Here is a 253966-nt window from a genome sequence, read left to right on the forward strand (position 1 = left end):
GCGCAGACCCCCCTCGTATGTGTGTGGGGGGGTTTGGTCACCGGCAGCACCTCGGGGTGATGGGTCCCCAGGCAAGACGTGCTGCCAGCGGCTCATTTCCCTTGGACAGGGACGTTCGGGGACTCTTAACCTTGAAAAACATCGGGGGGAAGCTGCGTTTTGCTCTGCCCTGACTCAGGGGGGGAGCTCTGGGGTCCCAGTTGTGCCGCCCGGTTAAGGGGTGAGGATGGAGACCCCTCGCCCACCCACCTCCACACCCAGCGTGTCGTGGGGAGGAGGGTCTGCCAGGCACAGCAGTGGGGCTCAGACAAAGGCACGATTTGGGGTGGGGGCAGCAGAGCGACCCCAGCTTTTGTTTCCTTCCCAGCGGCTCTCCCCAGAAATGCCTTTCCCAGCCCCATCCCGCGCCTGCCGGAGCCCTGCGGATGCCGCACGCCCCGGGAGTGACAGCGGCCATTGAATCCCCGTTTCATGCTCAGGAGCCCAGCCGGGGGTCTGGCTCGTTCCCAGAGCCTTCGCCTGGGGCGGGGGGTTGGACCGCGGGGAGGGAGGGGGGAGAACAGCCGCGCACACGCGGGGAGGCAGGAGAGGAGAGACTGGAGTGACCTGATTTAATTGGCAGGACTTCAATAACATAAAATCGCTGCCCGTGTGCCCGAACCGAACGGGTGATGTTCTGGCGTGTTGGCCCCCATTCAGCAGAGCATTTCTGCAGACGCTTAATGGGAGCACATGCTCCGTGTTAGCGCTGCTCCAGCGCTCTGCAGCACAACCCCGGGGTCACCGAGGGGGCTCAGCCGCACGGGCCCCTCAAGGCTTTCCAAACAGCGGGAGGGGGAAATCAGATGTTTTACCCTGCACTGGGGCACGCAGGGAAATGCATAAACGCCATAAGCATCCTGTGAAAGCCGCTTCTCTCATGAGGCTGTGGGGCTCCCATTCCGCTGGAGAAGCCCTTCCAGATGGTCTTTGTGCCCATACCCACGTCCTGCTGCTGCCGCCAGGGCCGCGGGGGCTCGGCACAGGGGCTGGTTCGCAGCGAGCCCCTCCCTCCCGCTGACCCCAGGGCACAGGGGCCGCGCTGACCCACCCCCGAACCCTCCCGTGCCCATTCCCAGCGCTGCCTCCTCGTGTGCCTGGGACACGGCGTGCCCTGGGGAAAAGGGAACGGCCGCCTTGCCCTTCCCGGGGAGCGGGAGGCACGTCCAGCCAGCCCAGGAGGGCTCAGGGGATCGCTCAGCACTCCACGGGGCCACTTGACCCTCCTGCCCCCGGGGCGTCACCTCCCGCCTCAGCCACGCGAGGCGGCCAAAGGGCTCCGGCTCCGGAGGGACAGGGAAGGATGTGCCCGGTGGATGCTCCTGCTCCTGGCCGGGTCCCCCTGCACCGCCCGGGGAAGGTTTCCAGGGCACCTGGAGGAGGTGGGGCGGCAGCGGCGCCTTCCCGAGCTGCCGGAGCTCCATCGATCGGCTCCGCCGGCGCTGCAGAGACCTCGCCCGGGGCCGGACCGGCAGCGAACTCCTCAGAAACAGCGGAACCCGCCGAGCTGCCGAGGCCGGGGGAGCTCCTCCAGCGCCGCCAGCCCGGCTCGTTCAGTCCCTGCTCACTCCGGCCTCGGGAAGGTCAAAGGGGCTTGTTTGGTCTTAAGACTAATTGAGTTTCTCCCCCTTCTGCACAGACTCGCTTTTCCAGTCCCTCAATCCGTGATTCCCGCTGGCGGGATGGGGACCCCGGTGCCACCCCTCTGGTGCCGGGGGGCATCCCCTGCCTGGCACAGGGGGATCCTGGCCCACGCCGGCGGTTCCCCCGCGTGCTTTGGGTGCAGCAGATGCAGTTCTATAAACACGCTCGCAGTCAGCCCGAGCTGCCCCCGCTCTCCAGGCAGGGGAGGAGGTGGAGACAGGCATTCCCACTGCTCCAGGCACAGGCAGAGCGGCTCGGGGGAGGGAGGAGCCGGCCCCGGGTGCCCTGGAGCCTTCTCCATGCAACACCTTGCTGGGAAGAGGCTCCTCCCGTGCAGCTCTGTGCAGATGGTGACTAATGCCTGTCCCTCTCTCCCTCTCTCCAGGCAGATGAGAACAGCCCGATCCAGGTTTTTAATTGCGTGGGATTTTAGCCGAGATGGCACTAATTTATTTTCAATGCTGCTTCAGCACTTCTCCTGCCTCTCCTGCACTTGAAGTCACCTGGAGCACATTCCCCTGGAGAAGGGGTTAAAAACTTTTCCTGCTGGAGAAGCAGCTTTCAGGGTGATCTTTCACCGGTTACACGTGTAGGGTTGTAAGGAGCTTCACATCCTCCCTCTTATCCCTTAAGACACAACATTATCTCCTCGGGGAGCTGCCCTAAGACATTCCTGTAGACAACCAGTAGATTTGGAGGGCTAAGCTTGGGAAGCCAAGGCTCAGCTCCAAACAGACCTGGATGAACAACAGCCCTGGTGCCTCTTATTCCCTTCTGGATCATCAAGAACTTGCCAAACCTCATGGATGGAGGATTCTTGCAGGCCCTACACCCACCTGGGGACACGTGGAGGGCAGGGGGTGATGCCCCCAGTCCCTGGTGCACCATGGCAGGGTTGTTTCAGGCAGGACCCCATTCCCAGCAGCAGTTTCCTCCTCTCCTCCCTCCCAGGCATTGGATAAGTCAAGTCCAACTCTGGAACCTCCCAGATGCTGGGCAAGAACCTGGCCCCCTCCCAGAGGCCCGTGTTGGTGTTATTCACCTGCGGGAAGTGGGTTTGGTGTCGTGGCTGTTACTCTTCTGTGATGATTTAAGGACACACCGGCGGCACGACGGAGCCATAAACCCTGGAGGTGCCGGGAAAAGCCGCCTGCAACCCTTCCCTGGAGTCAAGGAGGAGGTTCCCCTGCCCCTCCTGCCTCTCCCCTGTGCAGAATAAACCAACACCCTCCCCCAGCAGCAGCGGTGAGTTGTGGCTGGTGCAGGACAGGGCTGTAAGTCAGGCGGGCTCCAGCTGTTCCTGAGTTACGGCCCTGACAGGGCATCCATCCCTTTCCCTGCTCCTGTTGTGCCGGGTGGGAAGCAGGGATCCATCAGCCTCCTTCCCCCCCTGCAGCAGTGCCAAGGAAAAACCAGCTGGGGGTAAAGCACAGCCAGCCCAGCCCCGGAGCAGCCCCGCTCTGCCTCGGGAAAAGAGGTTTTCAAGGATCTGCCGTGGTGTTTTCCTCCCACTCCCTCTTTCCCTCCCGCTGCTGGGAAGGCAAACACCGACCTCACCTGCCCCAGGCTCCCTCCAGTCGTGATCCAGAGCCCCAGTTCCTCATGGAGCAGCTCAGAGCCGGGGGCTGCAGTGCCAGGGGGAGGTTTGGCACCGACGGAGGCCCCGGAGCTGCTGTGACACCAGGGATGAGTGTTTGGATAATTACCCTTTACAGGAGTAACATATATTTGAATTTAGGAGGCAGGAATCTTGGGGAGGCCTCGGGAATCTCAGGGAACGTGTTCTGGCATGGAGCTTTCCTGGGGTTATCCATAAATCCTCGCCGTGGGCATCAGGCCCCGTTAACACGCTGTGATTATTATGTTCATCATCATCATATTTTTATATATTTTAATAGTGCTTTTTAGTGCTTGTTTTGGCATAATTTCCACATCCCTCCAGATCGGCCCGTGCATGTTAAACACTGCCTGGGAACACCCCCACCCCCTCCCAAAAACGGGGAGCAAGGCTGCAGCAGGGAGAGGGGACGTGCCCCAGGCCATGGGGCAGCAGGGTTGGGGTCCAGGGAACCCCCCAGTGCTCAGCCACGGGCACAAGGCTTGTCTGGAGCTGGGAAATGAGGCCCAGCCAGGCCAAGGGCTGCATCAATAATGACATTGCAAGATCCACCTCCAAGCCCTCATTGATTTTGGTGTCTGTGCACACTTGGGGTGCCGGGGGGTCGAGCCAAGGTCACACCACAGACTGTGGCAGAGGAGGGAATTTGACTCCAACCTCCTTCCCGAGCCAGAGGTGAATTCCCTAAATCAGACCCCAGTTCTGAGCATCCTGAATGATGGGCTGCCCTTCTCCCTTCCCACAGGAGCTCATCCCAAGCAGATTAAGGAACACTCACCCCCCACCCTCACACACCTTCCGGGCATCGACCCCGGCCCCCATATTTTCACCCAGCCCCTCTCAAATTAAAGCAGCACCCCCAAATTGCCATCTCTGGGCTGCTCTCCTGGAGGGACCAAGGGCTGCACCCCGGGGTGCTCCGGGGGACCCTCCCCCCGGGATCCAAGGGACCCTCCCCCCGGGATCCAAGGGACCCTCCCCCTGGGATCCAGCCCCGCTCCGGCAGGGCCCGCGCTGGGTGGGAAGGGGGGAATGTTCTCCCGGATACTTTATTGCTCTGCTTTGGGGCTGCTTTACAGCCACCATAAAAGCCGGTTGTAAATCAGGGGTGATACCATAAAATCCAGGAACAACCATAGTTAGAGCCCAAAAGGGAGCAGCTCCCCGTGCCAGCCCCGGGGCCGCGGGACGAGCAGCTCAGTTTATCTTTTCCCACTCCCACCCTTTTACAGCCACCTCGGGAAGGGGGTTCCAGGGGGGGAGCAGAGCTGATGGAGTCCCCTGTTATATGAACCCTCTGCCAGTCTGTGCTGAATAACAGGGGGGGGTTTATGGAGCGAGCTTTGCAGTGCAGAAATTTTACACGACTCTCTGCTCATCCCTCTCCGTGCCCACACCCACTCTCAAATTGAGAGGCACAAGATTGGTCCGGAGGGAAATAAACTTCCTAAACAGCACAGCGTTGGCTGATAAAGAAAGGAAAAAGCAGGGAAGAGGATGGTAACGATGCCTCGTGTATTATGTGCTGCTTTAAGAGTCAAATTTGTTTCTTTTATTGCCAGACAAAAATGTAATTAAAAGTCTGCAGCGTCAGCCACTTGCAACTGAACTTGTTGCGTTTGTAGCAGGACCATTAACACCTTCTGAGGCCGGGGTTTTATCTCAGGGCCGGGTATCCCTTCCTCTGCCTCCACCCGGGGTGTGGCCAGTCCTGCAGGGATGCACCTGGGAAATGGTTCTGGCTCGAGGGCGCTGCTTCCTTCCCCTCCTCTGGGCTGGAAAACCAACCGTGTGCTCTGGCTGTCGTTTCCCAACGAGGGTGTGACAGTGGGGATGGCAAGGGGGGGAAAAACCAGCCCCTTCCCCATCCCCAGGCTCCCACTCCGGAGAAATCCCGCGGAAATGTGAGGGGATGAGCAGGAGGGATGGTCAGGGAGGGACAAACGGGATGGGCAGGGCAGGGGGGCTCCTGTGGGGTGTCCCCTGGCACAGCCCGTGCCCCCAGCAAGGGGCAGCTGCTGGGCTGTGCCCCAGTGCCCTCAATCCCAGTTTGACACCCTCCATCCCAGCTCAGCCCAGTGGGCACCCAGGCCAGGCAGGGGCCATGGGTTGTCACCGTGGGATGTCACCAGCCCAGGTGACACCCCCCTCGCCCCCTCCCCGGCTGTGTTTTGCTGCTCTTCCCCCGGAGCTGCTGCTCGGGGAGATTTTGGGTGGGAGGCAGAGCCAGTGGAGTGTTTGGACGTGCAGTGTCAGCGTTTCCATGACAATGGGAGCCACCTTCTCCCCCTCCCCGTGCTCACACATGGCACAGCAGGGCCGTGGGGACACAGGGGGGCTGTGGGGACACACGGGGGGCTGTGGGGACACAGGGGGGCTGTGGGGACACACAGGGGCTGTGGGGACACGGGGGGGCTATGGGGACACACAAAGGGGCTGTGGGGACACAAAGGGGCTGTGGGGACACAGGGGGGGCTGTGGGGACACAGGGGGGCTGTGGGGACACAAAGGGGCTGTGGGGACACACAGGGGGCTGTGGGGACACACAAAGGGGCTGTGGGGACACAAAGGGGGCCGTGGGGACAAAAAAGGGGCTGTGGGGACACACAGGGGGCTGTGGGGACACACAAAGGGGCTGTGGGGACACACAGGGACTGTGGGGACACAGGGGGGGCTGTGGGGACACAAAGGGGGGCTATGGGGACACACAGGGGCTGTGGGGACACCACAGGGCTCACCTGGGGGTGCACACACGTGCACACCTGGACACACACACGTGTGTCCTGCACTCCCACCCCTCCTGCACGGGGCACACACAGTCACGTGGTGGGTTTGGGTTGGATATAGGGAAGGGATTCCTCCCTGGGAGGGTAGGGAGGGACTGGGATGGAATTCCCAGGGAAGCTGTGGCTGCCCCTGGATCCCTGGGAGTGTCCCAGGCCAGGTTGGACGGGGCTTGGAGCAACCTGGGCTGGTGGAAGGTGTCCCTGCCCATGGCAGGGGGTGGAATGAGATGGGCTTTAAGGTCCCTTCCCACCCAACCCATTCCATGATCCCACGATCCCACGACCCTCAGCCCCCCATGTGCACACACAGAGCTCTCCCCCCTCTCCTGTTCCCTCCCCTCCCCGTTTGCAGATTGCACAGGGCTCCAGGCTCCCCTGGCTGCTCACAAGCACTAAGTGGTGTCTGTGCTGGAGGCTGAACACGGATAAAATAAAACTACAGAGGCAGGAGCTGCAGTTACAAGATGTAGCGTTTATTTGTTTCCCTCGCCGTGCAGTTCCCTCACTCGCTCCCTCCCTGGTGCTGCTCTTTGGATGCTGGCTGGGACTGTCACTGCCCCAGGTCACCAGAGAGTGGCTCATTACTGGCATTTGCAAAAAAAAAAAAAAAATAAAAAAAAAAAATAATCCTGTTTTTTTTTTATTTTATTTTATTTTTTTTTCCCCAGCGCAGGTTCCAGCCAAGGAACTAATTATTGGGAGCAGCTCTGGAGAACATCACACAGCCAGGATCCTGCTGGGGCAGTGGCACGTGGCAGGAGGGGAATCTTTGGCCTCTGGGGTTTGCTGCTGTGAGAGCTGGGGCAGGAGGGAGGAGAGGGGGGAGTGATGCTGAGCTGGGGGGTGCAGGGGGACCTGGAGGTGCCTCCCAAGAGCCCGGGGTGGGTGGGGATGTCAAAGCCAGGAGCTGCCAGGGCTGGGAATGCCATGGGATCCCCCGTGCTGGACGCCCTGTCACGCTGTGACCCCTCTCACCAGAACAGGTCCCTCGTTAGCCATTGCCCCAGGATCCCCCCAGGCTCCCAATCCATCCCTTTCCAGCTCCTCTGGGTCCCTCCTCACACTCACCAGGGCTGCTGTGCCCCTCCACACCCCCCCCCCCGGGCCCAGAAGGGCTGTGAGGCAAACACAGCCCTTCCTCCCCATCTCCTCTCTCTTCTCTTTTTAATTGGAATCTTTGCTGAATCCGCTAATTAAGTTCTTCGCCTGCAACTAATATTGTGCTGCTCGTTCCTGCCCAGAAGGGCTCCTCCAGCAGTGGCAGGGGTTGTGTTCACTGGCACCCTTCCACAGCTCCTTCAGAGGGAAGAAAGGAGCCCTTTTTAATCACTGGGAATGACTCATCTGTGAGCAGCCTTCATCCCCGGCCTCGCCCTCCTCCTTGTCCTCCTCCTTGTCCTCCTCCTTGTCCTCCTCCTTGTCCTTGTCCTCACTGTGGCTGTGGCCCCTTGTCCTCTGGACTGGGCTCTGGGGACCCCCATCAGTGCCATGGCAGGGGGGTTGGGCTCCTCATGGATGCCCATTAGTGGGATACAGGAGGGACTGGGATCCCCAGGGACCCCCATCAGTGGGATACAGATGGGGCTGGGATCCCCAGGGACCCCTGTTAGTGGGATACAGAAGGGGCTGGGATCCCCATGGACCCCCATCAGTGGGATACAGAAGGGGTTGGGACCCCCATCAGTGGGATACAGATGGGGCTGGGATCCCCATGGACCCCCATCAGTGGGGTTCTGATGGGACTGGGATCCCCATGGACCTTCATTAGTGCCATGCCAATGGGGTTGGGTTCCTCGTGGACTCTAATTAGTGGGGTTCTGGTGGGGCTGGGATCCTCAGGGACCCCTGTTAGTGCCATGCCAGTGGGACTGGGCTCTGTGGACCCCCATTAGTGCCATGTCACTGGGGTTGGGCTCCTCGTGGACCCTCATTCGTGGGGTTCTGATCCCCAGGGACCCCTGTCAGTGCCATGCCAACGGGGCTGGGCTCTGTGGACCCCCATTAGTGGGATGCCAGCAGGTCTAGGCTCCCCTCAGCCCCCCAGTGGTGCTGAGATCCACCCAGACCCCTCTCTCTGCCAGGCTCTGCGCTCCCCATTCCCCACTCTGCCTCCCCCAGGGCCGTGCTCTGATCCAAGAGAGGCTGCTTTGCTCACATGCAGCATGAAAATCCAAGAGCCCTTTGATATTTTGCCTCTCCCCCCCCCCGTTTCTCCCACTTTCTATTTTTATAAATAATACCTGGGCTCACGGTGAACAGAATTCCGAGTGTGCAATTAAACCCCCGGGCGCCGGCGCTGCCTTGGAGGGGGTTTGGAGCCTTTGAGGGGGGGTTTGGAGCCTTGGAGGGGGTTTGGAGCCTTTGAGGGGGGGTTTGGAGCCTTGGAGGGGGGTTTGGAAACTTGGAGGGGGGTTTGGAGCCTTGGAGGGGAGTTTGGAGCCTTGGAGGGGTGTTTGGAGTATTTGAGGGGGGGTTTGGAGCCTTGGAGGGGGTTTTGGAGCCTTTAAGGGGAGTTTGGAGACTTTGGGGGGGGTTGGAGCCTTTGAGGGGGGTTTGGAGCCTTTGAGGGGGGGTTGGAGCCTTTAAGGGGAGTTTGGAGACTTTGGGGGGGGGGTTGGAGCCTTGGAGGGGGAGTTTGGAGCCTTGGAGGGGTGTTTGGAGTATTTGAGGGGGGGGTTGGAGCCTTGGAGGGGGTTTTGGAGCTGCTCTGCCCCGAGGCAGCGATGCCACGATGGGCTCAGCCCCTCACCAGGGGCACCGAGCAGGGTCTGCCCCTGCTCCAGCTCCTCCAGCGCCTGGCACAGCCCTGGATCCCCTCACTGGAGACGGGATTGGCCCCCCCGAGCTGCCCCCCGGGATCAGGGCTCACCCCCCGAGTGTCTCTGAGCTCAGTTCCCAGTAAAGCCCAGGAACTGGGGTGGGAGCCCTCCCTGCCCTGCCTGCTGAGCACTGGCTGAAGTGCTGCTGTTGCTGGGAGGCAAAAACCCATCAGAGTGAAGAGGATGGAGCGGGGAGGAGAATAATGCACGTCCTACATGTGCAAAAAGGGGCAGAGAGAACCCGGGAGCTGGCTTTTAGTGCACTAAAACCTGTTTATGCTGCTTTGACGTGCCCGGGGGGGCACGAGGAGACCCAGGTCGGGCAGGAGGAGCCCTTTGCCCCCGCTCTGCCCCAGTTCCTGCCTGAGCACGGGGCACTGGTGACACTCCCCAGTTGCCTTAGAGCCACCCCAGGGCTGCTCCAGTGCCACCAGCCCTGGGCAGTGTCCCTAAACGGGGACAAAGTGTCCCTAAACGGGGACAAAGCCAGCGGCAGAGCGAGCTGGACACGGATCCGGGGCTGATCCAGGGGGATTGGAGCCCTGGAAAGATGCTGGGAGATCGGGAATGCTCCTGGCCGGAGCCACAGCCAGCTCCCACCGCTGGCAGGCAGAGGAGGAGGAGGAGGAGGAGGAAGAGGAGGAGAAGGAGGAGGAGGAGGAGGAGGAGGAGGGCTGCGGGGTTGCCATGGCGATCAAGCATCTACAAATTCTCGGATTCTTTATCCCCGGGTTTGTTTAGGCTCGGGGAAGGATAAGTCTTTGCTGCCGGGCTGAGGGCGAGCAGTGGGCTGGGAGTGAGGGAGAGGAGGGTGGGAGCCCAGGGCTGCTCATCCCGCAGGAGAAAACAGAAAATCCGGAGCTGTTGCTCGGCTCCACAAAGGAGACTTTTACCAGAGAGAAGAGTACCAAAATAATGTTGAGTTTTGGATGGTTTATTTGCCTTTTGCCTTCCCAGAGACCCTCCAGCCCCAGATCTCCCCCCCCAGACCGACACCTCCCTGGCCCCACAAGGCCGTGGTGTTGAATCTGGCACACGAAATACAGGCTTGGGCTTCTTTAATCGGAATTAATTTCGGTGTCTGGGTAGATTTGGATTGGGTCCTGGCTCTGTGGGGAGGGCTGAGCTGCTGCTGGATGTGTGGCTGCTCGGAACGCTTCCCAAGGCAATTTCCCAAATTCAGGAGAGGTGATTGACTGCTCCTCTGCTTTATGGTGTGTCACAGCCCTCCCTCAGCCCCTTGCTGGAGCACTGGAGGGTGCTTTGAGCCGTATCCAGCTGCAGATTCCTTTGGAAAGCCCCAGCCTGTGCCCCCTCCTCGGGGCTCAGCCCCTCGTGGCGGGCTGCTGGTGTTTGCAGGAATTAAAGCTGCTCCTTCCAGCTGTGGCTCTGCACATCTGCTGCCACTCAGAAGGAAAACAAGGGGGCCCTGGGGAGGTTTGGAGCTGGCAGTAGCTGGGAATTTCTTGCTGAAGTGTAAAACAGGGTAAAGTGTCGCTGACAGAGCTGGGGGAGCATTTACCAGCCCGTGTCCCCCCCCCCTTCCCGGGTCGGCTCCCAGTCTCCTCTCCCCCTCCGTAGGAGCTATAATTGCTCCTAAATCTAATATCCAATTCTTTTTGATGCCTTCAGCGTCCCTGTTATGTAAATCCCAGTCTGAGGATGCTGTATATTTTATGGATGGTGTGTTTGCTGCCATCCCTGGGTGTGTTTGCAGCCGAAGGGACACGTTTGATTGTCAGATCAAAGGATCGGGGGGGGGAACGGGAACGACGAGGGGAAACTCGGGGAAATCAGGAGCCTGTGGTTGAATCGATTCCATTTGATTTTGCCAGTGGAGGTCGGTGGGAAGGATTAAGGAGCCTGAAATTGCACAAAGGAATCCCATTACTGGAGGAACAGACGGGATGTTTTCCGAGGGGAAATGATGGGGGGGGGGAGGAGAGAGTGAGGGGAAGGGAGCTCAGGGTGGGTCAGGAGGAGCTGGAGATGGGAATGTCCCGCATCCAAACTCCAAGGTGGGAGAGCTGGGAGCCCGAGGAGTGCTTTGCTCAAAGGGGACCCACATTTCCTGCGAGGCAGCTCGTGCTCAGACCACCATCAGTCTCATGGGATGAGAAGAGAAGTGGACATGGCAATTCCTTCCTTCTCCCCAACCCCAGAGCTTCCCAGGGACAGGAGGGAGAGGAGAGCCTGGCTTTGGCTGCAATTGGTAGGAGGGGAAAGGAGGAGAGGCCTTTGGGATGCAAACCCCCTTTCCCAGCTCTCCTGCACGAGTTCTCCTGCTCTGACCTCTCCCGAGGGCTCCGCCGCCCTGCCTTTATTTCTTGGAGCAGCTTTTTGTTTGCCTGGGAATTCCCAGGCTCCAGATGGTGCCTGGCTCAGCTCTTTCAGGCCAACATCCCCCTGCCCACGGCTGGCAGCCCCCCAGCTGCACTCAGAGCACTGGGGAGGGGGTGGCAGCAGACGGGCACATCCACGGATTTTCCACGGCTCTGACAGGGAGTCCTTTGTCCGAGTGCAAGGAGAGGAACAAACGAAGCTGGCAGAGCTTCCCCCCGAGCAGCAACCCCAACCCTCAGCCAGGGATGCCTCGAGATGGCCAAGGAGCATCTGCAGGCTCTGGGCATGGGATGAGGATCCCCCGGGAACTGTCACCCACGGAGGAGGAACGAGGATCTTCCCTTGCTGGGGATGGGGCTGAGCTGATGGTGCTGAAGGAGCCTTAGATGATGGAACACCTTCATGGGATCATGGAATGGTCTGGAAGGGACCTTGGAAGGTCATGCCACGAGCAGGGACATCTCCAACCAGCCCTTGCCCAGGAGTCTGCGGGCCCACGTTCCATGGAAAGCTCAGCTCTCCACGTGGCAGTGCCAAAGGAATCCAGCAGGAATGTTGGGATTTGGGCCTAAGAACTCCAGCAGGAACGTGGGATTTGGCTAAAGGACTGGGAAACAACCTTTAGAAAGCCCTTCCTGGGAGGGGAGGAGGGCAGGGAATGTTTTCCAGGACACGCCGCCCCCCGGGTGGGGAGGACAAGGACAAACAAGGGGAATTTGGAGGCCGTGGAGGAAAATTGGCAGAGAGTGGGAAATGTGCTGCCAGGTTTGGGGGAACTTTAAATGGCATTTAATTAGTGGCATTCAGGTGGTCACAAGGCTGTCGAGGCACAGTGGCAGCAACGAGGCAGCGCCGCAGTTCCTGGCATTTGTTAATTAAAGCCACTCCTGACAGAGACTAATGACTTTTTAATGAATCTGTTGTCTTAATGTCTTATTAAGTTTTGACTTTCCCTTTCTATCCCCTTTGAGATGCTCTGCCCAATCTCCCCCCCCCCACTGCCAGGCTTTTCCTGGGATCCTCAGCATCCAAAGGGGCTGTGGCTCTGCCGGGAGCTGGGAGGGTGGTTTGGAGCCAGGAGAGAGGAGCAGAGGGACAGCAGAGGCAGGAACATGTGTGTGCTGACAGGACCATGTGTGTGCTGACATGACCATGTGTGTGCAGGCATGACCATGTGTGTGCTGACAGGAACACGTGTGTGCTGACATGACCATATGTGTGCAGGCATGACCATGTGTGTGCTGACATGACCATGTGTGTGCAGGCATGACCATGTGTGTGCTGACATGACCATGTGTGTGCAGGCATGACCATGTGTGTGCTGACAGGACCACGTGTGTGCAGCCCCCCCCTGCACAGGAGCCCTGCTCTGCCCTGCTGTGCATCCCCAGCATCCCTGTGGCCCCCCCTGTCCCATCACCTGGATGAGCACATGGATTCCAGCGTCTCCAGGGACACTCCTGGACGCTCAGGGACTCCCAGACCCCCCCCAGAGGGTCCCCCCAAGGGTGGGCTCGTCCCCAAACCCTTTCCCTGCCCCACTCCCACCGTCCAGGGGCAGCGCTCGCTCCTCTGCCCCAGCTCTGCCCCAGCTCTGCCCCCGTGGCCAAACGCCCAGGAATCCAAGGCTCAGAGCCCACAGGATGGGATGGGAAGGGGAATGCTGCCATCTCTATGGTGATGAGACTCGGGGAGCCTGGCACCCGCCTCTGCCAGCCCTGGGCACGAGCATCCACTGGGGCTTTATCTCCCAGAGCCACCGTCCCTGCCACGGGCACTGCCAAGGGATTGAGCTCCCAGAGCTCCCACTGATCCAGGCGGCTGGAGGGGGGCATGGAATGGCTGGAGGGGGGCATGGAATGGCTCTCACTCCCCTCTCTGCTGGGCTGGAGCAGAATCACCTCCCTCTGTCCTCAGCTGCAAGGGAGGAGTTAACCACAAATCATTTTTACAAGGGCCGGGCTGGAGAAAGCTCTGGACAGGTAATTGGGGCTGGAGCCACTCCACGAGCTCCCAGCCCTCCCTGCTCCATGGGCAGCTGCTCTCCGTGGGTGCCACGACCCTAATTGAGAAGGAAATGTTTAGTGGAGTGGATTGAAGGGGAGGAAGGAGGGAGGGGAAGAGGGAGGGAGGGAGAAAATGCAGCAAGGACGCGGAACAAAGGTACACCAGGGGAAAGAAGGGCTCTGAAAACGGGGCTGGGATGTGGAGAGCCAGGACTTCTGCTGGAATGGCTGATGGAAAGGGTTCCATGTGTGGAGGAGACGTGGTTGCAGCACTGGGCAGGACTGAGCTGCTCCTGGCTCTGCTCAGGGCTCTGCCAGCATTTCCTGTCGTGCCTTTGGAACCAGGTGCTGTTGGAAGCAGGCATTGGACAGGTTTCCCCCAAAACCCGAGCGTGAAGTGGAGCAGGATCCTGATTGCACTCATTTGTCAGGAATTGCTGCAGCTGAACAGCCTCCCAAGAGCTCTGGGTGGGAGCTGCCACGGCCCCGGAGCTGCTCCGCCAGTCCCGGTGTTGACATCCTGGGAAGAGCAGGAGGCAGAACCCGCTTCAAAGAGAGCACAAAACCACAAAAATAGCTTGAATTCCTACATCTATATTTAACACTCTGTGTTCTCCTTGGAATGGACTCGGGGCTCCAGCAATTAACTAATGATGAGGATGATTAAGGAGCGCTCCTGCGCTTTACATTTATAGCGCCTCTCCCACTTCTTTTCTGCATAATAATTCCTTTCCTTGGCAATACCAGCAGAGCATTCCCAGGAAACCGAGAGGTAAAAGGCAAGGTAAATTAGGAAAGCAACCCACTAAATGGATGAGGGAGAGGAACAGCTCTGGTGTTTGCCTGTCTCCAAACCAGGAGGAGGTTGGTGCCAGGAGGGATCTCCTGGAGCTCTCAGGTGACAAAAAAAGGCTCCAGACCCATCCCTGCTGCTCCTGGAGATGGATAATGAACAGCTGGGATGAACCCAGGAGTGTGGGGTTGTCCTGGCTTTGTCACAGCATGGGTTGGGTTGGAAGGGACCTCAAAGATCATCTCATTCCACCCCCTGCCATGGGCAGGGACACCTCTCACTAGCCCAGGTTGCTCCAAGCCCTGTCCAGCCCGGCCTTGGACACTTCCAGGGCTGGAGCAGCCACAGCCTGTGTTGGTGCAGGATCCAGCCTGCCCTGCTCTGGCGTGGGCACAGAGCACTGGCTTCCCATGCAGAGATGCCAGTTTGTTCTGTAAGGGCGACACGGGAGGAAGAAGGAGGAAAAAAACACAGAGTGGCCAGAATAAAAATAGAGGTGAGATAAAAAGGAGGAAGGAGTCAGGGGGGATATCGGAGCCACACTCCTGCTACCCTGCTGGGCAGGCAGGGGATGAGCAGCCAGGCCTGGGAAGCAGGGGAGTGACCAGCACTCCTGGGAGGTGCTGCTCTGCCAGACCCCCGCCCACTGCAGCCCGTCCAGCGCCGCTTCACAGGGAGAAATACGCGGAGAAATAGAAATCTCCCTCGTCTCCCTGAGAGCGAAAACAAACAGAGCATGAAATACAGAAAAAAAAAAGAAAAAAACAGAAAAAAACCCACTAAAATAATTACAGGTTACAACAAATCAATTGGAGCTGTGTAAACAGCCCGGGGGCAGGCGGGAGCAGCGACGCTCCCTGCTCAACATCCTCCCTGTGCTCCACACCATCCCTGCTCCCTTCCCTCGGCTCCAGGGGGGGATGGAGCAGCTCCCAGGGCTCCCCAAACCAGCACCCTCCCAGTGCTGCGCCCTGGGGCGACCGGCAGGGAAGGATCTGACCCCCTGAGAGCGGTGCAGGCTGCAGGAGAGGCAGATCCCAGCTGGAATTGTGCTGCTCCCGCCAGAGCCCCGGTGGGAATCCTCCCAGGAATCAGACCTTGGAAGCTGCCACGGCTTAAAGCAGGGATGAGCCTTCGGGGGTCGGCATGGGGAGGATGGGAAAGGATGGAGGGAAGGGGCTGCTCTTGGCTCTGGGGTAATCCTGGGAAGCAGGTGAGGGGTCCTGGGAAGCAGGTGAGGGGTCCTGGGAAGAAGATGAGGGGTTCTGGAAAGATCAGGTGTCCTGGGAAGCAGTGAAGGGATCCTGGGGAGCAGATGAGGAATCCTGGGAAGTAGATGAGGGGGTCCTGGGAAGATAAGGGACCTTGGGAAGCAGGCAAGGGGCTCTAGGAAGCAGTTGAGGGAAGAAGGTCCTGGGAAGATGAGGGGTCCTGGGAAGAGGATGAGGAGTGGTGGGAAGCAAAAGAGGGGTGCTGGGAAGCAGGTGAGGAATCCTGGGAAGCAGGTGAGGGGTCCTTGGGAAAAGGTGAGGGGTCCTTGGGAAAAGGTGAGGGGTCCTGGAAGGTGCAGTGATTCTTGTGCTGCTGTGGGTCACCCATGGCTTGGTCCCTGATAAATATCATGGAATGGGTTGGGTGGGAAGGGACCTCAAAGCTCATCCAGTGCCACCCCCTGCCATGGGCAGGGACACCTTCCACCAGCCCAGGTTGCTCCAAGCCCTGTCCAACCTGGCCTTGGACACTTCCAGGGATCCAGGGGCAGCCACAGCTTCTCTGGGAATTCCATCCCAGTCCCTCCCCACCCTCACAGGGAGGAATTTCTTCTGTGTATCCCCCAAATCTTTCAGTTCGAACCCATTCCCCTTGTCCTGTCACTGCAGTTCCTGATGAAATCCTTATTATAGCAAATAAAAAGCACCCAGGCTGGAGATGCTCCAGTTGAGTCCCAAAGCACGTGTGGGATGAGTTATCCCATGGCTGGGGATGCTGGAGCACAGCCTGGGGGGCTGCAGCTCTGCCTTTGGGCTGTGGAGGATCAGGAGCACCGCGTTGGATTTGCCAGGGCAAGGCTGGAACGGAGTAAATTCCTCCCAGAAAATAATTTCCTGGGCAAATCTTGGCTCGAAAACTTGCTTGTGAGCAGCTTCAGGAGTTTCCTGGCCAGATCTTCTTCTTCAAAATAAATTGTGGAACGACTCGTGCGCCGGCTGCTCCGACGGTGGTTAATGCAGCAGAGAGGGGATTTTTGGTATGAGCTGTGAGCTCTGGCTCAGTTTTGCATCCTGTGCCTCTGCCCCCCAGCAGGAGGGCTCCTGGAATGCTGGGGATGGGGAGTTGTGAAGGAGCTTTCTGGAAACCTCCCCGTGAGGTGCCCTGGATTTGGCTGTTTGCTCCCACACGGCGCCAAGAAATTCATTAGCAAACTATTAATGGCAAGAAGACGAGGGCTGAGCCTCCTCCAGCAGCTCACACACGAGGCTCTGGGCTCCTCAGTCCACACTGATGGCCAGCACCTGGAAGGGCTGGGAATTTGGCACTGAACACCTGGGAAGGGCTGGGAATTCAGACACTGGGAAGTGCTGGGAATTCAGACACTGAACACCTGGGAAGGGCTGGGAATTCAGACACTGGGAAGTGCTGGGAATTCAGACACTGGGAAATGCTGGGAATTCAGACACTGAACGCCTGAGAAGGGATGGGAATTCAGGCACCTGTGAGAGCTGCCCTGGGAATAAAACCACTGCCCTGGACCCTCAGAGTTCTGCTGTGGGACCCTCAGAGCCCTGCTGGGGCACTGGGGGGTGTTGGGGTGCTGGCTGAGCGTGTGGGATGTCCTCACTGGGGAAGGGAGGGATGCACAGTCAGTCCTGGCTGAGAAACGTCCCCCTCAGCTCCTGGAGATGGATATTCCCTCCTTTCCTGGAAGGAATGAGGCAGAGCAGGGAGGGAGGGACACGCAAGTGTTGCCAAAGAAGTTGTAAATAACATTCCACACTCCAGTCCCTCCTCAGCACGAGGTGCTTGGTGGTGGCTCTGCTGCCTGTGTTGGTGCCACATAAATATTTATGGCTCCTAATGCAGAGGTTTGGCACAGCCACAGGGACTTGGCTGTGGGTGACAAGCTGCACCAAAGGAAGGCAGCTGATGTCCTTCCCAGCTCCCAGGGAGGTGCATTAGGGATGCTTCCCCTGTAGCTGGAGGCCCAGGGAGCTGGAAGAGCCATTCCCTCCCCTACAAGATGCTGAGAGATAAGGGAGGGGAAGCTCAGCAGTGGAGCTGAGCCTTTGAGGTGGTGGGAGCTGGTGGGAAATGTCCCCCCCAGGCAGCAGTGCCTGGCTCTGGGTGGGGGGCACAGCTCTGGGAGTCCCTCAGCAGCAGCTCTGGGCCTCTTGGTGGGAGCAGAAAGGTCTCCTGTCCAGAGCTGCTTCATCCAAGGGGAGGGATGGGAGGAGCTGGACCTGGCACCCCCTGCTCTGGGCTGGCATTTGGGATGCCCGGGGGAAAGGCAAGAGGGGCAGAGGTGGTCTGCAGCTCCCACATATCCATGTTCTCCATGCCTGGAAGCCTGTCTCGGGAGTTGGGGTGACTCCTGGTCGGGGGGATCCTCCCTGGAAAGCTGCAGGAGCCCCTCTGGATGGTGCTGAGCCCCCAGAACAGGGCTGTGTGGGGGTTGGGGTGACTCCTGGTCGGGGGGATCCTCCCTGGAAAGCTGCAGGAGCCCCTCTGGATGGTGCTGAGCCCCCAGAACAGGGCTGTGTGTGCGGCTTGGGGGGCTCAGCATCATCCCTTGGGGTGTCCCCCTGCGTGCAGGGGGTGCAGCCCCTCTCCCACACGGCCCCCTCCCGCTTTGGAACCTGCCAGTTCTCTTCCCAATTCCCCCCAGATTCCCTTTTCCATCGTTCCTGCCCGTGTTGCAGCTGCTGGAGGCTCCCAAAGAGCCTCTGTGACAGCAGCACCATCCTCCTCCTCACTGCTCTGAGTCACTGCCCCCTCCCAGCCCCAGCCCGGGGAGGGATTGGCTGCAGCTCAGCCAACATTTGCCTGGTTAGTTGTGTGTTGTTTTTTTTTTCTTTTTGCATCTGAGATCCATCTTCGGAGAAGTTAAAGGGCTGGGGGGAAGGGAGGGAGACTAATAGGATTAATCCTCTGAATTCATTAGGCAAAAACTTGGTGCCCAGCCAGTCCTTCTCTTGAACAAATGGTCAAGGCTTTTGCTTTAATAGCATTAAGCAAAATTACAAATAACAGCGTTGCTTAATCAATCTTAATAGGTTTCTCTGTAGAAATTCTTTTCCAGCTGTCTCCTGGAAAAGGCTGGAGCAGCAGATGCTTCTCTTCTCCCCGTGGTTTTTTGGCATTAACGGGCCTTTCTAGAGAGATCCTGGTTGTTTTTTGCTCCTTCTGAAGTCCTGGGCTGCGTGGCCAGAGGCCTCCAGAGCAGAACACGAGGGAAGGAATAAAAGGGACTGTGTAATGTGCTTGTCTGAGCAGCAAACCTGGCGGGGCAGGGAGAGCCAGTTCCTCCCTGGGGCTCAGAAAGGCTCCAATCCAGCATTCCCAGCACCCTGGGGCTGAGCTGGGCACCCCAGCCCTGGAATGGGCCTTGCAGAGACTCAGGGCTGCACTGACTCTTGGAGCTGCTGCCCAATAAATACAATATTTTAGAAGCAAATCTACATTTGAAACGTTGATATATATATTTTTTGATTTTTTTTTTATTTTTTTTTTTTGTGCTAGGCAACAGTTGGGAGCCAAAGCAAGGCGTGCTTTGGTCTTGTTTTTATCTCAATATTGCTTTTTTTCACTGAGCATATGTATCTATGTGCTAATAGTCAGGGCTGGTTTGCACACAGCGTGTGGATCCATCCCCAAATGGGAAAATATGACTCTATGTGTGCCTGTGTGGCTGCACAGCCAGGCTGGGGAGCACCTGGCTGACCTGTTGGGTTTGCAGGGGGGGGTCCTTTGCTCTCTGTCACCCACCCAGGCCGTGGATCCCACGTGTTTTGGGTGGGGGGTGAGCTCAGAACGACCCGGGGGTTGAAAGGTTTGGTGTTTGTACCCACCCCTTCCTTCAGGTCGTGTGGGAAAGGGGGTGAAGCTTCAGCTGGGATAAAACAGCCCAAAAAAAGGATGAAAGGAGCAGCCCAAGCTGGCAGGGAAGGGCTGGGAACCCTCCAAGGGCCCAGGGGGCTCCGTGGGGTGAGCACAGGGAGCCACAAACAGCACGGGGGGGGGGGGGGGGAAAGCAGGAAACCCAGCAGGGCAAAAGAAGCTCCTGAAAGCTCCTTGTCTGGAATAAAACTTGGAAAACTGGGCTCTGAACTGCCTTGCATTGCTTGCTTCCTGAATTCCTGGAGAAAGGACTCCAGTAATGAGCAGGTTTGCTTCAAAGAAATGTCCTTTTGCCACCTACTCCCTGTTCTTGCTGCAAGAGCCAAAACCCACCTCTTAGGTCCAAAGTACTAATTATGTTTAAGGTCACTTCTAGCTTATTTATGGGTTTTTCTGGCTAAAAGGGGTGCATGTTCCCATCAATTAACAGTTGGAGTCGATCTTAAAGGTCTCTTCCAACCTAAATGATGCTCTGATATAAATATATCTATATATATGACATATATAGGTGGGTGTGCTGGGCTGGGACATCCCAGCCATGTGTTTTTAAAGGCACTTTTGACACCTTTATAAGGCACCAGGGGAAAAATCACCTCGTTCTGTGCAGAGCTGGAAGGGAGGGGGCCAGTCAGCCCACCCAGGGCAGGGACCTCCCCGGGAAGTGGGAAACCAAACCCATCTGCTTCCCACAGGGAGCATTCCCAGAGCTGGGGGGGGGGGAAGCTCCAGGGAGGATCAGCAGCAGGAGAGGGATCCCAGCAGCAGTGGTGGGTGCTGGTGGGATGAGGGTCAGAGCTGAGGGCTCAGAGGGTTTGTCACAGAGTCACTGAGGCTGGAAAATCCCTCCAGGACTGAGTCCAACCTGTCCCTGATCCCCAACTTGTCCCCCAGCCCAGAGCACTGAGGGCCATGTCCAGTCCTTCCTTGGACACCTCCAGGGGTGGGGACTCCAAACCTCCCTGGGCAGCCCCTTCCAATTCCTGACCACCCTTTCCATGGAGAAATTCCTCCTGATGTCCAACCTGACCCTCCCCTGGCACAGCCTGAGGCCGTTCCCTCTCCTCCTGTCCATCGTTCCCTGGGAGCAGAGCCCGACCCCCCCCGGCTCCCCCCTCCTGTCAGGGGGTTGCAGAGCCAGAAGGTCCCCCCTGAGCCTCCTTTTCTCCAGGCTGAGCCCCCCCAGCTCCCTCAGTTCTGCTGCTCCAGCCCCTTCCCAGCTCTGTTCCCTTCCCTGGACACTCTCCAGCCCCTCAGTGAGGGAGGGATGGATGACTCTTCTCCTGGGAGATGGATGGACTCGGTAGATCAGCTGGAACTCGATGGTCTGGGGTTGGAAGGAGCTCCTGGAGGTCCCTTCCAACCCAAACCCCGGGTTTGCATTGATGACTGATGGAGTTCAGCATCACTGATGGAGTTCAACTGCCTCCTTTGGTGCAGGGCTCCTGGAGCCTGGCACCATCCCCAGGGGGATGTGTGAGCACCAGGAAGGGCCCAGCAGGCAGAACCATTTCCACTGGGGAAGCTGAGAAGAGAAATCTTAACACTGAGCTTCCCTCGGTGCACCAGCTTCCTCCTCACCTAATCTAAAATTAACTTCACTGTTCAGCTGCATTTAAGCAAAACCAGTTGCCATGGCCACGCCAGGGGCTCCCAGATATAGCAAACGAGGTAATCAGTTAAAATGAATAGCCACAGAGCTGCTGCTTTGCTGTGGGTTACACGGGAAGTTCAGTCACTTGTTAAACCTAATGGACTGCATTGCCCACGAATTGGAAATGTAAATTCTCCTCTTTTCGGTGGCTGCAGCTGGAATGGGGTTGGGAAAGCTGGAGGAAAATGTCAAATTAAAAGAGCCATTGCCGTGGATAATGGGAGCCCATAAGTGATCAGAGGGGATTTCTGGGCTCCTTCAAAGCCCGAGGTTTGCTGGAAGGCAGGGAACGGGGGAGCTGAGCCCCCCTCGCTGCCTCCGAGAGGGACACTGATATTTATAGTACCTGATTAATGCTTGCTTTGCTGGTGCTTATTAGCTCTGCTGCCCTGTTCTGAATAAAATCAGCTCTCCAGCCCTGTTGGTGGCTCACGTGGCTCCAGGAGAGGCAGGAAAAGAGCCCCGTTCCTCCGGCACAGCCCGGGAGATCGGCAGGAGCTGAGATAAATCAGCTGTGACAGGCTCCTGGCTGCACATCACCCCCCCTGCCAGGCCCCGGGGGGGGCACAGAGGCTCCCCCAGCACCCAGAGGGGCTGGAGAAGGATGCTGGGGGTGGTGAGAGCACGGGAAGGCTGCCAGCACACCGGGGGTTGGTGTTCTCACAGGCTCAGACCTGTGGGCAGATCCAGCCCCGGGAACGGTCCAGACATCCACGTTGGGGCTGAGATGGAACTTGGCAAGTGTCCTGCTCTGGGAGCCACGAGCTCTGTCCCTGTGGGGTCCCTGCTGTGCATTTCTGGAGCCCTGGGGGGGTGACAGTCCCTTGCAGAGCTTGGAGCAAGGGCCAGGAGGAGCTCTGTGCTCCCTGGACAGTCCCAGCCCGGGGGAGCTGCCTCAGGCTGTCCCGGGGCTAAAACAAGTCAGGTTTGGGCTTGAGGTTAAAATTCCTGCTGTCCAAACCTGGCAGTGATGATGATGCTCTGCTCCCTGAGGGATAACCAGATATCCAGGTCCCAGTGCCTTGCCAAGCCCTGTGAGCAGCAGGAACAGGAGCATCCCAACTTCCAGGGGATCCCTGGGCAGACCCAGCCCAGCTCCCCTGAGCTGCACAGGGGCCCTGTGCCCACCTTGCTCCCTGTGCTCAGATTTAGCTGTAAATCCATCTGGAATCCATCCTGACAGCCTGACCCCGGGATTTCTGGAGATTCACCCTTAAATCTGTGTGTTTGCTCCCCCCCAGCATCCTGCACTGCCCAGGATTCCCCCTGAGCAGGGGCTGTGGGCACACAGGTTGGCACAACATCCCGTGCCTGCTGAAGGGGGAAGGAGGCTGAGTCACCCCTGTCCCCTCCTCGGGAGATGAAGGGTGGGCAGGAGCTGCTCCAGGCACTGGAGTGGCTTTTGGGAGGTCTGGATTCGGGTCTCTTGCTGTGCCACGTGTTCCTCACACAGCAAAGCCACCTCCTCTAACCCCAGACCCAGCCTTCCATCAGTGGGGGACATTTCCACTGTGAAGTGTTGTATTTATTAAGTTAATTTCTCTCCCTGATTCAGCTCCAACCAACCTGCCAAACAAAATGGACATTATTTTGCCCACTTAGGGCCTGTAGCAACTGGAAAATTTCCCTCTCCTACTGACCCGGGACTTCTGATGGGCATGTAACACACCATTAGGCTTTTTTATTATCCTGAATCACAAGTGTGGCGGGCACAGGAGTGGCTTTGTGCAGATCTGTGTCCATATGGGTAATTACAGACCCATATGGACATTATGGACTAGTTCATCACCTGCCATAAATCAGAGCTGCCCCATTCCCTAACAGAGTTACACTGATTTACATGGAGCCAGAACCCGCTTCTAACTCGGCTTGTGACACTGAGTAATCAGCCTTGTTGCAAATCCGGGAGAAATTAGCTCTGCTGTGACATATGGCACAACCTTCAGGTCCTAATTGTGCTGGCTCATGCATTCATAATCCCCCCAATTATTTATATGACGAGGCGAGGCAGTGTTTATCCGTAATTTTCCTTTATGATGGGCCCAGCAGCACCCCTTGGAATGCTCCAGGCAATTAGCCACTCTGATGTGTGTGGTGTCATCAGATGGGGAGCAGAGGAACCGGCAGAGAGGGAGTTTTATGCCTTCCAAGGGGGCTGTGGGGTCAAAGATCCATCCTGTGCGTGGTGACTGCGGGCAGGGGTGGCATTTGTCACTCTTGGGCCTCTGTGGGAGCTGCTCCTGCCCAGGGACGGGGAGGGACATCAACTGCAGCCTCAGAGCTGCAGCCTGAGCCTCAGAACTGTCCTGTGCTCCGTGGGTTTAGGGTTTGCTGCCCCAGCCAAGCTCCAGCTCTCCCTCAGGCACAAAGGGACCAGCACAGGGCAGAGGGTTCCATCCAGCACGGGGGGCTTGGTGCAGCTCTGCTGGGCACAAACAGAGGTGCCCCCCGTGCTCCCTCAGCTTTTGGGGGTGCCAGAGAACCCACCACGTCCAGTGTGTGAAATCCAGCTGCTCTCTGGTCTTTGTGGGGCCTGGGGGCTCCCTGGGTGTCTCCAAGGTGGGTCTGAGATGGGTCCCCAGCCCTGAGGCAGCTCTTGGTGCCTCTGAGGGAGTTCAGAGGGTTCTGCAGGCACCCTGCAGTTCAGAGGGTTCTGCAGGCACCCTGCAGTTCAGAGGGCTCTGCAGGCACACTTCCCTGTCTCCTGGGATTTGTGGAGAAGAAAGCCCTGCTGACTGACACTGCCTCTCCCCCGGAATCTCGTGTTCATCTGTCAGGATCGATGTGGGTCTTCACGTTCTGCTGAACACGTGGGTGATCCCAAACATCTGTGCCACCCGGGCAGGGGGAGAGGGTGAAGCTCAGCCCTGTGTTATCCCTGGATCCCCTGTTGGGTGACACCTCATCTCCCTGCTCCTCGTGCTTCCCCTGGCAGGGTGTCAGCGCTGACCAGGAGAAGGTGAGGTGGGAGATGAGAATAAAAGTGGATTTTGGGGTGGTGGGGTCGTCCTGAGCTCTGGCTGCTCTGAGGGGCTGAGCTGGGCCCCCTCCAAGCGGCACAGACACCCCTGGCTGTGGCAGCAGATGGAACCCTGGTGTGGGGATGGACTCAGACCCCCCCCAGGTCCCTGCCAGAGCAGCCCTGGGCTCCCCAGCAGCAGCAGGGAGATATCCAGCCTCCCTCCACAGCTCCAGCTCCGTGGTTTGTTTCCAGGCTGCGTTACTCAGGAAGAGCTTAAACACCATCATTTCTCCTTATTTTTGTTTGCCTTTTCCTGGCTGTGATACTGGAGCCTCCCAGCCCAGCTCTGCTGTCTCTCTGAGGGACTTTGTGCTCCTGTGTTCTGGAAGCCAGGGCAGAACTGCTCGAGTTTTGTCACTCAGACCCAGTGGTCTCCAGGGACTTTGTGCCTGGTGCCTCTGGCACTTGTGTTCATCCTCCTGGGGACTGGACCTGCTGGGATTCTTCAGTGTGATATCATTATTCTGCCTGCTTTTGTAGCTCAGTCTCTGTGTGTGTACAATAAATTGATTTTCTTCCCGTGAAAACTCGCTGCAATTTGGGTCTGGGAATTCGGGGGGGGGGAGGAGGTGAAATCTGTAGCCCAGGCCCTCAGCATCCACAGCAACAAAAAGCCCTGGGATGTAATTCTTTTGGAGTGAGGTCTGGCTGTCCCCTGGGCTCCTCTGCCTCCCTCGGCAGCCCCTCAGCTAATCAATGGGGCTGGGCACCAGCAGGAATTTTAATTAAAGGTTTACTGGGAATGGGGGCTGGGAGGGAGGTGTGGAAGTTGTTGTTATTGTTCCGGGAGGAGGCTCCTTTCCTGCACCGGGTAGATAACATTTAAACCACATCAACAGCAGGTCTGGAGGAGTGGGAATGACAACACGCAGCTTTATGCCCTGACAGCAGGAGCCAGCGCTGGAATATCAGGGGATATAGGTCTATTTTAGGAAAATTCAGCTTTCCTAAACCCTGCAGCTGCAGCCACGGGGTTGCTGCCCGAGAAGGGAGATGGGCACGATCCCGGTGCTCCCAGAGGGAGCAGGGAAGGGGAGAGGGGAGCTCAGCTCCTTCCCCTGCCCCGGGTTGCTGCTGTGCCCCGAGCTCTGTCCCTTCATCTCCTCCCGCACAAACCCGGCTGGATTTGGAGGCAGCTCATCCCATTAGTTTCGGCTCAGCCTAAAAACCCCGGGATGCAGGCAGGGCAGGCAGGGCAGGCAGCAGGAGCATCCTGGCGCCGGGCTCTCGGATTTGATTGCTGTGGCTCGTTGGGGACCGGCTGGTGGGTGGGAAATGTCCCCGCGCCCGGGTGGGGACGGGAAGGGGGGGCTGTAATTAAAGGGATTGTCCGCGAGCTGCTCCCAACCCATCCCCGCCTCGCCGCCGCCCTCCAACCCATCGAACGCCGCCTATCAGGGGACATTTAGGGAAACCTTTTAGTCGATATTGCCGCGAGGAATCGTGCGGTTGAGAGCCTTTAATGCCTCCTCATCCGCGGCGTGCGGGGGGCACAGAGGCATCCTGCGACCCTTTCAGCTGCTGGGGAGGATGAAAACCCCGACTCTGCTGCTGCTGCCGCTCGGAAAAGTAAATGGCTTCTCCCTGGGGGGAGAAAAGGGAGTGTTTGGGGGGTTTTTTTTGAGTGCTGCTGTTCTCCTCGGCGCGTTTTGCTTTCCCGGGGAGAAGGAGATTGAGATGGAGGAGGGACCCCGAGTACTTTTTAAATAAACTTTAGGGGGGTAGGGGCTGGGTGAGCACATCCAAATTTTGGGCTCTGTGTGTGAGTTTTAATGCACATTCCATGTGCATGATCCACATTCCTGTAAGTGGCCAGGATTTGGTGCCTGAGTGCTCTCAACCCCGAGGTGCTGCTGGGGCTCCCCTGCTGTCCCACATCGCTTTTCCTTGCAACATTTTTAGCCCCTCTTTGCTTCCCAGATCTCCTCCCGTGTGCAGGTTGCTTGGAAAAGAGAAGGATTTGGGATGACCTGATTGTGGCCTTTCAGTACCTGAAGGGAGCTGACAAGAAGGATGGAGAGAGACCATTTCCAAGGCCCTGGAGGGACAGGACACAGGGAATGGCTTCCCACTGCCAGAGGGCAGGGATAGATGGGATTTTGGGAAGAAGTTCTTCCCTGTGAGGGTGGGGAGGCCCTGGCACAGGTTGCCCAGAGAAGCTGTGGCTGCCCCATCCCTGGAAGTGTCCCAGGCCAGGTTGGAGCACCCTGGGCTAGTGGAAGGTGTCCCTGCCCATGGCAGGGGGTGGGACTGGATGAGCTTTTAATGTCCCTTCCAACCCCAACCATTCCATGATTCTCTGGTTCCTCCAGCCTGTTTCCAGCCAAGCTGTCCTGCCAGAAGCTCAGGGGCTGAGGTGTGGGGGGCAGAAGCTGGCAGGAGCAGTGGCTGGAGGGTGGAGGGATGGTCCTGGGAAGGAGGGAGGGGAAGGATTGGTCTGTCACTCCTTCCTGGCAGGGTCTGTTCCCCTGGAGGGCTGTCTCAGGGCTCCAGGTGGGAATCCTTCCCTCAGCTGTGGGCACACAAAGCCCTGCTGAGCATAAATAAGGGAGAACAAGTTGGCTTCTATTTTTACACAGACTTTTTATTTGTCTCTTGGTCTTTTGTGTTCCCTCTTTCTTCCCCGTCCCTCCCCCTCTGCTCTGCCTCTTCTGTGTCTCTCCTTCATTTTTCTTCACTTTGCAGCATCACACTAATTAAGTCTGCTAATTAGTTCATGTTTGTGCATACAGCAAATGAATACACCATGCTAGGAGTGCTAAATATTAGATGTTGTCATTTAAAGTCTTGGGCACAGCAGCTGCCTGTGGGAATGGGTGGGAGTGCTGTACAGGGAGGGGGGGGTTGGTGCTGGGGGTCACCCCTGTGTGTAGGTCCCAGGTGACTCTGCAACCCCTGAACATGTTGTGGGGCCCCTCTGGGCAAGATAATCCCAGCATGGTTTGGGTTGGAAGGGACTTCAATGATCCCACAGTTCCAACCCTCCCACCGTGGGCAGGGGTGGCCTGTGAGCGGGTTCACTGCACATGGGAGCCTGTAAACTTCATTTATTTTATAAATCCCATCAGGTACGAGCTCAAAGCTCATGTCTGGGTGCTGTCCAGGTATGGACCCACCTGCAGATGGGTCCTGAAAGACTTGGGGTGCTGAGCTGGTGACTGACACCTTAAAAACCAGAAAAGCAGCAAAAGATTCAACCTGGGTGTTCCTACAGCTGGATCAAGGTGGGTCAGGGGGGTGTGTTTAGGAACAGGTTCCCAGCAGGGTTTGCTGCCTGATTCAGTGCAAGAACCTGCTCTTAACCCTCACCACGGCCTCAGCAATCCCTCTGTCCATGGGGGGAGTGCAGAATGCACTGGTTCATTTAAATACTGAGCTGTCAGGGGTGTGCTGTACCACTGGTTCATTTAAATACTGAGCTGTCAGGGGTGTGCTGTACCACTCACTCGGTGTCTCTGCCCTGGCAGCTGGTTCTGCCCCTCCTGAGCACTGCAGAGTTCCACACTGGGCACTCCAGGATGGTTTTTGGGGGTCACCCTGTTCTGCCTCTTTCCTGCTGGTCCTGGGCTGCAGGAGCTCTGAAGGCAAAGACACAGGGACAGGGGGGAGCTTGGATGTGTTGGATGGCTGGTGACAAGGGCTTCTCCTGGCAGGAAGCTCCCAGCTTCCAGAGCTGGATGTGGGACAGCTCCTCCAAGCACCAAAAGGATGGAGAACTGGGAAAGCATCTCCCTGTCTGCAGGCACAGGGATCTGGTGGAAGGGTGGTGCCCAGAACTCAGGTTTGTTTTTTTTTTTCCTCTGGCTGGATTCAATTTTAAATTGCTTTGCTTCCTTTGAAGTCTCCCTGGGAGCTTTCCCATAAGGCTCATCCAAACTTTTCTGTCTTGATTTTCGTCTCAGTGAAAAATCTTCATGGAATTTGCCCTCCTTGAGAGAAAGCTAAAGCCTGGTTTTCATTAGGACAACAAATATCCCAGCACTGGGAAGAGTGATTGTGGGGCAGCCACTGCTCTGCTCAGGGCCCAGAGAACTCAGCTCTGCTCCCATCCTGAGCCTCAGGTAGAGCAGGAGCTAAACTCAGGAGCTCTGGGTCTCCCCCAGCAGCAGGGAGAGTTTTTCCTGGTCCCTCTGGCCACCACAAGCCCCAGGGATCCCTCAACTGCACAGAACATTCAGAGCCAGACACGTTTGCAGCCCCAGGTCCCTTCCAGGGGGGCACCAATTTTAGCTCTCCAATTTTAGCCTCGACAGGCTCAGCTGCTCCGAGGGAGCGAGTTCTGTCCTCCCCTCTCTGCCCCCACCTCCAGTGACAGTGTCCCTGTGCCTCACCCTCCCCTGTGCTGACCAGAAACCCCCATCCTGGTAAATCTGAAGGACAACAGGGCCAGAATTTCCCTTTCCCTCCGGGGAAGCAGCAAAACACTCTGCATGACACCAGACAGCCAAAGCCTGAGCCAAGAGCAGGCTCGGTTTTGGCAGGAGGAGGCTGTCTAGCAATATTTCCATAATTTGTTTCTCTCTATACGTTCTTGGTGGTAATTGTGGTAAATAAAGAGCCCTTTTGCAGGACTGCAAACAGCTTCCTGCTGCTTTGAGGGGGAGCTTTGGGGAAGGCCTTGGCAGAGCCCGGGACTCCACGGATTGAGATGTTCCTCCTGCAACCAGCTCTGAAGCCCAACCCTCCCTCCCCTGGCCTGTCCATCTGGGAGGGGGAGACAAGCAGGAGCGGGAGGGATGTCACCTAAAGCAGGGTTGTGGTGAGGATGGAACCCAAGGAGTGTAAATCAGGAGGGTTCCATCAATCCCCTGGGGCTGGCAGGCTCCGGGAGGCGCCGGGTGAGGAGCTGGGCTGATTTTAGTGAAGGATGGCTGGAAAACAGTTCATTTGTCTGTGGGAAGGGGGTGTGGAGCTGTGGCCCTGCTGGAGCTCGCTCAGCACAGCAGCTGGCTCTGGGGTGAGGAGGCTTTTTGCTTCTTGAGCTGCTGCAAACGTGTCTGGCTCCCAATGTTCTGTGCAGTTGTGGGATCCCGGGGGCTTGTGGTGGCCAGAGGGACCAGGAAAAACTCTCTGGGGGAGACCCAGAGCTGGGTTTAAACTCAGGTTTAGCTCCTGGTCTACCTGAGGCTCAGGATGGGAGCAGAGCTGAGTTCTCTGGGCCCTGAGCAGAGCAGAGGCTGCAGGGGAAGGGGAAATGAGGGAAGCAGATCCAAGGGAGGGGATTCTGCCCTGCTCGGGTGAGATCCCACCTGCAGAGCTGCTCCAGCCCTGGGACACAGCCCAGGAAGGACATGGAGCTGCTGGAGAGAGTGCAGAGGAGGCACCAAGATGATCAGAGGGCTGGAACAGCTCTGACCTGGGGAAAGGCTGGAAATCCCTGGAGAATTGGGATTGTTCAGCCTGGAGAGGGGAATCTTCAAGGTGACCTGATTGTGGCCTTCCAGGACCTGAAGGAGCTGCAAGAAACATGGAGAAAGGTTATTTCCAAGGGCCTGGAGGGGCAGGACAAGGGGGAATGGCTTCAGAGGTTAGATGGGATATTGGGAAGGAATTCCTGGCTGGGAGGGTGGGGAGGCCCTGGCACAGGGTGCCCAGAGGAGCTGTGGGTGCCCCTGGATCCCTGGAAGTGTCCAAGGCCAGGTTGGAGCCACCTGGGACAGTGGAAGGTGTCCCTGCCCATGGCAGGGGGTGGGACTGGATGAGCTTTAATGTCCCTTCCAACCCCAGCCATTCCATGTTTATGTGGCTCTGCAGGAGCAATTAGAGTGAGCAGATGGGTGTTTGTGATTCTGTGGGGAGGGAGAAGCAGAAATGCTGAAGGGCTGGAGCCATAAAACCTCCGGGGGAGATAATTACCCAGTGGATGGATGTGCTGCTGGGAGGTGATGGATGGCTGGGCACAGGGGTGAGGACGGGGAGAAACGGGGGTGAGGAGGGAGGGAAGGAGACTCTTCTTCTGAAGGGAGGAATCTCTCGTCTGTGTAACTCCTGTCAAGCAAAACACTCAAGTCAACACACACCCACGTGTGTATACAGTTGGCAAATTTTGTGAAAAAAAACCTGTTAAAACCTCGGAATAACTTTATAAATAAAAACTTTGCTGCCTTTGGTGTTCAGGGCTGAGGCAGCAAACGGGAGTTGGGAAGCCTTGGTCCTCCTGCAGCGGTTCCTGGGGAGGCAGGGACACCCCCAGAGCTTTTACTGCTTAAAACTGTGGTTTGGGGATTGCACCAGTTGCTCAGGGAGGAACCAGGAATCTGGGGGTGTCCTGTGCAGGGTCAAGAGTTGGGCTTGATGATCCTTGTGGGTCTCCTCCAACTCGGGATATTTTCGTGGGATAAAAGGGAACGGCCTCAGGCTGTGCCAGGGGAGGGTCAGGTGGGACACCAGCAGGGATTTCTCCATGGAAAGGGTGGTCTCCAAGGAAGGGGCTGCCCAGGGGGGTTTGGAGTCCCCACCCCTGGAGGTGTCCAAGGCAGGACTGGCCGTGGCCCTCAGTGCTCTGGGCTGGGGGACAAGGTGGGGATGGGGCACAGGGTGGGTCCATGGGCTGGGAGGGCTTTTCTGACCTGAATGATTCTGGGATTTGATGGTTCTGTTTCATCCACCCCTGGTTTTGAGCTCCACAAAGCTGAGCTGGGGCCTTCTCACTGGGTGCATCCAGAGGGGTGACAGGTCTGCTTTATTCTGTCCCAGTTCAGGGGAGAGGGGAGGAAAAGGGAAGTGCAATTTTTAGGGACAAAATGCAACAATGGATGTGATGCTGAGCACTGTGCTCAGACCTCGAGGAGATCCCTCCTCCAGCAGGCAGAGGGAGTTTACACTGCCAGAGGGGGGGTTGGATGGGATATTGGGAAAGAATTCCTTCCTGGGAGGGTGGGGAGAGACTGGGATGGATTTCCCAGAGGATGCCTCATCCCTGGAAGTGTCCAAGGCTGGGCTGGACGGGGCTTGGAGCAACCTGGGCCAGTGGAAGGTGTCCCTGCCCGTGGCAGGGGGTGGGATGGGCTGGGCTTTAAGGTCCCTTCCCACCCCAACCATTCCATGATTCCATGGTCTCACCTCCACCCAGCAGGAGGGCAGCTCTCCTCATTCCCTGGCTGGCATTCCAGGGGCGGTGGAGGAACTTGGGAACACGGTGGGGGAGCTGGGGCTGGTTCCCAGGGAGGGGTCTGGTGTTTGTCACAGGAGGACCTCCAGGCATGAAAACTCCCGGGGACTGACAGGGACAAACCTAATTATCCCTGTCCCCCGACTCTTCCCTGAGCTCCAGGGACCTGCCCAGCAGGATCTGGGTTCCTGCTGTCCCCAGACAAGGACTCTGCCATGCAGGAGCTCCATCCCAGGAACCTGCCTGTCAGGGAAATCCCCATCCCGGGTGTTTATTGAGGGAGATTAATTCCTTGTCAGAGCTCTCTGGGATTCCATTCAGGGCAGAGCTGAGGCCCCTCACAAACCCGCTGACCCGGCCCGGCTGTTTGCCTGTCACTCACACCGAGGCACTTCCCAAGTTAATTTGCTGCCTAAGCTGGGCAGCCTTTGAGCTCTGACACCTTATAAATCACGGCTCCCGAACGCCGGTGTTTGCATATTTGCACATGAACGACGGCACCACAAAACATTCCGCGCTCCGGAGGCTCCCAACGTGAGGAGGAGCTTTGATGAGGGGCAGGTTTGGGAGGGAAGTGCCAGAGCTGTGCCCACATGCTCCAGGGGACTCCAGCAGCCACCTCCAGGCAAATATTTGCCCTATCTGAGGGCTGCTGTCCCAATAAACTCCTCTAATCTCTTCCTCTGCCCAAACGACTCCATCCCGAGCTGCAGCAGAAGGAGGAGCTGCCCGTGGTAACTCTGTTGGGAGCAATTATTACAGATGAGTTTAGTCTTAATTTGTTGCAAAGAAGGGGGGGGGGGAAAGATCAAAAGGAAGTTTTTTCTGCCTGCTGCAGGAAAAGTGGTGTAATGGCTTGGAGGGGGGGGTGAAGAGCTATTTTGGTGTTCGGATAAATCAGCTTTTTAAAGTGCAGCCATTGGCAGGGCTGGGGATTGATCGCTGCTGGGATGGAGGGATGAGGGTGCTGGGGGCTCTGTGGGTGTATTTAGAGCTGGTCCTGGGGCTGGGCAGCCTCTCCTCTGCACGGCAAAACCACTCCAGAGGCTGTCAGAGAATTCCATCCCAGCTCTTCGCTTCCCTCTCGCCCTGTTTGCACTTGTGATGAACATCAAAGCAGCCCAGAACTGCTTGTTTGCAGCTCCTCTCTCTGCACTGAGTTGTTCCCATCCAAAGCAGGAGCCTGGAGATTCCTGCTGGAAAACCCAGCACGGGCACTGGGAGCAGCCAGACCCCAGTGGTGCCCCCAGGAAAGGGGGCAGGGCACCCCAGGAGAGCCCCTGCTCAACCCCTGGGCCCTTCTCCTCTTATTTCCAGGGGCAAAAAACTCCTGGCCATCCCCTCCTGGATGGAGCCCCCAGCCCTGGAGGTGTCCAAGGAAGGGCTGGACGTGGCCCTCAGTGCTCTGGGGATGGGGCACAGGTTGGATTTGATGCTCCTGGGAATCATTTTCAGGGACTCTGCAGCTCCTCTTGTCCTCGGGGCTCCTCTCCTCTTCCTCTGTGCAGATGGAGCAGTTTCTTTTCTGATTTTTTTTTTCCTGGAAAAACCAGAACAGCTCTTTTTCCAGGAACCTCTTGAGCTCTGGGAGCTGTTTCCTACCTGTGGGCTGGGAGCTGAGTGCAAGGGGGATTTAAACTGTAATGCCCTGTCAAAAATGAGTTTAAATGGGTTGTTGCCAAGATATGCCAACAGGATGGGGAGATTTGGGGGGGATATTTTGGAAAAGACAAACAAAATGATGGTTATCACCTAAAGGACCTCGTGACCCCCCCCCTCCTCCTGCCCCTCACAGTGAGCTCTGGGTGTCTAAAAAGACCTGGCTGTTTATCCCCTGTGGCTCCACTGAGCAGCAGCACTCCCTGCTCCAGAGGTGGGAATGCCGGGGCAGCACCTCAGGGATGCCCTGGAGCAGGAGCTCACAATTCCAGGTGCCAGAGAGGGAACAAACCCACGCCTGTGCCAAGGGCAGGGGGCATTAATGACCCCGCTGCCCCAGCCCAGCTGCCCTCCCCTGGGGCTGAGCTCCCTGCCCTTGCAGCCCATCCATATCCCCCCCTGGCAGTGCCAGAGCAGCCACCAGGACCAATTCCCCTGATAAATTCCCCTGCTCGTTATTCGAGGGGCCAGGACAGGCCTCGTGCTTTTGGGAGATTAATTTTTGATTTATCGCCGGCCCCGGTGATTTATTCTGAGCCTCCCCCAGGGAGAAGACAGGGCTGTAAATATTTGAAATGCCGTGGGCCGGTGACAAGAAGCATTGCTGGATGGTAACAGGGCGGCTGGGGGGGCTGGAAGCAGAGCAGCCTTTCTGCTGAATTGCTTGGAGGAGACTCCAGATGTCTGCTGGTCTGCTGGAGTGGGGGCAGAGGGAGAGGGAATGAAACCCCGGCACGTGTTAAATTGTTGTCTTATTAACTGAGGGGATGTTCTTGGGTTTCTCCCTCTGCCCTGGGCGCTGCTGCTGCTGGCAGGGAATTGAATTCCCGAGCGTGCCCGGGGCACAGGGAGCTGCTGCTGAGGGAGGGAGTGGGAAATGGGAGCTGCTTCCTAAACTGGGACTGACAGAGCCCCCAGGCAGGGACCCCCGGGGCGATTTTGGGGGCTGGCAGAGACCTGCAGGGGTTGTGCAGCAGGAGGGGAGCTCCCCACTGTCCCCGTGGCACCCTGGGGGCCAGGAAGGACGAGCAGAATGAGCAGCAGAGCCAGGAGAGGCCCTTGGGTGTCCTGGGCCAGTGGCCAGTGTCCTGGGCACAGGGTCCCACCACCTGGGAGGAGAGCTCCAGTTGCTTCAGTCATCCAGACAACTCTCCACTGCCAAGGAAATGCCCCCAAACTCCCCCCCGGGGTCCCTGCTGAGCCACACTCGGCTCTGGCCGTTGGGGCAGAACCCCCAGGACTAAAACACCACAAGTTCCAGCTCAGCACGAGGAAGAACTTCTTCCCACGGAGGTGGCAGAGCCCTGGAACAGGGAGGGTGTGGAGTGTCCCCCTCTGGAGACATTCCAACCCCCCTGGACGTGTCCCTGTGTCACCTGCTGGCCCATCACCTGCAGCAGAGGGGACAGTGAAGGTGCCACCCCCCACCCAGCAGTGCCTCCCTTCCTTCCCTTCCTTCCCTTCTCTTGCCCTTTTTTCTTCTTTTTTTTTTTTTTTTCCCTGCCTGAAGAGCAAATAAAATCATTTCCTCCCGCTGCTAAATTAGAAAGAAAGGGAAAAAAAACCAACACACAAACACAAAACCACCCCCAAAACAAAACAACCCTCCCCTCCCCGACCTCACAATAAGGATCTTGGAGGAAAGAAAAAAAAAAATGAACTGGAGCACTGAAGATAAAAGAAAGGCTGTTAAATGAACGTGTTGAGGCAGAAAGGCATTAGACAGCACTAGTAATTGTTAATTTGTACTCAGATTTAGTACGAAAGGGCTTTTATTGCTTCAAATATGCATTTATTCTGGTTTTCCATTTGGAGCAGTAACATGCAGATGAGCTTTCAACCCCCCGAGGTACTGGGTAAAATAAAAGAATAAAAAATAAATCCCTTAATGGATTTTCGAGTCTCTAGTCCCAGCTACCATTTATTTTATTTTTTTTTTTTGGTTTGTTTTGTTTTGTTGCTGTTTCGAGCATCACAAGGTGCAATTACAGCAGCACGAGGGGCACTCTGTGAATTGGCTGAAGTCCCTGGGGAAGGGAAGGCACTGCTGGGGGGGGGTCACATCCCAGGGCTGCCTCCAGAGGGAATCCTGGGCCATCCCTTGATGTGTGTGGACAGCAGAGACCTCCCTGAAGAGCTGAGCTTTGCAGTGCTGCCCCAGTGATGCCATGGGATCATGGGCAGGGACACCTTCCACCAGCCCAGGGTGCTCCAAGCCCTGTCCAACCTGGCCTTGGACACTTCCAGGGAATCCAGGGGCAGCCACAGCTCCTCTGGGCACCCTGTCATATCCTGCAAAACATGCCAAAATCAGGAGAAACCCCAGTTATACCTGCTTTATTCCAAGTGGGGAGCGTGGGGGTGAAGACAGTAACTCATCTGTGTCGGAGCAACAGGGACCCCAAAACTACTGAACCAAACCAGTGACCCCAAATCCCAGCCCACTGGGACCCCAGGGCCGTTTCTCCCCATCCACTGGTTTATTTTTAGCCCTCCCTCTGAATCCCTGAATCCCTGTCCGTGCCAGCTCATCCCAGTAAGGCCAGTTAGAGCCCTGGGTGCTCCCTGTGGTGCTGTGGCTGAGCAGGGCTGGAGCCCAAGCCAGGGAGGTTTCAGGAGAGTTTTCTGCCATGCACACATTTTATTTTTTTTCCCCTCTCTGTGAGAAATACTCTGATTTAAATGGGAATCGATTCAGGGAAGTCTGACAGACGAATACTATAAACAAGATCAAATGAATTTATGACTGTTGTCCCTTCCAGCTCCATAATCAATGAACTGTCAGGGAAAGATGCTGGAGTGGCAAAGCTCCAGCTCTGGATCAGCACAAGGAAAAGCCAAACCAGGCTCTGCGTTGGGCAGGGACAGGAGTCACAAATAAAACCCACCCCATCCTCTTCTGTCCATGTGGGTCCCTCTGAACTGAGGGGGTTCCATCAGTTTGGGTCCCTTCCAGCCCTGGGATGTGTGAGGGGGGAGGACAGGGCCTGGCTTTGGGGGATGCAAACAGAGACTCCTGTTCCAGGGTGGGCAGCTCTGCAGCACCATAAAGGCCAAGCTGTGGGAGGTGTCCCTGCCCAGGGAACAGGATGATCTTTGAGGTCCCTTCCAACTCCAGCCACTCCAGAATTCTGTGTAAGGGCTGAGGTTCTGGCACGTGGAAAAGCAGCAACACCCAAATCCTTTCCAGAGCTCCTTGGTGCAGGAACTGTAGAATCGTGGAATATCCTGAGCTGGAAGGGACCCACAGGGATCATCAAATTCCAACTGCTGGCCTTGCACAGGACACCCCAACGCTCCCACCCTGTCCCTGAGAGCGTTTTCCAAACCCTCCTGGAGCTCTGGCAGCCTTGGGGCCGTGTCCAAACCCTGGGGAGCCTGGGCAGTGCCCAACCACCCTCGGGGGGAGAACCTTTCCCTGAGATCCAACCTGACCTTCCTCTGACAGACCTTCCTGCCATTCTCCCTGTTCCTCAGGATTCCAAATCCTCAGGATTCCAAATCCTCAGGATTCCACCCCCCCTGTTCCTCAGGATCACCCCCCTGTGCTCAGTTTGACCCCCCTGGTTTCAGTTCCCCCTGACACCCGGGGTGTGTCCCTGGAGTTCACCCCTGTTCAGCTGCTCAGACAGCCCGAGCCGGGTCTCCTGGCCTCAAATCCCACGAGTTAATCCCAGGTTGGAGCTCAGGAAGGCTGGGCCACCCCCTCCAGCCCCGGTGGGAACATCCTTCCCCAGCGCTGAGCATGTCAGACGTGCTAAGCTCTGCAAGGATCGATTCCCTGCACAGGATCAACAAAGCAATTTGCTGTCTCGGGCTGCCTCTGCTGTGAATAATAAGCAGCCACGGGAGCCTGGCCCGTGTAACACCTTGTGCACCTGGAATTTGGAAGCCATCAGGGGCTGCAAAGCCAGGGAGAGGGGAAGGAGGGAGGGAATTCCAGGCACTGGTTGTCAGTGAAGTCTTCTCCGGTTCCTCATCCGTTTAAGGGCTCTCCAGGTTCTCCAGTGCTGCAGGGCAGGGATTCAGTGGGGTGTGACAAGGACAGTGTGGGCAGCTCACCACAGCCAGCTCGGAGAGCCCAGGTCACCCCCAGGGCTGTGGAACAGCTCCAGGGGTTGGGCACGATCTTGTTTAGAGCCTCTCTCCTTCCAACCTTCCTTTGTTAATCAGTCCTCCTGTCCCACCTCAGGGCACCCACAGCCCTGCAGGGCAGGGGATCCCTGCTCAGGGCAGGACATTCCAGCCCTGCAGCTCTGTGGAATAAGGATGAACCCCCCCAAGGACAGATCTCCCTGGGCCCCCCTCTCCTCCAAAACCATCCTCCTCCATCAGTCCTCCTGTGGCAGGATGGTGCTCAGCTCTGGCCACCTCCCACCCTCTGTGGCCACTGGGAATTGTGTCCCCTGGAGCCACTGTCACACTGCCAGACCCTCTGGCCCTGCCTGTGCCACGAGCCCAGGGGTGGCAGAGCAGGACCTGTGTCCTCCTGCTCATGGCACGAGCTCAGCTGTGCAGAATTCCAGAATCCCAGAGTCACCGAGGCTGGAAAATCCCTCTGGGACCATCCAGTCCAACCTGGCAACCGCCCTGTCACACTGAGTGCCACGTCCAGTCCTTCCCTGGACCCCCCCAGGGGTGGGGACTCCCCCTTCCACTCCTCTTCCAGTGCCTGACTGCCCTTCCCAGGGAGAAATTCCTCCTGATGTCCAGCCCAGACGAAGGGGAGCATTTTTGGGTGCCCCCTTCTGCCAGGGGTCACATCCAGACCCCGGGGCTGGTCCTGCCCATGCCACACCAGCGGCCCTGAGCCGGGTGCTCTGCCTGAGGCCGCTGCAAACTCTCTCAAGGTCACGCTGTGAACCCAAAACTCAGAGGAGGAGGGCGAGGAGGGTCTCAAGGCAGGCACCACTCCTGCCCCAGAGCCCCAGCAGCCAGCTGGGCTCTCCCCTGCCAGCAGGACTGCCCCCCTCTGCTCCCGGGAGTGTCCTCTGCATGCCAACACCAGTCCATTAACATCGAACCCGGCCCTCCTTCCCCTTGGCAACAGCATCAATATTTATGATGTGTAGCTAATGCAGTCTACTTTTATGATTTCTAGGATTTCAGGTGGGAATTCTTCGTACAAAAGACCTCTGATACCTCCCTGTACAGGAGGCTGCTGCTCACCTGCAAAACAAGGATTATGGAGCTGCCACCTTCCTTTTAGCACCTACTCGGTGCTGAAAAGGCCCAGCCCGCAGCTGCCTCTCAATCACGGGGAATTTAAGTGGAAATGCAGGTACCAGACACCCACCTAATGCTAATTGCTGTGCTTAGGCAGGGCTGTGAGTGCCTGAAAGGATCAAGCCTATTGATTAATGAGCCAATAACCTGTGGCTGGGCTGTGGGGTGACCTTGTTCAGTCGCAGGGAGCGAGCCAAGCACCTCCCAGGCGATCCCTGGGAGGCAGATCCCGGTAGGATTTATGTGTGCCAGGCACAGGGAGAGGAGCTGGGCACTTCCCTCTTGGCACTGAAGCTTCCTGGAAGGCATTAGGGGCAAAGCAGCAGTCATCCCTTGATATTTAGGAGGAATTGCCTCCTAGAAAGGGTGGTCAGGCATTGGAAGGGGCTGCCCAGGGAGGTGGTGGAGTCCCCACCCCCGGAGGTGTCCAAGGAATGACTGGACGTGGCCCTCAGTGCTCTGGGCTGGGGGACAAGGTGGGGATGGGGCACAGGGTGGACTCGATCTTGGAGGGATTTTCCAACCTCTGTGATGGCCCAAATGCTGAGAAATCCAGGCAGCTCCCAGCCCCAGGAGGGGATGTTTCAGTCAGGGCACATCCTCCAGCAGAGCTGCTGCCCTTTTCCATCCCCCAACCCCCGGGATGCTCCTCGCTGAAACCAGTTGACTGATGATCACGTTCCCCCTCCTTTAATTAAAAAGCCTGGCATTTACAAATCAAAAATACCCACACCGGGATTTTTTTTTTCCCCTGCCCTGGTATTTTAAATAATAATTATTAATTCTTAATTATTCATGATTAACGACTGCTCTGCACATTTAAATGCCTTCCTTCCAAAACAACCCTGTGAAATAGTTTGCTGGGAGGAATCTGCTGGGCTGGTGAGAGCAGAGGGACTCACAGGTTCTTCTGGGGCTCCAACCACTGAGTTGTGGCCAAACTGGGCAGCAGGGCAGGGGCCACTGGTGGACACTGGGCTGGCTCCTTGGGTGTGCCTGCTCTGGCAGCTGAAGGAAGCCCAGGTCACTCCTGGGGTCTGGAGCACCTTCCTGGGTCACCCCCTGGGGCAGAACCACACAGGAGGGGCTGCAGGGACCCCCCCCTGCACCCAGGGGGCTGCCAGAGGTGTGGGGGGGTCACAGGCACCCAGCAACAGAGGGGAGAGCCTGACCTGGGGAGTCTGAGACCAACGTGGCCAAGCTGAGAGGCTTCAGTTCAGCTCCAAAACATTGATCCCAGCTCAGGGAAAACATTGATCCCAGCTCAGGGAAAACATTGATCCCAGCTCAGGGACTTGGGGGGCTGAAGTTCAAGGGGGCTCAGTGTGTGACAGCCCCCAGAGGAGGGATTTGGGGACAGCCAGCACTGGATTTGGGGACAGCCAGCACTGGATTTGGGGACAGCCAGCACTGGGCTTGGGGACAGTCAGCACCGGGTTTGGGGACAGCCAGCACCGGGTTTGGGGACAGCACCGGGTTTGGGGACAGCCAGCACTGGGTTTGGTGGCAGCCACCCCTGCTGGCCAGTCCCTCCAGGAGCACGTTTCCAGCTCGCTGGTTTCCCTGGGCCACCTTTTTTCCCCTTTAGGATCCACAGCCAACGTTGCCAAACGTTTGTGCCAACCGGTGACCCCGGTTTCGCTGGGGGTCCCAACATTCCCCCTCCTCATGGCAGTGGAAAGCCCTGGGCAAACTGGATGGCACCTGCTGCTCCCGGGGCAGGTTGGACACACCCTGAAGGCAGGGAATGTTCTCTGCTGAGTCTTTCTGTCTCACCTCGAGTTTTGCTCCTCGGCGGTTCCCAGATGCCCCACGGCTCTGTCGGCTCCTCTCTCGTGCTGGCAGCAGAAATTGGTGCTGTGCTGCGATCTAGTGGTGCAGCAGGTTCATGGATTCACTCCAGGCTGGAGACAGGCCCCCCCCCCAGCAGGTTTTCCCAGGCTGTTTTCCCAGGTCAAGCCTGATTTCTGCGGAAATCAGGAAATATCTGTGTCCTTGTGCTCTGCACCGACCGTTCCTCCCTCGAACGAGAGAAAAATGAAACAATGGACGTTGTTCTTCACACGCAGCAACAAGGAAGGTGGATAATGCACGAGGCAGAAAAGTGCCTTAGGAGATAAAACCTTTTAAATTTGCCACCTGGAGGGTGCTGGAAACCTTCAGGTTTTTGGAGGGGCAATATAAACGATTTCTCTCACAGTGAGCAGCCGGATCACTTCAGAAATCAAGGGATGATTTAGAAATGAAGGTGGCACAAGCACAGCCAGGCTGGCTTGGTCTTTTCCAGCTGAGCAAACTCCTAATCCCCTGGCAGCAAATGAGTAAATGGAGGCACTCGGTGCTCCTCGAGTCACTAGAAGTGTTTGCAGAGCGTGATGAGAGAGATGGAGAAGTGCAGGGAAGAGGGAAAGAGCTTTATTTTTTCATTATTTTTTTTTCTTTTTCCCTGCTCCTTCACTTCCTCTCAACCCCTCCTTGGGATGCTGAGGAGGGAACGGCATAATTCAGCTTTTCCATGGAAATAGCTTTGTTTTCATCTTCTTCCCATCCCCTGATGGAGATCAGGAGGCTGGAGAGGGTGAGCACAGGGGTGTGATGCAAACCTGCCTGGCTGGGAGGGTGACAGTCCCTGGGGAAAGGGAGGGAAAATGCTGGGCAGAGCTGCCTTGGGCTCTTGGATGTGTGATCACGAAACCTGTCTGGGAAGAGCAGTATCAGAGCAAAGCTTTGTTCACATCCAGCTGCTGAATATTTCATGGAACACCCGTGTCAGACACCGGAGTCTCCGGGAGCGCCTGGAGCTGTGCCGTGCCCCGGCTGCTGCCAGCCTGTCACCGCCCACAGCGGGCTCTGCTCGGGGCTGTGCCAGGCTGGGGGGATCCTCTCTGGGCTGGAGCACCCCCAGGCCCCAAATCAGGGTCCCCCCAGCCCCCAAATCAGCCCGAGTCCCACCCGGTGGCTCCCTGGCCCAGAGCTGCGAGCAGGGGCTGCAAACTGTGCAGAGGGGCCTGAGCCGGGGAGAGAGGGGGTTGTTCGAGGTGGTTTGCAGGGAAATGACTATTTTGGGGTGTTGCTTTGCAAAAACTTCTCAGGGCAGGCTCAGGTGGTGTCTCAGGGGGTGTTAGTTGGTGTCTGTGCAGGTTTTGGAAGAGCAATGCCAGTGTTTCGTTGTGGCCCCACTGATGCCACCCCTCAGGGTTTCACCCACCTCCAGGCTGGGGTGGGCACAGTCTGGACTGTCACAAACAGGCAAATAAAGCTCTTTTTTCCTGCATCTTAAAAGCTGAAGGAAACCTTTCCTGCAATGAAAGCTGGAGCTGCCACCGGGTGAATCTCTCCATGGGGTGCAAGAGAACTCCCAGTCCGTGTCCAGAAGACCTGGGGGGGGAAAGCAAATAATTAAATAAACCCCCCTGCCCAGCAGGCAGCTGTGGCTCTTGGATCCCAGGCTGGGTATTAGAAGCTCTTCAGGAAGCAAGTAAGGATTGAGCAGAGAAGTAAAAGTGTCACACTTAAAGCTGGAGGTGTTGGAGCCTCCCCAGACACGGGTCACTCCCAAAGTGCTCCAGGCACATCACGGAAAACAAACCCAAGGAGGGGGATGACCTGAAATGCTCCCTAGGATCAGAACAACAGAGCTCTGGAGCATCACTCAGGTTGTAGGGTCGTGGCTGGGGGTTCTTAGCTCGATGCAGATCCTTTAATCACCAGACCCAGCTCAGGTTGGCTGCTTTTCCCTCCTTTCCCTCCATTTATCTCGCCCTTACACAATCCTTTCCCTTCGCTTCCCTGCCCGCCACACACAAATCCTGCTCTCCCGCTTTGCTGCGAGCCCGCCACAGCTTTTCCCAGCCCGCCGGCATTCCCAGGCTCCGGAGGAGGTTTCCCACAGCTCGCGTTCCGTGGGGCGGGTTCCGCGAGGGCTAAAAGCGATGCCCCGGAGCGGGAGAGGAGCGTTCCTGCTGTGGCAGCAGGTGGCAGTCCCGGACCGGGAACGGCGTGTGCCGGGCTGGCCAGCGCCTCCAACCCCAGCATTCCAGGGGCTTTGGCTTTGCATCCTCCTGGCACTGCGGGTTCCCGCTCTGGAGCGGGATGGAGCGACCTGAAGGATCCCTTCTCCTTTTAAATCGTTGCCTCCAAAGGAATCGAGCTCCGTGCTTTGGAATCAGGATGAGTGTATTTAAATGCCAGTCCGGGTTTTAAATCCTCTGCATTAATACTGAATAAACCTGCAGGTGCATCAATGAGGCAAAACACCTCTGCCAGAGCTCCCGTGGGTAGGGGATGGGAAGGGCTTCGTGTCCCGGGCTCTAAATGAGGGAAGCACAAAGTGGCTCCAACAGCCCCGTGATTTATGTCCTGGGGGCAGGAAAAGCTGCTGCTCCATTAAAACAGAGTGCCTGGGACGTGCATCCATCACCAGCTCTTCCTGAAAGGCTCCACGTGTCACAGCAAGGCGCCCACAAATCCATCTTTTCCGAGTGCAAACGCCTTAAAGGCCGATCAATATTTTTCTCAAAGAGATTGGCTGGAGGAGAGGAGCTCATCTCATCTCATGTCATTCCTCCCCTTTGCCCGTTCCCTGGTTAACTGTTAATTGGATTGCTGTGGATCTCCAGGGGGAAGGAAGGGAAGGGACCCTCCATAAGGTCCTGAGTGGGGACAAATATCCCGAGGGGAGCTGGGAAGGGCTCAGAGCACCCCAGGGTGGGGCAGGAGTCAGTCCCTCACCTCCCCTGCCTGCAGCAAGGTCTGGCTCAGGAAGCCCTGGGTCTGGGATGTCCTCCTCATGTCCAGCCTCATCCTTGCTGGGAAACACCAAGCCCTGGACCCAAATTCCTGCTGCTTTTACAGCCACCTGTCCCAAATGGATCAGGGTGAGGTTTCTGTTGCATTCAAACACTTCACCTCGAGTTGCCAGTGGTTTGCAACTATTCCCCTTGATCATTTGGACCCTCTTTGAGCAGCATTTGGTCATCCCTACATAGAGATGTGTGCAGGAGACACATCTCAGGGTCCTTTCCCTCGTGTGCACAGGCTTGAGGAGCCTCTGGGCTCTTCCTCAGAGCTCTGCTCACCATCTCCTCACAGGAGGAGCCTCAAAGAGGACCAAGCAAGATTTTGCTCATGGAACAAGCAGATGAGCACTGTGTGCTGTAAAGCAGTGGTTGTGTGGTGCAGGAAGGCAGGGCCCCCCTCCAGATGGGATTCTCTGCTGAGGCTTCCAAGAGCCAGAGGGGATATTTCGGTTCCTTCCCAACAGGCTGTCTGCAGCCAAGGCCACGCAAAGGAACGAGGAAAAGTGGGGTTTGCAGGGTACTGAGCAGCTCGAGAAGTGCAACGTGCCCTTGGATTCCTCTGGAATTAGCAGGAATCAGCACCTGGGAGGAGCAGTCAGCACTGTTTGAGAGGGAGCTCTTGAGTGACTTTCCCCACTCCCGCCCTAAATCCGGCTCCACAACAGGATCCTGGTGGAAATGGCAAACCTGGGTGAAATTTAATGTTTCCAAAGGTGCTGAGCAGCTGCAGGATGAGGAGTTGAGCCCGTGCTTTGGCGACATTGATATCAAAACGTCCCCACCTTTCACGCCAGGTTTCCTTGTGCTTTGCTGCTGATCCCTCTTTGCCCCCGGAGGCAGGGGATGGGTGGCTGGAATTCTGCTCAGCACTGGGCTCTGCACTGTCTCAGCTCTTCCTAATTGATTTATCTGCCTTGGTGTGCAGCAGCTGGGCCGTTGCTGCCCTGCAGCACCTGCTCTCTGAGTCTGGTTTGTGTTACTGCATCCATCACTCACGGGGAAAACTGCAGCCCAAAGCTGCTTTCCCAGAGCCCCTGAGCAAGAGGAGACCCTGGCACAGGGTGCCCAGAGAAGCTGTGGCTGCCCCTGGAAGTGTCCAAGGCCGGGCTGGACAGGGCTTGCAGCAACCTGGGCTAGTGGAAGGTGTCCCTGCCCATGGCAGGGGGTGGCACTGAGTGATCTTCAATGTCCCTCCCAACCCATTCTATGATTTGCATTGGATTGTTCCATATAAGTAGTTTAGAGGATACATGAAATATATATATATAAAAAGGGTCAGTGTGTTGCTTCCAGAGAAAGCTCCTCTCTTAGTTCAAGTTTTGCAGCCTCAGCAGAACATTTGGAATGTAAAAAAAAAAGGAAAAAAAGAAAAAACGCAGGGCAAGGAGAGGCAGCAAAACCTCGCTGTGAGTGTTTCCTGGGCGGGGGAGGCTTTAATTAAAGTGACACTCCTGATCACCGAGAGGCTGAAGAGATGTCTGGGCTGCGATGTTCACCTCTGCTGGGTCACTCGGCGGGGGACAGCGCCTGGTTTGGGGCACTCGCCAGCTGGCACCGCACCCCGAGCCAAGATGTGGCACTTCAGCTCCTCCCCGGCGGCCCCGCCGTGGCAGAATCGCCCTTCAGGGGGGGATTTGCCCCTCACGGCGGTGCTTTGGGGGGGCCCTGGAGGGTGCTGAGCCCCCCGCAGCCCTTCCCCTGGGTGACCCCAGCGCTCAGAAAACACTTGCCCTTCCCTGCCCAAAAACCTCGAGCCGGTGGATTCCCAGCCCGGGGTTGCGCCTTTGGCGCCCGCGGGGATTTTTCGGGGAGGCAGAGCCGGGGCGGCGCGGCTGCGGCTGCTAATTAACGGCCGCGCTAATTAACCCCTCCCCCTGGCTTAGCCCCCTCCCCGCCAGCCCCTGCCTTCCTCCCTCCCTCCCTGCCTCCTCCTCCTCCTCCTCCCGGGGCGCGCTCGCTCTCCGCCCGCCCGGGAGCGCGCAGTGCGGCGCGGCCGCGCCCGGGAGCGCGCAGTGCGGCGCACCGAGCCCCGCACCGAGCCCCGCACCGAGCCCCGGCTGCCGCCGACCCTCCGCTCGCCACCGGGTAAGGGGGTCCCGGGGGTGGGCACCGGGATGCGGGAGCGGCCCGGGGGATGCTCGGGGCGGGCGGAGCGCGGGGCACGGCCGGGCGGGGGGCGAGGGTTGGTCCCCGCATCCTCACCGCGGATTTGGGATCTCGCTGCCTGCAGAGTGACACCTTCCCCCCCCCCCCTCTGTTTTTTGGGTGCCCGGACCCCGTGCGGGGGGAGGTGGGTACCGGGCTGGGGGCATGTGATGGGATTTTGGCTCTTACGTCACGACATCGTGTCCGCGCGTGTGATAAAATCCCGGGGTGGCAGCGCGGGGGGACAGGGGGGGAAGCGCAGCCCGGGGACGGACCTTTGTGTGACACGGCAAGTTTGGGGCCCCAAAGCTCCCCCGGGGGACGAGGGCTTTGCCCCGCGGGGAACCCGCACCCGGCGCTTCCCTCTCGTCCTCGGGGGCGGATCCGCCTTCTCCCCTCGGAGACGCCCCGGGCTGGCAAAATCCATCGGGCGAGGCCTCTCGGAGGACTCCGGGCTGGGATGCGGCGCTGGATGGGGCCGGGCCCCGCCGGAGAGCAGCGCCCGGTGCCGGCCAGGTTCGTGATCCGCGTGATCCGGCCGCGCCTGCAGCAGCCCCGCGATCGATCCGGCAGCTCCTGGAGGTGGGGAAAGTGCTGAATCATTTGTGCTCCCGGCTCTCCGGGCGGCTCAGCTGCTCCCCAGCTCCGGCAGATGCTCGGCAAGGGGCTGCGGAGGGCGAAGGAAACTCCGCTGCGTGTGCGAGGCCGCGCCGGAGGTGGGAATGCTGCGGGCCCGGGAGAGGGAATGCTGGGCTGGAGCGCGGGGCAGTGTCCTCTGCCGTGGCCTCAGCTGCTCCTTGGAGGACAGGGAGCAGGGAGGATGCTCCTTGCATCCCGGTGAGGCCTGTGGGCATGGCACCGTGGGGGATTACGGGCGAAAAAAGGGAGGTTTTTCTCCAGAAAATCCTGTCCCTGCTAAAACTGGGAAAGGCTTGTGCGTCTGGCTTGGACGGGTTTTCCTTTTTCCTTTTCCTTTTCCTTCGAACTCGTTTTTCAAGGTCAGCTCCTTGGAAGAGCGCGTGGGCCGGGGGGCACTCCTGAAAGTCAAGCAGGGATGTTCCCGGCTGCTCCCCGGGAGGGAGGCGGTGCAGAGGGGCAGGGGGGCTGTGCTGCAGGAAAACCGGGATGCTGCCATGCCCAGCCAAGCCCGGCTGCTTTAAGATGGATCCTGTGGCGCTGTGGTGTTTCCGGGGTGCTCCTCTCAGCTGCTGAGCACAAAGGCAACAATCCTGTGACTTTTCCAGAGCTGCTGATTCCTTTCTTTCTGCCTGAGGTTCTGTGAAACCCCCACCCTTGGCAGGCACTGACGGGCAGCGTGGCTGCTTTGTTCCCAGAAAAACTTCTCTGCCTGGCCTAACCTGAAAGAAAACCCCTCAAACGCAGCATCCTCCTTTTCATTTCTATTTCTGGCCTTTCTCTTCCCCCCCAGCTCCAGGCTGGGCTCTTGCTGACTTCCCTTTTTTTGTGTGTGTGTGTGGTTGTAACAGGAATCTGACATAAATAATGCATGGAGGGCTGCTCAGCTGACAGAGGACGGGCTCAAGTTGTTAAATTTGAAAATAAGACTTTGTTTACAGGGGTTGAGACCCGGGGACTGGCTTTGTCTCGCTCGAGCTGCACGATGGGGTTGGTTCTGGGGATAACAAAGCTCCGTCCTCATCCTCAGCCCTCTCAGGCTGTTCCCCGAGCTGGGCTGTGGCTTTGGGATCTGATTTAAACCGAGACAGTCAATCCAATCACCTCTTCTCCCAGCTAATGATTAAATGGAAAATATCCCAAGCTCTCAGAAGGTATTAATTCATAATGAATTATTTGCCTTGCCGGGCTCTAATTGTCTTCGTGGGGTCCTGTGTGTAAAATCGATGCTGCTGCTGGCAAAGTGCCACCACAAAGGCTTCCTGCGCTGCTCAGGCAAGCAAAGGTGGGCAAATATCTTTGGTAAAACTGGCAAGAAAGGAGGATTTGGCCCTGCCTGGGCTCCTGGCAGCCGTGTGGGGCGCTGGGAAGAGGCTGATCCCACGGGATTCCCAGGAAGGAGGGCAGGGAGCCCCAGGGATGAGCTGCTGGTGCAGCTGCTCAGGGAGAGCAGGGGAGGTGTTGAGGTGAGGGGTGATCCAGGAGGTGTCTGTTCCGTGTGTCAGGGGCTCTGTGGGACCGGGAATGAGGTGCTCCAAGTGCTGCCCCAGGAGCTCCCGTGATCCCAAGGAAAGGGAGAAGGACACTGGCGGGAGGCAAAGGGACCTTTGGCGGCTCAGGCTGATGGGAGAGGGGCAGTGGAGGGAGTTTAAAGGAGTTTAACTTTCCACTGGAGTGATTCCCACTTCCAAGACTCTGTTCCAGGCCTGGCTGGGTGACCCTGGGGGAAGGACCTGAGGTGACCTTGGCGGAAGGTTTGCTGGGTGAATATTCACAGGTCCCAAGAACCTTGCCAGGCTCCAGTCCCCTCCTTCTTCTGTCACCTGTTTGACCCCACTGAGCAGGAATGTGGTAGTTTGGGGGTGTCTCTACAAAGCACTGCCCGGTGTCTCCAGAAAGGGAGCTCACCTGGGCAGGAAACTCAGATTTAACCCCACTGTGGTTGTTTGCACTGGATGTCTCTGAGGAACACACAGAAAATCAGATTTTCCTGGAGTCTGAATAACAGCAGAACTCGGGAGGGGACTTCTAAAAAACCCAAGCAAGAAACCTCTGGTACTTCCCTTTTGAAGGTTTGTTCCTTGGGTTTCATTTGCCCTTTACCAAAACATCCCCCTGTATCTTCAAACCGAGCAGGCAGCTCCAACCACGGGTTGTGTTCACTTACAGCTTTTGAAAGGCTCTTGCAAATCTTGTCAGGGAGGTCTAGCTTGTCTCCCTGCCCTGTGGGGAACTCCTTTCAAAAAGGATTTTCTTCATTTTAAATGTTGTTGGATGACTTCTGCTCCAGCTTTTCTCTTTTTTTCCCCCCTCCTGCTCAAGCAGGTCACACCTTCATTCCTTTACCTTGGCTGTCCAGGATAATTATTGCATAATTTTAGAGATCCAGCTCAGAGAGAACCTGCCTGAAGTTGTTGTTACGTTAAATAATCCCCCTCCCTTTCTTTTTCTTTAATCCAGATCTGAAAGAAACAGTGCTGTGTTATTATGGATTAAAACAGAGCAGGATTTAGACCTCAGCCCTGCTTATAGGGATCACCATTCCCAGTTAATGAGATAGGAGGAGAAGGATTAACAACTGAACAAGTAGAGATGGGGCTGTGTGGCTAAACCAGGTAGAAGTTCCCAAGGATACAGGGGGACAAGTCTTTGCTTTGTCCCTTTATCTCCCCTCGGTTCAGAACCCTTTGGATCTCATCCCATCCTGTGAGATCCAGGCCTGTTCTCCTCCCTGTGGGAATGCAGCTGGGAGAGAGCAGCCCAAGGGCACAGGGGAGCAAAGCACCCACTGCAGGCAGAGCTGGACCAAAGGCCTTGGGAACAGGGAATGGAGAATTCCCTTCCCAGAGCAGAGTCTGGAAATCCTTCCCTGGCCTCGCTCTGCTCCTCAGCCGAGCCCCAGCACGGGGCTGCTGCATTCCCAGGCTGGGGGAAGAGGCAAGAGGGGGCTTTGCACAGTCAGGATTCAGTGTAGGGGGACACAGGCAAGGCTGATAAATCCCTTGCACTGGCCTGGATGCTGCTTTCCCACCTTTGGAAGCAAAGGTTGCTCCTTACAGATGGCTGGTTAAAGGGAGCAGAACCCAGAGGCTTTTGGTGCAAGGTGAACCCGGAGGTTCATTGGAATTCCTGGCAGGTTTTCTGCTGCTTTCTGCCTCCCTGGCAGGGGGGGTTTGCCATTTTTCCAGCACGGGGACCGATGGGTTCCTGCAGACAGTAGGAATCCTGAGGCCCAGCAAGGGTGATCCTGTCGGACTGTCAGCCTGCATCCTGAATTCCTCCTGAAATGTCCTGGCACGGATGGGCCGGGCTGGCAACTGCAGTGGGAGCTGGGAGGGTGACAGGGCTCTCCTTGGAGCTGCAGGAAATGCAGCGAAATCCTCTTTCTGCTCTGAAATGCTCCCTTTTCCTGGCTGTCCCATCAAAGAATCACAGAATCATGGACTGGGTCGGGTTGAGAGGGACCTCAAAGCTCATCCAGTGCCACCCCCTGCCATGGGCAGGGACACCTTCCACTGGCTCAGGTTGCTCCAAACCCTGTCCAACCTGGCCTTGGACACTTCCAGGGATCCAGGGGCAGCCACAGCTTCTCTGGGAAACCCGGGAATGACAAGGACGTGACTGTTGTGGGTGGGAGAGGGACCCTCGCGGAGCGGCCCCGTCCCGTCCCGTCCCATCCCGCGGGGCTCCGGCCGCTCTCCAGGGTCCTGAACCGCCCGCCGGGGACCCACCGCGAGCTGGGGGCTCTCGTGCCCTCCCCCTTAGCCCCCGAGGTGTCCTCTCCTGATTCCCCCTCGTGTCCAGGGTAAAAAGGCATAACAGGGACACGCTGAAATAAGAGGATGCAAGAAGGGGGGGACGGTTCCCCCCCTCCTCCCTCTCCAGCAGGACTGGATTACCCGGAGAGGGTGGGTGTTTTCTTGGACAGGTGTTTTAAACCTGGATAAAGCCCCCACAACCCGGGCTGGGCTTAGGGCTGAGCCTGCTTTCAGCTGATGGCTGGGCTGGCTGACCTGCCGTGGTCCCTTCCAGCCAGAGGTGTTTTGTGATCCCATCACCTCGAGGGTTTTCCTCAGCGGGGAACAAAACAACCTGCTCCCTCTTGGCATCCCTTTGAGAACCTTCTCTCCTGTCCAGAGACTGTCTGTGCTCACACCACCGGGGAGCTGTTTTATTGGATATTCACAGCCCTTTTTATTGGGTATTTGCACAGCCTGGGGGCAGGGAAAGAAATAACAGCAATAGCACCATTCCCTTCTCCCTCAAAGGTGAAGGCCAGCCCAGGCTGGGGAAGTTTTTCCCAGTTAATGAGGAGCTGCCCGTGCTCTGGTGGGAAATGTCACTGCTCCTCCAGCAGTTCCACTTGGGGCCAGCCTGGATCTTGTTCCACGGGCTCTTAAGAGTCCCACGGAGGGGTTTGGCACCACCAGCCACCCCGTGTGCCGTGACACAGCCCCGTTTGTGAGGGCTGGGGGGGTCACTCTGCTCACAAAGGCACGTCTGTGCTCCGAGCGGGCCCCCATGGAGTGCAGGGCCCAGGAGAAGCTCCCGCTCTTGCTGCCACTTAAATGGTGTCAGGCCTCGTGAAATCTTGCTTTCAGGCTCCCACCAGCCCCGGCAACAAAGCCCTGCCTGTTGGGAGCTCTGGGGTTTGGGTCTGAGCCCCCGTGACGTGCTCACAGATGCGAGCGGGGAGGGGCAGGGGGGGAGGACAGAACGGGGGCTTTGTGGCCACACACACGTGTGACACAACACTGGGGACCCCCAGAGCTGCTCCTGGGTCACCCTCCTCTCGTGGCACAGCTGACAGGCTGGGGAAGGTGGGAGAAGAGGAGGTTGTGTGGAGCACTCACAGCACTTCCTGGGTAGTGAAGGGTCTGCAAGGAAGGGAGAGGGGCTGTCAGCAGGAACTGGAGTTATGAGACAGATGGGAACGGCTTCAAAGTGACAGAGGCAAAGTTTAGGGGAGAAATTCCTTCCCTGGGAGGGTGGGCAGGCCCTGGCACAGGTTGCCCAGAGAAGCTGTGGCTGCCCCATCCCTGGAAGTGTCCCAGGCCAGGTTGGACAGGGCTTGGAGCAACCTGGGACAGTGGAAGGTGTCCCTGCCCATGGCAGGGGGTGGGATTGGATGAGCTTTAATGCCCCTTCCCACCCAAACCAGTCTGGGATTCTCTGATTCTGTATCAAACCAACTTAATGAGTTGATAATCCCATTTCCTTCTTCCCCTGTATCGAGTAAATTTGGATTCTAATGTAAAACATCTTCAAGCTGAACTGTCTGTCAAAATTAAGTGCCCAGAAGAGCTGGAACCGGGGTTTATTCACCCCTGTGTTAGTTTACACCAAATCCATGGGCTGCACTACCAGAAGGCAGGTCTGTGCACAGCCCAAGTGCCCTTCAGAACATCACGTTGCCCATCAGAGCTGCCACCCCTCGCTGCCAGCTCTGGCATCCAGCTGCCAAGGCCTGCAGGGCTTTGTTTCCCAGCCCTCTCAGCAGCTGGGCAGCTTTGGTTGACCTCGTGGGGGTCCTGCTGGCCAGGGTGGCAGCTGGGGCTGCTCCCTGATTCCATGGACTCCACTTCCTTGTCTCCCCCTTCCACCTCTGTGCTGGGGTTTGGGATGGAGGTGGGACTGGGTGGCCTGGCTGAGCTGAGGGCTCTGCTCTCTGAGTGTTCCAGGCAGGGTTTTTGCCCAGGAGATGCTGGGTTTGCTCAGCTGAGATGCTGCTCCCTCCCCCCCCAGGCTGCCCTGCCAGACAAACAAATGGGAATGATGTTTGTGCCCAGAAATTGGCCTGGTCCCCGACGCTCTCCAATGTGTTTAAAAGGCAGATTTATCACAATTAAGAGGGGAGGGAGGGCCGTGGATGGGAATAAACCCGTGTCTGCTGGCACAGCTCGGCTCAGGGCAGGGCAGGGCACTGGGGGGACTGGGGCTGGGGTTTTGAGGGAGGAACTGCAGGAGTGGGAAATTAAAGCAGTGGTTCCCAAGCACCTCTTAGGCTGGGAATTCACTTCAGATGCTGCCCCAGGAGCAGGTTCTAATGGCAGTTACATAATCCACCGAAGCCCAGGCCTTTGTGGCACCAAAAGTCGCTGGCAGGGAGGGAGGGGGGAGACGGGAGCTCTTGCTTGAAGGGACCCGTCAAAGCAGGAGAGCCTGAGAATTACATTGAAATAAGTGTATTGCCTCAGACTGAGCAAACATATAATTAACAATAAGATAACAGGGTGGCTCTAGGAGCCAGCTAATTGCATTTCCAAATGTCAGCTTGTCAGCTCTCATTTCGTCTTCGCTCAATCCGGGCTTTGCCAGAGCAGTGTCTGGTTTTAAATGGCATTTCCCTCTCCTGGCACAGTGGAAGGATCTTCTCCTTCCTTGTCCTCACAAGGCTCTGCTAGCCCAGCTCTGGATTTGCTTTGCTCAAGGTGTGGTTTCACTTGCCAGAATGTGGTGTTTGTCTGCCGAGTGGCACTAAAAAAATTAAATAAAAATCAGGTCACGCTTGCAACTTGCTGATAGTGGCTAAAAAAGTTCTGTTCTTCCCTGCTGGTCCCCTGAGTAACAGCACGTGCTTTAAAACTGTGTTGGAAGGTGAATGGGGATGATATTTTGAGAGGCTTGGCCCAGGAACACCCCTGGGGACAACCTCCCCCAGCAGGAGGGGTGGGGAAGGGGAAACTCTGAAGTTTCTCCCAGATTTTTGGTCTGGGGGTGCAGGACGTGATTTTGTGCCATTTAACACCCTGGCTCAGCTTCCCCAGAAGTGTTGCAGGGACTGGGAGGTGTTTTCTCCTGGGTGAGCCCCAGATATTTACTCTGTGGGCTGTTGGATGCATTAAATCCCTGCCCTTGCCTGGTCCGGGTCAACATCTGCTGATTAATTAGCAATAAATGGTGGGTCTCAGTCAGCAGAGCAGGGCTGGACGTGCACAGCCAGGGTGCCACGGGCCAGGCAGCCAAAGGAAAAGCTCTTTGACAATCGAGCTGCAGTTTGTGCCTGATGAAAATGGAGCTGCAGTTTGTGGCTGATGCTGCCCATTGTCCAGTGAGAGGAGGCTGGTGACGCTCCCGGGATCGATCCTGAACAGATGCTGAGCTGGGGGAAGGCAGATGGAGCACGATTACCCCCGGGCTGGGGTGGGCAGCGTGGGCCAGATGCCACCAGGGCCATCCCACCCTTGCCCGGGATGGGGGAGGCCGGGGAGGGGCCGTTCCCGGGGGATCTCCCCGTGCTGGCCCCGGGGAAGTGGATGTGAGGGGTGAGGGAACCCTCCCAGAGTTAGGAGGTGGTCCTGGGGAGCATCCCCACTTTCCATGATCAGGGAATGGTCCTGGGGGCACCTCCACTCTCCAGGGTTAGGAGATGGTCCTGGGGGAGCATCTCTGCTCTCCAGGGACAGGGAAAGGTCCTGGGGGCACCCTGTGGAGCTGGCACAGGGACCCCACAGCCTCCGGCCCCACCGAGAGGTGCAGATGGATCCAAACCCCTCTGCTCCTGTATGGGGAGATCAGAATGCTGTGACCTCTCCAGACTGGGCACCTGGCACGGTTTCACAGCTCTGGACACTGCAGTGGGACCAGTTCTGCACTGGGAAGCCCTTAGGGCAGAGTGACCTGGGGGGCCTGGGCTGGGTGGCACAGCCCGTGGGGGAAGGTGCCACCGTCGCCCTTGGCAGCAGCTGCTGTTGCCTCTCTCCAGACGTGGCTGAGCCTCCTCCTCCCCTCCTTCCCCGGTGACACAGAGGCCGAGCCCCCGAGCAGCTGCTCAGCACGGCGGGGGTGACTCTGGTTCCCAGAGCAGCAGCTCCAGTGGCTGCTCCCAGACAGCACCCGGAGCCTTTGATATCCCGCTGGAGCTGCAGCAGGCAGCCCGTGCAAATTAAAAGTAATTCAGCTTCTCGGCTCAGATCTCATATCTCTTTAATGTGTGCTCTTCAAGGGGCTGGATCATGTTTTAATTTCGGCAGAGAGCAGGAAGGCATCGCCCGAATCAAGGGAAAAGCAGGGAGAAGTAACTAATCAATTGGTAGGGATGTGGCTTATGGTTCCAAATCCTGAGGCTTGCTTCTCTCGTCGTCCCATTGCGCTGGACCTTTGATCCTTCTCCCTTGCAGCCCCACTCTAATTTTCCCGTGGTTGGAAAGCTGTTTGGGCTCGGTGCCTGTCGGGCATCGCCAATCCCAGTAATCCGGCTGAGCCGGGCTGGCTCCGTAATTATCTCGGCAGCTACTCCGGGTTAATGAGACACCCGCGCGGCAAAGTGGGACCGAGAGCGGTTCGTGGTGCCCTTTGGTGGGGGAGGAAGGGTTTGGGGGGGTTGTGGAGGCCGAGGTGAGGTGCGCTGGGATTTAATTGTCTGTCACAACGAGCCTGACGAGCCGTTGTTTGAGTCGTCGGAGCAGAAACTGCCGCTGAAGGGGGAGTTTGGCGGCTCTTGTTGGGGGAGATAAGAACATCCCCCTCGGCGTGAAACGTTATCACCGAGCGCTTGGGACACAGGAGGGGGTTGTTGCTGTGTCTGCTCCAAAATATCAGGTTCTGGTACATCCGGGCCGGGAGGAAGGGGCGGCCTCGGAGAGCACCTTGGCAAGCAGTAGAAGGGAAGTGCTGGCTCGAAAAGGTGTCACCTGAACCGTCCCCAGGGGTTGGACCTCTGGGCACCGGGGCACCTCCGCCCTGGAGAAAGGCCAAGACCACAAAGACTTCTCGACTCCCCAACCCGTTTAATCAGGAAAATGGAAATGGCATTTTAATAAGATGTTAATGAAGCTGTGGATCAGATTGGTCGGTTCCTCATTTAAAGCTACAAAGGGGAGCTTTGTTTTTTCTCCTTGGCTTTATCACTTCTGTTCTTGCCTGATTAGTTATAATCTTCTGCTGTCCTTTACTGGGAAACTCCCACTTTTACTCTCTGGCAAGTCTATCCTTAAGTTCCTGTACAACCCTCCAGGGAAATCAGGCCACCTATATTTCATTTAGTGCCTTCAGACAATTAACCTAACAAAGATTCCTCTCCCCGTTCCCTCTTTCCCCCATCTGTTTCCTAATTACCAGTGGAACTGGGATATATGGGCAGACTCTGCCTGGGTTTTTAATTTTTTTAATTAAATCCCCTCTTCTCACTCTTTGGGGTTGGCTCTTTCAGAGCTGGGGAAAACGGTAAAGCACAGGATGCACCACGAGGGTGAGGGAGCCTGGAAGGGGGCTGAGATGCAGGTGAGCCTGGAAGGGGGCTGAGATGCAGGTGAGCCTGGAAGGGGGCTGAGATACAGGTGAGCCTGGAAGGGGGCTGAGATACAGGTGAGCCTGGAAGGGGGCTGAGATGCAGATGAGCCTGGAAGGGGGCTGAGATGCAGCTTTTGAGGCGTTTTGTCCCATCGGAGCTGGAATGCAGAGTCACCTCAGCTCTTCTCAGGGATCAGAAAGTGTCGAGTCATGTGCAGGGGCAGGCTGAGCTCCCCGGGAGCCTGGAGGGGCTCATCTTGGGAGCAGGGAAGCATTTCTGGGAGGAGAGCAACCTCCTGGTTCTCTGTTCAGGAAGGACAGATCCTCGTGTCCCTCTGTCCTTGTGCAGAGTGTCCTTCCTGTCCCCTCCTGCCCCAGCCCTGGGAGTCCATGGCCTGTGCCCCTGAACTCTCCTTTCTGCGAGCCCAGTGCTGTTACAGCTCCTGTGTGATGATGGGGGGGCAGAGCGTCCGTACTGGTGTTACTGGGAGGAGGAGCAGTGCCCTGCACTGGGGCCCGGGGTTGTGCAGGGACCTCATTCCCACTCCGGGCAGGGTTTGCTGCAGCCTTTGGCTCTGCTTCTGGAGCTGCAAATCGTGCAGCCCCCACCCCAACACTGCCCTGGGAGGGGGTGGAGATTCCCCGGAGACATTCCGAGCCCACCTGGACGCGTGTCACCCGCCCCAGGTGACCCTGCCCTGGCAGGGAGGTTGGGCTGGGTGAGCTCCCGGGGTCCCTCCCAACCCCAGATATCCCGGGATTCTCCAAGGGAGGAATCTCCGCTCCCTTCTCCCCCGACTCCGTGCCCTCCTCCTGCCCACCCTGTGCCCTCTCCCTCACCCTCAGTTTTCCCGTGCCGTGCCCTCCCCTGCGCTCTGAGTCATCCCGTCTGCACCGCGGGGGACTCGGCGAGGGAAAACCTGTTCCCGTCTGGCTGCTCAGCCCCCGCCGCCGGCGCGGAGCCGCTCCTGCCTCTCCCCCGCGCTGGGATCACCCCCAGTTCCTGCCTCTCCATCCCCAATTCCTGCCTCTCCCCCGCGCTGGGATCACCCCCAGTTCCTGCCTCTCCATCCCCAATTCCCACCTCTCCATCCCCAATTCCTGCCTCTCCCCCGCCCTGGGATCCCCCCCAATTCCTGCCTCCCCCGAGCCCCCCCCGCGCCCCAGCACCGCCCCGGCGGGGAGAGCGATCCCCCCGCGGCAGCCGGAGCCCGGCTGGCAGGAAAGCGTCTCCCTGAGTTAATTTTCTGCGGGGCAGGAACAGTTCGGGCTCCGCCGAAACGTGCTGGGAGGGGACGATTTCCCTGCGCCCGGCTCTGGATGCCTCGGGAGCGCTGGGATGCTCCGGGAGCTGAGGGCGGAGGAGCAGCCGGGGCTGTCGGGTGCTGCATCTCCCGTGTGAGCTGCCGGGGCTCGGGGAAGGTCCTGCCAGCGGTGCGGGCACTGCAGTAAGTGATTCAGCAGAACGGCCGGAGCCACGAGGGGTTGGGAGGAGGCGGCTGCTCCGCTCGCTTTGCTTGGGCTCCACTCGCTTTTCTTGAGCTCCGCTGCCTCTTGAGCCCTGCCCGGGGGATGCTGGAGCGCTGTGGTGGCACGGGATGGAAGCACCGCGGCCCTGGAGGGGTGTTTTGGGGTGTGGAAAGGTCCCGCAGCTCGAGGTAGGACACCTCACACCAGGGATGGAGTCTCAAGGGCAGTTTGGGAGCAGGAAGGGTTTCAGGGACGTTCGGAGCGTGGTTTGTGCAGTGGGCTGGGTGCTTTCTGCCTGGCAAAACCAGAAGGGCAAAGCCAGGATCTGGGAGCAAAATTGGGTTATTTTTCTTTTTCCCAGCTGTAGAAGGGCAGGAAAGCCTGTGCTGTCCCAAATGTTTCTCCTCAAACGTGAGCCAACCTCCCCCTCAGCCTCTTTTCCCTGGACTGGGGGGATTTGCACTTCTCAGGCTTCATCTCGTGTCTTGCAATAAATAACATCCTCAGCAGAGTCTGTTTGGGGCTTATCAGGACTGTGGCTGCAGGGCAAAGAGGGGCTTAATTAACAAAGGGGCTTAATTAGCTCATGCTCTTGCTCTCCGGTTTGGTACCAGCCAGGCTGGTCCCTGAGCAGTCCCAGAGCTGCTCAAACGAGTGTGGTGGAAGATGAGGGTCCCTGCGACCCCCCTGACCCCTCTGCACTTCCACTGCCCCAGAGCTGGAGATGCTGCTGCTGGAGAGGGGAGAATCCGTGCTGGGATATTGGTGGAACCCTCCGAAATCCCTGGCTGGGAAGTCCCCCCGCAGAGGGTGATAAGGGTCTGTCTCAGCCCAGGACAAAAGGGAGCTGCATCTGGAACAAAACGCGTCGTCCCAGCCCAGGACGCGGGGCCAGGCCCTGGCTGGCACTCAGAGCCGCTCCCTGCCGGCCTGGGCACCGCAGGGGACAGAGTGGGCAGTGTCCTGTGCCCACAGCTCCCGCATTATTCCCGCAGGAACGCCCAGCCAGGGCCGGGAGGAAAGGGGGAGGAGAGCCCGAGTCACTGCTGGCAGCTGCTGTGCCTCGGCTGGAGGGGCTGGGGCAGCCCTGAGGGGCTGGGGAGAGGGTCTTGGAGAGCAATTCGGTGCTTTTTGGGCTGGTGGGTCCGTGCTTTTGGGATGTTGGGGGGCTCACAGCTCTGGGAGGGGCTCAGCACATCCTCCCCAGCACGAGGAGATGCTTTGTGTTCGGGACAGAGAGATGGAGAACCTCAACCCGAGCTCTGGAGGGGGAAAAGTGTCTTGAGTGGGAGAGGCAAAGGGAGGTGACTCTGCTGCTGGAGGAGACTTTCTGTAAATCCTTGGATTTGGGACATTTGCAGGGGGATGGGCAGGGAATTCTGCTCCCGTGTCCTGCTGACTGGTGTCCCCAGGGCACGGGGAGAGTCACCTCGGGGTGAGACCTGCTGGCTGTGTCTGTCCTGCACCCAGACCCCCCCTGTGCTCTCGGATCCCCTCCCTGTGCCGTGGCTGGGGCTGCCCAGGGCACGTTCGTGTCTTTTGCCTTCCTTGCTTTCCAGTCTCCTCCCGGTCAGGCAGGGGTGACACTGGCATCTAACCCCTGAATTCCTGCTCCCAGGGCTGCTTGTCACCGAGGCAGAGCCGTGGCTGTGCCGGGATGGAAAGATCCCGGCCCTCTCTGGGGGTGGGGTGTAAATCCAGCCCTCACCAGAGGCGTGTGTGCCTTCCAGTTTAATTAGGATGCTTCCCTTTTAACCCAGAGAGCTTCGGGGCAAGGTGGAAAAGTGCTCTCCTGACTTCTGGGCTTGCTAAGGAGCTTTTTCTTGCCAAAGGAGTCTCTGGTAATCTGGGGGTAAGCTGATTGCACCTCCTGCTCCCCTGCCCTGAGGGTTGTTTGCTGTGGGATGGGGGTCATTCCAGAGCTGGTCTGGGTGCCCCCCCAGGGCACAGATCAGGCCGTGGGGTCAGGCACTGCAGCCCCAAGGCCGTGGCAGGAGGTTTAGAGCACCCTGCAGCCTGTGGGCATGAGGAGATGGAGATGATGGAGGTGAAGTCCTCAGGGAGCTGATTAGTGACGTCCTCCTCCCACAAACCGGGCTTTTTCATTACTCTTTAATGACAGGCTTTGTCTGTCCTGCTTTGCCCAAACCCTCCTTGCACTAAGATGCTTTGGCTCCTGAGACCCTGGAAAGCTCAGTGCAGCCCACCAGGGCTGGCTCAGGGCTTTGGAGGAATGCAGAAGGCACGTTAGGAGCTGCTGACCTGGAAATCTGCCTCCCTGCTCTCCTCCAGCCAGCCAGGGGGGCTCGGGGGCTGTGTGGTCTGAGGAGGATGTTGCATCCCTGTCGTCCCCAGCACACAAATCCAGGCTTTCCCCCAGCCCTGCCCCTGCTGTGGGGGAAAAAGCTGCTCCCTGAGTGCTCCAGGTCCGACGGGGGCCAGGGCTTTGGAGGCTTTGGGGGCTTTGGGTGCAGGCACTGGAGAGGCTGCTCCGGGTTCTCTCCCTCAGTCCCTCCTGGCTGTTGGTGTAACTCGATCTGATTCCAGTGAAAGCCTCCCCAAGGGCTGACTGGGAAACCTGTCCTGAAACCCTGAGAGCAGCCCCTGTGTCCTCCTGCTGCTGGTTTGGTTGCTGCTGGTTTGGTTGCTGCTGGTTTGGTTGCTGCTGGTTTGGTTGCTGCTGGTTTGGTTGCAGGATGGTCACACATCTGTCAGGGGGAATCGTTTCCATGAGGCCAGAGCTGCCTGCAGGTCCCTCTGCCCTGCCTGTAGCTCAAGCCTCAGCCTTTCTCCTGCCCATGAACCCTCTGAATGTGGGAATGCAGGGACTGGAATCTGTGGATAAGCTCAGTTTTGCTGCCTTTTGTGTTCCCCCTCCCATTTCCTCGGCATCTTTCCTCCCCTGCCCATAATTGTTGAGGCGAGTTCCAGTTCCACCCTCCCAGGCTGGAGAGGCCCAGGAGCCATCAGTCCTCATGGAATATCCAGCAGCCACTTTGCTGGGAAGAGGTGAGGGGGGTGTGATGCTTGGCAGGCTCACCTTGGAGCATCCCAGCTCCCTTTGGAGCATCCCAGTTTGGAGCATCCCAGTTTGGAGCATCCCAGCTCCCTCCCCAGACGTGCCCCGGGGCTGATGTGACAAACTGATGGCACTGGCAGCACTCTGAGCATGGAAAACACATTTCCAGGCATCTCCCTCCGTAGGAGGAATTTGCATAAAACTGCACAGAAGATAATTAGCATCAAATGGCTGCACTGAGGCTCTTGGCTGGGGAAGGGACTCCCGGGGCTGAGCGGGGAGGGGGCACTGCTGGCCCCCCCAACTTGTTTCTTCTGTCACAGCTCCAGCAAACCCTCTGCCTAGGGGTGTTTGGGGGCAGAGGGTGGGCAAGGGGTGGCTCAGGGTGGCCCCTCTCCCCCCACTGCTGCCCCCACAGCCTGGAGTCACCTCCTGGTGCCCAAGCAGGTTTGGCACTTGGAGGAAAAATAATCAAAACTAAAGAATATTCCAAATGGGATGGGAAATCTCTGGTGGGAGCAGCTCCTGCTGGCTTGGGCTGAGAGGGGAGCTAAGCTAGAGGAGGAGAAGAGGGGGGCTGAGAGCAGGGCAGGGCTGAGCAGCCTCTCTGCCAAGGGCTCAGAGCCTCCCTTCCAGAAGCTTTTTGCCTCTAATTAAGTCCTACAAGGACAAAAAAAAGGCACTGGGGCTGGTGCTTCAGGGCTGGCAGAGCAGAAAAGGCTCTTTTCCTCTTTTAACAGAAAATCAGCTGCGTTTGGCCGAGGGGGGGAGGAGGGGAAGGTCCTGGGCAGGGCTGGGGGGGCTCAGAGCCCTCCCTCATCTCTCATGAATAATTTCCGAGCTCCCAGCTCGTTTCCCCCTCCCCCTTTTCCGCCCAGGAAGGCGGATCTGCGCATGGATACGGGTTGCCATGGCAACGCGCCAGGGATGCGCTCCCGAGGGATGGGAAGCGAGGGGGGGGGGCTCAGGACCCCCCAAAACAGGGTCTGAAACCCTGCCAGGGTGTCTGATGCTCCAGATCCCCCTGCTCTGAGCCGGGTGTGGGATTCTGTGACATTCCAAAGCCTAAAGGGATCCTGTGCCTGGATCCTGTACCTGGATCCTGTGCCTGGATCCTGTGCCTGGATCCTGTACCTGGATCCTGTGCCTGGATCCTGTACCTGGATCCTGTGCCTGGATCCTGTGCCTGGATCCTGTGCCTGGATCCTGTGCCTGGATCCTGTACCTGGATCCTGTGCCTGGATCCTGTGCCTGGATCCTGTACCTGGATCCTGTGCCTGGATCCTGTACCTGGATCCCGTGCCTGGATCCTGTGCCTGGATCCTGTGCCTGGATCCTGTGCCTGGATCCTGCAGGATTCCTTGCTCCTTCCCAGAAATGCTGGTTTTTCCAGAACTCAACTCTCACCTCTTGCATTTGACTGAATTTGATTTAATGACCCTGGAATTTAATCCTCTTCTCCCAGCTGGACAAAACCCCGTGGGCAGGAGAGGGGAGAGCCCCAAATTCCCGCCTCTCCCTGGGGATGGAGCTGCTTGGAGTCTTCCCATTGGATTTGCTGACCAGTTCCCTGAAAACTGCAGCTTCCTCCAGGAAACTGCAGAGCACACAAAGGGTTACAGATTCCTGCAGGGTTTTGCCCAGTTTTCTGAGCTCTGGGAGCTGATTTTCTGGGAATTGTCTGCATTCCTGAGCGGGAGGGAGGCTCGGGCTGCTTGGCATCCTCCTGGTCACATGGGGCCCCTTTGGATGCCAGGGGAAGGATCCTGAGGTTGTCCCCCAGAGCAGATGCTTGTTCCAAGGCTAATTGCACCCTTTCAGCGAGGCTCAAATAATGGAGAGACAAACTTTCCCTGCTCCTAAAATTCCTGGAGAATGGCTGACACTTTGGGAAGAGCCAACCAGGGGAATGAGCGGCTGTTTGCTGAGTGAGAGCGGGATGGTGTCTCCAGGGGAACAGGGTTTGGGAATCTCCCCCTGCCCAAGTTTGTCTGGGAAAAGCTTATCAGTGTTTTATGGAAACCAGAGCTGCATTTCAGCTCCAGTTCTGGCACCCAGAACTCAAGGAAATTGCTGGTCCAGCCCTTATCCCCAGTCCCTCCTTGTTACTCCCTCTCTCAGCTCCCTGTCTCTCTCTCTCTGGGTTTAATGGCTTTTACCCAGGGGTTTAATGGCTTTTACACGGATATTTTGCAGAGCTCTGGTGAGCTGGAGATGAGCTCCAGCAGCTAAACATTGAAATTTTCCTTTCCTTTGTCTTCTGCTTGTCTTTTAAACTCCCTCACTTTACCCAGTGAGGTTTCCTGCTGCTCCCAGTCGCCTCGGCAGGAGGAGATTTGTGCTTGCAAGGCTTTGTAGGACACGGTTTCATCTCTTCCAGAGCTATTTTGCAACACAGAGGAGGCAGATAAAGCTCCTCAGCTCTGTGTATCCCTGGCTCCACGTGGCCTCCCAGCCTGTGCCTCTTTTAAAGCAAACACCAAACACCAGCCTGGTCCTTCAACAGGCACCTAAATCCCTTTATTATTATTATTATTATTATTATTATTATTATTATTATTATTATTATTATTATATTTTTATTATTATTATTATTCATTTTTTAAACGCAGGAACCAAGCCTGAGGGTTCAGAGCTGGTTTTGTGCCAACTTCATTATGCAGAAGCCAAATGGTTCTGCCAATTAACTCATTGCTGTTCTGGGGGGGGCTCAGGAGGCAGATGGAGGGGCTGTGCCCCCCCTGCCAACGAGGAGCTGCAAAGGGTGACAGTTTGGTGCAGAGGAACGGGAAAACTCGTGAAGGCATCGCTGAGAAATCCCAGGGAATGGTGTTTCCCTCCCGGTTCCGAGCTCAGGGTAATAAATAAGGTGTGATTTCTCACCAGGGGAGAACACTCTGCCTCTCAGCAGGGGCTGACAGGATTCAGTGTTGAGCTTTATTGGAAGCTACAGGGACTGTGACTGGGTTTGGGGTTTGGTTATGGTTGGTGAGGTTTTGGTTTAGTTGTGGTGGTGGTTGGTGTTGGTTTCAGGGTTCGTTTGGTTGGTGAATTTTTGGTGTTTGGAGCAGCAGTTTTAGTGGATGACAAAAATGTGTTGGCTAAAGGAAGTGTGATGGAGTGGGTGTTGGTGGGTTGGTGAGGTTGACGTTGGGGGGAAGAAGTTTATTTGTTGTATTAAGCTCTGGAGTATTTGTTGATGTTGAAGGTTCTTGTAGCTGAAAATTGTGTTTGGGGACAGGAGTGGGAACGGGGCCACCAAACCCCACCAGGAGACACCCAGACCATCCCATCTGGGTCATTTGGGGAAATAAACTCCATCCCTGGAAGTGTCCAAGGCCAGGTTGGAGCAGCCTGGGCTGGTGGAAGGTGTCCCTGCCCAGGGCACGAACTTTTGTGGTCCCTCCCAACCCAAACCATCCCAGGACTCTGGGATTCTGCTCCAGGGTGTTGTTTGTGGGGTCTGAGGGAGGAAGGGGGGCTGGAGGTGCCCCCTTTGCCCAGGTTGGGGTGGTTGGAGGGGCTGGGTTGATTTTAACTGCAGGACTGATAAATTCTGTGCATTGAAATCTCCAGGGCGAGTCTGTGAAAGCTCCACTGTCCCTGAACTTGGAGGAATCGAGTCTTTCCCAGAGCTAAAGGAGTTTCCAGCTGGACTTGAAATGGGCCAAGAGGCTGAGAGGAGTTACTGGCAGAGCCCAGCTGAAAGCCAGGCAGTGCAGGGAAGGCTTTTCCTTTGGAAAACTGGCTAAAATGTGCATTTGTGTGACTCGTTCTGCTCTTTTTGGGAAGCAATTACAAGACAGGCTTTGTGACTGCAGAGTTACCCAGTCAAAGGCAATTTTCTGTGCAGGTTTGTGCTGCTGTGGCAGGTGGGCAGTCCCTGAAAACCAGATTTCCCAGCCATGTGCCCTGTTATTCTGCTTTAATGGGACTTGATACAGGGGTGTAATGAGAAGGGGTGATCTTCCTGTGGTTCCCTGGGTGTAATTCAGGTCCAAGCCCTCACAGGGCAAGGAAAACCTGTCCAAAGAGCATTTCTGCAAATTAATAGCAAATCCAGATCTTCTGAGAGAGCCAGGCTCACACACAGCCCTGTTGGCATTTTTGGACGAGGTTTTGAAGGATTTCCCTGTCTTCCCTCCCATTCCTCCTGTGCTGCCACCTCCCCCAAAGGGCTGAAATGTTGGATCTGCTGCTTCTCTGCTTGGGGATTCAGTGTCAGAGGCATTTTGCAGAGCAGGGGAAGCAGATGTGCTCCAGGAGGAGCAGAGCAGCTTCCTTACCTCTTGGGAGGTTTATCCCTGGGTTTGGGGGTGAGGATGTGCCCCTGGATGTGCTGGGGGGGGTGGATGGAGCTACCTGGTCCCGGGGAGGTGGGTGGAGGACAGGGAGTGTGGCAGCTGCCACCCGAGCTGTGTAAGGTGATCCAGCAGCCCGAGGGCCCCGGGCCAGGCTCTGGGGAGGAGCTGGAGCCTGTAACTACAGCTCACTTATGGGATTAATCCTCTCCAGGCGTGTTCCTGCCTTGTCCTGACACCGGAGTGCTGGATCCGGTTACACCCGGGGGGAGAGGGGACCTGGGAGGGGGTGGAGGGGGTGGATTGGGGGCGTTGGCAAAAGGATGGGGGGCACTGAGGGATGAGCAGGGCCTGGGCATCCCATGGGGCACCCGTGGGGCTGCAGCAGGTGGGTCCCCACTGACCTCACTGCCTGCTGGGCACAGCCAGGAGGAGCCTGCGTGGCTCCTGCTGGGAATGTGGCATTCCAGCTCCTGGGGAGGGGAATTCCCGTGTGTGGATGGGTGGCTGCCCATCAGCTCCTCGGAGCTCAGGCTGGACAAGCCCCCCAGCTCTGGGTGCCCTCCTGGGCAGCAGGAGCAGGAGCAGGGCAGGCTCTGGGAGCCAGGAGGCTTTTCCAGAGCTGCAGGGACTGTTTATAGCCCGTGATTAGCACTTGGCTGATCACCAGGGCCAGATGCTGCAGCCCCAGCAGGGGTGGCCAGGGGACACTGTGGGGACAGAGGGACACTGTGGGGACAGGGGAACACTGTGGGGACAGGGGAACACTGTGGGGACAGGGGGACGCTGTGGGGACAGGGGGACGCTGTGGGGACAGGGGAACGCTGTGGGGACAGGGGGACACTGTGGGGACAGGGGAACACTGTGGGGACAGGGGGACACTGTGGGGACAGGGGAACGCTGTGGGGACAGGGGGACACTGTGGGGACAGGGGGACGCTGTGGGGACAGGCAGGAACCGTGTCCTGCCCTGCTCTTCTCCCCCCTGGAGCATCGTGGGAGGGATGGCCTTGGAAAGGGGTTGTGCTGGAATGGGATGGCTCTGTCCTGTCACCTCCCCCTCTCCTGGGGGAGAGCCCCAGTGCTGCCACTGGGGTTGGGTTTGCTCCTGGGAGCTGCTCCATCAGGAACTGCCCAAGTGTCCCTCTCAGTCACCACCCAACAATTGTGGGGTCAGAACTCCTGCTTTGGGGTGGGGATGGTGGTGGAGGAGCTCCCAGACCGGCCCCAGTATCCCCCAGGATCCCCCAGGATCCCCCAGTATCCCCCAGGATCCCCCAGGATCCCCCAGTATCCCCCAGTATCCCCCAGGATCCCTCCCTGCTGGGTGAAGGGGCACAGGGAGGGTCCCGGGCAGCACCAACTCAGCTGCCAACACAGCCGTGTCCTGTGCCCCCAAACTGCCCCTTAAACTCCTCTTTGAGACACTTTCCCACCTGGATTTTTTTCCTTTTTAATCCCTATTTTTCTCACCAGTTCCTTTTCTTGTTCCTCCTAAACGAAGCAACGTCCTAATTAACTCAGGGACTGTGTGTTTTTTCTTGTAATATAAGCAAAGCTGTTAAATAATTTCCCCTCAAAATCCCAGTTAAAAATGATGGTTTTTTTCCTCTTACCTGTAACCCACCCCACCCTCAATGCCCTCCATGCCCAAGGTACACCCAGACAGAAACTCTCCACACCCCCTTTCTTTCCAGCCAGTGATAACTCCGATGAATTGGGTTTTTTTTATTCTTTCTGGCTGATGAAAGGAAAAGCCCCAGGAGGGTGGGAAGCTGATTAGCAGGGCTGGTGTGACCCGGTGCCCCCCGGGGGTGGCCCCCGAGCCCATCCCATGGATCAGCTGCCGTGGGGCCAATTCCCAGCTGCCGTGGGGGCTCCGGGGGGTGGGATGTGGGGGGTGGGATGTGCCGGCTGGCAGTGGCCACATCGTTGCTTTCCATGGGAAGTTTCGTGCTCTCCTCTCTCTCCCCCCGCCCGTGACCGGTTTGCAAAGGTTAAATGGTATTTTCTGATTAAGCGCCGAGTGCTCTGGGTGATCTCAGCTCATTTCCCACTCCTGCCATATCTTTTGTCTGACCTTGGGGTAACGCTCAGCCTCGGCAGGCTCCAGCCCCTCTCCCTAATAGAATGACACCATTTCCTTGCGTTGCCACGAGGACAGGATGATGAATTAATTCACATTTATGCGGTACCGTGACGGATGCAGGGCCCGTCCCCGGGGCTGCTCGTGCTCTCGGGGGTGATGAGCTGCTCCAGGAGGGGGTGATTGAACTCCCCAAACCATAACGGCTCTCTGCTCTCCAACCCTGCCAAATGCAGCCTGAGCTTCCAGGAGCAGTTATCCCATCCCTCCCATTCCAAAGTATTTCTGGAATAGGATCCTGGGTGCAGCTGGAAGGTCAGCTGAGCCACTGAGAGAAGCTCAGGCACAAATCTCCTTAGTGCCAGCACCAGCTCTGAAGTTCAGGGATTGATGGGTTCATTCCCACTTCCCACGTGTTGCCCTGAGTGGATCCACAGGGATCTGCCGCGGCGTTGGCTGGGGGGGTGATTTTAGGGAGCCATTCCCTAAAATCCCGAGGGTATCAGGGAGATTTCTCTCAATGCTCGTTTGTTTTGGTGCTTTTAATACCCCGCGGGGGCTCAGGGTTGAACCACACCCAGGAGAGATCCAGGGAGGGAAAGGAAAAATCCCGCAGAGGAGGGAGACAGGAAAGCAGGGGATGAGAAATGGCTGGGAAATCTGATTTTCAGGGACTGCACAAACCCGCACAGAAAATTGCCTTTGACTGGGTAACCCTGCAGTCACCTTAACTGCCTCCTTGAGAGACACAGTCCTTAAAAATGTGCTCCTTAAAGACACATCCCTTCAAGGTGCAGCTCCTCGAAGGTGTGCTCCTTGAAAACACATTCCTTCCAGATGTGCTCCTTAAGGACAACAATCCTTACAAATGTGCTCCTTAAAGATGTGCTGAAGGTGCGATGGGACAAAGAGCTGGGCAGTTAATTATCCCGAACAAACGGGGCCTGCCTAGAGTTTTTCTGGAGGGTTTTGGCAGGGATGGTGCCTCTGCAAAGCTCTGCTGCTGCAGGTTGTGGTTGGGGAAATGTCCTTTTCTTCAGAGCACGGGGAAAAAGCTGTGTCTGGGGACTCCTTTGGGGTTCCAGCAGGTACACAGGGATGACGCTGAACCCTCCTTTCCCTGGCTTTCCTTCTTCCCTGGGATCAGAGGGTGCTCAGCCCTGAAGTGCCAGTTGCTGACTGGGTGGGAACGGTGGGTTTTTAAGGAGGAGAAGACAGGATGCAAAGGGGTTTGCTGGGGTTTGCTGTGGCAGTTGTTTCCCAGAACAATTGTGAGAGCTGGGTGCCAGGAACACAAAGCTCCTCTCTCTCCTCGGGGCAGAGGGAACGGGAGCACTGCCCCCACCCCGGGGAAAGGGCAGGGCCATCCCTCGGGATGGGAATGCCAAGGGATCATCTCCTGCCTTGGCCATCATGTCCTTCCTTCTTTCCATTGATTCCTGCCCTGTAATTCAGCGTTTGCTTCGAGGGGTTTCTCAGGGGTGTTGTTGGGATGTGGCTGTCTGTGCATCGTTCCACGGGATCCCAGGATGGTTTGGGTGGGAAGGGACCTTAAAGCCCATCCCATGGGCAGGGACACTTTCCACTAGCCCAGGTTGCTCCAACCTGGCCTGGGACACTTCCAGGGATGGGGCAGCCACAGGTTTTCTGGGCACCCTGTGCCAGGGCCTCCCCACCCTCACAGGGAAGAATTCCTTCCCAATATCCCATCTATCCCTGTCCTCTGGCACTGGGAAGCCATTCCCTGTGTCCTGTCCCTTCATTCCTTGTCCCCAGTCCCTCTCCAGCTCTCCTGGAGCCCCTTTAGGCCTTAGAAGAGGCTCTCAGGTCTCCCTGGAGCCTTCCCTTCCCTCTCCCAGCCTGGGATTCACATCCACACGTGCCTTTGAAATCAATGTTTTTCATTATCTGAAACCAAGAGTGTTTTCTCTTTTGGTGGAAACGTTGCTCTGTGCTATTCAATCAGCATTAATTAAGCAGCTGACATGCAATAAATGGTGCTGCAGGAATGTTCCTGGGAACAGCAGCTCCTCAAGTTTTACTGTTCCTCTTGCAGCCGTAAATAAGGATAAATGTCTAATTGCTGCTGAAAGCATCCTGCTGGACCTAATGAGCTGATTAAAAACAATCCCTCATCGTGGACCTCTTTAATTTTATTTAACTTCAACCAGAGATTCCCTTTACTCACTGGTTCTGTGGCTGCTCCCAGCCCTCCTGGCTGAGCTGAGGTTGTTTTCCAGCAGTGGGGCCGTAGGGAAGGGATTTGTTTCCACTGTTATCCCACAAGGTCTCATTTCGTTCAACTGTTGGGAAGGAAATTAATTTCAGCCCTTCCCCGGTGCCATTTGTGCCCCCAGGGAAGCCCTCAGGTTCTGCATCCCACGTGTTGCTGTTTGCAGGGATGGGGCTTTGGGAATTCTGAGCCAAATTCCGGCCAAATCAGCCCTGGGAGGGGGGAATCCACGTCCTGGCTTGTGCTGCCTTGGCCTGAGGTGGGTTCTGGCTGAGAGCTGGATCTCTGCAGCAAGAGGAGATGTTCCCACACATCTTTTGATTCCAGCTCTGGAGCCGGAGGGGGAGGGAGTGGATTTTGTGGAATGTGGTTCGTGTCCTGCCCACGAGGAGCCTCATCCAGCTCATCCTGCTGGTCAGGGCCAAACCAGCCCTCCCAGCACTCCTGGCTGAGCCACCCAGACCCTGCAGGAACGTGCTGGTGCTGAGCAGATGGAGGGGGGAAGCAGGGAAGCTCTGGGGCTGGGATGTGAGGATTCACTTGTGCTGCTCCACCATCTGTGGAGGGGAGAAATTTCCCCCCACCTTGAGGCAGGGAGGGAGCAAAATGCGTGTTAAATTGCCACGTTCAGGGAGAAATGAAGCTCCAGAGTTTCTCCTCTCTGGCTGGGAGGGTTTTCAGGCTGTTACCCAGCTTTCCATCTTCATTTTAAATCGCTGAACTAGCTGGAATATAAAATATACCCTCATCATGGACCAGCTCTGCCCCACAGGACTCTGCAGGGAGAAGTTCCTCTCCCCCAGCTCTGGCCATCCCATCAGGCTGCAGGGATGAGGTGGGAGGGCTTGTTCTGCGCTTTGGGCAGGACTCAGATCCCTTCTGAGGGCCAGGAGCAGTGGTTAAGGAATGCTGAGTCTGGGAAAAGGGGTCTGGGTCTCATCTGGCCCCTGTGGCCAGCCTGGGTTGAAGCAGCCTCAGGAGCAGATGGACATCGTGCAGCTCCAGCACCCCCAGCTCGGAATTCTGTGCTCCCACAGCAGCTCTGGGCTCTGTGCTGGGAGATGTCCCTGTCCCCTGACAATGGGGGCTGTGTTCTCTGGCACTGCCTGTCCCCAGGAGCCACCTACACACGCAGGCACGGCCGGGGATTGTTCCTGCACCCACATCTGCCCAGACAAAGGGGCCCTGGAGGAGACTGGAGGAGCCTGGAGGAGCTGGAGGAGACTGGAGGAGCTGGAGGAGACTGGAGGAGCCTGGCATTTGCCCTCCCAAAGGCAGGAGGAACTCTGAGTGTGCTCTGTCATGGGGTTTCTTTGCTCTTGGTCGGTGCTGTCCTACAGCCCATCCTCCCTGGCTGATATCCCCCATGCTGGGACAATCCCACAGAGCTCTGCCTGTGGTTTCAGCCCCTTTTTCAGCTCCAAAGTTACCTGCAAATTCACCTCCTCCTGATATTGCCCCACATTCACAGTCCCAGTGGAAGTCACACCTTCCACTGTCCCAGGTTGCTCCAAGCACCGTCCAACCTGGCCTGGGACAATTCCAGGGATGGGGAGTTCCCAACCTCTCTGTGCAGGGGGGACAGGCAGGATGTGCCCTTTGGGTGCTGAGACCCTGGCACAGGTTGCACAGAGGGGTTGGGAACTCCCCATCCCTGGAATTGTCCCAGACCAGGTTGGACGGGGCTTGGAGCAACCTGGGACAGTGGAAGGTGTCCCTGCCCATGGCAGGGGGTGGCACTGGATGAGCTTTAAGTTCCTTTCTAACTCAAACCATTCTGTGATTTGAGATGTCAGAGTTTGGGCTCAGCCCTTTCTTTATTCCAATATGCACAAATGTCCCCCAAAGGCACCCCCTCCTTTCCCTTCCCACAACAACCACCCAGCCTAAAGAAAACAACACCTTCCTGGCTCTCCAGCCCCAAATCAGCCTGTCCATGTGCACTGCTTCAATCCCTGCTGCCTTTCCCCCTCCCTGCCCTGAGATATCTGGGAATGGAGGAGTTTTAAAGCATTTTGTGACAGAGATGGGAAGCATCACTCTGGGAGCATCCTGAGGACTCCAGAACCCTCCTCCCTGCTGCCTCTGGGTGCAGAACTGGCTGGTTCAGTTCATAACTCAGGTCAGATTCGTGCTCAGGGACAGGGAGACATAAAACCAGCGGGTCCATCACTCATCTTAAGCTGCAACTGGAGAAATGGACTGCTTTAAAAAAAGGAAGGCTGCAGATCAAAATGATCTCTTCCCTCAGACAGGGAGCTAAAGGAGTAATTTGAAAAGCTTTGTTCAGCATGACCTGATCACAGGACTGCACAAGTGCTGGACATGACTTTAATTACTGGCCCGGCCCTATAATTATTCTGTCCTTCAACTATTTTTACGGCAACAGCTGGATTGGAAAATCCTCAGAACGAGCAGAATAGATGAAAGCAACGCTCCCCTCCGAGCCCCTGCCCAGCCTCCAGCCTGCCAGCTGGTGGAACTGGGACACACTGGGACACACTGGGACCTGGGGGAGAACCCCCAACCCCTGGTGCTGCCCAGCAGGGTGACAGGGAGGAGTGTCCCCAGAGCTGCCTGGAGCCCGTGGGGGTTCAGCAGAGCTCCCCAGGCCATGTGGCAGGGCCGGTGGTTTTCCCTGACATCTGCTCCTCGCCGGCCACAGCCCCTGCTCCCGGCTTCTGTCTGTCGTGCAGGGCCCCCCCTCCCTCTTCCCACCCTCCCTCCCTCCCTCCCGAGCTCGGGGACAGCTGAAGGGGCAGCACATCCCGAGCTGCAGCCTGGGGTTTGTGTTCCAGGAGGACTTGCTCGCCAAATGGCCTCGGTGCTGCTCCACATCCCCGGCCAGAGCCCCTGCCAGGGCCAGGCAGGAGCAGGGCTGGGGATTTTCCACTCTTTCCACTCTTTCCACTCCTTTTCCCACTCTTTCCACTCTTTCCTGCCCTGCTGGCATCTTTTGCTCTCAGCTGAGGGAGCTGCTGCCCTTCCCACAGCTCTGCTCTGGACAGTGAGTGGTGACTCAGGTGATGCAGCCCCCCCCCACGAGGGAGGGGGATTGTCCCCACGGGGGGAATTGTCCTCCCTGCTGCTCCTCTGGGAGTCTGGGGGGTTCATCAGGAGCAAAATAGAGAGTGGGGTGTGTGTGGCAAAGGAGCTCCTGGCAGGAGCATCTCAGGAGCTTTGGGTGGGAGGCACACCTGGCACCAGGGAGTGTCTGGGCAGGGAAGTGGCTGGAGCTGGGGGGAAATGGGCTCGTTTAGAGACCAGGCAGGAAAGGTCTCTCTGTGCCCCCACTCCCAGAGCTGTACCAGGTCGGTGCCAGGCTCTTGGGGACACTGGGGGAGCTCCAGAGCCAGTGCCCTGCTATCCCCAGGCTGAATGCAGAGGCTCATCCCAGTGCCCTGGCTGAGGGACTGGATATTTTTAGGCATTTCTTGACCATAAAATACAATTGTTATTATTATTATTATTATTTCTTTAATCAGCAAATCATCCTTTTTATTTTATCCTTTGGGGACTGTTCACTGCTTTTGTGTTCAGTAGCTCTGAGTGACCTTCCATCAGTGCCAGGGGAGAGCAAGGCCCTTCTCCTGCCACCCCAACTGGGCATATCCTGGGATTCTGTGATCCAAGGGGTCCCTCCAGGGTTTGAGCACAAATAACCCCCCTAAAGCTGATTTTCTGCCAGCAGAACAACCCAGAGGTGGGAGAGCTGTGCCCAGGGGCTCACACCACCAGAGCTTGGAGACCACCCCTGGCTCTATTCACACCCCCAGCCCTCCACACAAACATTGTTTTTAGGGCTGAAAACCCTCAATTCCTGCAGGAACGGAGCTGTGATGGTGGCCTGGGTTTGTTTTGCAGCTGAGGATCCCTCTGCACGTGCTGCTGCCCCGGGGACACTCCGAGGGGCTGCCCCTGCCCAGCCCTCCAGGATGGTCATGCCCTGGCACCGCCTCCCCTGCGCAGGGATCGTCTTTGCCCTCTGCCTCCAGCACCTGGGCAGCACCATCGAGGTCCCTCTGGATCGTAAGTTGTGCTTTCACCCCTCTCACATCTCCCCCTGAACCGGGGCAGGAGGTGGAGTGAAGGTCTGCTCAGCACAGGGGGAGTTTCCTGCTCCACAGCCGGGTTCCCTTCGCTCTCGTTCCTTTGTTTGTCGTCGTTTTTTTCTTTTTAAACCACTCACGCTGCAGAAAGTCACCCTAAATCCTCTCTGGTGTAGCCAACCTGCCTCAAAAACTGAGCAGGGGACTCAAAACCAGGACTAGAGCACCTGAGCCAAGCTGGGGGCTCAGGATAAGCCCCAGGAAAGGGGGAATGTTCTGGACTGCTGGGGGGTCTCCAGCGCTGCAGGTGAGGGGGGTGGGCACCCCAAAGCCCACCCAGGCAGCCTGTGCTGTGTTTTATGGCAAACCCTCCTGCAGAGGAGCTGAGAGCCCCCAGGAGCCCTCAGCAGCAGCTTCTCCCCCGTGGGCAGCGAGGGGGAAGCTCAGGACACGCCTGAGCCTTGGAATGGTTTGTGTGGAGTGTTGGAACAACCTGCTGGGTCCGTGGGCACAAGAAACCTGGGGCTGCTCCCCAACTAACCTCTTGTCTTCTCTCCTCTCTGCTGGCACTTGGGGGATAACAGCAAGTATTCAGAGTGAATGTAAGTGTTCCCTGCCCTCTGTGTGTCCGTGTCCTCTGCATGAGGGATCTGCACAGAGCAGGGGGCTGATGGGGGCACACCCTGGGCGTGAGGGCATTGCCCATGGCCAGAACAGGAGCAGCCACTTCTCCTGCCCAGCTGGAGCAGCTCGGGAGGTGTTCCCGGGCTCTGGGCTGCCCCTGGAGCAGGAGCCAGGCTGCCCTCACCATGGGAATGTTGTTTCTGCAGGGGTTTGTTGTGGCTTTTGGCAGCCCCGAGGGCAGGGTGGGCTCCTCTGCCTGGCACCAGCTGGTGTGCCAAGCTCAGCCCCACCTCCTGGCACATTTGGAGCATCACTGGCTCTGGGGGGGATGAGCAAACACCCTCAGACCTTCAGCCCTAGGCTGGGATCTTCAAGTTCAGGGCCAGAACCAGGTCCTGCAGCAGCTCTGGGGTTGTGTGTCCCTTTTCACAGCCCTGCCCCTCTAAACACCAGTTTAGAGGAGCCCCCCTGGGGCCACCCTGGGGGGTTTTAGGGCCTCCTTCTTGCACAGGGAGCCCCTGTAAATGTCTGGGGGTCCCTGGAAGCTGCAGCCCCTCCCTGAGGAGCAGGATGGGCTTCAATGGGATTCAACCCGTGGGAGTAGGAAAAGGTAACTGGAATTTCTGAGATCCAAACCACCAAGTGAGAACCAGGAGGGGTTTTGGTACCTAAAGGGAACCTGAGCAGTGCCACAGTCTGAGAGGGGAGAGCAGCCCACCCCACCCGTGCTTGAGGCAGCTTCCTCAGGGCTGCAAACCACAGATGGGGGGTGCAGCCTGGGCAAGAGGCTGGGCAAGAGGCTGGGGAAGAGGCTGGGCAAGAGGCTGGGGAAGAGGCTGGGCAAGAGGCTGGGGAAGAGGCTGGGCAAGAGACTGGGGAAGAGGCTGGGGAAGGGGCTGGGGAAGGGGCTGGCATCCCCTCGGGATGTGCTGGGGGTGGCAGAGGGGTGGGCACAGCCCTGCTCAGGGTGTCCCCTCTGCCCTGCAGTGCCCCAGCCCCCCACCATCACCAAGCAGTCGGTGAAGGACTACATCGTGGACCCCAGGGACAACATCTTCATCGAGTGTGAGGCCAAAGGGAACCCCGTGCCCACGTAAGTGCCCCCCTGGAGCAGCTCCCCTCCAACCTGGCTGTGCCACGGCCACCACCAGCTCTGCCAGCCCAGGTGAGGACCTCCCCCAGGTACCACCCTGTGCTTGCAGCTTCTCCTGGACTCGGAATGGGAAGTTCTTCAACGTGGCCAAGGACCCCAAGGTGTCGATGCGGCGCCGCTCGGGGACCCTCGTCATCGACTTCCACAGCGGGGGCAGGCCCGAGGACTACGAGGGGGAGTACCAGTGCTTCGCCAGGAACGACTATGGCACTGCCCTCTCCAGCAAGATCCACCTCCAGGTGTCCAGTGAGTCACTGGCCAGGAGGGCTGGGGGGGTCTGTGCCGTGGAGGGGGCACGGAGAGCTGGTGTGGCCTCATGGGAACACCGGGACAGTTCTGGCCAGGAGAGATGTGAAGCCATCAGAGGGAGTCCAAAGGAGGGCAACAAAGGTGGGGAAGGGCCTTGAGGAGGGGCTGAGGGCACTTGGTGTGTCCAGCTGGAGAAGAGGAGGCTGAGGGGAGATCTCATGGCAGTTCCAAATTCCTCAGGAAGGGACCAGGGATGGAACCCAGGGAATGGCTCAGGTTGGATCCTCAGGTTGGATCTCAGGCAAAGGTTCTTCCCCCAGAGGCTGGTTGGGCACTGCCCAGGCTCCCCAGGGCAGTGGGCACAGCCCCAAGGCTGCCAGAGCTCCAGGAGGGTTTGGACAACACCCTGAGGGACAGGGTGGGACTGTGGGGATGGGGCTGTGCAGGGCTGAGGGTTGGACTGGATGGTCCTTGTGGGTCCCTTCCAACTTGGCATATTCTGGGATTCTGGGATCTCAGCCTCCTCCAGCTCTCACCTGTCTCCAGGGGCATCCAGCAGGTGTGGGGGGGTTATGGCTGTAACCAACAGGGAAACATTTGGCATGGATTCAGGGGCATGGATTTAAGGGTATGGATTCAAGGGCATGGATTTAAGGGTATGGATTTAAGGGTATGGATTCAGGGGCATGGATTTAAGGGTATGGATTCAAGGGTATGGATTCAAGGGCATGGATTCAGGGGTATGGATTCAAGGGTATGGATTTAAGGGATTTAAGGGCATGAATTTAAGGGTATGGATTTAAGGGCATGGACTCAGGGGTATGGACTCAAGGGTGTGGATTCAAGGGCATGGATTCAAGGGCATGGATTTCAGGGAGTCATGCCCAGGCAGAAATAAAGTTTGCATTGAGGCCACCCCATGGAAAGCAGGCCAGGCCCAGCGGGGAGAGCTGCGTGGATTGTCCCTCCCTCCCTCCCTCACGTGCCCTTGTTTCCCGTGGCAGAGTCTCCCCTGTGGCCCAAGGAGAAGGTGGATGTGATCGAGGTGGATGAAGGGGCCCCTCTGAGCCTGCAGTGCAACCCCCCCCCGGGGCTGCCCCCGCCTGTCATCTTCTGGATGAGCAGCTGTGAGTGGGGACCCCCCTGCCCACCCCCTCAGGGCTCCCAACAACCCTCTGTAGGGTCCCTGCTGCTGGTTTAAGGCACTTCCTGCTGCTTTAGGCTGGTTTCTGGTAGGTCAGCCCAGCTACTGCTAGTTTAGGGTTGTTATTGCTAGCTTGGGGCAGTTCTGATAGTTTAGGGCACTTTCTGATAATTTAAGATAGTCTCTGTTAGTCTGGGGTTGTTACAGCCAGTTCAAGGGAGTTCCTGCTAGTTTAAGGTCATTATTGCTAGTTTAGGGTTGTTCCTGCTAATTAGGGTTGTTGCTGCTAGTTTAGGGCTTTTACTGCTAGTTTAGAGTAGTTTCTGCAAGTTTAGGGTCTTTGCTGCTGGTTTAGGGTTATTATTGCTAGCTTAGGGCATTTTCTGCTAGTTTAGGGTAGTTTCTGCTAGTTTGGAACATTTTCTGCTGGTTTAGGGCAGTTTCTGCTAGTTTAGGGTTGTTCCTGCTAGTTTAGGGTCTTCATTGCTAGTTTAGGACATTTTCTGCTAGTTTAGGGCAGTTGCTGCTAGTTTAAGGTAGTTTCTGCTAGTTTAGGTTTGTTCCTGCTAGTTAAGGTTTGTTCCTGCTAGTTTAGGGTTGTTCCTACTAGTTTAGGGTCCTTACTGCCAGTTTAAGGTAGTTTCTGCTAGTTTAGAGCCGTTTCTGCTAGTTTAGGGTTGTTCCTGCTAGTTTAGGGTCCTCACCCTGGTTCAGAGCCCCCCCCCTGCCCTGGGGCTGGTCAGGAGCCCCCAGCCCTGTCTCAGTGCCCGCTGTGCCCACAGCCATGGAGCCCATCCAGCAGGACAAGCGAGTGTCCCAGGGGCAGAACGGGGACCTTTACTTCTCCAACGTGATCCTGCAGGACGCCCTGACCGACTACAGCTGCAACGCCCGCTTCCACTTCACCCACACCATCCAGCAGAAGAACCCCTTCACCCTCAAGGTGAAAACCAGTAAGTGTCACGGGGCTGGGGCTCCCCTTGGCCAGGGTTTCCTTCCAGACACCTCAATCCTGTCCTTGGAGCCTCCCAGGGAGAAGAGTGGCCTCCTTTGTTTATTTAGGACGGCACAGGAAGGGGGTTGGATGAGGGGTGGTGGTCCTTGGGGGGCTCCTCTGGCAGGGAGGGGGTGCTGGTTCCCTCCAGCAGCTTCTTGGTACAGGTATCCCTAAATCCACGTGTGTGGGATGAGCTGGGAAGGGTCCAGCACAGGTGGGGCACTCCCACCATCCGCAGGGGAAGGTGAAATCCTGGGGGATTGTTCCCCCTTTGAGGAGCTGGAGGTGGAGCTGGACGTGGCCTCCCTTTGCTCCAGGTCTGGCTCCAGGGGCTGGTGCTGCCCCGAGGGTGGGGAGCTGAGTGTGTGCCAGCCTTGCCCAGCTCAGGGTGTCCCTGCCCAGCTGCTCTTTGGCTCCTTCCCTCTGGGAATGTGCTGGCAGGGGGCACGGAGCCCTCGGGGGGTGACCCTGGGCGATCCCGGTGTCCCCACGGGAGGAGCATCACCCTGGGGGACACCAGGGGCACAGCCAGGGCTCTCTGCAGAGCAGGTCCAGCCTCCAGTGGCTTCTGCTCCACAAAGGAGGTTGGTTGAAGGAAAAGGAGTTCCTGGTGTGCTGTGGGGCCGCTGGCAGAGGGGACTGAGCTGAGGCTGCTGAGTTGCTGCGGGTCCTGCAGAACATGGGCTCTGTTTTGGGGGGGTGGGAGGTGCTTGCAGAGCACCAAAAAAATCAGCAGGCAATATAAACCCATCCTCTCTCGGCCCCAGTCATCAGCCAGGAGCCATCCCCCCTTCCCAGTGAGGTCCAGCCAGGAGGCAGAGGGTGCTGGCTGTGTTTTGGGGGGGCAGAGCAGGCACAAGGGGCTCCTGGCTGCCAGTGGTGGGAGTTTAATTTGATCTCCCAGCAGCTCAAATCAGCAGGAATTGCTGTTTAAGGGACCTCAGACAGGGCCTGGGGGGGTTTTACACTTCCTTGTGGCAGCTTCTCCTCTGTGCAGAGCTCGAGTGGAGACCCAGCAACTGAAATCCTCCAGCAGGCTCTGCCAGCAGGGCAGGGGGAGCAGGTCCTTAATTCTGAATATTATTTGCCTGTTTACAGAGCTGGGCAGAGAATCCCAGCGCTCACCTCTTGGGGAAGGACTGAGCCCTGGATTGGTGTGAGCTGGGGAAATCCTGGCAAACCAGGATCTGGGGTGGTTTGAGCCTCCAGAGGCTCCAGCCTGCCAGATCTGTGCAGGTGCAGGAGCGATGTGGGTGAAACCCTGGCAGGTTTGTGTGTGCCCACAGCCACGAGCTCCCCCTCCTGCTGCACTCAGGGGCCACCACTTCACTCCCTGGATGTGGAGAACCGGGCCCTCTCTCCCAGTTTTCCTCAGGAAACATCTGCTGTGTGATCAGATGCAAATTCCAGCCCGGGAGCCCCCCAGAGCTCTCTTTGTGATTTCGAGAACTCAGGCTCTGATTTCTCACCTGTCACTACAGAAAAAAGTGGGTTATATTTACATTGTTCAGAGGGGCTGAACTTGAATTTGTCTCAAGCTCTTTGATCATCTCAGCCTCGGGCCAGGAGCTCTGGCTCCTTAAAAAAAGGTGCTGGAAAATCATGGCATGGGATTGCCATGGGATGCAGGAAGAGGAGAATGGAAAGGCTGCAGGGAGGGATCCCTCTGTGCATTGTTTGGTGGTGGATCCAGGTCCAGGCAGCTCTTGGGCATCTTCTGGGCTCTCTTAACCCCCTTTTGGGTACTGATGTGAGCTGGGAAGGGCAGATCCTGCAGCGCTCTCAGGTCAGGATGATGAATCCCCCCACTCCTCTCAGAGGGGTGATTATTCTTCATAGCTGATGGCTCGTGCTGGGTGTCCATAAACAAGAGCAGCATCTTATTGAGGAGCTGGAACACAACCTGCTCTCCTTACCTTGTCACTAAAAGGGATTTTACAGCAGGTTATGCTTTTAGAGCCTTATTATTATTATAATTATTATTATTATTATTATTATTATTTTGATTTGTTCACCTTTCCCCATTGCCACACCACTGCCCAGCTGTGCCCAAATCCTGGCTGTCCCCAGCCTCTGCTTCGTGCTGGGGGAAAAGCAGCTGGAAGACGATTTTCTTTGTGGTTAAGAAACTGAGAGGGAAAAAAAAAAACACATCTCCTTTGTTTGTTTTTTTTTTTTTTTTAAAAGCAATTTTGTTTCTTTCGGAGCAAAACACTTATCGGAAATGTTTACCCTGTGCTTTTCACACGCAGTTTTAGTCGCCTTCCCACCTGGCAGGAGGAAAAACAACCCCTCTGTGGCCGTGTTTGTCCCGGAGGGCAGCTGTGCTTCTGTCTCCCTGCCCCTGCCTGTGCTCCTGCCTGTGGGGAGGTTGTTCTGTCCCCTGTCCTGCTGTCCCCCCCTCACTTTGGGGATGTTGTTCTGTCCCCTGTCCTGCTGTCCCCCCTCACTTTGGGGATGTTGTTCTGTCCCCTGTCCTGCTGTCCCCCCCTCGCTTTGGGGAGGTTGTTCTGTCCCCTGTCCTGCTGTCCCCCCCTCGCTTTTGGGATGTTGTTCTGTCCCCTGTGCTGCCTCCTGCCCGTCCCCCCCTCGCTTGGTGCCCCCGGGGTCGCTCACAGTGTTTTGTTTATTGCAGAGAAGCCCCATAACGAAACGTCTTTACGAAATCACACTGCCATGTACAGTGGTGAGTCAAGCCCGGCTTGTGGAGCCCCTGCTCTGGTTTAACCTCCCGCCTAACCCGACTGACCCCGCACTAACCGGGCCCCCCCCGGCCCCTCGGGGGGGTTGTGCCCTCAGCTTTGCCAAAAAAATAGGGACAGGGACACAAAACGAGCCAAAGCCCCCCTGGAAGCTTTCACCCTTTCCAATGAGCGAGGTTTTTAAGCTAATTAAGAGGATCTGCAGAGCCCCAGCTCGGGAGGTGTCGGGGATAAGAGGATCTGAGCGAGCCCGGGGTTGCTCCCTCCGTGTCATGATTTAAAGATCAGACCCAGCGTCCCCCTTCTGGGTGTCCTCAGAAAGAGCAGCCCCAGGAAGAGCATCTCCTGTATTTGCAGCTAAAACCAGGCAGTGACTGGGAGAGGAAAAACAAAAGGAAAAAAAAAAAAAAGGAGTATTTGGTTTTCTTGGAATCCGGGAGCTTTGTTTGTGTGCTGAGAGGTTGGAGGTGTGCTGGAGGCTTTCCCCAAAAAAAAGAGGAATATTTGGTTTTCTTGGAATCCTGGAGCTTTGTTTGTGTGCTGAGAGGTTGGAGGTGTGCTGGAGGCTTTCCCGAGGCTCCTGCCCTTTTTTTTCTGGGCAGGGAATTCCCTCTGGGTCCTGCCTCTGCTGGGAGAAGCCCATCCCAAACTCATCAGTTCTGCCTCCCACACAAAACCAGCAGGGCCCCAGGGCAGGGTCACTGCCCCGGGGATGGGTTGGAATTGTCACATGGATTGGAATTGTCACATGGGTTGGAATTGTCACATGGATTGGAATTGTCAGGGATGTGATGGGATAATGTGGGAGGTGGGGCTGGGTTGGGTGATGCTGAGAGCCCAGGCAGTGCCAGGGATGTGAGCACCCCACCAAAGCCCCCCAGCTCCATGGGGCAGGACTCCCTTTCTGCCCCTCCTGCTGCTTTTGGGGCCGGGGTCGGGTGGCAGCAGGGTGGGCACAACCCCAGGGATGCCCCACACTGGTCCCCACCGTGCCCTGGAGTGTCCCCCCAGAGCCACAGCTTCCCTTGGGCCTGGGACGACCCAGGGCACTTCTTATTGTGCCACGGGGACTTTTGGGGACAAGGAGGGGTTTGCCAGCCCAGAGTAGACAGAGCTGGAGTGTGAGAAGAGGGGACTGTGCCAGGCAAGTTCCCTCCCTGCCCAGGGAACGGGGATTTGGCATCAGGAGCAGGAGGTTCCTGAGGGTGCTGGGGAAGGCTCTGAGGCAGGACCAGCCTTGGAAGTGCTGGTGGCAGCAAAGGGGCTGGGAATGGTCTGGAAATGCTGGGAGAAACGGCTGGGAAAAGGGACTGTCAGCAAAATCAGCTTCCAGGGGGGCTGCACGAGCTGCATCGTTCCTCGGGGAGAAAGGAAGGAGAGGAGATGCCTCTCTCAGGGACAGAGAAATCCAGTGGACAGGGGTGGCCCTGGGCTGAGAAATCCAGCGGACAGGGGTGGCCCTGGGCTGAGAAATCCAGTGGACAGGGGTGGCCCTGGGCTGAGAAATCCAGTGGACAGGGGTGGTCCTGGGCTGCCTGAGCTCCCACTGCTCGTTGCTGTTCAGGGCAAAGGGATGCCCAAAGAGTTAGTCAGGAAAATGAGATTTTGTTTGCACAGCCTCCAAGATTTCTGTCCTATTCCTGTTTTAGGATAAACTTCCTGCTCTTTGCATTGTCAGGATTATTTGCACTTAACACCCCCTGGAAAACCTCCTGGCCCCAGTGAATTCCAGCTGCTCCCTCACACCCCTGTGCAGACCTAAGTCCAACCCAGCACTTCATTAATTAATAGTTGATGAGCTGGTGGAATAATTGTTACCCTCAGCCCTTTTCCTTGCTGCTGACCCCGTGGCTCTCCCTGGAATGACCTGCCTGGCTCTGCTGGCCACTGGAACCAGCTGGGGCAAGCCAGGAGTCTTTGGGGTGGGCACAGGGACACCAGGATCCCGAGGATTTGGGGGGTTTGGGGGTCTCGGGGCTCTCAGTGCCTCTGCCTTGGGGTGCTGGGATGGGCACAGCACTGGAGCCAGCTGGCAAAGGGATCTCCAGAGGCTGGGAGTCTCATTCCTGGGATATCCCTTATCTCAGGGACATGGGATGTGCTGTGTGGATGTGAGGTTGGGGGGGACAGACATCCCAAACAGCCCCTGGGACATCCCACCCAGGGCAAAAGCAGGGATTTCCCTGCTGCCAAGCTGGATTGTGGGGGCAAACTGGCTGCAGTTATCCAGGGAAAAACAAGCTAAAAGGATTAACTGGATATTTTATCAGCAGAAGTTTCTCACTTTTTTTTTTTTTTAAATGGAAACCAAGGCCTGGTTTGGTGGTTTTTCTCTGTCCTTTTTGGCAAACCTGTGGGGTGTTTGGAGCTGGCTGTGCAGCAGGAGAGCAGCTGGGATGTGTCAGGGTGTGCACAGCCCTGGACACCAGAGGGGATGGAGAATTTTTAGATGCCACCAGGTCAGGGCTGTGGGAGGGGGCAGTGGATGTTTCTGGAACCACCAGTTTGGAAGCAGAGTCTGTTTTGGAGCAGAAGGAAACAGCCAGAGGATTTATTTTTCTGGTTCTGATCCATCCAGAGGGATGAGTGAGACTTTGCTGGATGGCTGAGAGCTTCCAGCTGGAGCTTCCACACGTTCAGAGCCAGAGCAGAACTGGGAGAATTTCTGGCTGCTCCTTCTTAGAAACAGCAAAACATTTCTTAGTGATGCTGTGCTGAGGCAAAAAGTCTCTCAGCTGTGCAACGCTGGTGTTATGTTTGTTAAACAGGTGGGTAGGATACTAATTTATCTCCCTTATTTTTAATTGTCATCATTAATAAATGGCTCACAAAATTTGGCTTGCACTGCTGCTTTAGCTCTGCTAGTTCTGCCCTGGGCTCCTGAGCCAGCAGGGCTGTGGTAGGAGTGAGTCCTGCAGCCTGTTGGCTGACAAAAGCCCACAGAATAATATCCCACTGCCCCAATCAGGTGGGAGAAGCTCATGGATGTGGCTGGAGAGGTGGAGCTGGGATAAACTCCAGCTCCAAGCCCAGCCCCTGGCTCTGCTGTGCCCCCCAGAGCCTGGGATGGGTTGGGATACCCAGGAATGAGACCCTCTCCAGAGGCAGGGATGCAAAGGGCAGCGTCTGCCTGCCCAGGGAACCAACCCCTGTGGATCCAGCAAAGCTCTCCCTGCCCTGGTAATCCATTAATGGAATAACTGACTAACCCTCGGGGATCCCCTGCATGTCCCACAGTGGGATGTGTGGCTCTGGCTGGTGAGGAGTCCTTTCCAAGGCATGGATTAACTCCTGAGGCTGAGTTTCCCTTCCCTCATGCCAGGCTGGGAACTCCAGCACAGCCCTTGTCCTCTCTCCCCCCTCCTTCTCCCCCTGGCACAGCTCTGGAGGCTTCCCAAAGAAAGGTGGGCATCCCCCAAGCCCTCCTGGCACTGGGCACACCCAGCTGCCTCCTGCCCACTGGGACAAAGAAGCTTTGGGGGTTCAGGAGAGGGTTTGGGCTGCACCCCAAGCTCCTGCTCCTGCCCCGGGGTGGGCTCTGCCCACGGATCCCCCCAGGATTTGTAGAGTCCCTGTGCCAGCCCTGCCCATTCCACCCCCTTTCCTAATCCCATAACTTCCATCTCTGCTACTGCTGCTTTCAAACCCATCTCATCCTGTTTTGTCCTCACTGATCCAGATCTAGGTCAGTAATTCCACTTATTAATGGAATTTATTCCATAAATAAATAATTCCCCCCCCTACAAAGAGAGATCTTCACCGTGTGTATCTGTAGAGAGTTGCCTCGTGTCTTCCCCTGATCTTCTCCTATTAAACTTCCCTGTCCAGTCCTGAAATGTGTCATTTTGGTGGCTGAGTTGTTCCTTTCCAAAGGGCACTGCCCTTCCAGGCCCTTGGTGAGGCTGGAGAAGCTCTTTGGTGCTGCTGGAGCCCCAGGCAGTGCTGGGATGCTCCACGTTCCCGAAATCTCTGTGTCCAAGTGTCCCAGCTGCCTGAGTAAACCCTTCCTGTGACCACTTCGTCCTTCCTCACGTGTTTGTCCATCAGTATTTCCCAGTCCCATCCCATTTCAGCCCATTTCCTCGTGCCAGAGGCAGGGATGGGCAGGAAAGGTGGGAGCTGCTGGTGCAGGGACCATTCCCACGGCTCAGCTCCCTCTGCCCACCCTCTGCTGCTTCTCCACCCCCCTGCCCGCCCAGCATCCTCTCTCCACCCTTTCATTTCTTCATTTAAACCCCATTTGGAGCCCTCCTCTCCCCTCCAGGTGCATTTTTGGGGGAGTTCAGCCTCCCAGGTCGGCGGGGGGGGGGGGGGGGCGAGACGTGTTTCTGACCCCCCGAGGAGACTTTTTTTTTTTTTTAAAAGCCCCGTGTTTTTTGTTTCTTTTGTTTTTGTTTTCTCTTTCTCTCCCCTGCTGATTCCAGCCCGAGGGATCACGGAAACGACTCCCAGCTTCATGTATCCCTACGGGACCACCAGCAGCCAGATGGTGCTCCGAGGGGTGGATCTCCTGCTGGAGTGCATCGCCTCCGGAGTGTACGTACCCTGGGGGGGCACAGGGTCATTCCCAGTGGGATGAACCGGGACCAGGGTGCTGAATCACCCTGGAAACACCTCTGTCTGGGAACAAGGGGTCATTCCTCTCTTTTAGCAAGGCTCTCATAACCTACTTGATGCACAAAAGCATCGAGGAAACGGAGAGCTGAGGTTTGCAGGTGTCTCCGGATGCTTGTCCAAGGATAATTCCCCACTGGTTTCTCCTTAGATCTGTGGATCTCCTGGGAGCTCCTCACCATGCTGTGGGTGAGGACAGCTGTGGTTCTACCCCAGTGCCCTGCTGGTCTCCCCATGGCAGGAGGTTGGAGTGGGATGGTCTTTAAGGACCCTTCCAACCCAGAGCATTCCAGGGTTCTCTGATCCTGCACCCCCCAAGCCGTGAGGTGAACCAGGGGATCACCTGGTGGTGCTCAGGGTCCTGGTTTAGGGGGGGTGGTCTGAAGGAGGGTGGCCCAGCAGCTGGCTCAGCCCTTCTCCCTGGCCGTGAGTGCTTCCCAGTGCAGGATCATCAGCCGCTTTCTTGGGAGCCGTTTCCCCGCCTGGCAAAAGCACTGACCTGCTCCCCTCTCCTCAGCCCAGCACCGGACATCATGTGGTACAAGAAAGGAGGGGAGCTCCCCGTGGGCAAAACCAAGCTGGAGAACTTCAACAAGGCCCTTCGCATCTCCAACGTGTCCGAGGAGGACTCCGGGGAGTATTTCTGCCTGGCCTCCAACAAGATGGGCAGCATCCGCCACACGATCTCGGTGAGAGTGAAGGGTACGTCACCTTTACCTTCCCATCTCGGGGACCCCCACGCCAGGAGCTGGGAGGGCACGGGAGGGGGGCTCTGGCTGCTGGGAGGGGCACTGGGGGCTTCCCAGAGGGGCTGGTTCTGTGCCATGTCCAGCCAACTGTGAGTCATGGAATGGTTTGGGTTGGAAGGGATGTTAAAGACTGTGCCATGGGCAGGGACACCTTCCTCTAGCCCAGGTTGCTCCAGCCTGGCCTGGGACATTTCCAGGGATGGGGCAGCCACAGCTTCTCTGGGCAACCTGTGCCAGGGCCTCCCCACCCTCCCAGGGAGGAATTTTTCCCTCAGATCCCACCTAAACTGTCCCTCAGTTTGAAGCCACCTCGTCCAAACTGCCCTAAAAGCAGCGTGAGATGAGCTCTCAGCTGAACTTCACTGACATGAAGTGTGGGCTCGTGTGGCCAAAGAGGGGAGGAGGGACCCTGAGCCCACCAGGGGAAACCCCCTGGAGAGGAGGGAATTTTCCTTGTCCCACATCTCCAGGGAGCAGCAGAGGGGGAGCTGGCAGGAGGGGGAGCTGCTGCCCGTGGAACTGGTGCCCTGGGGTGTAACTGGAGCCCTGGGGTGTAACTGGGACCCCAGAGTGTAACTGGGACCCCGGAGTGTAACTGGGACCCCGGGGTGTAACTGGGGCCCTGGGGTGTAACTGGGGCCCTGGGGTGTAACTGGGGCCCAGGGGTGTAACTGGGACCCTGGGGTGTAACTGGGACCCTGGGGTGTAACTGGGGCCCTGGGGTGTTTTCCAGCTGCCCCGTACTGGCTGGATGAACCCGAAAACCTCATCCTGGCCCCCGGGGAGGACGGGAGGCTGGTGTGCCGAGCCAACGGGAACCCCAAACCCTCCATCCAGTGGCTGGTGAACGGGGAGCCCATCGAAGGTGAGCGGGGGGGCTGTGCCAACCCCACCACAAACCCAACCCAGGGTCCTGTGGCTGAGCCAGAGCTGCTGCTGGGGTGCCAGGCACTGCCCGGGCTCCAGGCTCACACACTGGCCCTGCTGCTGGTTTAGGGTTGGTACTGCCAGTTTAGGGCAGTTTCTGCTAGTTTAGAGTCTTTACTGCTAGCTTAGGGTAGTTTCTGCTGGTTTAGGGTCTTCACTGCTAGTTTAGGGTTGTTTCTGCTAATTAGGGCCATTGCTACTAGTTTAGACTAGTTTCTGCTAGTTCAGAGTCTTTACTGCTAGTTTAGGGTAGTTTCTGTTAGTTTAAGGTCTTCACTGCTATTTTAGGGCAGTTTCTGCTAATTAGGGCTGTTACTACTAGTTTAGGGCAGTTTCTGTTAGTTTAAGGTTTTTACTTCTAGTTTAGGGTTGTTCCTGCTAGTTCGGGGCTGTTTCTGCTAATTAGGGCCACTACTACTAGTTTAGGGTGGTTTTTGCTGATTTACTAAACCTCACTGCAGGTTCAGGGCAGTGCCTGAGGTGAGTCCAAGCCGAACCCCGGGCTCACCGCTGGGACCGGGGAGGTCACGAACCACCACTCGCTTTTCCCCGGGCCGGGCTGGGAGAATGTTCAGTGCTGTTACCCGGTGAATTCTTGACTTAAAGCAGACTTTGAATAAGAGTGCTCTGTTGTGTTGAAGCCTCTGCCCACAACCCGAGCCGGGAGGTGGCCGGGGACACCATCGTGTTCCGGGACACGCAGATCGGCAGCAGCGCCGTGTACCAGTGCAACGCCTCCAACGAGCACGGCTACCTGCTGGCCAACGCCTTCGTCAGCGTGCTGGGTGAGCACAGCCCCCTGCACTCGCTTGGCACACAGCCCAAGCCTGCTCTGGCTTGGGAGGGACCTTAAAGACCACCCGGTCCCACCCTGCTGTCGCCGCCCGCTAGCCCGGGTGGCTCCACGTTTATCCAGCCTGGCCTTGGACACTTCCAGGGATGATTCTGTGGGCAACCTGTGCCAGGGCCTCCCCACCCTCACAGGGAACTATTTTTTCCTAATATCCAATGTTTATCCAATCTCTCCTCTTCTATTTAACACCATTCCCCCTTGTCCTATCACCACCTGCCCACGTCAAAGGTATTCTCCCTCTTTTACAACCCCCCTTTGCCCTGCAGAAGTTCTCCACTTGCTTTCCTCTCTGTCATTAGCTGCTCCACAGAGGTTCCTGACCTCTGCAGCCGGGCTTTGGAGCAGAAATCCATTGCCCTGGACCTGCCAAGTCCCAGGACACGAGCTGAGTCCTGCAGCCAGGCTGGAAGGGAGGGGGAGAGGAGAGGAGAGGGACTGGAGAAACTCCGCCGGGTTTTGAAAGCGCCAGTGGGAAAAACGAACAAGAGAAACGGGAGGGTGGATGGAGAGGCTGGAAAGGAGCAGCAGGACCTGGTTTCTTGTCCCTCTGCATGGCTGTGCTCTGTGCTGTTTGCAGACGTGCCCCCCCGGATCCTGGCCCCCCGCAACCAGCTCATCAGGGTCATCCAGAACAACCGCACCCGGCTCGACTGCCCCTTCTTCGGCTCCCCCATCCCCACCCTGCGATGGTAAGAGCTGCAGCACTGCCCCTGCCAGGCCGAGGGCTGGGGAGGGCAGGGGGTTTTCCTGCTCTTTCTTCCCTTACAACAGCCCTTTGTGGTGTTGTGAGGTTTAAGAACGGCCAGGGGAACACGCTGGACGGAGGGAACTACAAGGCCCACGAGAACGGGAGCTTGGAGATGTTCATGGCTCGGAAGGAGGACCAGGGCATCTACACCTGCGTGGCCACCAACATCCTGGGCAAAGCAGAGGCCCAGGTTCGCCTGGAGGTCAAAGGTAGGGACGTGAAGGGCTCTGGGATCTTCTGGAACTGCAGCAGAAATAACGATTTCGGGTCAGGGAGGTCAGTGGTGGTGCACCCAAGTGTGTCAGCAGGACAGGCACCGTGTGACTCAAAGCTGGAATCTGGAAAATGGTACAAATTCCTTTTTAGTGCTGGAAGAAAACAAGGCTGGGGATGTACTGGAGCTGCAGAAGGGCTGGGTGTGGGTTTTGGGAGATGCCATCAGCAGTGCAAACAGCAAAGCAAAGTGTTCCTCAGGGTTAACCGAGGACAGGAAAACATTTTCAGGATTGTTTCTGCCAGGGCTCTCCCTGTTCAGCAAATGTGACTGCTGACTCAGAAAACTGGGGGTTTTTTTAGAGGTTCAGCATGAATTAATGGCTTGGTGAATTAATTTAGTTGTATCCTAGGCCATTCATCCACCAAGCTGGACAAACACGTGTGTGTCCTTTCCAAGCACCACCAAATCCCCACCGAGCTCCTGAGCCAAGAGCCAGGGATTTGGTGCCTGACACTTCCTTTCTGCCCCCGGGCAGACCCCACCAGGATTGTGAGAGGGCCCGAGGACCAGGTGGTGAAGAGGGGCTCCATGCCTCGCCTGCACTGCCGCGTCAAGCACGACCCCACGCTGAGGCTCACGGTCACCTGGCTCAAGGATGATGCCCCCCTGTACCTGGGAAGCAGGTCTGTGTTTCCAGAAGTTTCACGGATCTTCCCTCCCAGGATTGCTGGGAACATTTTTACAGACCATTTCAGGATAATGTGGATAAACACCGAGTTCCCACCTAGGCAGCGTTTGATGTTCTTGATACTTTTAATTTGCCAGCTCCTTCCAACAGGCACTGCTCAGCAATTGCAGCTGATTTATCAGTAAATCAGGACCTTGCTCTGGGTTTTATTTACAGATATTTTAGGACATCTTGATAAAAGGGGTGAGTTAATAACAACCCGCCTCAAAATTAACGTTTATCTGCCGTGCCTGGGGCAGCTTTAATTTCCTTGCCATGGCTCACTCCCTCCTTGGGAAGGGAGATCTGATCCTGGGCCACCAGCCTGAGCTTGGCTGTTGTCCTGAAGGTGTGATTATTCCCCAGACACACTCCAGGGCACATCTGCTGATTCCTTAGGAAATGAGCTTTCCCAGAATAGCTCAGCACTCCTCAGCTGATGAAACCCTCAGAGCAGAGCCGTCCTCCTGCTCTGGTCGGGCTCGGAGCTGTGTCCTGGCAGAGAACGCTCAGCCCTCGGTGCTGCTGCCTGGAACAGTCGTGTGGTTCTTGCTTTTCTTGAAGGATGAAGAAAGAAGACGATGGCCTGACGATATTTGGCGTGGCTGAGAGGGACCAGGGGGACTACACGTGCGTGGCCAGCACGGAGCTGGACAAGGACTCGGCCAAGGCCTATCTCACCGTGCTCGGTAAAGCTGCCCCGTTTTTAACAGGACAGACCCCCTTCAAGGTCAGGCTGAGAGGTCTCTGCTCACCAGGGTGTCCCCTGGGTGCTCAGGGAGGTGCTGGCAGGGCAGCAGTTCCCTCACAGGACTCGGCAAGGACGCTCTGCCTCGTCCCGGGCGCCGGCGCTGAACTGGAGCCCAAAAAAAACCCCCCTCGTGTTTGAGAGCGAAAAAATAGGAGAGTGGTTATTACACAGGGCCAAAAATATCCCAGTGTGGATGTTGGAGCTCTGTGGGAACAGTCCTAAATTTGGAAGTGAATTTAAGGGGGTGTTGGGGTGCTGAGCAGTGGGGAGTTGGGGGTGACCCAGCTGGGGGGGATCCTGGCCCTGCGTGTCCCCTCGGCAGCACAGGCAGGGACAGAGCTGAGCCCACTCCCCACCTGTGCTCGCTGTGAACCCACTTGGAAAACACAGATTTATCATGCCCTGCTCTGGGCCACCTCAGATTCCCGGGAATGCCACGACCTGCCAGTGCCCTCCACGAGCTGGAGTGCACCAGGAACCCCAGATCCCTGATAATTCCACTGGGCTTGGTTTCCACCCCTTCCCGTCCCCCTAATAGCTCATTAACCCCACACCAGGCTGATGTCTCCCCTTTCCCCTGCGTTACAAACACGAACAGAGCTGGGAGGGCTCGGCTGGAGGTGTCTGGGGGAAGGATGTCCCTGCTCTGCTCCCCACACAGGATCGATTCCTTCCCAAACCCGTAACTGTGTGTGTGATTTCACATTTGCCAGGTGCTCCTTTGGCCACCCAAGCTTAATGACTAAACTAACCCGGTTAACAAGCACTGTCTTACCTTGCAGCCGTCCCTGCTAACCGTGTGAGAGAGTTACCCAAAGGTAATCAGCACTAATTTGTTGCTTTTGTTTTGTTTCCTGAGTTGATTTTGGTTTGCCTCGCCAGTAACGCCAGCAGGAAAGCGTCAGAGCTGAAAAAATCTGGGAGCTGATGCTTCCAAGTCCTCTCCAAGTTGTCCTTCAAAACCCAGCCAGATGGCCGTGGGTAGGAAGGTCCCTTGCCACGACATTTTGTGCCCCAAAGTGCCCCTTTGGGACGCTCTCCTGAGGGAAAGTGGAAAAAAAAAAATCACTTTTAATGCTGAGCCCTGACGGGAAAAAAAATTCACCTTGAATTTCTGAGCCCTTGACCTTTGCCTGGACAGAATTTATTGCTGTTATTGCACGAGCAGGTTCTCGTGAAGGGATAAAGAAACCGGAGTTGTGCCCGGGGAATTTCCAATGAGTTTATGTTTTTGTTGAGGTTTTGTTTCCCTTCCACCCTATTTGTTTGTTTGCATTCCTGTTCCGGACAGCTCCGTGTAAGGTCAAACAACACTCTGCTGAGCCACTCCCTGGTGCTTCCACCCCCAGTGGTGCAGGGACAGGGAGGGTTTAAAGGCAAGGAATAATTAGCACCGGTCCTGAGAGCTGCAGGGTGTGCTCAGTGCCCCGGGGCACGTGTGCCCCCCACGGGTCTGGGTGAAAAGCAATGGGAAAACTGGGAATCCCAGCTCCTGGGACAATCCCAGCCCTCATTTGTGTCATTGCTGGGCTGACAGCACGGCCCGACCAGCCCCGGGACCTGGAGCTGACGGACCTGGCGGAGCGGAGCGTGCGGCTCACCTGGATCCCCGGGGACGACAACAACAGCCCCATCACAGGTCTGGCTGGTCCCACTGCCCCCTGTGAGCCCAGCCCTTCACCCAGCCCTTCACCCAACCCTTCACTCAACCCTTCACTGAGCCCTTCACCCAACCCTTCACCCAACCCTTCACCCAGCCCTTCACCAACCCTTCACCCAGCCCTTCACCAACCCTTCACCCAACCCTTCACCCAACCCTTCACCAACCCTTCACCCAACCCTTCACCAACCCTTCACCCAACCCTTCACCCAATTCTTCACCCAACCCTTCACCCTTCTCTGAGCCCTCCCTGTCCCCCCCAGACTACATCGTGCAGTTCGAGGAGGATCGCTTCCAGCCGGGAATGTGGCACAACCACTCCAGGTACCCCGGGAGCGTCAACTCTGCCGTGCTGAGCCTGGCCCCGTACGTCAACTACCAGTTCCGGGTGATCGCCGTCAACGACGTGGGCAGCAGCGTGCCCAGCGTGCCCTCGGAGCGGTACCAGACCAACGGGGCACGTGAGTTACCCCCGGCCCACCCTGCTGGGCTCATCCACCCCAGGAGGGCTCTTCCCTCGTGCTGTGAGAGCCCACAAACCTTGTGGGGTGTGACCCCAGAAACCTCGTGGGGTGTGACCCCACAAACCTCGTGGTGTGTGGCCCCACAAACCTCAGGGTGTAACCCCAGAAACCTCATGGTGTGTGACCCCAGAAACCTCACAGAGTGCGACCCCAGAAACCTCGTGGGGTGAGACCCCACAGACCTCACGGTGTGTGACCCCACAGACCTCACGGTGTGTGACCCCACAGACCTCACGGTGTGTGACCCCACAGACCTCATGGTGTGTGACCCCACAGACCTCATGGTGTGTGACCCCACAGACCTCGTGGTGTGTGACCCCACAAACCTCACAGAGTGTGACCCCAGAAACCTCGTGGTGCGTGACCCCACAAACCTCAATGGTGTGTGACCCCACAAACCTCAATGGTGCGTGACCCCACAAACCTTGTGGTGTATGACCCCACAAACCTCGTGGTGCGTGACCCGAGGTTTAAGTTGGGCATTAGGAAGAGGTTCTTCACAGAGAGCACTGGAATGGGGTGCCCAGGGTGGAGTCACCGTCCCTGGAGGTGTTTAAGGACAGGCTGGACGTGGCACTCGGTGCCCTGGTCCGGGTGACAAGGTGCTGTTGGCTCAAAGGTTGGACTCCACGATCTCTGGGGTCCTTTCCAACCTGTTCTGTGACACCCAGGACTGAGCTGGGCTGGGATGTTCTGTCTCCAACCCTCCAGCCCGTGGCTGACGAGCTGCAGAGCAGCAAAGCTCAAGTGGAAACACTCACGCCAAGGTCACTCCAGTGGAACCTGCTGAAGGAAACCCCTGCTTTCAGCTTAAAGGGGAGCTTTCTAAAGAGAGTCTTTCATCCTTTCTGACCACAGGAAGCTCAGGAGTCTGTTGGAAAATGAGACTCAAGTGTAAACTAACCACCAGCAAAAGGCACTTTGTTCCAAGGTTGCTCATTCATTGTCAGAGCTGACCAGGAGCCCAGACTGGTGCTGGGAGGGTGGGCAGGCCCTGGCACAGGTTGCCCAGAGAAGCTGTGGCTGCCCCTGGATCCCTGGAAGTGTCCAAGGCCAGGTTGGAGCCACCTGGGACAGTGGAAGGTGTCCCTGCCCATGGCAGGGGGTGGCACTGGGTGATCTTTAAGGTCCCTTCCACCCAAACCATTCCATGCCACAGATGTAACCACGCTCCAACCCACAACCCAAAGCTCTTCACTTTGCCTGCCCAGTGCTTTGTTGGACAACACACCAGGAATTTGTTGGACAATTCCCACGGGGAATTCTCAGGAAGCTCAGGAGTTCTGCTGCATTTCTCTTTCCCCCCCCACTGCCCAGAGATTCCTGCAGGATCTGCTGGCATCTAGTGTTGGCTCCTGACACTGCTCGGGTTTCCAAGGGACGGGCTCTGCTCCTGGGGCTGCTGCTCAAAGGCTGCCTTTCAGAGATTTAGGACATTTGGGGAGGGGAAAAAAAAAAGAAAAAAAAAAAAGGAAAAAGAGCCTCCTAAATAAACGACCTGTTTTTTTTCAAGAGTACTGAGAGCCTCATGTTCCATTAACCTGAATGGGAACTTCTGGAAAAATCAGGCCATTAACTTCTGCCTTGGAAGTGCTTCTGGCTCGCACAGTTAAAGGGTTTTTAACCGCTCAGAAGATCATTTTTTCAACGTTATAAAATGCCTGATTTTTTATTTTTTTTTTTTATTTTTTTACAATGTGAATCTCAGGTCCTGAAATCAACCCAACGGGAGTTCAGGGTGCAGGCACCCAAAAAAACAACATGGAGATCACCTGGACGGTGAGTTCCCTGATGCCTCTTGGGCCTGGAGGGATGGGATGAGGGGAAACGGCTTCAAAGGGGCAGAGGGCAGGGATAGATGGGATTTTGGGAAAAAATTCCTCCCTGGGAGGGTGGGGAGGCCCTGGCACAGGTTGCCCAGAGAAGCTGTGGCTGCCCCTGGATCCCTGGAAGTGTCCAAGGCCAGGTTGGATAAACTTGGAGCAACCTGGGCTAGTGGAAGGTGTCCCTGCCCATGGCAGGGGGTGGGATGGGAAGATATTTAAGTACCTCCCCAAGCCAGGCCAGTCTCTGATGATTCTGTGCTGAAATAAAAAGCAGAGGACACAAGAGAGGCCGTTGTTAGTGCCTAGAAGAAGGTTTGTGATGAAAAAAAAAAATCATTTTCAATGATGTAAATCAAACAAAACGTGGTGAATAACAGAGAAGTTAGGGAAGATCATCCAAGAGACAGGTTCTCAGTAGTACAGAGGATTTACAGAGCAGCTCTTGCTTTGCTTCGTGCACCACCAGGTGTCATCCACAAACAAGCCATGAGCTGTGAGGAGGCTTGAAACTGCAGTGGGAATACAGGCTGGAATACAAGGATAATATCTATGGAATATATTCTGTATTGTGCACACATTTGATTTATTATATAGAATATATATGTAAGCAACCTGAGCTAGTGGAAGGTGTCCCTGCCCATGGCAGGGGGTTGGAATGAGACAAGTTTAACGTCCCTTCCAACCCAAACCATTGCAGGATTTTATGGTTCTAGGAGTGTAAGGTTCAAGGAGTGTAAGGTTCTAGGAGTGTAAGGTTCTAGGAGTGTAAGGTTCTAGGAGTGCAAGGTTCTAGGAGTGTAAGGTTCTAGGAGTGTAAGGTTCTAGGACTGTAAGGTTCTAGGAGTGTAAGGTTCTTGTTCCTGCCTTGGCTCTGGAGGGCAGGAACCAGGTATGTTCTTATTCCCACTCCCTTTTGGGAACAGAGATTTGAGATTTGCTGATGGAACCTGAAACCAGCCCCAGCTGCCCCCGGGAACCTTTGGGGGCTCCTTGCAGAGCGACAGGGGCTGTTTTTCTCCCTCTCACTTCCTCTCTCTGTTCCGGTCCCTGAAGCCCCTGAATGCAACTCAAGCTTATGGGCCCAACCTCAGGTACATCGTGCGCTGGCGGCGCCGGGACCCGCGGGGCAGCTGGTACAACGAGACGGTGAGGGGCCCCCGGCACGTGGTGTGGAACACCCCCATCTACGTCCCCTACGAGATCAAGGTGCAGGCGGAGAACGACTTCGGCAGAGCCCCCGAGCCCGACACCTACATCGGCTACTCCGGGGAGGACTGTGAGTACCCGCCTGGCAGGAGCCCAGGGCAGGGCCTGGGGGTTTGCCCCCCGTGCCTGGGGCTTGATTTGGCACAAAAACCCACTCCCAGCTCGGATGGCACTTGGAGTGACCTGGGATAGCAGAACTGGGATGAGCTTCAGGGTCCCTTCCGCCCCAGAGCATCCCATGGTTCCACAACTTGGCCGCTGGCTCCTGTTCTGGGCTCTGCCTGCACGACCCAAGTCACCCGCCCCGCTCCCTTTGCTCTCTGTGACACCCAGGCAGCGCTTTGAGGCTGGAAAACCACAGGATTCCCCTCGGGATGAGCTCTGGCTGCGTCCCAAGAAGTGGCATTAACATTTTGTGCCCCCCTCGACACGCACCGAGCGCCGAGTTCATCTCAGAGGAGAGGTTTTGTGAATGGCCAAAAGGTCCTTAGTTCACCCTGCACTGGATTCTTGTGCCTCTCTGATAAAGCCTCAGCTAAGCCCCAGCCTGGGCTCCTGTTTGCAACACGTTGGCTCAGCTTATCTTCCTTTAAACCTCTCCCCTGGTCACGCAGAACAGCTCATTTAATTCTCTTTTTCTGGGCCGCTGGGTATCACCTCCTGTGCTTGCAGCACCCGAGGCTCTCAACCACGATTATCCTCATCCTGCTGGGATAATGTGGTTTGCTGCCAACTGCTTTATCTTTGGAGAAATACATATTAGTTTGTGGTTTGGGGTCCCTGGCTGTGGGAACATCGGGATTACTGAGAAGGAAGGGGGATAAACCAGGTGAGAACCCACGACCCCAGGCTTGGAGTCAAGGGGCACAAACAGGGCACAGAAATCTGAATGAAAGCTGCAGTTTTGGGGCTGTGATGGCACAGACAACACATCCTCCAGCTGGGCACCTCCTGGAGGAAACAGGGCAAGGGGAAGGAAAATGGGTAGAAAATGTGGGAATCAGGGTATGGAAGCAAAGCTGGACCCAGCTGAGAGGTCATTACTGGAAAAACTCTGTGAGCTCCTGACTGCACCACCATCTCTGGGCACTACAAGGGTGGGGGTTTTTTCTAGTTTCTCTTGAAAATCTGTGCCATAATTATGAGTTTTGGGAGGATCTGAAAAAGCATGTGTGTGTGTTATATGGAGGCAAACCAGGGAGACCAAAGCTCCTGTATCACAGCCCAGGCACAAATGTGCTCTGCCCGTGCCTGAGGGGTGGGACAGGTTAGAAAAACACAAAAAAACCCTCAAAAAATAGCCTCTGTCATGTCTGAGCTGCTTCACAACTAACTGCAGATTCCTACCCACAGCAGGTGAGCTGTGAACAGGGGGTAAAACCCCAAGTGGATCAACAGCAGGTTCTGGGCAAATTCAGATTAAGGGCTGTGGAAATGAGGTAGTTTGGGAACCATGGAGTCTGACAGCGGTCAAGGTGAGGCAGGAGGGGATGGATGTGCTGGATCCTTCACTGGGAGAGGGAGGGAGGGGAGCCAGACCCCTTCCTTGCAGCAGGAAACCCCGCTGGGAACTGGATCCTGAGGGTTGGATGAGTGACCCAGGACTCGTTTTCTTCCCCCTTCCCGTGGAAGGAGGCAGAGCAGTCGTGGGGCTGCTGCTCCCCCAGCAGGGCTGTGGTGGGACCCCCCAGGGCCAGGGCAGAGGGGTGTCCGTGTGTCTGACCCTGCTGGGGGGCCCCAGTGCCCACTGGGCTCTGTCCCACTGTGCTCTATCCCTGCCCGCCCAGATCCCAAGGCTGCGCCCACGGACGTTAGGATTAGAGTCCTAAACAGCACTGCCGTGGCTCTGACCTGGACCAGAGTGCACCTGGACACCATCCAGGGACAGCTCAAGGAGTACAGAGTGAGCAGCCCCAACCCTCTCGGGCACTGACTGATAACACCTCTAATCAGCTCACGGAATTCCCGGCTGGCTCCAGGGATGGGGATGGGGATGGGGATGAGAGGGACCCCTCCTCTGGCCACCAGGACCCCTGGGCTGCTCTGGGTGCAGAGCACAGGGGCTGAGCTCTGCTCTGGGGCAGCGAGGAAGGGCTGCTTTGCTCTCTGTGGGGTCAGGGACATCTCCTGTTGGCTCCCCCAGGGCTGGGATGGCCCTTCCCAACCCTCCCTGCAGGATCTGGGGGGGCTCCGAGCAAACAGGGCTGTCCTTGTGCACCCCCAGAGGGGCTGGGGGGGTCCTACCCCTGCAGGAAGGTGGCTCTGGGGGGAGTGACCTCAAACAGGGTCGGTTTTGTGTCATCCCCAAAGTTCCCATGTGGGATTTTAATGAACCCCAGCCCTGCCAAGCCTGAACCCCACGGGTTGTACTGACTGGTCACTACGGGCAGCCTGGATCCTGCTGTGCTTTGGGGTTTTCTGCTAATATTTGCTATTTACTGCTGGGGTAAACTACTGATATCTATGTACAGAGGATGGATCCTGTTCCAAACAAGCAAAAGTCTGAGCAGGGCCCTCCTCTCAGCCTTTCAGACCAAAACCACGTGCCCTGCAAACAGTTCCAGCCCCTCAAATCCAATAATCCGCTGGGCTCTGCTCTCCTGGTTCTGCCTCTGCTCTTCTTCTGGTCCGTTTTCTCAATGAATCTTATTTCTGCACGAAATAAGATTTGCAGGCAGGGCTTTGAATGGGAGACTTTCCAAAATCCAGGCTTTCCTTTGTGCCTGGCCGTGTCCCACCTTTCCTCGGGTGGAAAGGGAGAATCACTTGGTGTTCAGCTCTTGGGAACCAGAGGCAGCTTTTAGTCTGAGCTTGGTGGTTTTGCTCTGTGCCCTTTGGCAAGCACTTAACCCTCTTCCTCGGGTAACACCCCTGACCTGGTGGGACCTGCAGCTTCACTAATTGCTCTAAAAGCTGCTCTTTGCAAAGTTCTGCTCTCGGTTTATACACAGATAATTTTTTTTCCCTAAAAAAAAAATTGCATTTCCACGGGAAAAGCTTCACTTGCCATGCCTGTTTCTTGAAGGCCTATTTCTGGAGAGACAGTAGCTTGCTGAAGAACCTGTGGGTCTCCAAAAAACGGCAGTTTGTGAGTTTTCCTGGAGACAGAAACCGGGGCATAGTGTCCAGGCTGTTCCCTTACAGCAACTACAAACTTGAGATGGTTGTGACCAACGGCCGAGGAGATGGGCCCCGCAGTGAGGTGAAGGAATTCCCCACTCCTGAAGGAGGTACGTTCCCAGGGGGGCTGGGAATGTCCCTGTCCCTCCATCCCGACGGGAAAGGTTTGGGCAGAGAGGCCGATTTTAGGGACGGGCTGAGCAGAACCAGCCCGGAATTTTAGCACGGGAAACACCCAGGAAATGGATTAGCAGGGAATTTTAGCACAGAAAAAAAACCAGGAAAGAAAATTAGCCTGGAATTTTGGCACAGAAAAAAGCCAGGAAAGAAAATTAGCCTGGAATTTTAGCACAGAAAAATGCAGGAAAGAAAATTAGCCCGGAATTTTAGCACAGAATTTTAGCACAGGAAACACCCAGGAAATGGATTAGCCTGGAATTTTAGCACAGAAAAAAAAAAACAGGAAAGAAAATTAGCCTGGAATTTTAGCACAGAAAAAAAAAAACCAGGAAAGAAAATTAGCATGGAATTTTAGCAGAGAAAAATGCAGGAAAGAAAATTAGCCTGGAATTTTAGCAGAGAAAAAAGCCAGGAAAGAAAATTAGCCCAGAATTTTAGCACAGAAAAAAGCCAGGAAAGAAAATTAGCCTGGAATTTTAGCAGAGAAAAAAGCCAGGAAAGAAAATTAGCCCAGAATTTTAGCACAGAAAAAAGCCAGGAAAGAAAATTAGCCTGGAATTTTAGCACAGAAAAATGCAGGAGAGAAAATTAGCCCGGAATTTTAGCACAAAAAAATGCAGGAGAGAAAATTAGCCCGGAATTTTAGCACAGAAAAAAAAACCAGGAAAGAAAATTAGCCCGGAATTTTAGCACAGAATTTTAGCACAGAAAAAAAAGCCGGGAAAGAAAATTAGCCCAGAATTTTAGCAGAGAAAAATGCAGGAGAGAAAATTAGCCCGTAATTTTAGCGCAGAAAAAAGCCAATAAAGAAATTAGCAGGGAATTTTAGCACAGAATTTTAGCGCAGAAAAAAAAAACAGGAAAGAACATTAGCCTGGAATTTTAGCACAGGAAAAACCCAGGAAAGAAAATTAGCCTGGAATTTTAGCACAGAAAAAAGCCAGGAAAGAACATCAGCCCGGAATTTTAGCATGGAGGAAACCCAGAAAAGAAAATTAGCACTGACTGGATTCCTCCTGCTCTGGAAAAGGCAGGAAAATCTGCCCAAGCCCTGAATCCTTTTGCTGTGGAAGGACATCAGCAGCCCCTCTGTCGGGCTCTCCAGGCAGGAGCTCCTCGCTGTGCTGTTTGAGGAGCTCGTGGCAAGGATGAACTTGAGGGTTTAACTTCCCTGCTGTCTATTTATAGAGCCAGGGAGGAGTTGGAGCTGCACTCCCAGTGCCTGGCACTGACTCTTCCCACAGCACAAGGGAGGGTTTGGCACAGGATGCTCCAAAAACACAAGGGGAGGATTTGCCAGGGGTAAATCTTGTCTCAAAATCCAGTGGGATCTTCCTCTTTGCCTTCCTCTTCCTCCTGCCCCTGCTGCACAGGAGCAGCAGCTCTCAGCCCTGCCTCTTCCTCAGGATTTTCTGGGATGCTGTCACTGCTTCCTAAGGATTTTCTATTGATCAGCCATAATTAAGATTGTTTTAAGAGGAAGGACTGTAGGTTTTTGTAGTTCCTGTAGGTTTTGCAGCGAAGTGCTTTGTGAGAGGTGATTATCTGTGTGCTGGAGGCACAAGGATTTGGGGTGGCTGTAGATATTTGGGGTGGCTGCAGCCATTTGGGGTGACTACAGGCATTTGGGGTGGCTGTAAGGATACATGGGTGGCATTAATTGAAACAATTACAGCAGGTTATACCCCTGTCACGAGGAAAACGTTGATTTTGTGTTTTTCCCATACCACTAAGCTATTTTATTGACTACATATTGACATTTAGGAGACTGGATGACACTCTGCACAACAGGCTGGTTAAAAATAAACACCCCCCTGATCTCCCAGATCAGCAAGCCAAGCTCTTTCCCCAATTAAGGCACCGCAATTATGAGTCAACCAGGAGAATAATTTAATTCAGGGCTGTGTAATTCTTTCCTTCCTTCACTGGCTTTGAACCAGCAGTGATAACCCAGGGTAAGGACACTGCAGACACGCAGATCTCCAGACACTGATACCACACTTGGTGATAAGAGAAGCTGCTGTCCTGCTTTCTGTGGCTTGGAGGGAGAAAGCGAGGAGATGAAAACCTCGGGGTGGGTGGGGGAGGCAAAAAAAAAGTCTGTTTACAACAGAGAGAAGCGGGGATTGAAGTGAGTCCCAGCTCTGCTTCAGCTGCAGCACCTTCTGTGGCCTCACCGGGGGGTTCCCAGCACGGCACGGGCACTTTGGGGTGGGTTTGCATGCAGAGCTGCTCTGCTTTCTGCTCCTGCACACCCCAGCTGCTGCTGGCACTTGGTTTCTGGCACTTGGTTTCTGGCAGAGATCCTCGTTCAGGCCCTTCCTGCCCTTTGCTGTGTGTCTGTGTGGCTGTTTTGGAGTGGCCCAAGTGTGTGGGTCGGCCCGTGGCGTGTTCAGCAGTGGAAGGTGTGTTATCTCGTGTGTTTTCTCTTCTCTCCCTCTCCTCCCTGCTCCCTCCTCTCCCAAGTGCCCAGCTCCCCCAGGTACCTGAGAATCCGACAGCCCAACCTGGAAATCATCAATCTGGAGTGGGATCACCCCGAGCATCCCAATGGAGTCCTCACAGGATACAGCCTTAGATACCAGCCCTGTACGTTCCACCTCCTCCTCTGAGTGATAATCCTTTAGCAACTGCTGGTTCCCTCCTCCCCCAGCCCAGGGATCTCTCCATAAGGAGCTGGAGACTTCCACGATGAGCCAGGCTGGTGTTGAGAGGGGTCCTGGCACAGTGGAGTGTGCCAGGGAGGGTGGGGGGTGCCCAGCAGTTCCCCAGCCTCGGCTGTTGAAGGGAAATAAGTTTGATCTGAGTTTTAAGCTCAGTCCCAGCAGTTCCTGTGCTCTCTCAAACACAAGCTCCTGCCCAGAGCCCACACGACTCCTGGGGCAGCAGAGCCTTCCCTGCCCACCTGGATGTCCCCACCAGAGTGTCCCCAAGTGCCCCACACGAAGAGTCTTTACCAGCAGCAGCAGCTCCGAGCACGAGGCCCCGCAGTGAGGCTGGAGGAGCTGGAGGGCACCTGAACCCACCACCCCCTGGCTTTCCTCCCCAGTTAACGGGACCAAAACGGGCCGAACCGTGGTGGAGAACTTCTCCCCCAACCAGACCAGGTTCACCCTGCAGAGGACAGACCCCATCTCCCGCTACCGCTTCGTGCTGCGCGCCCGCACCCAGGTGGGAGAAGGAGAGCCCGTAGTGGAGGAGTCCCCAGCCCTGCTGGACGAAGGTATGTGCAGCAGCAACAGCTCCTGGCTCTGCCCAGGGCCTGGGGGGGGTGATGGGACATGGAAATGAGCCAAAAACTGCGGGTCAGAGGAGCAGGAGGAGCACGGAGACAGCACAGTGAGACAGCACAGCCACTCTGCTGCAGGGACAGAGGGACTGGTCAGGACCAAAGTGCTGCAGCAGAAACGCTACAGAGGGGACTGAGAGACTGTCCTGGGCTCCAGGGAGCCACCTCACAAGCAGTGAGGGTTCCTCATGTGCCCTGGAGAGCAGGAGGGCACTGTGGGGTCGTGCTGCCAGAGGGTAGGGTTAGAGCAGATATCGGGTTTTGAAGCCCTGGCACAGGGTGCCCAGAGAAGCTGTGGCTGCCCCATCCCTGGAAGTGTCCAAGGCCAGGTTGGAAGGGGCTTGGAGCAACCTGGGACAGTGGAAGGTGTCCCTGCCCATGGCAGGGGGTGGCACTGGGTGATCTTTAAGATCCCAACCAACCCAAACCTGCTGTGACTCTGTGACCTCGCTCTCCTCCCGCTGAAGGTGATTTCATTTGCCCCTCTGTTGTCTCAGTGTGAGCTGAATAAGGGGCAGATGGGGGTGGCTTTTAGGTGGCTCAGAGGGGGTGAAGCAGCTGCCACCTCCCAGTCACCCCACTCAGAATGAATCCCCAACTCTCAGACTCACAATCAGATAAAATGCCCATCGTGGGACATCCATCAGACCAAGTGAAAGTTCAGGAGCCCTGAGGGAACGTGGGGAGACAGAAGGCGGCTCTTTCCTCTCTTTATCCTCCTCTAACAGCCCCTTGATTGGGTTAGTGCTCTGATTTAATGGGGGCTTTGTCTCCTTCCCTCCATCTCCCCCTCCCCAGCTAATGGCTCTGAGTAGGAAAAGTAATTCCTGCCATGACCCAGTGGAAATGAAATGCTTCCCAACACCTCTTGGGTGGGTTCCAGTGGCACTAATTGATGGGAGATGGGGCTGTGAGGGAAAACAGCAGCCAAGTTACACCCTGGCAATGGTGAGAGGGGCTTTAAAGAGGAGCTTTGCTGAGCTGTTAGAGCACAGCAGTTGGATTGAGGGTGATGGGCAAGATTTTTAGTTGTTCCTCATGCATTTGCTCTCCTGGGGTTGTTTCTGTGCACTGGCATCAGCCACTGGTGGCAGTGAACAGTGAAATGACAGCCAGAACCAACTCCTGGGGTGTAAAACTTATTTGATTTGTCTCAGGAAATAGCAGGCAGTGCCTACACCCGTGTGCCAAGGCAAGGCACCCTCTCTGCAGGGTTTGGGGTGGGCACCTGATGCTCCCCTGCTGGAAAGGACAAAGCATTGGCCAATCAAGCAGCAAGAAAAATTAAAGTAGTTCACAGGCAAGTTCCAGAAACTTTGGGGGCAAAGTTTGGCCCCCAAAACCCTGAGGGACAACGTGACCTGGGTGAGTTTTGCTCGTGCCAGGCAGGTTGGGCACCACGAGCAGCTCCGAGTGCCCACCTTGATGGGAAGGCACCTGCTGCAAAGGTGAGGTTGGGATTGAAAGAAAATAAGCAGAATAAGAAAATTAAACCCACGAATGGGTTTTTTCTTGGGTAATTGTTTTCTGCTCACCAGACTCCCTCCCCAGGGAGGTTCAAACCAAACACCTGCACGGGGCAGGACGAGATGTGAGTGATTCCAGGGGAAATCGGGGGAAATTCAGTGTTAAAATGGGGATTGGATCTAAGCAGCTGCTTAAACACTTGGCTCAGACACCCCTGGCACCTCTGCTGAGGGGCTGGGGGGTGTTGGAGCTGGGCTGTGAGTACCTGGGGTGGTTTCCCCGCCGTGCCCGAGGGGCCAGCCCTGCTGTGCCAGGCTGTGCTCCCACTGCCTTCCTTCCCTGTGTCCCAGCTCTCTCCTGACCGTGTGTGAGTGGCCCCGAGTGTCCCCTGGGTGTGCTCTGGTTGTTTGACACGTTCCTGTGTTTTCTCTCCCCTCCTCTGCCGTGCTCTCTCCGTGCTCTCTCCGTCCCCCCCTCTCTGCCCTCGAAGCCACGCCAACCCCAGGTACCGGATTTGGAGGTAACAGGCATGGGGCAAAAAAGGGGCTTTCTGTGCTGCCAATTAAAGCATGAGCTCCGTTAACCCTTTCAATGGCAAAGCCGAGCCTCAAGGAGGGGCCAAACTGGGCACTCGAAACCATGGCAGGTAAAAACAAAGCCCCCACGGGCAGGAGGGGCGAGGGCAGGCTCCACAGCAGGGCCTGCAAAGATCAAAATCTTCCCTGAGTGGGGCTTAAAAAGCTCCCAGATGCCTAATGATGGCCAAAGCCCCCACACCCTGCAGTGGCCACACACTGAACAAGCCCAAAGGAGAGCCGAGTTGCCCATTAAAGAGGTTTTTTTTCCCCTATTAAAGAGGGGGTTTTTGCTCTATTAAAGAGATTTTTTTGCCTATTAAAGAGGGGGTTTTTGCTCTGTTAAAGAGGTTTATTCCTCTGTTAAAGAGGAGTTTTTTCCCCTGGGGAAGAGGTTTTTTAATCCCAGCTCTGCACAAAGCCCCTCTCCCTTTTTAAAGCCTCGCCATCCCCGCCCTGCAAAATGCAGAATATTTCCAGCCAGCCCTGACCTGTTGGTGCCAACCACAGCACCTCTGCCCTGCCCTGGGGGGTCTGAGCTGGATTTTTGCCCCCAGGGAGCTGCAGTGGCCAGCCCTGGCACATGTGTGGGGGGGTTTTGGTGCACAGGCACCACTCAGCTCCCGTGGCTGTGCCAGGGCAGTGCCAGGGCTGTGCCAGGGCTGTGGGGCAGGAGCATCCCCTTGTTGCCAGGTGCCCATTGAAAGGGTTAAGGACACGTTTGTGCCACAGCTGTGCATGTTCTGCATGGGGGCTGTTGCTGGCTTGGCCCTGGGGGCTCTCCCTGCAGCAGCAAAGCAGGGATGAGCCTCTTCCAGCCCCGGGGGCAGCACCTCCTCCCGCTTCCGTGGAAAACCAACCCCCCAGGACCGCCCTGCAAGGCCCAGAGCACGACTTCTGCTTCCCAGGGAAGGATTCCCACCCCTGACAGACGTGACTTCCCCCTCCCAGCACAGCTCTGAGCCCCGTGCCAGCTCAGAAGGGGGGGCAGTGGCAGAGCCAGGGGGTGCAGCCACCCCAAAACCCACCCCCTGAACGCTGTGGGGCAGCTTTGGGGGTGAGTGGAGCAGCAGCACTTGGTCCCCCAGAGCTCCTGCTTTGCCCTGGGGCTGCCCAAGGAGGAACAGCTTCCCAGGGAAGGCTCTTCCCGAGGGATACAAGTGCAGGACCTGCTCTCTGCACCTGTAGGTTTTGCTTTCCTGCCTCGGAGATGGTTCCCCTCCTTTGGTTTGGTTGCAGTGGTGTCTCTACCCTGTGTTATTTTGCTTTTTTTTTTTTCCTTTCTGAACAGAGGCCAATCTTTTCCTCTTTTCCTCTTCTGTCTTTTCCTCTTCTCTTCCCCACCCCAAAAAAAGAAAGAAAAGGGGGTAACAGATTGGTCTGCTTTGGGTGGTGGAGACCTGAAAAGGGACATATTTTGGCTTAGAGGATCTCCATCCTCCAAGTCCTGGAGGGCTGTGCTGCTGCTACAGCTCCTCCTCCACCCAGGGTTTAGCTCATCCACAAGAATCCAGATTTTCTTTGTGGATCAGGATCACCCAAAGTCCTTTTCTACCCGCAGTGGATGTTGCTGAACTTCGACAGCACGACCTGACCTCTTTATCCTTCCAGCTTCCTTTCACTTCAGGCTTCCTTTCTTACCCCAGCAGATGAATTAGCTGCCATTTAAAGGGTGATTCTCCAAGCACAGAGCCCTTCCCTCTGTTTTTCACCTTCCAGCAGAGGAAACAGTGAATTGCAGAGCTGGACCAGGGCTGAGAGGAGCCTGAGATGAGGCAGTGGAGCAGGAGGTCACCCAGAGCTGCCTCAGCTCCCTGCCAGCATCCCCAGCAAGGGCAGGCAGGGCAGAATCAGCCCCGGGAAGACCCATCTCCCATCCCCATCCTGCTCTTTTGCTGGATGTCATTTCTCCTCAGGCCTCAGTGTCACACAGTCTGAGCAGGGTTTGGCTCCAGAGGCTGTTTCTCTTCCTAACAAGTCGTGGTTCCACTGAAATGCTGCTTGACCTCTCCCAGCTCCGCTCACTGACCTACATTGGGGGGATTTTTACGGATCCACGGTGAAAGTTGCCTTAAATTGCAGTAAAACGCTCTTTGCCACGGGCTGCTGGCACTGAGGGGGAATTAAAAGGCCTTTTTTTGCAGGGGTAACCTCAGCCAGGCAGGGGCAGGGCTGGGCTGTGTGGGCAGGAGGAACTGGACCAGGCTGATGAAATCAAAGTGAAGTGCAGGGACTTTCCCTTAGGAAAGGCTTTACCTTTCCTAAGCCAGACCTGGATAACAGGAGAGGTGATGTGGGAAAAGAGAAGACATTTTAGTTATGCTCTGAGTGAGAAGAAAAATCAAAACTGGATCCTCTCCCACCCCTGTGTGTGGAAAAACATCATCAGGGACCATAAAGAGTATTGGTTTTAGACTTGAAGGGAAAAAAATGACTTTTCTCTGTTCTCTTCGTGTTGTTCCATAATTAGGAATTGGAGGAGAAAGATCCTATTGTTCATTTTAGGAACAGAGAGAACTGCTGACCCCTCTCTTTTGGAGGCTGCTCAATCACCCCTTTCTATTCTCGAATCTCTTATCTTTTCACATCAGACTTGCAGCACTTTCATGGTAAAGACTTTACAATTTCCTCCCGTTGTCACAAAGTGAGGGGGCGAGAGGAAAAAATAAATCTCTGAGAACACATTTGCCCAATCGTCAAAAATCATGAAAAATTAATCCAATTTCTCCAAGCCTAATTATTTTGCAGACACACCCAAGGGAAAGCTGTTACTCCAGCCCTAACAACACATTAAAAAGCACTTTAAATAATTAAAGAGCGGCATAGACGGGGATTGTTTCCTGTATTTTGCAAAAATAAATGCAGCTACTCCCTGAATTTACACTACTCAGAGCAGGACTTGAGTCCTCTCTGTAGAACCTCCCTCTTTAAATATCCTCTTTTGCTGTTATGATTCTTCCTCTCTGTTGTTTGTTTGTTTGTTTTTTTCTGATCTGAGCTTCAAACAGGTTTTTTTTGTGCGAGGTTTGGGCTCCTTTTTCCTGGTCCAGTCACAGGAGCAAAGCAGCAGCACTGAAACTATCAATTGCTGCATCCCCAGCCCCTCATCAGAGCCCATCTCCCCCTGTCCTGCCAGGAAATAATGATGCTTCTTGCAGACAACCCGGCAAAGAGGGGCAGTTAATGAGCTGAGTGCTCGTTTAGGAGCTTCCAGGAAGGTGGGAGCAGGGGCTGGGAGTGGCTGTTGCTGGTTTTTACTCGAGTTCCCTGCGGGATAAACCTGCTCCAAGGACTGATTTTTAGGGGGTTGCTCTGCCCCGGGGATTGGGGGAGTGGAGGCTCCTTCCCTTCTTTCAGCGAGCAGGGATTTGTTCCCCATCCCACGAACTCCACATCCTGCTCCTGAACTTGGAGGCAGCTGCTGTCAGAGCTGGGAGAGCCCAGGAGAACATTTCCAGCCACTCTGCAAAGCCCAGGAAGGTCCTGCCCGCTGAGGCACCACAGCTTTGGGAGGGGGTGACCTCCAGGCTTCCAAAGGGAGCCGTGCTGGGAACACCCACCTGAGTCTCCATCTGCCCCTTGGAGCAGGGATGTGGCTCTCCCCTGAGCTGGGCAGGGGCTGGGGGGCTCAGGAGCCCCAGGGAAGGGGCTCTCCCCGTGCTCAGGTGCCCTTTTTTCTTCGGGAGACTCCGGGATCGCTCTGATCTCTGTCCCAGCCCGCCTTGATCCCCCCTGCTCCGAGAGCAGCTCTCATTAGGGGATGGATTTCAAAGCCCAGCAAATGCCCCTCATCTTGTCTCTGCCCCAGATCTCCCAGCTGAGCTTTTCTCCTGCACACATTTCATATTCCAGCACTAATGAGGCCGTAGCTTTGCATCCCGGGGCAGCTCAGGATTAAATCCCCCCCCGACCAGGGGAGCCCTGCTCGGCTCTGCCCTCCCTCCCATCCTCCCCTCCCTGAGCTGCTGCTTCCCAGCTCCCCCAGTCCCCCTCTTCACCTGCTCCTGGTCCTGCCAAGATGATTTTTATCCCCGGTGCCAACTCCCCCTCCTGGAGGGGCTGGGCCCTCGTTATCCTGATGGAATGTGATAGCTCTGCTCCCGGGGATCGCCTCCCCCAGAGCTGCTGCAGGGCTGGGGGGCAAATCCTGCCCGGGGTCACTGTCAGCTCAGCCTGGTGCTGAATCCAGGGGGGTCCTGGTGCTGAATCCAGGGGGGTCCTGGTGCTGAATCCAGGGGGTCCTGGTGCTGCAGCTCCCCCTGCGTGTGTTGGGGGCTGCAGGGAACACACAGAGATGATCCCCTGCATCGGGGACAGCGAGGCTTGGACTTATCCCACATAATCTCTTCCCATCTAAGGCCTAGGGGAGCATTAAAGCTGAATCTCTCCCTCTGCCAAAGCCATTCCAGCAGTGCTGGGCAAAGCAGACGGGCCTGGAAGGTGCTGAGCAGGAGAGGTTTGATGATGCAGAGACTGGGAGCTGGGAGGTTGTACCAGGCTTTCCACCAGCTTCTGCCTTTCAGAAAGTTACTTTCTGCCTTTTTGAGTCTTGTTTTCCTCCGAGGGGAGCCAGGGGCTCACAGGGGAGTGCTGAGACTGCATTAGCTGATAACCAGTGTCTCCAGTGCTGTTTGATTGTGTCCAGGGCCAAGCCATCGAGGAGCTGCAGCTCCATCACGTTAATGGGGACATTAACCCAGTGACACCAATCTCTTAACCCCCCAAAAACCCGCTGTGAATCACCAGAGATGGATGTTGGCACTTCCCAACCCAAGGAAGGATTTGTAGCGTGGCCTCAGAGCAGCAAAGTCCTTCAGGGGCGAGGGAGGGGAAAAGAAAAGCCAGAGCAGCAAAACCCCAACTCCCCTTTTTTGCTGCCCCACGAACTCCCAAGGACAAAGCTGTGCCCTGTCCCAGCCAGGCTGTGCCCCCTCCCTGTCCCCACCACCTCCCCTGGGCTGGGGCAGTGATGGGCTGTGCACGGGGGGCTTTTTTGGGGGGCTGCATGAGGCTGTCGGGGATGCTGCGGGTACCACCCGGAGAGGATGCTGGGCTGGGGGTTTGGGGTGACTGTGGCTGCTCTTGGTGCACCCCTGGGGCTGGGCTGGGGGTTTGGGGTGACTGTGGCTGCTCTTGGTGCACCCCTGGGGCTGGGCTGGGGGGTTTGGGGTGACTGTGGCTGCTCTTGGTGCACCCCTGGGGCTGGGCTGGGGGTTTTGGGGGCACTGTGGCTGCTCTGGGGGTTTGGGATGTGCTGTAACTGTGGTTCTATTGCAGCTGGGGGCGGTGGGGAGATGGACTGAGCGACCTCCTGCTCTTCTCTGCTTTTGGATCCCTGGCAGGGCTGAGGTTTTAGGGGTTGGGTCTCCTTGGGGGTTGGACTTGGTGAGAAAGAAAGCCCTGGCTTGGTGCTGGGACTCCTTTTCAAGTGCTTTCCTAGAGCTGTTCTTGTCTGTGGGTGATTTTTATCGTGGCTGGTTTCATTTGCCTGAAAGAGGGATTTGTAATCCCTTGATCCACAGGAAGACTAAGTAAATATAATTTAATGTGAGCATCCCAGGGCGAATCTCCTCTCAGTTACCTTTGGTATTTGAAGCAGCATTTCAGCTGCATTTTCCACTGGCAGGTTTGCAGGCCCAAGGCAATGCCCTCCCCTTCAGTGGGACCCTCACCCACACTCTGGGGTGGGGGTGGAAAGGGCACATTTCCCCCTTCCCGTGCAAACACAGCCCAGGTGAGACGTGGACACGGGAGCCATTTAGCAAACAAATTGCTCAGACTTTCCCCCTGGACACCTCGGGGTGTAGCAACCCCTGGGTCTTAATTTAAATGTAAATTTTGAGGGGCAGTGGTGGCAAAGCACCATCCATCACTCGCCCACGAGCTAAAATCCACCTTAATGCTGAAGCTGCTCCATCACCAGCAGCATTAGCACAGAGACCAGCCAGGCTGGAGGGAGCTGGGAGGCTGCAGGCTGAGTTGGCAGCTCAGAAATGCTGGAGGTGTAGTCCAGGGGCAGCTGAATTAATGTAATTGCAGCTTGCCTGGCCCACGACAAATGGGATTAGTGTGTTTTCTTAAGAGCTAAATCCCATTTCATTTTTCAGGGAGCTCAGAGGGCTCCCAGCACAGCTCTGGGCAGGGGGATGGATGGTGGCTTTGGGGACAGTCTGTGCAGCCCCAAACCCCCCCAGCTCTGGGCAGGGGGATGGATGGTGGCTTTGGGGACAGTCTGTGCAGCCCCAAACCCCCCCAGCTCCCTCCTGCTGGAGGGATTTTAGCCCGGGGTGGGGAGGGACCCCGGGGCAGAGCCGAGGCAGAGCAGGAGCAAGTCGTTCAGCCCTGGGCTGGGGATCACCCTGGGGGCACAGGAGGGCGTTTCTGGGGGTCTCTCCCCCTTTGCTGCCCCCTCCTCACCCCCAGTGCCTCTCCCAGCCCCCGGATGGGTGCACGGGGGGGACGAGCTCTCCAGCCTCGTGTTCCCGGTGGGATTCTCCACCTCCCTCCCATCCCGCCGGTGCTGTGCTCCCCTCCCCTCTCCTGCCTGCCCTGGCAGTGTGGGGGAGGCCAGGGACAGCCCACCCCTCCCCAGGAGACCCCCCGAGCCGGTGTTTCCCTCTCCCAGCCGCCACTGGGACGCCTCCGGTGGAGCAAAGCAGCCCTACAGCCACCCCAACCACCGGCACCACCACAGCAACCACCCCAACCACTCCTGACACAACAACAGCCGCCACAGCTCCAACCACAGCTCCAACCACAGCTCCAACCACAGCTCCAACCACAGCTCCAACCACAGCCACCACCACCACCACGGCCGCCGCCGAGAGGGCTCCGGCTGCCACCACAAAGCAGGAGTTGGGTACTGAGCTTTTTCCTTTTTTATTTTTTTGTGGTTTTTCCTCTCGTGGGGAAATATCCCTCTCTTTTTTAAAAAAAGATTTAGAAAGAGCGGCGCAAACTGAGGGAAGGGAGAAACGAGGAAGGATTTATTCGGGTCTTTCCCGGGGGGAAAAAAGACCCTTCGGGGTTAGGTCTTAATAGATTTTAATGTGTTAAGGGCTTGGCTTAAATAACAATTCACAGTGAGGTGAGCCTCTGCCACCGAAATTCCCCCCCCACCCCCCCAAAATATATTTTTTTCAGATCAGTTTAATGTATTCGTTTTTGCCTAAAAAGGTTTCTTTTCTCTGAAAAGGGGCTTTCCCTTTATTCTGATCCACTGCAAGACATCCCCTGCCAAAGATGATGGACCTCCCTTTGTCCTTAAGCCCGAAGGGAGAAAAGAAAACCTTTGGTACAAAATGGCCCCGAGAGATTTTAATTTTTAATTTCGTATTTAATTTTTAAAAATTTTTAAAAACTTTGTATTTTAATTTTTAATTTAATTTTGTATTTCCCTTATCCGGCCGAAAAAAGACCCTGACACTCAAGTCCAGTTTTTGGAACTTGGATGTCGTGATACACCTACATAAAAAACCCACTATTTTAATTTCTCATACTCTTAACCCCTCAAACCCTGCTGGCACCTTCCCCAGAGCCTGCCCAGGGTGGGCACAGGGCAGATTTAAGGCATCCCACGCTCCGGGAGTGGCTGTGGGAGGAGCTGGAGGTGCCCCAGGCTCGGGAATCCCGGGGCACAAGTGGCTCCTGTCCCTTCAGTGCCACGCTCCTGGGGGTGGCACAGCCCTCCCTGGGCTGTGGGGATGCAGCAGGGTCTGGGAAGGAGGTGGCAAACCCCACAAAGGGCTCTCCAGAGTGTTCTCCTGTCTCTCAGGGCCGCTCAGAAGGGGTCCTGGTGCTGCTGGAGAAAGGTGTCACTTCAGATTTAGCACATCAGCCGCCGGCTGAGAGACCTGTCAGCACTTATAGGAGTCTCTGGCTTTGTGCTCCTGCTCTCTGGGGCTGCCACAGCCCACAGGAGAGCTGGCCAGGGGGGGACTCACAGCACAGGGGGGTGAGCCAGGGCTTTGCCAGGTCGGGATGAACCTCCCGTGCAATCAGCTGGGACAGGGGGATCAGCCTCTGCTTTGGTGGAGGAATGTTCCCAACTCTGTGTGGTTTTTAGGGATGTATCTCCCCGAGCCTTGTTTTTAAAGCACTGCTGTGATGGGGTCTGCAGTTAATAAGTAATTGTGGACAGTTATATTCACTTAAAAAGTGAGTCAAGCCAGGAATGCAAACAAAGTCTAAAGGTTGGACGGGGCTGGGAGCAGCCTGTTCTAGTGGAAGGTGTCCCTGCCCAAGGCAGGGGGTGGAATGAGGGGAACTTTAAGGTCCCTTCAACCCAAACCATTCTGGGATGATTCTACTACTCAGTTCAGACCCCTTTCTTTATATTCTTGCATGAGATTAGCTCAGGGTGGTTAAAAAACCACCCAAACCTTATGCTGGGAGGTCCTGCCTCCACCTGACAGTAACAAAGCAAGATCATCACCACAACAGTGTCACTGCTAGGTGGGAAAACGTTGCTAATTGGAAATAAGTAATGAAGGGGTGAGGCACAGAGCAGGGAGAGGGGATGGGAGTGCAAGAGGAACCAACCAGCCCCCCTGGGGACACGAGGGAAGAGGCTGAGCCCTGCTGTGGGGTGGGAGAGGGATTGTGAGAGGGGGTAAGAGCGTTGTGCCAGAGGGATTTTAGGTCACCCCAAAGCACCAGGTCCTTGCGGTGCCCCCAAAATTCACCCAGGGCATGCAGTGATTGATCTGTGTTCTAAAACACGAGCTACACCCTGAATAACAACAAGGTGGGACTTACCCAACACCTCTAAACACTCTCTGAAGGGGGGATTAGCTCCACTCCAGCAGAGCCCGAGTTCACCCGCTCTCCAAAGCAACGTCAGCAATCCTTAACTTCAACCTCACAAATGAGTGACTGCCTTGCCCCACTGGCTGTCCCCAGGCCCAGCTGGGTGACAACAATCTCTGCCAGCCTTTGCTCCTGGTTGTGGCAGTGAGTTCGTGTGCAGCCATGCACGGGGCTCCCACCTGCACCCGGGCACGGTGGAGATGAGATCCCTCATCCCCCTGCTCAGGATGTGCCACGGGAGCCTCCAGGCTCCAAGGATGAGCTGAGGGCAAGTTGGACTTGGCTTAAATGACATTTCACAGCCAGCCTCTGCCTCCAGAATTCCCCCCTTCCCCCCCCAAAAAAAAGTTGAGAATCTTGAAAAGAGCAAATATTGAGAATTTTGAAAAGAGCAAATATTGAGAATTTTGAAAAGAGCAAATATTGAGGATTTTGAAAAGAACAAATACTGAGAATTTTTAAAAGAGCAAACACTGAGAATCTTGCAAAGACAAGGCACGCTCAGGCTGAGCTCAAAGCGTTGACCTCAGGAGTTATTTTGTGAGGTTTTACCAGCACCAGCTGCTGGGTGAGGTCTCCTTGTAATCCAAAATACTAACAACTCCTGTTCTAACCTGTCCACCAGCCACCAATGGATCGTCCATATGGGACATAAGAGCTATGGCTAATAGTAACTGGGCAAACATCACCTGGAGCCACAATTACTCTGCAGGAACTGACTTTGTGGTTAAGTATATCACCAGTAAGCATCAGATCGCGTGGGGACTCTACAGGGTGGTGGTGCCATCAGAGATCCTGCCAGCTCCCACTTAATTGGTTACCTTAATTAGTGCCTGTGGAGCGATGCTCCACGGCCAGGTGGAGGATGGGAGAGGAGAAGGTCCTGCTCCTCCTCAGGGCTGTTTGGGGTGGGCCAGAGTGAATCCTGAACCCCCTCCTGGTCTGTGAGATGTAGATGGGCAAGGCTGTTCCTTTGTGGGCTGCACAAAGAGCCTTAAAACCATCTCTAACCCTGCAATGTGTGAATTGGAGAGAGCCTTTCAGTGCCTTTGAACACGGGCTGTTTGAACCTGGAGTTGGCAGAATCCTCTGTGATCCCAAACCTCCTGTCATATCGGATATCGTTGTCTCTTAACGTTGTAAGGCTCGTACCTAGTCTGGAAACTCGCTCTCTCTGGGCTCAGCTCTTCTTTAGAAGGATGTTGGGGGGTGTTGCTGGTTGTTCTGGGGTTTCCCAGACGGGCAGTGCTCGCTGCTTATCTCTGACTTTACTCCCCAGCCACTCTAGCCCTCCCAGCAGCTGCTGGGCCAGCCTGAAATGGGCATTTAAAACACACCAGTTAGACCAGGAAACCACTTAAAAACATCCCTGAAGTGATGACCTTGAATTCTCTTTGCAACAACTCCCCGTGCAGAGCCAGGTCTCGCTCTGCAGCCCCCGGGGCTCCAGCAGGCCATGATTTCCATAACTCAGGATAACACCAGCTTGCCAAGCCCTAAATAATCACACACCCCAGCTCCCAAAGCACCCTCTGCCAGCCCTGGCTTTCCCCCCTCACTGGGAGCACAAAGCACAGGCGTTGCCCTTCCAGTGCCCACGTGCTGGGCTGCAGCAGCAGCAATCCCTTGGGATGCCCTCCCCAGGATCCAGCCCAGGGAGGAAATCCTGGAGATTTCAGCCCTTCCTGGACAGTCAGGGCTCTCCACCCTTTTTTGGTGGCGTTTGAGGCGACCAAATCCTCAAAGCCACGTTTCTCCTCCCCTGCAGCACCTCCAGAGCCACAGAGCCAAGCCCCGCTGCAGGCTTGCTGGAATTCCGTGGATAATGCTCAGAATCAAGCCCATCAGGAAATGATTCCCAGCACAATGCAAAGAACAGGTTGTTCTTGGGAAGAACCCGGGAGCAACCAGCCCACGAGCAGCCCTTCTTGAGTCAAAGGGCTGAACTCTTCCCTCAAAAGCACCACCGTGCCAGCTGGGGTGGGCAGTTCCACAGTTTAATGCATTATCCAGCTCATCCTTAACCCCCCCGAACACCTGATGCTCAGGTATCACCCCCAACAGCACAAGGACCAGCTCCTTTACCGAGCCCTGCTGCACCTTCATCCAGCTGAGCACGACCAGGCAAATTCCAGCTTTTTTTTTTTTTTTTCTGTGCTAAACCCCCCAAATACCCGAACCCGAGGCTGGGCAGATAAAAAGAGCCAGGTCTTAAAAGCAGGGAGAGTAGATCTGAGTAGCTCCCAGTCCTTTTTTTTCCCTCGGCGTGGCACGGGGGGTGTCCAGCACGACCCGCCCCGCATTCCCGAATTCCCGCATCCCCGATTCCCCCCGTGAGCCGGCCCCGAGCCGTTCGCAGCTCGTTGTCGCGGGCACAAAGCCCTGCCCCGCAGGGTCGACCCGGGGGATCGCGGAGCCTCCCGCGGCTGCCTTTGATGTGCGGTTTCTGTTTCTCAGGTAACAAGACAGAGAGATCTATCCCTGTTAAGGCTCAGACCCCTTCCTCTGTGCAGCTGGCGGATCTGACGCCGGGGATGATGTACAAGCTGTGGGTGTTCCCCATATGGTCTAGCCCCAGCGAGCACTCGTACATAACCTTTACCACCAGCTCAGGTGAGACAGCATGTGACATCCAGCACGGCATTCCCGGGGCGGGAGGTGGTTGGACTGCATGGAATAAAAACCCTCATCCAACCCCCTCCTCACCCCCAGCCTCCCGTTCAGGAGACAACCAGCAGGTTGCTCCACGGGGCAGCCCCAGGAAGGGCTCTGGGGGTGCCCGAGAAGGAAAAGGGGGTTGCAGGAGGGTGGAGAACCCGCTCGGGGTGTCCCCGTGGCTCTGCTCGGGGTGTCTGCGCTCCCTCGGCCGTGGGGTTTGCACGTGTCCGGCCCCAGGATGTGCCAGAGGGGCTGGAGGGGACGGATCCGTGATGGGATGCAGGACTGGGAGTGGGAAGGTGGCGTTTGCACGGGTGGCATCTCTCGTCTGGCGCCGGGTTTGTTGGCACGAGCGATTCTCCAGGCTCAGCACCCCCAGTGGGTTTTCCAGCCCCCTGGCTCTGGGCTTCCTGCTGGCCCCTGTTGACTCCCACAGGCACTTGATGCATTTGTAAAAACCTCCCCGTTCACACTCGGGGGCTTCCAGGGAATCCAAACAGTAATTTCCCCGTCGTATTCCCTGGATATCCCCTGGGGGGTTTCTGTAGGGATCTGCCTGTCAGGGCACGGCTCCAAATGCTCAGCTGGAAAAACATGGAGCAGGGAAAGGCTGGAGCAGCCACCCCTGACGGGTGTGGTGGGTAGAGGAGGGTGATTTTCAAGGAGCTGGAACGATTTTGCTCCGATCCAGCCGAGTGATGGGAAACTCCAGTGCTCACCGGGCTCTGCTGGGAAGGGCAGAGGGAAAATGGGATTCCCAGCAAGGCAGAGCCACGGGGAGGGGGAGCAGCTCCCCTCACCCCCCAGGCACATCCTGCTTGGTGTCCGAAAATTTGGCAAGCCTTGACTCCACTGAGTAACCCCCTGACGTGCTCAGATGACACAGGGCCAGATGGCAGCTGCTGGTGTTCCAGGGAATTGTTAAGGCTGGAAAAGACCTCTGAGATCATCAGTCTGACCATTAACCCAGCACTGCCAAGGCCACCGCTAACCCTTGGCCCCAGGTGCCACATCCAGGTGTGTTTTGCATGTCAGATGCTGCCCAGGAACACCCCGGGAGTGCTGCCCTTGGCCCTGCCCAGCCCTCCTGTGCCTCCCCAGACTGCTCCGTTGGCTCGGGTTGGGATCAAACCCACGGCACAGCAGCCCCTGGAACACTCTGCCCCCAGACCTTAGAGCTGATTCTTCAGCTCAGACTCTCCCCAGCACAGCTCCAGCTGCTGTGTGACATCCCCAATTTTGTTTCTCATTCTGGACCCTCCCCTGACTCTGAAATCACCACCAGCTCGACACCCCCATCCCCACCATGAGACTAATCCCTCTGGACAACTATTCCCAACCTGGACCCGCCTCTTTTCTGTTCTCCCCTGCTTCTCACCCACTTTGGGATCTGGGGGGGGAGTGAGGGGCCAGCAAGGGGCTGGGAATCATTAAAAGCAGGGGGGTTAAAAGGCAATATCCTTGGCTGATTCACGCTGGGGGACTCTGCATATGTTCTCCATAACTGGGAGGTTCCTGCTGATATTTTCCTGGGGACTAAAGGATGGGGCCACCTTTATCCCTGTGAGAGAGGCTGGTGGTGACCTGAGCCCTGGCACTGTGGGATGTGCATGAATAAATGCACATCCACTTCTCTGCTGGCTGGATCTGCTGACACAAGTGCTCGGCCCCCGCTGACAATCATATGCCATCAGGAATGCTGTGGACAAAAAAAACACTGTTCATATTTTATTTTTCTTTTTTTGGAGGGGCAGGGGTGGTTTTTCTATATTTTGCAAAGAGCTGTTTTAAAGGTTTCTTGAGTTTGAGGGCAGAGGAGGAAGAAATATCCCACCTGCACTGTGGCTGCAGGACACGGCCCTCTGGCTTTGCCTCTGATGAACTGGCAGCTCAGAGCCCCTCCCAGGAGCAAAGGACACTTTGAAACAGCAGAAAGAGCTCAATATAAGGAGGTTTTCTACATTTGGAATAAATAAGTTCCTCAGCCTGGACAAACACTGTGTCCAGAGAAGGGAAAGGAGATGGTGAAGGGGCTGGAGAGTCCCATGAGGAGCAGCTGAGGGAGCTGGGGAAGGGGCTGGAGCAGCAGGAGAACTGAGGGAGCTGGGGGGGCTCAGCCTGGAGAAAAGGAGGCTCAGGGGGGACCTTCTGGCTCTGCAGCCCCCTGACAGGAGGGGGGAGCCGGGGGGGGGGTCGGGCTCTGCTCCCAGGGAACAAGGGACAGGAGGAGAGGGAACGGCCTCAGGCTGTGCCAGGGGAGGCTCAGGTTGGACATCAGGAGGAATTTCTCTCTGGAAAGGGTGGTCAGGAATTGGAAGGGGCTGCCCAGGGAGGTTTGGAGTCCCCACCCCTGGAAGTGTCCAAGGAAGGACTGGATGTGGCTCTCAGTGCTTTGGGCTGGGGGACAAGGTGGGGATGGGGTACAGGGTGGACTCAGTGATCCTGGAGGGCTTTTCCAACCTCTGGGACTCTGGGAAAAGGATCCCACAAGGCTGGAGATGGGGGGACTTCACATTCCCAGTGGTCTCCTTGTGCAGTTCCAGACAGACCCTTCCCTGCTGGGCGAGCACAGCTTTGCTCCTGACTCTTGGGTGACGTGTTTGCTGCCACCAGCTCATAATGAAGTTGTTTTTTTTTTTAAAAAAAGCCTCTGCAGTGGCATTTCCAATCAGGACCTGTGGGATTACACAGCTGCTTTCCCCTCCTTCCCCTTGATGTTGGCCTTCCATTAGAGCAAATCACAGCATCCCTCTGACAGCCACATCCTCCCTCTCCCCTCTCCCAACGCTGCAAGGACAGTCACTCGTTTACCCCAAGCACAAATTGCTGTGCCTGTAATTTGGTCCTCACGTGTTGCTTTTTTGGGAAGGATGGCAATGACACCCCTACCTTGGTGACAGGTTCCTGCTGCAAGATCTCCTGGGGTTCAAAAGCCTCCTCCCTGCCTGTAAAACTCAGCTCCAACCCTCCCACCCACCTCTCAGGCATTTGATACTTTGAAGACCCCCTTGTTTCTGGCTGTAAAAGCCCCATCCCATCACTGGTAATGCAATCTTTGTCCATCTCCAAGCTTCCTTCCCCTTCCCTCCCCGAGCACTCAGCTAATTGAATCCAGTTCTCAGCTCCACTGGGTTATAATCTCATTGTCTCCTGTTAAAAGCACATCCTCGAGGACTGTGGGGATCAGGTAAATGTGGAATTTGGCAGCATTAGGGGGAAAAAGCAGCCAAAGCAGCCAAGGCACCGTCAGGCAGCTCCTGGGTGAGCCCAGGAGGTCAGTGCTGCTGCCAAACACACAATGTTCAGGGTTTGACATCATTTCTTTGCCCTTTTCCTTCTTGTCATTCTCCTCTTTTACCTGAATTTCCTCGTCATGGTTTGTCTGCAGTTCCCTCCGTGGCTTAGATTTCATCCTGAGGAAAGGACTTCCCCTCCTGGGTTCAGTTCTGATGGAATAAGCACAGTTTAAGCCCTGAAATGCCTGAAAGTTTACCAACTCCACCCATTTTTCCCCTGTGCTGTCTCTCTCACGGGAGCCTTTCATTCAGAACACATTCAGGGAGGGCTGTTCCCTGCTCTCCTTACAACGTCCTGCTTCTTGTCACATTGTCATGACAAAAGGCTGCTCCCTGCCCCTCCCAGTTCCCAACTGGCTCCCAAGCAGCCCAGCTCTCCCCCCAGGAACACCTCTGTGTTTTCCTGGGTAAATTTAGCCCCCCCCTGCTGCGCTGAAGGTTATTTTCTCCTCTGCTCTGTCTTGCTGAGTACCAAGTGCGTGTCAATGAGAGCCAGAAAATGGCAGCGTGGAGCTATTTATAGGACACAGATTTGTCTGTCTGACCGTGCAGGAGAGCTGCAAACAGGGAGCCAGGGAGGACACAGCAGTCAGGAGCTGTTTGGGGCACAGGACACCTCCTTGCTGGGGATTAATGCCATGAATAGTCATGAGCCTCCTGAGGGTTTTGCCCCAGGAGGAAACACTTTCCTGTGCCATCAAACCACCTCTCAGCTCCCTGGGACCCAGATGTTGTTCCCCAAAGCTGTTGCCACTGCTGCCTCCCCTCTTGTGCATCAGCCAGGTCTTGGTGGGCTCCCACGAGTCCCCTCCGAGCCCTGGGGACCCTCTGTGGCCCCCCAAAAGGGCAGCAGAGCCTCTGCCCATCCCCTCCAGGACTCCAGTTTCTCCCTCAGGGCTCAGCACCCTCCTGGGGTCAGACACCAGGGCTGGGTCCTCTTGGCCACGTTTGGCTCAGACCTTCTCCCTTCCCAGGGCAGCTTCCACACCCAGCAAACAAAAGCTCCAACCTGTCCCCCAGCTGCTTCTGCCCTGACTTTCTGCCCCTTTCCCCCCGCTCTGTGCCAGCTCTCACTTCATGCTGTGCCCTTTGGCTGTTTGCAGCTCCTGGGGGAACGCTGACCTGACCCACCACCACGAAATGGAAGCAAGAAACCCCCCCCCAGCCCCCCCCAGACGTTGTGCTGCAGCCTCAGACCCTCTGACACACCCAGACACACCCAGAGGGATTCCCAAACCAGCAGCCTGTCCTGCTCTTCAGCTCTTCCCCCCGTGCTGCTGCTCTGTTCCCTCACAGCTGCTCTTTTTGTGTCGCCCTCCCCTGCCCAGCCTACACCAAGAACCAGGTGGACATCGCCACGCAGGGCTGGTTCATCGGGCTCATGTGTGCCATCGCCCTGCTCGTGCTCATCCTGCTCATCGTCTGCTTCATCAAGAGGAGCAGAGGGGGCAAGTACCCAGGTGAGGCTCCCAGGGGGGGCATGGCCAGGCTGTGTCTCTCTGGGATCGCTGGGATTACCGGGATTTCCTTCCTCTGTGGTTGGTGGGGAGAGTTTTGAGTCGTTCCAGGCTGGGTGAGGGCTCAGGGTGGGTTCAGAGCTGGGCTCTAAAAAAGCCCCCCCTCTGCACATCTTGCCATCCTCAGCTGGAAAAAGAGCTTCTTGGGCAAAAATCTTGTCAAATATTTGCAAAGCAAAGGGAAGACTGAAGGGAATCCTCCAATTAATGCCCCCTGTCACTCCTGTCTGGAGCACTCAGGTGCCACACCCAGCACCCTTTGCAAACCCTTTGAGAACCCTCTGTAAGTCCTTCTGCAAACCCTTTGTAGGCTCTCCCAGGGGCAGGTTTTTTACCTGTCCATGAGCAGTTACCCTCCAACCCCCCCCAGGGGTGTCACAGACCCCCCCAAATCCCCCAGTTGCTGGTGCTACCTCGTAAATCTTTGATTTCCTGCCCTGCTTTTAACGTGCCTGGTGGGGCTCTGCTTGTTTCCAGTCCGGGACAATAAAGATGAGCACCTAAATCCCGAAGACAAGAACGTGGAGGATGGATCCTTTGACTACAGGTACGTTCCTGTGGCATGTGGACCCCCCCCAGCCCCCCATCAGCCCCTGTCCCAGCCATCACAGCCCTCACCACGCTCTCCTCCCAAAACCACAGCCCCCCGGGGCCACACAGCCTCTGAAATGATTCCTCCCACCTTCCTCCTCCTGCCTCCTTCCCTCTGAGAGTCCTCTGCCAAAGGAAACCCTTCCTGAGGGACCAGGATCCTGCTCAGGGCTCCTCCTTCCCCGTCTCAGCCTGGGATGAGCAGTCTGGACAGAGCTGGGATCTGGCATCAGCTACATGGGACAGCTCTCAGTGGGAGCAGACCAACCTTGATGACACTCCAAACCCAGAAAATCCCCCCAAAAAACCAAACTTTGTGTCAGCCTGAGGGTATTTCTGGAGCATCTCCCTGTAGCTCAGCCTCTCTCCTGCCCACGGGGAGCATCCAGGGGAGAAATGCCCAAAGTTCTGTTTGGATCAGCCCTGTGAGCACACAAGAACTCTGATTTGGGGGTCTGCCTGCGTGCCAAACAAGGAATTTTCTGTGAGGTCACCCCCCCCAAACCGCCTTGGAGGGCTCCAGCCCAGCCCAGCAGGGGTTCAGCCGAAACCTCTCCGGCTTCCCCGGCTCCACTCCGCTGCTTGCACGCAAATGTCACCCTTTAAAGAGCAGCAGAGAACCCTTTTCCACCCCAGGAAAACTCCCAGGATGTGTCAGAAAGGGACAGGCAGGTTCCCAAGCATTCCCAGCTCTGCTGCTCTCCGTGGCTGCCCCCGGGGGCGGGAGCAGGTCCCGCTGTCAGGTCTCATCGCGTTGCCCCCCCCTGACAGGTGAGGGGATGTTTTCCAGCACCTCCACTGGGCTTGGCTTTGCTTTACAGAACTAAAATGCCCTTTTTCCCCCATCTGAGCTGGATCCAAAGCCCAATCAGGCCAGCAGGAGTTTTTCTCCTGCCTTAGAACGGGGGTTAACTCCACCCCACGCCGCTCCCGATGCTCCCAGCGTTACAAAGCCAGGGAGCAAAGGTGGGAGGAATTTAGCTGGGATTCAGTGAGGGGTGGAAGAAGACACACGTGTGCTGCCAGAGACTTTAGGGGAAGCCAAACAAGCCTGGCTGCACACCCCAATGAATGGAGGCAGAACAACTGCAGCCTCCCCGAGATCATGTCTGTGCTGCCGGGGGCACAGAAACCCCATTTCAGCAGCGATTCCTCCTCTCCAAAGGATGTCATTAAAGCCCAAAGCTCCTCAGTCCTCTGAGGGCACAACACAGAATACAAATACACCCAGCAGGGCCCAGAATAAGCAGCATGTTGTAGGGAAAGGCTGATGTTCTTTATTGCCCTGAACAACACTCGGGGACAAAACCTTCCTCACCGTGCCGGGAGAGCTGGTCAGCACTTGGAGGGGTGGCAGTAAATCCACACAGAGGTTTCTGGGCATGTTCCATTCAGATTCCTGGCTGAGAACAGCAGAGGAGACATAGCTCAGCCTGGTCCTGGTGCAGGTTTTGCCCCTGATCAAAGACATCCCTTCCCAGGTGGGGTTTTACCCGTGCTCCTGGTGCAGATCAGAGCCGTAACCCCAACGCACAGCTCGTGTCCAGAACAGTCCCCCTGTGATTTCAGTCTGACAAGGGAGCCTCTTGGTTCCCAGAGGTGTGGGATGGTGTGAATCCCACGTAGGAAGCCTCAAACCCCTCATCCCCCAGTGGTTCCCCCCCTCACACCCCCCAGGCTCAGCTCATCCCCTGGAGCTCAGCCCAGGCTGCCCAGCCAAGGTTCTGGCAGTACCTCCCCATTTCACAGCTCTGCTGCTTCTCCAGGGGCCACCAGGGGGGTCCCAGCCAAGGCCTCCTCACCCCCATCCATCACTCCCGAGGCAAATCCATCGCCAGGGGCCACTTGCCTGGCACAGAAGGCAACCCAAGCTCTTGGCATGGCTGGCAGCAGTGCTGCACTCGCTGCCCCAGCACCATCCAAGGCACAGTGACTTCCAGGCAAGGGGAAGGAATGGGGTAAATCCTTCACCCTCCTGCTTTAGCTGAGGCTCCATCTTTTGTTGACAGCCCCATTCCCAAAAGTTTGCAGGCTAAAGGCACAGGTCAGCTGGAGGACAACAACCAAGCTCCAGGATGCTCCCACGTTTTCAATCACGTCCTGTGGACTAAACAGAGGGGGGGAAAAAAACCCCTAATCAAACAAGAACAACCAAAAATCCCCAACAACCCATAAACTTCGCCCCCTCCTCGGGAACAACAGGTTCCCTGGGAGAGAAGCAGTAGGAGGCTTCCCCTCAAGGAGGCAGAAAGGAAGGTGAAGCTGAAGGATGGCTGCGAAACGCTGGTGGCTGATTAAGATTGGAACTGATGGTGATGTTGGGCTCGAGGAGGGGAGCAATTAGTGTTTCGAGCGAGGACAGGGACTGAGCTGACGTGAGTCCTTCGGTGGCTCCCCCTCCCCTCCTCCACATGGCATGTCTGATGTGCTCCCATCACACCTCACGTCCCCGGTGCCCCCCGTGCATGCCCCTCGCAGGTCTCTGCAGCCCGTAATTAATTCAATTCAGAGATGCTGTCACATCTCCCCCTTCCACTCACGGAATAATGGTTTTCCCCAGCACAGGCTAAAGCTGAGAAAGCTTATTTTCCAAAGCAGGGAGACCATTATCCTTGGACAATGTTCTGTGCCAGTGGCTGTGCCTCATTATACCAAATGTTCCAACGCTGCACGGGGGGGAGTCGGTGGGAGAGCCGGGATGCTGGGGAGGGAAAGTGGAGTGGTTTGAGCTGCTGGATTCCAGCTGAGGGTCAGGGCAGCCCCGTGGCAGAGGGTCCACGCTGCAGGCAGTGCCAGCTTGCCAGAATGGGCCCGCTCAGCAGGGCAGGAGGACACAGACCCTGCTCAGGGCCCTGGGAGAGCTCTGCAGGAGCAGCCCGGGCAGGGCAGGTCTGGCAGTCGCTGACACGACCCGGGCCCTGGCGTGGAGATCCAGCAGAAGGTTGGAGGGGAAACCAAGAGCCCCCCTTTCCCTTGGCCCTTGTCCTGCTGCATGTTGGTCCCCAGAGCCACCACTGCCCCCCACAGCTGCTCCCTGGTGACCTCCAACCCCATCCCAGCGAGGCTCCTGCAGGTCCCAGCAGCGATTCCTGTTTGGTATAACGAGGCACCCGAGGACCACGGGCCTTCCTCTTTTGGTTTTTAGCACTGCCCCCTGTAAATGCAGAGCTCATCATATCTCTCTCTCTGATCAGGCTCTTTTCTGCTTCTCTCTGTTTTATTCCCATTCTTTCTTCTCCTTTTCACCTGGTCTATCCACATGGACCATGAAGGTCTCTTGAAAGGTAGGACCACGTGCTGCCAGAAGTCCGGCACATTTAGCTTTTTTTTTTTTTTTTTAATTTATTTTCCTTCCTTCTGCCCACTGATTTCATTACAGCCAAAACAACCCCTCCCCCTCCCCCTGTTCCCGTGTTCCTGCCTCACCTAACACATTAAACGAGCCCCCTCTAACTCCTGCTGGCACCGGGGGTACCCCCACATCCAGCACATTGCTCCATGGGCTGGGGGGTCCCCCCAGGAACCAGCCAGGCCCCCCCAGCTCGAGCTGCTGAGCCCTCCTGGTGCAGCAGGGTTGGACCTGGGACTGATGCCCTCTGTGCCCTCAGCACCTTGGTGCCCTCAGCACCTTGGTGCCCTCACCCTCAGGGATGGGGACGAGGGACACGAGCCCTGAACCGCTGGATCCTGAGACGCTCTTGGTCTCAGCCCTGCAGACCCTCCCTCTGGCTCAAGCCTCCCCCTCTTCCCGAGGATTTATGGCACTCAGGACAGCGTCTCCCAGCTGGATTTTCCATCTGGGTGCTCTGGTTCTCTAATGCACCCCCGGGAATCCATTTGTTGGGGTGGTGTTACATGGAGGGGCTGGTGAGTCTCTGCTGCACCCTCCCAATGCACTAACGGGATAAATGGGCCTGGAGAGAGGTAAAAACCAGGGGGAACATCCAGGAAATGCATTTTTTCCCATTTAGGGAAAAATCTGGCTCTGGATCCAGCTTTACCTGCCCCCCAAACCTTGGGAAAGGAGGTTGCCAATGAAGGGATCTGGGTTTTGCCACTCTCTACTTGGCGTTTCTGGGGCTTTCTAACCTTCAGTCCTGCTTGCAGACTGAACTCTTCCTCTCCCACCACCCCCTTACCACCACTACCCCCCAAAAAAAGCTGCTTTCAGAGCTAACAAGTTATTTTTTTACTGTGATGCCAAGTTAACACGAGGTCTCAAACTCTGGGGTTTTGTTGCTGCTTCATTCCCAAAGTGCTGATCTGAGGAAACCCGGGGGGAAAGGTGCCTGTGGTGCCCTGGGACACCAAATTCCCCTCCCACTGCAGAGCTGATGCCGTTAATTAGGCAGAATGAGGGAGAATTAATGCCTTCCAGTTGCTCCTGGGCCCAAGCAAAGTGCAAAAATAAAAAAAAGCCCAGTATTTTTACCTGGTTTAAGGAAAATAAAGGAGCAGAGCAGGGGGAGCGAGTCTGACAAGCCCCGAGCCAAAACAACAGCAATAAAATGACAGGAGTGGAGGTGGGAGCACAAATATTTAAGGTCTCAATGTGATATCTTCCAGAATACAACAGAATTTGCAAGCTGGACATAAGATCAAACATGAACTAAGGACGAGCTGATATGAAAATTAATTGTTATATATATATTTATATATAAAGAGAGAGAGAGAGGGAGAATCCACTCTCATCCTCCACAAAATATCATCTCTATTTATGAGATCCCAGCCCTTCCCCTCCAGAGGGAAAACAGCTTTTCCCCGTTTAGCTTTTTGTTAAAAGGCTTTCTTTAAAGTGGTGGTGTTTTTGTTTTTTCCCTGTGGGTCAAACTCTTTATTTTCCAGTGACCTGGCTTAAATCTTTCTAGTGGGGAAAAAATAAAGAAAAAAAAAAAGGAGAGAGAAAAGCATAAAGAATTGGGGGCTCAGAAAGAAGCTCAGAAAGGTGAATTCCCACGAGTTTTGGAAGCTGCACAGAACTTGGCATCCTCCACGTACCCCCTTGCAGTGCTTGGAGTGCCCTCCCATTGCATGTGGTTCCCAAAACAGTGTGTTTTTGGCGAGGAGATCTGGCAGGAAAGCACTTAGACCGGGTTAGAAAGAAAGGAGGAATAAAAGCAGTGACAGAGCAGCGACGAGGGAAGGGCGTTTCTAAAGCACACCCGAGAATTGCAGGTGACAGGGGTTAAAAACCTGATTTTTATAACAGGAAAAGGTGAAGGGTGGGCGTGGGCCCCCCTTCCCCTGCACATCAGCCCCCCCAAACGACAGCCCCAGCCCCCCCTTGGCTGGCTTCGGTGTGGAGCCCTCGGGGTGGAGGCTCCCAGCCCCGTTTCTCCGCCCTCACCGTGTCTGTCTGTCTGTCTGTCTGTCTGTCCTCTGCCACCCAGCGATGAAGACAACAAACCTCTTCCCAACAGCCAGACGTCGCTGGACGGGACGATAAAGCAGCAGGAGAGCGACGACAGCCTGGTGGACTATGGAGAGGGGGGAGAGGGGCAGTTCAACGAGGACGGCTCCTTCATCGGCCAGTACACCGTGAAAAAGGACAAGGAGGAGACCGAAGGCAACGAGAGCTCCGAGGCCACCTCCCCTGTCAACGCCATCTACTCCTTGGCATAGCCCAGTGCCCGGCAACACCGACAGCCTGAGGGGGTCTGGAGGGCCTGGGGGGGGTCCCACAGCAGCTCCCCCCCCCCCTCGATGGGAATGTGGGAATGGAACCAAGCGACGAAAAAACGAGACGCAAAAAAAAAAAAAGGGGGAAAAACAAAAGAAAAAAAAAAAAGAAAAAACAAACAAACACACACACAAAAAAAAAAACAAATAGAAAGGAATCCAAGCAAACTGGCGGCCCAGGAGGCTGCCCAGGCCATTTCTCCTTAGCAAACAAGCCAACGGGACTCGCGGGGTTGGAGCTGGGGCGGAGGTTCCAGAGGGGCTGGAAGGGGAGATGCTCGAGGTGAACCCCACTTTTGGGGCTGCCCCTGGCGCCCAGAGCCAGCCCCGAGGGGCTGCAGGGTGGGCTGGGCCGCCCAGACCCCCCCCCAGGGCCCTTTCTGTTCTTTTGGGAGGGAGCTGAAAATTCTTCTATTTAATTTTGGCAGGAAGGTTCTGGATAAGAGGGGAGGGGGAGAACTAAAGCCAAGAGTTTGGGGGAGGGAAGGGGGGTGAGAGGGGCCTGGGCAGAGCAGCACAAATGTGGGAGAGGAGGAAAGTGGTGGATCTTTGGGTGATAACACACTGTACTCCTGAGCCATCCATCCTCACAGCAGCACCTCGCCCAGGGCCTCTCCCAAAACAGCCAGAGCCACAACCTCCTTCTCCAGAGAGCAGCACCTCTGCAGGGAGAGCAGGTCCCCAGCACTCCCCCAACACCTCCCCCCTGCAGAGCCCACCAGAGCTCACCCAGAGCACCCTCGGAGGCCAAGAGGCTGCAGAAGAGCTCGTGGGACTGGAGGAAGGACAGAGAGGTGCCTCCCACCCCCCGAGCCCCGGGAGAACAGCACTGCAGGCAAACCAACCACCGGGGTCCAGCCTTTGCTTTGGGAGGATTTGGGGGGCACCTGCCCCCAGCCCACACCTGCTTTCTTTTAAAGGCAACTCCATAAATCTTATGTAGCAAAGAGGGAGTGGAAGCAGGACCAGGATGAGGAAATCACTTGGTTTTGGAAGGGAATCAAAGGCAGAGGGTGAGGATGGAAGGAGCCCCCGGGTTCGGGTGGAGCATCCCCCGGAGCCGAGCTCGGAGGGCTCAGGGGCACCCCAGGAAGGAACCCAGGAGCCCAGCCCACCCCTCCCCAGGCTCTGGGCCGAGCCAGACGGGCAGTGTGTCCCACTAACCCCCCTCCTCATTTCTGACAGTGGCCTTTCCCCCCCTCCATCAATCAGCCTGAGCGAGCCCCTTCCCCGTGGGACCCCCCCCAGCCCCCCGCTGTCCTCTCTACATATCAACCCCCTGCATTCAACCCCCCCGGCTCGGGTCGGAGCGCTGCTCCACATGCCTTACACAGCTTGGAACTTCCCGGGGGCTTCACTGAACTGGCACTCTCCGACCCCCAGGGCAGCAGGAGCAGGACCCCGGGCAGCATTCCCGGCTGGCACAGCGTGGATCCCGCAGGAGGAGGCAGAGCTGTGGGCCAGCCCGTGTTCAGTGGCCAAAGCCACCCGTGTCCTCCCAGCTCCTGCACTTCTGAAACCAAAGGTACCTTCACTGAGAGAGAGAGAGATCCAAGGGTTGGTTCCTCCGGACCACGAGCGACGTCGGGATGGATTTTTGTTTCCTTTTTTTTTTTTTTTTTTCCCCCTAAGGAGGAGTTTTTTTCTTTGTGTTCAGCACAGTGGATTGATTGCCACGGGATTAATGCAATTGTTCTTTCAGCTCTCGAGCTGGTTTGCTCTGCAGACACGTCGCTGTAACGGGAACACTTCTGCTGCTGGGGGCTGGGGAGAGGGCCACGGCCTTTAAGCTGCCCGTGGCAGGAGGATCCCGGGCCTGAGCACCTGTGTGGCTCCTGCTGCTGATCCCACAGGGAAAACAGGAGGGAAGGATGTAGCTTAAAGGCCTCCCTTAAAAAGATAACCCTAATTTATCCCGGCGGGCACAGCCTGCCCTCCCTGGCCCCCTGCCTGTGTGTGACAGCACAGGAGCCCCAGGAGTGCAGGATATGGGGGGCACTGCCGTGGGTCCCTGATCCCGAGCCTGCTCCTGTCCTCCCTGGAGCGAGGGTGCAGCCAGAGGCGGCAAAAGCAGCGGGAAAAATCGGGAGTTTTGGTCCGAGCCCTGAAATCCTGGAAGCCCACGGGAACCCAAGGGGACACCAGGACCCCCCAGCGTCCCCTGTGCCAGCATTGCCTTCTCAGCGGGTGACAGCCCCCGATCCCACGCCTCACAGCCACTCCTGACCCCAGAGAGCGACGAGGAGCTGCGGCTCCTGCCGCCCACCCCGCCGGGGGGGGGAGCGGGAGGGTGGAGGGCAGGGCTGGGCAGTGCCACCCGTCACCACCCTGGCACACCCGGCCCCTCTCTCTCCTGGCACATCCCACCGCCTCTCCTGGCACATCCCACCGCCTCTCCTGGCACATCCCACCGCCTCTCCTCGCCGCGCAGGTCCCAGCAGAGCTGCGAGTTCGCCCCGCAACGCCTCACCCTCGTGCCAGGCTTAGCGTGTGTAACTTAAGCAGCAAACCCGATTTCAGTTCAAGCAATAAAAAAAAGAAACTTGTTTTAAAGAAAAACAAAAAAAAAAAAAAAGAAAAAAGAAAAGCCAAAAAAAAAAAAAAAAGAGGGGGAAAAAAAATCTATTTCTTGCACTAAAAACCTGTTTTATTAACGAGAATAACGATGCTTTTCTGGTCCTGACAAAAAAAAATCACCCACTGCATCGGTAGCTCCCCTTGCCCAGCAGCGCCTGTCTCCATGTCCTCGCCTCGGGCATCGGGCTTTGGTTGTCCAACACAGTCTGAACCCACGTCAAAGCCACAAAAAATCCCATGTCAAACCCCCCAGAACGCCGTGTGAACCCCCCGCAGACCAGAGTCCTTCCTTCACAGCACCGAGTTTTCCACGTCTGTTCCTCCTGCTCACATCCAGACAGAAAGTATTGGGACTATTTTGTTTCTCTTTAATTTGTAAATATATATCACAATCCATCCATCCTCTCTGTAAAACCTCCTGGTTGGTCTAAAGTATTCTATGTATTTATTTGCCTTTTTTTTTTTTTTTAAAGCAAAAAAAAAAAAAAAAAAAAAAAGAGAAAAAAAAGGGGAAAAGGACAAAAAACCCACCACCTTTGAGTTAACCCACCTGTCCCAACGAGAAATGTCGAGCTGAGGCTGTAAAATCCCCCGGTTACAGCGAGGAGATTTATGGACTACAGGAAAAAAAAAAATGTTTAATATAAGGACTTATAAACCGACTGCATGAGAGATGAAAGAAGGCCCAAATACTCAGATATCTTTTTTTTTTTTTTCTTTTTGAATCACTGTAAAAAAAAAGAAAAAAAAGACGGGATTTTTTTGTATAGAGAACACTAAACATATAATAAAACATTGTTCAAAACTCAACGCCGAGCCTGCGGGTCACCTCCCTCGGCCACCCCCAGCTCCGGAGCCCGCGGGGTTGTGCCGGTGCCCAGCGTCCCCTCCTCCCTCCCCAGCCCTTCCCCAGGAAAGGAGGGTGTTCGAGCCCCCCCAAAACCATCTCCCGGCAGATTTTCTGCCCCCAGAACTCCTCACAGAGCCCTCCCTGACCATTGCCAAGGACAACGCGACCCCAGGGCGGGCAGTGGGGTCCCTTCCAGGGGGGGGACGCGGGGCACGAGGCTGCCCCGTCCCTGCACGCCCTGGGCAAGCTCAGCACGTCTGGGCCACTGTGCTGGCAAAGCTGGCAAAGCTGGCAAAGCTCGGCACCCTCCCGGTGCCAGCTGCGCCCCCACACCCTCGGGAAGCGCGGGATGTGCGGGATGTGCGGGATATGCGGGAAGAAGGAGCCCCCAAGGCCCAGCGGACGCGGGAGCTCCCGGGGTTCACCCAGCCCCCCGTTCCTGGCACTGGTGCCCCCCCCGGGGCCCATCCTGCCCTCCCGGCCCTTCCCGCTCCCGGGGCCGAGCCCTGCCGGGAAGGGGCTGCGGGAGGGGGGAGCTCTGGGGGTGATGGGGGTGGAATTGCTCGCTAAGAGGATGAAGGCATTAGTGCTTCCTGCTGCAGGGGGGGCTCCCCCACCCCCTCCCCTCCCCGACTGCACCAGCAGTGACCGAAAAAAAGGGACTTTTTGCCCAGTGTAGACCCCCCAGTGCGGACTGGGGCAGTGGAGGCAGCGGCCACGCTCGGTCCCTGCCCCAGGGAGGGATGGCAGAGGAATTGTGCTTGGTGCAGAAATTCCGAGCTCCTGGAAGGCAGAGGCTGCTCCAAACCCTCAAATCCACCGCGTCCCACTGCCCACAGGAGCCTCCAAGCCCAAGGTCTGGGCGTCTCTCGGGGCTGTCCAGGCTCCCACCGTTCCCACGGGGCACAGGGGGCTTTTATCAGCCAGGAACGAGCGACGACGGGCCGCGCCCGTCCCCGGGATCGATGCGGGGCAGACACGGACACATCAGCACGATAATGACACCCGTGTCTGCCCGATCTCTGCCCGGGGGCAGCAGGGCTGGATCGATACCGGCAGAGTGTCTCCAGTTACCCTCCTCCTCCTCGGAGAGGCAGCTCCAGCCTGTTGCCTTCCCTTCTGGCACCGGGAATCTCCGAGGGAGCCCTTACAGAGCTGCCTTCCCCCCAAAGTGCTGTCCTGGTCTCTGTTTGCACCAGGACAAACACCCAAAAGGTCACTGATGTCCTTGTCACCTGCAGAGAGACCCTCAGAGAGCTGCTGAGAGCAGGGACACAAAGGAGAGGGGGCAGAGGGCAGGTCCCCCTCCCTCCACCGGGACAGAACTCCCTTGGATTTCGCTCCTCTCATCCCTTTGCTGGGGGTCAGGCTCCAACCCTGCTCTTCCTTTCTGTCCAACAGGACACCGGCTCTCCCAGGTGAGGGCTGTGCGAAGGGCTGGGGCCGGTTCCTTCCAGTCTTACCCCAAAACGGCAGCGGGGAGCAGAAACCGGGACAAACCGGGCAAGGGGAGGGGAGCTGGGATCAGCACCGCGCCCCACTCCATCGCAGGCGCCTCCGGGACAGCAGGAGCTTTGCCGGTCAATAGAGACGCTAATGCCTTAATTACTCTTCGGTAATTGCAGCCCATTAACCTGTGGACAGCCCCAGCGCCCATTGATCTCCTCACATCATTAACAGGTCTGGGCTGGAGCCGGGAGGGATGGGAGGGCACGGTGGTCCCTGACACGCTCCCAAACCCTTCCGCTTCCCACGGCCCGGCAGCGACCTGCCCACCGGCAAAACCCCGCACCGGGGCACCCTCCACACCTCGGCGGGGGTGGCATCGGCGGCGTCTCTTCCTCCCGAACTCCGGTGCCCGCAGGGAATCGCGGAGGGAGTCCTGGAGTGTCCCCGTCTCATCCCGTGGCATCGCTCCGCCGGGACACACCTTCCCCCAGCCGGGCTCTCGTGGCTGCAGATATTCCCGGGAAAGGCTCTGGGTGCCAGCCCCGAGCCCCTCGGACCACAGGCACAGCCAGAGGTGGCTCCGGCTCACCCCAAAACCCCAAAGGCGACCGCGGTGCCACCCCCGCGCCGCCCCCTCCGAGGAAACCGCGTCCTCCCGAGCTCAGGCATCGGAGCATCCCAAAATTTGGCTGTACGGCAATTTCCTCAGCGGGAACACCGGCCCGGCTGGGGGCATATATATACAGATATCCATACATATATGTAGAAAACACATATCTGGACGTATTGTGTAATATATATGGATCTATTGTATAATATATGTATATATTTGGGCACGGGGGGTGCGTATGGACAGAAATACCTCACAGAGATGGGCGTCCCTGCCTGTCACCCCCCACCTGGGGCTGATCCCTTCCCTCCTGCCACCCCACAGAGAGGGGCTCGGACCCCTCCAACCCCCCCCAGGCCCTACACCTGCTCCGGCCCCAGGGACGGGCCGAGCCGGCGGCGAGCGGAGCAGACGAGGGGGCTCTGCCGGGGGCTGGTGGGCGCAGCAGGCCGGGGGATGAATTATGCATGATGCTGCAAGTCGCTCTGCCTCCCTGACTGGTCCTTGGACTGTGGCAAGTGAGGTAAAGGCAGGAGGAGGAGGAGGAGGAAAAAAAAAAAAACCCTGCTCTCTCCGGGGAGCGGCGCGGTGGTTGGCAGCGAGCGAGGGAGCGCGCACGCAAAGGAGGGAGGGGAGGGAGGAGCACATCCTAATGCAGAGATGCTGCAGTGGCTCTGGGCACACACATCCCCGCTCGGGCAGCCACCAGCCGAGCGCTGCCTCGCAGCCGAGCCCCCCGGCAGCGCCGAGGCCCCGCAGCCCCCCGGCTCATGCCCGCAAGGCCGCCCCGCACAAGGTAAGAGCCTTCCCCCTGCCCCGCGCCGGGCGCGGAGGGGTGCGGGAGGGGCTCCGCGTGCGGGGGCACCCCTTCCCCACCGGACACAACTCGTGGTTGGGTTTGCTTCGGCCAAGGGGAACCTGCCGGAGCCCGCGGGCCTCGGGCGGGCACCCTCCGGGCATCCCCGGGCGGGCGATGCCAGCGCCGGAGCGGAGCCGGGGGCGGAGGTGGGAGAAGGGGGGGCCGCGGCTGTGGCACTTGTGGCAGGGGCCGGGCGGCCGAGGCGGACATTCCGTCAGCAGGAATGTCTCCTGTGGGATGAGCCCGGCAATATTTTTGTTGTTATTTACCGCTGTCCTGCTTTTCCCTGTCGGCGCTCGGAGAGCCCGCTCGCGGGGTCGGGGAGGGGTTTTGGGGTCCGCGGGGCTTCTGCTGCCACGAAACTATTTCAGCGTCTCCATCTGAGCCCTGAGCACCTGAGAGTTCCCTCCCCGGGGAGGAGGGAGCAGGGACACCGTGGTGTCCGAATTCATCCTCCTGGGAGGGGCAGGGGGGGCAGATCCCAGGGGAGAGGAGGGAGAGGGGGATGCTCCGGGCACAGGGAGGGGATTTGTGAGGCTGAGGTTTGGGTCAGGGGGGCTCAGGGCTGTGAGGAAGCTGCAAAGTCATGGATGAATTGCCCACCCCGTGAGGGGCACCCGGCAGTCGGGGCATCCCTGTGCTCTCTCCCTGCTCACACAGGATGGAGGTCGGGATGGGGAAGCAGCCGGTGGGAGGGGAGGTGATTCGTGGGGCTCCCCGTTCCCATGCCTTGAAACTTCCCGAGCTCCCTCCTCATCCCACCCACGCTGCCCCAGTGGCTGCTCCAGCCCTGCTCCACTCCCAGCAGTCCCAGCATCGTTCCTCTGGCTGCACTGGGGACTATTCACGGGACACTGTCATCTCTCCAAGGAAACACTGGTTGCTTTGAGGATGGCAGGCAGCAGCCTCTGCACCCTCTGGCTTTCCCCAGACCCTCAGCACAGCTCAGCTCCTCCCAGGCCACCCCAAAACGGGCCCACCAGAAGCTCTGAGGGCACAAAGCACAAGCACAGGCTCTTGCATGAGATTGAGAAGCAAGTTTGCATCCAAAAACGAGCCTCTCAAGGCCAGATAGTTGGTCCTGAGCACACCCAACAGCTAAAACAGCCCCAGAAGCCACTTGCTTTGCTCACCTGGGGAAGCAGCGGGTCCCAAACTTTGTAGGAATAGCTGTGTTTCCCAGGGGGGGATCAGAATGACCCAAAAGTAAAGGAAACAAAGCAAAAGGGTCATGTCCAGCCCAGCTGCTCCTGGGGCACAGGTGGATGGAGGCAAAGGGATGCCAACACTCTCCTCCACCCCCTGATTGACTCCCACCAAACAGAGCAACCACTTCTGTCACCCACAAAGGCAGAACCCAGGGGTGTCATTAGGGAGGTATTTCCCACACTCCCCCCAGCTCCACCTGCACAGGGAGGCTCCCTGGAGCTGGGAATCCACGTGGAGCTGAGCTCACAGTGAAGCCCAGCCTGGCTGTTCAGCCACGCTGAATGCTCTGTATACGTCCAAAATCCAAATTATCCGTGAAAACTCGTGGATTCTGACGAGAAGCAGAGACCTCCCCGCGTCTCTCAGCAACCCCTGAGAGCTCCAAGGTCTCCCCCAGCACTTTGTCCCTGGCTCTGGCTGTGCCAACCCCCCCAATCCGGGAACGTTTGAAGGTGCTGGGATGACACAAACCCACGCAGCCACCTGGAAAACATCTCACCTGCAGGGATCTCCCGACAGCTCCCAGGCAGCAGCACGGGGCTCCCTGCTCAGCTGAACAGAGCTGGGGGAGGCAGGGAGGGATCCACGGCCTCTGGGGTGGCTCCTGGCTCTGGGGTGGCTCTGGGGTGGCTCTGGGATGGCTCTGGGATAGCTCTGGGATAGCTCCTGGCTCTGGGATGGCTCTGGGATGGCTCTGGGATAGCTCTGGGATAGCTCTGGGATAGCTCCTGGCTCTGGGATGGCTCTGGGGTGGCTCTGGGATGGCTCTGGGATAGCTCTGGGATAGCTCCTGGCTCTGGGATGGCTCTGGGATGGCTCTGGGGTGGCTCTGGGATGGCTCTGGGATGGCTCTGGGGTGGCTCTGGGGTGGCTCTGGGATAGCTCCTGGTTCTGGGATGGCTCTGGGGTGGCTCTGGGATGGCTCTGGGATAGCTCCTGGCTCTGGGATGGCTCTGGGATGGCTCTGGGGTGGCTCTGGGATGGCTCTGGGATGGCTCCTGGTTCTGGGATGGCTCTGGGATGGCTCTGGGATGGCTCCTGGCTCTGGGATGGCTCCTGGCTCTGGGATGATTCTGGGGTGGCTCCTGGCTCTGGGATGGTTCTGGGGTGGCTCCTGGCTCTGGGATGGTTCTGGGGTGTCTCTGGGGTGGCTCCTGGCTCTGGGTTGGCTCTGGGGTGGCTCCTGGCTCTGGGATGGCTCTGGGGTGGCTCCTGGCTCTGGGATGGCTCTGGGGTGGCTCCTGGCTCTGGGATGGCCATCTTGGAGCTCTCCCTACTCAGAACAGGGATGGGCTTTACTCTGTCTCGTGGGGCTTTGCTCAGCACATCCCTCTCCTTCCTAAATCAGCACCAGCACTGCTTTCCAGGCACGAGGAGCTGCACATTCCCAGGAAGGTTTTGGGGTGGGCTGGTGGGACCCCCCTGCTGCACTCACACAGCCCCCTCCCACCAGGGGAACTTGCAGCACAAACAAACAGCACAGGCAGGAACCCCCAGCAGGGACTTTTGGAGATGTTAAAACACAGATAACACGGGAAGAGGGGAGAGGCTTCCTCGGGGAGTCCTTTAAGAGCCAAAAAACAGGGATGGAGGAGACGAAACATGATTCAAATGTGCTGTGACAGGATGGATCAGGCTCTTTCTAGACACTTTCTGCCTTTTCCCACTCTTGGTGCCTTCGGGCTCTCGTGGAGCTGGAGAGCAGGAACAGCTCTGGGCAGACAAGGAAACAGAGTCTGCTCTCAGGCTACACAAAACCCCTTCCCTTGAACCCCAAATGCTTTTTATTCCATGACAAACACTCCTGGCCCCATTGCCACCGTGTGGGGTCCGGGGGTGTTCAGCACGACCCAGGGGAGATGTCCCAAAATTCCGAGGAGCACACGAGGAATTCCCACCCAGAGCCAAACCCAGCCCCCCCCCCAGCAGCCTGGATGCTAAATTATTACATGTATTATTTATTGTACAGCCTGTGGAGCTGTCAGTCCTGCACCAGAGAGCCATAAAACAGGAAGGGAGAGGGATAAGTGTTCAGTGCTGATTCCTGCTTGTTTCCATAAGGGCAAGAGCAGCTTGACACCGTTTGGAGGCTGAATCCTAAAACCACTTTAACAAAGGCAGGAGAGAGGGTTGGACACCGGGGTGGTGCCTTCCCAGGAGCAGAATAAATGACACCACTGCAGGGGATCCCTTCCCCTCGTCCTGGGAGGGAGGGGATTGAACACCAAGGTCCCCCTGGGGATTCTGTACCTCCCCAGTACCACCAGTATGAGAACCAGTGTGGCCAAGGTGAGGGCTGAGGAGCTCTGTGGGGCTGGGGAAGATGCCCAGTGCCATGCAGGGACCCCCAAGACACCGGGAAGGCTCTGGGTGAGGTCACAGCAGCAGCAGGCTGGGGGATCAGGGATGGATCAGGGATCCCAACACCTCCCCGGGGCTGCCTCAGCCACGAGGTTTCCCAAAGCCCTCCACTTGTTTTTCCTCCCTCCCAGCACCAGTTCCTGCCAAGGCAGCAGCGGGGAGGGGATGGAGCAGGCTCTGGTGCAGGTAGGGAGCTATTTATACCTGTGCCACATCAAAGAATCTCTGCTGCTGACGCCACAGAGCTCTAATAGCAGAGAGGGGGTGGGTTGGTGAGGCTGGCAGAGCTGGGGATGGCCCAGGGTTTGGGCAGAGCTGGGGATGGCCCAGGGTTTGGGCAGAGCTGGGGATGGCCCAGGGCTTGGGCAGAGCTCTCCACAGCTCAGCTCTGCCCGCTCCAGGCGTGGAGAGGAAAGGGGAGACCTGCAGTGGGGAGCTTTATTTTGGAGTTTTATTTTTGGGAGGAGGCGACCTCGACTCCCAGCCTGTCTGAGCATCCCCTCCCGTGCAATCCCAGAGGAATAACCAGCATTTCCCGGGGAAAGGGGGTGCAGGAAAAAAGAATAATAATGATAATAATAAAAAAAAAGGCAAACCCGCTGACTGCAAAGCCCAGATCGAAAATTCAGACTTCCCAAAATAACAGAAGAGCAGGAAAGGCCCCCTCATAGCATCACCCTTTTTATCAGAATTAGATTTTACCCCCCCAGGGATCCCAGCCCATCCCGTGCCTCCCACACCCCATCCCATGTCCCTGGAGCGAAGGCAGATCCCGGCTTTGTCTCCTCACAAAAGGGAGGGTTTGCCTGGATGGGGCTGAACCAAAAGAAAACTCCCACTGAGCCCCGGTGACAATGAGGGGCTGTGACCCATGATGTCCCTGCATGCACCAGCCAATTATTAGGGAAAGGCACTTAAAAGGCACAGGGAGAACAGGGAGCACTGGGAGCCCGTGCCTGGCTGCAGCTTTCCTGCTGGGATCACCCCAGAGCCCTCCTGCCCCTCATACAGGACCAGAAGGGCTTCTTTTACCCCCAGCTGAAGCCAAACCTCTCCCTGCTCTGAGCAGGAGCTGCTCCTGGGTGCCAGGGCTGCCTCCCCCGTGGCACAGCCACACACTGACCCACCAGCATCCATAAAATCCGCTCGGGGAAGCGCAGCCCTGGAGCAGCAGCTCTTCTCCCAGCACTTGGCTCCAACCCGGTCCCATCCAACTCAAAATCAGGGATGGGAGGGTGGGAACGTTGCAGCCTCGGCCCCTCAGCAGCTCCAAACTCTCCCAGTGATGCCCCCCCTGGACCTGAGCTCCCAGGGGGGGCTTTCTCTCCCCCCACAGGGATTTCTCTGTCTTTTCCAGCATGTTGGATAACCTGGGCTCTTCCTCTCACCCTGCTCTGAGCTCTTCCCCCTGTTCATCCACCTGGGGAGGAAAGAGCAGGAGCCACTGATCAAACATTGATCCTTATCCAGCCAGGGCTGCTACAATGAATTGATTATTATCAATTTAAGGTCCTTTGGCTGGGGACAGATATCAAAAACCAGCAGTGCCCACAGCACTCCTCTGCCTCGTGTTCTGACCCCACTGGGTCCCCCAGTAACTGCAGTGGGGTTTGGGGTCTGTTTTTGGGGTGTGATGAGCCTGAGCTCCACCACAAGGCTTTGAACCCTCTGAGGCTGCTTTTGGTCCTCGTTTGGGCCTTGGACACTTCACTGCTTGGGGTGGCTTTGGGGTGGTTTGCAGGGTTTCTGCAGCAGCTGCTGCTGCAGGTCCTGGAGCCACCAAGAGATCAGAACCCAGAAAAGCTCAGGAGAGGCTGAATTCAGAGTTTGCCTCTTAAATCAATCTCCTGAGCACAGGCAGTTTTACAGGAGGACAGATCCATTACAACAAACCCATTTGTAGCTCACTGAAACACGCTGTGCTGGGATGGACAGACTGTTCCCAACCTTGGGGAGGGCTCACAAGTCAAAACCCAGGGAACATCAAAAGCCTGCCCTTCCCAGCCCTTGCCATGGTCCTGAATAAAAGAGACACTCCTGAATAAAAGAGACACTCAGCACAGGAGGAGCTGCAGCATCACCCACCCTCAGGAGCAAAATCCTTCCCCAGGGAAGGCAGCAGCACAAGGAGCTGCCCCACTTAAAAGTGCTCCTGTGGTCAGCGAGCACAGGAGATGGAATTACACTGATTTATCCTGGTAATGGATAGTGCTCTGCTGGCCTTGTCACCTCCTGTCAAAGCCCATCTCCTCCCAAAAGTCACCCCTGGCCTCCCCACACCCAAAATCCAGCTGGAGTCCCCCCTGCAGAGGATGCTGCTCCACAGCCAGAGCTGGAGCCGGACCAGGACCAGGCAGTGTCTCCTCTCCCAGAGGCTCAGGACTCCTCACAGTCTGTCTTGTAGCTCCTTGACTCTGTCTCCACGATAATGGATCATTCCCAGATCCCAGGGGCTCCAGAGGAAAGGGCTAATGCTGGTGGTTTTCCCACTGTGCCCATGCCTGCCCTGCTGCAGGAGGTATTAAGGACACATCCATTAGCAGGCAGGGCAGATCCCCTTTCAGTGCAGCAGAAGGCTCTCGAGTGACTGTCAAAATACCCCAGGCCGAGGGGAAAGAACAGGTCCCTGTGGCCCTGCTCTAATTAGGGACGGAGGGCAGGTCTGAGTGTGAGATGCAGAGTTCCTGGGCACGCCTGGGAGGAGCTGAGGGTCGGGTGCTCGGGGTCCTGGCTTTGGAGAGGCCCCCGAGGCCCCAGCCCAGCCCCAGGGGTGACCTCAAGAGCAGCAGCCCCTCAGGCACAATTTGATCGTGGCTTTTAGGTGACAAGGCAGCCAGGACCAGGGAAAGCAGCATCCAAGAGGATGAGTTCATCCAGGCTCTGGTTGCACATAAATTCAGTGTCAGCACTCGGAGAAACTCCTCCGTTTCTCTCTTCCATCTCCATTTGGTGGGGACGGGACCTGGAGCTCCTCCTGGCTGTCACATTCCCGATTTTTTTTACCAAGTTAGAGCACAGGCTGGATTTAAAGCAGCAGAGCAGCAGCACCTCCCTCAGCAGGAGCCTCCCAGGAGCAGCTCAGCACATCCCACCTCCAGAGCCGCCCCGAGACACCCCGAGCATTCCAGGAACAGCCCCCCGGGAGGGGGGCTCTGGGGAGGGGGAGGGATGAGCACAGGGGAGTGGGAAGAGAGAACGTGGTGAATAAAAGGGATGAGAACAGATGGGGAGAGGCAGAGCCGGAGCCAGCACAGAGCTGTGGTTTTACATCACAGATAATGATCCGACAAATAACCCAACGACTCAGATCAGCTCGATTTTCACAGGATACCAGCTCTGCTTGGCTGCAGGGGGTGAAGCTGAGGGGGGGTGCTGGGGGCTGTAGCCCATGGAAAGGCATCACAGCTCTTCCTTCCCTCGTCCTGCCCTGATCCCAGCCCTTGGGAACACCTCCTGTTGAGGTGGAAGCACAGGGGACAGGCAGGAGGAAACCTGTTCAGATACAGCACATCCAGCAGCAAGTGGGAAGTGCTGATAAAACCAGGGAGGTGGCAGGAGCTGCCCAGAGGAGCCTCCAGCCCCCCAGGAGGGACAGTGGCCCACACTGACCTCCTCCTCCTTCTTACATGGACTTAAACTGACGGAGAGTGGGTTTAGATTGGATTTTAGGAAGGAATTCCCCTCTGTGAGGGTGGGCAGGCCCTGGCACAGGTTGCCCAGAGAAGCTGTGGCTGCCCCATCCCTGGATGGGATGAATCCCATCTCAAGGCCAGGAGTGCCCTGGTCTAGTGGATGGGATGGGATGGGATGGGATGGGATGGGATGGGATGGGATGGGATGGGATGGGATGGGATGGAATGGGATGGGATGGGATGGGCTTTAAGGTCCCTCCCAACCCAAACCATTTGTGTTTCTACAAAAAATAACCGAACTGAACTTTCCCACCCTCTTTCCTATTTGTTGTAAAAGCGAGAGGGGAAAGGAATAAAGGAGGCAAAGCTGCAGCCAGTCAGAGCTTCCCGGGGCAGCTCCAGGGCTGCAGATCCAGGCCCAGCAATCGGGGCTGGAAGCGATGGAGCAAAGACCCCCTGACTTTAATTTGCTGCTGGTGGTGCAGGAACAGCTCCACTGCTCCCTGCCTTCCACAGACCCTCAAGGAAGCAAGCTGGGGAGACCTGGAAAAGTCAACCCGTTAATTAGTGCAGGGCTGGCACCGCCCGCAGACCCCCGAGGCAGCTCTGCCTGCTCAGCACCCCCGGCTGAGGGCCAGGGAACAAAGGGACAGTGTTTGCTGCGGGGCCGTGGGCTCGGGACGCCGTTTGGGGCGGGATTGTCGTTGCCATCAAGTGATTCCATGTGACTGACTCACTCCGGGGCTGCTGGAACAAATGGAGCAGCTTCCATGTGCGAATGTGCCCCACGCCCTTCCCTGCTCCGTCCCCAAATTCCCTGCCCAGAACGCTGCTCCCACCGGGAGCTGCCATGGCCTGATTGGGAATGGGAGGAAAAGGAGGCAGGGGTCCCTCCTCCCCCAGCCACACACACCGTAATTAAACCCCAGCCTTATTTTGGGACCTGGCAGATAACGAACCCCAACCAGGGCATGAGCTCGCTGGGGGCAGAGGGGATCCAGCCCCCTGAACCCGAACGAGATAAAAATCAAGGATTTGGGGGAGGACACAAAGGGGCCAGGTGGCTCTTGCAGCGGGCAGGGTCCCCCGGGGGGGGGGTGTCGGGGGGCAAAGCCGGGCTCTCCTGTTTGCTCAGGTGCAGCTCCGGGGCTGCCGGTCCCAAACGGGCCGAGCTGGGGCTGCATCCCGCGGGACGGGGGCTAATCCCGGCCCGGGGGAGCTCGGGAGCAGCTCGGGCGGACAGATGGGCCGGGAGCGAGCGGAGCAGCACCAGCTGGAGCAGGGGGGATGAGCAGCACGGGCGGCCCCGGGAGCTCTTGGCAGCATCTTGAGCGGCGGCTCGGCGGGCTGTGCGCTCGGGAGGGCAGCCCGGGCTCCTCCTCCTCCTGCCGGGGCCCTTAACAAAGAGGGGGGAAAAACCCAGCCCGATATCCCCGCTGGAGGGCCGGGGGAAGAGGTTCCTGTGCTGGAGGGGCTCCCGCGCCGGGTCCAGCCGGGAGAACTCAGGGACGAGGGGCAGCACAAAGGGCACGGGGTTTGGTTGGGTTTTCTAATTTTTGGGAGATCTTGGCAAGCAAGGGGCTGTGGAGGGGACTGGACAGCTCTGCTGCCCCTGCTCACTCATCCCAGGGCACCGGGAAATGCCTGGGCACTCCCTCAGCCCTTCATTAACTGTTCAAATGCATTAAACTTAAGAGTAAAGCAGGAAAGGACCCAGCCCTGTGTTGCCCCTTTGCACATCCCCCCACAAGCCTGAGCTCCCTGCCTGGGGCTCTGAAAGCTGGGGAGCAGCACGTGGGGAGAGGCTGAGCCCCCCAACCTGTCCAGAACAAGGGACTCGGGGCTGGCACAGCCCCCAAAATCAGGCAGTGCCTGAGGAGGTTCAATCAAAGATGCCTTTTTTTATAGAATCACAGAATCCCTGGCTGGTTTGGGTTGGAAGGGACCTTAAAGATCACCCAGTGCCACCCCCTGCCACGGGCAGGGACACCTTCCACCAGCCCAGGGTGCTCCAACCTGGCCTTGGACACTTCCAGGGATGGAGAGTCCACAACTCCTCCGAAAAACCTGTTCCAGTGCCTCCCCGCCCTCTCAGGGAAGAATCCCTTCCCAATATCTGTTATTTTCACAAAGTACCAGATCATTTCTTCCTCCTCACCCCCCACCAACATCCTGTGTGTGCTCTTCTGGCTTTGTGGTTTTTAATCAGGAACGTTCAGGAGGGAGTGTTATTTTTGGAGGTACGGGAGGGGGGAAGGAGAGCAGATAACGAGGGGGGAGGAACAACAACAACTCCCCGACCAGATTTGTCGTGCCAGGGAGAAAAAAAGAGCTCCTTCAACCGCTGCCCTGCCCTTGGGACAGCTGGATGTTCGCCCTGGGGTGACTCTGCCCTGGGCCTGTGGCCAGCAGGGTGGCACAGCTGGACCCTGTGCCCTCAGGAATCACGGAATCATGGAATGTCCCCGGGAAGGGACTCAGAATGCAGCTCCTGGCAGCTCACCCCGCTCTCCATCCCTCGCAGGGCCACCGTCCCCGTAGAGGCTCCACACCGTGACCTGGCACAGGATGGGAGGCACCAGAGGGTTTGTCCACACGTCCCTGGCTCTCAGCACCTTCCTGGGTAAGAGTTTCCCTTGGGAGAGGTGGGAGGTGTCCGGGGGGACAACACACAGCAGTTGGGATCAGCCCAATCCTTGGGGGGGTTCATGCTGCCCGGGGCTGTGTCCGTGTTATTCCCAATTTCCCTTTGTGCTGCTCAAAGAGGACAGGAATGGTTGACACACATCTCCCCCCCCCATTTTTTAAATCCAGGTTTGAGTGAAATCAGGAGAAGCAGGAGGAATTTCCTTCTGCCAGTGGGAGTCACTCGTGGTGAAGCCACTTCACCCTCCTGGATTTTCTAGGGAATGCCTTGTTGGCCACACCCTGACTGCAAGAAGATTCCTGTTCATCAGGGACCATTGCTGGATCTCAGGGACCATTACTGGATCTCAGGGACCATTGCTGGATCTCAAGGAGGCTCAGGCTGCTCTCTGCAGGTCCCTTTTCAGCAGGGAGACATTTCATTTCAGCCAACTGAGAATTAGATAATGTCTTCAAGCTAATTCATCATCCCGGGCAGAGGCTGCTTGCCTGTCCTTATAAATATCTAATTACCTTTTAATGTTCTCTGGATCCCCGAGGAGGCAGAAGGAGGGGTGGCTGCCCTAGATTGGGAGGCAATTATCCTGTTTGGAAATTGGTCTGACCCAAATCTGGGCATGGAGATGGACTTGGGTTCTCCCATTAACCACCTGAGTTCAGGCAACTCGCTCCCAGCCCAAGCTGAGCCCCCCAAAACTGCCCTTCTGGGAAGCCTGGGAGGGTGATTTCCTCTGACCTCTGGCTGATGGTGCAATGGATCTCAGGAGCCAGCTGGGAAATCCTCCCTGGGGACACGAGGGAGGGACTGGGGACACAACGATGGCAGCAAGAGATGAGGCTCGAGGAGACACCACAGAGCCAAAGCCTCCAGGTCTGGAGCAAAGTGTAAAGGTCTGGAGCAATCTGTAGAGCTTTGAAGCTTCTCAAGTGCAGAGGGACAGCTCTCTAAAATCTAAAAACCTCCCTGGCCTTTGTTCATTTGGGAAAAGCTCTGGAAAATCTTGAGATCTAAGGCTGGTTAAAGCCCTGACCCTTTGTTCCTCACAAAGCTTCTCGTTAAAAATAAACCCCTCCGCTCCTCTGGGAGTTGCCCCTTCAGAAATAACCACTGGGGTTCTGGGCACATGTGTGTGTGTTCAGGCTGCCCAAAACACCAATTAATTGCCCAGCTCCCTGGTGTGCTGAGGCTCCAGGCTGTGGGCAGTGCTCCTGAGCCATGGACGTGTCCTCGGAGCTGGAATATGGCTTGGAAAACACTCAGCTGAGCCATGGATCATTCCCTGCCCTCCAGAGCTGGCTCAGGGCTCAGCACAAAGGGGAAGGGTTCAGCCTCCTGCACACCTGGGCTTTCCAGGTCTGCCTCTCAGCATATTCCTAAAAATACCCCACAAATAACGCCGGGAAGGGGCCGGGGCCCAGGGAGGCTCTGGAGTCACCTCCCCGCAGCTGCTTTGCCAAATCTTCACGTTCAGACATTCCACTCACCCCTGTTTCTGTTTATTTTGGTGCTGGTATTGATCTGCACCACTCCTGAAGGTCGCTGGGGAGGTGCAGGGCTGGGTTTGCCCTCGTTCCTGCTCTCCTGGCTGGAAGCAGCCCAGACAATCCCGAGTGGGTCACTTTGCTCCTTGCAGAATTGGAGGAGACCTTGATTTCGTGGCTGTCCTCCCTGTTGCCCAAACCACAGGGCCCAAGGACATCTTGGTAACATCAAAAATGAGAGTTCTGAGGGGACAGAAGTGCCCCCAGACAATCAGTCTCGGAGGTTCTGAGTTTTACCACCCTGATTTACCCTCAGTTCTTAATTCTACCCTCGTCCCCATCTTGGAACTGTTTAATTATGGCTTTAGTCTGTTTGTTTAATGAGTGAGATGCAGGCATTTCACCCCCGGCACCGACCAGACACCTTGGAACTGGAGATAAAAACTCACCTGAACTCCTGGCATTGATTTCCTCGGGGAAAATCAATCCCTCACAGTTGCAGTCCATAACCTTGGCAGGGAAAAAGGGACAGCAGAGGAGAGCAACAGGACACAGAGTCTGGGTGGAAGCTGAGGGGAGGATGAGCCTAATTTGGCTCGACTGGAAAAGAGCATCCCACGAGAAAGGGCATGGATGGGAGTGGTAACAACATCTATTTTATTTGTTAAATAAATAGGAATTCTTTACCACGTGCTCCCCGTTAATCTCGAAATGTAAAGCTGTTAAACCTCAGTCCAGTCACTGCCATCTGTGAGAACACAGTTAACACACCTGTCAGAACACAATTAGTACTTTCTTATTAATTCCCCATTGCCTCCTGATTGTTTTCCCTGCTGGTCAGCAGAGTTCTTTCCAGCTGGGACTTGCTCAGCACAGCCACTGCTGACCCAACTGGGAGGAGATTTCCAGCTTCCACGAGCTTTTCCTTCAGGAATAGAAGGTTTCTGGGAGGAAATGGCACTGGTTTGGACGGGACACAGCCCTCAAAATGCTGTTTTTCTTTCGTTCCAAAGAGTCAGCCCCCTCCCTGTGTGACACCAGGGACCAGCAGGCTCCTGCAGCAGCACATCCCGAGCTCTGGGATAATTGCCTGGTGCTGGGACAGCTGCTCCAGACCCACTGAGCCAATTAGCAGAGCCCCCTTTTCCCATCCCACCCTCGGCCCTGCACGGAGCAGGAGCCAAACCCTGGGAGCTGCAGGTAAAGGGGCTGCTCCCCCTGATCCCAGAGAGCTGAGCTGGCCATTCCCTGCTGGAAGTTACTCTTGCATAAAACATCAAACTCGCTGGAGCTGCTTAATTTGAGGAGTGCCCATGCTGGGGAGTGGAGGGAAGGAGACAGATTGTGGGTTTGAGACACTTATTAATTCAATTAGGAAGCATGGAAGGATCCTGGAGCTACAGAAGCATCTTGGAGCTTATCAGTGAGCAGGGGACTGTGCTGGTGGCTCCTTCCCTGATAAGAGACAGGCATTTCCAAGGTGCCAGGGAGAGGACAGACCTGCTGGCAATTATCCCACCAGCTGCTCCTGCAATAAAGAGATTTCCAGGCAGCTTCTGCTTTGGTCTTATTTACAGTGTCACTGCCAGGCCAGGTTTTGGACAGGGCTTGGAGCAACCTGGTCTGGTGGAAGGTGGTCGGGAGGGTGGAACTGGATGGATTTTAAGGTTCCTCCCATGCCAAACCATTGTGGGATTCTGGTTTCCATCCAGCCTGTGTGGAAGGGGGCCTGCTAGAATTTGTTATTTATCTGAGACACGAGTCCCTCAGCGAGGCCAGATGGCACTCCCCAGTGCCAAAGGGTCACCAGAGGGTGCTGGCTCCAAAGGGGGGCCCAGACACAGCCTGGGAGAAGCAGGAGGGTCCTTCTGTTCCTCTCGTGCCTCAGCCTGAGCCGCACCCACAACAGCAAGATCAGAGTCCAACCCGTGTCTGAAGGCTCCAAAAGCAGCTCAAGGCTCATCCCAGTCCTGGAACAGAATGGTCTGCACTGGTTTGAACACCAGCAGCCAACTGGTCTGAGTGGTCAGAGCTGGGGGTGCTGCAGATGCAGGGGCTGAGGGACCGGCAGAGCCGGGACGGTCCCGGGTCTCCTCCTGCTCCCTCATCCTGGAGAGGACGGGGAGGAACCAACCTGGACGTGCAGAGAGAGGAGGAACCAGCCCAGGGAGGGCACCCAGGGCTTCCCAGCCCCTTGGGGTTTTCCAAGGGCTGCGTGTCCATATCCTCCATCCCTGCGTCTCCGGGGCCATCAGTGCCTCCAGCAGGGTGGGATGGGGGGGATGCTCCTCTGACAGGGTGGGATGGTGGGATGGTGGGATGGTGGGATGGTGGGATGCTCTGTGGCTAGTGCAGGCTGGGAGCCCCAAGCCAGGGCTGGGCTGTGCTGACAGATGGGCTGTGACTCTCACGCTGCTCCTCCTGCTGCCGGGGACACCCTATGGAGCTGGAAAGGAGCGTTTTTTTAGGAAAAGCCAAGTGGGTTTTCCCTCTCTTGCAGTTTGGTGCCAGGCCCAGAGCAGCACCAGGAGCTACGGGCCCGTGTTTGAGGAGCAGCCCTCCCACACCCTCTTCCCTGAAGGCTCAGCAGAGGAGAAAGTCACTCTGACCTGCCGGGCACGAGCCAACCCCCCTGCGACCTACAGGTGAGCTCAGACCCACAGGTGAGCTCAGCCCCACAGGTGAGCTCAGACTCATAGGTGAGCTCAGACCTGTGAGCTCAGACCCACAGGTGAGCTCAGACCCACAGGTGAGCTCAGCTGCTCCCTCTGCTCCAGCACTGGGGGAAAACCAGCCGGGATTTGCTTCCTCTTCTCCACTTTTATATTATCAAGGTGGGAATGAGCCTCCTTGTCCACACAGGGTGTGAGTCCCAGGAGGGAGCTGGGGGGGCTCAGCCTGGAGAAAAGGAGGCTCAGGGGGGACCTTCTGGCTCTGCAACCCCCTGACAGGAGGGGGGAGCCGGGGGGGGTCGGGCTCTGCTCCCAGGGAACAAGGGACAGGAGGAGAGGGAACGGCCTCAGGCTGTGCCAGGGGAGGGTCAGGTTTGGATATTAGGGAAAAATTTCTCTCTGGAAAGGGTGGTCAGGAATTGGAAGGGGCTGCCCAGGGAGGTGTTGGAGTCCCCACCCTGGAAGTGTCCAAGGAAGGACTGGCCGTGGCCCTCAGTGCCCTGGGCTGGGGGACAAGGTGGGGATCAGGGACAGGTTGGACTCAATCCTGGAGGGATTTTCCAACCTCAGTGACTCTGTGCTGTGCCATCTCTCCCAGGGCACAGCCAGGATAGGAATCTAACTCCAATCCCAACAGAGCTGGAACACCAACCAGCTCAGCCCCCTGTGAGGCCCCCAGGGTGTGGCCACGAGGATTTCCCCCCTCACTCCCCCCTCTCGCTCTGGGCAGGTGGAAGATGAACGGCACAGACATTGAGGTGGAGCCAGACTCCCGTTACAGGCTGGTTGCAGGGGACCTGGTGATCAGCAACCCCGTGAAAGCCAAGGATGCCGGATCCTACCAGTGCCTGGCATCCAACTCCAGGGGCACCGTGGTCAGCAGGGAGGCCTCCCTCCGCTTTGGCTGTAAGTTTGCCTCCCCAGGGTAAAGGAAATGCAGCTGGGGGCCAAGTGAGCCCCCCTGCTCACCTGGAGAAACGTGGGAGAGCAGCTCTCCTGCCCATGGCACCCAACCCCACCCCACGGGGAAACCCCCTGGCACTTCCACAGGCGTGCCATGGAAATTTATTGTGCTACAGAGAAAGCCCATAATCCTTCGGGATCTCCCTCTGTGCAACCACTGAGAAGACCCAGAGAGAAAGCCCAGTGATGCCTCCAGCTTTCCTCTGTCCAGGTTTCACTGTGCCCCTTCAGTTTTGCAGGAATTCTCGGCGGAGGAGCGGGACCCCGTGAGGATCACCGAGGGCTGGGGGGTGATGTTTGCCTGCAGCCCTCCCCCCCACTACCCAGGTAAGGCTCTGGCACCTCCACATCTCCACACGACAGAGCAAGGCATTCCCAGGCAGGGGAATCCCTCTCCCTGCCTTTCCTTGGGAATTTTAGGGAAGGGAATCTGAGGTTTATTCAGCAGCAAAGCAGAGGCAGGACTTGGCGTGTCCACACAAGGACCAACTCCAAGGACTGGTCTGGGTTCACCCCTCCCAGGAGGACCCAGACAGGCCCTGCAGCTCACTCCTCTCCCCTCTGCCCCAGGTTTATCCTATCGGTGGCTCCTGAACGAGTTCCCCAATTTCATCCCGGCCGACGGGAGACGTTTCGTCTCCCAGACCACGGGAAACCTCTACATTGCCAAGACAGAGGCCTCTGACCTGGGCAACTACTCCTGCTTTGCCACCAGCCACATCGACTTCATCACCAAGAGCGTCTTCAGCAAGTTCTCCCGGCTCAGCCTGTCAGCAGAGGGTCAGTGCCCTTGGACCAGTGCTCTTGGATCAGAGGAATAATGCCAATTATTGGGGGGGAAAGGCAAAATTAAGCCACTCCACGGGACACCAGCGGTGCCCAAGTCACCCAGCAGCCTCTCAGGGGAGCTTAAGAGCTCGTAAAAATATGGATTGGCTGGAATGGGGGGGAGGCAGCCCTCCCAAACCTCAGCCAGGGGGGGTTCTCTGTCTTTAAAAAATGCTTCTGGGGCGGGGGAAAGGGGGTTAAACAGGTAGGAAGGCCTGGATGGATGGGCTTGGAGCAGCCTGGGCTAGTGGGAGATTCCCTGCCCAGGGCAGGTGGAACTGGATGAGCTTTAAGGTCCCTTCCAACTCAAACCATTGTAGGATTCTGTGGCTCTAGGAAATCAAGGAGAAATAGCCCTGAGATGCTGTAAAGAGATTTTTAGAGACTGTTGTGAGAAGCAAATGAAACCTCTGCCCACACAGAGGTCTGGGAAAGTCGTGTCACCCTGCGGGTCCCTCTGCCCTTCGAGACCTCCCCTCCTAGGTGGCATTTTGGAGTCCTCCAGGATATTTTGGAACCCTCCAGGATATTTTGAAGTCCTCCAGGGCTCCTCACCGTGTTTTCCCCCTGACAGATGCCCGGCAGTTCGCCCCCAGCATCAAGGCCAGGTTCCCTGCAGACACCTACGCCCTGGCAGGGCAGGCGGTGACTCTGGAGTGCTTTGCCTTTGGGAAGTGAGTGCAGCGTCCGTGTCACTCGGGCTCGGGATGGGGAGGGAGTGGCAGAACCTGCAGCCTCACCCCCCCTCTCTCCAAGGGCCCTGGTGAAGGCCAGAGAGGGAGGGAGAGTGGGAAAGGGGAAACCGTCTGTCCTGCTGGCCAAGTCCCGGCTGGGAGGGCACCTGGGGGATGTGGGGACGGGGTTGCTCTGAGCTGTGGGGTCACCCAGGTTCACCAGCCTGGCTTTTCCACAGCCCTGTCCCCCAGATAAAGTGGAGGAAGCTGGATGGCTCCCAGTCCTCCAAGTGGATCGGCAGCGAGCCCCTCCTGCAGATCCAGGATGTTGGCTTCGAGGACGAGGGCACCTACGAGTGCGAGGCTGAGAACATCAAAGGCAGAGACACCCACCAGGGCCGGATCATCATCCAAGGTAAGCCCTGGGCGTGTGTTCACCCGAGGGAACACCCTCAAACACGGGTCTTTCACTTAAATATGTGCCTTTGCAGAGCACAGCAAGGTGCCCTGGGCACAAACTGAGGTTTTGGGAGCAAAACCACCACCTCGAATCCTGCCTCTTATCCTGAAGTTCAGGAATGGCCTTAGGCTGAAGGAGGGCAGGTTTGGGTGGGATATTGGGAAGGAATTCTTTCCTGGGAGGGTGGGGAGGCCCTGGCACAGGTTGCCCAGAGAAGCTGTGGCTGCCCCATCCCTGGAAGTGCCCAGGGTCAGGCTGGATAATTTGGAGCAACCTGGGTTAGTGGAAGGTGTCCCTGCCCATGGCAGGGGGTGGCACTGGGTGAGCTTCATGGTCCCTTCCAACCCAAACCAGTCTGAGATTCCATGACTCCACAGTTCAGGAGTGGTTGCATTAACTCTTGGGGAGAGAACCCCCCAAGTTCCCCCTTGGCTGTGGGTCCATCCAGTGCAGCCAGTGCAGAGCAGCAGCTGCAGCCCTGCAGGACCCAGCTCTGCCTCACTCACAGGAGCATGAGGCTGCTCCTGCTGTGCCAACCCATGTGCCACGGGCATCCTGCTGCCTGCCTGGCAGCACTGCCCCCCGAGCTGAGCTCCTGCTCTGTCCCCTCTCTCACAGCCCAGCCCGAGTGGCTGAAGGTCATCTCAGACACGGAGGCCGACATCGGGTCCGACCTGCGCTGGAGCTGCGCGGCCGCCGGCAAACCCCGGCCCACGGTCAGGTGGCTCCGGGACGGGCAGCCCCTGAGCTCCCAGGTACCCCTGACAGCCCCCCCAGCACCCCCCAGCACCCCCCAGCACCGACCCTGCTCCTCCAGACTCAGCCCCTTCTCCTGCCTCGCTGCAAACGCATCTCCAGCCCGTTCCTCACCCCGCATCCCCCTTCCATGCGCCCCCATGAGGCTGCAAAGCAACTGCCACGATCCCAAGTTCCCTCTGCTGGCACTGCCATCCCAGCCATTGCTTCGTGCAACTGCAGGGCCTCACAGCCAGTTTCCAGGGCAGAGAAATACCTGCCTTGGTGTGACCTGCACGGTGCTGCCCGGGCAGTCTCAGCGAGCAGAGCACGGCGACGTGGGGGAGAGGCTGGACGGCCACAAAAACACACCCTGAGTTTTCCCCCGTGGAAAACCAGGCTGGCTCCGAAGAGTCTGCAATGAAACTCAACCCTGGCCACCCAAGGATTGAGTTCCATTTTTGGTTTTTTTCTCATCTAATGGGTTCATCCTCTTGTTTGCACAGAACCGCATCGAAGTGAGCGGTGGAGAGCTGAGATTTTCCAAGCTAGTCCTGGAGGACTCTGGCATGTATCAGTGTGTGGCTGAGAACAAGCATGGCACAGTTTATGCAAGTGCTGAATTAACAGTGCAAGGTAATTCCTCCCTTCCCAGAGCTCTGGGTTTCAATGGGACACCGAAGCATTTTAGACTCGTCCCGATGCTCGCGATCCCAGATTAAAGATGGGAGCAGACAAAAACTGCTTCACTCACCATTGAAATGTAGCTGCTGGTCCAATAAGACACTCTGCAACCCTTTAAAAATCTAAATCCTGTGTAAATTCAGTAACTCTGAAAGAGAACAAGGACATCTGTTTAGCCACAGAGAGCGTACAGGACACCCAGCAGCAGCACTGCAAATTCTCTTCCACTACAAGCTCCTCTTTTTTGGAGGAAAAAGGTCAAAACCCCAAGAGTTCAGCATCCATTCAGCCTGTCTTGATGGATGGTGACTGGAGCTGAACTGATGCTCAACCTGTTCCACAGTGGTCTAAAAGTTCATCTCCTCGTGGTCAGGAGATTCCAAAGATAAATTAAAGGCCCTGAGCTCAACATTAAGACACTGAGGGCAACAGGTAAATCCCAATTCTCTCTGCAGTCCCAGGAGGAGTTTTAGGCAAGCTGGATGTCTGTGCTGGGGACTTCGGGCAGGATATTGAAGAGAATATCCTCGACATGTTCCAAAGCAGCTGTTCTTGTGTCTCTCCAAGACCTTGCACTTGTTAGGGCCATTCCCATTGCTGTGTAAACAGGTGTGGCACACGACACCTGCCTCAGGTGTGTCACCCAACACCTGCCCTGGCAGGTGTTAGAACCCACCCAGCAGCAGAGGAACCACTCCTTTCATCCCGCTCTCCAGATACTGCCTCGCTTCTCTTACCAAGCCATCCAACAACAGATCAATAACCAGTCATTTGGCACTTCAGAGGCCCCCAGAGCAGGGGGTTCTGACCATTCCTTAATCCTGTTTTTTCCCCCCTGTAGCCTTAGCACCAGATTTTAGACTAAGCCCAGTGAAGCGGCTGATCCCGGCAGCCCGGAGTGGGAAGGTCATCATCCCCTGCCAGCCACGAGCAGCACCCAAAGCCACTGTGCTCTGGACCAAGGGGACTGAGCTTCTGGTCAACAGCAGCAGGTAGCAGCACAGACTCAGCTTCTGCCTAGAAACTGTAGCTAAAAATCACTTTTTTTTTTTCTTGCCAGAAGACTGGACTTGATGACCCAAATGTGCTGCTCCGTCCCTGAGCTTTGTTGTTCCTCTGATTTCTTCTTTAGAAAACATGATATTTCTGTCTGTCTTTTTTATCTCTGATTTCTCTAAAAGCAGCAAGTGCTGGAAATTACCAGGGGTAGGGAGTGAACAGCCATTGTTAACCTTCCTCTTGTGTGGTTCCTCTCCCTCTCCAGGGTGACTATTACTGCAGATGGCACCTTGATCCTCCAGAACATCAGCAAATCTGATGAGGGAAAATACACCTGCTTTGCTGAGAATTTCATGGGCAAAGCCAACAGCACTGGGATCCTCTCTGTTCGAGGTAGAGCTGTTTGCCTTGGTTTGGGGTCAGTCGAGCAAGAAACGTCTAAGAATGACTGATGGGATATTTCTCCTGTCCTTACACCCCAAAAGCAATGCAGTACTCGGGGAATCAAAGTAATCTCAGCCTGTGGGGCAGCAAAACCTTCTGCTGATCCCCCACATCCCCCACCAACCTGGAGAAAAGCACTTCCCTTCTCTAAGGACCACAATCCCTCCCCTTCCTCCTGTCAAAGTCCAGAGGGAGGACGAGCTGGAAGGTGTTGGTTGGTTGGGGTACTGGCACGTGGATGTTCTCAGCTGACAGCCCCTCCCTGCTCTTTCTCTGCAGATGCCACCAAGATCACCCTGGCCCCATCCAGTGCTGACATCAACGTGGGGGAGAACCTCACCCTGCAGTGCCACGCGTCCCACGACCCCACCATGGACCTCACCTTCACCTGGGCCCTGGACGATTTCCCCATCGACTTCGACAAGTCCGAGGGGCACTACCGGCGAGCCAGCGTGGTGAGGGCACAGGGCACTCCTGTGCCACCAGAAGGGACAGGGAATTAGTGCCAGCCTCGGTGTCTGTGTGTCTGGGGGGGGCTGAACTCCAAATCTCTGCGAGTGTTCGAGGCCAGGTGGGATGGAGCGAGCTGGGACAGTGGGAGGTGTCCCTGCCTGTGGCAGGGGGTGGGATGAGATGATCTTTGTGGTCCCTTCCAACCCCAACCATCCCGTGATTCTGTGAGCACTCCCCTCCTCAGCTGGACGAGGGAGAGGGGAAGGCTCGTGGGTCGAGATAAGGGCAGGCAGGGATCACTCAGGGATCACTCAGAGGTCACTCAGGTCACTCAGAGGTCACTCAGATCACCCAGAGGTCACTCAGGGATCACTCAGAGATCACTCAGATCACTCAGAGGTCACTCAGGTCACTCAGAGGTCACTCAGGTCACTCAGAGGTCACTCAGGGATCACTCAGATCATTCAGGTCACTCAGTGATCACCACCACGAGCAAAACAGACTCAACCCAGGCCACCTGATGGGCTCAGCCTTGGCCAGCAGTGGGTCCCTCTTGGGGCCAGCTGGCCCTGGGGCTCCATCACACACGGGGGAATCCTCCAGCAGCTCCTCACAGATCCCACTTCCACACCCCCCTCGCCACCAAACCCCGGCTTTGCAAACCCAAACCACCAACTCTGACCTGTGATGGGGCTCAAACACCCTCCCCAGTGCCTGTTCTCTCTCCCTGCAGAAGGAAGCCATCGGGGACCTGAGCATCTCCAACGCACAGCTGAGGCACTCGGGGCGTTACACGTGCACGGCCCAGACCGTGGTGGACAGCGCCTCGGAGTCGGCCACGCTCACCGTCCGGGGTAACTGCCCTGCCAGGAGCCTCCCTGCCCCTCACAGGCCCCTAAGTGGTGGCATGGCCCTTGCAAGGGATCAGTTTGCCCTTCCCTTGCAGCCTCCCCACCGTCTGATAGCTGAGCTTCGTGACACAGCTTAATGGGCGTGGTGGGTTTCGGTCAGAGGTTGGGCTTGATGACCTTGGAGGTCTTTTCCCAACCTTAGTGATTCTGTGAGATTTGAAAGGAGCTTTTTCTGGAGGGTAAAAACTGGAGGTGAGGCCTCCCAGCCTCCAGAAAAGAAAGGCCTGATGTCAGTTTATGACCCACACGACACAAAGAAGCTCCAAATGTTTGATCTGAGTAACACGTCCCTTTGTCTCCCAGGGCCTCCAGGCCCCCCCGGGGGGGTGGTGGTGAGAGACATCAGTGACACCAGCGTCCAGCTGAGCTGGAGCCGTGGCTTTGACAACCACAGCCCCATCGCCAGGTACCTCATCGAGGCCAGGACCCTCCTCTCCAGCAAGTGGAAGCAGATGAGGACCAGTAAGTGTCTCGATGGCAGCACTGGGGACACGGCCCTCGAGGGCCACCAGGCACTGGTGAGCCCTTGCTCTGTGCTGCCACTCGCTCTATTCGCCCTCCTCTGGTGTTATTGGATGATATAGATCCTGTAAACATTGAAGGCAATGCAGAGACAGCCCAGGTGGTGAACCTCATCCCTTGGATGGATTACGAGTTCCGGGTCCTGGCCAGTAACATCCTGGGAGTGGGGGAGCCGAGTTTGCCCTCCAGCAAAATCCGCACCAAGGAAGCAGGTAGGTGTGGGGGCACCCCTGGGAACCCGAGGGATCTGTCCCTGCCTGCTGGAGGGGGAAGGCTGGCTTGGTCCCAAAGGATTAATCATCCCCTCGAGTGCTCCTGGAGGTGAGGCCATCACAGGATTTTCTGCCTCTCTGCCCATTTCCATGGCAAATGTGAAGCAGTGGCAAAGCTGGCAGTGACTTCCCCGGCATTAGGGCCAGCATATGAACATTATAAACCCTGGCATTATAAACCCTGCCTTCAAACCTTCTGGGCAGCAAGGCAAGGAAGGGGAAAGAGCTGTTGTATCACAGAGCACAGCTCTGCAAGAACAAGGTAGATTTCCCAGCAAAGAGATGGGAATGTTCATCCCATCCCTGGCTGCCTGAAGGTGCTGTCACGAGGGCTGGAAGAGCAGCAGAACTGCTCTCAGTGTGCCAAATGCAAAGTTAACTCCTTTCCAATAAAAACTCCTCTCCACATCCCTGCCTTTGAGCTTCATCCCTGTCCCCTCAGAGATGAGCTGGGCAGGCACAAGCCGGTGTTCCAGACCTGATTTCCACGGGTAAAAAAAAAGAGAGCAGCCCCTCCCCAGGAGCTGTCCCCGCCCGTGCCGCGCCGTGTCTGTGCCCATCTCCATCACTGCCACCCCCTTAAAGTCTCCATCCCTGCCACCCCCTTAACCCAACCTGTGCTGTCTGCTTTGTTTGGGGACCTGACAGCACCCACTGTGGCACCATCTGGGCTCGGCGGCGGTGGAGGGGCTCCCAACGAGCTCATCATCAACTGGACGGTGAGTGCTGGCTGGGGGCCAAGGGGAGGAGCCCGGGCCATTCCCTTTGGGAAATCACTGCTCCAGTTACGATTCTGTGGAGCCAAACTTGGTCAAAAAAATCCCACTGGTTTTGTTGGAAATGATAGAACTTCCCTACATTTTAACCCCTGGCAGCAAGTGCCTGGGTTTGGTTCTGCAGGCTCCTGCTGGTTTGATCTTTAACCACTGAACCTTTGAGTCTCTCTGGAGTGGCTCTGAGGGGCTTCAGCAGACAAGGCTTGAGGCAGTTGAAGATTGGACATCTGGGATCTTAAATTCGTGGCCATTCAGAGACATGGTGGAGTAATCAGGAGATACAGAGGGGATTAGCAAAGACATCAGAGCCCGAGAGTCGGAGACTCGCTGTCTGAGGATAAGGGGAGCAAAGAATACAGAGCAAATTAGCCAGTGAAGGACAGAGCACTAATTAATGAGGGGAATTGTGTGACTCAGAACAAATGAACGTTGATTTCTTTGTTTGGTAGAAGAGAATGGAACAGAACAGGATAGAATAGAATGGAATGGAATGGAATGGAGTGGAGCAGAGTGGAATGGAATAGAATAGAACAGAATAGAACAGAATAGAATAGAAGTAAACTAGGAATAGAAGTAAACTAGGAATAGAAGTAAACTAGGAATAGAATAGAATAGAATAGAATAGAATAGAATAGAATAGAATAGAATAGAAGTAAATTAGGAATAGAATAGAAGTAAATTAGGAATAGAATAGAAGTAAATTAGGAATAGAAAAGAAGTAAATTAGGAATAGAATAGAAGTAAATTAAGAATAGAATAGAATAGAAGTAAACTAGGAATAGAATAGAATAGAAGTAAATTAGGAATAGAATAGAATTAGAATAGAATAGAATAGAATAGAATAGAATAGAATAGAATAGAATAGAATAGAATAGAACTAGGAAGAGAATAGAAATATGTGAAAATCCTTGGAAGGGGCACAGGCAGCTGGAATGATTCACTGCCTGCCTCTGGCCAGGATGAGGTCTTACCTGGGGGGTTCCACTTGTTGCTGCTGGTTTCTTAGCGAGCCTGAAGGCACTCTCTCCCCTCACAGCCGACTCTGAGGGACTACCAGAACGGGGATGGGTTTGGGTACCTGGTGTCCTTCCGGAGGAAGGGCTCCCAGGGCTGGCTGACGGCGCGGGTGCCCCACGCCGAGTCCCTGCACTACGTGTACCGCAACGAGAGCATCGCGCCCTACACCCCCTTCGAGGTGAAGATCAAGGCCTACAACAGGAAGGGAGAGGGGCCCGAGAGCCTCACTGCCATCGTCTACTCGGCTGAGGAAGGTACAGGGGCGGCACCGGGGTGGGATTGCCCCGGGGGAGTCAGGCTGGAGGACTTGAGAGCCCCTGCCAGGGCCTGAAGGGGCTCTGGGAGAGCTGGAGAGGGACTGGGGACAAGGGATGGAGGGACAGGATGGGGGAAGAGCTTTAAGATGAAGGAGGGCAGGCTTAGATTAGATGTTTTAAGGAGAAATTGTTTACTATAAGGGTGGGGAGGCCCTGGCACAGGTTGCCCAGAGAAGCTGTGGCTGCCCCATCCCTGGAAGTGTCCAAGTGTCCAGAGCAACCTGGGCTAGTGGAAGGTGGAACAGGATGAACCTCAATGTCCCTTCCAACCCAAACCATTCTATACCTGCAGGGACTCGGAATCCACCCTATTCTGCCCTCAGCCAGGTCCCTGCTGGGTCTGTCTGGGAGCTCAGCCACAGGAGAGGTTCCTTTGGCTCCCAGGACACTGGAACGTTCATCTGCTCCTTCAAACACCCAGAGATGTTCCCCCAGCCCAGCCACGAGTGCCCCAGAGCCTGAGAGCAGACACAGACCCCCAGGACACCCAGCTGTGGCCCTGTTTGTCCTCCTAAGTCCCTAAATCCCTTCCCCTGGCTCTGCTCTGTCCCACAGCACCAGCTGTCTGCCCACAGGGGGATGGGGCTGCAGGACAGCCCTTTGTCTGGTGCCCAAGTGCTGCTGCCCAGAGCCAGGAAAAAGGAGTTTATTCCCTTTCCTTGTCTTTTTCAGAACCCAAAGTGGCTCCTTACAGGGTTGTGGCCAAGTCTGTTCTGTCCTCGGAGATGGATGTGTCCTGGGAGCCCGTGGAGCAGGGGGATGTCACAGGAGTGCTCTTGGGCTACGAGGTACGGGCCTGGGGTGGGAGACACTGAGGCTGAGGTGGGAGAGCCCAGCAAAGAAAACTCCCCCAGGTCAAGGGAGCTGGAAGGAAACAGCATTTTGCTGCCAAAGGGGGAGGATAATGAAGAGCCAAGTGGCTCTGATGGGGCTGGGGCTGCTGCTCACAGGAAAGGCTGAGAGAGAAACATCCCCTTTGTCCTGGTTGCCTTTCCACCTCAATCCCAGGCACACATGGAGCAAAATAATAAATAACAGCGAGGGGTCTCCAGCCCTGGCTGTGGATTTGCAGATGCCTCTGTCCTTCCTGAAACCCCCTGGATCCTTCTCTGCCCAGATCCGGTACTGGAAGGACGGGGACAAGGAGGAGGCAGCTGACAGGGTGAGGACAGCAGGGCTGGTCACATCTGCCCACGTGACAGGGCTGAACCCCAACACCAACTACCACGTGTCAGTCCGAGCCTACAACCGGGCTGGGACCGGCCCCCCCAGCGCCTCTACCAACGTCACCACCACCAGGCCACGTGAGTGACCCCCCCAGGCTGCACAGCCCCCTCCCCTGGGCCGCTGCTTCCTCCTCGGGACCCCCAAAAACCTGAGCCACTCTTTATCCTGCTGCTCTGAGGCTGTTTTATGTCATCCACCAAACGGTTCCCCTGAATTTTCCGAGATCAGAATTGTGGTCTGTGTATCCCTCACCTGAGAGCTGTGTATCCCTCACCTGAGAGCTGTGTATCCCTCACCTGAGCTCTGTGTATCCCTCACCTGAGAGCTGTGTATCCCTCACCTAAGAGCTGCATATCCCTCACCTAAGAGCTGCATATCCCTCACCTGAGCTCTGTCTATCCCTCACCTGATCTCTGTGTATCCCTCACCTGATCTCTGTGTATCCCTCACCTGAGCTCTGTATCCCTCACCTGAGCTCTGTGTATCCCCTACCCTAGAGCTGTGTATCCCTCACCTTGGGATCTGTGTATCCCTCACCTGAGCTCTGTGCTCAGGCTCACCTTTGGTGGCCTTTAAACCCTCCCTGGGGGTGACACCAGCCCTGCTCACGGAGCCTCAGGAGGTGGCTGTAACCAGCACAACCCGAATCACTGACCCCCTGTCTTGCTTTGCATCCCTCAGCACCAAAAAGGCCACCTGGCAACATCTCCTGGACTTTCTCTGGCTCCACAGTCACCATCAAGTGGGACCCGGTGGTGGCGAGGGCGGACGAGTCGGCGGTGACGGGGTACAAGGTACGGGCAGGACGGAGCTGGGCTGCCCTCAGGGGGGACTGACCCCCAGGAAAACACAAAACTCACAGTTCCCTCTCCCAACAGATGCTCTACAGGCAGGATTCCCACTCTGCCCCCACCCTGTACCTGGCCAGCAAGAGCCGGATCGACATCCCGGTCCCCGAGGATTTCACCCACGCCTTCGTGCAGATCCGGGTCACGGGGCCGGGAGGGGATGGGACCCCTGCAGAAGTTCACATCCTCCGGAACAGTGGTAGGTCTGCTCCTCTGCCCCTCACAAGGTGCTTCCCAGGAGCTCAGAGACAGGAGTCACCTGCATCTCCTCTGCCCGTCCTTCCCACCGCTGGGCCGGGACAAAGGGGGACCCAGTCCCACCTCCTCCCCCACCTGACCCCACAGCACGGTGTAACCATCAATGCCAGGGTGTAACCATCAATGCCAGGGTGTTTTTAAATCCCACTCCCCCTTCCAGGGACACAGGAGAACATCCTACCCCCATATTTTAGGTTGAGATTCTGGAATGGGGCTTTTCTGGAAATGGCCTTTGGTTCCCTTGTGCTGTTCACCCAAAAGAACTCCTGGCACATCGCTCTCCATCCCCCCACCAAACCTCTCCCCCAGCTCTGATGACCTTTCACTCCAGCCTGAACCCACCTTATATACTTGCAGCTAAAGCCCTCGAGACCCCCCAGTCCCCCAACTCACCCCGGGTTCAAAACTAAGAAGTCAGTTCTTTGCTAAGAGTGAAATCCTGACTGTTTGTGACCCACCCTGACTCTGGGCCCCCCCAGCAGGTTCCCTTGGTCTGGGGGGTGAGCACTCAGACCCCATCTCCAGATTCTTCTTCCAACACACGAGTGTTCCTGGGAGGTTCCTCAGTGACAAACAGGAGCACACAGACCCCCCAACCAACACCTCGAGTGCCCCCCTGTCTGTGCCCCCAGGCACAGGCTCCTTCCCTGTCCCTCTCTTTTCCAGGGACCAGTATGATGGTGGAAGACTCGGGGACGAGGCCCCAGGCTGTGGTGATCACCACCAACTCCCTGCTCATGGTGGCCCTGATCAGCTCCCTGGAGCTCTGACCGAGGACTCGGGACGGGATTCCCCCCGACCCAGGCGGGAAAACCACAACCCTCGGCTGCTGCAACTCCCACTTTGTACCAGAGCAGCCCCACAGGGAGAGGATTTGACAGAGGAGGAGGAGGAGGAGGAGGAAAGAAACAGCTTTTTTTTTTGGTTTGGAGGAACGTGAGGTTTCCTACGAGAGACGTGGCTCTTTGACCAATGAAACTTTTTTAAAGGGACGAGGAAAGGAAGAATTCCCTGGGAATTCTGCAGCCAACTGCCCCCTCCCCACACGGCACCCAGTAGGTTTTCTGCCTTATGAAGCCATGTATGAGATAACCAGACTGCTAAATTGGACTTTTTTTGTTGTTTTTTTTTAACTCTGTACAGTGAATTGTTTTTGGGGGGGACAGAGAGGATGGACGGGGACTGAGAGTTCAGTGAGCAGCACGTTCCACACCATCTCTGAGGAGTTATGGGACAGGATTTACTCTTTCTTCCCCATAACATGAGCCAGATTCTGCAGCAACCAGCCCAAGGAGCTAAAGCCAGGGGAGGATTGATCTCTGCTCCAGCCTGGGGTTTGTCTCAGCTGCTCTGAGGTGCAACTTCAATGTTCCCCATATCCCATGTGCTTTTGGGGTGGTGTCGTGACCCTGTTTGCTTCTTTCCTTCCTGTCTGGGGGAAAAAGGGAAAAGGAAATAGTTTTCTAGGAAAAAAAAAAAAAGTAGCTCTGCCTAAAAATGGAGGTGTCAGTAAATCCCAGTTCAATGAGGGGCTTAAAGGAGGAGGGGAAAGTATATTCCATGATTGAAACAAGAACTGGGGACTTGGGGAAGCCACCACTGGGACAATGAGGAGGATCTGGGCTCAGGTTCCTCTCCCTGCACACAAACAGCCCAAATGTCAGGCTCAGCCTGGGGCTGCAGGACTGAGATCCAGCCCAGAGGTTGGTCTGGCTTTCAGGCTCAACAGCTGCTGCCCAGCCCAAAGCACAGGGAGGCTGAGGGGCACCTTTAGCTGGGAAAAGATGGGATGCACCACTCCCTGAACTGGCTGGGAATAATGGTCCTGTTGAAATCTCTGCCTCCCAGTAAAGCAGTCGACCAAAGTTAATGAGGGTTGATTCCTGTTGCTGCTGGGTTGATCCCAAGGGTGCCTTTAGGGGCCTTTCCCTCCCTCCTTCCCAAAGGACAACACTCCCAGCCCCCAGAATTACCTGGCAAAGGGCTGCAGCTGCAGGACTGAGCCCTGCCAAGGCCCTGGCACGGTTTCCACGTTAAATGCCAATTCCTTGCCCTTTTTAACCATTTTAAACTGCTGTGTCCCAAGTCTTGGGGAGCATTTGAGAGATTACAGGCTGCCCAGGGACTGCCCTGGAGTCAGAATCCCTGGAAATGTCCAAAAAACACGTGGATGTGGCACTCGGGAATGGAGTTTAGTGCTGATCGCTGGACTTGAGGATCTTAAAAGGTCTTTTCCAACCTTAATGATTCCATGATTCCATAAACCCCCTGGTCTCCCTGTTGTGTATATCCAGAGTAACCCATCACAGCTATTCCCCAGCCCTGGAAGCAAAGAGGGAGAAGCCCAGGTGGGTTCCCAGGGTGGGATGAGCAGCTCTGGGATGAGGGGAGGAGGCTCCCTGTGTTTAGCAAACAACAGGAATGTTTTAACAACCAGGCAAAGAAAAATAAACGTCATGGAAATGTGGTAACACCTCGAGCCCACCTGCACAAAGCAAGGAAACCTCCCTGTTCCCATGACAAATAATAGCCAGGATAAAGTGGGAACAGCAGGCAAAGGCTCCTGCTGGCACGGGGCAGGCTGAGGGAGGAACTGGCATTCCCAGGCCCCTCTGCAGCTCTCCAGGAATCCCCCACCTCCAGTCTGGGGGAATTCGCTGATCCTCCGAAGCTGTGGAGCCAGAAAAGGCAATGGCAGGTTATGGAACTGCAGGGAAAACCCCGGGAAACCCCCGAGGGAAGGACAGGAGGGAGGGACAGCAAAGGGTTCCCACTGGAGGATGAGAAAGGCCAAGTTCAGGGCCTGGGTGGTGGCAGGAAAATCCCTCTGCAGACCCCACAGCTCGGGGTTTGCACAGGTACAAGGCAAATTAAGACCAAGAGCGGCTTGTTTGGGGCAGTTCTGGTGCTGGTGATTTATCAGAGGGGGCAAGTGAGGCACAGAAAAGGAGGGAAGAAGGAAGGGGAAAAGGGAAAAAGGGGAAAAGAGAAAGGAAAAAGAGAAAAAGGAAAAAGGAAAAAAGGAGAAGGAAAAAGAAAAAGGGAAAAGGGGAAAGGGACAAGGAAAAGGAAAAAGGAAAAGGGAAAAGAAAAAGGAAAAAGGAAAAGAGAAAAGAAAAAAAGGGGAAAAGGGAAAGGAAAAAGGAAAAGGAAAAAGGGAAAAGGAGCTGCAGAGACTCCCCTCCTCACTCGTGTTATGAGCTCAGGGATTTCTGCTGCCCAGGGCTCTGCCGGGGCAGGGGCAGCATCATTACAGATCCCAGCAGGGAGCAGCCAGGGCTGGGATGAATCCCTGCTCAAGAACCCTCATTAAACGGGCAGAAATCAGGGAGACAAATGGATCCGGGCTGCCAAACAGGCAGGAGCTGCTGGGAACACCCCGGGGAGAGAACCCAGCACGTCCTGCCCTGCAGGGGAAGCTTCCCAGCCTGCTGGCTTGGGCTGGGGGGTGGAGAGAACCTGGAGAGGAGGAGCAGAAAGGGGGGACAAGAATACTTATCCCAGAGCTTTATCCCAGCAGATCGTGGAGCTGCTGCAGGAACAGGGGCCACAATTAATGGAGGAGTCTCATTAATTAATGGAGGAGTCCCATCAATCAATGGAGGAGTCCCATTAATCAGTGGAGGAGTCCCATTAATCAAGGGAGGAGTCCCCCAGCCTGGCCCAAAAGCAGCTCGGGGGGGTTGTTTCCTTTGCTGCAGAGTTACACCGAGGCAGTCACTCAGCTATTCCAGGAGCTCCCAGCGATTCCCAGCGCTGCCAAGGACTCCTGTTATCAGCTCCCCCTCCTGTCATCAGCTCCCCCTCCTGTCATCAGCTCCCCAGGTGCCAAAGCCATCAGGGCTCCACTCCCTCCCTCTCCCAGTCCGGCCGGAGCAGCTCAGCACTAATTGCTTCCCGAGGAGTCTGTTCCACACAAACTCCTCCAGCTGAGACCCGGCAGCACCAAAGGTCTGCACGGAGCCTCCTCCTCCAGGGGAGGGTGAAGAGCTGAGTTTCCAACTCAGGCACAAAGAGACACCTTTTTTTTTTTCCTTCCTGCAACTCATCCACTTGTGGTGCCTGAGGGAACCCCCATCTCTCGGGAAGAGCTGGGAAGAGAAGCAGGATGGGGAGATGCTGTTGGAAAGGTTCCTGCTTCAGCTGCTTGCACTGACCTTCCTGCACCTCCAGCCTCTCCTGGTCCCTTTTTCCCTCCCTCCCTCCCCTCCAGCCCCCACAGACCTGTTTAGTTAAACACCCCCCAACACACTTAATCAAAAAGCACCCCAGGAAAGTGCCATTAAGAGGCCCAGTCCCCTCCTTGCTGACAGCTGGAGCCACACTGTCCATCCCAGCCTTCCATCTCAAATTAAGCATTAAAATTATATATATTAATCTTCCCTGCTCGGGGCATCTGGGTCCCCTCAGGAAGGGAAAAAAAAAAAAAAAAGAGAGACATAATAAAAAGATGAAAAAGGAGCCTTTTGGCTCCCACTCTGACCTCCTCAGCTGAGCAGGGGGAAATGGGCTCTGCTGGAGCTTTCATGTCGTTCTGGCCAGGTTTTTTAAAATCACAGCTGCCCCCAGGATGCAGAGTCCCCGATTTCCATCACAAAGAGCAGAGAAGGTCCCCAGATGGGGCAGCTCCTGGTTGATTTTAAGCATCAGCTCCCAGCCCTCTCCCCCGTGGTGGGTCACTCCCAATTTGCCCATTTTCTTCGTGTTCAGAAGGCAAAAAGAGCTCTGGAAACCAGGGGTGGGAAGTGCCTATTTCAGTTTTCACTGGCAAATAAAAGTGTTTCCCTCCATTTAAAGCATTTTTGTGTCGCTCTGCTAAGAGGAAAAACTAATTGTAATGTTTCCATCTTTAATATCAGGGCTGGATGGTTATTTTCCCTGGAACTGAGTGTGCTTTGAATTCCTGTAATTCACAGGGAAAAAAGGAAACAGAGAATAAATAGAGTTGTTTACTGGAAAATAAGAAAGTAAAAAGGGAAGGATCTTCGTAGGTCCCTGGTTGTGCTTCCAAGGGGGAAGAAACACCCCTGCAGAGCTGCTGCTTCCTGCTGTTCACCTCCAGGAAAGATCCCCAGACCCACTGAACTCTTCCCTTCCTCCCCCTTGGAGGTTTCAGGGCTGAGCTCAGCTCTGAGTCAGGGCTAAAAACACCCCCAGTCCCGTTCCTGAGCTGAAGGGCTGTCTGTGCTCCTGCTCTGCTGCTCAGCTCTGAGGGAACAGGGCACACTCCAACCAGCCCTGAGGACACCTGGAGTTTTCCAGGCTCCAGTGGGAGGAGATGTGTCTCCAGGGAAGGAGGCAGTGCTGGTCCATCCCTCGTCCCCACAGCCACTGTGCCCAAACCCTTGGAGCTGGGGAAAGGACTCAGCCAGCCAGGAAATCTGCTCTTGCTGGAGGAACATCCCCCCCCAACCCCTGAGCTGTGGCAGCTCCAGCCCCACGGAGCTCTCAGCAAGGCAGGAGAAATTTGGGGAATAAGGGTGGCAGGTTAAATAAAACCCCCAAAGACCTCGAGGTAAAACAGAGACCCATCAGAGGAGCACAGCTGTGAGCTGGCAGCTGTTTGCCATGGCTCAGTGTCCTCCAAATCCTGCCTGGATCATTCCAGAACTCCACTGGAGGCAAAGTGCCTCGTCCCACCCCTCTGCACTGCTCCAGTGAGACTCAGGCTCTGCTCTAAACCCCTGCACTAACTCAGCACCAAAGTGCAAGGAAATATTCCAGAATAAATGTGTGTCAGCCGGAAAATAAAGCACAAATATCACATAAAACACCCATGGAATCACTGGAATCTCCTGAGTCAGAAGGGACCCACGAGGGTCACCAAAGTCCAGCCGTGGCCCTACAGAGACCACCCCAAGAACCACACCCCGAGTTCCCCCTTAACACCAATAAAGAGGCAAATACAAACAACTGCAGGAATCTCCCTTCATTTCTCTGCTCCTCTCCTCCTCCAAAGCCTCTGGCAGCAGCAGAGCAGGAGGCTGAGCAGGATGGCCCCCAGCACTCCGCTCCCAATTCCCAGCACAGCTTCGGAGAACTCCTGCTGCTCCCAGAAGCGCTCCCGCCCTTCCCGGCTGCCGTTCCTGGAGCTCCCCTCCTTCAGGCTCCCCTCCAGCTTCTGCTCCCAGGTCGGGGACTGCTGGAAGCTGAGCCCCACCAGGTCTCCAGGGATGACCCTGAGGCCAAAGTAGACCCTCTTGATGGGCTTGGAGGTGCCCCGGAGCCGCACGTCGCACCGGTAGGTCCCGGCGTGCGCCTCCCGCGCGGGGGAGAAGCTCAGAGCGGGGCTGGACTTCCTCAGGGGCTCGAACAGGAGGTCGTTGGTGGTGATGAGGCCCCGGGCCAGCTCCCAGGTGTAGCTGTAGCTGTGGTTGCCCGGCCTGGGGGCATCGGGGGCCAGGCAGGGCAGCTGGAGGGGCTGCCCCGTGGGCACGGTGAGGTGCCGGAGCCCGCACAGGAAGGTGCCCAGGCAGTAGGAGCTGACCAGGGAGCAGTTCCTCCTCTCCCCGGCCGGGGTCACCTCACACAGCTCCTCCACCTTCAGGCCTGGCCCGCAGGTGACGCTGCAGGGTGTGGAGTTCACAGCAATCCTGGCCACCGACGTCCTGAGCTTCTCCAGGACCTCCTCCGAGATCTCGCCCGGGACTGGCACCTCGCCCGGGGACACCACGGCCAGGACACACAGGGCACTCAGCACCAGCCCGGGGACGGGGCTCTGCTCCAAGGGCTTCATGGCAGCTCCTCAACCTGAATTCAGCAGCCAAAACAACCCCCAGAAGCATCCTCTGTAAACCTTCACACTCGGTGGTTCTGAAATCCCACCAGCACCATCTTCAATCCTTCCACCAGGGGAGATCCTTCCACTAAGAGAGATCCTTCCACTAAGAGATCCTTCCACTAGGGAAGATCCTTCCATTAAGAGAGATCCTTCCACTAAGAGAGATCCTTCCACTAAGAGATCCTTCCACTAGGGAAGATCCTTCCACTAAGAGAGATCCTTCCACTAGGGAAGATCCTTCCTCTAGGAAAAATCCTTCCACTAGGGGAGATCCTTCCCCTCGGAGAGATCCCTCCACCAGGAGAGATCCTGCCAGGCTGGAAGCACAGCACTGCCAAAAGAGACCCAGCAACCCTTTCCTGTGCCCCCCAGAATGTGAGTCAGGAATCCCAGTTCCTTCAGCAGGGCAGGAATGTTCCCATCCAGCACATTCCAGCAATTTGGGGGTATTTGACAGCTTAGAGGAGATGATGTTCTCCCTTCTCTGCAAGACTTTCTGTGCCTTTTCAGGCAAATTTCCACTGTAAAGAAGCCCCACTTTAATTTTCCCACCAAGCTACAGGATGACAGAGGTGATTACTGCAGGGATCTTTAAACTAATGCTGTGGAGCACAAGGAAATCCCAGTTCCTTGTGCAGGACCTGTCCAGTTCTGACCTACCCACACATCCCCCAGTTCAAACCCAACATTCCAACCTCCAGACACTGATCCAACGAAATCCAAGGCAGTCTGGGCAGGGGTTTGCCTCTGGTGACACCCAGATCCACTGCCAGGGGAGCAGAGCTGATGTCACAGCCCCAAACATTCCAAGGAGGAAGGCAAAGCAAATCCTCTGCCCACGTTGGGATTGCTGAGCCCTTCACCATAAATCCACACATTTCTCTTCCTGACGCCCCTGAACTTAAAATGAGGAATTCTGGGGAGCTGCATTTCCCACACCAAATGTCCCTGGAGGTGCCCTGCCCACCCAGCTCCCCTCTGGGCTGTGGGATTCCCAAATATCACCACGGGCCTCAAGATTTTAGGAAATGAAAAGGTAGCTCTTTATTTACAAACACCAACCTGACACCTTGTTCTACCACCAAGCCAGCACCTGACAAATACTGTACAAAGCTCCAGAGACCAGAAAATAAAATTAGAGAGCTGAGGGGAAAAAAATAAACCCAGGACATTTACACTGTACAGAGAAGCTCTACCAGCAGTGGAAAGCTCAGTCTGGGGCAAATCAAATGCTTCAAACCACGAGCTGTGCATTTTTAAAGCTTGGGGGGGGGGTCAGGCACACCAAACACTGGTGGATTTGACACATCAGAGTCATCCCACGAGTAGAAAAGAACGAAGAACACTAATATTGTACTCGTTGGTAACAAATTCCATTAAATGAAGCAAAATGTACCAAAGCTGGAAATGAAAATAACAGTTTTTAAAAAGCTTCTGAGTCAAAATGTCTCCCCCTCTTCCCCAGGCAGCCACTGCACATTTCTGGCTGCAAATGAATCAATCTCTTTGTGACTCCCTGGTTTTAATGTCTGCAGGACACTCTGATACTTTAAATAATCATGATAATCCCAATAATTACACTGGGGAAAAACTGAAAGTGTTGCATAGGAGCTATAAAAGTCTGTGAAAGGTGGGTCCTTAGGAATGAAAACTTCCTTTTATCAGGATGTTGGTGGAGTACAAGAGGTTCAGGCTGTGGGTGTTGACAGAGAAAGTGCCTCTTCCCATTCCTACAAGGAAAATATTCCAACTGTCCTTAAGGAATAAAATGGCTGGAATGATCTGTCAGCATCCACCTTTCTTCCATTTTTAACCCAGAAGTGGGGAAAAAAAAAAAAGAAAACCCCTTTGAAAAAGCCCTGTTTCAGTTGAGAGAAATCCTGGTTCTGTTTTTAACCCTCTCCCAGTCCCCAGCAGTGAAGGAGGAACCCAGTTATTTCTGGCAGGGCACCTCCCAGGGAAGGGAATAAAAACACTTGCAAGGACAGACAGAACCTGCCAACACAGCTTTTGGTATCACAGGCTGGGAGAAAACACATCAACTGAATATTTTATGGAGAGCTCCTTTCACTTGCTCCTTCTCCCACCAGCAGAGTCTCAAAAATATCCCCCCAGTGAAGGCTCAGCCTTTGCAGACTCCAGAGGTGTCCTGGCTCTTCTCATCCATGTCCCTCCACTGGAGATGCCCCAGAGCCTGGCCCAGGAGCAGCAGCAGCAGCAGCACTAAGGTCAGCAGGGAGCCCTGAGCTCCTGGGAATGCTGGGCAGGAATAACAGGACTCCAAAGGAGAATTCCCAGCAAGGAAAGGGCAGTTTGCAGGATACACAGTCACATCAGGAGTAAAAACACACACTGGGGGTGTTCTTCAGTCCAGGAATGAAGAAAAGGATTTAGGCAAAGGCTGGGGAGCTCTGGAGTGGCAGGGGGGGACAGCAGGGTTTGTCACCACCAGGACAGTCCAACGAGTCCCTCTCCAATGGCACGACCTGAGCCAACATCCCCCTCTGCTCCAGGGAGAGCAGCCTCTTCCAGAGCCAGTCCTGCCAACAGTCACTCCCTGAGGCCAGGAGCAGCCAGTCTGCTGGCTCTGTCAGTCCCTCTGACTGAGCATTCCAGCCACTTCCACACGAGGGTGCCAACAGAGGAAAGAGCACAGGAGGGTAAAGGAGGGTCTTCACAACAATTCTGAGATTGCACCACCTGCTGAAGAGATCAGAGACAGGGGGAAAATAAGTGACCAGCCCCACACAGGAGTTACCAGAAAGCAGAGAGCACCAAACATGGCAGCTTTGCCAGAAAAAAAAAAAATGAAGGAGAACGAGGTTTTCTAGATAAAGCAACTCTTCTCTGAATGATGCCTGTCATCCTCTGACACTGCTGGATGTCCCTTCCCGAGCTGGGAATTCAGAAGTCACCCCCTGCCAGTGGATCTGCCACCAGCAGCTCCTCAGCCCCTCCCAAGGCTGCCCTGGGCTGTTTAACTCCTGCATTTTGCAGTGAAAAGGGATCAAATGGAGGCCCAGGAAACATCCCCCACGTTTTTCCAGGTTTCTTTTATCCCGTTTTCATCCCTTTTATCCCATTCCCTGTTACAGCACATCATCAGAACCAGTACAAGCAACAGTGAGGAGCTGAGCAGGAAGGACAAGGAGCAGGGTGGGCAGCATAGGACCAGCAGTGAGGGAAGGAAGGGGGGGAATCAGTCACTTCTGGACACTCTAAAAATCCACAGCAGCAGCTGCTGAGTTCAAGGAAATGCAAAATTTGATGTATCAATTCCACTGTGCCTTTGAAGCTGCTCGTATTTCAACCCTGAGCTCTTCATTAAAATCTAAAAATAAATGGATTCCACATCACTGGAGCCAAACTTGTGCCTTCTGTGCTGGGCTTGGATGAGTTTTTCCCAGAAAAGAGGCAAATGAGACCATGAGAAACACTTGAGTGTCTCTCAGACTCAGCCTGGGCCCCAACAAAGGGGACTGCAACTGCCCTGCTTTAGCACACAACCAACAAAATAGAACCAAAAGCAAAAAAGGGAGGAAAATTCCCCCAACCCTGTCCTGACCTACAGCAACTGTGCCTTCTGCAGTTTAAATGAGGCTGCTGTACAGCTTGGATCAGAAAATCCAGCTCCTGGGCTTTGTCTCGGGGTCCATTTATCACACAGACCATCAGTGATGCTCCTTTCCCTCCTTCCTTGTGGGATTTCTCTGTTCCCTGTCCCTCTGCCTGGCACTGATGGCACAAAGTGCCAACTGGAGCTTCAGAACCCTTCCCCAGTTACATTTCTCCCCCCAAACCACATCATTCCTGTTTATGCAAGAGCTGATGGAAGTTATCAAAGAGACCAAATGATTTTTTATCCTCTGGAAACAGTGCCTACCTTCCCCTGAACCCCTCCTAAAGCTCTTCCTACCCAAGGTAGGAATTGGATTTGTTTTCCCCCCCATTCCTGACAGCAGTTCCACTTCACCCCAAGGTCCAATTTTGCCTCTCCTTGACAGCAGCCAAACACTGAGTGAGCAAAGTGCCATTTGAGGGGGAGCTAAAAACACCTCTAAGGACTGAGGGGGCTGCACAAAGCAAGGCCACCAAGCAAGCCAGGGGTGCTGAGGTTGGTTCCTTACCTGTCAAGGGCTGTCCCAGCTCCGCCTGCACTTTACCCTTCGCTGCTCCTTCCAGAGGTAAAGCACCTCTGTCCCCTTTGTAGAGTTTCGGTTTAAATGGAGAATCTTTGTCTTTACCTTTTGATCCTTTAGGCCTGCCTGCTTGCTTCTTCTTGGATTTACCATCTCCCTTCACGCCCAGCAGCGGGTGGACTTCTGGGAGGGGGAAAAAAAAACGGGATTCTGGGGTGAGTTATCCCTCCAGATGGGTCAGGGTGCAAAGAGTGGGGAAATTTGGGGGGGGTGGGTCCTAAAGGGGCTCCAGGAGAGCTGGAGAGGGGCTTTGGATGAGGGCATGGAGGGAAAGACAAGGAGGAATGGCTTCCCACTGAAGGCAGGGTGAGATGGGATGTTGGGAAGGATGTTGGGCTGGGATGGATTTCCCAAAGGATGCCCCATCCCTGGGAGTGGCCAAGGCCAGGCTGGACAGGGCTTGGAGCAACCTGGGACAGTGGAAGGTGTCCCTGCCCGTGGCAGGGAGTGGGATGGGATGGGATGGGATGGGCTATAAGGTCCTTTCCAGCCCAAACCACTCTGGGATTCCACAATCCATGAGTCAGGCCCAGGAACTCCTGAGCCAGACCTGAGCCAGGGGAGCTGAACAGGGGGCTGGGTGTGGAGGGATCTTTGAGGGCCCTTCCCACCCAAACCAATCCCTCCCATACCCTGGAGGGATTTCAAGGATGTGGATGTGGCTCTTGGGGATGTGGGTCAGTCCAGCCCTGGCAGTGCTGGACTCCAACACTGAGGTCTTTTCCAACCTCAATGATTCCATGATCCTACAGTTTCATTCTATACATTAAAATCACACAAGACCAACCAAAATCAAGGCTCCTTTAGGTTCACAGTCCCTTAACAAACCAGGAACTGCACAAATTAGATCCTGCAGTTCCAGGATTCCTAACTCATCCAAAACTTGCAGAGTTCCTGGCTCTTAATAACTGTTGTAAGAAAACACTTCAAAGGAAGGAGAAATTTAAGGCAAGATCTGTGAAACTTCTGCTCTCCAGACCAAGCTAAACCCCCTCAAGATGCAGACCAGGCACTAAAACCAGGGCAGCCCCCACACACCATCGTTAGGGACTCCTTGGAGTTCAATGTTGGTGGTTTTGGGCTTCTTCTTTGGTGCCTGGGGGCCATCAGAGGAGGATTGTCTCTTCTTCTCAGAGCCCAGCCCCTCGTCAGTCAGGGAGCTCTGCACAGCATCTGGGGGGGGTCCATAGGGGTTCTCCTCTGGATCTTCCACCTCAGGAGCAATGGGTAAGTACAGCAGGGCCTTGGAGTCCTCCAGCTCCTCATCACTGGCAAGGGAAAACAGCTGCTGTCAGTTAAAAATGTCATTTTTGTGTTATTACACAGGGGAATGTCAGTGGTGTGTTTGGTACCCAGGCTGGAAACAAGATACTCTGTCACCTGCTACAGAAGGCAGCAATGGGGTCCACACTTGTCACATCCACCTCTTCATCCTCTGCAGCATCAGCACCTGAGAACCAGGGGAAAAAAACACAAATTAAAGAGAGGAAAGAAAAGAGCAAATTACTCAGAAAGAATTGGACTGGCTGTGCTTAAATGTCAAAGCATGGAAAAGTGGGAATTGAAACAGAAAACAAATCTAAAGTACTTCCTCTGAAATTCAAGCAGAAAACAAACCTAAAGTATTTCCTCTTAACTTTAATTAAAGCACAAAACAACCCTAAAGTGTTTCCTCTTAAAACCATCAGGTTTTTATTTTATTTTCCTGTGTTCTAACACAGACCTATCGCTGTGACCCACCAGCAGCAGAGAGAGAAGTTAAAACCTTCAAATTGTTCTCACTGAAGTGGTTCTTAAATCTGATTAAATTAAACTGATGCTTAATTCCCACAGGCTAATTTTAGAGTGAACACAGAAACTGCTAAACAACAATTAATTTAAATATGAGAAGTGCTGCAAAGGCTGGGGGTGAGGAGAGCTGGGTGGTGTGCTGGGAATAATCCTTATTTCCATTCCTTTCAGATTCCATCATCTCTTCCACGACTTTTGGGCACCACCAAGTGGTGGCTGTGCTGACACAGATTCCATGGGCCACCCAGGCAGGATAAGGAGTATTTTCTCCCCAGGAAGAGTTGGAGCAGTACCTGTCTGCTCTGGTTCACTCTTATCTTCATCTTCAATGTCGAACTCTGACTCCCTCTCCTCGTATTCCACGTTCTCATCCAGCTCTTTGAAGTCAGGGGCAAAGGCACTCCAGTTTTCCTAAGGCACAAATCCAGAGTGGGTTTTACTCACCCAGAGGAAGAGCAGCTGCAGGGAGGATTCCTGCAATCCCAACCAAATACCCTGGAGGGATTTCAAGGATGTGGATGTGGCTCTTGGGGATGTGGGTCAGTCCAGCCCTGGCAGTGCTGGACTCCAACACTGAGGTCTTTTCCAACCTCAGTGATTCCATGATCCCACAATTTCATTCTGTACATTAAAATCACACGTGACCAACCAAAATCAAGGCTCCTTTAGGTCCACAGTCCCTTAACAAATCAGGAACTGCACAAATTAGACCCTGCTGAAAATCCCACATAGTAACATTCCTTAAACATTGCAATGTACACCCCAAACCAAGGCTGAATGTTCCCACTGAGCCACTTGGATCACTCACTCAGACCTCCTGTACTTAAAGAACACACCCAGGAGGAGACCATTCCCAAGGAAAATGTCCCTGGGATGATATTTAAGGCTTAATGCAAAGCTCAGCTGAAGTTTGAGGACCTTCCTCCCACTCAATAAGGTTGCAAACATGTCAAGTGAGGCAGCTGAGCCCCAAAAACCTGTGGAAATGGGATTTAATGAAGGATTTCAACACCACAACAACTGAGACTACAAGGATGGAGAGCACTGGGGAACCAGGGAATGGTTTGGGCTGGAAGGGACCTTAAAGCTCATCCCATCCCACCCCCTGCCATGGGCAGGGACACCTTCCACCAGCCCAGGTTGCTCCAAACCCCATCCAACCTGGCCTTGGACACTTCCAGGGATGGGGCAGCCACAGCTTCTCTGGGCAACCTGTGCCAGGGCCTGATGCCAAGGGAAGGATCCAAACACTCACCACTTGGTTCTGAGCCCATATTGACACCACCCCGCTGGAAATGGAAGCGATGATGGGTCGCACGGGATGCCACTGGGTTTGTTGGGAAGAGAGGAGAGGAGAAACTTCATTAAGTTTTCATTTTAGAAGAGCTCAGTTTGCAAAGCAACCAGAAACATTGAACAGCAGTTTTCTTACTGCTACATCCAGGAGCAGCTCTCCTCTGGTGCCGTGGAGGATCTTCACCAGGTTCCCAATGCTCTTCTCCCAGATGTACAGGGCGTGCTGCCGTGCTGACCCTGCCACGATGTATTCCCCATCCCCAGAGAAACAGCACTTCTTCCAGGGTGTCCTGGGAGCACAGGGAGCAGCACAGGATCAACCACAGCCCAGGGCAGAGGGATGGGGAAGGGGGGTTGATCTCCTGGCTGAGATCTGACGCACTCCCATCCTCCAAAAACATTTAGGCTTCAAGTTGTGCCAGGCGGGTTTGAAACGAGAACATCTAGCCTTGCACAGAGTGAGAGACTGAACCACCCTTCAGGCAGAGACTGGTGGGCTCTGAGCACACAGTCACCTGTTCACAGATTCATGGAATATCCTGAGTGGGAAGGGACCCACAAGGATCAGGAGTCCAACTCCTGGTCCTGCACAACCCCCAAATCCCACCCCGTCCCTGAGAGCGTTGTCCAGGCGCTCCTCGAGCTCTGGCAGGTTTGGGGCTGTGACCACTGCCCTGGGGAACCTGTTCAGTGCCCCACCACCCAGTGGGGCTGAGGAGCCACCCCAGAGCCTCCCACCTGTTCACCAGATCCTGCAGTTTCTGCATGGGCTCAGGCTCCCCGTCCCTGCCACACGTCAGGATCTCCCGGCCGTCGTACACCCGGATGATCCGGTCGGCCGTGTTGATCAGGAAGCAGCTGGAGAGGGAGGAGGGTACAGGGCATTAAAAGACTAAGGGAACACAAAGAACTCTGTGGGGGGGTTCTGAAGACCTCGTGTGCTCTGCCAGCCCCACCTAGAGCATTCCAAAAACAGGACAGTGCAGGGACTCACCTGCCCTTCCGAGCGAACTCGATGGATTTGATCGCTGTGGTGTTGCTGGTCCCAGTGGTCACTCTGAAGGAAGCAACAAGATCCTGAGTGTCTGTTTTTAAGACCAAGATCTGAAGATCAAGCAGACAGAGAGCAATCAGTGTCTTCATTGGAGCTCATTTCTCTCTTGGTGCCTTTCCCATCAGCCCCTGACGCTGCCAACAGAACCCTCAGCAACCCACAGCTGGATCCTGTGGGTTCTGCCACTGCAGAACCTCCTGGGACAGTTCTGGGACAAAACACTGCTTTATTTACCCTGGAAAAGGATCCAACAGCAGCACAAAGGCCTAACTCAGAAAGGATCACAGAATAATTGAGGCTGGAAAATCCCTCGAGGATCTCTGAGTCCGACCTGTGTCCAATTCTCACCTTGTCCCCCAGCCCAGAGCACTGAGGGCCACATCCAAGTCTTCCCTGGACACCTCCCTGGGCTGCCCCTTCCAGGGCCTGACCACCCTTTCCAGCAAGAAATTCCTCCTGGTGTCCAACCTGACCCTCCCCTGGTACAGCCTGAGGCCGTTCCCTCTCCTCCTGTCCCTTGTTCCCTGGGAGCAGAGCTCAACCCCCCCTGGCTCCCCCCTCCTGTCAGGGGGTTTATAGCCCAGAGATCTTCAAAGACAAATGTGGTGCTTCATTCAGATCACATCAATAATTCCAGAGGCATTCAGGGAGCTTTGCTTGGACATTAAAACAAAGAAAACAACCCAGAAACATTCAGCAGCCTGACAAAGCCAGGAAGGATTGGAAGCTCCCTGCTGGAGCCTCCCCTTGCCCTTGGCATTCCCAGTGTAAATGTGTTCCCTGCTGGAGCCTCACCTTGCCCTTGGCATTCCCAGTGTAAATGTATTCCCCTCTCCTGTCAAAGGAGGCCACCACGTTGAGATCAGAGTCATCATCCACGGGCAGGACCACGTGTTTGGAGTCTGACAGTGTGAGCATCACTGGGGCTGACTTCATGGGGCACACCAGCACCCTGTTCCTGCAAAGCAGAGCAGGAAGAGTTGCTAGTTCCTCCTCTGGAAAGGGATTTCCACATTTAGAAGTAAAAAAAAAAAAATCCCAATCTATATCAAGAAATACAAAATATCCCTGTATTTTTATTACAGAATATCCCTGCATTTTTATTACAGAATAACCCTGTATTTTTATTACAGAATATCCCTGTATTTTTATTATCTTGTCTTTGTTACTTCAAGAGGCAAAATGACATTAAGCTTGTGCCTTACTTTCATTTCCTTTCTTTCTCTGCAAGTTCCTCCAGGTCTGTGCCGTGACTTCTAAACTCAGTGAGACATTTCTACACATTCCCAAGAATCATTCCCTTGTTTCTTGCCATCCTGATACTTCCATAATGAACACAGTGATACTTCCACGATAAACAGAACTGATATTTCCATAACAACCAGAGCTGTTATTTTCATAATAAACAGAGCTGATACTCCGTAACAAACAGAGCCACAAAAACCCCCCAGGCAGTTCCTAATCCCAAACCAACCCACTAAAATCGTGGATTTGCATAGAATTTAACCAATTCAGGATTCCAGCCCTTGTCCCAGAGCACTTACTGGTCCCGGGGGTGGTACTGGACCTTGAGGATGGGCGAGGGGAAGCGGAACCTCTGGTCACAGTCCCCTGACAGCACATCCCACTGGGACACGATGTTGTCGGTGGAGGCACTGACCAGTTTGTGCCCATCCCGGCTCCAGCTGCAGCAGGGAGAGAGGCAGGGCCAGTTAAAGTCACTCCTCAGAGCTTAAAACACACCCCCAGTTTAAGTTTAGCAGCTTCAGGGGTAAACCTGGGAGCTGAGAAAATAACCTGGCAGGTAAATATAAATGCACTTCCGAACGCTCCCAAAGGGAAATGTCCTGAAGTGCCCCAGGGAGTCCCACAGGGGCTGGGATTGCAGCCCCCAGCACACCCAGGGGGTCAGGGGGCTCCAGAGCAGCTGGTGCTCAGCAAACACAGGCAAAATCTAACAAAAATCAGGGAATCACACAATGGTTTGGGTGGGAAGGGACCTTAAAGGTCATCTTGAAATCCCACCCCCTGCCATGGGCAGGGACACCTTCAACTGTCCCAGATTGCCCCAACCTGGCCTTGGGCACTTCCAGGGATGGGGCAGCCACAGCTTCTCTGGGAAATCCATTCCAGCCCCTCACCACCCTCCAGGGAAGAATTCCTTCCCAATATCCCATCTAACCCTGCCCTCTGTCAACAGGAAGCCATTCCCCCTTGCCTTGTCCCTCCACCCCTTGTCCCAACTCCTCTCCAGCTCTCCTGGAGCCCCTTTAGGCCCTGGAAAAGCCCAATTTTAACGTTGTTTGGATCCCACACTGCACATGTCGACACAGACAACCCACTTGGGAACATCACACTTTTCCTCTGCAAGAAATCCCTCCCCTCTCAGGCCATCCTGGAGCCTGACAGCCTGACCTCCCCATCCCAGCTCTCCTCCCTCCCCTGGAGCAGCAGGCAAGGCTGGAATTCCCGGGAAGGTGGGATTTCCTGACCAGAGGGAGCACAGGGGGTGGATGTGGATGTGGGAGGGGATTTCCTGACCAGAGGGAGCACAGGGGGTGGATGTTTGAGGGGATTCCCTGATTCCCTGACCAGAGGGAGCAGAGAGGGTGGATGTTTGAGGAGATTCCCTGACCAGAGGGAGCACACTGGGTGGATGTGGGAGGGGATTCCCTGACCAGAGGGAGCACGGGAGGTGGATGTGGGAGGGGATTCCCTGATTCCCTGACCAGAGGGAGCACAGGGAGTGGATGTGGGAGGGGATTCTCTGACCAGAGGGAGCACAGGGGGTGGATGTTTGAGGGGATTCCCTGACCAGAGGGAGCACGGGAGGTGGATGTTTGAGGGGATTCCCTGACCAGAGGGAGCACAGGGGGTGGATGTGGATGTGGGAGGGGATTCCCTGATTCCCTGACCAGAGGGAGCACACTGGGTGGATGTGGGAGGGGATTCTCTGACCAGAGGGAGCACACGGGGTGGATGTGGGCGCTGATGATCTTGGCGATGCCCCTGGTGAGGAAGTCCCAGATGACGATCCTGCCGTCGTTGCAGCCCACGGCGAGCAGGGTGCCCCAGCGGTTGAAGGTGCAGGTCAGGGCCATGCTGATGCAGTCCAGGGTCCCGTCCGCCTCCTGCGGGGGGGCAGAGCAGGGCCGGGGGCGGGTCAGGCCGTGCCACCGCCCCCATGGGCCGCTCGCAGCGAGCGCCGGGCCGGGGGTGACCCCAGGGGCGGGGGGGGCGCGTTACCTCGGGGTAGTTCTGTCCGAAGGACTCTGGGGGGGAGCGAAAACGCAGCCGGTGAGGGAGGGAGGGAGAGAGGGAGCGAGGGAGGCGGTTCTGCAGCCCCCGGCACGCCCCGCTCAGCGCCGGCGGCTCCGAACCCGCCCGCGGGTGGAGCCGCTCCCGCCGCCCCCCAGACCCAGCCCCGGAGCCCCCCGAGCTCAGCTCGCTCCCGCCGACCCCCAGCCCCGCTCCCAGCTCCCGGTGCCGCCGAGCCCCGGCTCCAAACCCTCCTGCGGACGGAGCAGTGACCGCCCGGTGCCACCCCCCGCTCCTGCCCAGCCCCGCAGTTCCCGGACCCCCGGCCCCGCTCCCGGCCCTGTCAGCTCCAGTCCTGACCCGGTCCCGCAGATCCCCACCCGTATCCGGCCGCTACCCGGTCCTATTATCCCCCTTTCCAACCCCGCTGCTCCCGGTCCCGCCGACTCCCATTCCCAGCCCCATTCCCATTCCCAGCTCCATTCCCATTCCCACCCCCATTCCCATTCCCACCCCCAGCCCCAGTCCCGCCGCTCCCGATCCCACTGCCCCCTCCTTTCCCGTTCCCGTCCCCATTCCCGCCCCCGTTCCCGGTCCCACTCCCAGCCCTATTCCCGTCCCCATCCCCGTTCCCGTCCCCGTTCCCGTCCCCACCGAGCAGTTCCAGGTTCATGTCGCCGCCGTCCCGCTCCCTCCGCTCCCGTCGCCGAAGGACCCCTCTGGGGGCCTACCCCGCTCCGCGCCCCCCGCCTGACGAGGCCCCGCTGCCCTCCCCGGCCCCTCCGCACTGCCGGTGCCGCCCGGTCCAGCTCCCCGCTCCCGGCCCGGCGGCCCCGCGCGTTCCCAGCCCGGCCCTGCTCGCTCCGGGCGCGGCGGCGGCGCCGGGAATGGCGCCGGGATCAGGCAGCGCCGCGGGCAGCCCGGAGCGCCGCCAGGAGGGGCCGGGCGGGCCCCGCGGCCGCGCACGAAGGTTCCGGGGCGGGCGGGAGGAACCGCGGCAGCGCCGGAGCGCTTTTAACGGGGGACAAGGAACGTAAAATAAAATACTATAAAATAAAATATTATTAAAATAAAATATTATTAAAATATATAAAAGAAAAATATATAAACGAAAATAAATTAAAATAAAGATATATAAACTAAGCTAAGCTAAAATATGTAAAATAAAATAATATAAACTAAAATATGTAAACTAAACTAGAACAAAATCAAATAAAAAATATAAACCAACCTAAACCAAAATAAACTAAAATAAAAATATAAACTCAAAATAAACTAAAATAAAAAATAAAAACAAAATAAACTAAAATAAAAATACATAAAACAAACTAAACCAAAATACACTAAAATAAAAATATAAAACAAAAATAAAGTAAAATAAAAATAAAAACAAACTAAAACAAAAATACATAAACCAAACTAAACCAAAATAAACTAAAATAAAAATATAAACCCAAAATAAAGTAAAATAAAAATATATAAAACAAACTAAAATAAAACAAAAATATAATAAAATAAAAATGTAAAAAGCAAAGTTTTAAAAATTAACTAAGATTAAATTTAAAATTAAAAAATATATTTCTTTTTTAAAAAACGACAAAGTAAAAATGATAAAATTAAAAGTTAAAATAAACAATAAAAAAGACTAAAAAAAAAAATTTAAATAAAATAAAAAATAAAATAAGAAAAAAAAATTTTAAGACCTGTGGGAGTTTGGAGCAGATAAATCATGGAATGCTGGAATGGTTTGGGTGGGAAGGGACCTCAAAGCCCATCCAGTGCCACCCCCTGCCATGGGCAGGGACACCTTTCACTAGCCCAGGTTGCTCCAAACTCTGTCCAACCTGGCCTTGGACACTTCCAGGGATGGGATGTGCAGACAGGGAAAGAGTGTCTGCTTTAGGAAAAATAATAAAATAAAATTAAGTAAATTAAATAAACCCCAGTTCTTTGTGTCACTCCTTTAAGGTAAAACATCCCACACCCCAAAAACCCCCAAAAATGGAAAAAAGAGATCCAGGAAGCCACAACCAGCTGTGAAAAGGCATCAGGGAGGTGTCAGGAAAAGCTCTACGAGACATTTCTGGAATTGCAGATACAGAGGTTTCAGTTTTATTCAGACTTTTATTATTTACACAAACGCCCCCCAGCCCTTGCAAGGGCTGAGCTCGACCCTCCCGGGTTTCAATCAGGTTTAAGAGCCCCAGGCCCGGGGTTAATACTGTTAGTGGGGGCCTGGGAGTGCCCTGGGAAACAGGGATTCTCCTCTGGAAAAGGAGTGTAGTGCTTGGCACTGCCCACTGGAGCAGCTGGAGCTGCACAGAACCAGCCTGGAATTCCAGCAGAGAGGTGGGATCCACACAGAACCAGCCTGGAATTCCAGCACAGAGGGGGGATCCACACAGAACCACCCTGGAATTCCAGCACAGAGGTGGGATCCACACAGAACCACCCTGGAATTCCAGCACAGACCATGGAGCTGCACAGAACCAGCCTGGAATTCCAGCACAGAGGGGGGATCCACACAAAACCACCCTGGAATTCCAGCACAGAGGTGGGATCCACACAGAACCACCCTGGAATTCCAGCACAGACCATGGAGCTGCACAGAACCAGCCTGGAATTCCAGCACAGAGGGGGGATCCACACAAAACCACCCTGGAATGGAGCACAGACCATGGAGCTGCAGAGAACCAGCCTGGAATTCCAGCACAAAGGTTGGATCCACACAAAACCACCTTGGAATTCCAGCATAGACCATGGATTTGCAGAGAACTGCCCTGGAATTCCAGCAGAGGCTGGATCTGCACAGAACCACCCTGGGAACACCAGCAGAGGTTGGATCCACACAAAACCACTCTGGGAATGGAACACAGACCATGGGTCTCGCACAGAACCATCCTGGAATTCCAGCACAGACCATGGATCTGGCACAGAACCTCCCTGGAATTCCAGCACCCAGCTTGTCTCCACACAAAACCAACCTGGGAATGCCAGCACGGCCCACAAAATGCCCACAAGGTGCAGATAAGTAAAAAAAAAAAAAAAAAAAAGAAAAAAGGGGGGGAAAAAAAAGTCTTTTTTTTCTCTATAAAAAGCAAATTAATCCATTTATTGCACAGAGAAAGGAAGGGCTGACCTAAAGCAGCCCTGCAGGCTCCGGGTCCCTTCCCTTTTTCCAGGCTGTCCCACAGGCAGGGCAGAAGCTGGAATTTCGCTGTGTTTGAGCCAAGAAATTCCAGCAGGAAGGTGCAGCAGTTCCACATTCCCAGGCTTTCCTGGGAAAGGGAGGCCCTGCAGGACCAGCAGCCCCAGGGAGAAGCTGCCAACTCGCTGTTTGCTCCTGTAGTAACCAAGGTGCATCCTCTGCTCCAGCTCCCACTCTGCCCCAGAAACACCCAAGGAATGGGGGTTTTTTTTTGGGAGCAGCCTCTTGGGAAAGGCACAGGGCCCCCCATCCCTCAGTTTTTTTAGTCTTCCCAGCCAAAGTGGAGCCCCAGAGGGAAAGCCCAGCTCCTGGAGAAGGAAGGACCTGTTTGGTTTTTGGTTTTTTTTTTTTTTTTGCTCCAACCACACCCAGGGTTTAAAAAAAAAAAAAAGCTGAAGAAACCTCAGTTTTTAAAAAGGTGCCTGGCAGAGTTGGCACAGTTTAAAACTGTCATTACTTTTACTGCTAATTGAACACCCTCCCCCCCCCCCCCCCAAGTTTTTAATTAAAATGACTTGGCACTTTCCCCATGGGCATGGAATGACTTTGGTGCAGCACTACCAGGGGGAACCTCTGAGCAGTCTCAACATTTTACCACAAGACTGGGAAGGAAAGGGCAGGTTCCTTCAGGCATTCAAAGAATTATTAGGAAGCAAAATGACCAGAAAAAAAAGAGCTTTTTTTTTTGTTTGTTTGTTTTTTAACAGGAGTAAGAGGTGAAGGGCACATAAAGGATAAATAGCTTATAAGGTGTGGGGGGGGGTTGCAAATCCCTCCCCCAGTAAAACATGGAAGCTTTGCTCCTGTCAATGTAAACATCTCAAGTGTTGCAGAAACTCCTACAGATGCTTCTAAACACTTCTAGCCTAGAGTTTTTGTTTTGTTTTTTTGCTTTCTCCTTCCTCTCCAACCGCTCTGGAATTAGTGCCATCGAGGAGAGACCGGGATGGATCCGTGTGGCCCCCGCAGTTCCTGGGAAGAGCTTTTCCTTCACTGAGTAAAAGCCTGGCGTGGGCACACAGACAAACACACACACACACACACACACACAATGCTTTGCTTGGCTGGGTTGGTGGTGTGGGATTGGCAAAAAAAAAATAAAGGAAAAAAATAAATCCCTTTTAGTTCAAGGGCGTGGGATTTTTCTCTGCCTTGTTGCACAATTCCACGGGAGAAGCTGCAGTGGGATAACTGGCACACTGCTGGGGTGGGCTGGGATTGCTCTGGCTGAACAGCCCTGAGGTCTCACCTCTCTGAGCAATCTCCTGGCTGCTGGTCCCTGTCCCAGCCAGGCTGGGCACGGAGCTCCACCTGGAGAAGCCTCCTGCAGAGTTTGGGGAGGGGGGAAGCGGAATTCCCCCGCGATTCCAAAATCCTGCTGCGCCTCCTCCTCAAGTCGAGTCATCCAAGCCTTTATTTGGGTGCTCAGAGCTGGACTTGCAGAGCCTGTCCATGATCCCCTGCAGCATGGGCTGGACAATCCCCAGGAGAGGGCGCTGGGAGGAGTCCCCATCCCAGCAGGCTTCCATCAGCTGCCAGCATTCCTCATCGAACACCGGGAGACGCTCCGGGCGCACTCCTGGAAAACGGAGGAGGAGGAAAAGGTCACACCGAGACATCACTGAGGCTTCTCAGATCCTGGACACGTCCAGAGGATGGACAACACATGGAAGCATGGAATCACAGCCTGGTTGGGGTTGGAAGGGACCTTAAAGACCCTTCGGGATTTAATAAAGGATTTCAACACACAGCAGTTGAGTTTCCAAGGATGGAGATCACTGGGGAATCATGGAATCCCAGAATGGTTTGGGTGGGAAGGGACCTTAAAGTTCATCCCATTCCACCCCCTGCCATGGGCAGGGACACCTTTCACTAGTCCAAGTTGCTCCAACCTGGCCTTGGACACTTCCAGGGATGGGGCAGCCACAGCTTCCCTGGGCAACCTGGGCCAGGGCCTCCCCACCCTCCCAGGGAGGAATTTCTCCCCAATATCCCACCTAAACCTGCTCTCTGGCAGTTTAAAACCATCACCCCTTGTCCTGTCACTGTCTGTCCACACAAAAAGTCCCTCTCCCTCCTTTTTTAAGCCCTTTTTAGGCTTTAAGGTCTCCCTGGAGCCTTCTCTTCTGCAGGCTGAGCCCCCCCAGCTCTCCCAGCCTGCCAACACATTTAGTTCCACTGGAGTCTCCTCTCTGCAACTATTTGGGAGCAAAATGAATTCTAAGGAAACAGGTCCCCCCCCCACCTGCACATTCCAGTGCCTTTGGGAGCCAGCTCAACATGGGAATGAGCAGCAAGTGCAGCCTCCTGGCCAAGTGTGAGACTCACTCATCTGAGTTAATCTTTCTCACATGAGAAGTGGAGAGTTTACATGGACAGGAACTAATGGACGAGGGATAAAACATCCTGATCCCAGGACACAGCACAAAGGATTGAGCTGCCAACAAAACCCAGCACTCACTGGACCCACCCAGGCACAGGAGTGAGTTTCTGTTTTGGGGAACACCTGTCCCAGTGGCTCTCTCCACACCCAGCAATGCTGCACATGGAGCATTTGGATGCACAGAAACCTCCAGGAACTGCATGGGATTAAACATTCCTCAGGGGATCAGGCCTGGCTGGCTCTGGGGGCTGGGTTACATCACAAGGCTTGTGCTGCTCTGTGGTTTCAGGGTGTGCAGGCACAGCTCCTGTGCTGCTGGAGAAGAGCTGCTCAGCCAAAAGTCCCTTTTTTATCCTGCTCATTTTAGTTCAACTTTCAGTAGAACTTGTCTAAGGTGAACTAGTAAATGTTACTCTTTGGAGTGTCCCAAAGCAATAGAAAAACATCCTGGCCTGGATCAGGAGGAGTGTCCAGCAGGAGCAGGGCAGGGATTGTCCCCCTGTGCTGGTGCTGCTGGAACCTCAAATCCTGTGTCCAGTTCTGGTCACTCAGTTCAGGAGGGACACTGAGGGGCTGGAGCGTGTCCAGGGAAGGGGATGGAGCGGGGGAAGGGGCTGGAGCAGCAGGAGAACTGAGGGAGCTGGGGGGGCTCAGCCTGGAGAAAAGGAGGCTCAGGGGGGACCTTCTGGCTCTGCAACCCCCTGACAGGAGGGGGGAGCTGGCGGGGTCAGGCTCTGCTCCCAGGGAACAAGGGACAGGAGGAGAGGGAACGGCCTCAGGCTGTGCCAGGGAGGGTCAGGTTGGACATCAGGAGGAATTTCTCCCTGGAAAGGGTGGTCAGGCCTTGGAAGGGGCTGCCCAGGGAAGTTTGGAGTCCCCACCCTGGAGGTGTCCAAGGAAGGACTGATGTGCCACTCAGTGCTCTGGGCTGGGGGACAAGGTGGGGATGGGGCACAGGGTAGACTCAGTCCTGGAAGAATCTTTTCCAACATCAGTGACCCTGTGAACTTGTACTTCTACCTTCGAGTTATGAGAAAATAAAAATGCATTTCCTCATCCCCCCAGATTTTATTCCAGCAAAGTACCCGGGTCCAACCAAGCCTCTGTTACCTCTCCTAACGTTGTTCCACAGGTGATCTTTGCTTGCACATCTCTCAAAAGCCTCTGGTAACTTCACATGGCCCGAGCAGATGTACCAGAAGAGAATTCCAAAGGCATAAACATCCACGGAGTTATCATACTTCCCTGGGACAAAAGCACATCTGGTCAGCAGGACAAACATCACCCTCACCCCTGGACACTGAGCAGGCTGAGAGCTCAGTTAGTGTTCAACTCCTTCAAATTCAAACCACAACTTCATGGCCAGAAGGCAAGACTTGTGTGAAGGAGCACATCAGGTAAAGGATAAAAGTTAAGATTTTCCAGTTGTCAGGTTTTTACACTGAACTTGTACCTGCAGGTCCCAAACTCAGGGTCAGGGACCAGTGCAGGTGCTCAGATGGATTTCAGAGTTAAACACCAACATCAGACTCAGCTCTGCCTGGCCCAGGATGTCAGAGCCAAACATCAGCCTCTCAGCCCAGGAATTGGGCAATTAATCACTCACAGGAGGTTCACCCTCTAAATTAGCCAAGATTGAGCACCTCAGGTGCCCCAGGGCTAAGCCAGTGCTCACATCTAAGGTCAAGGTCCAGCCTGTGGCCAGGAGAATTCCACTGTTAATAAGAATAACATCCTCTAAATTAAACACAAAGAGGGTTGACTCAATTTGATTTCAATCTTATCCAAGCAGGGGCAGCTCTGACAGACCACAGGGATTCTGGTGAGTGAGATATGAACCTCTAAGTGCTACTGGAAGACTCAGGAAAACCCTCAGAGTGAATTCAAACACTCCACAGGACAGAACAGCTTGGAAATTCCTTACAGGAGATCCTTCCTGAAGGATCTGCCTATGAAAGCCAAGTACTTCCAGCTTCCTAATAACTAAGAATTTACCTGTCCAACTGCAGAAGTATCAACCACTTCAGCAAAGCCTATCAATCCCCCAGTTCTCTTTCAAGACTGACACTTAAAAAATACACTGCAAGCAGGTCATCTGGGGGTTGTCTTTTTATTACTTTCCCCTCATCATGGCCTTCAAAATTGCAGGCAAGGGCAGGCCAGCAGTGGGCTCAGGGGAGGAACATACCTGTGAAGAGCTCAGGAGCCATGTGGATGGGTGTGCCCACAATGCTGCCAGACATCATGGCCTCTGGTTTGCAGAACCCCAGGTCAGTGATTTTGGCTCGATTCTTCTTGTCAAGCTGCAGAAGAATCCCCACAGAGGCAGCTGATAACCACCCTGCTCAGTCCCAGGGCTGCCTTTTAGTGCCAGGGCTCTGAACTGAGGATTCTAACGAGCTGCCCTGATTACCTGGCTGCTCCTGGACACTCCCCTTGCTGAGCTCAGTACCAGCACATGCCTCCACCTGTCTCCTACACCAAGGGTGTGGCTGGCATTTAAGAGGACCAGGAACTGGAAATCCCACTTGGAGCTCAAGCTGCCTACACTCCAGAGGAGCCATTCCACTGCTCCCTTTGCCCCAGGCCTTGGGCCAGAAGAGGAGTGAGGGAAACCTCCACTGCCAGGCCAGCTGTGGCTGACACCACCCCAGCTTTGGGAGGATCTGTTCCTTCACTTCAGCTTCTCCCTCCCACTACAAAGGGAGACTCCAGGATTTGCCAGATGTCAGAGTGCTCCTTACCAAGACATTTTTGAGTTTGATGTCCCTGTGCACCAGCCCCTGGCTGTGCAGGTACCGGATCCCTTCCACCACATCCAGGGCAATCTGCAGCCGTGTCTCCAACTCCAGCCCAGCCTGAGGAACAAACACACACACATTTCCCTCCTGCTGCAAGTGCAAGTTACTTTTCCTTGCTCTTATTTATTACCAAAACTAAGCAATTCCAGCTTTGTCTTACAGATATATATATATATATATTTAGATGTGAATTTTTTTAAATTAGACAATCCCTGAATGGTTTGGGTGGAAAGGGAACTTAAAGCTCATCCAGTTCCACCCCCATGGGGCAAGGACACCTTCCACCAGCCCAGGTTGCTCCAAGCCCCATCCAACCTGGCCTTGAACACTCCCAGGGATGGGGCATGGATGGATAAAACCTGTTTAACACACAGACACAGGTTGTTGGTACCTTTAGCCCCGTGTAGAGGTCCCTGTGCAGCCTCTCCATGATCAGCAGCACAGCAATGCTGGAGCCTCCTCCATAGCCATAATCTATCACAGATCCATGGAGGTGCACGAGCCTCTCATGTGTCTGCAGGGACCTGGAGAAGGTTCAGCACAGAAAACTGGTCATTTTTTATCCCCTCCAGCCCAGGCCAAGCCTCTCTTCCTAAAGGGAGCACGCACAGCAATAAGGTCCTGTGCAGGAAAAATTCACAGTTCAGAGCACCACAAGAATATCCAGCTGCCTGAGCCAATTAAACTCAAAAAAGCCCTATTAAAGGTTATAGTTCCAAACAAAATCCTGTCTTATTTCAGCTGTCTGTGCTGAAGCACCTGCCTGCAGCTGTTTACTGAAAACAAGCTGCTTTCTGCACTGCAGAGCCATCATTTCCCTTTGTGGATTCAGACAGGTTGGGAAAGGGGGGATGATTCAACACCAAAAAATCAGGGGAGAAGAACTGTTTGCTATAATAGTCTATTAATTCTAATTTACTCCTGCAAAACAGCAGGAATTTGAAGAGCACAGGCACCAGGGAATCAGCTGGAGGCAGGGAGGAGGATGTTTGCCCACCGCTCTGTGCCCGTTCCACTTGGCAGTGACACTGGCAAGGTGCCCTGGCGAGGTCAGGAATGGCAGCTTGGCATTCCACGGGGTCAAATCACTGCCTCCAGAACAAAACCAGAGGAAATCAGGCCCTGCCTATGCCATTGAAACGTCTGCAGCAGAGCTGGACGTGGCACTCAGGGCTCAGGTCTGGGTGACAAGGGGGGGATCGGGCACAGGCTGGGCTGGACCTCGGAGGCCTTTTCCAACCCAAACAACTGTGAAATTAAGGAGGAGGAGAAAAGCCCTCAGGATACACACCTCATATAGTGAAACTCGAGTGCAAGGTCATTCCAGTGCTTCTCATCTGGAGGAACAACGGATTTGAGGGCGCAGGGGAAGTGCCCCCCCCAGCTGTCACACAGGTACACCACTCCGTACTGCCCCCGGCCCAGCTCCCGGCCCAGCTTGGGTTTGCCTGCAAGGCACAACAGCCAGGCACACTCAGACACCACAGCACACAGGGTCACACGTTAAACCACAGAACCCCTGCACTCAGCGCTGGGGAGGCCACCCCTGGAGTGCTGTGTCCAGTTCTGGGCCCTCAGCTCAGGAAGGATTTGAGGTCCTGAAGCAGGTCCAGAGAAGAGCAGCGAGGCTGGGGAAGGGACTGGAGCACAAGTGCTGTGAGGAGAGGCTGAGGGAGCTGGGGCTGTTCAGCCTGGAGAAGAGGAGGCTCAGGGGAGACCTCCTCACTCTCTGCAACTCCCTGACAGGAGGGGGGAGCCAGCTGGGGGTTGGTCTCTTCTCCCAGGCAACTCTCAGCAAGACAAGAGGGCTGGGTCTGCAGCTGTGCCAGGGGAGGGGTAGGTTGGATATTAGGAAGAATTTCTTTGCAGAGAGGGTGCTCAGCCATTGGAATGGGCTGCCCAGGAAGGGGTGGATTCTCCATCCCTGGAGGTTTTTAAGATGAGACTGGATGTGGCATCAGTGCCATGGGCTGGGAACCACAGCGGGGTTGGATCAAGGGTTGGACTTGATGATGTCAGAGGTCCCTTCCAACCCAGCTGATTCTGTGATTCTATGATTCTATGATTTCTCCTGCACATTCCCAGCCTGGCAGCCCAGAGCCTTTCCCGGGACAGCTGCAGCATCCAAGGCACTGGGGCTGTGTCAGCAGGAGGCTCACAGAGTGAAGAGCAAAACAGCCCTCCCACTCCTTCCCAGTGCCTGAGGAGGAAGGGGAGGGTGGGAACACAGGGAACAGCAGGCAGGGTGCTCACCATGCAGCAGCACATCCTGCAGGGATCTGCTCTCCAGGGAGAGCCGGGCGAGCCGGGGAGCGTGATCCTTCCGTACCTTCAGCCACAGGTCCTCCGTCCTCTCCAGCCTGCCAGAGTGGCCATCCTCCAGCTGCAAGAGACACCACCCACCCCCTGTCACCCTGCTGCTCTGGAGCCAGAGTGCAACAAGGTGGAGAGGCCCTGAATGTCTAGTTTAAAAATAAAACCTTGTGTCAGAGCCCTCACCTCAGCTCTGCCACCTCTCCCCACGGAACGGCTGCATGAACTGCACCAGCTGCTCCTGCAGCTATTCCTGCAATCCAAATTCCTTCCCCTCAGTGGCACAGCCCCGAAACAAACCCTCCTGAACAGCTGCCCACGCCTCACCTGCCGCAGGGAAGCTGCAAAAGCCTCGTGGGAGCTGTTGAGCCTGGTCCTGAACTGGCTGCAGATGCTCTTGGCCAGCTTGGAAGCGCTGAGGCTCTCGATGGCATCCTGGGCCACCTTCCTCTTCCAGTCACTGGTGATGGCAGGGGGGCTGACCCATGTGATCCGCTGGATTATCTGGGAAAACGGGACACAGCACTCAGGCACTGGCACAGAAGAAGTGCAGGGTCAGTGGGTTTGCTCAGACACCTGGTAATGACGTGGTCACCTGCACCCAGAGCTGGGCTAAACAATCCCCTTGGAGTAACTGCTAATTATTGACTCAGAGGGTGGGCAGGCCCTGGCACAGGGTGCCCAGAGAAGCTGTGGCTGCCCCTGGATCCCTTGAAGTGTCCAAGGCCAGGTTGGATAAACTTGGAGCAACCTGGGCTAGTGGGAGGTGTCCCTGCCCGTGGAAAGGGGTGGCACTTGGTGATCTTTAAGGTCCCTTCCAACCCAAACCATTCCAGGATCCCATGATTCTAACCCAGGGGCATTGATCCCACTATTGTTGCATGTCACATTAAATAAGAGGTCTGATTTGCCTGAGCAGCTGCTCAGTTCATCCCTACAATCCAACCATCCCTTCCCATGTGACCAGGAACTGCTCCAACAGCCACCAGCTGGAAAACCACACGGCTCTGGTGCAGCTTCTGGGCTGAGGGAACTGGCAGCATGAGCAGGAGCCCAGAAAATCAGGGAGAGAGAGGCTCCCAAAGTGGCAAAATCTACAGTGCAGCTTCTTTTTGCCAGTATGGAAATCCCAGGGGCTGGAATGCACCACTTCCCGTAATTCCTGGGTGATTCAACTGCCCTGCCCCACCCTTTCTTAGAGGCCACAGAAATCCAGGGGCTGCACAGCCAGGCTGGATCCCTCTGCCAGGCTGAAGGAGGGCCTGAAGGTTTGTGACAGTCTGCACTGCACCTCTTTGGGGCAGAGTGGTGTTCCCCTCAGCCAGCCAAGGAACCTCGAGAGGGAGAAGGCAATAAAGGTCAGCAGCAGCTCAGAGCAGGGATTTCACCACCATCAATGGTTTAACAGACAGAAATTTAACATAAAAACCAGAGCAAATCTGGTCTGCTCTGGGGGGAGGAGAGTGAATTGACCTAAATCAAAATACACTGCAAAACAAGCAAACAAAAACCCGCAAGAAACCCACAAACCCAAATAAACAACATTACTCCAAACAGTCACGAGTTTCAAAGGGCCCTTCATTCCTTTGCTCAAGAAAACACTCAGGAGGTCTTTGCTTGACATTAAATGTTAAAATCATGGAATCTCAGAATAGTTTGGGTCAGAAGGGACCTTTGAGCCCATCTTGTACCACCCCCAGGGACACCTTCCACTAGCCCAGGTTGCTCCAAGCCCTCTCCAACCTGGCCTTGGACACTTCCAGGGGATGGAAATCCTCAGGAATAACTGCTGAAGGTGCCCATACCTGTTTGATCTGTTCCCACAGCATCCTGGTCACTGTTGAGCCAGAGTGAAAAGTGACTTCGACGTGATAAGCTGCATTTAGGATCTGGAAAGCAGGAAAAGATGTAAATCTGGGAAACTCTGCAAGCCATAAACTTTGCTGGACCCTCTGAAAACGAAAAAGAACGGTGCTCTGTGGCATAACCCACGAATCACTTGGTTAATTCATTTATTGCACTGAGCTCAGAGGTGTTTCTAGGCTGTAATCTCATCATTATATACAGATTTAGGAAAATCAAGTGTTAGGCCCTCAAGTGACTGTTCCCAGTTTTAGCACCTCCCTTAATGACCCCAAACCCCACATATTCCAGAGCTCTGATCTCCCTGGGCATCCCCATCTCCCACCACCCTCCCTGGGTCAGGAGAGAGCCAACAAGCCACTCCAAAGAGCCACTCCAGCCCTTGTACCTGTTTGAGATAATTGCTCGTGATGTGCACAGAACCATCCTTGGGCTTCTCCAGGCTCCTTGCAGGATGTACTGACACCTCCCAGGACTCCTCCAGGCTCTTGAGGCACCTCTCCAGAGTCCCCACGAAGCTCTCCCTCAGATAGTCCACTGAGCTGATTAACTTGTTGGCAACTGCTTGGTTTAACCGAGAAATAATCAGTTCCTGGATCTGTTTAATGCAACACTTGATGTCCTTGGAGCTGACGGGCTCCCCGTTCTCAGGAATGATGATATCTGCACAAAGGAAGAGCAAGACACACCCTTGGGGTTCACCAGTGTGGTACCAACCACTCCTGAGAGCTGCTCTGAACACCCAGAGCAGAAGCTTCTGCTCCAAAAGCCATTTGGCCTTTTTTTTTTTTCTTTTCTCCCCCTTCAGAGGTTCCTTCCTTTAGACCCAGATGTTACAAACTAAAGCCAGCAGGAAAAACTTCATGAGCAACAGAATAACACGTGTCCTGACTACTGCAAAGGGGAACATCTTTGCATGTGTAGGTTTACACAAAGTCCTAAACCCAGTCTGACAGTAATTTGGTATTTTGGGACAGAAAGTACTAAAGAATTAGAGCAGCTGGTTACTGCAGTTTCAGGGAAGCTAAAAATCAAATTTTCAAGGTGGAAAACATTATATTCTTTGCTTCCACTCACCGGTGTTGGAATTCCCAGGACACTCAACCCTTAACACCCTGATAGACTCTGCCTGGAAACTCTACAGGTTTCCAGGGGTGCAGTGATGAGAAGTCACAACTATCACCCCCAAACTCAGAGAGCAGAAGCACAAAGCTGTGTTTCTGTCTAGCACAGACCAGGAAATTCTTCCAGGCACTGCTGGATGTTGAATCACATCCAGAGGGAAGCAATGGAACAGCCACACCAGGTCCATGACGTTTTTTTCCTGGTGCCTTGGAAAGGTCCATCACCACTTGGGATTTTCAAGCCAGCACTGAGCAATCCCTGCTCTGTAACCACTCCAAAACAATATGTGGCTCCCAGGAGCTGCAAACCTTGTCCCTGGATTTTGGCCAACACCAGCCCAGCTTATTTAAAACAAACCCAGGGCTCAGCAGATGGCATCAGCTCCTCAAAATAACCCCCCCCCCTTCCTTCAGGAGAGCACTCCAAGTGCTGGGAGCCAGCAAGATACTCCAAGGGATGTGTGTTGTGCAAATAAATGCACACAAGCATTTGTTGCAGGTGTTTTATCTCGTGCTGCCCCTGAACACACTCCTGGCACGAGAATCCTGAGCTCAGGCACCACAGGGCTCCAAAGCTGGGAAGGGTGGGACACATGGAACACAGGAATTATGACCTGGCCATGTAATAATCCAGAATTTCTACCCCAAAAGCCAGTTTCTACCCCAAAAGCCCATTTCTAACCCCAAAAGCCCATTTCTAACCCCAAAAGCCCATTTCTAACCCCAAAAGCCCATTTCTAACCCCAAAAGCCCATTTCTAACCCCAAAAGCCCATTTCTAACCCCAAAAGCCCATTTCTAACCCCAAAAGCCCATTTCTAACCCCAAAAGCCCATTTCTAACCCAAAATCCCTGAGTTGTCTCTAATTTTACTTCAAGACAAATCTTTCCCCACCATCCCAGTGAACTGCATTTCCTTGGAACAGAAGGAAACCTCTGGCAAGCAGAGAAAAGAGCTGTGGAGCACCAACCTCCAAACCTCCCCTGTGCTGTTCCTGACAGACCACACTCCCACACTCCAAAATTTGGGGGGCCTCTCACCCTTCACAGCTTCCAGCTTCGAGCTCCTGCAGTTCTGCTGGAAGAGGTGGTGAGAATTCTCACATTTCCCCCAAAACACACTCGATGCCAAGCCTTGGGAGCACAATATGTTGTGTTGATTTTCTTTTTTTACCAAAGGAAAACTTTACCTGCCCCAGCAGGATTTCATTTTGGAAGGTTCTAAACCCAAGTGCTCTTCTGCAAAACTCCCTCAAAGAAATGGAGCAGAAAGGACAAATTGAACTTTCACTGAGGCAACGTGGAGAGAGTTGTTTTGTTCTTCACAGAGCAGGGAATTAAAGGAGTAAAATATCTTAGAACAGTGCAGGAAGGTCTGGGGGGGAAAGTCTGATTCAGAAGAAACTGGTTCAGGCCTCTCATTTAAGGGTGGTGCTTTTTGCCCAGGACATATGACAGAAAAATCAAATCTTTGTGCATTTGGAATATTGTGAACACCTGAACCTTGTGAATCTTGTGCATTTGGAATATTGTGAACACCTGAACATTGTGAATCTTGTGCATTTGGAATATTGTGAACACCTGAACCTTGTGAATCTTGTGCATTTTGAATATTGTGAACACCTGAACCTTGTGAATTTTGTGCATTTTGTATATTCTGAACACCTGAACATTGTTAACCTCTGTGCATTTTGAATATTGTGAACACCTGAACCTTGTGAATTTTGTGCATTTTGTATATTCTGAACACCTGAACATTGTTAACCTCTGTGCATTTTGAATATTGTGAACACCTGAACCTTGTGAATTTTGTGCATTTTGAAGATTCTGAACACCTGAACACTGTGAATCTCTGTGCATTTTGAATATTGTGAACACCTGAACATTGTGAATCTTGTGCATTTTCTATATTCTGAACACCTGAACACTGTTAATCTCTGTGCATTTTGAATATTGTGAACACCTGAACATTGTGAATCTTGTGCATTTTGAAGATTCTGAACACCTGAACACTGTGAATCTCTGTGCATTTTGAATATTGTGAACATCTGAACCTCGTGAATTTTGTGCATTTTGTATATTTTGAACACCTGAACCTTGTGAATCTGTGCATTTGGAATATTGTGAACACCTGAACATTGTTAATCTCTGTGCATTTGGAATATTCTGAACACCTGAACATTGTGAATTTTGTGCATTTGGAATATTGTGAACACCTGAACCTTGTGAATTTTGTGCATTTCGTTTATTCTGAACACCTGAACATTGTTAATCTTGTGCATTTTGTATATTCTGGACACCTGAACCTTGTGAATTTTGTGCATTTGGTACATTTTGAACACCTGAATCTTTGTGCATTTTGAATATTCTGAACATTGTGAATCTTTGTGCATTTTGGTATATTCTGAACATTGTGAATCTTTGTGCATTTTGGTATATTCTGAACACCTGAATCTTTGTGCATTTTGAATATTCTGAACACCTGAATCTTTGTGCATTTTGTACCTTCTGAACATTCCAAATCTTTGTGCACTTTGTACCTTCCGAATTTCTTGCCGAGTCTCTTGTCCAGACCACCACCATTCCCCCATCCCTCGCAGCAGGCAAATACCACTCTGCCCCTCTCCTTTAGAGCCTCCAACCCCCCCATTCCCCCAACTCCTCCACTCCCCCAGCCCAGCTACCTCTGAACTCCATGCTGGCCGCGTCCTCCAGCAGCTCCTCCTTCATGTTGCCCAGCGTCTCCACGATCATGTCCTTCATCTCCTCCTGCTTGCGGTTGGCGATGCCCATGAGGGACTCGTAGAGCTCGTTCTCCTTCCTCCTGGTGTACTCCAGCCTCTTGGGCGTGATCTGCAGGTCCCTCTGCATGTCGAAGGCCTGGTTGATGAAGATGTTGAGGCAGCGACAGTGCAGCTCGTTCAGGCTCGTGGCCGCCTCCACCAAGTGCTTCTGCAGCACCTGCCTGGAGAAGGTGCTCAGCAGCCTCAGCTTGTCCAGCTGCTCCACCAGCATGCTCTGGGCCCCGCTGTCCCCGCAGCTGCAGTGGTTGGAGCTCAGGTACTGCAGGTCCAGCAGCTGGCAGTGCAGGGGGGACTTGTCGCTGTCCGGTTTTTTGGGGGAGATCAGCTCCCCGCCGGCCTCGGGCACGCGGAAGAAGAAAATGGGCAGGGAGAACTTCTCCTTGATGGTTCTCAGCTCGCTCTGGTCCGAGGGGGACAGCTGGGCCTCGCTGATGGCGAAGGTCACCACGGGCAGCACCTGGTTCACCAACTCGCCCAGGGTGTCCTCGGCCGGCTGGAAGCCCCGGCACGGAGCCACCACCACGTCCACCTCCTGAGGGCAAACACAGACACGGCTGGGCAGGTCCCCACGGGCCAAAACGCAGCAGAACTAAAGCCAGAACCACTCAAACCCCTCAGGGAAGTTCTGGGGTCTCCCACACAGCATCACCTGCAAGGCTGATCCCACAGGGATGCACCCACTGACTCCTAATGGTCTGTGTCCACTGACTCCAAATTCCTTATTCTGTGCCAAGAACCTTGGAGTTTTAGCCCAGTTTAGAAGAAAACTTCCAAAAAGCATCCCAGGTAAGTGCTGTCACAGAGCTGCTGGAGCAGGGATGCACCCACACATGGAGCACTGACTCCAAATTTCTTACTCTGTACCAAGAACCTTTGAGTTTTAGCCTAGCTGAGAATAAAACTTCCAACAAGTGTCCCAGTATCACAGAATAACTGGAATTCTTCAGCTTATACCTGTCCCATCTTGCATCAGCCTCTCCTGCTGCTGTTCCCCAGACATCCATGCTGCCAGATTCCCAGGAGCAGGAAGCACTACACGAGCCACTACTGCCAAGAAAAAGGCAGCACAACAACCTGAGTTCCCAGCCAGGAGAACAGATGGCTGGGACAGGCTCGGCTGTGACTTTCTTTAAATCCAACCAAAAGCTACAAGAAGGATTTTGTTTGGTTATTTTCTTATTGCACAGTTGCACTGCTGGGACAGCACTTCTTACCAACCCTGCTGGGAAGGGCCAGTTTGAAACCTCCTTCCTTCCCTTCCAAGGAAGATGGGAGTCCCCTTTGGATGTGCAAGATCAGTGTTAGAATTCCACACATCGCTGCTAAAATAAGGAAAGAAAGGCTTTGAACTGAAAAGACAATTTAAAGCACCATCTTTGGCTCATAACAGAGGGTGATAATTAACAATCCTTCAGTCATTTTTCTTGACCAGATCTCCTGACCACCCTCAGAGCTCTCAGGAAGCCACTCCTGCCCCCAAACCTGGCTGAGCAGAAGGGGATGTGCAGGGCTGCAACATCCCCCAGGAGCTGACTCACAGCAGCCACTGTAAACAAAGGAGGAAGCCAGAGCTGTCTCCAGGAGACGGGGGAGAAAACCAACACCCCCCCCAACACCCCAGCAACTGGTCCTGCTGCTGCCAGGAACCTCTTCCAAAGAGGAAGCACTCCTTGCCCACCCTTTGCTTGGTTTCCCCTGCCCTCAGTGTCCTTGAGATGTTGAAGCACCATCTCTGCAGCTCCATCTTGCTGAGCATTAATGTGGGGAAAACCTCTGACTCACGGGGGATTCCCAAAATTTTCCAGCTGGTTCTCCCCCAGGTCAGGTTGCTGCAAACAATCCTCACAGAGCTGGGAGCATCCAGCTGCTCTCAAGGAACTCCAGCCCTGTTTTCCTGCACTAAAAGGCCCTTTATAAAACACCAAAGCTTCCCACTTGGCCACCTGGATGTCAGGAAGGCAAATATTGGAGTTAAAGCCCTGCCACTTCCCAGGGGCTGCAGACACCAACCCAGGGAATAAAACTGAAAACCAAGGATCAAGGAGATCTTGACCTACAATGAGACAAGTGGAGTCTCTGCTGAATGTGCCACTTTATGAAACCAACAAATAATTCCTCATTTCCAAGGCACTCCAAGGCATTTCTTTGCTCCATCCCAAGAGGGCCTTGTCCTATTTTTCCCAGGCTCGGGGTAGTTTAATCACTGTTTGCTCAGTTAACTGAGGGGCTGAAAACCAACCCAATTTAGTCCCTTTTTTACCCAAACTCCTCCTGTGACTGAAGGCCAGTCTTTTCCTGCCCCAATTGGATACTTTGCCTTCCAAGAACAGCCTGTGACTCACTGAAGTCTGACAGTCACTGCATTTATTACACATGGGAGCTCATTTCATGCCTCCCTATTAATCTGAGGAACATTTATACCCCCAGATCTTACTTAGAATCTTTTTTTCTTGTTTGTTTTACACACACTTCCCCCACCCAATCCTTCTGAAATCTTGCCAGTTTATCCTGTTTCCATGGGGATCTGAGGCACCAGCAACAGAGAGAATCCCGTGGAAGAGAAGTGATCGACACCAAACTCTGCTGTCCTGGACACAACTTGGATTTTAACCCCAGTCTGGGGGGGGATTCCATTTTAATTTTGCTGGAAGGGCCCAAAAAAACCCCTCTGAGGTGCCCACAGCCACCAGCCTGAGGAGCAACTCTCTTCCCTGACCATGAAAACCAGAAATCACTGAGCCAGCAAAACGAGAAGCAGAGAACAGGTTTCACGTGGCTGGGAGAATAATTTCACACTCCTGGCATTTTTAGCATCTCCTACTCCCAGTTATTCCAGTAAAAAGGGGGAGATGGAGACAACTTCAGGTGTTGGATGCTGGTTTGTGGCAGGACACCCTAAAGCACATCCCAAAATAACCTGGAATGAAGAACATCTCGGCCAACAGGATGCTTTTATGTATTTACACTACAGAACTGCATAAATTCCTTTAAAAATACTCCTTTATATTCCTATAAGCTTAAAGATGTTTGGATATATAGATTAAAAAGACTCTCAGGAAGGAGATCAGAGCACATTCCTCCAAGTTTTAAGCTGGATGGCCATAAATTATCCCCCAGCAGGTACTTAAGCACATCCTTTGCCACTAATTCCTGTGCCCTGACTCACTCCTGCAGCACCTGAGGCAACACAATAAACCCAAATTAACCCAATTCTTCTCCTCCATTCGTTTTCCAGCTCTGTCAGAGCAGATGAACAGTTTTCTTTCCCTACAAACCCTGCAGCCCGAGATTCCAAGTCCCACAAAACAAAGAGAACAGCAGGAAAAGGGAATTTTTAAGCCCATCCAGAGGAAAACCAACCCTTCAGGGGAGCCCATTTCAGCTCCCAGGCACAACTGATAAGATTTAGGGAAAGAGCCAACTGTTTGCTCCCACTGTAAATCTAATAATCTGTCTGGTTAAATGGATTATTCCCCATGACCCACATGAATTCCTGTGCACAGAGATCCCCAAGGAGCAGAGCAGCTTTGCCAACCAAGTTTTTTTTCCAGCCCTGATATCTGATGTTTAAAAATAACTTTTAAGTTCACCTACCCAGGAGCACAAGGTTCTCACAGCAGCTATTCCATGTAAAATGAAATTTTTTGGCTCCTTCCTCACCCCTTCTTCTGTGAGACAGGTTTGGATTAAGGCACAGAAAATCAAGGATGGTGCCATCCTGGATATGAGGCTGTAGGAAAAAATCCCTCAGGGTGCTCCAGTGGCAGTTTGATGTTAAAACCAGGAATATTCTACACTTCTATTTGATTTACCTCCAAATAAAAAAATAGTTTAATTTATTTGGATATTGCTAACTTCCAAATAATTTAGTCTTTCTTGACTGGTTAATGTTCAAATAATAACAAAGTGTTTAAATATGTAAAATTGGAGGTTATGAAATAAAAAAAAAACCAGATGAAAATATAGGGATTTCAGGGAACAAATGGGGTAAAATTCAGATTGATTTCCCTCTCCCTCTGTCCAAAAATGGGCTGAGCTCCTCCAAGTTATTGGGCAAACCTAAATCCTTAAGATCAGTACTGAATATCCTGTTAACATCCTGGATGTGACTGTAATTAGAGTCAGAGTTTTGTTCCACAAGTGAAGAAAAAGCAGAAGTTCCTTCAGAGCTGTTCTGCAGACACAAAATTTTGGAGAGTGTCCAGAAACCTCCCCCATTATGGCTCTGGATAGGAATTCCACTGGTTCCAGAAGCCCTGGCCACGACAGGCAGGTATTTACTCAAACTTCACTGCCTGGTCTGTGCTGAGCAGAGCTGGAGAAGTCCCATGAGTTAGAAAAGTGGGATAAAACAGGTCTCAGCAGGAGGCCAAACTCTGGGATTTACCAGGAATTCACCAGGAAGCTGCTCCCCAGCCCATCACCTGGACAATTAACCAGGATCTCCTATCAAGCCTTGAAAAATTTGCTTGTCCTTGAACTGCCATCAGGAACCCTTTGAATCCATCTGAGGCTGATTCACCCTCCCTCATCCTTCCACTGGAAGAGCTTTTTTATTTCACCAACCCCTTTTCAATTTAATCTGAGTCGCTGTTTTCATCTAAATGCCCTAAATATAACTGAGGGCAGACAGAGGGATCTTTGTCCCTGCCAGGAGGAGCTGAGGGAGGGCTGCACCCTGCAGAGCTGGCCCCTGCAAAAACCTAAGCAGGGCAAAGAAAGGGACAGCTGAGGAGCCTTTTCTGCCCAGCAAGGCAGGAGTTGGGAAGCAGAAGACCCAGAACAGGCATTTCTCCTTGGCAGCACCACTTTTCCAGTACTCCAAGAGGCTCCAAGAGAGCTGGAGAGGGACTTTTCACAAGGGCAAGGGGGAATGGCCTAAAGCTGAAGGAGGGGAGGGTTAGATGGGATATTGGGAAGGAATTGTTCCCTGGGAGGGTGGGGAGGGTGCCCAGAGAAGCTGTGGCTGCCCCTGGATCCCTGGAAGTGTCCAAGGCCAGGCTGGACAGGGCTTGGATCAACCTGGGCTGGTGGAAGGTGTCCCTGCCCACGGCAGGGGGTGGGACTGGATGAGCTTTAAGATCCCTTCCAACCCAAACCATTCCATGATTTTAGGATTCTGCCAACCACAACGCTCCAGAACTATTTATACTGCAATAACAAAGGCTCAACACATCATATTAAACACAATGAAGAGGTTGAGGAAGCTGTGAAACACAACCCTGACAGATATTTGTAAGCACCAAACCACAGCACTCCAGAACAGGAACAGATTTTATGGCCCAGCAAAAGCAAAGTCACAAAGCAAGACACGACCAGTGTTAGAACCAGCACTGGGATCAACTCCCACCTTCCTGCTCTTAACACCTGCAGCTTCCAGGGGCAGCACAGAGATGCAAAAAGCCTCTCCTCTCCTAAAGGGAGTCAGGGTGGAATGAAGAAGCTTTGTGCTGACAATGAGCTCTTCAGGACAGAAAAAAAGTTCATACCCTTGTAGGACAGCCGCTGGCTGCCAGGAGACAGCAAAGCCAACTCTGAACAACCCTGGAACTCCAAGACACTTGGGATATTGGGAAGAAACTGTTCCCTGGGAGGGTGGGGAGGCCCTGGCACAGGTTGCCCAGAGAAGCTGTGGCTGCCCCATCCCTGGAAGTGTCCAAGGCCACGTTGGACAGGGCTTGGATCAACCTTGGATCTACCAAGACACTTGCAGTTCCAAGCTTGGCTCCTGAGGGGGATGGAAGCACGACAGAGGAACAACAAGGCCAAGAGTCAAAGGCTGGACTCGATCTCAGAGTTCTTTTCCAACCTAATCAATTCTGTGCCTCAACACTGAAACAAAAGCACATCAGCACAGACAGTGATGTCCAGTTAAAGCCCAGACTCCAGCTTCTCTTTAATTAAGGGAACCTCTCTGCCTGAGAGGTGGCAACATTTCATAGAATCACAGAGTCAGCTGGGTTGGAAGGGACCTCTGAGATCATCAAGTCCAACCCTTGATCCAACCCCGCTGTGGTTCCCAGCCCATGGCACTGATGCCACATCCAGTCTCTTCTTAAAAACCTCCAGAGATGGAGAATCCACCCCTTCCTGGGCAGCCCATTCCAATGGCTGAGCACCCTCTCTGCAAAGAAATTCCTCCTAATCTCCAACCTAAACCTCCCCTGGCACAGCTGAAGACCCAGCCCTCTTGTCTTGCTGATGATTGCCTGGGAAAAGAGACCAACCCCCCCTGGCTCCCCCCTCCTGGCAGGGAGTTGCAGAGAGTGAGGAGGTCTCCCCTGAGCCTCCTCTTCTCCAGGCTGAGCCCCCCCAGCTCCCTCAGCCTCTCCTCACAGCACTTGTGCTCCAGTCCCTTCCCCAGCCTCGTTGCTCTCCTCTGGACCTGCTCCAGCCCCTCCATGTCCTTCCTGAGCTGAGGGCCCAGAACTGGACACAGCACTCCAGGGGTGGCCTCACCAGTGCTGAGTGCAGGGGCAGAATCACTTCCCTGGCCCTGTTGGCCACCCTGTTCCTGAGCCAGGCCAGGATCCATTGGCCCTCTTGGCCACCTGGGCATACTCTGGCTCCTGTTCAGCTTCTTGTCAATCCAAACTCCCAGGTCCCTTCCTGCCTGTCTGTTTGCTTCATCAGGGACTGTAAATGCCCCGGGGATGGGGCAGGGACACCGAGGGACACCGGGGGACCCCCTTACCTTGAGCAGCGAGTAGGGCAGCATGACCTCCAGCTCGGCGATGCGGTGGGCAGGGTCCTCGGGGTCCCCCTGGATCTCCAGGTCCTCCTCAGGGATGGTGTCCCAGTGCCCCCTGTGTGCTGCCAGCACGTGCACCAGCTCGTACTGCTGGGGCAGGGCCAGGCTCAGCCGGGTCTGGCTGCCGTGCGTGAAGCGGATCCGCCGCCTCTTGCAGTTCTCCTCGTTGCTGATCTTGGTGGTGGGCAGCAGCTTCTCCCCCAGCAGGATGTTGAGCAGCTGGCACTTGGCACTGCAGTTCTGGCCCAGGATGAGCAGGCAGGGGTGCCAGCTCACGGAGCGCTGGAGATGCTCCTCCTCGTGCCGGGGGAAGGAGATGAAGTTCTGCCCTGGAACCGAGGACAGGCTGAGTTAGAGAGGTGAGGTTTGTCCCTCCAGCCCCCTTCTGAGCCAGCTGAAGGCAAAAGCTCAGGCACTGCTGCCCCACAGAGAACCAGGAATCCTCCTCTGCGCCCTGGAATCCGTGGCAGTGACTCAGCATTCCTGCTGCACCGCCAGCAGGTTCATTGCCACAAAGCCACCGGAGCAGTTTGGCACTGTTCTCCCCAGCACGTGGCACAGGGGGGGATTTTGGGGTGTCCTGGATGATCCTTGTGGGTCCCTTCCAGCTCAGGATATTCCATGATTCTATTCCACTGGAAAGAGTCCACACAGAGCTCTTCAGCAGGTTAGTGGGAGACTCGTGGAAGGCCCAAAAAGTCAAGATAAAACAGCTGTCAAGGTCAAAACAAAGGTTTAATCCTGTCTGGGGCTGGAACAGTGTTTCCCCTTGATCAGGAGCTCCAGGAGACCCAGTGGGTCACTAAGGCCAACCCTTCCCATATTTTTATGGCTTGGCTCTACAGAACATTCCTGTCCCATATCAGAAATAAATTCAGTCAGCTCTGAATCAGTGACAGTTCCACCCACACTTCAGAACATCAGATCCTTCACATCTACCAAATCCCAAGAGTGCCACTGCACAAGCCTGCTGACCAAATCTAGGAATATTGATGTGAAAGCAGCAAACCCTCTGTCCTGGCCTCGGGGAAAGGCATTCCTGCAAAACTGCCTCTGTACATCAAGCAGACAAGACCAAGGTTGCCGAGGCACAGCAGGAGAAGGAACAGCCTCTGCCAGCAATTCCCTACAACAAACAGTCACAGCACCTCCAGGAAGTGCCCCACTCCCAGCAGCCTGGGCAGGGAAGACCCTCTGCCAAGAGCCAGAAGGTTCTGGAGCAGCTCAAAACACAACAACAGCTTCACTGCCTGGAGGCACCAAGAGCAAACACCTTCCCTGCCCTGTCCAGCTGAACCACACAGGCCAAGTTGGACAGATTGTCATTTTAAGCTGCAAAAGGAAGTTACTCAACATCTGTATCTCCTCCAGAGCAGGACTCCCTGTAATCACCCTCCTTACTCATCTGCCAGCACCAACTGCAGCATCATGGACTAAGAATTCCAAGCTCAGAGGGATGGAACAACTCCCTGCCCTAATTCAGGCTCAGGACTGGGTTTAGCTTCTCTATTCTTTTACAAGTCCTAATCAGAGCTTTGCCCACACTCAGCCTGAGCAGCTCTGTGTTCCCTGATGCACAGCAATGGAACAGCTCTGGGAGAACAAAAACCAGGGATACAAACAAATCCCTCATGTGCTGCACTTCAGGAACACAAAACAGCTGGTGCTGCACCACAGCCAGGGCTGGGGCACGGCCCAGACCTGGAGACACCAAGAATGAAATGGCAAATGGAGGCACCAGGCCCCAAAACCTGCCAGATTTTCAATTTGACACCAATTTCAAACCACCACGACTGCCCTGATAGGGGGCAAACTGGCAAGAGCAGCAGCTTAAAGAGAGAATTAACTACAACACAGCAACTGGGGTTTGACAGGGAAGGTCCTGTTTCACCAGGGCTATTAAAATTCTTCTAATGAGTCATGTTCTGGCAGCCAAAATCGTTTCAGCATCTCCAAGCCCCAGGAAAACAAGATACTCCCATGTACCAAGATACTCCTCAACACTGCAAATTAAAGAGAGCATACAGCACATTCTGCTCCTCACTGACACCACTCCATCCCTCTGGTTTAACTAAAATCAGGCCAGTTTGGAGCAGCACCACATGTAGTTCTTTGTGTCTTAGACCAGTTTAAGGCTTCTTTAACATCCTGCCTAAAATTGACTTTTCCTTCAAACCTTCCATCTGAAAATAGACTGTTGGAGAGGTTTTTCCCACCCCAACACTAAGGTGGCTCAGCAAACCCCTCTCCTGCAGTTCTGCCCTGCAAAACCCTGATTGCTGACCCCCAAAAGCCAAGTTTGGGCAAGGCTAAGAGAGAAATCACTCCCTGAAGTGGGACTGGCTCTTCTAACTGTTCCTTAAACAAGCCTTTCAAGATCCACAGCCTGACAGAGCAGCCACATCAAGTGACCAAAGGGCCAAAGCTAGCCAGGAGCTCACACAAGATAAGGATCTGCAAAACCCCACAAATAGCACATTTCAGCCTTCATCTACAAGATAAAGAATTTCTTTGATCTGGGAACATTTCTTGAACCTTCTGCTGCGATCCAGACTCGCCCTTCAGCTACCAAGCATGAAAAAAAGGCAATTCAGGGAGGGTTGCACAGGCACAGTCTGCTCTGCAGAGGCTTTTGAAGAGCAGAGAGGAGGCAGAGCTGCCTCTCCCCACCCCAGGCAGGCTCTGCCTTTGTGGGCACTTAATGAGAGAAAATGATTGAAATACAGCAGCTTAACCGAAATTATTGAGGCCCAGCACGGATATATAAATAGAATTGCAGACTGGTTTGGCTGGGAAGGGATCCTAAAGATTATATTCCACCCCCTTGCTATGGGCAGGGACACCTTTCACTAGTCCAGGTGGCTCCAACCTGGCCTGGGACACTCCCAGGGATGGGGCAGCCACAGCTTCTCTGGGCAACCTGTGCCAGGGCCTCCCCACCCTCCCAGGGAAGAATTTCTTCCCAATATCCCATCTAAACCTTCCCTCCTTCAGCTTTAGGCCATTCCCCCTTGCCCTGTCTCTCCTTGCCCTTGTGAAAAGTCCCTCTCCAGCTCTCTTGGAGCCTCTTGGAGCACTGGAAAACTGCTGTAAGGTCTCCCTGGAGCCTCCTCTTCCTTTTTCACACCCACAGCCTGTGATCAGCATTTATTCAACAAGTTCCTCCCAGGAGCAGCACCACTAACAAAGCCTCAAATTTACCATTATGTCACCCTGAGATATCCCAAGCACGTGAAGCACAGACCTGGCACCAAACCCTGGATTTGGTTGTGTCCCAGCTCACCCAGAGCACCACCAGGGCACCCAGGTCATGGCAGTGGCTTTAACCCTGTGTTTGTCCATCACTGGGCATTTTACAGCCACCTCAGGGTCCCAAACCTGAAGCAAATTACACAGTGACAGGACTGGTTGGGGTTGGAGATCACCCAGTCCAACCCCCTGCCCAGGCAGGTGACACAGGAACTCATCCAGGGGGGTTTGGAATGTCAGAGAGAGAGAGAGAGAGAGGGAGACTCCACACCCTCCCTGGCAGCTGTTCCAGGGCTCTGCCACCTCCAGGCAAAGAAGTTCTGCCTCATGTTGAGCTGGAACTCGTCGTGTTTTAGTTTATGGCTGTTGCTCCTCACGCTGCCACTGGGCACCACTGAACAGACCTGGCACCACCCTGGCACCCCTTGGAGGTACTGGTGTGTCAGAGAGGACACACTCTGCACTGCAGAGAGGATTACTGCCTAAATTCCTGGAGACACAGGGCACAAACACTCCTGAAGAACTCAACAGCTGGTGCCACAAATCCCAACACGAACTCAGGTCGTGTTTTCCCCCCACCAAGGAGGTTCAGAACCTGCTGCCTGCAGAGCTGCAGTGACATTCCTGCACGCCCACCAGCAGCTCCTGTTCGTGACAGGGCTCTGGCCAAGCACTGGAGCTGGTGGTACATCCTGGACCCAGACTGTCATCACTGGCAGACATGTGATGAACACTTCAAACCCGGGGCTCGGGGGAGCCCTGGCGCGCGTGGATCCCGTGAGCCGCGCCATGAAAGGAGGCCTGTCCAAGAACAAGGACGCCTCTCACCAAGGCTCGGCTCAAAACTCAGCCAAACACTTGGCAGGAGAGGCTGAGCTTGGATTTATGGAATCTATAGAAGCCCCAAGCATTGACTCAGCCCTTTTCCAGGGATCCTCTGCCAGCATCACTTGTCTTTTCTGTTCCAGTTCCAGTGCTACGTGAGGACAACCCAAACATGGCCAGAGCCTCTTACTGCAAATGCTGAGGGTTTGCAGAGGAATCCTCCCATTGCTCTGCTGCTCTCATGACCTGCAGGAGGTTTTGGCCACCACAAGACTTATGATAGCACAGTTCTACCAGCTGAGGTGTCCAAGGCCAGGTTGGACAGGGTTTGGAGCCATCTGGACTAGTGGAAGGTGTCCCTGCCCGTGGCAGGAGGTGGAATGGGATGAGCTTTTGGGTCCCTTCCAACCCAAACCATTTTGGGGTTCCATGTGATCTCATCCCTATAAAACCCCCTTATTTATGAAGGCAGCAGAACCCAGGGCTCTCCCCCATCACACCCCACTGGTGCAACACTCCAGCTGCTGCCCAAACCTCTGGGGATGCTCTAGATTTGGGGTTAGCTCAGCTCGCAGAAATTCCTAAAATAAAAGAAATAACCAAACCTCTCAGGTTCATACATCAAAGAGCTCCAATTACTGCAAGCACAGAACAAAGAAAACAACCCCAATTAGCAGAAAGCAGGGCTGAGGGACTTCTTCCTTGGTATCTTTACATATTTTAGTAAAACCTGCTGCCCAGTCCCTAAACCAGGGTTTGTTTTTCCAGCAAACACGCCAGTTATCAGCACCAAGAACCAAAAGCTGCCAGACCTGAAGCTGCAGGATTGTCCCAGCACTTGAACAAATCACTCTGAGATGCCAATTCATGCCAAGGCAGCCCCAGAGAACAGACAGGATTTTGTTGACTCCCTCAGAAAGGCAGACAGAGCAACCCAGACTTGCCTTTCCCTCATAAACAGTAGCTGGAAGGCAAATTATTCTTTCCCTTGGATTGAGTTCACTTCTCTCACTATGAGGTGTAAGTCCTGCTGCTGCCACCACAGTCTGGTCAGTGACAGTCATTTATTGATGGGTTTTGCTGTCACCCTCCTGAGCAGAGGGGAGGGATGGAAGAGGATTTCTTTCTCCCACAAGTCCAGCCCAGGCTGACCCAGCTCACCCCAGCTCAGCAGATCCTCAGCCCTGGCTGTGGGCAGAGTAACCCAGGCTGGGCTTCAGTTGTTGATCCAGAGGCCACTTCCCTTTCCAGGTTGTTCCACGAGTTTTTCAGGTGCCTCAAAAGCAAACCCTTCACTTTGTTTTGTTTCCAGGACATCTGCATTTACTTTTCACAGTTTATTTTCCACTCCAGCCCTGGGCAGTGTGTCCTGTCCACTCCACTCCATCCCCAGGTCCTTTGTGTTTCACAAAAAGTCTGCAGAACAATTTGGTCAGAATTCCTCTCACTTTGATACCACCTGAAGGGCAAAAAGGGCTTCTGAATTCAATGAGAACTGGGCTCTTTAAACCCTCTGACACTCAAAAAACTCTCCATGTTACACAGGGGAAAAAACTTTCATTACCAGCCACCACAATTCAGAGAACACCAGAAATGTCCAACACCATTAAACTGTACAGAAACAAGGAGCTCTTGTTATAATAAAGAAAATTAATACTATTATTAATATAATAAAGATTCTCCAACCACCACCTTGGGTTATTCAGTCAGGAAGTTAATAAGCAATGCCAAAGCTCTGGGTTTTGGGCAAAGGCTTGTGACTTCCCAGAGCTTAAAAAAAATAATAATCATTAATTCACAGTTATTTTGCAGTTGTGCCCATTATTTTACCAGGTCCTGCTCCTCATCCTCTTCGCACCACAACCTCCCACCCTCTAACCCAGAGCAGGTTTATTCACTTGATCCTTGTCCCACGTCACCAGTTTGAAAATAAAACTTAAATCCATAGTTTGCAGAGCAGTAAGAGCCAGACAACCTCTGCAGCCTGAAATCCTGAGCCAGGAGCCCAAAACCCTGAGCCAGGAGCCCACATTGTCAGCACTGTCAGCACAACCAAGCTCTGAACAGCCAGACCTCCCCTGAAGCCCTGAACCCGGTCAAACTGGGTCAAAGTAGGGATTTGAATAAAAAAAAAAAAGAAGGTTATAAGTGCTCTGGGTTAGAAACAACAGGCAGGAAATCTGTTGGGATCTGTACCTATGTCAGGAATATTGGATTCATGATGCCCCCACGTCTAAAAGATGCACTTGCTGCTGAACCAGCAACGTTTTCCAAGGAGTAACCAAACACAAGAGCAGCTGCAGTGAGTGGGACCTTAAACATCATCTTATTCTAACCTGCCACAGGCAGGGACACCTTCCACTAGCCCAGGTTGCTCCAACCTGGCCTGGGACACTTCCAGGGATGGGGCAGCCACAGCTTCTCTGGGCAACCTGTGCCAGGGCCTCCCCACCCTCCCAGGGAGGAATTCCTTCCCAATATCCCATCTAACCTTGCCCTCTGGCAGTTTGAAGCTGTTCCCCCTCCTCCTGTCACTCCAGACCCCTTTAAATAGTCTCTCTCCATCCTCCTTGTCGACTCCCTGGAGGCACTGGAAGGCTGCAATTAGGTCACCCCAAATCCTTCCCTTCTCCAGGCTGAACAATCCCAAACTCACCCACCACACAGTCCCTTTGGCTCACCTGTCCTGGCTGTGCCCCTTCCCAAAAATCTGGCTCCCTCCCAGCCTGGTGTGAGGGGGGAGCGTGGAGAAGCTACTCAGCACTTCCCAAAAACCCTGCTGTGTTCCCAACACCTTCCCAGCTCCAAACCCATGGCCCCACAGATGGGGAAAATTAACTCCCAGCCAGCCAGACCCAACCCAGGGGTTTCAACACTGATTTTTTTTTTTTTCAAAAACACAGACAGACAGGAGATCCCAACACTTCCATCTTCAAACCACAATTGTGAGGGTGAGACAAGAAGGGACAAGTCTCCTGGACAAGTAGCCAACAGAGATGACTCATGAGCCGCTTGGAAATGAATGAAGAAGATCTTTATGAAGGTTCCATGTCACGCCAAAGTCTCCTCTCACAAGACAGTCTTATGGAAAGATGAAGTTCTGCACGTGGCAGGAGAGCTCCCACCCGCAGCTCTGTTTGTCAACAGCAGCAGAAATGCCCAGGGAGCTGCTGAAGAAACCCACTGTTCCCACGGAACCCCCGGGAAAAACACAGCCCAGGGAACAGCAACCCCTCATCCCACCCGCTCCCAGGGGCTGCCTCTTCCTGACACCCGGGCAAGGGGGAGCTGAAAAACTGGGAGAGGGAAGGATGGAATATCCCGAGCTGGAAGGAACCCACAGGGATCATCCAGTCCAACCCCTGGCCCTGCACAGACACCCTAAAATCCGACCCTGTTCTTGAGAGCGTTGTCCAAACACTCCTGGAGCTCTGGCAGCCTTGGGGCCGTGCCCACTGCCCTGGGGAGCCTGGGCAGTGCCCGACCACCCTCTGGGGGAAGAGCCTTCTCGTAATATCCACTGAAACCCTCCTAAATAGCCCTCCAGCCCTGCTCCCTTCACCCCACCAACCTCCTCACAGCCCCAAGCTCTCCGCAGGCACCCCCAGCCCACTAAATCCCATAAATTGAGCAACCCCATAAGAGAGCCCCCCATGAGAGCCCTTCACTCTCCATCGCCTTCCACCTGCCCCCCAACCCTCGCAAGCCCCCCCTATTGACCCCTCACCCCAGGAACCCTCCATTCACCCCCGGAACGGCCCCCCTTTCCCCCCCAGCCCCCGGCCCTTCCCGGCCCCTCTCTCACCGCCGGGCGCGGGGTCGTCCCCGGGCTCCCCATCCCCATCCCCTCCGTGGGGAGCGTCTCCGGCGGCCTCCGGGGCGAAGGGGTGTCCCTGGGAGAACTTGACGTCGCGGAAGAACCTCCTGGTCTCGCGCAGGTTGTGCTGCAGCCGCGCCAGGTGCCGGTTGTAGTGTCCGAAGGAGCGGCAGAGCTCCCGCACGGCCCCGGCCCGGCCCGGGCCCCCCTCGCCCTCCATGTCCTCCGGGTCCGCCCCGATATCCCCTCCCCGCCGCGCCGCGCGCTCGGCCCCGGCCAGGGCTGCCGCCCCTTTTTTTTTTTCCCAGGGAGGAACCTCCCCGGGAGGTTCTCCCGACCCGACCCCCCCCCCTCCCGCCCGCCCCTCCCGCCTCCCCGACCCCCGCCTCCTCCTTCTCCTCCGCGTGCCGAGGGGCAGCGCCTCCGCCAACCGCGCTGCGTGTGCGCGGAACCTTTATCGGCGCGCCGCGGGGCAAAGGGGGAGGAGACCGGCAGAGGACGCCGCGCGCGAGGCACGCCGGGAGATGTAGTTCACGCTGCATCTACGTGCGTTCATGGTTCTGTACGCGCAGGGCATGCCGGGAGTTGTAGTCCGCCGCGCCGCGAAGCCCCGTGGGGACTGTAGTGTCGCGAAGAGGCGCCGCCGCCGACCCATCTCCGCGGCCTCCGCCCACCCCCGCAGGGGGGAGGAAGAGAAAAAACAACCAGAAAAAAAAATCCCAGAACGACCATAAAATAATGTGTTTAAAAAGAAAAAAGAAAAGGGGAAGGAAAAGGGAAAGGAAAAGGGGAAGGGAAGGGAAAAGTGGTGCTGTCGCTCCCGGTTGCGGAGCGCTGCGCGGCACCGGCGCGGCAGGAGGCGGGACACGCCCCGTGCGGCTCCCGCCAATCACCGCCGGTCGCCCCGCCCCCTTCGCGCTTCCATTGGCTAACCTCGCCGTCACTCAGCGGGAGGCTCGCCCTCCAGCCCCGCCCCCTGCACCGCCTCCGCCAATCTCCGCAATCCTCTCCGCCCCCCGCGCGTCGCCATTGGCCCGCGGCGCTGTCAGTCAGCGGCGGCGGCGATGCCGGTGCCGGCGGCGGGCGCGGAGCCGCCGGGGCGCGGAGCCGCCGCCCGGCCCGGGCTCGGGCTCGGCGGGGCGGGCGGGCCGGGGCCGCACCGCCCGCGGGCCCCGCACCGGCCCCCCGGCCGCCGCCCGGAGCCGCCGCCGCCCCCCACGCCCCCCGCGCCCCGCGCCCCGCTATGAAGCGGTGCCGCTCGGACGAGCTGCAGCAGCCCGAGGACGATCCCGCGGCGGAGCCGCCGCCCGGGCACGGCGGCATGGAGGGCAAGGCCGGGGAGGCGGCGGCGGCCAGCCCCGAGGCGGGCGCTGTCCCGCCGCAGCGCTCCAAGCCCCCCGACCTGAAGGTGAGCGGCGGGGCCGTCCCGCGGGGACACGGGCTGGGGGGGAGGACCCCGATGGAGCATCCTATGGGATGCTGAGCGCCCCGCGGGGTCACCCCTGCGATGGAGCTCGGGGGGGGCCGCCGTCCCCACCCCACGGTGCCCACCCTGCCACAGGTGTGACCTTGGAGGGTACGGGATGGCTCCGGGACGGGGGCGATCCCGGGAGGAGAGTGCTTCAGGGATGGGGACGGTGCTGGGGTGGGGAGGGTCCTGGGAATAGGGTGCTCCGGGGGTGGGGAGGGTCCTGGATGAGGATGATTCTGGGATGGGGATGCTCCTGTTATGGGGATGCTTCTGGATGGGGATGCTCCAGGGATGGGGACGGTCCTGGAATGGGGAGGCTCCTGGAATGGGGATGGTCCAGGATGAGGATGCCCCTGAGATGGAGATGGTCGCAGGATTGGGATGCTCCTGGGATGACGATACTCCTGGGATGAGGATGCTCCTAAATGAGGATGCTCCTAAATGAGGATGCTCCAGGGATGGAGATGGACCAGGGATGGGGATGGTCCTGCGATGAGGATGCTCCTGGGATGAGGAGCTGGCGGGATGAGGGTGGTCCCAGGCAGGGGTGACAGGGCTGTGCCCCCGCAGAGAGCCCGGTACATCCCTGCCCGGTGCGGGGGGGACGCTCCGGGAGGATCCGGGGCTGCGGCACCGGGAAGTGACGGTGTAGAAATGGCCCCGAGGCTGCTCCTCCCGGGCCTTCGGGCTGGGTCCGGTCAGGGAGGAAAACAAGTTCCGCGGCACCCGCAGCGCTTGCGGGAGGGAAGGAGGCGATCCCGAGGGAGGGAAGGAGGAGGATGGGGCGGTCCCGTGGGAAATCGGGCGGAAAATTCCCGCGGGTTTGGAAGCAGGAACAGCTCCAACCCCCCGGCTGTTCAACAGGGTCCCGCTGGCGAGGGCACGGTGGGGTTTCATCCTGCAGGGATGAATTCCCTGCAGGAAAACCCCTGGAATTGGGGGTTTCCAGGCACTGCAGCGGCTGCCAGTTCATGGTGGGGACACCGTGGTGGTCACACAGTGGTGGTCCAGAGGTGCTGCTTCCATTCCCTGGTTTCGAAAAGGCCTGGAAAAATGGGAGATGTCTCTTGGCACCCCTGGGCAGCCTGGGATGCAGGGTGGAGTCCCCTGCTGTGGACACCCCACCCGGCTGCTCGGCCTAGGAGGTCTCCCCAGTGTGGTCAAGGTCATGTGGAAGCCAAAAAGCAGGTCCAGGGCTGCCAGTGCCTACAGGCATCCCTTCCAGACAGGCACCAGGGATTAAAACCCCCATTCCTACAGGAGAAAACTCGGCTGCTTTAAGCACAAGAAGCCCTGTGGCTGCAGGATGTGACACACGGGGCCTTTCCCTCCATGTCCGAGCAGCAGCTCCTGCTCCCGAGGCTGTTTGGGCTCTGCTGTCGTGGGGTACAAAAAACAGCTGGAAGGGAGAGCCCCGAGCCAGGGCAAGGCACATCCATGGGCTGTGAGGGTGGGGAGGCCCTGGCACAGGTTGCCCAGAGAAGTTGTGGCTGCCCCTGAATCCCTGGAAGTGTCCAAGGCCAGGTTGGATGAGAACCTGCTCTAGTAGAAGGTTCCCCTACCTGTGGAACTGGATGAGCTTTAAGGCCCCTTCCAACCCAAACCATTCTGTGACTCTGTGACTCCAGGATTCTGTGCTCCATGGGGATGTGGAGCTCAGGGCCATGCAAAGCTGGGCTATCCTCACCCTGAGGAGGCTCAGCTTGGCTTAGCCAGGGCGGTGTTTCCCACGCACATCATCCCTCAGCATCACCCCCCTCCTTTCTCCATCCCACCCAGGGCCCTTCTCACCTGCACAGGGGGTCAGGAGGGGGTGGGAGCGCGGGGCAGATGGCTGTGAGCAGCACCCCAAGCATTCCTGGGTTGGCACATCCAGCCTGGAGCTGGAGCTGGAGCTGGAGCTCAGCCGGCCCTGCAGCCTCACCCCGCCGGCAGCCCCGGCCGTGGCCAAGTGCCCATTGATTTTATCGACCTGAGCGTGGTACCCTGCTGCAGGTTTGCTTCCAGTGCTCACCTCTAACGTGCCTGTAGCTCAGCAATTAATTACCTGCATGGAATAAATTCTCAGACTGGCTTCACTGGGCAGAGCAGATGGGAAGCTGTGCCCGGGAGCTGCCCGCAGCTTCCGTGGGGCTCTGCCACGGCCACCACGAGCAGCCACTTCACCTCCTGCTGCTGCAATTAGGGGCATCTTTAGTATAATCTGAGAGTTTTCCCTCCCCAAACCCCCTCTGGAGCTGCACAGTGGGGTGGGTCCAAGCTGGTCCCTCTGCTGTGCCCAGGCTGGCACGGTGCCACCCACCAAACCGACGGCCTCAGCTCCCTGTGGAGCAGCATAAACTTTCCTTTGCTGCCCAGCTGAAGATGGATTTGAGCTGGCAAGCTGGAAACAGCAGGCTGCCTTGTGTCATCTCCCTCCCTGAACCCCAGCAGATGCGTGGCAGCTCTCCCTTCCCCAGCCCTGCTCCCGCTCCTCTGCCGCCAGCGAGGGCTCCATTAGGGGAAAAGAGGGAAAAAATAAGTCCTGGCAAGGAGCAGGGCTGATGTGTGACACAGAGTTCTGCTCAACAATACAGCAGGTGGCAGGGATTGCTGTGCTCTGCAGCAGAGTGGCTGGATCCATGCAAAGCACTGCAGAAGGAGACATCCAGCCTCTCGTGGCTGCCAGGGTGTCCCAGCACCACTTGGTCCCACTCCCACTGTCCCCAAGCACCTCTGAGTGTTTCCCCTGGGTCACTCTCTTGTTCTCCTCAGTGGTCTGATCTGGCCAAGAGCTGAAAGTTGAAGCCTGTCATCATTCTCATCTCCAGTTTCACAGTCCTGGTCTTCGTGGCTCCTGCCTTTCTTACCTTTGAACCTGAAAGCCAAGATCAGTAGGAATCCAGAGGCATCAGCCTAAGCTCTTCCCAGGGCCTGATCCAAACCCTACATCCATGGACAAAATGCTTCCCCTGGACTTTGTGGAGCTGGGGAGCCCCTCCTGAGGAGGAGGGAGATGAGGGACAAGGGGAGGCCCCAGTACAGGACTTCACTTCCCAGCACTGGGAGCAATGGGGTTGGGACAGGGGTGGCTGAAGGGGATGGAGTGAAGCATAAACCTCCCATTTCCTCCCACTCAGCTGGTTTATTTTTTTTGGAGATCCCAGGGGGATGGATGTGGGGGTGGAGACCCCTCGATGGGATTCATGGCAGTGCAGGGAGGACAGGGAGAATTCCTCCTCTCCATAAAGGCCACCAGCCCTTATTCTAAACCCTGAGGTGCATTTATATTTAATCCTGGGCACGAACAATTTTCCAGGCATATTTTGGTGCTGAAAGGACACGGCCAAGGTGAGCTGGCTCCCCCGTGGCTCTGGCATGGATGGAGCTGTTGTCAGGCAGCGGAGCAGCGCAGTCCCTGGAGCAGCCACATCCATCACCTCCCCGGGGCATCGCCCACCCAAAGCTCTGGGGCTGCTGGCAGGGACCCCCGGGGGTCTCTGCTGCACCCCAGGACCTTCTGGCCCCTCAGGGAGGGCAGAGCATCCCCCCAGGCAGGGTGTTCCCTGGAGTTTGTGCCGGGCACAGCGGAGGGGATGGAGCGCGGGGCCCTCCCGGGAGCTGCACTGGCATCCCAGCGGGAACAGGCTCGTGGTGGTGTGGGCTGCTCCATGCCCAGCTGCCTGTGATCCCACATCTGGTCCCCTCCAGGATCCCCATCCTTGCCTCCCGCTGGATTTCAGCCCTCAGCATCCCCCCAGCCCGCTGAGAGGTGAGAGCCGTGGCAGAGGCGGCCGCGAGCTGCCCCGGTCCCCCAGGAGCACATCTGGCACATCTGGCTCCTCTCAGCCCCAGCAGCAGAGATCTCACCCTGGAAATGTCACCTGGGATGGGGAGCTCGGGAGGGGCCTGGAGCCCCCCACACCTGAGCAGTGAATTCCCTGTTTTTCGGGAAGAGGCTCCGGGAGCTGCCTGTCACTCCAGCGTGTTGGTAGTGCCTGAACCAACATGACTAACGGCTGTCACATGTTTGTTCCCTCCTGCCGGCCCCGGGAGGAGCAGTGTGCCTGTGGGGGAGTGCCTGATTTGCAGTTTTAGAACAGCTCCACGTTTGCCTCGGCGTTTTTTTGGCAGCAGGAGGAGCGGCAGAAGGGGAGCTTGGGGTGCTCTGTGAGATGGGGCTGAGAGGGGCAGCGGGGCTGTCACCCCCTGGGGACAACTCTGAGCCTGTCCCCCAGCCTGGCTGGAGGGTGCTGGGGGGTTTTAGGACCCCCTTGGTGGGGATCCAGAGGAGGATCAGCTGGAGGAAGCAGCAGGAGGACTGGAAACCCCACCTAGGGAAGAGCAGGACCTGTTGGCTCCTGCTGCTGTTTGGGGGCTGTGAGCTGTGGCCTCCCCTGTCTGGTGGGGGATTGGGACCCCCTGTGCCTTAAAATAAGCAGTGCTGAGGGATGGGATGGGGTGGGAAGGGATGGGACTTCCCCTGTGTCTGTGCAGTGCTTCAGAGAGCCCCAGAGTCTCGGCTGGAGCCTCTGGGCAGGCCAGGGATATAAATAATTAACAGTAATAATAACAATTGAGCAGGATTTCGCAGCATGTGGCCGTGCTAGAAGGTCATGGCAACAAGATCCCCTCCTTGTGTGTCTGTCTGAAAGCCGAGTAAGAGGTTTGGATGTCGGGCTGGAAAGAGCTGGAAAAACCATTCAGTGGGAAACTGGGAGGTTTCAGTGGCAGGAGAGCCACAGTGGGCAAGGGCAGCACCTGGCTCTCCCATGGGATGTTGCCAAAGGGCAGAGGCCAAGACAAAACAGCCATGCAAGTCACAGTTTTCCTGCAAGATACGTTGCTTTGGGTTAAAATGGGATTTTTTCCCAGTGCAGGTGGAGCAGGGGCTGCTCCTTTGAACTCCACAGAAACAAGTCCCCACCACCAAGCAGGAGACCCTGGCTGCATTAATGAAGAAGTCCAAAGAACTACAGATATTTTTGCATTAAAATCAGTGTTTTACAGCTGTCCACACTGAGAAATTAATCTCTGTATCCAGTTAATATTTTGCTGTTCCAGAACAGCCCGTGCAGGTGCTCTGTCCCGAGCCACAAGTAGTTTGGTGCCAGAAAAATGCCTCTGCTTTGGAAGTGCAGGAATTTCCCAGAGTAACAGGAGAAAACAGAGTTTTTACATCAGCAGATTCTCTGCAGAATCACCTGTCTGTGGCCACCACTCCCCACAACTCCATGCAGACAAACCTTGGGCTCTGCGAGCCGTTGGTCCCGTGGGTTCCAGCCTGGAGCAGCAGGGCTGGGATTCCTCTCTTTGCTTCCCTTTCAGGAAAAACTTGGAAAGGGCCTGAGGAGAGTTTGTTTTAAAAGGCTCATTTCAGTCAGGTGGAGCTGTTGGACCAAAAACACCTGAGGGCTTCTGGCTCCCACCTCTGCATTTGCTGCTGGGAAAACCTCTTCTCCTTCACTGCCAGCTCCACTTTTATGTTGTTTTCATCACCCTCGAGGAAGGGAGTTGGTTGTTTCTTTTCACTTGGACCTTCTAAAGAGCTGAGTGTGCCCCTGAGGGTCTGCCATGCCCTCGAGGGGAGAAATCTGAGGGTTTAGTGTTATTACCTACCTAATGCAGCCTCTGTTTCCATAGAGACTCTATAAATAGAATAAAAATTTAAATCACTATTTCCCGAAGTAGCATTTCAGCTACCGTGGATTTATTATATATTTCCCAGGAAAAACCAAAAGGATGGATATTCTCACTGTGAATGGCTGAGGGGAGGATTAAAGGCTTTGCCTGCAGAGTTTAGTGACATGGGAATCTCGTGGCTGGTTCCTTGTCAGCGTTGCAGGTGGGATGGGAATTAGGCCCTGCTGGATTTGGACCTTGTGGCTTTCATATCTGGGATCTTTTAGGAGAAGGAGTCCTTTCTGTATGGCCGTGAAATCCTCCTCAGCCTGCAGCTCCTGGAGGTCGTGTCTGGAACATCAGAGCTTTTCCAAAATCCCAGAGCCTTTGCCAAGTGCTCCCAGCTCCCGCTGGTTTCCGAGCAGGAGCTGCTGTCACGGGAACCAGCGTCCCTGGGGCCAGTCCTGCCTCAGTAAATGGGAGGTGAAGTGGCCCAGGACGTCAGCAGGGTCAGGATTGGCGTCCTCAGAACGGGCAATGCTCGGCTGGGCTCCAGAGCTGAGGCAGGAACAGCGGGGCAGCCCCGTGCCCTGGGATCCGCTGCGTTCCTGGGGCTGCTCGGGGAGGGGAGAGGAGCTTTGGAGGTCCCAGGAGCCTTTACTTGCTGCCTGGCAGCCGTGATGGAGCAAGATCAGGGGCTCTGGGATCTGCTGAGCCCTTTGGAGATGCTGGAAGTTGCTGCCCACGCTGCTGCCCCCCTGACTGGGCACACGGTGCAGAGGGCACCCGGCCAGAACCTGCCAGGGATGCAAATCTGAGCGATCCAGTGGCTGCAGGGAAAGCTGTGCGGGCTGTAATCGGGAGCAGGATCTGTTCCACCATCCATATTGCATGACTGCAGTGTGGCCCTGGCCACCCCATTCCTGGGAGCCCTCCTGGGAACAGCCCTGTGCTCCGTGGGAATGCCAGCCCCACCCCTGGGAGAGGGACACCTCAGGGGCCGCATTTGGTGGCACAGGGCCGTGAGCTGTGGTTTTACCTCCATGGGCAAGGCAAGGCCAGCCTGGACCATGGAAAATCCCACGGGGAAAAGCCCCCCACCCCTCCAATCCTTCCTGGAGCAGGCGGCTCTTGTGAGGCTCCAAAGCTGGGAGTAACCTTGGCATTCCTAGGGAAGGAAGAGGCTGCTCTGTGCCCTCTGCCCGTGGGATTGGGGTCTCTGTGCAGCGTGTTGGCTCCAAACTCTGAGGGTCTTTCTGCTCTCCTTGCTAATTTAGGGATAACCAGGGCTCACTGGAGACCCCTTGTCACGTGGAATGCTGGTGGAGCCACCGTGCTCAGCCTTGTGTGCCAACAAACAGCCACTGATATTTAGGATTTTCCACGGGTGTAAGTGCAGCACTGGCAGCAGGGCTCGTTCCCTTCCCAGATCCCTTTGGGGACGGCCTGGGGGGGTCCCCAGAACCCTCCAGGGGCTCTCTTTACCCCCTCAAAACAGGGAGCCGATTTCGGTCCCGCGCGAAGCTCCGTCCCTTGGGGCCGCGGGCGCCGTTAGCGGGGCGATGCCGCGGCAGCCGCGGGAGCTGTTCTCCTCTGCCCCTGTCCCACAGAAAATCCAGCAGCTGTCCGAGGGCTCCATGTTCGGCCACGGCCTGAAGCACCTGTTCCACAGCCGCCGGCGCTCGCGGGAGCGGGAGCAGCAGCAGCAGAACCCGCAGGACTCGCTGCCGCCGCCGCCGCCGCCGCCCGGCACCTCCGACCACGAGTCCCCCGACGAGAAGGAGCGATCCCCGGAGATGCACCGCGTGTCCTACGCCGTGTCCCTGCACGACCTGCCCGCCCGGCCCACCGCCTTCAACCGCGTGCTGCAGCAGATCCGCTCCCGGCCCTCCATCAAGCGCGGCACCAGCCTGCACAGCGGCGGCCGCCGCGCCAAGAGCGGCTCCCTGGAGCCCCAGAAGGGCAGCCCCCACCTCGGGCGCAAGGCCCCCCAGGACAGCGGCCTCACGGCCATCCTGCATCAGCACCAGGGCCGGCCCAGGTCCTCCTCCACCACGGACACTGCCATCCTCCTGGCCGAGAGCGGGGCCGTCTACCTGCTCACCGAGGACACCGAGGGCCTGGCCGATAAGGTAGGGCCGCAGGGAGGGAGCTGGGGGGGACCTGGGGGGGCTCAGCCTGGGCAAAAGGAGGCTTAGGAGGGACCTTCCCACTCTACAAGTCCCTGACAGGAGTGGGGAGCCAGAGGGGAGTCAGGCTCTCCTCTCAGTGGCAGGACAAGAGGACACGGTCTTAAGCTGCTCCAGGGGATGTTTGGGTTGGACATCAGGAAGAATTTCTTTGCAGAAAGGATGATTAGACGTTGGAATGGGCTGCCCAGGGAGCTGGTGGAGTCGCCATCTCTGGAGGTGTCCAAGGAAAGGCTGGGTGTGGCACTCACTGTGTCTGGGTGACGAGGTGGGGAGGGGTCACAAGTTGGACTTGATGATCTTGGAGGGCTTTTCCAACCTCAGTGGTTCTGTGATTCCGTGGCTGCCCCCGGGCTGGGCTGAGAACACCCTGCAGAGCCGGGGCAGGGCTGGGTGCAGAGCACCCCAAAGTGCTGCTGGGATGAGATTGTCCCTCGAGGCAGCACTGGTGGCACCAGACAGCAGATGGGAACCAGGTCTGGAGCTGCTGGGGTTGATGCTTCTCTTGTGGGGAAGTGAAGGCAGGGACATGCACTGGTCTGATTCCCAGAGAGGGATTTGAGGGAAAAAAGAAAGGACCTGGCAAGTCCTCTGTGCCAGTGGGATGGGACCCCTGGCACGGGCTCTGAGGGGATCCTGGCAGCCCAGTGCTGGGCACCTGTAAGGGTTGAGCTGTGAATTGTCCCATCCAAAGTGATTTTTGAAGCAGTCCATGCCGAGCTGATGGACAGGATGGTGTTTCCATCTAGTGTTTAGTGCCATTAATTATGAACCAGCCGAGATTAGCCCAGCAGGCACATTGAGTTCACGGGGCAGGCAGGGAGAGGTGTTCCAGGAGCCAGTGGGATTCTCCATGTTGGCTTCTCTCCTTGGCCTTTGGAGCTCAGGGGGTGTCCCACTCCAAAACTGCTCTCTGCAGCCCTGAGGGCCAGAAGTATCCTTTTTTTTTTTTTTTTTTATAATTTCCCTGGAAATACCAGCCGTGAGTTGGCAAAGCTTGGCATGGGGAGATGGGCAGGCAGGCTCTGGCATCCCACGGGGGCTCCTACTGGGTGGCTTTGTCAGGAATAGCTGTGTCATGGGGTGGCAGGGGCTGGGCAGAGCTGCCAGGGTGGGACAGCAGTGGGGTGTCAGATCCATGTGCTCCCCCAGGCAGTGGCACCCAGCGGGTGCAGGGGACGGGAGCGATGCTTCCCACGTGCCCCCCACCCAAACACTCCTCTCTGCTTGCTCTCCTAGAGGGAAATCTGACCTGGACACTCCTTTTGCCCTCTGAGCTAATGGAAAAAGGCTCAACCAGATAGTTTTTCTTTCTGTTTCCCTGGGGCAGTGGCAGTGCCAAGCTGCAGCTGATGCTCGTGGTGTGCGGCGGGTGCCAGCCCTGCTCCCCTGCCACCACCAGGACGTGGGAATCTGGGCCCAGGGGATGAACAACGTCACTGTATCAGCAGCCTTGCAAGAAATGACTGCCCAGGTCCTCCTCTGCCCCCTCCAGGTCCTCCTCTCCCCCCTTTACTGGGTGCAGATCAGGGCACTCTGACCCTTCCCTGCTCCGCCCCACTGGAATGTCGAGCACGGACTGAGTGCCCAGGCAGGGGCAGGAGCAGCAGGTTGTTAATTGGAGCCAAAATTTCTTCCCTGTGGCATTGCCTTGCAAGGAGCCCAGTCCCAGTGAGCCCTCTGGGGTTATGGCCAAAGCTTTGATCCCGCTGGGACAGAAGCCCCCAGAGGGAGGCAAGAGCAGAGCAGGTCCGTGTCCACTCCCAGGGCAGCACAGAAAGGGGATGAATAATTAACTGCATATGACACAAAGAGTAATAAGAAGAGAGGAGATACTGGGGCCTTTGTGAGGCAGTGGAAAAATAACCTATTTAGAGAAACAAGAGCTACGTGATAGTCTCGTGCCGGATTATTTTTCCATAGCCCTCAGGAGCCTCCTGCCCGCAGCAAACCAGCTCCTCTTCCTCAGGGGTGGCTGGGGTGGCCGTGCCCTGGGCTCCAGCACCCCCAGGAGGGGGGGGACACTGGGCCAGGATTGCTTGGCATCGCTCCTGCCTTGTCTTCAGGGCTCTGACACCTCCTCCCTGTCTCACCCTCGGGGGCTCCTGGGAAAGGGCCATTTCCCCCCCAAAATATGTCATGCTGGGTTTTCCCCCCATTGCATAAGGAACACACTCTGGATGAATCCCTCATGGAGTCACTCAGCAAGTGCCTTACAAACAGCTAGTGATTTTTTTTTCCCTTTTCTTTTTTTTCTTGAAAAAGTTCCTGCAGTTCTCCCTTTTACCTGCCCTGGCTCCTCACCCCCTGGTCCCTGATGGCACCAGGCCACCTTCCACCCATATAGGTCCTGGCACACACAGTTCCTCCCCCCTGAACCCCTTAATTCTCTCCAGGTGGCAGGGAGCAGCTGGGGTGGCTGGAGAGGGACCATGGAACAGTCTGGGAATTCAGTGCTGGGTGCCAGTTCCGACCAGGGCTCGTGGTGTACCCCAAGAGGTGCCTCGTGTGCCCCCCTGTGCTGCCCTGGGGAGCAGTGCCAAGGGCTCACCCCCCCCGGGGCCAGCAGAGGACTGTCACCTGTGCCACACGCTGAGGACAAGGCTTTGCTTTGCGGGGTGATGCCCACCTGGAGGGTGTATTCCGTGGTTTCCCCCCCTCCTTCCCCAGCCTCCCACCCCTCCTGTGCCCACCTCGTGTGCGTGGGTGCGTTTGGGGATGACTCGGGTGAGTTTGGGATGACTCAGGTGAGTTTGGGATGACTCGGAGGAGTTTGGGATCCCTCGGGTGAGTTTGGGATCCCTCGGATGAGTTTGGGATGACTCGAGGATGGCTCGGATGAGTTTGGGATGACTCGGACATCCCCTGCCTCCTGCTGGCAGCTCGGCACCGAGGGTTTGGCTGCCGGCGCTGCTCCGGGAGCCCGCGTGTGTCTCTGCTTTGCGCTTCAGGGGTCTCCGCTCACCCACGAGCTGCGGGAGCATCCCTGCATCCCAAACCCCCCTCCCCTCCCGCCTCCCGCGGCTCTCCGTGGCACGTTCGGGGCGCACATCGCTGTCAATGTGCCCGACACACCGGGACGCGCCGGTGGCACGGGTGACAGCGGCGGTGACAGGGGGGGTGACAGCGGCGGTGACAGCGGCGGGGCCCGCGCGTGGCTGCGGGAGCGTGCGGGAGAGGGAGCTTTCTCCTGATCTCCCTAATCCCCGCGCTGGTGACCCGCCAGGCAGGGGCGGGCACACGGGAATTACCGCCTGGCACGGACGACGAGGCCCCGGCGCCGGGGGTTGGGGGGACGGGGGGGGGTCTCCCCGCAGCCCCCCATCCCCGCGGCCGGCGGGGTGTCCCCGCAGGCTCCCGGCGGGTCTCGCAGCCGAGCGCCGGTGCTGGCGGGGCAGAGCATCCCGGGGGGAGCCTCGCCGGAGCTGGAGCGGGGCGGCCGCGGGGTTCTGTGCCTGGTGCTGCCGGGGGGCTGCGCGGACGCCTGCGGGGACTGCGGGATGGTCCACGTGCAGGTGAGCCCCGCCTCGGCACGGGGGGTCCCCCGGGGTGGGGGGGGAGCGGCGCGGGGGCAGCGGCGGGGCCGGTGGCCGTTAGAGGGCGGCGTTACCGCAGCGCTGCGCCCCGTCCGTCCGTCTGTCCGTCCGTCCGTCCGTCCGTCCGTCCGTCTGTCCTCTCCCGGCCGCCTTCTCCCCGCGTCCCACGGGGCGGTGGGTCCATCACAAGTGTCGCGAGTGCCGGTGCTCAGCGCGGCTCGGACCCGCCGAGCATCCCCCGGGGGATGCGAGGGGCCGGACCCCGGCCGGGCTCGCTGTCCTCGGTGTCCCTGGGCAAGTGACAGCACCAGCTGCCGCCGCTGCCCGTGTGGCCCCTCCCGGGCCCCTCCCGCGGCCGCCTTGGCCTCCCGGAGCAGATGCTTCTCCTGTGAGACGCTGGGGGAACGGGGGGAGCAGGGGGGCTTTGTGCCGTGTCTCAGCTTTGGGCTCCCACCGGCTGTAAGCCACACTTATTTATGGGATCACAACCCAAGCGGGCTGTTTCCCTGCTCCAGTCTCCTCTCCCCACGGCCCTCTCCCTGCCCCAGCCCTGCAGGAGAGGCTCTGCAGTGTCCTGGGGCTCTGCCTTGTAGGGGGGACCTGTCCTTACACCCCCAGCCCTGCTGTCCTGCTGCCTCAAGGGCACCGACCCTCTGGACACAGGGCAGGATTCATCCCGCTAAATTTAGATTCCCCCCGGGTCAGTGGCTATATCGGGGCCAGACGGATTACAGGCAGCAGGGAGAAACCTGGAGTTCCTGGGCACCCCCCCTGGGGTGGCTGTGGCCCGTGGGGGCAGAGGGGTTTGGGGTGGCTCAGGGGCTGTGGGACGGCTCAGCCTTCGCCGGGGCAGCTTGGGGATGGCAGGCAAAGTTCACTGTCCCTGCCCTGGCATCTGCTCTCTGGCACGTCCAGCTCAGCCCTGGGCTCCCTCCAGCCCTCCTGGCATCCAGCTGCCTTCGGTTCCAGGGGGAGGATGGGGTTTCTCCCTCCTACGGCTCCGGTTTCCCAGGACTGGTCTCAGTCCACAACTGGGACAGGGACAGGGACTCTGCACAACCCACCTGTGGTTGTCCCCACGTCCACCCCAGGCAGAAGTTTCCTAGGCAGGGGGTTATTCCCTCGTTTCCTGCCTCAGTTTCCCCAGCTGGGAACTGGAGCCAGCACATCCATGCCTCAGTGAAGTCTCGTGCATCTCTTCAGGAGGATTTGCTGGCAGAGGCAAAGCACATCCTCCCCTCCCACCCAAACTCCCAGCAAGTTCTGGTGTTGAAATCCCAGGGAAGGAGGTAAAACAGGCCAGTGGTGGCTGCAAAAGGGAACAGAGGCAGTGGTGGTGTAAAGCTGCCCTCTCTGCAGCCCTCAGCCCCGTGGCTGGGCATCCCTTGGGCACCTGGATCCCAAGGGGGTGAGCTGGGAAGCACCAGGGTGTGGAGACCCTACAAGTGCCCAGGGTTTTGAGGGGGAATTACTGACCTTGGCTGCAAACTGAGCTCCCACCAGGCCATCCCGGAGCTGGAGGTGTGAGAGCCTTTGTACCCAGGGGAGCTCCCACCTCCCCACCTCCACCTCCCCACGTGTGGCAGGGGAATGAGTCTGCCAGCCAAGGAGGGGGGTGGGGGGGTTGGGAACTCGTTCCCACACTCCCATCGGGATGGTGCTTCCAGGAGCTGCTTTGCAACAAGCAGATAATAGCTGTGAAGACAAAGGCAGGCGAGATTGCTGCTTAATTAATTCAGGAGAAGAATATCAGACTGTGGTACTGATTCACCCCGTGCTGAAGACACCTCGTTCCCCAGCCTGGCTGACATATGGCTGCTGATTCCAGCCCACCAGCAGCTCCTGCTCCCGTCAGGCAGCGCTGCCAGCGCCACGATCCCGTGGGATTTGGGGTCTGCTGGTGTGTGGGATGGATGCCCAGGGCGCAGGGTTTGGGGAGCAGGGTTTGTGTCTGTGTGCTGGGATGTCTCCCAGCCATCCCTGCTGCTGGGATGGGGTGTGATGTGTCATCCTGACCCTCCTGAGTCGGGATGAGCAGAGCAGGGTCCTGCCTTGGGACTCCTCACCTCTCCCTGTTTCCCCCTCAAATCCTCCGTGCAAAAGCTCCCAAAAATCCCTCCTGGCTGCACAAACACCCTGTTGGAGGTGTGGAACCCAGCTGCTGGTGGTTTTAGGGCTGGGTCACAGCTGCTGGAGCCCCCAGGGTTATTCCCTCCAGCAAAAACAACAGCAGGAATTTTTTTCTAAATATTCTCCAGGGCCCTGAATAGCTTCACCCAGGAGGGCTGGTCACTGAATCATCCCTGCAGAGGTGTGACCTGCAGGCCCAGGCCACAGGGGACAGCCCCCAGATCGGAGGATGTGGTGTGGAATTAGGGAACACTGGGATCTGTGTGGGGTGGACGGGCACAGAGGCTCAGGGACTTCCGAGGGGAGGATCCTGGGATCTGTCTGTCTGTCCTCAGGGTGCCATGAGCCCCGTGGGATGGGATTCCTGCTCCTAGGCAAGGACTTGGGATGTTCAGGGATAAGGGGTGAGGAGCAAGGTGGTACCTGCAGGAGAAGGCCAGGCTGCTGCTGGCAAGGGTGGAACTCTTGGCCGAGGAGCCACTGGCTTTGGACACCAAAAGCACTTGGGAATGTGATGCTGAGGAGCATCACAGTGGACTGAGCAGATCCTCACCTGTGTCACCATCCTGGCTCCTGGTAATCCATACACAGCTTTCCCAGCCTCGTTGAGGAGACTCTGGTGCAGCTTGGATGGTTTTCCTCCTGTTTTCAGGAGCTGCTTCCCTACACTAAGCCCAGCCCCAGGGAAAGCACAGCCCAAGCCCCAAATCTGCCACCTGTTCATGTTGCACCATAAGGTGACCCATCTCTTGGGTGAGATGCTCAGACCAGGAGTTTGTGGGTGGATCCTTCCCTGCTCAGCACCAGCACACACCAAACCTGCTGGGATTTTGTGGCCATCCAAGGATTTTCTTTGCATAGGAGCTGGGCTTTTGGGATTTTTAAATTTGCCTCTTATGGTCAGGCCTGAAAAAACAGTTGCCTGCCACTAAAGCAGTGTACTAAATCTAAAGCAGAGCTGGGGGTAAGGATAAAGGGGAGTCTGACACCAACCTCTTGGGTAATTCCCTTGCAAAACCACCACCTTTCCCGTGCCAGGAGGGGTTTTGAATCGTGTGGAAGGGAGTTTGTGCCCCTGGGAGGGGAAATGCTGCACCACTGCTCCCCCTGGCTTTGCTGGGGCATTAATGAGCGATGCTGTTGCTTCTGCAATTGTTTGTTAACCTTCCCCTTGTGCTGGGGAGCTGAGGGCAGGTGGTTTCCAAGGAATCCAGCACCTGAGATCCCCAGTAAATCCCAAAACTCTCTCCATGTCTTGCTGACTGCACAGTCTCATCCTGAACATCCCAGCCTTTATCAAGTCCTCGCTCCATCAGCGTCCTCTGGGGAAATCCGTGTTCCTCTGTCCTTCCCCAGGCCAGGGACAGCCCAGCAGGTCAGGCAGGCTTTGTGGGGGGCACTGCTGGGTGGGCTGTGTCGCAGCACCAGGGCAGGGCAGTGCCTGGCAGCCCCAAAAACCGCTGAGGGAAGCAGACGGGTTTCAGGGCCAGCCTTAAAGGAGGGAAGTGGAAAGCAGATTTCGGAGCAGGAAGGGTGCTTTGCACAGTGTCCTGTGCAGCTGGGTAATGTTCCTGCCCTGCTGAGACGGCAGAAGAGTGATGGGAAGTGACCTCTGACTCCTGTGCTAAAAGGAGAAGTGATGCTATGGGAGATACCAGCCCCGAGCTGACCGGCCCTCCTCATCTGCCCCGTGTCATGCCCGAGGCATCCACGGCCCGAGGCTTGGCCAGGCTGCTGAATCCACCCTCTGGGCTCAGGGGGACGGCTGAGCAGCAGTGCCAGCCCACGGGAGACACACTGCTCCTGCCCAGGCTGGCGAGGAGCCCCGTGTGCTGCCAGCCCCGTGCCCGTGGGCAGCGCCGCGGCGTCACCGCGGGCTCGGGCCGTTCCCCGCGGCCCCGCAGCGTCCGTGCAGCACCAGGAGGAAGCTCTGCCCCGTCCTCACCCTTCCCCAGCCTGGCTGAGCACCACATGGTAGGCACAGCTGGTTTCTGCTCCTACTGGGTTTGATTTTCCGGGGAATCTGCTCTTCTCTCTGGGCCTTTCGGGATGGTCGGTGCCGGTGCCGCCGGGGTGGGAGCCCGGGCTGGAAGTGGGCGAGGATTTTAGTTGTTGGTGTTGAGCTGTGTGTTGGCAGCTTCACATCACGGATTGGGCAGTGACAGGCTGCTCCAGCTCTGCCTTCTCCCTGCTCCTGGCACCCAGTGGTGCCCGGAGAGCTGGAGCACAGGCACCAGTGCTGGTCCAGGAGTGCCCGGCGTTGCCAGGCTAAAGGCTGCGGGGTCTCAAGCACCACAGCTCGGGGTGCAGCACTGCTCTCCAGCGTGGCAGGCTGCACTTGCAGGGCACAGATGGCTGTGGGACAGCCCAGGAGGCCATGCAGGGCACGAGGCTGAGCAGTGCTGGGCTGGCTCAGCTGTGGGAGCAGCACAGGCTTCCCCATTACACATGGATCTAGGTCACGGTCAGCTCATCGCTCCGGACTGCTCCGCTCCACGGGCGGCTGCAAATACTCCCTAAGCTCTTGTTGCTTCGTTGCTTTTTTTTTTTTTTGAGGAATAACTAAAGCAGAGAGCTGCAAAGGAACCTGTCCCAGTTAGCCCCGTGTCTGTGGCCACAGTGGGTTTGAGGTTTCAGCATCAGCAGAGCTTTGGTCTGGCACAGCTCTGGGCTTCATTTCTGCTTCCTTCAATCGCTCTTATCCAGGCCTGATCCATCAACCCTGCTCTGTGCAGCCCCACGGGTCTGGGGTGACTCAAACATTCAAGCTCCAGGTCTCCTTCTCGCCCTTTGGCTCCTCAGCAGCTCTGCTGGCCCAGGAATAAATGCCCAGTGCCCAGGGGGTGACTCCAGACTGCCACTGGCTTCAGCTGTGCCCGAGCCTGTCCCCGCTTGCTTTTCAGACATCTCATTGAATATCTTTTTGAATCGCACGTGAATCTCCAACACCTATATCTGGTCAGCCAGCTGGGTGTGTTTTCTGTGCCTTGCACCTTCTCCCGTGGCAGAATCGGGTCAGTGCCTTTCCCTCCATGGGAGAGGACAGATCCAGGTCCATCCAGTGCCCACCGAGGGTGAAGACACCTCCTGGTCCCGGCAGGAGTGGCTGGTTCCCATTTAGCTGCCTCAGGCTGCCCAGCTCCGTGCAGAATGCCTGTGTTTTCCCCGTGTGCCTGTTCCGCCGGGGTTTTTCCCCGATGGATGCCCTCCCCCTGCCTCTCCCAGGCTGTACGTGCTGCTCTGTGACACAGCAGATGCCAGGAGCCCGTCCCGACCCCCTGCGTCAGGGCCCGGGCAGCGCATGGGGCTGGAGGCGTGTGAATATCCCGGCACGGGGACGAGAGGGGGGTTTTGCGTTACAGCCCTGAAAGCTCCAGTCGCTGGGAGCTGTAAACAGCTCCGGCAGATTTCCTGAGTCGGCAATCCCGGCGGAGCCATCGCCTCCGTCCCCGCGCTCCCCCAGCGCCCGGGGGCTGCAAGGGGGGGGTCATCCTCAGCCTTCTCCTCCTCCTCCTCCTCCTCCCTCCCTGCTGCTCCCCCCAAAACTTCGCTGCCATCAGCTGCTGCTCTCTCCCCGGCCGGGCAGCGGGCCATGGCAGCCGGCACTGCCCGGGCATCGCCGCGGGGACACGGCCGAGCCACCCACGCCAACTAGCCCCGGGGCACCCCAGCGCTGCCCGCCATGGAGGTAGGTCCTGGCAGCTGTTTGGGGTCCGAGCGAGGCGATGGGGAGGATGGTGAGGGGCAGAGAGACCCGGGGGGGGGGTTTGGTACCTCTGCTCCTGGCGCGCGGCGAACGGAACCCACCGGGGCCGTGCCGGGTGGGAAACTCCTCTGGGAGCTGAATCCCCGAACGTGCCTCCCTGCATTATGTAAGGAAAATGGTTCTCAGGCTGGTAAATCAGCGGAGGCAGCTGCTGCCAGCCCGCTGTGCCCATCCAGGGATGGCACGGGAGCAGGGAGCGGGCAGGGCACGGAGGGGGACACGGGCTGCCCGCCTTGGGCACTGCTGCAGGCTCCAAGGCAGGGTGGGAAGTGTGAGTCAGGGCTCCTGCTTCTATTTTCAACAGCTGGGGTGGGTCTGGTGGGAATAATAGCTCTGCTCCAGGAGGCTCAGGGCTGGGAAGGCACGTGGGGATGGGGACAGGGACACTCTGGGTGTCCCAGGTGACGCTGGGCAGTCGCCGGCTCACAGGATGCTGTGCTGAGTTACACTGATAAAGTGCTCTGGGGAAGAGGGGCCACATTTAACAACTGCCCCAAAATCACCCTCCCCACGTCCACTACCCACCTGCATTTCTCTCCCCCGTGGCTTTCCACAGCCACAAAGGGCCCCAGACACGGTGACACCTTTGCTGTGGAGCCACCGGATCAGCGCAGCAGCTCCCTGCGTGTGCCCTGCATCCAACACCCCTCAGCAGCCCAGTGGCACTTGTTTTTCCCATGCCTGAAGGTGCACGTGGTCCTTCCCACGGCCTTTGTATCCCAGCCAGGAATCACAGCCACACTTTGCAGGGAGAGTCCTCGCTCCAGGGGGGGATGCAGCACGAGCCGCGGCATTAACTCATCCAACCGTGCTTCCCAGTGGGCTGGAGGGCTTGGAAAACAGAATAGTTCAGGGTATGAGTAAGTGCCTCGAGAGTTTCGCTCTGAACTTTGCAATAATTGTGCAATTTCTTAAGGAGGGGGTTAAATCCAGCCGGGGGTGTGTGGGGAGACCCGAGGCTGCACTGCAGGGCCCCGGCCCCGAGCTCCTCACCTGCCTGCTGGGCTTCCCTCCACCAAACCTGCAGCACCAAAGAACCCAGCATTGCATAATTGTGCCAGGCCATGGCCCTCTAAGCACTGTTTGCTCAGCTTATTAGCTCGAGCCTTTTGCATATCTCAGCTCTCCTGGGCCGAGTTCTGTTGATAAGAATAATTTCCCTCCCTGCGTCCTGCATTCCTCCCGCATCCCACATCACCCCCGGCCCTCCCCTCCGAGCCTGCCTGGAAAACAAGTGCTGGAAAACAGCACTTTCATTTTGATGTGCCTACCAGAGGGCTTGCTGCATGTAGGGAAAGTGTGGCTTTTAATAATCCCCCTGTTAAATCCACTGCACAGTCATTTAGGCTTGCTGGGATTTAGCAGGCAGTGTCTGTTAAAGCTGCAGAGATCTGTATTGTGGGGTTTTTTGGTGGTTGTTTTCAAAGCAATAACCTGATGTGCCTTTCCTATGATCTGTCCCGTGTCTGAGAGAGAGCAGGGGACAGGATTTCATCCCAGCCCTGTCAGCATGGATGGGCAGCACTGGATCTGTGCAGTTCACCACCCATCCTGCCCCTCCCTTTCCCCGTGCTCCCAAATATAATCCCTTGAATAAATCCCAGAATCCCAGAATGGTTTGGGTTGGAAGAGACCTTAAAGATCATCTTATTCCAACCCCCTGCCACGAACAGGGACACCTTCCCACCTTCCACTAGCCCAGGCTGCTCCAACCTGGCCTTGGACACTTCCAGGGATGGGGCAGCCACAGCTTCCCTGGGCACCCCGTGCCAGGGCCTCCCCACCCTCACAGGGAAGAGTTTCTTCCCACTATCCCCTCTAAACCTACTCTCTTTCCAATCCAAAAGATTGGCTTTACAGGGGTGATTCCCAAACCTTTCCCTCTTTGGAAACTTCCCCCCTTGGCTGGCCCAGCCAGGGTTTCCCATTTCGGTACCTCCGGACCTGCCTTTTCCTCTGCCAGGGGCAGCTTTTCCCTCTCTCTCTGCACAGAATTGCACATCTGGGCAAAAAGTCTGTTTCCTGCTGTTTCTAATTTTTGCCTCTTGATAAGAAACCAAAGCAAAACCCTTCGTGGAGGGCCCAGCCTGGCTGAGTGGCTAAGAATAGCCTGGCAGCAGGGGCTGAAAACTCGGCAGTTAATTTGTTGGGAATTAATGTTTATTTAAAAATCGCCACTCCAGACAGTGAGTCCAGCTGGGTTCTGCCTTTTGCTCTCATCCTCCAGCCCATGCCCCAAATTACAGAGTGGAGAGAGACCAAAAGCCCTTGGGGAGGGGGCTGGGGCTGCTCCCAAGGAAGCTGAGAACTCCAGATGAAGTTCCAACACCCCCAGACTCCCAGCAGGACAACAGGGAAGGAGGAGATGCAAGTGAATAACAGGAGGGCAATGTTGGCTCTGGCTTTTCCAAGCCCCCTGGGGACCTGCTGCAGATGGGAATGTTCACAAGCAGCATCTTGAGAACATTCCTCCCTCCTGCACCCGGCATTTCCTGGAGATAACACACTCCTAAGCAATGATCTCGCAGCATTATCCCTATTAAGGGGTCATTCGGGGAAAGTGTGATGGAAATTAGAAATTATTCAGGTCTGCCAACAGTATTTAACTTTCAAGCAGCTCTTAATTAGAAGCCAGGAGCCATTTATACAACCAGGGAGGTTTTGCATAAGAATCTGCATATAAAACCCAGCAACTGGAAAGATTTAGTGCCTTTTTTTTTTTTTTCCCCAAGTGGCCATGCAGCAATTCTGGGTTGGAGAGCACAAGGCAGGACCTGGGTTGCAGTCCAGGCCCTGCCAGTGATTTTAAATGTGGCCTCAGGCAAGTGATTTCCTCTCCCAAAGCTCCAGTTTTTTCCACCTGTAAAATGGAATTCGGCATTTGTCCAAATTTCCTGGGTGGCAGCTCGTGTTTCCGAGAGGAGTTTGGCATTGCTAGGTGAGGAGGATTGGAAAAGCAAGCAAAGGAATCCCTGCACTTGCAGCTCTGGGATCAGGAGCTGATCCCAAGTCACCCACAGCTCGGGGTTAGGGCAGAGTTTCTCTTGGGCTGAACTCCCGGGGGCATCCAGGCTAAAAGCCAGGCTGAAAGCGAGACTGAAATACCTCTGGGTTGCTCAATCCCTGTGCTCTCTGCTGCTTGGGTGGGAGATCTCATGATGGGTTCCAGTTGTCCTCTCTCCTTTCCCTGGCTGGCAAGTCCAGCAGCCCAGAAAGGCAGGTCCCTGTCCCTGCACGGGGCAGAAAGTCAAGGCGAGCTCCTGGTGGCAGCAGATGCTCCTTGGTGAAAGCCACTGGGAAAACCCAGCCCCAAACCCCTGATTGTTTGGCTGCTGTGCTCCCTCCCTGGTGTATTCCTGGCGTGCCAGCAGGGGTGGTGTGGCCGGGAAATGTTCAACCAGCTGGAAAACAACCCAACACCTTGGAAAAACAGCCCCACACCTCGCTGTCGCTCTGGTTAACTATTCTCATGCCCAGTTTGTCCTCTGTTCTGTGTCACCTCCCCTCCCCGGGGTGTTTTCTCCCTCCCCTGAGCATGACCCTGCTCTCTCTTCACCGGCAGCTGGACAAGGGGGACGTGACCACTCTGAACCTGCCCCCGGGCGCCGGGCACGGCGACGCCGACGGCACCGTGTGCCTGGACGTGCCCGATGGCACCCCCGACCCGCACCGGACCAAAGCCGCCATCGAGCACCTGCACCAGAAGATCCTCAAGATCACGGAGCAGATCAAGATCGAGCAGGAGGCGCGGGATGACAACGTGGCCGAGTACCTGAAGCTGGCCAACAACGCCGACAAGCAGCAGGCGTCGCGCATCAAGCAGGTGTTCGAGAAGAAGAACCAGAAGTCGGCGCAGACCATCGCGCAGCTGCACAAGAAGCTGGAGCACTACCACAAGAAGCTGAAGGAGATCGAGCAGAACGGCCCCTCCCGCCAGCCCAAGGATGTGTTCCGGGACATGCACCAGGGCCTCAAGGACGTGGGGGCCAACGTGCGCTCCAGCATCAGCGGCTTCAGCGGCGGCGTGGTGGAGGGCGTCAAGGGCGGCCTCTCGGGGCTCTCCCAGGCCACCCACACGGCCGTGGTGTCCAAGCCGCGCGAGTTCGCCAGCCTCATCCGCAACAAGTTCGGCAGCGCCGACAACATCGCCCACCTGAAGGACACGCTGGACGACGGGCACCCCGAGGAGGCCTCGCGGGCGCTCAGCGGCAGCGCCACGCTGGTGTCCAGCCCCAAGTATGGCAGCGACGACGAGTGTTCCAGCGCCACGTCGGGCTCCGCCGGCGGCAGCAACTCCGGCGCGGGGCCCGGCGGGCTGGGGAGCCCCAAGTCCAACACGCTGGACAGCCACCACAACAACTTCGACACCATCCTGGAGGAGCTGCGGGAGATCAAGGACAGCCAGTCCCACCTGGAGGACTCCATGGAGGACCTCAAGGCGCAGCTGCAGCGGGATTACACCTACATGACGCAGTGCCTGCAGGAGGAGCGGTACAGGTAGGGGTGGGAGGGGCCTGTGCCACCCAGGGGGACTGTAAACCACCATCCTGGGCTTGTCCAGCTGAGCACTGCACTCCAGGGACATGGAATGTCCCCACTGCCCTCCTTGCTGCCGGACCCTCGTGGAGGATCTTGTGATGTTTTCCCTCAGCAGCCACAACCAGGGGAGGGTTGGAGGGGTCGGGTGGCATCCCCAGTGACAGGGGGAGGAGGGCAGGGGGGTCTCAGGGAGATCTGCCCAGCTCAGTGCCCCTCCTGCACAGGTACGAGCGCCTGGAGGAGCAGCTGAACGACCTCACGGAGCTGCACCAGAACGAAATGACCAACCTGAAGCAGGAGCTGGCCAGCATGGAGGAGAAGGTGGCCTACCAGTCCTACGAGAGGGCACGGGACATCCAGGTAGGGCAGGGTGAGGGCTCAGCCCCCTCGCTGCACCCTCCATCCATGGGGAGAGGGAGAGATCCTGGGCTGGGATAGAGGGTGGGGAAGGGGGATCCCTTTTCCTGGCACCCTCCAGGTCACAGCAAGAAGCAGGTAACTAAACCATGTCCCCAAAACCATAGAATGGGTTGGATTGGAAAAGACAGTAAAGCTCATCTCCTTCCACCCCCTGCCATGGGCAGGGACACCTTCCACTAGCCCAGGTTGCTCCAAGCCCCGTCCAGCCTGGCCTTGGACACTTCCAGGGATGGGGCAGCCACAGCTTCCCTGGGCACCCTGTGCCAGGGCCTCCCCACCCTCCCAGGGAAGAATTCCTTCCCAATCTCCCATCTAACCCTGCCCTCTGGCAGTGGGAAGCCTTTCCCCCTTGTCCTGTCACTCCCACTCCCCTGTAAAGAGGAATCCCAGCAAGTCCCTGCTGTGCTGGTGTCCCGGCTGCTCCAGGCCAACACAGCCCCCCCGTCCCAGTTTGGCTCATTTTCCCTGCTGAGGTGGGTCCTCCCAACACCCTCCAGCCCAGCCAGAGCAAAACCTCCCCGCAGCAAGGTCCGGGAGGGTGGGACAGGCACCAAAATCCCTGGGGGGGACATCCCTGGAGCCGCTGACCCGCCGCCCCTCGCAGGAGGCCGTGGAGTCCTGCCTGACGCGGGTGACCAAGCTGGAGCTGCAGCAGCAGCAGCAGCAGGTGGTGCAGCTGGAAGGGGTGGAAAACGCCAACGCCCGGGCCCTGCTGGGCAAGTTCATCAACGTCATCCTGGCCCTCATGGCCGTGCTGCTCGTCTTCGTCTCCACCATCGCCAACTTCATCACGCCGCTCATGAAGACCCGCATGCGCATCCTCAGCACCGCCCTGCTCGTCCTCCTCCTCTTCTTCCTCTGGAAGCACTGGGACTCCATCAGCTACTTCCTGGAGCACGTCCTGCTCCCCAGCTGATCCCGCAGCTCGGGGGGGAGGCTTTCCATTTCCCGCCGAGGAGAGGGAGGAGGGCACGGGGGGCCAAAAGCCTTCGGGGTTGTTTCTTCACGCGCTCGGTCCGGCTGCTTTCCCGGCCCTCGGTGGCCGCCTGGAGTTGGAGTTGGGATCCCTCAGTCAGTCCTCTGGGGTGTTTGGGGAGGGTGGGATGGGGAGCGAGGAGGGGGTTTGGAAGACATTTTTGGTTTATGGGGCGCTGGGTTTTTTTCTAGGGGGGTTTGGGATGGTTTTTTACCCCGAAGTCCGTGGGAAGGAGATCTTCTGCAGGGCTCTTCAGGTGGTGGGAAGGATTGAGCTGGACCAAGCCTGGCTCCAGGAAAGCTTCCTGCAGAGAGAGGAGAGGAGTTAATTGGGGCTGGGTTTTCCCTTTTCGTCCTTGATGACCAAGGTGGCGAAAAGCTCAGTTCTGGGATGGAGCGAAAGCAAAGCACGTGGTGATGGAGAAAGCGGGTCCAAGGCAAACACAGCAGGACACACACGTCCCACCAGCCTCTCCCGAGCCCAGCACAGCCCAGCCAGGACAGAGCAGGGCTGTGACAGTGTCCTGGTGTCCCCACAGGGGCTGGGCAGACACGGGGGACCCGGTGCTGCCGACGGCACCGGCACGAGCGAGATCCCCTCCGCTGGTTTCATTTATTTATTTCCCAGTTCTTTGGCTTTAGTTGATCCAATCTCTTCAGGGACACCTGGACTTTCTGGCATCACGCCTCTGAGTTCTGCAGCCTCTACCCCGTGTCGTGTGTGTGTGCGTGTGTGCGGTTTTTAATTTAATTCCAGACTCTGTTTCCATTTGTGAATCAAAGCTGGTGGGGCACAGGGGTGGGGGAGCAGCTGCCTCCCAGCCCCACCCCAGAGCACAGCATGCTGTCTCGGATGTTTCTTAAATTGTTTCATACATATATATTTATGTAATATATCTATACACACACATATATATATAAATATATATATAAAAGTACGTGCACAGCCAGGTCCTCCTCTGGTGCAAAACCACCGGCTTTGAGGCCCTGAGCCACTTTGCCTCAGCTGAGAATTTGGCCCTTCACATTTTTCCATGGCACTTCCCAGGGCTGGCACAGAGCACAGGCAGCTGGGGAGGGTTGTTGGGGGTCTCACAGATGCACGTGGAGGAGAAGCTGCCTGTCCTCTCCCACCTCCTCTGTGCTCCCAGGGCCAAGCCAGCCCACCCTGCATCCCCTCAGCACTTGAGCATCACCTCTCACACCAGCACAGCTTGAGCATCACAACTCCTCTGGCATCTGGGAGGTGACACGGGTTTGGGATCAGAGAGGAGGTTCAGCCAGGCCCCTGTGCAGGAGCAGGGCTGGGCCCAGGTGGGACACACAGGTATGGACAGGCCACACCTTTGTGGAGGCTCCCTGGGGCCCGTTGCTGCAGGTGACACCCAGGGCACCCCCTCTCTGGGGAGAACAGTCACATTTATCCCCGTGAACTTCATCTGAGCGAGGTGGGCCTGCCCAGAGTGGGGGACCTGCCCCATCCTGGGGTCCAGCAGAGCTCCCTGCCCTGCCACATCCCAACCAGGAGCACCTTGCACCAGGTCAGCCCTTACTCCATGAGACACCTGTAAGAACAAAGCAGAGAATAATTAAATTCCACAGCCAGAGCTCCCTAAACTCAGCTCCAGCCGCTGAGCCCAGACCCTGAGAGCCCGTTGGGGGGACCCCAGGGGTGCAGCTGCCCCCACCCTGCCAGCCCCACGCCCGGAGGGAGGGAAGTGGATGGGGAAAAACCCTCTTTGCTGGTGGTTCTCAGCGGCAGAGGCAGAGGGGGCTGCGGGCAGGGGGACGCGGCACCGCGGACCCGCAGCCACAGGAGGGCCCCCGGTCCCCACCGCAGATCCCGGAGCATCTTCCCTTCCCGCCGGGCTGGGGCAGGGGCAGGGTGTGAGCCCGGGGTGGAGTCCCCAACCCCAATTATGTCCTTAACCCCTTCCTGCCCGCAGCGCAGCGCTGCCCCAGCGCCGCAGCTCAGCACCAGCAGCCAGAGAATCACAGAATGGGTTGGGTTGGAAGGGACCTTAAAGCTCATCCAGTTCCACCCCCTGCCATGGGCAGGGACACCTTCCACTAGCCCAGATTGCTCCAAGCCCTGTCCAACCTGGCCCTGGACACTTCCAGGGATGGGGCAGCCACAGCTTCTCTGGGCAACCTGTGCCAGGGCCTCACTATCCTTATTTAAAAAAACACCTTCCTTATATCCCATCTAAACCGACCCTCTTTTAGTTTAAAACCATTTTACCCCTTGTCCTGTCACACAGTCGCTGTGGAGATTTTGGGGCAGGAGCCCCACACATGTGAGTCCTGCCACCCCCCCCAGCCGGTGACACTTGGGGACATTCGCATCAGAACGGTCATGTCCTGGCACTGCCCAGTCCCTGTGACCTCCTTGGCAGCAGCCAGAGGAGGCCCCGGTGCTGGGGCAGCGTCAGAGCTCCTCCAGCCTGCTGGGTGATCCCATCCCAGCGGGAATTTCGGCACCTCCCGTTCCCAGACCTGCCTGTCCCTCTCCCTGCTCCTCACTTCCACTCCATCCTGCCCCAGGGACGGGTCGTGCCAGCCGGGACTGACACCCCACTGCCCCTCCAGCATCCTCCCGCTCCCCGGGCAGGGCACCCGGCCGAGCCCCCCCTCTCGCGGGCAAGCAGCTGGCACACGGGGCCACTGGCACCTTCCCATGCCCAGCGAGGGGGAGGCGGGAGCCAGCCAACACCGCGCTGGGAGCCGCTGGTGACATTCGTGCCGGCCGCGGGGACAATTCCCGCATGGCATGTGCAGCCCGGGGCTCCCTGAGGACTCACATTCTCCCGGCGGGCACCGGCACAGCGGGCTCGGGGGGGCTCATAAAGGGCCCCCTTTGTGCGGGCGCTGGGAGGAGAGGTGAAGCTTTGACGTCAGCCCGGGAGGAATTCCTTAATGCCATTCAGGCCTCCCTCGCCCCACGCTAATTGCATTTTATGTAATAGCTGCAGCTGGGCTCCCGCGCCGCTATTGAGAGCGGGATCAGGCCGAGGGACCGGGGCCGGGGGCTGCGGGACACGCCAGGCTGGTGCCACCGGGCACGGGGACCCTCGTGGCCCCCGGGGCTGAGCCACCCCTTCCCTGGTGTGGCATCGTAGGGGCTGACTGGGCACTGGCAGGGACTGCACTCAGGGCGGGACAGAGATCACTGGGGACATCAGGGGTGGGTGTGGGGACGAGGGGCACCTGAGGTGGCACCGCTCCTGAAGGCACAGCCTTCCCTCTGCAGGATTTCCCTCTGCTCCCCGTTTGGGGCTGGTCCCATCAGTGCCACCCAAAGGTGCCCCGGCTGTGGGACACTGCCCCCCTTGCCCTGCCTGGCGTGTGTGTGACCTGCTGTCACCACGGCAAACCCGGATGGAGTAATCCTAATAAATTGCTTCGGTATCTCAGGGGTAATTGCACTTCACCGAGACGGACGGGCAGTGATTTATCTCCCACGGCACGAGCCCGGCACGATGAAACAACGCACTCGCTGCCCTCTGCTCTGCCGGGAGAGCTCCCAGAATATCCCCCGGGGATCTCCCAAGGAGGGCAGCACCAAGCCCTGGAGGGACCCAGAGGTGCTCCCCTCATTTTGGGGGTGCTGCCGGAACCACCTCGCCCCCAGCTCGGCCCGCTGCCAAACCGGGCACGGAGCCCCGGGAACCTGGCACAGCGTGGGGGAGTTTTCCCAAGGAGGAGAGGGATGAGGAGGAAGGGGATTGGGGGGGGATGTTGGCAGTCATGGATGGGAACGGCACAGGACCCCGGCCGCCCTCCCCCCCGCCGGCGTGGCCAAGCTTAGGCCGTAAAAAGAAAGAGCTGGTACCAAGGATAACATGCCTCGCATTCCTGCGCTGTCTCCGGGGGAATTTCGGCTGCTCCACATGAAAAATACTCCCTGCCCCCGAGGTCAAAGTGTCTGGAGGAGGAAAAATTTCCGAACGGAAAAGCTTAAAGCGGTGCAGAGACACAGCCGGGGGCACCGGTGCTCACCTGGAGGGGACAGACAGGGCCAGTGCCACCAGGGCAGGTGCCAATGACACTATGGCAGGTGCCAGTGCCACTGTGGCCAGTGCCTCTGCTACTGTGGTCCATCTCCATGGCACCATGACCAGCATCAGTGCCACCATGGCCAGTGCCAGCACGGTAGGTCCCAATGCCACTGTAGCAGGTGCCAGTGCCACCGTGGCCAGTGCCTGTGCTGCTGTGGGCCATGCCTGTTCCACCGTGACCAGTGCCAGTGCCTGGTCCCAAAGTCACTATGGCAAGTGCCAATGCCACAATGGACTGTCCCCGTGCTACTCTGACCACTGCCAGTGGCACTGTGAGCAGTGCCAGCTCCACCATGGCCACTGCCTGTGTTCCTGTGCCCATGCCACTGTGCCCAGTGACCAGTAACCAGCAGCACTTCAAGCTCGTGTGGACCCCACAGCCCCTGGGGGGGGACTGTGTGGGGAGGGGGAAACCCCAAGTTCACCCCCTGAACCCCAGCAGAGCCCCGGTGGATCCGGCCGCTGTCACACTCGTGGCCTCCCTAATAATTTAATTGCACGTTTAAAAATAAATACTCGTCTGGGGGTTGGGGCAAAGAAAGGCTTCTGGAGGAAAATGAAGAGGAATTTAATTAAGGGCAGCGCTGGGAATGTCTGTACCACAATAAAGATAAGGAGGATCAATTGCTTCTTCCGAGGATCAAAGCAGAGGGCTGGAGGGGGGAAGCGGGGCTGTCGGGAGGCTACAAAGCACCGGGGAGGGAGGGGAAGGCAGGGAGGGGAAGGCACACGAGGGAAAGCAGGAGAAAGACAGTTAGATAAGATTAGAGAAATAATTGATCGAGGGGCTCCCCCAGGGCTGACGGGACCCGCGGGTCGATCGGAGCCTGGGAGGGCTGGGGGGGTCCAACTGTGTCCTGGAGCCCCCCCGACCCCAGAGCCACCCAGGAGGAGCAGGGAATCACAATTCATGGAATGTCCTGAGCTGGAAAGACACAAGGATCATCCATCCAACCCCTGACCCTGCACAGACACCCCAACAATCCCACCCTGTCCCTGAGAGTGTTGTCCAAACCCTCCTGGAGCTCTGGCAGCCTTGGGGCCGTGCCCACTGCCCTGGGGAGCCTGGTCAGTGCCCGACCACCCTCTGGGGGAAGAACCTTGTCCTGAGATCCAACCTGCCCCTGCCCTGGCACAGCTCCAGCCATTCCCTCAGGTCCTGGAGAGAGCAGAGATTGGAGCTGCCCCTCTGCTCCCCTCCCTTCAAACCTCCTGAACTCCAGGGACCAACCAGCTGAGACAGACCATGGCTGGGTTGTGTCAGCCCTGTCACCCTCACAGCTCTGAGCAGGTCCAAGTGTACATCAACTGAAACATCAACTGAAACATTCAGTGTCCCGTGCCAGGCCAAAGGCACTGCCCAAATCCTCAGGGTCCTGCTGCCCCCAGGCCTCCCAGAGGGTCCGGGATGGCCCTGCTGCCCCTGTCCCCAGTGCCCTCCCAAGAGCTGTGGGCAGAGCACAGAGGTGTGGGGATGAGCCACTTTGTGTCCCCAGCCACAGCCCCTCATCCCAGCCCTTTGGCTGCTCCTGGGGCTCCCCAGGCTTGCACAAGCCTCTGGCTCTCCCCCCTCAGGCACTGTGGGTGCCCAGGGAGCAGCTCAGTGACTCAGGTGGCCCCGCGGGTCACCAGGGGTTGTGACACCTTCTCTCACCACCACGTCACCAGGATGGCATCTCTGCAGTGCCCAGGCCAGCACCTCCAGGGCTCCACGCTCCTGGGAAAAGCCAGATGTGCCCCAACAGCACGGCCCTCCCGGCTGGGTGTGCACAGCAGCGGGCACGGGGCTGCCTGAGCCTGCACAGGGGGGAGCAGGAGGCTCCAAAACACTTCTGCCAAGAGCTATTGCTGCCTCATCCGGGAGCCTCCATCCCCCAGCCCAGCGCTGTGAGGGAGCTTCTCCCATTCTCACACGGGAAAGGAGTGAAGGCCCGCTGGGAGCTGCAGGGGAGGGTGATTTTCCCAGCGTATCTGGTTGCCCGTGAATGCAAAGGAGCACCCAGGCAGGTTTCCTGAGAGGGCTGGACCTGGCTGGTCCCGAATTCGGGGCGCTGGTCCCCAGCCAAGGCAGGTTGGGAGTCCTGACGATCCAGCGAGGCAACGCTTTGCACCTCCAGGCACCCGAGCTCGGTGTGACTCCCCTTCTCCAGTGGGAATGCCAACCCCCACCTCCCGCACGACCCTCCAGGGGGGCTGCTTCTCACTCCCGGTGTTTGCCCGGGCTGGGACATCGCTGCCATGTCAGGGGCAGGTTGGCATCCCGCTGGCACCGAGCCCTGAGCTCCCCTCCCGCTGCCCGCGGAGGAACGGCCCCTGCTCCTGCCTCCCCTCCCTGCTCCTGCCTCCCCTCCCTGCTCCTGCCTCCCCTCCCTGCTCCTGCCTCCCCTCTCTCCGCACGGAGCCGAGCCCGCAGCCGGAGGAAGCGGTTCAGCCGGCTCGGGAGGGGAGGAACGGGCTGGCAGCCTGGCACACAGACAGCATCTGGGTGTGCCACGGCCCCGTGGCAGCCCCGCTCTCGGAGGGCGGTCGAGCCAGCGGGGCCGGTTCGCCGCGTCCCCGTGGGAGCTCCAGCAGCCCAGAGCCTCCCGTGCCTGCTTTGCACGCGGGGGAAGCGCCTGGGAAACCACTGGGGGTTTGCTGCCCTGTGGCAGCGATCCCTGCAGCCGTGCCAGGCATCCCCGGGGCCCGGGGAGGGATGGGGTGTGCGGGGCAGGGCACTCGGTGAGCGGTGTCTGGGGACAGCTCGGAGGGGCAGCTCCAAATCTCTGCTCCCTGGGAGCAGGGACAGCACCCAGGGAACGGCTGGAGCTGAGTCAGGAAGGTTTAGGTTGGATCTCAGGAGAAGGTTCTTCCCCCAGAGGGTGGTTGGCACTGACCAGGCTCCCCAGGGCAGTGGGCACGGCCCCAAGGCTGCCAGAGCTCCAAGAGGGTTTGGACAATGCTCTCAGGGACAGGGTGGGATTTTGGGGTGTCTGTGCAGGGCCAGGGGTTGGACTCGGTGATTCTTGTGAGTCCCTTCCAGCTCAGGAAATTCCATGAATCTCTGAGTTGTGGCTCTCACACCCCACCAGCTCAGGGCAGGCACGATGGGCTGGATGATCCTGCAAGTGGTGGGAAGGGCAGGAGGTGGCTGGATGGTCCCACAGCCACAGAGTTTGCTCCAGCAGTGCTGGACCTGGTCCTTCTTCCCCATCCTGCTGCAGAGAGGACCTGGCACTGCACTGCCCAGCCCTGGCACTGCACATCCCAGAGCTTGTGCCATGGAGAGATGGGCAGAGTCGTCCTGCTCAGAGAAATCCCACCAGCTCCTCCTCCAACAGAGACCCAGCAGCCCAAGCAGCATCACCACAGCTCTGGGAGGGCACTGGGGCTTCTAGGTGGTCACCAGTGCTCAGTTACCTGGTCCCCAGCAGAGTCTGGGGTTCACATTTTAGGTCTCAGGCTCAGGTTTGATCCAGCCATTCCTTGTGCTCCGGGGAAACAGGATCAAAGTTTCCGGGTGCCGCTTCCTCCCCTCTTTGGGCCGCTCCAGGCTGCAGCAAAGGGCCATTGAAGATGGGAGGACTTTCATGTGGGGATTTCTCTTCTTCAGATCTTCAAAGAAATCCAGCAATCATACAGGTGGTTTTGGAGGCACCTTTAAAAAAAAAAAGAAAAAAAAATTAAAAAAAGAAAATAAAAGCCCCACTTTGAAAGAATCACAGGCAAAGAAAACATCTCAACTTTGTTGTGTTAATTGTTCCGGCACTCAGAGTAATGACAAAATGTCTCAGAACTCTTGTTGGCTCTGGGCCCATCGTGTGTCAAACAGAAAATGCTCCAGCAGAAAACCTGAGGGAGACAAAACCAACAAGGGGAGATTCCTGCAGGAAGGAACGGCAGCAGCTCAGGGGGGATAACACCCAAAACCCCAGAGCCCCAGGGGCACCCCGGGCTCGGTGCCCTGGGCATCGTTAGGAGCTGGTAGTTAATGAGGACCGGCCGTGGCCCTTCAGCCACCTCTGTTCCAGTGGTGGGAGGGGGATTCTGGCCAGAGGCAGAGTTCTGTGCGTGGTTTTTGCTGCGGGCTGTCCCCGGGGTCACAGCATCCCCCCTTCCCACGCCGCATCTCCCCGATCCTGCTCCGCCTGCCCCGCTCCCAAATATGGGCTCGGCGCATCCGGGCTCCCCACACAAGCCCGGGCAGGAGCACGGGGTGACTCAGGCAGTGCCCCCGGGCCAGGGGAGTGCCCACAGCTCTGCCGGGAAAGCCTCTCCTGCTGGGAGTGGTGCTGGGGCCGCTGGCTTTGCTCCCTCAGCCAGCTCACGGCTGCCCCGGCCCCAAAATCCCCTTTTCTCCCTTTTTTCAGGGATGCTCGTGGATGTCACGCAGGGATGGGGCTCCCCAAACGGCCCCCAGATGAGCAGGGGTTGTGGGTCTGGGCGTGGTGCAGTGAGTCTGGGGTCTGAGTGACCCACTGAGCCACAGACACACCACCCACCCCTACACCCCCCTTAAAAATCCCTGGAAACGCGCTATTTCCATGCCTGAGAACTCCTACAGCTGCCCTCTGGAAGTGTCTGTGGCACCAGGCCCTGGAAGGCAGCAGTGGGGATGTACCAGCTTCCCCCAGTACCCCAAGGACCAGCAGGAGGGGTCCAGGCTGTCCCCCACTTTGCTGTGGACTGGCTTCACCTGGATAATCCCTTGGGACAGCGACAAGGGAAGCTCACACCGGTTGGGATAAACCCACAGGGCAACACTCCATGCTCCAAACTCTCCAGCATCACCTCATCCCCCAGGACCATTTACCTTTGGGTGTTTCTCCCTGTTTCCCTCTTCCCTGAGCCACCCTGGCAGGAGCACAGCCCCGCTCCCACACACCCTCGGGCAGCAGGACGTGGCAGGTCGGCTGAAGTCACCCCCAAAAAACGGCATTTTCCCAGCAAAACGCTGCTCTGAGGTCATTGTCCCCCGCCTCAAACAAACACCCACGGCAGGGCCGGGGTGGGGGGGAAGCGGAGGGTTTGCCAACCCTCGGGATGAAAGGGCTGGATAAAAGAGCCCTGGATAATGGGGGTGGTCTGGAAGGGGGGCTCAGCCCCCGCCTGGGGGGGGGCAGCTGCCAGACAGGGGGGGGCAGGGGCAGCGGAAATCAGGGCTGGGATGAAAGGAGCGTTTCCAAGGGCTGGTGGGGGAATGTCGGGAGCAGCGAGGGGAGGGGGCACCGGCAGGGTGGGCAGCACTCACTGCACCCCCTCCCACCGATTCCAGGATGACTCCAGGCTCAGGCTGCCTCCTTCACCCCTCCTACAGCACTGCCCACCCTTGCCCAGTGCTGTGGCCCAGGATAAGGCGGGCAGGGACCCCAAAGCAGCCCCAGGATGGGCTGAGCTGACCAGACGCTGCTCCCAAACCGGCACAAACACCGGGACAGGGGATGGGGTGGGCAGCGTGTGCCCCACACCCACGTGGTGCCCACCCGGAGCTGCCACAGCTCCGAAACCAGCACACACGGGTGTTTTCCTGCAAATCATTAACAGAACAGGCCCGGGGATGCTCCAAAACCAAACCCACAGATGCCTCCCAAAAAGGAATCTCCGTCCCTCAGCGGCTGTTAAAGCTCAGCCCGACCCGACGCCCGCCTTGGGATGCTCCTGGAGCCCTGGGGGTGCTGCACCCCCGGCTCATCCCACCCCACAGGGCACCGGGACTTTGTCCTGGCTGAGCTGGATGCCCTGGGAACAGCTTTAACCGCTCCAGCGTTTCCGATGGCTCGGGAAGCACGCGGGGAATGCGCGGCGGGGGGCCGAGCGTGGTGACCCCCCCTCTCCGGCTGCAGCCCGGTGGGACGAGGGTCGGCATTCCGGGCAGGCAGCCCTGCCACCCTGCCCCTGCCCCCCGGAGACCTGAAATGCCTCCTATTAACCCGCCTGGAAACAGGAAAGGGTCACAGGGCTTTATGGAGCAATAAACCAGGTTTCAGTGGCCCAGCGGGAGAAGGGGATAAAGGAGAGGGATGCAGAGGGGGCAGCTCTGGCAGCCGGGGCTCGGCCTGGCTGGGCCTTCCTCCAGCTGAGGCTCCTGCAGGTGCTGTCAGAGGTGATGGCAGGTGCCCAGGAGGCACCTCCTGCCACCAGACCCTGGGGGGGTGTCACAAATCCAAACCCACCCTGCTCCAGTGAGAAGGTCTGGGAGCAGAGCTGGGACAGGAGGGCTGCCCACGGTCACCAGGGTGGGGTGGAGAAGGGGCTCCTCCTCCCCCCCACACCCATCTGCCTCCAACACAGCTTTCCCCAAAGTTTGGGCTCTGCTTGTGCAGCAGCAGCAGCTGCTCAGCCTTAAAAACCAGCTCGACCCCCTCCCAGAGCCCCCAGATCAGGGTTGTCCCAGCTCAGCACCACCCAGCACTGCGGGATCACCAGTTTGGGATGTGCTGGAGCACTAGAGGGGCTCAGGACATGCTGTATGGGGGGGTCACACCAGCACAGGAACCCCCAGGCTGGGACAGGCAGCTCCAGGCAGCCCCCCCCACCTCACCTTCCCCCAGCACCCAAGAGAACAACTCACATTTACCACTTGCTTTTAATTTAATGGTTTTTCTCCAGACCACAGTTGCAGGAAGGAGGGAGAACACACACACGCCCTGGAGAAGGGAGAAGGGCCAGCAAACACATGGCAATAGTGCAACGGAGCCTGGTGAGACAAGGACACAGACAGCTCCCAAAAAACAGCCCTGGGAGGCCGTGCTGGAGCCAGACACAGCCCGTGCTGCTGACACTTTCCATCAGTTGGACAAAGGCAATAAATAAAGTCACGGTGCCTCACCAAAGGCACCTTTTTTTTTTTTCTTTTTTTTTTTCCTCAGCATTCCAATAATAGATGTTGGCATCAGAGCGTTGCCTCAGCCTGGGGTTTTGGCCAGATCCAGTTGTGTTTCCCAGCACAGGAGAGGGAAGAACCGTGGCCTGGGCGGTTTGGCTCCCCTGTTGCCAGCACACCCCGAGAGCCCAGCCCACGGGCAGCACCTTGGAGCCCCTCGCCAGCACCCTGCTACATCTCCAGCTCGTTTGAGGTATATCACCCGCCCCACCCGTGACCTTGTGCAGCCAAAAAAAAAAACAAAAACCAGTGCAAAGAAGAAAACAAATCCCCCAAACCCCCTGGTTCGAGATGAGATGAGCCTGTTTGCGAGGGGAGGACGGCGGCGAGGGGCACCCCCAGCCCCTCCACGGGGGGCACTCGGAGCTTTGGTCCCTTGAATGTCCCGGCCCTGGGGCACCGAGGGGCACGAGGCTGCCAAATAAATACGTGGGGACGTGGGTCAGCAGCACCAGCAGCCCCGGGGGCAGGGAGGGCTCGGCCCCCCTCCCCCAGAACGCAGCACCCCCGGGGGGGACCCTCAGCTCAGCTTCCCCCCCACAGCCAGGGCGCAGCGGAACCCCTCGGGGACACGGTCACAGCCCGCCAGGGACAGGCTGCTCTCTGCCAGGGGGCTCCGGCAGTGGGTCACAGTCCAGCGGCGCAGCCTCCGCCCTTCCTCCAGCTCCTCCTCCTCCCCCAGCCGGAGCAGGCTGTCGGCGGAGACGCAGCCCCGCATGCCCCCGGCGCCGGGGGGGCCCCGGGCGGGCAGGTCCAGCTGGTCGAAGGACTCGGTGGACAGGATGCTGTCCTCGCTGACGGCGCTGGACGGGCGGGCTCGGGGCGCCTGGGGCAGGGGCACCTCGCTGAAGCCCCCGAAGCCCTGCCCGGGGGGGCTCTCGGGCTCGGAGCTGCTCGAGGAGAACTTGCCGTTGTGCTTGAGGATGCCTTTGCGGCGGGCGGGGAGACCCTGCGGGCCCTGCCCCGGGGAGGGGCTGTCGGCAAACACGTTGCCGTCCAGGTCCAAGCTCCCGGCGTCCAGCACGTCCCCGGACTCGCAGCACTCCAGGGACGAGTAATACCCAGACTCCCTCGTCGGCGGCTTTTTCAGTATTCCCTTCTTGGGCGCTGCTGCGATGCCCGTGCTGCAGGGCAGCATTCCAGAGGACAGGATTCGGGTGAGACCCGCGCTGACCCCCTCCCCGTCCTCCCCCTTCGCCTCCCCCGCGGGCGATGCCGGCGGCGGCCCGGGGCTGGGCACCTTCTGCTCGCAGGAGTTCCTCTTCTTCAGGATGCCCTTGGGCCGCTTGAGGATGGACTTGGAGGGGTTCTCCGGGGCCACGGGCACCTCCTGCAGCGCATGGGAGACGTCGTTCTCCTTCTTGGACTTCTTGAGGGAGCGCTGGCGCTCCAGGGTGACGCCGGGGATGTGCTGCTTGAGGAAGCAGCGCACCTTGGAGCCGTTCTCCAGGAGGGGCCGCGACGAGCGGCGCAGCCACTCCGCCACCGTGGCCAGGGGGGACTCGCCGTCCCTCAGCAGCTCTTGCTCCCCGACGGGCACCTTGTAGCCCCAGTTGACCCACCAGTGCGTGGCGATGTCCTCGATGGTGGCGCGGCGCTCGGGGTTCACCATCAGCATCCAGCGGATCAGCCCGCAGGCGTCTGGGGGACAGGCAGGTCAGGCAGCGAAGGGGGCACAGGGAGGGGGGGACGTGCAGCAGGCTGGGGCTCTGCCTACCTGACAGCTTGGTGGGCTCCCGGTAGTCCCCACTCGTGATCTGCTTGACCAGAGTCTTGTAGTCGTGGCCGTCGAAGGGCATCGTGCCGTGGACCAGGATGTAGAGGAGCACGCCCAGGGACCAGCTGTCCACCTGCCAGGGGGACAGAGGAGCCTGGAGGAGGGGCAGCAGGACCAGGCTGCCCTGGCCCACACCCCACCTGGGCAGGATTCTCTGCCAGAGCCTCAGCGGGGGCTCCTGGAGTGGCAACAGCCCCAGGGGAGGACAGACCGGGGGGCAGCACCAGCTCCAGCCACCTCCACCCCCAGCACATCCACCCCACTGTGTGTCCAGGCAGTGTCCAGTCTCAGGGGACCCGTTATCCCAAACCACCCAGCGCTTCCCCCAGTCCAATCCCCCTCCCACATGAGGGAATGAGACCCAACCCACCTCCGGGCCCTTGTAGGGCCTCCCGTTGATGATTTCGGGGGATGCATACAGGGGGCTCCCGCAGTAGGTCTGCAGAAGTTTGTCCTGCTGGTAAACGTTGGACAGCCCAAAGTCTGCAATCTGGAGAGACATTTTTCCAGCTGTTATCCAGCAGCAAAGCTTCCCTGTGCAGCTGGAGCAGCTTTGCCACCGGGAACTCTCCAGGTACAAACCGTGGTGCTGGGTGCCCTCAGTCTCCTCGGGGAGCACCACCAGCCTGGCTTTCCACCCCCGAGGTTGCTCCTGTCCCTCTCCCCTTCCCAAAAAGCTCGTCCCAGCCACTGCCCTGTGGCTCTGCCCCTCTGTCCCACCCCTGGGAGCAGAGGCAGCTGGAAAGGTGAGGTTGGAGGGAGAGCTGCCGGGCTCTCCTCCAGCTCCTTCCCAGCCACCCCAGGCTGTCCCTGTCAGCTCCAGCTTGCACACAGGTGCTCGTTATCCTCATTACCCCTGTCACTGCCACCAGGCAGGAGGTGCAGTGGCTGCCTGCGGGCTCCCAATTGCAAAATTATCCCTTGCAGAGATAAACCCCACAGCCTGTCATCACCAACCACACATGGCCCTGGCTGGGGCCACGCTGTGTGCCCTTCCTCCCTGGCAGCTGCAGCAAAAAGCATCACTCGGGGCCAGCAGAGCCACAAACTGCCTCACACCTCCCTCCTCCAGCCTGGCCGGTCCTTACGGGAACTGGGAATTTCCCCTGGAGAGACCTTTCTCATCCAGCTGCTCAGGCACTGACCTGGGTGCTCAGACTTTGCCCCTCTTATCAGCAGGCAATCATAAGTTATGGCTTTACAGCAGCTTTGAGGCTGGGCCGCCTCAGATAGCAGGGGCAGGCACAGGTGCCCTCCTGGCTCCCCTTTTCCCAGGAAAACAGCACTCCAGGTGACACCGGCACTCCCAGAGCTCCGGGAAGCACCTTCCCTGGGGTTCTGGGGTGTTGTGGCCACCTCCAAGCTGGGCAGCACCCCCTGGGTGACTCCCCAGGCTGGGTGGGTGACGCCCTGGGCTCTGCCAATCCCTCACCTTGATGTTGCCGTTGGCATCGAGCAGGATGTTCTCCAGCTTCAGGTCCCTGTGGACGATCCCGTTCTGCGGGAGGGGAGGGGAGGGGAGGGGAGGGAGAGCCAGGGTTAGTGTGTGGAGTGTTTGAGGAAGGGAAAGCCAGGCCCCTGGGGAGGTCACTGCCGTTCACAGGCACACGCACACAGGGCACAGGAGCAGCAAACAGCCCTGGGTGTGCCACCAAAGGCAGGCTGCAAACCACGTCCCGGCCTGGGCGCTGCCAGCTCCTGGTGCTGCTCAGAAATACCTGCCCCAGGTGCCACCCTGGGCTCCTCCACCCTCCCCAGGCAGGACAGTGCCCGGTGCCAGCTCCACCCAGCCATGGTGGGCACAGCTCTGGGCTCTGCCAGGACCTGCTGCTGCCCAGCTAAGCAGGACCCCAGTTTGGTTTGGGTGCAGGAGGTGTCCTGCAACCCCCCACCCCTGCCAAGGACTGGGGAACAGCCTGGCACGGCCTCCAGGGAGACCCTCAGGCTCGAGGATCCTCCCAGGGCAGGCACAGCTCATCCCACAGTCCTGGAGGGGGTTTATAGCTTCACATTCCCTTCAGGAACCACACGGGTGACCCAGGGCTCAGCGCCCAGTGCCATGGACAGCCCTGGGCGGCTCCTTCTGGGTGGGTGGGACAGGAGGTGACAACTCCCTGGCCAGGTTAGTCATCTCCACACCAGAGCAGCCAGAGCCGAGGCCCAGCACTCCCCAAAAGCTGCTGGGGTGCTGCCACACCCCCGGATAAGAGGCAGGGTTGACCCCTCTCCTGGAAAAACCAAACAGCCACGAGCTCCCCTGATCTCCCAGCCCAGGCTGAGCTTCCCCGTGGGCTCTGCATCCCCCCCTCAGCCCCGGCTGCTGCCCCTCTGCCTGGAGGTGGCCCTGCAGGGCACTCAGGAGCCGATCCCGGTGATTTCCCCCCCGGGAATGCCGTGGGAATGGCGGTGCCAGCCCACCTTGTGGCAGTAGTAGACGGCGGACACGACCTGGCGGAAGAAGTGCCGCGCCTCGTGCTCGGTGAGCCGCTGCCGCTCGCTGATGTAGTCGTACAGGTCGCCCTTGCTGGCGTATTCCATCACGATGACGATCTTGCTGCTGTTCTCAAACACTGCAGGGCACACAGGGGGGGTCAGGAGAGGGGCTTGGAGCCGCAGGAATTCTCCTTAGCACCCGTGGGTGAGGACTCCGGCGCTCTGCCCACCCCACCCCCTGCCCTCACTCTTCACAAAATGGGTCTGGGGGTTTCTGCAGGTACTGCAGGTGGGGGGGGGACCACCAGGGCTGCCACCCAAACCACCAGGGCCGCTGGCCAAGCAGCTCTGCAGCCACAGCACCCAGGAGCCAGGGCTGTGCTCTGCCAGGAGGTGACTAAGGCACCAGGCTCTCTGCTAGAAGCCCCTGCCAGGGGGGGAAGGTGGCGGTGCTGGCACAGCCCACGGCCTTCCTGAGTGTTCTCACTGCTCCCAACGAGGCTCCAGCCCGAGCCAAGAGTCGGAGCAGTTTTCTTCCTGTTTGCAGAAAGCTCCCTCAATATTTTTGAATTCCAGCAGTCGGGGTGACTCAGCCCTTGCAAACACAGCGCAGGAACTGCCAACCCACTTGCTTTTGTTTGGAGGACAAAAGGACTCTGGATCCTTCACATGTGCTGGGAAGGCAGGGAGAGCCCAGGGAAGGCAGAGTTTTCACCAAAGGACCCAGTGGCTGCAAAGACCGACCCAGCTGGGGATCTGGGCTAAGTCTGGTCCTAGTTAGAGCTTGAGAAATTCCCCTTTGGTTGGTGTTGTCCCAACACCCCGGGAGCAAAGCCCAGCCCAGGCCATAAAGCCAAGCCCGGGAGCACCAGGAGCTCTCCCAGTGGTTTGGTTTTCCAGTGCCCCAGGGGAGGGAAAGAGGAGGACTCCAGCACTGAGATTAACTCCTGCCTTGGGCTGAGAGCAGAGCTATGGAGATTCCCAAGGCTCCCACAGCTGGGATGAGTGTCCAGCACAACCACACTCAGTGCTGGGTTCTGAGGGGGTCCCTGATTCCCACTCCAGCACAGCCCCTCCCGAGGCTTCCAGCTCCAAAAAGAAACTTTTTTTGAAAGAAAGAAATGAAATTTTCGGAGCTGAATTCCCCCTCTGGGCAGGAGGGGATGGGGCAGAAGGGCCATTTCTGGAGCAGGGGTTTTCCCCTCGTTACTGCTCTGTGGGAGAAGCCAGGTGGGGAAGGCACATCCAGGCAGCACCTGCCTTCCCCACCAGGGCTGAGTCACCAAAAACAGCAGCCAGGTCCTGTGAGGGGGGTGAGGGGCTGGGTTAAAATCCCCAAACCCACCCAGCAGAGCCAAATCTCCCCTGGGAGCTGCCCTGGGAGCCCTGAGGGGCTTCCAGGATGCTGCTGGAAGAGGGAAGGGGGAGGAGGGCTCACCTTCGTGCACAGCGATGATGTGGGGGTGGTTGAGGGAGGACATGATCTCAATCTCCCTCCGGATGTGGACAAGGTCCTGCTCATCCTTGATTTTGTCCTTCCGGATGGACTTGATGGCCACCTGTGGAGGGACACAGAGGGTCACCCGGCTGTGGTTCCCCAAAGCCTCTGGCAGAGGAGAAACCCCCCCCTCTGCTTTGGGAAAGGGCTCACAAATAAGATCTCAGCAACCCAGCTCCTCCTCCTGCCTGTATCCGAGAGTGGAGCTGCCCAGCTCCATGGAAACAGCTCTGTGATGGATTTGGGGGTTACACTTTCCTTTTGTGACCCCCCCCAAGGGGCACCTGCTGCCAGCTCCCAGCAGAGGGGCTCCCCAGCCCTCCTCCCGCAGGTAGCACAGCCCTGCTCCTCCTTTCTGGGCTCACAGGAATCGTGTCCCGCCGCTGGAGCGTGGCCAGCCAAAGGAATGCGACCTGCACGCATGACTTGGGAGATAAAAACAACAACAACGTCTCCTGAGGGTCAGGACAATGAAAAAAAACCAAAACAAACAAAAAAACCACAACCCCCGGGTTTTGTTTTCCTGGCAAACACTGATTCCGAGGAGCTGGTGGTGTAGAGGTAGGAGAAAGTTGGGATTAAAGAGGAGATCCCCTCCCGGGCACAGGGCGGGAGACCCAGCACCAGGCTCTCCCTCGGGTTTTCAAATTATCCCCGACAAGGAAACAGAAAGGGGAGGAGAAAGAAGAGTAAGTGCCGGAGAATAGATGCCTTCTAATCCTCTTTCAAAGGGGCTGGGCAGAGACAATGTGCTCCTAGGATCGAATTTACAACTGAATCCAGCAGAACCTCTTTTTTTTTTTCTTCCCAGACAAGAATGCGGAACAGCTTTAATCCTGTAAAGGGACCCCCTGCACCAGTCTCCCAGCAACGGGGAGAGGGGCCACGGACCCCCTCGGGCCCCAGCTGCCGGCACAGGAGTGATGCTCATGGCTCTGCTGCACAGGGACCCTCCTCCTCCTCCTCCTCCTCCTCCTCCTCCTCGGGTGGAGCGGGGTGGATGCTCAGCCTCTTGTCCCTCTGATTTAGGGGGGCTGGAAGCCTCTCTCCTCAAACCCAGACTGGCTAAGCCAGGCTTAGACACGCTGAGCAAGGCACTGGTGCTGAATCAGTGAGGTCTCAGCTGCCACAGCAGTGTCTTCACGGGGGGAGCCCCCTGAGAGAGGGCTCAGGTGGGCACAGAAAGGATAAAGCCCCTTTTTTGGCCCCAGGGCCCATCTCTGCAGCACTGAACCACCTCAGGCAGCCCCGTGGAGGAACCTGCAGCAGCCCCAGGGGCTGAAGCAAAGCAGCAGGATGGACTCTGGCCAGGGACAAGTCCAATAACCCAGGCCCAGGTTTCCTTATGAAACAATACTGAAAGTGTTTAATGCTTCTCGAAACCCAGGTGGTTTTTTCCCCCTGACCTTTGTGTAGGTTAACAGCTTAAAGTTTAACAATTTTTTCCTCCTGCCCCAGTTACCTGACCCCTGCCAGAATGCAGGCAAAGCTTTTATGCAGCGAGCCAGCCTGCTCCTGCCCTCCCAAATTCCTGCTGGCTCCCTCTATTCATCCCCCCACTAAAGACTGACACCCAACCCAACAGCCTCGGTGTTTTGGGGGGCACAGAGAACATTTCCTTGCTGGCTGGGTTGCTCACACACATCCAGTGCTGAGCCAGGGCTCAGGGCATGATCCACTATCCCTAAATGATCAAGTGGTTCTGGGCTGTGAGTGTGGGAAGCCTCGGGAGATGCCAGTGGCTGCACCCAGCAGTGCTGGAGCACATCCTCAGCACTTAGTGACCTCCAGGCAGAGCAAAGCTGCAGCAGGGAGCAGGTTTTGGGTGCTGTGAGAGCCCCAGGGCTCTCCCTCACGAGCTCTGCCCTCGGGCAGGTGGGCACAGGGAGGGCACAGCGCTGTGAGGGTCCCCAGAGAGCGAACCAGCCACCCAGGGTGGGGTGGTTTATCCACCTGTCAGTCCCTCAGCCATCCCATCCTTCCCCAGGGGTGCCAGGAAGCAGCTTTGTTCCCAAACTTTCCCTTTCTAGGCGGGCTGGCAGCAGAGGGTCTCCCCTTGAGACAGGGAAGCCCCTGCTCAGCCCCCCTGGGGACAGGGACCAGCAGCTTCAGGGACAGGCAGAGCCACAGCCCCCACCACCAGTGCCAGGAGAATATCCTGTGGGAAACAGCTGCAAGAATTCCCGCTGGAGCCTTCCTCTAGGAGCTCAGGAGCACTTTCCAAGTCAAAAAGGCTTTTAATTAGAAGTTTTTTGGGGGCAGAACAGGTATTTTCAGCAGCTGCTGAAAGATGCATTAAGCTACAACCTCAGGCAGCACTTCAGAAGTTGTTCCAGACTGTAAGGGCAGCATTTCATGCTCCATGAAATATGGATTACAACCCAGTACGGAAGAGACTGGGCTTTGCCCCTGAGTGGAGATCAAAAGAGGCTTTGCTGCTCTGGAATATTCCAGGTGCTGCCTTCTCCTGACACCCCACGAGCCCACAAACACAGTTCTGACACCGAGGAGAGTCCCACGGGAGGTCCCTTGTTCTGTCTGACTTGGCTGCAGGCCAGGACTTGGGAACCAGGCTGGGAGAAACACCGGGCTGGGAGGAAAGAAAAAAGGGCCCAGATGGTGCCCTGCAAACGGGGGCAGGAGCCCCTTTGCACCCCCGTGGCCCATGTTACTGAGCCTTCAACCCCAAAAGACACAGGGCAAAAGAAAAGGGAAAAAAAAAAAGGAAAGGAAAAAGAACCAGCAACTCTCTCCCCACCTGATGTTACAGGGGCACAACAGTTTTCCAAGGACTGGGAAGGGCACTCGGCAGAAGTGCCCACCAAAAGGCACGAGCATCGTTTCAGCTGAAGGAATTCTGACCAGAAAATGGTTTTACAGGACAAAAAAATGTTTGTGGGAGTCCCAAAACATCCTTCAGCTGAGGGAGCCTGGACTTCCCTGCTGCCTACCAACTGATTTAGGCTCAGCCTGCTCCGAGCCCAGGTAGGCTGGTTAAAATCCAGAGGGGGAAAAAAGAAATCCAGGTGGTAAAACCAGACGGTTCAATATTCAGTGGCTCTGACAGAGGCAGCTTCTGATTAGCCAGAGGCTAAACCCACGAGCATGGAGCAGCTCCAGCTTTCCAGCCTCAGCTGGTAGCGTGGGATCCCACGAGGGGTAACCCCTACCTGCTCTCACACCTTGGTGTTTAGGAAGTGAAAGCCACTTAGGGAAGGAGCAAATAACAACCCAGCTCGGGATAAGCCTCCAGATTAAACAGGTCCGGAAATGCTGAGTGCTACAAGAAAGAATTTGTGGGAAGAGGAGAGATTTGTGGTTAAGTCTCCTGTTCCTACAGGGCCAGGCCGATGAGGTACCACTTAGCAGAGCCTTTGACTATCTCCATCTCACCGAGGAGTCAGTGGCCTGTGTACTGAATTTGCATTATAATAGAGCAGCGCCGCTGATCCCGTCCTAAGGGGCTTCCACAGATGGGCGACTTTTCGGGAAGTTCAAAAATTCCCAGCTTTGCTAGGTGCAGACGGGGAAAGCCAAATCTCGCCCATCCCGAGGGGAGGGATCCTTCAAGCTCTGTGGGTGGAAGCTGCATTTCAAGGCCCTGATTATGCAGCAAAACAGCAGCTTCTCCAGAATCAGATAGGCTAATGGAAACGGCAGCTCTGACTTCATTAGGAGCCGTCGCGTTACACAAGAAAACCTCTCAGATTTACAGCTGTTCTCCTTGACGTGCCTCTGTGGGACGGGACGGAGCCGATCCCACACCCTGCTCAGCCCCGGCAGCCCGTCCGGGCCAGTCCTGCCGCTCACAGGTCACCTCTCTGCTCCCCCGTGGTCAGGGCGGTGGGACAGCGCCTTTTTGGGGCCCATCCCACACCTCGGGGTGCTCGGGGCTGAGAAATCGCGTCCAAGTTTGAAGCCCCGCAGGTTCCCAGAGGACGGGGCAGCCGGGACAGCAGCATCCCGGGTTCCCGGGGGTGAGGGATCCCTGTGGAAGGCTGCGAGCCGTGCCCTGCACAGCCCCACTGGCTCCAGCGTCACTGGGGTGAGTCAGGATTTTGGACAGACGCTGGGCTGTGCTGGCGTGGCCCTGGGTGCCCCACACCGTGTGAAAACCAACAGCGAACCCAACCCAGACCCAGGGCGAGAGGAAGGGAAAAACCCTTCAGACTCGAGTGCGGTGTTTGCTCTCGGCGGCCGGATACCTGCCCGCCCTTCCCCCAGGAAGCCCGACGCGGTCAAGTGGGCGAGAGGAGCTGCGGCCCCTCGAGGAAAGGGGGGCGAGGCCCCTCCGGGCTGCCCCCGGCCCCGCTGTGCCCCCTCCTGCGGCACGGGGCGGGGGGGCAGCGCCGCAGCCTCCCGCACACTGCGGCGGGAGCGGGGCCGGGCGGGGGCTGCGGGAGGGACCGGGACGGGGAGGGGGGGACGCACCGGAGCGGGGGGATGCACCGCCAACACGCTGCTCAGAGAGGGGGGTGCTCCGGGGTCCCGCACGGGGAGGATGCGCCGGGGACGGGGCGGGAAGGGGAGCACCGGAGGGGGATGCACCGGGGCCAGGCTGCGGGAAGCAGAGGGGGGATGCTCAGGGGCCGCCGGCACGCGGGGAGGGTGCACCGGGGTGACGGGGGTTGCACCGAGGACGGGGGGGATGCACCGGGAAGGAGGGGGATGCACCGGGAAGGAGGGGGATGCACCGGGAAGGAGGGGGATGCACCGGGAAGGAGGGGGATGCACCGGGAAGGAGGGGGATGCACCGAGACCACGCTGCTCAGAGTGGGGGGGATGCTCAGGGACCTGCGCACGGTGAGGATGCAGGAGGGGGGGATCCTTACCAGCTTCCCGGAGCGCTCCCGGGCTTTCTTCACCTTCCCGTAGGTGCCTTTCCCCAGCGTCTCCAGGAACTCGTAGCGGTGCTTGAGGTTGTGCTTGTGGTGGTGCCGCTTCACCGCCTGCTTCTTCATCAGCGGCCGCGGCGACTTGATGAGCCCCTCGGCCAGCGAGGCGGCCAGCGCCGAACCGGCCCCGGGTCCCGGCACCGCCGCCCGCTCCATCCTGATCCTGATTCCGATCCCGATCCTGATCCCAGCCCCGGCTCCGCCGCCGCCCGGCTCGTCCCGGCCCGTCCCGGCCGATAAATGCGGCGGCCCCGGGGCCGCGCCCCCCCGCGCCCATTGGCGGCCGCCGCCGCCGCCCCGCCCGGGGCCGGTACCGGGGGAGGGGGCCCGGGATGCGGGGAGACCCCCCCGGGCAGCGCTGGGAGCGGGGAAGGCACGGGCGAGGGTGGAGAGGGGACCCACGGAGCGGGGCACGCACGAACTGCGGGCACGGGGAGGGTGTGGGAGGAAATCCAGGGACAAGGGAGGGAGAGGGCACGAAGGGGGGCACAAAGGGGGCACAAGGGGGGCACAAAGGGGGGCACAGGGGTGTCCCGTAGGCTGGGGGGGAGTTGAGGATTTTCCAGGGGATGATGCAGGGGGACTTGCGCCCAAAGGGTGGGAAGAGTGGGATCAGAGCGCTGGGAGGGTCAGGGCTGGAGAGGGGCTTTGGACAAGGGCATGGAGTGACAGGACAAGGGGGAATGGTCTCACACTGCCAGAGGGCAGGGTTAGATGGGATATTGGGATGAAATTCTTCCCTGGGAGAGTGGGCAGGCCCTTGCACAGGCTGCCCAGAGAAGCTGTGGCTGCCCTTGGATCCCTGAAAGTGTCCAAGGCCAGGTTGGACTGGGCTTGGAGCAACCTGGGCTAGTGGAAGGTGTCCCTGCCCATGGCAGAAGGGCTGGAATGAGACAGCCTTTTATGTCCCTTTT

The 253966-nt window shown here is 56.5% G+C and overlaps 8 protein-coding genes across 39 annotated transcripts; 3 read left to right on the plus strand and 5 right to left on the minus strand.

Moving 5' to 3' along the window:
* Positions 1–44024: 44024 nt before the first annotated feature.
* Positions 44025–127693, plus strand: NFASC (neurofascin). 22 transcript variants are annotated; one of them, XM_051808810.1, is made up of 32 exons: positions 44025–44037; positions 71616–71780; positions 72385–72402; positions 73412–73517; positions 73627–73823; positions 74831–74953; positions 75753–75923; positions 78603–78653; positions 83094–83205; positions 83801–83985; positions 84766–84897; positions 85601–85744; positions 86390–86501; positions 86603–86769; positions 87313–87460; positions 88069–88193; positions 89038–89073; positions 89793–89894; positions 90179–90376; positions 92148–92218; positions 93319–93541; positions 95259–95374; positions 96497–96701; positions 99238–99360; positions 99821–99994; positions 102018–102047; positions 108728–108961; positions 111536–111652; positions 113368–113523; positions 118193–118324; positions 118859–118928; positions 124363–127693. In XM_051808810.1, exons 2-32 carry the CDS (start codon positions 71687–71689, stop codon positions 124592–124594), a joined length of 4104 nt encoding a protein of 1367 aa, XP_051664770.1. In that variant the 5' UTR covers positions 44025–44037; positions 71616–71686; the 3' UTR covers positions 124595–127693. The 22 variants fall into 22 exon arrangements, 21 of the variants coding, with proteins under 21 accessions (XP_051664770.1, XP_051664769.1, XP_051664773.1 ...); XM_051808809.1 differs by lacking the exon at positions 44025–44037 and adding an exon at positions 44579–44716; XM_051808813.1 differs by lacking the exon at positions 44025–44037 and adding an exon at positions 44579–44716 and having other exon boundaries at positions 124393–127693.
* Positions 127694–130779: 3086 nt separating this feature from the next.
* CNTN2 (contactin 2) lies at positions 130780–159151 on the plus strand. The gene is made up of 23 exons (XM_051808841.1): positions 130780–130933; positions 140723–140821; positions 144827–144971; positions 145729–145904; positions 146193–146288; positions 146532–146741; positions 147364–147463; positions 147703–147878; positions 148542–148678; positions 149165–149294; positions 150184–150334; positions 150607–150734; positions 151065–151240; positions 151972–152092; positions 152453–152611; positions 152734–152883; positions 153592–153662; positions 154756–154990; positions 155726–155841; positions 156171–156357; positions 156962–157074; positions 157159–157327; positions 158053–159151. The coding sequence occupies exons 2-23, from the start codon at positions 140767–140769 to the stop codon at positions 158154–158156; spliced, it is 3105 nt and encodes a 1034-aa protein (XP_051664801.1). The 5' UTR covers positions 130780–130933; positions 140723–140766; the 3' UTR covers positions 158157–159151.
* Positions 159152–163314: 4163 nt separating this feature from the next.
* On the minus strand, positions 163315–164970 carry TMEM81 (transmembrane protein 81). Its single transcript, XM_051808875.1, has 2 exons — positions 164855–164970; positions 163315–164130 (listed from the first exon to the last, which is right to left on the minus strand). The coding sequence occupies exon 2, from the start codon at positions 164120–164122 to the stop codon at positions 163316–163318; it is 807 nt and encodes a 268-aa protein (XP_051664835.1). The 5' UTR covers positions 164123–164130; positions 164855–164970; the 3' UTR covers position 163315.
* Positions 164971–165186: 216 nt separating this feature from the next.
* On the minus strand, positions 165187–176573 carry RBBP5 (RB binding protein 5, histone lysine methyltransferase complex subunit). 4 transcript variants are annotated; one of them, XM_051808852.1, is made up of 14 exons: positions 176420–176573; positions 175754–175779; positions 175466–175638; positions 174052–174192; positions 173303–173465; positions 172448–172557; positions 172192–172311; positions 171590–171743; positions 171413–171484; positions 170451–170568; positions 169747–169816; positions 169405–169634; positions 168295–168489; positions 165187–166867 (listed from the first exon to the last, which is right to left on the minus strand). In XM_051808852.1, exons 1-14 carry the CDS (start codon positions 176436–176438, stop codon positions 166842–166844), a joined length of 1617 nt encoding a protein of 538 aa, XP_051664812.1. In that variant the 5' UTR covers positions 176439–176573; the 3' UTR covers positions 165187–166841. The 4 variants fall into 4 exon arrangements, with proteins under 4 accessions (XP_051664812.1, XP_051664811.1, XP_051664814.1 ...); XM_051808851.1 differs by having other exon boundaries at positions 165187–166870; XM_051808854.1 differs by having other exon boundaries at positions 168412–168489; positions 176420–176572.
* Positions 176574–177841: 1268 nt separating this feature from the next.
* Positions 177842–179696, minus strand: LOC127480591 (uncharacterized). Of its 6 annotated transcripts, XM_051808865.1 has the most exons (3): positions 178402–179696; positions 178197–178319; positions 177842–178114 (listed from the first exon to the last, which is right to left on the minus strand). In XM_051808865.1, exons 1-3 carry the CDS (start codon positions 179221–179223, stop codon positions 177950–177952), a joined length of 1110 nt encoding a protein of 369 aa, XP_051664825.1. In that variant the 5' UTR covers positions 179224–179696; the 3' UTR covers positions 177842–177949. The 6 variants fall into 6 exon arrangements, with proteins under 6 accessions (XP_051664825.1, XP_051664829.1, XP_051664827.1 ...); XM_051808869.1 differs by lacking the exon at positions 178197–178319 and having other exon boundaries at positions 177843–178136; positions 178423–179696; XM_051808867.1 differs by lacking the exon at positions 178197–178319 and having other exon boundaries at positions 177843–178177; positions 178423–179696.
* Positions 179697–179844: 148 nt separating this feature from the next.
* Positions 179845–207151, minus strand: DSTYK (dual serine/threonine and tyrosine protein kinase). The gene is made up of 13 exons (XM_051808842.1): positions 206891–207151; positions 198955–199340; positions 192141–192792; positions 188722–188996; positions 188276–188359; positions 186798–186974; positions 186411–186540; positions 185449–185605; positions 184549–184681; positions 184101–184214; positions 183545–183659; positions 182467–182601; positions 179845–180552 (listed from the first exon to the last, which is right to left on the minus strand). The coding sequence occupies exons 1-13, from the start codon at positions 207120–207122 to the stop codon at positions 180365–180367; spliced, it is 2778 nt and encodes a 925-aa protein (XP_051664802.1). The 5' UTR covers positions 207123–207151; the 3' UTR covers positions 179845–180364.
* A 957-nt stretch (positions 207152–208108) lies between these two features.
* On the plus strand, positions 208109–232368 carry TMCC2 (transmembrane and coiled-coil domain family 2). 3 transcript variants are annotated; one of them, XM_051808843.1, is made up of 5 exons: positions 208109–208310; positions 215585–216106; positions 229158–230092; positions 230359–230494; positions 231159–232368. In XM_051808843.1, exons 1-5 carry the CDS (start codon positions 208146–208148, stop codon positions 231468–231470), a joined length of 2070 nt encoding a protein of 689 aa, XP_051664803.1. In that variant the 5' UTR covers positions 208109–208145; the 3' UTR covers positions 231471–232368. The 3 variants fall into 3 exon arrangements, with proteins under 3 accessions (XP_051664803.1, XP_051664804.1, XP_051664805.1); XM_051808844.1 differs by lacking the exons at positions 208109–208310; positions 215585–216106 and adding an exon at positions 218770–218910; XM_051808845.1 differs by lacking the exons at positions 208109–208310; positions 215585–216106 and adding an exon at positions 224470–225517.
* Positions 232369–242138: 9770 nt separating this feature from the next.
* On the minus strand, positions 242139–253287 carry NUAK2 (NUAK family kinase 2). The gene is made up of 7 exons (XM_051808846.1): positions 252990–253287; positions 248098–248218; positions 246645–246796; positions 245659–245724; positions 244597–244716; positions 244167–244299; positions 242139–244090 (listed from the first exon to the last, which is right to left on the minus strand). The coding sequence occupies exons 1-7, from the start codon at positions 253206–253208 to the stop codon at positions 242970–242972; spliced, it is 1932 nt and encodes a 643-aa protein (XP_051664806.1). The 5' UTR covers positions 253209–253287; the 3' UTR covers positions 242139–242969.
* Between the last annotated feature and the right edge of the window lie 679 nt (positions 253288–253966).

This window comes from Manacus candei, unplaced genomic scaffold (assembly GCF_025592945.1).
Source record: "Manacus candei isolate 608988 ecotype Guabito, Panama unplaced genomic scaffold, ASM2559294v1 h1tg000073l, whole genome shotgun sequence".
Lineage (NCBI taxonomy): Eukaryota > Metazoa > Chordata > Aves > Passeriformes > Pipridae > Manacus > Manacus candei.

Excerpts from the sequence above, each read along its gene's own strand:
- TMEM81 (XM_051808875.1), bottom strand. The coding sequence starts at position 164,122 with ATGAAGCCCTTGGAGCAGAGCCCCGTCCCCGGGCTGGTGCTGAGTGCC.
- RBBP5 (XM_051808851.1), bottom strand. Across the intron at positions 171,744-172,191 it reads CTGCAGGATCTGGTGAACAG|GACACCCTGGAAGAAGTGCT; the intron begins GTGGGAGGCTCT and ends CTGTGCTCCCAG. Across the intron at positions 171,485-171,589 it reads AGCTGCTCCTGGATGTAGCA|TGGCATCCCGTGCGACCCAT; the intron begins GTAAGAAAACTG and ends CAACAAACCCAG.
- NUAK2 (XM_051808846.1), bottom strand. The coding sequence starts at position 253,208 with ATGGAGCGGGCGGCGGTGCCGGGACCCGGGGCCGGTTCGGCGCTGGCC. Across the intron at positions 248,219-252,989 it reads GGGAGCGCTCCGGGAAGCTG|GTGGCCATCAAGTCCATCCG; the intron begins GTAAGGATCCCC and ends GTCCCTCCACAG. Across the intron at positions 244,300-244,596 it reads GGCCCTACAAGGGCCCGGAG|GTGGACAGCTGGTCCCTGGG; the intron begins GTGGGTTGGGTC and ends TCCCCCTGGCAG.
- LOC127480591 (XM_051808865.1), bottom strand. The coding sequence starts at position 179,223 with ATGGGGGGCCCTGTGCCTTTCCCAAGAGGCTGCTCCCAAAAAAAAACC. Across the intron at positions 178,320-178,401 it reads TGGTTTTGTGTGGATCCCCC|CTCTGTGCTGGAATTCCAGG; the intron begins CTCTGTGCTGGA and ends TGTGGATCCCAC. Across the intron at positions 178,115-178,196 it reads TGGTTCTGTGTGGATCCCAC|CTCTCTGCTGGAATTCCAGG; the intron begins CTCTGTGCTGGA and ends TGTGGATCCCAC.
- DSTYK (XM_051808842.1), bottom strand. The coding sequence starts at position 207,122 with ATGGAGGGCGAGGGGGGCCCGGGCCGGGCCGGGGCCGTGCGGGAGCTC. Across the intron at positions 183,660-184,100 it reads TCAAACTCAAAAATGTCTTG|CTTGACAAGAAGAATCGAGC; the intron begins GTAAGGAGCACT and ends ATTCTTCTGCAG. Across the intron at positions 182,602-183,544 it reads GGCTCCTGAGCTCTTCACAG|GGAAGTATGATAACTCCGTG; the intron begins GTATGTTCCTCC and ends CTTTTGTCCCAG.
- NFASC (XM_051808810.1), top strand. The coding sequence starts at position 71,687 with ATGGTCATGCCCTGGCACCGCCTCCCCTGCGCAGGGATCGTCTTTGCC. Across the intron at positions 75,924-78,602 it reads CACCCTCAAGGTGAAAACCA|AGAAGCCCCATAACGAAACG; the intron begins GTAAGTGTCACG and ends TGTTTATTGCAG. Across the intron at positions 90,377-92,147 it reads GTACCAGACCAACGGGGCAC|GTCCTGAAATCAACCCAACG; the intron begins GTGAGTTACCCC and ends TGTGAATCTCAG.
- CNTN2 (XM_051808841.1), top strand. The coding sequence starts at position 140,767 with ATGGGAGGCACCAGAGGGTTTGTCCACACGTCCCTGGCTCTCAGCACC. Across the intron at positions 145,905-146,192 it reads GGCCTCCCTCCGCTTTGGCT|TTTTGCAGGAATTCTCGGCG; the intron begins GTAAGTTTGCCT and ends GTGCCCCTTCAG. Across the intron at positions 147,464-147,702 it reads GAGTGCTTTGCCTTTGGGAA|CCCTGTCCCCCAGATAAAGT; the intron begins GTGAGTGCAGCG and ends GCTTTTCCACAG.
- TMCC2 (XM_051808843.1), top strand. The coding sequence starts at position 208,146 with ATGAAGCGGTGCCGCTCGGACGAGCTGCAGCAGCCCGAGGACGATCCC. Across the intron at positions 208,311-215,584 it reads CCAAGCCCCCCGACCTGAAG|AAAATCCAGCAGCTGTCCGA; the intron begins GTGAGCGGCGGG and ends CCTGTCCCACAG. Across the intron at positions 216,107-229,157 it reads CCGAGGGCCTGGCCGATAAG|CTGGACAAGGGGGACGTGAC; the intron begins GTAGGGCCGCAG and ends CTTCACCGGCAG.